The sequence below is a fragment of the Anser cygnoides genome, chromosome 3 (genome assembly GCF_040182565.1).
Source record: "Anser cygnoides isolate HZ-2024a breed goose chromosome 3, Taihu_goose_T2T_genome, whole genome shotgun sequence".
NCBI lineage: Eukaryota > Metazoa > Chordata > Aves > Anseriformes > Anatidae > Anser > Anser cygnoides.
Window position 1 is genome coordinate 106,453,993 of NC_089875.1, and position 272,313 is coordinate 106,726,305.

The 272,313-nt window shown below is 41.6% G+C and overlaps 6 protein-coding genes and 3 long non-coding RNA genes across 25 annotated transcripts; 5 read left to right on the forward strand and 4 right to left on the reverse strand.

The window, feature by feature from the left end:
- Positions 1 to 16,069: 16,069 nt before the first annotated feature.
- On the reverse strand, positions 16,070 to 25,217 carry LOC125183636 (uncharacterized). The gene is made up of 3 exons (XR_010830599.1): positions 25,085 to 25,217; positions 20,955 to 21,030; positions 16,070 to 20,501 (listed from the first exon to the last, which is right to left on the reverse strand). It is a non-coding gene; the product is annotated as an uncharacterized lncRNA (long non-coding RNA).
- A 347-nt stretch (positions 25,218 to 25,564) lies between these two features.
- Positions 25,565 to 113,240, forward strand: ASAP2 (ArfGAP with SH3 domain, ankyrin repeat and PH domain 2). 5 transcript variants are annotated; one of them, XM_066994911.1, is made up of 29 exons: positions 25,700 to 25,834; positions 43,206 to 43,438; positions 48,271 to 48,343; positions 51,670 to 51,815; positions 61,800 to 61,874; positions 62,915 to 62,964; positions 72,575 to 72,704; positions 74,367 to 74,452; positions 75,946 to 76,021; positions 76,522 to 76,608; positions 81,871 to 81,974; positions 82,086 to 82,155; positions 87,256 to 87,343; positions 88,244 to 88,292; positions 88,402 to 88,568; positions 89,705 to 89,838; positions 90,579 to 90,673; positions 92,388 to 92,577; positions 93,020 to 93,105; positions 93,297 to 93,412; positions 93,880 to 93,947; positions 94,681 to 94,794; positions 97,926 to 98,181; positions 100,672 to 100,833; positions 101,739 to 101,907; positions 103,616 to 103,683; positions 105,618 to 105,730; positions 109,580 to 109,702; positions 110,584 to 113,240. In XM_066994911.1, the coding sequence occupies exons 2-29, from the start codon at positions 43,394 to 43,396 to the stop codon at positions 110,656 to 110,658; spliced, it is 3,015 nt and encodes a 1,004-aa protein (XP_066851012.1). In that variant the 5' UTR covers positions 25,700 to 25,834; positions 43,206 to 43,393; the 3' UTR covers positions 110,659 to 113,240. The 5 variants fall into 5 exon arrangements, with proteins under 5 accessions (XP_047927257.1, XP_066851010.1, XP_066851011.1 ...); XM_048071300.2 differs by lacking the exon at positions 43,206 to 43,438 and having other exon boundaries at positions 25,565 to 25,834; XM_066994909.1 differs by lacking the exon at positions 43,206 to 43,438 and having other exon boundaries at positions 25,565 to 25,834; positions 105,621 to 105,730.
- On the forward strand, positions 25,873 to 36,464 carry LOC125183635 (uncharacterized). Its single transcript, XR_007165962.2, has 3 exons — positions 25,873 to 31,241; positions 31,438 to 31,515; positions 31,589 to 36,464. It is a non-coding gene; the product is annotated as an uncharacterized lncRNA (long non-coding RNA).
- Positions 113,241 to 113,506: 266 nt separating the features above from the next.
- Positions 113,507 to 120,269, reverse strand: ITGB1BP1 (integrin subunit beta 1 binding protein 1). Of its 6 annotated transcripts, none has more exons than XM_048071310.2 (7): positions 120,146 to 120,269; positions 119,292 to 119,392; positions 118,406 to 118,484; positions 117,551 to 117,687; positions 116,531 to 116,623; positions 114,599 to 114,748; positions 113,507 to 113,891 (listed from the first exon to the last, which is right to left on the reverse strand). In XM_048071310.2, exons 2-7 carry the CDS (start codon positions 119,361 to 119,363, stop codon positions 113,820 to 113,822), a joined length of 603 nt encoding a protein of 200 aa, XP_047927267.1. In that variant the 5' UTR covers positions 119,364 to 119,392; positions 120,146 to 120,269; the 3' UTR covers positions 113,507 to 113,819. The 6 variants fall into 6 exon arrangements, with proteins under 6 accessions (XP_047927267.1, XP_047927269.1, XP_013028054.1 ...); XM_048071312.2 differs by having other exon boundaries at positions 120,151 to 120,169; XM_013172600.3 differs by lacking the exon at positions 120,146 to 120,269 and adding an exon at positions 119,815 to 120,123.
- CPSF3 (cleavage and polyadenylation specific factor 3) lies at positions 120,173 to 140,303 on the forward strand. Its single transcript, XM_048071306.2, has 18 exons — positions 120,173 to 120,311; positions 120,998 to 121,061; positions 121,794 to 121,891; positions 122,720 to 122,848; positions 123,793 to 123,970; positions 125,524 to 125,613; positions 126,603 to 126,753; positions 128,699 to 128,874; positions 129,217 to 129,375; positions 130,102 to 130,248; positions 130,854 to 131,006; positions 132,979 to 133,087; positions 133,847 to 133,945; positions 134,959 to 135,053; positions 135,561 to 135,648; positions 137,992 to 138,061; positions 138,647 to 138,743; positions 139,992 to 140,303. Exons 1-18 carry the CDS (start codon positions 120,241 to 120,243, stop codon positions 140,091 to 140,093), a joined length of 2,076 nt encoding a protein of 691 aa, XP_047927263.1. The 5' UTR covers positions 120,173 to 120,240; the 3' UTR covers positions 140,094 to 140,303.
- Positions 140,304 to 141,842: 1,539 nt separating this feature from the next.
- On the forward strand, positions 141,843 to 151,896 carry IAH1 (isoamyl acetate hydrolyzing esterase 1 (putative)). Of its 4 annotated transcripts, XR_010830598.1 has the most exons (7): positions 141,843 to 141,999; positions 143,146 to 143,198; positions 143,638 to 143,786; positions 144,601 to 144,762; positions 145,901 to 146,019; positions 146,374 to 146,633; positions 149,338 to 151,896. XR_010830598.1 is itself a non-coding variant. In XM_013172609.3 (6 exons), exons 1-6 carry the CDS (start codon positions 141,919 to 141,921, stop codon positions 146,539 to 146,541), a joined length of 732 nt encoding a protein of 243 aa, XP_013028063.2. In that variant the 5' UTR covers positions 141,843 to 141,918; the 3' UTR covers positions 146,542 to 147,835. The 4 variants fall into 4 exon arrangements, 3 of the variants coding, with proteins under 3 accessions (XP_013028063.2, XP_013028065.1, XP_047927266.1); XM_013172609.3 differs by lacking the exon at positions 149,338 to 151,896 and having other exon boundaries at positions 146,374 to 147,835; XM_013172611.3 differs by lacking the exons at positions 141,843 to 141,999; positions 149,338 to 151,896 and adding an exon at positions 142,192 to 142,264 and having other exon boundaries at positions 146,374 to 147,835.
- On the reverse strand, positions 148,106 to 182,175 carry ADAM17 (ADAM metallopeptidase domain 17). Of its 3 annotated transcripts, none has more exons than XM_066994913.1 (19): positions 181,962 to 182,175; positions 170,300 to 170,432; positions 168,668 to 168,801; positions 167,631 to 167,719; positions 164,781 to 164,949; positions 163,977 to 164,107; positions 162,478 to 162,567; positions 161,247 to 161,360; positions 160,580 to 160,724; positions 159,922 to 160,010; positions 158,082 to 158,234; positions 157,071 to 157,270; positions 156,409 to 156,512; positions 155,599 to 155,733; positions 154,748 to 154,878; positions 153,801 to 153,879; positions 152,559 to 152,647; positions 151,879 to 151,935; positions 148,106 to 150,182 (listed from the first exon to the last, which is right to left on the reverse strand). In XM_066994913.1, exons 1-19 carry the CDS (start codon positions 182,059 to 182,061, stop codon positions 149,832 to 149,834), a joined length of 2,493 nt encoding a protein of 830 aa, XP_066851014.1. In that variant the 5' UTR covers positions 182,062 to 182,175; the 3' UTR covers positions 148,106 to 149,831. The 3 variants fall into 3 exon arrangements, with proteins under 3 accessions (XP_066851014.1, XP_066851016.1, XP_066851013.1); XM_066994915.1 differs by lacking the exon at positions 181,962 to 182,175 and adding an exon at positions 177,512 to 177,673; XM_066994912.1 differs by lacking the exon at positions 181,962 to 182,175 and adding an exon at positions 171,743 to 171,938.
- Positions 182,176 to 203,319: 21,144 nt separating this feature from the next.
- Positions 203,320 to 227,271, reverse strand: YWHAQ (tyrosine 3-monooxygenase/tryptophan 5-monooxygenase activation protein theta). 2 transcript variants are annotated; one of them, XM_066994916.1, is made up of 6 exons: positions 227,117 to 227,271; positions 225,897 to 226,281; positions 209,513 to 209,636; positions 206,833 to 206,996; positions 206,389 to 206,484; positions 203,320 to 205,325 (listed from the first exon to the last, which is right to left on the reverse strand). In XM_066994916.1, the coding sequence occupies exons 2-6, from the start codon at positions 226,188 to 226,190 to the stop codon at positions 205,266 to 205,268; spliced, it is 738 nt and encodes a 245-aa protein (XP_066851017.1). In that variant the 5' UTR covers positions 226,191 to 226,281; positions 227,117 to 227,271; the 3' UTR covers positions 203,320 to 205,265. The 2 variants fall into 2 exon arrangements, with proteins under 2 accessions (XP_066851017.1, XP_013028066.1); XM_013172612.3 differs by lacking the exon at positions 227,117 to 227,271 and adding an exon at positions 226,620 to 226,830.
- A 37-nt stretch (positions 227,272 to 227,308) lies between these two features.
- On the forward strand, positions 227,309 to 237,914 carry LOC106030714 (uncharacterized). 2 transcript variants are annotated; one of them, XR_007165986.2, is made up of 5 exons: positions 227,309 to 230,436; positions 231,061 to 231,129; positions 232,916 to 233,039; positions 233,920 to 234,173; positions 234,645 to 237,914. It is a non-coding gene; the product is annotated as an uncharacterized lncRNA (long non-coding RNA). The 2 variants fall into 2 exon arrangements; XR_007165987.2 differs by having other exon boundaries at positions 233,920 to 234,106.
- Positions 237,915 to 272,313: the final 34,399 nt, after the last annotated feature.

Genomic DNA, 272,313 nt, shown 5'->3' on the forward strand with positions numbered 1-272,313 from the left:
GGATTTGGGGCCTTTGCTCTCCTTTGGGGGAGAGGGAGTTTGGGGGAGAGAGGAGGCAGTAATTTCAAGGACTGCAGCGGCGTGGCGAGGACCATTGCGACTTAAGTCATGCAGAAGCACATCCAGCAAGCTGCCTTTTCAATATTCCTTTATTCCAAATGTCAGAGGACGGTGCTCCAGATGGACAACAAACCAGCTGCCCCACATACTCATCTGAGGGCCAGGCTGTCTTCTGTGCTGCTGTCACGGGCTCAGGATGATTAGGGATTGAGCTCTATAAAAACATATCTCTTATGGCCTCCTCACGCACTTGGCAGTTTCCTTGAAGAGCTGACAAAACTGCTTGAAAATAAGGCAGCTGTGCCTGTGTGTAGATGCTGATAATGACACAAATAATTAGAGCTGGTCAAAAACACAAACACAGAGTTTTTTTAATATTCTGCCCTAAATCAGGGTGAAATTAATAGCTTTTATCTAAGATGAAAAATTTAAAAATATTTTAATTATAATCAGAAATATAAAAGTTATCAGAAAGCATTGTAGCATAGAAATGAAGTATTTCCTTCCTCAACACATTAACCTTTTAAAGAGGCAGAACAAAACAATATTCTCTTGAATTTTTTTTTGTAATTTTCCACTGAAAATATTAACACATGGAAACGAGACCAACAAAACATTTTGATTTTACAGAGTCACACTTTTACAAGGGAAACCATTCTGTAACAGAATTTTTAATTGCCTCAGCAGGTTTATTTTAAATTATACTGAAGTGGATGAAAGGAGAATAACCGTAAAAACAAATTACATGGTGATATATGCCATCAGGACATTTCTTAAACTCACTTTTTCTCAACAGACGTATGAGATTTTTTTTCTCTAACCTGATGTTACTTTATTTGAGAGAGGGTACTGAAACAGAGCAATCTGTTTCGAGCACTGCCACCATCTAGACACGACACTTGACTCTTATCAGGCACCCTGTACCACTGTGGCCTCCACCTGCACAGCTAGATATGCCCAGCTTGGGCTACCACGACAGAAACACACCCTTTTTGTTGATCAAGAATGGGTCATACAGATATCAAACGGGCAGATCTACGACCAAAAGGTGAAAGGGCTTTGCCAGCCTCACACCTTCACTTGAAATGCTGGGGAATGGAGGTATGACAAACTTTTTATCAGGTGGAAAGCTGCGCATATAATCGGTATATTGCAACTTGGAAAATATGTGGCTTTCACATAAATTCTTCTGACAGGAATTCTCTGAAGAGTGAAGTATAAATGTGAGAAAACCTCAAATGCTGCAGGATGCTGCCTCACTTCCAACCAATTTTTCCTCCGTTTTTGCATATTTCCTGGAATTGCTCTTTTCAGCCCTAAACCCTGAGCCACTACTTTGTACCACAGCCCTGTCCCTGCCCTGGAAACTGGTGACTGGTTCATAAGCAGCTTCTCATGGACCCAGAGCTCCCACAGAGACTTCTTTGGTGGACTGCAAATCCCACCTGCACACAAAGCTACCCTGAACTCTACAACCAGGAGAAGCTTGCTGTACCACAGGAAAGTGTTATTGCAAGCCAGCTCTTGAATATATCCTTAGATTTTAGAGACAGAAAGGCCTTATGTCTGTTTTTCTGACTACCCACCTATCACAAGACTTCCAATCTTGTGACAAAGCGTACCAAACAGAGTGTGCGTATTTTGTTGGAGGCCCTTTTACTCAAAAGTTCACACTCCTCCTGCAGGAGCCCTCAGTCTGGCCATCAGGCCTCCCAGGCTGCTCCAGCCTAATTTTCTCACCTCAAGCTGCACCCAAATTCATCCGAGCAGATCCCCTTACTGCAGTCCTGGGCTCAGGAGAAGGAAGAAGTTCCTCCCCCAGGCAGTCACTAAAAAGGATGTTTTGGCTGTGCTGCTCTATTGTGTTTCCAAAGGAAAGCCTCCCATCTCTTGATTGTCTGTTCATATGCACCCTGACAGGCCTACCTGACTCACACCATCTGTTATTCCTCTGCCTGGGGAAAGAAATTAGTCTCTTCAGTCTCTGCAGGGAACCGCATAAAAACAAATGATGAAAAACTAGTTGTCTCTAATATACTGCATAGGCTTAAACCAGTGATATTTATATCCCGAGCTACATTAAATTTAGGCTGTGGGCTAATGCCCAGATCTTTTTGCAAGTTGTTGCAAACATTTGTTAACAGTAAACATGTGACATTAGTATGCAGGATGTCTATGAAGGAAGAGATGTTAAAACAACACTTCTGCAGACAACTTGTTTAGAATATATTTTTGGAAACTTGCAACTGAAGCATGCTTCCTACCTTGACCTAAGTTGTAGATTTACTATCTCAAGGCCTGAATGTGAGGGGAAAAACAAGTCCTTTTAAAAAAACAAGAATGTCTTCAATGTTTAAACAGAATAAGAATTGGTTAGGAAAAAAAAACCAACTGTGACTGTGGAAATTACCCCCCTTATCCACCCTTATGGAAGTCCTTTTCTATACCTCACCTCTTCAGCCAGGATGTATCACTGCTTTATTGTGATGCTTTGGGTCAATTAGATTTTTATCTGAACTGATAAGAAGGGCAAATCTTTAAGGAAAAAAAAAAAAAAGAATGTTAATTAATTGTACCAGAATTTACTGGATTTCACAAAAAAAAAAAAACTTGTTGACAATATTGAAAGGGTATTTAAAAAATGGGAGCTTTTTTAAAAAAAAGGAGTACTTAAAGATTGAAATGTTAAATCTTATTCATAAAAAGTCTGGAGGGTGGTAACCTACAATAGCAGTTATTAATAATCTTGTTTCTTTTGCTTTAAGGAGAACATCTCCATAGCTGTGAAATCTGCGTCTTAGAAAAATTCTTAGATTATGCAGCTTTATTGGCTGCTTTATTTAAGCAAGTGTTGGCTGACACTGCCGTAGTGGTGTCAGAAGGTGTTCGCTTCATAAGCCGTCTCTGACTAGACTGTGGGCAGATATCCTAGCATTAAGGCTATTAGACTGTGGTTGATTTCATTAAGTTTAGGAATACATTTTCCATAAGTGTTTTATTTTTTTTCTTTCAAACAATAAGATTAGGATTAAATACACACACATCTTTCTTTAATCAATGCATATTGTGAAGGACCTCCCACACAGCTCATATTGTTACTGTGATCTTTTTCCTCTTTGCAGAGGATAATAACCTGCTGCTTCCCAAGTACACATCCCCTGGAAAAAGACCTTGCACCTTTTTGTGAAAGGTCTGCTCCTACTCAGATTAAATTTCTCTGTTAAGTTTCTCTAAGTTTCTCTTAGATTAAGTTTCTCTGTTTCAATACGGCAGTGTTCTGTAGCCAGCTGGAACTTTCTTGCCTTTCCTGTCATTTTTTTCATACTGCTTTCAAGTAGTGGGACAGGATCGATGTGTTTCTGGAAGTTCTCTCGCAGTTTCCAAAAGAGCTAAATTAGACATGCAGTACCTTGCATCCCAGATTTTTGGCCAGCCATAGGGGAAGATGTAGAGTTAATGTCTTTCTGTCTGAAAATGTTTTCATCATTGCTCTGGTACTAATTCATATCCCAGAAAGTGAATACAAAGTAATAAATAACAGAGTGATACCATATTTACCTTGAATTAGTAGCAAGATGTTTTACATAACAAGGTGCAGGGCAACCAGAATTCACACCCTTTGTACCATACAGACATGGGGTCGTTGTGCTAAGTGATTTCCAGAGGCAACATCTAAAGGTAACACTACTTGGAAGGTCATTATCGTGGTCTGCTACAGTGGTGATAGATGCCACACGGTCTTAAAGAAGCCGCACCAAGCTACCAACAGACGCTGCATTATCATTAGTAAGCAGTTTGGGTAAAAGATTTTTGTGAAGACTAAAAGTGGTAAGTACTCTTTAGTCACGATTAATGCCAGCACTGTGGACAGTAAAGGTCAACACTGAAATATCTGGCAGACTCAGAGACCGACTGCATGTTGCTGTGACCTAATTCTATCCAACTTACTACAGAGACTTCTTTATCACAACCAGCAAAAATATTCCATTAAAATGGAAAAGTCTGGTGATTTCTACAATTTCTCCCTCGTATAACAAAAGAGGGAATAACATCTCAGAGCTGACTACCATCAGCGCAGTGAACTTGTATCACCGTACAAATGCTAGCCGGTGGTAGAAAGCATTTCCTCACTCACCTTAAAGTGATTGCGATAAGCTAATTAAGGATTTTATACTCTGCTAGATGATTGTCTGCTTATGTGTAAAGGAGATCTTGTGCAGTCAAGGTTGGCAGTGTACATGTGCACACTCCAAATAATACCTTCTCACCTAGCAAACCCTAAGCTGCCTCTAGACACAAGTAATTGCAGGCAGCTTGCAAGCGTTGGCCTCTGGGCAAAAAGGGAGGCGGCGACTGTTTTATGTACAGAATTGGATTGTATTGGTCTTAAGCCTTCAGTTAGGCTTTCCTCTGAAACCTGTGAAAGAAAAAAATGAGTGTTTGTTTTTCTTAGTCTGTTATTAATTGACATTATTTCTAGGTACACCGCTTTGCACCCTTTTTCTTGGCTTTCAGTTTACCACTGAGAGAAATGGCTAAGCAGACAGTACCCACGAGGTCGTGATCGCCTCCCATTTCCTTCCTTTCAGTGCCAATTGCATACAGGGAACTGTAGAGCAAGGAGCAAGGAACTGTAAAACAGGCAGAAAAAAGAACAAACATAACATTTTAAAGAACAACACATATGATGTTATATCATGCAAACTGTTGCATGTAGATATAAAGGCTTATTTGGGGAGTACTTGGGTTTGCAGCCTAACTGCTCACTGATGTGTGCAACAGAGCTTTTTCTTTTCTTTTCTTTTCTTTTCTTTTCTTTTCTTTTCTTTTCTTTTTTTCTTTTCTTTTCTTTTCTTTTCTTTTCTTTTCTTTTCTTTTCTTTTCTTTTCTTTTCTTTTCTTTTCTTTTCTTTTCTTTTCTTTTCTTTTCTTTTCTTTTCTTTTCTTTTCTTTTCTTTTCTTTTCTTTTCTTTTCTTTTCTTTTCTTTTCTTTTCTTTTCTTTTCTTTTCTTTTCTTTTCTTTTCTTTCTTTCTCTTCTCTTCTCTTCTCTTCTCTTCTCTTCTCTTCTCTTCTCTTCTCTTCTCTTCTCTTCTCTTCTCTTCTCTTCTCTTCTCTTCTCTTCTCTTCTCTTCTCTTCTCTTCTCTTCTCTTTTCTTTTCTTTTCTTTTTTTTCTTTTCTTTTCTTTCTTTTCTTTTCTTTTCTTTCTTTCTCTTCTCTTCTCTTCTCTTCTCTTCTCTCTCTTCTCTTCTCTTCTCTTCTCTTCTCTTCTCTTTCTCTTCTCTTCTCTTCTCTTCTCTTCTCTTCTCTTCTCTCTTCTCTCTCTTCCTTTTCTTTTCTTTTCTTTTCTTTTCTTTTCTTTTCTTTTCTTTTCTTTTCTTTTCTTTTCTTTTCTTTTCTTTTCTTTTTCTTTTCTTTTCTTTTCTTTTCTTTTCTTTTCTTTTCTTTTCTTTTCTTTTCTTTTCTTTTCTTTTCTTCTTTTTCCCACATGCACATTCCAGTTCCATGAAGTAAGGCACAAACAGCCTTGCTGGTTGCAAAACTGTGGAGAGCAGTCACCACTAATGAAGCTTTGCTCTTCCGCATTTCCATGAAAAAGACAGCAAATCTTATTCATTAACAGGCTCAAAAGAAAAGGTAGGGGAAGATGCTGAACTCCAGACACTGCAAATGCTAACAGAAAACATAGTCCAATGGTACGTAATTTATTTATTGTCATTCCTTTGTGAAATCACCATATTAAATTCCCATCATGGGTATGTGAAAGGATTAGATACTATGTGTTCAATTGGCCTTAAGCATAGAAATAAGCTGCTTTCTGAGGTCAATTAACCTGTCACTGAGAGTGCCCATCATCTTGGTATATGAGATCAAGAATCCATTAAGACAGGGAAGGTGGGGAGCAGTTGGGAGGCAAGCATTTTAGAAGGCATTTAGTTGAAACTAATGGAAGGTAGGTACAAAACCTAATTGGATAACAATATGCTAAGAGTAATTATTAATGGATCAGTGTTAAAATTGAAGGATTGATCGTGCAACATTTTTCTGCTAGGCTTGGGGCTGTAGGAATCTGGCCCAGATCCAACTTCGTTCAAAGTTTCCTTTGCAACCCGGGTGATGGAGTAGAGAACATTTCTATTAAATTTGCTGACAACATGAAACTGTGAGGCACTGAGAGGATATTGGCTGACAGGATTAGAATTCAAAATGATTTTGACAATTGGAAAAATATCCAGGAAAAAAAAAAAAAAAGGTATGAGAGAGAATTCAGAGGAAATGATGCAAAGCTGTAGAGTTTAATCATATTTCCACAATCCTTGGCCTGTGCTTTGATCAGTGCCCTACCATTACCACCTAGCTAGAAGCACCATTTGCAATGTAGAACTGCAGGAGCAACACGCCACTTTCACCTCTACCTTGAGCAGCAGTAGAAGTAGCAGCAGCAGGCTGGGTGTCATCTACCTGGAAGTGGTCAAAGAGCTGTGTGAAGCGGCATGGACCCATTCAAAACACATCACGTACATCCAGGTGAATATATGCAGAAATGGAAAGTCCAAGTTTAGAGCAGTCAACGTACTAAAGCAGTCAAAGTACTATATCTGGGCTGCTGTAGTCCTGCCGTACTCCTGCCATCCCTCACTTTCCTTATTGCTAGGAGTGGTTCTAATGCAACCCCACGCTGAGACAGTGGGGTTAGCTAGCTTCATCAAGAAAGTCATTATTTCTTAGGCAGAGGAGCTCCCAGGGCCAGCTCACCACCGAACTGTTTGAGTTCACACAATGAAAGGAATAGGAGCGTGCAACTGGGGTCGAAGGGAGAGCAGGACCACAGCAGCCCAGATGCAGATCACCTTCAGGTACCAGAGCACTCTGAAAAGAGAGGACTCAACTGGCTGCACTGCTAAGACTTTTCTGTGAAGAATTCATTCTAGCAAAGAAGAAAAAGGGAGTCCCCCTCCAGCACCATCTTGTCCCATGAGAAAAGAGATGTCTCATAACTGTGAGCTGAGCTTCATATATGGGGGAATTGACTGTAGAAAATATGTTTGACCATCCGAAGTCCAGAGAAATAGCCCTAAAAGAACAGAGTTAGATATCAGACTAGTCTTATTGGGTTCTGTTTCTCTGTCGTCCTCTGCACAGAACTTGCAGGAGCAAAGAGGAGCAGATGGCACAAGGCAGAGAGCGAGAAACCCAAATGGAGCCATGGTCACCACCTGTGCCTGCCACAGCTTGTTCACTCACCTGGGATAAATGGCAGGGGCAAACTGTGCAGAATGCCCCGATCAACTCTTTACACAAAATCCCTGACTGCTGCTTGCTGTGCTGTGAAATTATGTGTATGCCTGAGTGAAAGCAATAAAAAACTCCCTTCTGCAAGTCTTGCTCATGGTCTTTTTTTAATGACACTTGCGCTGCTTTGCACACTGGACCCCCAGCCTCTGCCAGCCCACGGGATAGGACTGGCATAGCCGATATCCAAAAGGTTATTATTTCATCAACCACTCTCAGCACTGCATTAATAGACCCTCAAATTATTGTTGCCACTATTCTGTTTGGCAAAAAGAGAGTGCAGACACAACCCAAATCTATTAAAGTGTAAAAAAATTAGTTAAAATACAACAAAGTGCTGAACTATATAAAAACAACTGCAGCTCTGAAAGACAGAGTATAGTGACAACAGCAGTGCTTAAAATCCCACATTAACCACGTTGCATCTTGTGTCCTGCTGCATCCATCCCATCCACGGTGGCACAGCCTCGGGAGGACCTGGTGGGCTGTGCACCCCCTGCCTATTTTCGGTGATTCTCTAATGCATGTGTCACTGCATTTGCATCCTAGAGCAGACAAACCAGTAAGGAGATTCGCTAGGTATGGAAGAGGATTATGGGGATTTAGTTAAGATGTAATCAGAGTCCCCTCTTATTACATTGAAAGGATGCTTTCTCAGAAACCAGAGGCCCAGACAACCCTGAAAGCCATACTATGAATGCCATTCCCCTTTTGCCTTCACGTTATTACTCAATTACTCTTTTAATTGCTTTGATTATAATTTGCTTTAACTAATTTTGCTCAAATAAAAAAGAATTACTGTTATTTACCTAGAACAGAAGCATTTTGTAACTTGTGCTTGTACAAATAGAAAACATTGGCACTTACGTAGGCCACATTCTGCGGGTTTAATAACGTTTCTACAACACATTAAGTTCATCATCCAGTTCTAACGCTGTTCTTCTGCCCTTCAGTATGTTGCATGAACAAGTAATCTCAGGAGAACTTCTTCTGGAGGCACCCTCTGCCTTTTCAGATAGCATCAGATGGTTCCAGTAATTATTCTGTCAATCAAACCCATTTTACTGAATTACTTGCAAGACCTGATTTGCCTATACAAGGTAACAATAACAATGACAGAAGATGAGCACAGAAACTGCTTCAACAGTCTCTGATTCCTCACTTTAACTCCTGTATAGAAATGTTCATTTTGCTAAGCTTCTCCTCTTTTTGCTAGTCCTTTAGAAGACATCTGGTGCTTTTGCTGGTATGATTGTGTGCCTGAATCTCACTGCATGTTTTATTTGAGCTGTCTGGGTGTGTTCAGATAACGCTACAAGGAGGAGGAAGCCTGGAAGCAGTTGCCTCCAAAAGGACAGGACAAAATGTTGTTTAGTGCTTTGCTATTGCCTATACTCCAGTGCAGAATGACAACGTAGAATACAGGTTAAAACCACTTGACTCCAAACCTCATTTCTTTCTTCAAACCTTTCTTCTTTCTTCAAATCTTCTTCTCAGCTTTTTCTCAGGTCCCAGTACCCTACGCCATATTTATTTATCCAAGTGATATTTCTGTCTCCTATATAGACAAGTAAACAAGAACAAAGCAAAACCCAACAAATTCTTCTGCTGAATTCTTCTGCTTTCTTTTGGGTGGAGCCTGCTGTTGTTTCATCTGCTTTTTTTCCATTGAAGTCTTTAGTAACTTCTTAGAGTTAGTCTTAAACAATAAATTCTACAATGTTCTATCCACAACAACATACTCACCCTTGCCAAATGTGTTGATGAATTCCCATTTTTTACTGTACACAGGACTTTGAGCCAAGTGGAGAAGAATATTATAACGCAATCCTTTCACTTTTCATATGAATCTTGCAGATTTCAAATATGTTTAAAGTAGCTTTGTAGACTTTACTTCCCTTAGTCTTTGTCTTCCCTTCTGTTTATTTATACAGTTTTAGCCCGCAACACTAATCATTTCCTTTCTGTTCAAATCTACCATTGTATAATGTTTATTCCAATGTGTGTTTACTATTGTTTTAGCTGAAAATCACCATCACAACCAGCCTGAGGAAGCATAATTCAAGAAGTTCTTACTGCAGACTTCTGATTAAGAATTTACCTCACAGATATTAGGAAAATAAAAGCAAACATGGCTGCAGCTCAGCTGTACAATCCTGCATGAAATCAGAGTTAAAACATCTATTTTTTTATAATATGCATTGCATGCAAATCAAAATATGATTAATGTTACAGCATTTTTGACATGTGTATAACAGAAGGAGCCAACAGAAGCGTATTTCCCATTGATACTGAGTCAGTAGGTCTGATTCAGCTCTACACTGATTTCCAGTTTGCAGACTTCTGTAGGCTTCTGGTCCTAGAAGAAGAAAGGCTAACTGCGTGTTTTTCCAACAGAAGACTCAGAAAGAACAGACGAGATCTCAGGATTGTTGAGATCTTTAAAACACTAATGTGTCCTGCCCACCCAAAAGATAAGAAAAAAAATATGTTAGTATTCATTGGGAGAATTGTTCTTTCTTTTTTTGTTCTTTCTTTTTTTGGTCAGATTGAAAATAAAAGGGCATTGAGGAATTTTATTCACTCTTGCTATAGTCAGCCTTTAATATGCTCATTCAACCCTCAATACAGTCTCATGACTGCTTCCCACAGTCACAGCAGTAGGTACTGTTCTTCCTTTGCAACAACACTTCGTTATATGTACACTTCTCACCTGAGAAGCTTTAAATCATCCTGGGGCTTCCTTAACAAGACAGACCCCAATGCATAATCTTTAACCTTCTGTTGGCAAGACATACAGTAACGTCACCCAAACGAGCCAAACAGGTCATTTCACTGAACCCTGCCACTGAATCACTGCATACCTCCCATTCCTCTGCTTCACATGCCAGTACGGTGTTTTGCTCTTCCATTCCATTTTAGTTATTTTCCTTCTACAAAACGAGCCCAAAGCATCACCAAATCAAAGTTCTCCGTTTCTTTTGATGATAGGTTTTATAACATCTTGGCGGAAATTAAAAGTTTTGTTATAAAACAAGGTCATTAGAGGACTGCCACATGAGGTCATAGAAGAGCTCACAGAGCCTGTTATATACAATGTCAGCTAGCAGAAGTGAGCCACCAGTATCAACCCATGACATGAACAACAATAATGATATCTAGCTACCTGGCAGTTGTTTGGAGTTTTACACAAAAATAGCACTTTCCATGCAAAAAGGGAGTCAGGTTGTGCTAATAATAATTTATGAAAATGACTTACTGTTTTGTACCATCAAGCATCACAGCAACACGAGGTCTAAACACTCTTCTGGAATAGATAATTATCCCCACTGTACTTCTGGAAAAACACAATTGTACAGAGGAGATCTGCACTAGTTAAGACACCTGTCCAAAAAGTGGCACAGCCGGGAGGGACCTCAGTGCTTGTGATTTTATTATTGCTGTAAAATAACAATAATTCACAGTAGCATGAGACAGAACTTTTCTTCTGCAGAGTGCTATAACATTGCTTTAATTCTCATGCCCAGAGTTTTCAAGACGATGATTGCAGTCTATAGCAGAGCTGAGCCAGCATCACACAGAACAGGGGAAAAACAAGATTATAACAAATAATTCACATAGGCCGTCACAGGGAACTTAGGATGAGCACAGAGAAAGGTTAAGCACTGGCAAGAGGTCCTTTAATGAAAATAGAAGAGAAGAGCAGTGAGTTTAGTCAGCTGATTATTTAACTCGTATTAAATTTTGCTTGAACATTTGGCTGTGGGATACAAAAATGCTAATGTGACTCTGGATATTCTTGAAAGCATAATAGATTTGAAGAGTAGATAGATAATCTCATAGAAATAAATACTTTGGACCATGCTAAAATGGCACTCATGACAATACCACTTAGACATTAGAGATATTACAATAATTGGTTTCATGTAAAACAGATAGCTAAAGACATTGGATTAGTTCCCAGGAGTGTGCTAGAATACATCATTGAAGATGAGTTCTTTAATTGAATGCATATAGGAATAGCTAATAACAGCTTGAGCCATATACAGTATGTCACAAACCTTACAAATTATGGCTACGTTTCATTTTGCACATCATCCCATCCCCATAAAATAGCTCGTTTCAAATTTAAAGATACAGAATCCCATCTATTTGTTTAAGTGGACTTTTATATTCTTTGAGGAAGGAAACACATCATCTTGCGTTTTACCAAAGAGAATCTAGTGCAGTCCTGGAGCGATATAAATAATAAATCTCTCTCCTATACATTTATAAAGAACCCATCAGTATGATACATATTTAACATATGTGCACTTTAAATTTCATTATATATGTATGCAAACATTAACCGTGCTTTCTGGGTTTCCATCAATTGTTGTGTATAACTGGATTTTAAGTATGGGCCAAGTATTTTTATTTTCATTTTCCATTTTTGGAGTACATTTATAGAGAATGAAAAAGCATTTGCAGCTATGTTTGTTCTTTTCCTACTCTGGGAAGTGGTATCTCTTCATTTTTTAAAAAGGAGCTGACAGTATCTAACCCGTTTTTTGATTAGGTGCAGGAAATGAAGAATTTTCATCAGCAGAGTGCACCTACCCCGTTCTGATTTTGTAATTGTACATGTGGAAAAGTAAATACAGAGCTACTCAAGCCTGAAGGACCATTGTGATAAAATAATCTGACATCCTGCATTAAAGAACTTCCTCCAATCTTTGTTTTTTTCCAAAAAGATTGGTATCATGAAGTGAATTATTTCTACCTTACGACACCAAGCTGTGTGGTGTGCTCAGCACGCAGGAGGGAAGGGATGGCATCCAGAGGGACCCGGACAGGCCTGAGAGGTGGGCCTGTGCGAACCTCAAGTTCAACAAGGCCAAGCGCAAGGTCCTGCATCTGGGCCTGGGCAATCCTAAGAAAAAATGCAGGCTGGGCGGAGATTGAACTGAGAGCAGCCCTGAGGGGAAGGACCTGGGGTTGATGAGAAGCTCAACGTCAGCAAGCAATGTGTTCTTGCAGCCCAGAAAGCCAACCGTACCCTGGGCTGCATCAAAAGCAGCGTGGCCAGCAGGGCGAGGGAGGGGATTCTCCCCCTCTGCTCTGCTCTCGTGAGAGGCCCACCTAGCTGTACTGGGTCCAGCTCGGGGGCCTGCAGCACCAGGAGGACACGAACCTGTTAGTACAAGTTCACAGTCATACGGATGATCAAGGGGCTGGAGCACCTCTCCTATGAAGGCCGGCTGAGGGAGTTGGGGTTGTTCAGCCTGGAGAAGAGAAGGCCCCAGGGAGATCTTACAGAGGCCTCCCAGTGCCTAAAGGGGGCTACAGGAAAGCTGGGGAGGGACTGTTTGTCAGGGGGTGGAGCAATAGGACACGGGATAATGGCTTTAAACTAAAAGGGGGTAGGTTTAGATTAGATATTCAGAAGAAATTCTTCACTATGAGAGCAGTGAGGCTCTGGCACAGGCTGCCCAGAGAAGCTGTGGATGCCCCATCCCTGGAAGTGTTCAAGGCCAGGCTGGATGGGGCTTTGGGCAGCCTGGTCTGGTGGGAGGTGTCCCTGCCCATGGCAGGGGGTTGGAATGAGGTGGTCTTAAGATCCCTTCCAACCCAAACCATTCTGTGGTTCTATGATTCCATCTTTGAGCAAAAACAACTGTGCACTATAATATCTCTCATTTGAGAGTTGTCATAAGAAGATAGCTTTGGAAATAAAGTGTCTTATTTTCTGTGAGTGTAAAAATAATGAAAATATATGAATGGAAATCATGTGATTTCCTTAGGATGTTATGTTAAATCTCTTGGTTGACTCTCATAAATTGCTTTCAAATTACTGCACTAATTATTTTCCTTTGTTAAAGATGAAACAATGTAGTATTTACACAACAACTTTTCCAAAATTTAAAGAATGCTTTAGAAAAGGTATGAATTGCTTTCAAAATGGCATATGTGCTTTGAAGTGTATACCGGAAATCATTATAAGTTTTTGCAGAATCTGTTATTCCCTTACAGGAGCAAATTAGATTGTAAAGCCATAAATGTTAAATTAGCTTGCTTGCAGTTTGCACCAGAGTGGCCTCACTTCAGAGGTGTTCAGAAACCACACACCTCCTTTAAAACTGTGGAAACTGTGCTGGCTCTGTTCTTCTGAAGTGTGTTTCAGACTGCCGCATTATTTATAGATTCCGTTAGCCTAAACTTTAATGATTCACACAGAAATAACAATCAAATCCAGCTTTTTGAATTCATGACAATAACCTAATTCAGATGAGTGTGACTGGTCACATGAATACCAATGCAAGAAAGATTTAGATTTGGATTTGTAAGTTTAATAAAAACACCGTCCAGGTATTTTTAAATTTAGGATAGGAAAAGCTAACAGTCAATTAATAACCTCAGCTCAGAGAACCTGAATCTCCTGGGCAGCCTCCCTGCTGGTCCCGTGAGAGACTGGATTGCATCAGCTTTCAGTGTGGTGAAGATGCTTTCCATGACATGCCATTCATGCGCAGGGGAAGAATGGGGCAAATCCTCATGCTCAGCTTACTCCGACCCATGTGGACAGACTCATTCTATAGAGCCAGATTTTCTTCATGTACTTGGGATGCAGAGGAATTAAGGGGCTGCCTTAGGCCACTTACATACATCAGAGAAAGCAACTGCACTGCATGCAAGTACTACTGCATTGGAATTCTTAACAGAAATGCAGTTCTGACTACTTATTTTTTATTTCCTTCATAGGATACTGTAAATGTTAACGTCAACATAAATGATGCTTTAGTTTTTGTTTTTCATTATTATTTTTAATCAGATAAACTTACTAATCACGACACACCATGCAACATGTTGGCATGTAATTTGTTTCTCTTAATTGATAATATGCCTGCAGGTTTTTTGGGCCAAGCCATGAAAAGTTCATTCCTTACAGGACAGGGTATTACATCTGTTTTGATCCTAAGTGTGGGTTCTTCCTGGACAATTTAGGTATTTTTAGGTAGCACATAAAGAAGGTAGCACCTCTTCTTTTGTCATCTTAAGGCACATCATGATTGTATCGCTTTTCTTCCTATCTAGACTTCAAGAACAGATTGTTTTCTTTTTCCTCTGGATGCTGATGATACACTTTTTTAGCCACTGAGAGCTGCGTACTCATTAACGCTTTTCACTACCTTTTAGTCATTAGATGGTGACACCAGGAGAAAGGCTGGCAGATACCTTAAGAGAGTTAATGCAGCTTTGCTCAAACACAGGAAAAACAGCTGATGTAAAAGGATTGAACTTTGTGGCATCTGTAGGCCTGTACATTTCTACTAGAGTCTGTCACTGTCTGTCCACTAATCCGGCAAAGCTTGGTAGGGATCAGCTGCTGATAACAACAATGAAAGAAGGTCTTTGTTTTAACGCTCTTGTTTTTTTGTACATATTGAAGACCTCATAAGCCTTATTCAGATGGTCTGGTACTCACCAAACATGAACAGTGCACATAATTCACTACTTCAGACAAATCTGTATCCTTCCCTTTGCTTTTTTCCCTACTGTTCCCAATAATCACAGATGGTTTTATTTACCTTTAGTGCTTATGATTTAATTCCCTACCCTCGATAAATGCCACATAAATAAACATATTTTCTGCCTTCTTTTTAGTGGTAAAATAACGATTGAATTAATAAAGTTCAAAGCTAGAATGCTTTGCCTATAGTGGATTTTTTATTACCATCGTAAATGCTATCTATCTTCAAAGAGTTAAAGCTAGTTACTTATCCCAGCCCTCCCCATTTAATGAAATTATTTTGTTTCCTTAAACTGTGTTTAATAAGTAATAAGGGAGACTGTAAAATTAATACATATCTTACTGTATTGATTTAGTTTTTGTTCACTCTGTTTTCTCTCTGAAGTCTATAAGCCTTCAGGTCCTGCCTAATCTATTCATTTCTGACATGCACATCTTTCTAGTGCCTAAGTGCCTCTGCTATTCTTGAAACAGCCTCAGAGATGATTTAAATCCTTATGCTTTGCTTTTTCATCTGTTTATGATTTCCCACATAATTTCATAATGTACTTCAAAACATTATAATTGTACTCGAAGAAACTCCATTATCATATCATGATTAACTTAACACTGAACAGTGTTATCCACGTACAGTCCCTGCACCCATTGTCCTTTAAGTATAGGAACATTGCCAGACCCCCCCATGAATTCTGAAAGTGCCTGGCAGCAGTTGCACACTTAGGGCTGCGTTTTAAAATGGATAGCACCAGTGTTGGAGGGTTATGACTTAGTAATATGTTGTGCACAAATAGGTGAGATGCAAGCAAAGTTAAGACTGTACTGCTAAGATAAGTGCAATGAGAGCAGACTCCATAATTATTTAGATGACAGCATAGGAAATGCAATGGCATACTTAAAACCCACAAAAAGCCAAAATCAAACCTATAGCATGTAGGGCTACTGTGACTGAGGCTGCTAGATTTAGCAAAAGGAGGCACCAGCCGTAGCATTAGTTAACATATTTAGGGTGAGCCTGTCAGTTTGGAAGAGATTCTCATTTAAAAACAGGCTCTTAATCACAATGCCAAGAGAGAATGGACGAATAACCAATCTCTGTATACCAGTTTTACCTCGTTCTGGGTATCAGGCATAAACAAATGGCTAAGCACATCAGCAGTCAAACTGAACTACACGAGAACAGTGATTGTAGTGATCAAAGTACTTTTTATTTCATTTTTTCTTGGAAGAAATTTTAAAACATCTTCTTATACTAATTTTGTTTTGTACTTTGAAATCAGAATGTTTCATTTTCAGAAGCTATTGCTAAATACCAAGAAAGAGAGGCTACACTCAGAACTGGTACAGAAGACATGGCTGTTTTTAAAGTCCTGTGATTACAACATTTTATAGTCATTCTCAAAATCCTTGACTGTCTTAAGGAATTTTAAAACACATTTTTAAAATGTTTAAAAACATTTTAGTATGCTGTTCTATCTCCTAAAGTGTGCTTATACCTTTTCTGTAAGACTTCAAGTCTTCAAAACCTATGTCAAACATAGGTTAAGTTCTAGCAATTTAGCAGTATGGCTGATTGCACTCCAGGACCCATGTTCTACTTTTTACCATTTAACTTATCAGTATATATCTGACATGCTGTCCCCTTCAAAGGAGATGCGCCATGGTCTGTTCTGTTCTTCAGCAGGGACATTGTCTTGCCCACTGGTAACTTTCAGCTGCATCAATTACACAAACAACTTTAGGGAAAAAAAGAAGAAAAAACAAAAAAGGACAATGTCTCAATTCTAGTAGGTAGATATCTTACCTTGATAGATTTGAATTGTTGACATCTATATCTCAAGACAAATTCCCTGACGTAATGAAAAATTTCCAAACTCTCTAGATGTTGACTGGCTATTAATGGCAGCTTAAGACAGAGACACTCATAATCCTAAATCCTTTGCCCACTATTCTGAAAGCACTTCATATCTGACAACTTCATAAAATCAGATCCACAACTGAATTAAAGTTTTGTAAATAAAATCCTGATACACAAAGCACGGTCTGAAATGGAAGACGGAACAGCTGCACTGCTGTGTAAAATCATCTTCAGAGACAGTATCAAAATCAAATCAACCAACGTGGATTAATCCAGGGAGAACACACCCCTCTATCGAACGTCAGACACTTACACACACACACATTTTAGCCCAAGGTTGCCAGCCACTCAAAATCTGCCTTCTATACTGCATGCTTTGTAGATGCATGTCTGTTGTGACGTGCTGCCTCAATTCCCTTTCCCCAGCTAGGAGCAACTGAGATAGGCAGCAACCACAGGCCTGAATAACCATTACTTCTGCCTGTGGCCAGCATTCAAGAACACAGGAGTACACAAAGTAAAAGTAATTTGTTAATTCAGATTTGACGTCTTCCGTACTGCAAGGGGAATGCACTGCACAGCTTAGAGCTGATCTTTCTGAGTCTCTTCCAGTCTGCCACACTCCAGCACGGAGGTGCACTTCAGAGATGAGGTCAACTTTTCCTTCGTCCTTCCAAGAGCTGCCAAACTCAATGGACAGCGCAGCTCTAAGTTCTCAGCAGATGTCACAAATACAGCTCGCCAGTCAGTCCTGCATTACCATGACTTGTCCTGTAGGAGGGACAAGACAGGATATGCTACTCCTTCATCTTCACTCCCTTTCCACCCCCAACCCTTCCTCTATTTTTCACCTGCAGGCCTTTTCTGAAAGACCACTTCCTTGCCATCATTCCAGTCAATGCTACTACTGCCTGTCACCCCTCAAACTCTGGCACATGTCAGCCCACATCCAGCCCAAATTATCTGAGGTCCCTCAGATCACACAAGTCCATTTCCGAGAAAGAGATGGGCTGCTGAGATGGAACCGCATGTGGGAGCCTGGGGCTTGGCCTGGCATGTGGCACTGTGGAAACTGGCCAAGGCAGTGGAGGTAGGGTTGGCAATTGCCTCAGGATGATGTCTCATACTGCACAATCTCATGGTATAATAAACAAAGAGTCATCGCCATTCTAAAACTGATGTCTGATAAAGTGTCTCCTTGGTGGGATGCCTTAGAAGTAAAGAGAGCAGGCCATTATGGCAACAATGTAGACAGTGTTAGTAAGTAAGGACACTAAACCTAATTTTTGCCTACTCCTAGCCTTCACTCTCAGTTCCCCTCTCCAGCAGTAACCTTTGGGCTGAAGTTTGTAGGCCACAAAGACACCTCACACTAACTTACCCCACATTTGAGTATGTCAAGTGCTAGGATATAGCGTTAAGAAAAAACAAACATGGACAGAAACTTATTAACAGTATGAGTAACCTCAAAAGACAGCCAAAACAAGTTTGTGGTGAAGAGATTCAGGAGTGAGAAGGGAATCAGGGCTTTCCCTTGACAAAGGTCAGGAATCAGTTTGACTGTGCGTAACCAGCAGACATGCGTGCTACGTTGCTTGCCTAAGATAACTTATATAGATAACACATTATTTCCTCACTGACTATAAAAGGAAGAGCTCTGCTCTGAGACAGTGTTCTCAGTGCACTACACTCATACCCTAGATAAGTTTTCACCTACGGTTGTACTAATATTTTTTAAAAATTTGTGAAAGTCATTTAAGATTTCCTTCCTAACAGTCTAGCCACATCTTAGCTATCCACAGGGAAAATGTTGAGTTTTTGACCATACCTTCTTTTTCTCTCTCATTATCCACGTAGTCAGAGATTTCATGGTGCTATACAAAATATGTCTCCTTGATATAACTTGAGGGGATGATCTTCTCCACAGAATCCTTCCTGCCTGAGAGCCTCCTGGCCCATGTTGTACAGCTTCTGTAGGCTCTTTCTACTGTCAGAGTAGCATAAGCACTTCTCCTAGGACAATTCAGGCCTTTTCTAGGCCTGAAGTTCCAGACCAGTAAAGTACAAGCATCTGAAGCACCTGCAGGACCTTGTTCAGGCAGATCACAAGAGCCGGACTACGACCTCTGAAGGCAATTCCTTTCCCCACTGCCTGCTGCCTGCCATGTCCCCCATCACCTGGTAGTTGCCCTGCACAGTAAACCAACAAAAACATTGGTTTATCTGCCATTTTCCATGGATTCCTGAATATCAGCATTGGGCAAGCAACCAAGGCAGCAAAAGATGGCTGCTTAAAGGCATCCGAGGCAGCTACTTCACCACTGCCTGATCACTCCCATTCGAGGCAAGTGATCTGAGAGAAGTTTGAATAGGTAAGGTGAGGACTTTACCCTACAAGGCTATGAGACTTCAGGCTATAAGACTTACTTCTGTTTATTAATATATTCTCTACTTTAAAGGTCATCATATTTTATTTAACAGACATTCACAAAGTACATGATTACATGTGCTTCACTCTGATTGGGAGACTGACTCTGGGAGACCAAATGTAGTATGTTTTTCTGTTAAATTCTGCTTTGTTTTGAGCCAAGCCTCACTGCAATGGGGGAACTCTGAATTTCTATACTTAGATTACATGTTAAAACCAGGTAAACTTCAGTTTTAGTTCCCTTTTTTGACAGTCCTTCTTCCTCTGTACTGCTCAGGCCCTAGCCAGATAGAATTGTCTTTAATATCCTGAGGTTTCATAGCATTCCGAGTTGTTTCTTTGGAGAGAGACCACCTTCAAGCTTTTTATCTAGCTTCTAAATTCAAATTCCAGTTGCACAATGAAGCACTGTTACTTTCTGAACTGACTTTCAGGAGTCTCTCCTTGACAGCAAATTTATGAGACAAATAAAAGGTCCTTTGTGTTTGAAAACAATGCATTTTTCCTTTTTCTTTTTCTTTGAATTCCTGAATCCAAGAACATTCCTCTTGTCTCTTCATGGTGTGCCCATGGGACCTAATGTCTCCAAACACGATTCAGTTGACTTCCATGTCATTCCTGCCACCTGAAGACAGAGAACACTGCTGACCTGTGACTGAATTGTAATTCTGTAATTTCTTAGAATATAAATCACCTTATTCCAAGTTATATGCCAAGGAGCTGATGCAAGAAAGCACGGTGTACTGAATATGGCCTGGTAAGTGCGAAAGTGGCTCACAGACAGATCTTGGATATTTTCATTGGTCATCTGAAGCTGTATTATCAGAATAAGATCAAAAAGGCAAGCCTACAGAAAGGCAGTTGACCTCTGGTGCATTACCTTCTTTGGACACTGCTTAGCTACCAACAAGAAGGATGTGGTGCTGGTGCTGGGGGTGACATGAAACTTTGGGAATTACCCTCCATGATGTGCTTGTACTTGTGAATGTTGTGAATGCAGCAGGATCTACGATTGCCTAGGTACTAGAAATACTGAGTTTCCCTCTTCTGATAGTGCTCTCCTGCACTTGTATTAGCAGGCTGGCTTATGGGACCAGTGCAGAGACCCAGAGGCTGTGGTAGTGAGGGATAATGACAAAGGGTGAAGTGGAGGTCATGCAGTGGAAATACAATCTGTACAGCATGAGTATCTGAACAACCTTTCTGGGTCTGTAGCAAGGTAACTCTTCAGCAGTTGTTATCCCTGAGGGCTTCCCATCTGATTCACATGCTAGAGATGGCCCAGGGGCCTGTAGCTTGATCCACGCAACACAATCCAGCCTGAGGCATCATGAGGGGGGCAGCTCTTGAAGGCATCCTGAAATCGCAGCACGGAAATAATCAGTTTGACCAACTAAAGTGAACACAGGATTCCAAAAACCTGAAACATTATTATATAACACATTGGAATACACACGGTCATCCAGGTCACGCCTTACAAATACAGTGATAATAAGATATCATTACCAAATTTAAATATTAAAAAGGTGCAGTTCTGCCAAAGTTCAGTAGGAAAAATTTCCATTACACTGACAGGTTTAAAGACCTAGATGTGTTCAATTTCACTGTTTAAGTAGCATACTCCCCTGCTACTGGTTAGAAGAGCATCTTCTGGAAGAAGTGAGAAATTGCACAAAATACCAGTAGTCTTTTTTTTTTTTCCTTGTCCACATGCTACTAAGTGTAGTTATTACAATACTAGGGAAAATAGATCTTTATAAATTACCCACAAAAGTCTGAGGGAGCAGTGCAATGGAACATGAATACGTACCAAGAGTGAGAAAAGTATATACCACACGTGCTGGTAACATCTGTTCCCAAGTAGGCACTTCCAAATTCAAAAGCACCTGAAAAAATATCCTTTTCTGAACCAACTTAATTTGCAGAATTTTTAGACAGAGGTACAACACATTTGTGGAAATAAATCTCTACAAATATACACGAGAGCAAATCCAACGTTTTCAGATAGGAACTATTTTCAACAGAATAATGCCCGGAGTTCATTCTTAAACAGTAGACGCTGTTATTCTAAAGCTGCTACACACTGTAGTTAGTATAATTAAAACATGAGTTAGACCCTCAAAATCATAGGTGTAATTTAAAAATAACCAAATGTTTGCTCTTTTAGCATTTTGTACCTTTAGAAATCACAACTAGAAGCCTTTCTCTAAATCTACAGGAACTAGTTTTGGAGAGTGGAGTCTGTTTTGAAAGTGCTTATCTGAACACTGAACACCAGGAACTGATACTTCACGTAAAGTAATAAATATCTTAAGACTTTGGATAAAACCACAGGATCCAGTAACAGGGCTTATCACACAGTGTATAACCTATCTGCTCTGACTTACATGTACTCATAAATTTCTGAGTTTAGCACCTACCTGCCTGAAAATTGTCACCCAGTAATTAACAGCTGACAGACTACATCTATATGAGTGCTTATTTTTTAAGTGTGAAGAGAAACAATGAGGCTAATGAGATTTTCTATGAACCATTTCCTTGTTGCATTCCCTCAAATCACATCTTTAATAGAATTAATAAAGAATCCCTGTAAAACACCAAGTATATTACAAAGAAGGCCAAGAAAAATATTTCCCAAGACTTTCTGAAGTTATCAAAGAAAGAAATTCTGTGAAAAAAACATTGATAAGAAAGAAAGAGAGAGAGAACAACTACCATGAATGAATCTGTTATTGAGCTAGTCAGTAAAGGGCAATAATGACACATGACTACTGTGGAAAAAGAAATCCCCGCACATTTTGAGTCCTATTCCAGGCAGCTGCTTGAGGGATCATCGACTTTGCTAACCAGCTCATCGTGTTTTCTCCTTGCTATTCTTACAACTCCTTCTGCATGCCCTTTCATGAAACAGACGTTAACTTTTGCCTCTGTTTGATCCACGATGCTAACCTCCTACTCCAAACGGTTAAACTTCAAGGACCCAAGTCTTGTGTGCTTTCTCTCACACTAACCCTCATTCTTGTAATGATTCCCCCTTAAACACCCCAAATCTATCTCATAATCTTTCTTGAAGACCCTACTTAAAATGTCTTAGGAAATACTTGGACAATAGTGTGCCAAGATCACAGACTGTCATACAGACCAAGTGTGGCCCAGTATTTCCTTATATTCACTCAATTGCTTTTCCACCAGCTAAGATCTCCAGAGACTGCCTTACTCTTTTATGTTTGTATAGCACCCGGTCTGTGATTTGGGCTCTTACTTACTGACAGTGATAGAAATCAATATTTTTTTACACATATATAATTTCAAAAGGCTCAAAAAAAAAAAAGGAAAAAAGATGTTATTTTAAAATCTACCTTGTGATTTTGAAGGTCTAACTCGTGCTTTTAACAATACTCATCAATGAAACTGTTAATATTGGTTTGAAGTCAGCATAGGATGAAATGTTTGTACAAACCAGGTTTCCTGATTTTCATATCCTCTGAAAGTGAAAGAGAACTAAATAAACCCTGGTATTTCACGCCGCTCTGTAGAGATGTGGTCTATGAATAACCACAAGGTTAGATGCTTTTCAGCAGAGCAACCTGCAGAGTTTAGGACATTGTAATGAGACATTTTACTGGACCATTTACTTACAACTTAAAATAATGGGGCTGGATGCTGAAATTAAGCATTGCTCATAAATATGTAGAGGACAGAGCTGAACCACTATCATACTGGGACCAAAAATTCTTATGAAACTCTTGAATGTATCAGTAAGGAAACAGGGAACCAAAACCTAATTTACTGAAGTGTTAGAACTATAAAAATGATTGAAGGGCTGAGAAAATATCCTTTCAGTGAGAGACGCGGGACTGGCACACACTAATAAAAGTGTTACGGCAGAGTAACAAGTTACCACATGTCAGTTGACCCACAGTCACCATCTGTGTACACAGTCTTGGGTTGTGGCCAATACAAAGCAATTCAAGTCAGCTTTGCCCTCTTTAAAAAAGAGGAGTCAATCAGCCTGGTTTATCAAGAAACAAAACTGAGAAATAATCTCATTGTGGTGTACAAGAATGCTCATAGGTAGAAATGCATGAGTACTGAATAGTTCCTTAAACCACCAAAAAGGTTGCAGTACCAAGCAATAGCTGGAACACAGAGTAATTGTGACTAACTGTTGTCATAAAACACTGATAGAAGCAGCAGGTTCTCCAAACTTTTGAGTCTTAAGATTGGATGTCTTCCAGAAAACCTTCCAGAACCAACCAAGCACAAGTCTTTAGCTCCAGGATAAAGGAGAGTTGAGTGAAATGCATTACCTTCCAAGCAAAAAGACAGACCAAAGTACCTGGCAGTTTCACTAGGATGGCAAATATTTGAATCCATTAAAAAATCAAGAGATACCACTGAAATCACCCAATCTGATTTGCTGCATAAATATGGTCTATAGAATTTAAGGCTTCATTATATAAGAATACTGTCTTAGATGCATGTATTATCAGGCTGAAGATGCAACTGCTAGGGACATCATTGCTATGCTGCTGATTTGGACTATATCAGATACAGCTATTGCAAAACATTAAAATCTAGTGTTACTTGCCTTTTGGTCCTCAAGTTTTTAATTCCCTTCAAATTTTGTAAGTAGATATGCCACATTGGAAGATATGATAGTTTAAGAATGCTAGTGTTTATTAAATTTAGATTAATAGTGCGATGTTAGGTATTACTCTAATGGTATTGCCATCAGCTGATACAAAAATTAAGATGTAACATCAGATGTATTTTTAGCAAGAATGAATATTTGTACTAAGCCTGGTCACAAGTATATGTGACATGCAGGCAAGACGTTTAACCCATTAGCACTGAAATACTTTACACAGGTACATGCCCCATTAACTGAAACATACACGTCTTAACAAGGAGAGGGGTTCATACTACAAAATTGTATGGAGACAGAACCAAAATAATGGTGCTGATTTTTACGAGAGAAAATAAAGAATGATTAGAATGGAAAAACTAGTAAGAGTTAAATAAAGGAAAGCGTATGCAGATAGTCACTGTTCCTTTGTCTGCTTTATTACAGTCAGTAGAAGAAATGTGGTTGACAAACTTTATCGTTTATGTTAAAGGAGAACCTAACACAGCGCTAGCAAGGATTGCAAGTGGAAGTAACATCTGGTTCGGCCTGCAGTTATGTACTTGGACATTTTACAAAGTGCGGCAAAAGAGTACCTGCTTACACATCTGAATTCCCCGGGGAGTTTTAAATCACAGTAATAAAGAATCACTCATAAAAAGCTAATAACTGTATCACCAGAGGGGAGTGAAAAGCCGCTGGAGAGTTCCTGGGTCAAAATACAAACTTCCAAAGCTTTCTGCACTAACAGGCTGGAAATCCTGAGGGCTTTGAGGCTGGGAGAGATCGCCACTGTAGATCACGTCCCTGTATTTCTAACAAAGGCACCGTGCCTGCATGGCAACACCTTGTCAATTTCCTTTCTGCTGCCTTAGTCACGAATCCCACAGTTGGGACTGCTTTTTGCGTTTTCAGCCTGCATTCATCCTTGTGGCTTCATATAAAAAGCACAAAAAGCATCTGCTCTGCTAACAACGCTTCCCCCTCCAGCACAGAAAAAAAAGCTTTCTAAGAAACGAGACACAAACGTTAACTTAGCCTGCAAGCATTTTTTTTTTTGCGCGGATCTCTTGGGAATGACAGCATTTCTCAAACTTTCCTTTGGCTGCCTTGGAACTATGCAAGTGAACTCTTAACAGAAATCACTTTCTGCTGGGGAAAGGCAGATGGCGAAGCAAGGAGGAGGATGAGGAGGAAAGGAGGAGGAGGAGGAGGAGGAGAAGAAAGGAGGATGAGGACGAAGATGAGAACGAGGAGGAGGATGAGAAGGAAGATGAGGAGACCGAGAAGGATGACGAGGACATCCCTGCTACCTGCCGGCAGCCACACAGGGACGACGCGGCCACCTGAGGCGCTCCACCCTGCACCAGGTACGCACCCCACCTTCCCCACCCTCGCGTTCGCTGTTGTTAAACACATTTTTTAATCGCACGGCCGGGTTCGCCCTGCCATCAGCCGGCCGGTGCCCGCCGTGGCGGCTGGGGGGAGAAGGCGAGGCGGGCTGGGCAGGGGGCCGCCATCTTCTGAGGGCGGGCTCCGGGGGGCGAGGGGGGCGTCGTGCGGCCGCGCCTCCGCCCTGTGTGCGTGTGTCGGTGTGTGAGGGACGGCAGGAGGAGGAGGAGGAGGAGGAGGGAGGGGAGGAAGGCGGGGTGAGGAGCCAGCTCCCCGCCGCCGCCGCTGGGCGTGTGCCCGGCCCCCGGTGCTGCGTGCCCGGGCGGGAGGAGGAGGAAGAGGAGGAGGAGGAGGAGTGTGGGTGCGGGGAGTTTCCTTGTGTGGCGGCGGAGGAACAACGGCCGGGAGGGCGCTGCCGCCGCCGCCGGTTGCCGAGCGATGTGAGGGGGGGGGAGCCCCCCCCCTCGGCCCTCCCTTCCCCCCCCGGAGCCGCCCGCTTCCCCCCCTTCCCCTCCCCTCTGCCCTCCCCTCATCCCCGCCCCGCCATGCCGGACCAGATCTCCGTGTCGGAATTCGTGTCCGAGACCAATGAGGATTACAAGTCGCCCACCGCCTCCAACTTCACCACCCGGATGGCCCAGTGCAGGAACACGGTGGCGGCCATCGAGGAGGTGAGCCCCCCGAGGAGGGCAGGGAAGGGAAGGGGAAGGGGAGGAGAGGGAAGGGGGGCGCGGAGCGGTGCGGGGCTGCGCAGCCCCCTCGGCCTGGCCGCGGCGAACAAGGCGCCGCCGCCTCCTGCCGCCTCCTGCCGCTGCCTCTCCCCGCCCGGCCCCGAGCAGCGCCCTCGGCTGCCGCCGGGAGGAAACGGGGCTCGCCCGCCCGGGGACGGGGAAGAAAGGGAAGGGGGAAGGGACGAAGCGCTGCCCCCCTCCGGCCTTCCCAGCGGCACCTGAACCGGCCCCCCAGCCGTTTGGTGGGGGCTCGGGCGGGGGTCCTCTCCCTCCTTCCCCCCTCCTGGCACAGGTGGGATTTAATCCTCATCCTAGTCCCGATTGAACCCCCCTCCGCTTCCCCCGGGCGTGTGTGCTGAGGTAACCGTCCCTCAGGAGCCCTGCCCTCCCTGCAGCCGCCCCAAAACCTCTCCCCTGGGGGGGCCTGAGCCCCCTCTTTTTGTCTCCCCATAGACAGCCGGGGCCGCGCGTTTCCTGCGAGCGGCTTTGGTCGGGGGAAGAGAGCTGTTTGCCTTCCCTGAAAGGCACCCGGAGCGTGTCGCTGAACCTGTTGGTGAGAGCCACCCCTGCCGAGGAGGGTGGCTGCCAGCAGTGGTGAGAGACGGAGCCTTTTTCCCTCCCGTTTCCCACCAGACGGAAACCTGGGACAGGTCTGAACACAGTTAGAGCACATTCCACGTCCCAGCCGTGTGCGCACAATGAAAGGAGCCTCTCCGTATCTCGCCTCCGCCAGCAGCTTCTCTGAAGAAACTTGTGGGAGGGGATATTTGTGATGTAGATTAATTTGCCCCGTCTACCTGTTACATCAGTCCTGGCGGTGTGTGCGGAGTTGGTTTGTTTTTGCAGTAAGCATGGCTTTTGAAAAGAGCCTCTTCAGCAAAAGAACCTTGTCAGTAGTTAGTGGCCCTTCTTACAAAAGAGCTGCCACTAGCAATGGATTATTAAGCGAACAAAACCCAGGTTAGGTGTTTAAACACCCTTTTCAAGATTTTCCTGTTTTGCCAGTTCCCAAAACCACTAAAGCAAGGAGTTGAATTCAGAATAATCTGCACAGAAGGAATTGCTGTTTTGTTCCTGAGGTAATTTTCTTCCATGCAAGCTTGCACTTAAGTGCCTGGCTTTAATTATACCTTATTAGCCTGATAGTCTTAAGATCAACAGTTTTGTATCCACGATTCTGTGAAAGGTGACTTAAAGAATATCGATAATAGTGAACCACTGAAGTTGTAAGGTACAGCTGCCTAATAACTGATTGACACAAAATAGAAGTTAGTGTAAGCATTGGGATCAAAAGCAGTTTTGCTAGGGTGAGAGAGATTTTTTATTACAGGTTTCACAAAATTTGGTCTTCGTCTCAGCCTCAGTTTCTCAGGCTGTGTTTGCAAGAATGTCACACGGTTTCTCAGGAGAAAAAGTGTAGAAAAGTTATTGTTTTCATGGCTGTTTTCTCTTTAATGTCCATTTTCACGAAGTGTATATATGATATGAAATTTGTAACTTACATTGTGCATCTTAAGGTCTTTTAAAAATTCAACTCAATGAGTTGCATCTTGAAAACTTTTTTAATGTTAGGAGAATGACGCGCATTTAAAGGTTTGCATCAGTGGATTCCTTCCTTATTTAATCTGTATGCTTGGCATTTTTCTTGTATCAGGTCACTGATACACCGCTGTTGGATTTGTAGAGAAACTCAGGCAGGATGTTGAGTGTTAGTTGGTATCGCTGCATATTTCAGATACTAGACACTTCAAAAATTAGCTTTTTTGATAAAGATGGTAATGAACGTGCCTAGTGTCTTACAGATCCAAGTAAAGTTTGCATGGCAGATGATGGGAAATCGCACTGGCTATGGCTTTCTTAATCTTATTGATCTATCTAGCACTTTTGGCAAAATATCAGCAGTTGCTGTCCGTTCATGCTGATGTCCTACAGCATGTGTTTAAGTGACTACTGATTTTTTTATTTTATTTTTTTGTGCTTTGATATGTCAAGAACAACAAACAAATTTTCATGATTTCAAAACTGTGTAATCTGTAGACTTCTGCTACTTCGGTTTGGTAATGCTCCGGTCCTTCAATGTAATATGCCTGGTTTTTCAGGTTAAATGTGATCCTTTGATAAAAATGTTGATATAAATTGTGTAACAGAGAAGTCAGCACTCAGCATGTTTTTCTTCCAAAAGGCTAGGCAAGAATTGGTTCATGAGGTTGTTGTGAACAAAGGCTTAGTAAAGAAGGCATCTGAAAACGTACAGGTAACACAGGGAACCCATCTGCATTTCCAGTGTCGCAAGCACGGTGAAGCATCAGTTCCCAGTGTGCACTACTCCGCTGCAGTGTATGGTACAGCATGGAAAACTAGGAGGTTTGGCTCTGTATGATTTAGGGAATGTGTTACCCAACGTGGTAAATTGGTAAGTTGAACCTTCGCTATTGGCTTTGTGTATGGATTGATTTTACAAAGCGACTGTGAAAGAGGCGGTTTGTTAACTGGAGGCAGTTCAGTATCCTGGAAAATGAAAACTTAATACTTAAATCAACAAAACGAAAAGCTGGGACTGGTAAATAGTGCTGTTTAGTGGATGTCTCTTATTTGCTTTTCCTAGATCTGGTTCTGGACCGGACTGAGCCTGCACGAAGCTAGCTGGAGTCTCTCTCGTGCCCTGTGCTCCCTTGCAGGCAGAGATGCGGGGAGGTAGCGCAGGAGCTGGGGGCTGGCGTGACTTCTTAGCCTGAGCTCACCTCTGTGCAAACAAAGATATCTGCTTCCAGATCCTAATGGGAAGCCTTCTGCGCTTACCGTTAACACTGCTGGCTACCAGTTTTGTAACTCTGTCTTAGTTAATGAGCAGGTATCTAATAATGTCTTAAAAGTTCGATTAATGAGGCCTTGCTTTCTGTGATGGAGTGGTAAAGGGCTTGTTAAGTGAGGAAATCGATAAGATGCTGGACGATTGTGTGTGGTAATTTACCAGTTACGTCTCTGTGGGCGATGGCGTTGCCTTAAATCAGCATTTCCTGAACTTGGATGAACTGACCTCTGTTGTTTGCCTAGTATGATTGATTTTTAATATCAGCTGAAAATACTTGGAGTCTTACTGTTTTATGTAATTGTATAGACTAATTACAGACCGCTCATTATGGTCTTTGAGATCCCCAGAAGTGCGCACGCTTGGAAACCGTGGCCTATTCAAGAAAGAGAATCTGATCCTTTGCTTTGAGTAGTGGAAAGGGATTAGGAAAGGCATGCTCCCGGGGCACGGAGTGATTTCCAAAGGCAAGGAATCGTGTAATTTCTGTATTGTTCTCAGACAAGGATGTTGCTTAGCAAAACGATGGGGATCTCTTTAGCTTCTGCTAAAGCCAAGGTACAAGTGAGTGGTACGTCTCAGGCCTTACAGGTTACTGTTTAATCTTTGCGTGCATGATAATGACTAAGATTAAACAAGTTTTAATTGATATAGTCCAGAGCATGGTCACATGGCTGGGGGGAGGGGTTGCTTGAAATCAGTAATCTCGTTTGACAAATGCAGCCTTTTCAGCTTACTGCTTCTGGTCTCCCTTTATTACAGGATCTGAAACTGTGTAGTGACCGTTCTTAAGCTGTGAATGCTTAAAAATTTGGTTTTAGTACTGCTATTACTTGGAACATATACTTCTCTCTTTTATGTGCTCTACGTTAAATAAAATAGTCCCTAAACTGTAATGGAGCCTGCAAAGTGGTCCTAATACCAGTGATTACTAAAGATTTTGGGAAATTATTATTTTATAGAGTGATTTAATGAACAGTATCCAAGCGTGCCACTTTATTTTTGAAGCATGGGTTAAGTCTTACTAGAAAAGACTGGAATCAAAGCTCATAAAAATCTGAAGTATGTATTTTACCTAATTTTTTGTGTGCTGAGGTGCTTCTGAATCAAGAACGAAGGGGCAGGGGAGCTCTTGTTCAGGATTCCCTCTAAACAGGGAGTTGTTTGATGTGCTGAGGACCGTTTGATCTAAGTCAGGGTTTGGGGTGCAGAGTTTACCCCGCCTGCTTAAACTTCACAGCAAGCACATGAAGGGAGGAGAATGGAAACGTTGACAGAAGTTTAATAGGTTAGTGGATTGCCTCTCACAGCACAGCAGCACTTTCTACCGTGGTGAATGTGTCGTAAGTAGACAGGATAAATGTGTGGTGGAACGATGGAGAGCGTACAGGCAAAAGGAATAGTGTGGTGGTAGGTCAGGATGGTCTCAGTTGGCTGGATGTAAATAATTTTGATTTTTTGGGGTTTATTTAAAAGCCACTGTCCAGGAATTTCTATAAAATCTGTGAAATGAGTGTTAAAACCATAACTTGTAATTTCAGGTTTGTGTTTGCCTTTCTTCTCTAGGTCCTGTTCCATGACCATTGCACCTTAACGTGTCTGTCATTTAACAGTTACAATGAGTAGTTGTGTGTTTTTTTGTTTTGTTTTTGTTTTTTGATTTTTTTTTTTTAATTTCCATTCCTGGGAATGCAGCGTGTCATTTCAGTATCAGGTCCTCTCTTTCCTCATTGTCACTTAAAACACAATTTTTTGTATCAGAAATGAAAACAACTTCATTCCCTGTAAGGAAATCCCACAGCTTTCAGCTGATCTAGAGAGCTGTAAGGGATTGACTCTAGTTGAATTCCTCTTGTATGTTAGAATTTTTTAATCCTCCCTACTCCGTTGTGGTTCTGCCAAGCTAACGAGGGCAAGAGGTAAAAACAGCTTGGTAGGATCAGTGAATGTGAGTCTGGATACATGTGCATGTTATCAAAATTTGTACTTTCCCGTTAGGTGGTTTTGGGTTGTTAGGGCTTCAGGACTGGAGTTCTGTCTTCTCATGCTACGTTTGTGATAGCGTCTTGCTTTGGAAATCTGTGTGAAGATGTTTTTGTGGATTTTGAGAAGTAGTAGAAAATGTCACATTATATTGCATTTTGGAAAATTTACTACTATTATCTGTGTACTTCCTTCTATTAAAATATCTTTGTGCCCACTATAAGGTGCTCCTTCTAGAACATATTTGCACACTTTTCTTAGCTCATTACTAAATACAGTTCCATAAATACAGTGTTGTTTAAGACTTTTGTGTTTTCCACTTCTGCTTCCTTTCTGGAGTCATATTTGTTTGTCATTAGCATCCAGAGAAGTTTCTGGAAAAGTCATTATGACACAAATGGCGTTATGATTTCAGAAGGAGTGTGGGAATTTTTTTCTATTCCGAGAGGAAAATAGAAGATGGAAGTTGGGGAAATACAGGAACTGAATTGTAGGTTTGCAGCTGGAGCTCTGTGCGTGTTATAAAATAGAGGATTGCAGCCTTGAACGTCTAAGGTACAGACGATGCAGTCAGATAAAACAATTTCAAGCCATGTACGTAGATTGCTGTGCACCTTACCTTGGTGCATCCAACTGGCATCTGCTTCCTAATACCAAATGCCTTGTTCCTGGTAGGAGTATCAATGGAAAATAGACACGTTTCCAAATTATTTTACTAACAGTGGCTCTTATCTTCTGACTTTTTCTCTAGTGCTGTTGCATTTCTCAGAACCAGCTTCACTGCACTGTCTTCGTGCTGATGATAAAAGAGAGTAGACATGGAAAGAGGGTAATTCTTTCTGCTTATGTTTAACCCACCGTAGGTTCCTCTCCTTACCTTCATGCTGTTCTCTCCGTACCAGAATATACGGCAGTGCTTGGTAAAGGTGGGGCCTTCGTTTTGTCAGGAGAAAAGCCTGATTCCTGCTCCAAAGCACTTACTGTCCATGCGTCCAACACGCCATGGCTGATGAACAGACAGCAGAATAGAAGCAAGTCAGTAGCTTGACCCCTGTGAAGTGGTTTCTTTTTATTCATATGCATTGGGGTAGTTGTCCTTAAACATTTTAGATCAACTCTTTTATTTTTTTGCAATTTTTGCCTTCCATGGGTTTACATATATAACCATTCCCTGTCTAAAGTCTCTGAGCCTGAATATTGAGACCCCATGCTCCATGTCAGACCCTGTTCCCCAGAAAGAAGTAACATTTACCCCTGAAGCTCCAGAAGAGTTGGGGCGGGCCCCATTTTGAGTAGCTGTTCCATCCACTGTCCTGGCTATCACTGGAGCTTCCCTGTACATCGTTGCTGCTCGGTCTCCTCATCCCTCTGCCTGCCTTAAAGCTCTGCTGCCGAGGGTTTCAGCTCTCTGCCCTGCTTTCTTGGGGGAGCTCCCTGGACTTGCCCCCCATGGGTGGCTGTGGCCGAGCAGTGGGGTTGGCTGTAGGAAGGGGCAAGGCAGCCCTGTCCATGGTCCTAGAGCTCAGCGGGGCTTCACACCCCTGGGACTCCCCTTTAGGGATGGGCAAGTGGCCTCACTTGCCTTCTGTCCTCACTGGCTTCAAATAAATGTTATGTTCTTCTTGAAGCTGATGTATAGGGAAGAAGTTTCTTCTGTGGATAGGAAAAAAAGAAGAAAAGAGGAAAGTCAGGAGACACTCACTGGGTGGAATCTTCCTGTGTGCTTTCCTGCTGTGGTAACGTCTTCCATCCCCCGTTCTCCTTCCCATTCTATGTTTAGCGATGCATGTAGCTCAGGGCAGTTTGTAGGTTCTGTGAAAAACAAGCACTGGTAACAAAACTACCTGGTAGGCAGGAAAACATGAGGGTGTGATTCTGAAGAAACAAGTGGGTGCTGGTGGCTGGGGTAAGTCTGATCAGAGGAAAGGGGATCAGAAGTGAAGGAGAGGTGGTTGGCGTTGCCTGCTTGTGAGCATTAAGATCAGAGACCATCATCTTAACATTTGCTGCAAAAGAGAGCACTATTGCAAGTACGGAGAGGGACGCTTTGCACAGAAGACAAATGAAAGGCTTTTTAGCAGTATCGTGAACGGATGTGGCTGAGGAAGACTGTATTTGTCAAGGCCAGAATTGTGTAACAATCAAAATTAAATGGTGAGAAGCTCTAAGCTTGTAGTAGAAATACTGTGCAGGAGGAGTCTGTGTTGCTGGTGATAGGTTTCAGTTCAAGAAAACCTGTTGGCTATAATCTGGTAAAGTGTGTGCTAACGTTGCAGGCATGGAGGAAGAGTGCAAGGGGGAAAAACAAGAGCTGTGTTTCAGCTACATTATGGTCAGACATCTGTGATGACAGGCCGAGATGTTCATTTTTTGCAGGAGGAAGCATGTAGGAGCAGGAGAAGCTGCTGTGAGAGCTGCTGATTTAAAGGCAGCAATCAAATGGCTGCTGTGGATGAGACTGGAAATGAGCGAAGTGTTTTGTTGAATCATTAGGGGTTGATTCATTGTATATCAAAAGCCAAACAAAGCAATTAAAAGGAAAAACAAAGCAAAATAAGCCCAAAAGTTGTATTTAGGAGCCAGTCATTAAACTGAGAGCTGGCTAAGTCAGCAGAACTGAAGAGTTTATTTACTAAAGCGTGGCAAATATTTAGGAAATGTCCCAAGAAAGGGGAAAACGATGGCAAAAAACTATGGACTTGAAACACCTGGAGAAGAATGTCACAAACGAGCAGAGCCTGACAGAAAGGGGAAGAAAAAGGTCATCAGAGGAACGCAGTATATTGAAAAGTGTGGGTAAAGGTAACGGGCAGATTTGGAAAAGTCCGGTTTCTTTAGCTACAGCAGCAGGCAGTAAGGAAAACAAAGCCATTCCTTAGGCACGTGGAGCTGTGAGGAGAGAAGGAAGGGATGTTACGTGGTTAGAAAGTAGTAGCAGAGGTAATGCAGGTATTGCCAGGTCTCAAGGATTGCTCTGCCACAGTTTGGGAGCTCAAAGTGGGGCAGAAGATAGAATGGGTAGTGGAAATAGAGATGCAAGTTGGCAAAGCAGTAAACAAAACTGTGAACTTAAAGCACTTGATTTGTTGGGGCTGGTTAACTTGTTTTCAGGGATTCTGACAGAATTAGGATGATGATGAGCAAATGCTCCTGAAAAATCCTCTGAAGACTAGGATGATACCTGTTGTAAGCACAGATGGAAAAAAAGAAAGTCAGGATGGAAATGAGAAGTATTTACAGCTAATAAAAATGATGGCAGCAGATAGAGAAACGCAGACCACGGCTGTTAAATTGAGGAGAAATGTTCTTATTCAAAGATTGTATCCCCAGACGAGTGGCAGGCTAGCAAAGTAACCAGCTCCAGTTCCTGCTTTTAGAAATGTTTGAAAAACAGTGGAAAAATGTCTTTTCAGCAACTGCCTTTGTCAGAAGACCATGCTTTCATGTTTGCTTTCAGTTTTGAAGTTGTAGTCAGATGTGCAAGAACTTCACAGAGGGAAAACTTGTGAATGAGGGGTTTGGGGAGTTTCTCAGGACGCTGCGGAAGAATGCAGCAAAGAGAGGAACAGCGGTGGCACTGGGAGGGCATCAGAGAGCTGACGTGATTGTTTAGGCCATGAATGGCTTTTAAAAAGATTCGGAAAGTGCTTTGAAGTCATGTCTGATCTTAAGCCCGTTTTTCTTTCTTTAATGCCTTGATTTTGAGACTTGTTTAAACAGCGTTTCTGCTCCTCTGGATGCGTTATGGTGGCTCCTTCTGCACTCCTTCACCAGTGCTGGCAGTTTCTTACGAAAAACAGAATCCCTTAGAACCATGCTTCTGAAGCTGTAGGGGATGATTACAGCCAGGTTTCATGTAAAGGTAAAATCTCTGCTTCAGTGCATTTTCTCTGAGACTTTTTTTCTTAAACCCATCTGGAAAATGTGGGTGAAGTTACAGGACAACCAGAGGTTTGGTGTTTGTAACTGTTTAGTTCCTTGCAAGCTGGTGGTAGGGGACTTTCTTTTGTTTTCCCCAGTCTTTTCCCCACACACTCGCATTTGTTAGCACTGAGCAAAAGCTCTTCTCTATGCCAAGTGCTCACTGCATGCAGCGGCTCTTGCTGGGACATAAGCTGGGAGAGTTTTAGCTGTTAGATATTCGCTTTTCCTGTGATTAAGATGACTACCAGCTTCTTTTGTTTGGACTAAATCCAGGCTTCTTGCATGAAATTTCTGTCACTGTCGGTGTTGAGGGGAGGAGTAAACTGGGCTAGGAAGCAACAGAAGAAGGGAGTGCAAGAAAATTAGAGTCGGAAGGTAGCTGAACTGTTTGTGAAGTAGCATGAGGATCAGTCAAAAGTGAAGGGCAAGAAAATGGAGTCAGGGTTAAAACCAGACTCGGGGTAGGGGGAATCATCCAAGGGTAGAAGCTCCGGTGGTGGCGTATGTGGGGTGGAGGAGGGTCGGGGCTGCCCTCTGCCCCGTTACGAAGGGCAGAAGGACAGATATCAGGAGTCTAAGCAAGTTCAGAGAATTAAGAACGGACAGGAACTGCAGGGGAAGGGAGGATGCAGCGGTGTTGATGCAGAAAGTAGGACGCAAATGGCAGAGGGCTAACGTGAAAAGGGTCAGCAGGGTAAGGAGGCAGGCAGGGGAGGTGGAGAAGGGGCAGCGATGGAGGGAAGCGGCTGCCTGGTGATACCAAGGACCTGTCCTACCCACAGTTCAGGAAAGTGGAAAGAGTTCTGTGCATCCACATCCAGAAAGTGGACAGGACTAAGTGTTACCCAGACTTTGTTAGCTGCTGTGTACATCCCAAAGTTAATTGTATTTGGAAAGAGAAAATAACTTGCCTTACAGGGGAGAATTTATTGATGGAGGAACTGAGATACAGTGCAGTAACTGAATAGCGACGTTCCTTTAAGCAACGCTGCTTTGCAGGCATAAGCTTGGGTAGCATGATGTAGGATTTTTCGTCCAGAGCAGAAGGCTTTGTTTTCGAGGGAGTAGGTGTTGGGCAGAATTTGAAAAATTTCCTTCTTCGTATACGCGAGCTCTGTTTCACAAAAATATTTACTATGGAAGTGACATTGCATGGTGAAACTATTTCTTTGGAGTGTTCTTTAATAGGCGGCTGTAAAAGTTAACATGAAAGAACCTCTGGTATGAATTCTGGCATCTCACTTCATAACCCAAGGAAAAACAGAGAACCGAGGGGGAAAGCTGAAGCCCTGCTCGCCATTGTCTCGGAGCAGCGTGGTGTACAGAAGCACCTGCTGTTTGCGGACCCCTCAGCTCTCCCTGATTAAAGATCAGATTATCAATGTAGTTTGGTCTGAAATCTATAATTCTGTCTGGGCATTATGCTAAGTATGCATGCAGATACATCGAAACAGCTGAAGTGATTAGAGCTGAGCAAATTACTTTTATGTTCCTGGAAGCTTTGTTCTACATTTTAAGAGCATATAGGAAGGGGAAGAAGGGGCGAAGCGATGTGAACATCCATGTGGATTATTTTCTCATGTTTTATGGCTTATGTTCTTTGTTGGTGCAAGATTTCTTTCCTAGAATATGCAATTTTAAGGAAGTTTAGACTGTGTTTTAGGGAAGGCAAGTTAGAAACAAATGCATTTCCTAATCATTTTAAGCCCCTTCAATCCAACAGGATTACTGTGGGGCTCTAGCACTACGAGTGGAAATTTCCTTAGCCCATGCAAACGCAGAGCCCCTGCTCGGTTGTCACATGCGAAACATGCAGCAGAGAGCCTTGCGAAGCACATGTTTTTAATCATTTGTTTGTTTTACAGCCCTGTAGGTGTATGTTACACAACAACACAACCAGGGACAGCAGAGTCCTCCCACACTTCGGCTTCGTGCAGGCTAGACACTAGCAGCGCTGAAGAGGGGAGCACTAAAGCGGCAATGAATTAATAACTCTTTTGTGAGCTGCGTTTTGTTTGCTTCCATTTATTCTTTCGCTTAGTTTGTGCTTTTCTGTTGCTTAACTGCTCTGCTTATGGATGGCGGGCTTTTCGTGTAAGGATTTTTGGTCTGTGCTAGGGGTAGAGTGCTGGTGTCGGCCGCCTCCTCCCCAAGCCTTGTGGGTTTGGTGGTGGTGTAGGGTCGCAGAGATTCAGGCATTTGTCCTGTGAGTTTAAGGCACCAGCCCGGTAGCTCTTTCCCATTTCTTTTGGGAACGCAACAGAAGTGCTGATGGGCCTGGCCCTGCTTCTCAGCTCTAAATTGCTGCGATTTTTACATGCAGAAGTTGTGCAGGGTTTTGCCTTACATTCGTGCATGGCCTGCTACCTATCCTCCTAGTGGTCAGCGGGGGAGGGAAGCTACTAATCACTGCATTTCATAGATATTTTTGTGTACTTGAACTCCCTGATTACTTTGGCAGATGTCACCCTGTAGGGAAAGCTTTTATTTTTACATCAAATACGGTATAAATGGGTATTTTATGTCTACCATGCGTGCACTAATAACTGTGTGAATTAAGATTCACTTGCACTTGTGCCCTTAGTGACAGCAGTGCCTGTGCCGTTAATTTTAGCTGTGTATAAAGCTACTGAAACTCCAGCAGAACTTCAGGTCATTGTTTACAAGGCTGTAATAGTGTCCTGAGATCTCTTTAGTTGGGCACCTGAAGTAAATGGGTGCATTCTTTCATTTAAAACCAATTTCCCTAAATGCAAATTAATAGGCTATTATTTTATAGATTTTTTACGACGGGAACTCAAGCTCTTTACTGATAGCTACAGCATGACAGCATCACCAAAATGAAATTAATGCAGCTTCTTTTTTCCATTTAGCCAAAAGAGGAAGACACTGATGTTACCAAATGTTTGATTGCCATAACTGGGCTAATCTTTTATTTGTGTTAGCCATGGTTAATTACGCTGTCACGCAGTTACTCTTTCACTGGAAAAAATGTATTAACGCTGAGAAACCATGCAGAGATTTTCAAAGGCGATAGATATCCTGCATTATGGGGGGGGGGGGGGGGGGGGGGGGGGGGGGAGTGCAAATCCCAGGCTGAAGTCCAGACCGTGCTGTAAAACAGAAATAATTTCATAATGGTTCAGGAGAAAATTAGTTTTATCGTTGGACACCATGCTTTCATGTCAGAACTGGCAAGTGCAACTGTACAAAATGCATTAAAATGTAAAAGGAAGCAACTCATCAGTAAAGAAAACAAAACTGTAGTAATTAAGATGCTGCCAGTATCCTAATTTTAACAGCTTGTGCAGTGTTTCCTAGGGAGATTTGGTACTGTCGAGGTGATTTGTCTTTGTCTCTTGAATCCCCTCTAGTTATCTGCCATTCCTTGTAGGAATATGGTACCCTAAAAGTTCCAGGAGTGTCCTAAGCTGGACAAAGTTTGTGTGCCTTATATTCCCTTTCACCTCCTATATATATACATATGTCACATATATATAAGCCAAAGATGTTTGTAATACAGATCTTGATTGTTTATTTAGTGGCCTTCCAGTACCTACAGGGAGCCTACAGGAGAGTTGGGGAGAGACTCCAAGTCAGGGGGTGGAGTGATAGGACTGGGGTGATGGCTTTAAACTAAAAGAGGGTAGGTTTAGATTAGATATAAGGAAAAAAATATTTACTCAGAGGGTGGTGAGGCACTGGCACAGGTTGCCCAGAGAAGCTGTGGATGCCCCATCCCTGGAGGTGTTCAAGGCCAGGCCACATGGGGCTTTGAGCAACCTGGTGTGGTGGGAGGTGTCCCTGCCCATGGCAGGGGGTTGGAATTAGGTGGTCTCTAAGGTCCCTTCCAACCCAAACCATTCTGTGGTTCTCTTTCTGTTGAGAAGTTCTCAGAAGCCTGCTAAGATAGAGGTTTGAATGTGCTACATTGCTGTAGGCCCTTTTCTTTTCTTGGTTAATTTCCAGTCCTTAGAATTACTTCATAAATAAATTAGAGCCAAAGAAGTGCTGGGTGGGGTGCGATGGGTCACTTTATTGCATCCAGTTTCTGTACGCACATACCACAGAGGTTCTCATTTTTAAGGTAGATTAAGTGCATCATACATAGGGAAATCTTACTATTTAGTTTTTGATTATTTTGTAGGGATTGCAGCTGGGATATCTGCCTGGTTTATGTAGAGAGATTGAAAGAAGACTGAAACTAAATCAGGCCACTGATAAGGGGACTTTGAGTACCTGAAAATTGTTTCATTTGCTGATTATGCCCATCTAAAACTCAAACTTCTCTATTCAAAAAGCTCATCGTGTGCTGTGTGAAAGGGCATTACGTTCTGCAAAGATTAATTCTTGTTGGTCCTGATGCTGTATGAAAGGATTTAATCCTAGGGAAAAGAGCACTGAATTGAGAAATCCGCAAAAGCAACGATACCGAGCGAGGATCAGCCTCTCCCAGCAGCTGGGCTCTGAACCGTGAAGGGCTTTGGGGGCTGCAGACAGAAACGTGAACACAAAGCTGGGGCAGTGCCCCCGCGGGACAAGGATGGCAGCGTTTCACCTCCGGTAAAGGGGTGCCGAAGCTTACTGGGCTGTTCAACGCAGGAACTTGGTCTTCAGAAGCGTGATCCTTGAAAAAATGTTGTTTTATTTTACATAATGTTGCATCTTAGGTTGTTGAAGCATACAGTATTAAATATGTGGGTATGGATGTCAGCAATTGGCTAGTGCAACTTGAATATTAAGAAATAAAAAAAAATGAGAGTTTTATTTACACATCCTTTCTTTTAAAATGTTCCACTGTAAAGAGTAAGTGCATCGGGTCTTTGCTTATGAGATCTCTGTTCGAAATCTGCTCGTCTTGGCTTTCAAAGCAGATAGCTGCAATTTGGGTGGTAAAATTGTTAAAAGAGAAGGTAAATAGGGATTATATTTCTCACTACAACATAAAGCAGGGGGTGGATGTGTTCTGGAGAAACAGTTGGTTCAAGTAAGATATCTCCATTCTTTTTTCTTAGGCAGGAGGCTTTATTAAACAAAAATGCTTCGTATCTGCCCCCTGCTTCCCTTGCTGTTGCATTTCCAACTTTATGTAGCAGGGGAAGCACAGGGCACTTGACTGGGGAGTGTGCACCTTTTTTGCTCACTGTGCAGCAGTGTGGTGTGGTGACTTGTGGTGACAACCAGTTCTTTGTAGAGTCTGAACCTCTCGTTTAAGGTTTCTATTTATTGATAGAAACAGTTTCATGGAGAATTCAGATTTTTAGGGATCACTTGCTTGACTTTGTACAATGACTTGATTTTTTACTAAAACACAACATTGTGCTCAAGTGTGTTGGTGTATGGCAGTGTCAGTTTCCCATCTTTTACCTCTGTAACAGAATTGCCTTTTCCTTACAAGTATTAATTTCCCAGGGCGATGGTGTTACCTCCTTCCACCACGCATGCCCTTGGCTGTAAGCACAGAAATTTAGAGCCTACGTGTTTTCTGCCAGATAGACTGGTTCCAACAGATGGCCTCGGCATTGGGCCCACAAGAACCACAAACCCAGATGCTGTGGAAATCACGTGTTTGTGGCAAGGGGCTTAGCAGGGACACTTCTGCAGCAAACCCCATCCCTTTTAATGCCTCACAGTCTCTGAAGTTGGTGTGTCTCAAGCCTAAGAGCTTATATGTGAAAGTGAACTGTCACAGCTATTGTAAAATACAGTATTTTGGAACAATCCTTCACATGTACACTCCACATAAAGAAGTTACTCAAAATGATATTCTTTTATTTTTCTACCAGAACATGGGGCTTTGCCCTAGACTTTGCCAGCGAGGCTTTTTCCCCCTTGTATCAGTCACCCAGCACGTTCAGAGAGGGGCTGGTCAGCGGACAGGAACGGGATAGGGCTTCAAAAAGGGAAAGGCAAAACTCATACATGGAGAGAGGAAATGACATAAAACAAAGGGAACGGAGAGAGGAGTTTGGAGGGGTGACAGAATTTAGGACCCCTTTTTCCACCTTTCATAAGAGAAAAGCAGATTGCAGCAGTGCAGAGTTAATTTCTCGTAGAAAAACAACAAACTGGGCTAAAATAGCTGCGGGCCTCTCTGATCTTTTGAGTCAGAGAGGAATAATTAGAGCAATACCAGATTACCTGCAAAGGTGGGCCAGAAATGTCACGAGATTGCACTTGCTGGTATGGCGTGAGTATTCAACCTTGCTGCTGTTACTTTAGAGATAAGAGCGGTCCTGAAATACAAGAGCTGCTTCTTGCTCTGTCTCTTCATGGTAACTCTTGGAGCCCTTCTCTTTTCCTCACTAACTGGCTCTGGGAAGGCCGTTCCTCTTTGGGTTCAGCATTCACAGCAGCCTCTGGCATTATTATTTATCCTGAAATACGGGAACGCGTGACATACAGAATGACTTATGGCTGTGGAGTAGCCCGATACTTCAATGCAAATTACTGAAACTGAAGGTGAGGTTAGATTTTGCTTTAAAGATATAATGGTTAACGTGATTGTTTATATTGGATCTAAATTTAATATGTTACACTGTATTGTATTTGTTAGTTAAATGTACAATACGGGGAAAAAACACGAAGAAAGATTAATTAAAGAGGAAAAAAAAATGATTATCTTGAGACTGCACAAAGTCAGGTTCAAATAACCCAAATTGTGAAATAGTTAATTTTAGCCTTTCTAAAATGAAACTTCTGTGGGTGAGAAGAATGGAATGTAGCAGAGACTTCCCACTGTTTGAAGTTTGAAAAGAAAAAAAAGAGCAAAGATGAAGGCCTCCTCCTTCCCCTTCCTCTCTCACGACTTCCCACTGCACGTGGCCGGACGGGCACGCGAGCGCTCGGACTGGGCTTCAAGAAGTCGAATTGTCTTTTCTTGCCCGCGTGTGGAGACTGAAAACTTGGTTTCCTCTTTCTCCTCCTCTTTTCCTCTTGCAGTGTTTGCTGCTCGGGCATCTCTCAGGCTTTTCTTTTTATAATGGTCGCTGGAATCGAGGAGATTGTCCTGGGGAGGGATGGATGTGTGCCTCCCTTTGGTTGCTGCCCCAAACATGCATAGTTGGCCGCCCCTGAGATAGGATATCAAGTTAAATGGACTGCTGATCTGCCCCAGTGTGGCTAGTTTTCTGTGCCTCTACAGAAAAATAATGATTTTCTGGGCCAAAATTGTATAAAGCACTGGTATAAGGGCACCTGTGTAAGAAAAAGACCCAAACTTTGGTGAATCCAGCATAAAAGATGTTTGAATTCTTCTTTCAAGTTCCAACTCTTCTTCCTAGCTTCCAAGTGACCATCTAACCAGTAGAGCCCATGGCTGGCAGTTTATGCTACTACTGCCCTTGTTTTCCCCATATCCCTTGGTTCTGTGAAAGGTGCCAAATTCTTCTTTAGGACGCGTAATTACTCAGTTTGTGCCTTATTTTCCTCCCCCAGTTAAATATGGTAAAAATAGAGCAGCTTGTTTTCCTCACATTCAAAAAGAGCAAATCATACATTCTTTTTTTTTTTTTTAGTCAGCCTGAAATTTATTAAATATGTTAATAATTTGAACCACCCTCCCTTCCAGGAGAAAGAACCCTGCCTGTTGCACAGACCCATTTAGACAGTGTAGATTTTCGGACTGATGCTAGTTTTGAGGTTCCTCTTGGGAAGCAGCAGTGAAATGTTTGAGCATTGTATTTCCCAATGGGCTGAAGTCCTCCTAGGCAAGGTGAAATGGGCTTGAACAGATTTGTTGTTGTTTTTATTTTAATTTATTGGGACAGATAGTGGCTTACAAATTAGGACATTGAATAGCATTTCGGGAAGTTTCACTAACCTAGGACTGCTTTCTCCCTAGGAAGATGGGTTTGGTTCTAATGAGCTGGCACGTTTCTTTGTTCCAATAGAAAGCTTTGAAGCTGCTAAAATGGAAATTGGCCCTTGGCAAGTGAAGCTGGACTTGGTTCCTACACGGGGAACAAAGCTTTGCTGCTGAGCAGTCAGTGCTACTTGAGTCCTTCTCTCTCAGCCGTAGTGCGCAGTAGGATTTTAAAAGCTGTGCTTCCTTCTCTTTAGCTTGAAGGAAAAAAAAAGCTGCTTCTGCAGTTATAATGTATGGGCTTCAGAAGTTCATCTGCTTTTTGTCATTTTGAAGTCTTCCGTCTGTGGCGCTCCAAATACCTAAAGCTTGTGTTACTGAATCCCTTGGGAAATCGCAGCAGCGATGTGGCCGAAGTGTTTGTGATGGGTGCCAACATGTTAACCATAACTAGCTAGGGGAAAAAACCAGCAACAACAAAAACAACAAAACTTTTGTGTGATTGTTGTATGTGAGCATGTGTGCTAGTGGCTCAGAGGAATAAACTAATTGAAGATACAGCAAGAAAATGAGAAATTAGATATTTCAACTGGAGAGAACACGTTATGTGATCTTTTTCACTGTGTAGTCATTGTGGATTGTAAGGTCAAGGACTTTTTACACTAAATCAAATTTTATGGCATTTGAAGGGATTAGCTATGCATTTTGAAGGAAAATGCTGATACGAGTACCAAGCTCATAATTAATTCCTCATGTTCGTTTATTTTAATCTGATATTGCCCTTTATTTAGAAACCTTGAAACTCATGTCAAGAGAACAAGATCCACACCAGCTGATCATAGCCTATTTCTTTTGGGCTGCTCTCAAACGTTGTCTGTGATCTCGAGATGCTACAGCAACACCACCTAGATCCTGCTATAAAAAGAAGCGTACCTGAGGATGATGAGCAAGATGAGCATCAGAAGTCACATAAAAATAAATGACCAGAAGACCCAAATACTGTGCTCAGAAAAATATCATGCTGGTAAGGGCACAGTGGAGAAGGTCGCTTGGAGTTGGTTGCAGTTTATGGCACACATCACCAATTCTGCAGTAATGTGTCTTCGTCTCTAATGTACCCTATCTATGGCATTCTTCTTTTTTTTTTTTTTTCATAAATCAAAGTTGTGCTTGCTATTTTTAACAAGAGGGAAGTCTGAGCGCTCATCAGGAGAAACCGAGTGGGAGCACGAAAATAATTTATCTGGCCTCTTTGAATATATTGTGCTGGAATAAACAGATGCCAAAATAAACAGTCTTGCAATAGAGAGAGGGTTTTTTTCTGAGTTGAAACTGGAAACGTTAAATGAGAGGAGAAAATGATCCCACCACATGAATTACATGGTTACTTTTCTTCTGGTTCAGAGGTTTCCTGGGCATTGTAAAGGGGTAAGAGAAATGCTAGGATATGCCACATCAGAAGCCATCTTAAATTTCACTGCTCTGACTCTGTAGGGAAGTGCACAAAGCGAGTGAATGAGGGGAGGAGAGGTTTTGGCACGTGTGTGTGTGCATTGCTGTGGGGTGTGCGGATTTATGAAAGGGGAATACTGCATTCACAATTGAAAATACAACGAAGCTGCAGCTATATTTAAACTGATTTATGTGATAAGATTTGGACAAAGGAAAGGATGAGAGAATATGAAGAGCGGAACTAAAGACAAAGAGCTCACATTTTAAAATTTTATGCTGCAAGGACTGCTTTGAATCACTGGTTGTTAATGGGGGCAACATCCTTCATCTAAACAAAAACCAAGGCGCAGGCCCCTCCCCATTTTTGGGGACTATAAGCAAATATACAGTATTAGAGATAGGAAGTGTTCCAGTACTTCATCCACCAGTCTGTAGGCATACAGAGCCCCTCTTTAAATAATGTATTTAAATTAAAAGCTTTCACAGAGGAGGGGAGGACTAGAAGAAACCTTGTACAGTGGCAAGTTTGTCTCCTTACCACTGTGGAACCATCATAAAATCCTATATAAATTTATTCAGGTCCCTCTTAAAATGGCTTGGTGGTTTCTACGCTTTTTTTCCCATTCAGAAGGTTTTCCAGGATTGGATTTGTTTTTCCCAATTTGCAGCTGCAGTTCTTTCACGTATAGCTTTCATTTAGCTGTTCTTTCACTGACGTGAGTTTTGCAGTGTATTTCTGGGTGTTTATCCCTTTTTCTTTGTTACCACCACTAAGGAATTTAGGTAGGACCCTTTCAAGGCCAGAGGGACCAGGCTACAGTCACAGGGTGACTGAAGAAGCACCAGGTCTGGGCACTCAGGACCATATTACCCAACAATATCCTCTTGGTCATTCCCTAGGCAATAGCCCAACACCCCTGGGTGACTGGGGATCCTTTCAGGAAGGCAGCCTGCCTGCTCTTCCTACATTTTGTGATTTTTTTTACTTATAATGCATCTCATGCCGGGGATGTGTGCTGCTTCCCTTTGGCGAGGGGCTTGATCTGTCTGACTTTAAGTTTTCTATCACTTATTCCCACTAAGCTAATCATAAAACCAAGAGAAGTTCAAGAAAAACTTGATTCAATTGCATACTTCCCATACTGGTGGATGAAAGCAGCACCTGTATTGCCTCCCATTTGTATGTGTAATTTTTCTGGAAGCGTTTATCAGATTCAGAAATGCACTGGTTTGGAAAGATTTGTAAGCTGCCTAGACCAACATTTTGGACCTACACTTTTTGCATTTTGAAGGGTATGTAGCATTCAGTGACTTGTTTGTTTCCTTGTCTTTGGTGAAAGAAGGTGACCTCTTACATCTTCATGGTTTGTTTTTTCATGGCTACGTCTCTTTGGCACCCTGGGGTCGTTCTGCAATCCTCTGGTAAACCAAAGTCCTTATTCTCCTTATTATTTTTTTCTGACTGATCTCCCAGTTCGTTTCTGTGTTGTGCCCTAGGTTAAAGGACTTTGCAGTCCTCACTGCTGAATTTCTTCCAGTTGTCATTGATCACAACCATTATTTGAATCAACAATAAAACACCTGTACTTTTAGAGAAGGAAACAGAATTTATTTTGCGACAATTTGTTCGTTTTGTTAATTACAGTATTCTTTTGGATTTCATATGGAGTACTGCATGTCACAAATTACTTCCTTTTTTTTTTTTTGGACTGGGAGAGGGAAGAGGTAACAGGTCGAGTCCATGTTGCCCTGATACAAGGACAGGATGCTTTGCTGCTGGGAGTACTCCTCCGTGGTTTTCATAGCTTTGGGTGGGATCATCTGCCTGGGCAGAAGCTGAGCAGAGTCAGCCTCTCGTCTCGAGGTGGTATTTAGCCTTTGAGCTTCAGCCATATCAGTTCCCAGGGTGTTTCGGCATCATTCTGCAAACTCAGTGTCCACTATCAACATCAAAGCGTGGTTCCACTTTCCAGACAAGCTAAACTGACAGAACCTGATTTATCCTGGTAATTGCGTGTGTTGAGATAAAAGAAATGTTGAGACTAACGTAGGTAATGCTAAGGGATGGGGGGGAAGCAGCTGTTAGAGATAAGAGCTCGCTACACTCATGCAGCCATTTAATTCTTGTTCAGAAACGTCATTGGAGATTTCCTTCAGCAGGTGGAGAAGAAAAACAGCCCAGGTGTGTTGGTCCTTCTCCTTGCTCCTGTTTTTCCTTCATCTTTTCAGCTGGGTGGTGATGTGTAAAGGCGCTGCCTGGTAGCCAGACTTGGAAAGCTGATCCAGCTGAAAAATAACTTTTTTCCTTGTGTCCTTTAAGCAGGGGTCAGTTCTCTGCTGCGGTTCTCCACACATCCATGCAAACCCTTGTGCTGGCACAGCTGAAAGGGCAGGAAAGGGGAGAAGGAAGGACCCGACAAGCCCATCCTGCCCATCTAGAAAATGTGCACCAAAGTACGGCCCTAGGGTCCGCTTGCTCTGTTCCCTCAGTCTTTCTGAGGGGTTTTCTGTCTGTCAGGCATGTTCTGGATTCGTAGGGGTGAGCCAGCCTCCTGACATACCCAAATAGTAGGATTGCCGTCACCAGCGTGCTGCGGCGTTCACTGTCTGGTCTGCTGCCTAACCCCAGCGGAAGCAGGACCGGGTTGGGAGGTTTTGGCAAACCAAAATGATGGCTTTGGTCGAGGCAGAATTGATTTATTTTTTCCCTTGCTGCGAGTGTGTGCTTTCTGAGTGGGGCATTCACGGCCCAGAAGGTTTTATGAGTCTTTAGGTCTGTCTGGAGCCCTCACCGCAGTATTGTGAGTGGTTCCAAATCCATCCGCTGCATTTATCCTTCTTTATTTGGAGAAACACCATCTTCTCCTTTTTCTTTTTCCCAGAACTGAGGTGCAGGGATTCAATAATTTATCAGCTGCACACCCCAATCTAAGACTTAGCTGGGAACTGAATCTACAGCTCTTAAGGCTCTGGCCATCATCCTTCTCTTTGGGCTGTTAGTTGTGAGGCTTGTAGCTGGGGACGCTGCTTTCTTTTTGTCTCCAAGAGACAACCTGCTAAAGTGGGTGAGTGACTGTGTGACTTTTATGGACTTTCTTAGGGATTTTTTCCCAACCTTCCTCTGTACTTCAGAATTGCAAACTGTAAAGGTAAAACTCGTAATGGACATAGCGGTACTGTGACACTGACGGTAATGGTCAGGCAACATCTAGACCTGTGGGTTTCCACTGAATGCTCCAAAGGTGTTGCCCAGCTCTTTGTGGTCTGAACGGCTTCATTTTAAGAAAGCTACCTTAAATACGAAGGAGAATCTTTCTTTTTACATTTCGTATGTTAAAATAATTGGCTGGGTTCCTGGGGACTGGTTTTTATGCATCATTTGTCTTAGACAAATGATTAACAATAAACCAACAGTAGGTCATGTTTGTTGCTGCTGTGATTCACCGAAACCTTTTGAATGAAAACTGCAATGGATTTGGTGTTTTTTGTTGGCTTTTTTACCATGTATCATGCTAAACAGCTCTTGGCATAATGCGATCTGTTGTTTTCGGTATTGTTCTTCAGTGAGGTCTAAAGGCATCGTCTCTGGAATTCATATGTAGATTTCCTTGCAGATTCACAGTTTTGTGTTTTCTTTCTTTCTTTTTTTTTTTTAATTTCTTTTTCAAATTTCACTTGCATAACCATAGTTCTGCTTCTTTGTTCCAGAACAATTGTATATTTTTGGTCTGCCCATATTTCACTACAGTAAGCAAAATGGTCGCTCGCTTCCACTTCTTTGTGTCTAACAAATGGGTTAGAAGTGCTTGCGAATTCTGGGCGGGATTTGAACTTGAATTTTATGTTGTGTTGGTAAAGCTTTGCGTAGTGATAAAATGTGTGAAAGATCAAGTTGTATTTTTGAGAGAGATGCAATTTATTTTACTCAGCACAGCAGTCACAGAGTTCACGTGGTCGGGAGTGCAATTAATTAACTAAATTATTCAGGAAAACTGAAATTAAATTCCATTTTTAATATTCTGCCCGGAGAAGTGATATTGCTTGTTTCTTCAGCATCATATGTCAAAACGTACGATGGGCTGAAACTATTTCAAGTAAGCTTCTTTAATAATTGAACAGAAGAAGATACTGTATAAATACTTCCATTTTGAAATATTAATAAATCCAGGTGGTGCTGGGTGTAAGTGAATCTGGTCACCAGTAAAAGAGGGAAGATGGATCTTTGTGGACAGGGGAACAGAATAGGTTGCATGGATGGGAGTGGCAGCAGCTTGCAAGTAAGTTAATAATTACAGAAATAAAATTAACTAACACAATAGTGTTGTAAGTACAGAAAATTTCTAGGGCATGGGCTTACCAGAGGCCAATCCAGTATTTCACATTCAAATTTCTCTTTTATTTCAGGCTCTGGATGTTGACCGAACTGTTCTCTATAAAATGAAGAAATCCGTCAAAGCCATAAACTTATCTGGTCTGGGTAAGTAGGTAACAATTCCTTATAGTCTATATTTCACCTATATTGGTGAAACTGGAAGATCATTTAAGTCAGTCATTCATCTCACTGAATCAGAAAGAGTTATATGGCTAACTGAGAAAATAAAAAATTACGTTTGAAATAGCAATCTTGAACTAGCTGCATAATAGTGAGATCAGTAAGGGTGAAATTTTGTGATAGCTGAACCTGCCATATCTTACTGCTACCAAGTGGGAGCTCCTTCCCCCTGATCACGGCTGCCTGTTCTTCTGCCACCCCTGCTGCACGACAGCTCCCTAGGTGCTTGCATCAAGTTGCACATGCAGTGAAAACAACTTAACTGGGGTTAGATGAGCACCTGAAATGACAAAACATATGAGCCACGTCCACTGAGGGGTGAAGTTGCCCTTTTTGGTAGCGATAAGAAGCTGCGTTGGCACTGCTTTTTTTTGAAGCATCAGCCTTCCTGATGGTTTCCATTTATGTGTGTTGAGAATTTTGTGGCAAGAGACAGCTGACGAGCTGCAGTGTTGTTGTCCTAATGTACAAAGTCAGATGTTTCTCTGACACAAAATAAAAACACAAAGAACTATTGCTGTGTACATTGTTTAGATGTGCCCCAGTCGCATGGAGTTCTGGGTGTTTATCTTCTTTAAAAAAAATAAATGAAGCTTTTGTTTTTGTGGACCATCAGCAACAAGAAGCAGCATTTTGTTGGGTTTTATTCTCCCTTTGCAGTTCCTAGCAATTAGAGCTGACAAAACCTATATTATATGCAAAATAGCTGTGTCCAGCAGTCTTGGAGAGCCACCAATGTCTGACAGAACTCGTGGGCGTGTTGGTGTTCAGATACAAGGTTATAACGAGAACTTCAACTGTGGCATAATTCTTATCAGCTAATCAAAAGGAAATTCCTTTTTGCCTAAACTAATGAAGCCAGTTTCTGGGTTGTGCAGGGTCCAGTTTAAGCTGGAACCATTCGTCTGGATGGAGCTGCGTCATCCATAGCACATATTTATTTGACACTCTTTTGTTTTGTTTCTTTTTGGGTGGACAATTTTTGGGTGCCTGACTGTGCCTGCTAGTCAGTGTACTTGTTAGAGTAGTGTAGAAAATCACTACATTTTGGTATATAAATCAGTACCTTGATAGTTTTTAAGATCATGTTGCCCAATCTTGGCAATAAAGGTTGGAGGGCGTTTCTCTTCCAGCAGCAGAAATATTGCCAACCCAGCCACTTGCCAGCACTTGAGGTTCCTTTTGACAAAAAAAAAACACCTGTGACCCTGCACTCATAAGAGCACAGTTTTTGTTTTGTTGTTTGTTTTTAATATAGGTTCCATAGTATTAAGTGTACCTGTTCTGTTTTCGAAGTGTATGAATTTAGAAACCATTTAGAATGTAGAGGTTTGGATAGGGATCTCAATTTGCGCATAATTTAGTTTCTTGTTAAAAAAAAAAAAAAGCTTAAAGCCTCAAAAAAAAAGGCTCAGATAAATTTTTTTTTTTGATAGATTCCAAACCTGTTGGTAGGAAAACTTTTAAAGCCTATCAGGAAGATACCAGAGGGCAAGGAGAGTATTTAGGGGCAGGTGCTGTGGGAAAAAAAGACCATTACCTGCTCTTCAGGTGTGTTGCTGGAGTACCAGCTCCAATATCGTATTGCTACAACAAGTACCGTCAGCATTCTGGGGTATAATAATAAACGTTTAAAACTGTGGCTGAGCTGCTGGTTTGTTGGCTTCTTTTTAATCTGATGCATAGAGCCAGAAGCCCAGGCCCAGTGTGGGGGGATGCTGTGAGGAACAGAAAGCTCTTGTTTCCTTGGGTAAACCATCAGCGTGCTTCAACTGCTGGTTTCACATCTGACTACGACAATTAACTGGTGGAGTTGCAACGTGCCAGCTCCTGGTTTTTGCTGTCTGTGCCAGTTTGTTCAGAGCGTGTTCAGCTGTATGTATGCCACACAACAGCATTAGCTGTACGTCCTTAACTTATCCTGTAGCTCAGGTAGCAGAAGGTTTCAGAAACACATAGAATTAATGCTACAAGTATCCAATATATCCAATACCCAAATATCCAATGCAGTCTTTAATTACATGACGTTATACTGCTGCTCCACAGGGTTGTAGTTTCATGTATTGGAAATCAAAGCGAGTTTCTAGCTGATTGAGAAATATGGTTCCTGAGAGTCCGAATAGAAGTGGGATCAGACAGGCGGCTTTGGAAGTTGGAGCTTACTAGGTTTATTTAGCAGGTTGTGTAACTAATTCATAGAAATTTGGAGAAAGGACATTGCAACACGAATCCTTTGGTTATTAAATTGCTGACATATACAAATGGGCCTGAAATTAAACTGGATCATTGCTTGTTTGAACTAAAATTAATCTTCTCTAAATAGTCTTCCTGGTTTCTGCTGGTTTCATGTAATGGCCATGAAGGATCCTTTGTTCTTATTCATGCATAATTTGTTTTCTAGGGTGTTTTTTTTTTTTTTCAACTTCTTTTGAAGCACTAGAAATTTGTCAGAGCTAGAATAAGAAATAGGCAACATTAACTTTCTCAGGTATCAACTTGGAGAAAGCTTTTCTCATGTGTTTGAGCTTAACTTGGTCACTAAGTTTGGGTTCAGAATTCTTTTTTATTCCCTAGGCCATGTTGTCAGGCATTTTTTTTTGATGTCTGTCCACACTGGCAAGTAACCTGGTATGCGAGAAGTAGATACGACTGAGGCCCCTCAGATTTCCCTTGTATTTGAATTGGGGGAACCTGCTTTGGCCTAGATTTCATAACAACTCCCTGGATTGAATAACCTCACAACCCATATAGTTCAAAGCTTTCTGAAGAGCAGCAGCCTGAAGTGGGTGCTGGATGACTTGCGTTGGTGCAGCCTAAGCGTGTCTTCAGAGCCTGTGCTCTCCATTAGGCTTCTGCTTCTGGGGCAGAACTTGTGGTTTTGTTGTCTCAGGAGGGAACGTGATGGTCATGAACTGCTCTGAGAACTCAATCAGCCCATGGGGAATGCAGACTGCTGGGATTTGCTTCAGATCCCCACTGCTGCTCTGGAACAGGGGTAACATGGTTACAGGTTTCATCCTCGTCTGTAATGTTTGTAGTCCATTCCTAGGATGATCTGAGAGTCTTTGCTGTATTGCCTCCTATTGCAGGGATTCAGGACTCTGGCAACACACCTGGTCCCCCCTGATTCTTTGTTCAGCACACAGCACTTAACTGAACTTCTGAAAAGTTTTTTTTTTTTTTTAATTTAGTTGTACTTTTTATAACCTGTTATCTTCTGACTGTATGTTCCTGTTTTGCTCTTTTTGAAGCTCATGTGGAAAATGAAGAACAGTACACACAAGCACTGGAGAAATTTGGAGGCAACTGTGTTTGCAGGGATGACCCAGATTTGGGAACAGCATTTTTAAAGTTTTCTGTGTTTACAAAGGAATTAACTGCACTCTTCAAAAATTTGGTAAGAATTTTGCTTGCAGAAAAACATGTTACCTTTGTAATGGCATTACAGCTCCTGTATTTCTGAATTACAGCAGCTCTTCAAGTTGATAATGGTTTGTGTTTTAGTAACCACTGTTTTTATAAATAAATAAATATTAAAAAAAATATTGTCTTAGGGAAAACATCTTGTGTCTTAGCCTTTCCCCTTTCAAATCTCAAAACCAAACAACAACAAAAAACCTCTTCCAACAATTCTCACATCTAAATGCTTCCCACAACAAAGTAGTTCTAACATATTATAAAGTGCACGTACAAAACTCATTTAAAAATGTGAAACCAGTAGAATCCAACCGGGTTTACTCTGTTTTGACATTGCTTTTTCTTTACTTTTTCACACTTTTTATAAAGGGACATTTTAGTGTCCCTGGAAGAGAGAGTCTCTTGCATCTCAGAGAAGAGAGTCAGGAAGAAGAAATGAAATGTAATGCTATAATGACAATAGTATCCACTGGGGACCTGTCCTGCAACTGAAGCCAGTAAGATTTAAAAGACTTAAAAGTTTTACTAGCTTACTGAGCAAAATGGGATGGAGCCAAATGGAAGAAACGGAATTTTAATTACGAATGGAGAATTTTCGGCCACAATTTCATATTAATCAGAGGGCACAAGCAGAGCAGATTCTGATTCTCCATGCTACTAGCTAGAGCTATGTCTGAACAAGTCCCAGACTACGTAGAGCCACGGAACTCTTAAAGCAGGAAGTAAATTAGGAGCAAGGAAAGGGAGGTGATCCAGATTGATACAAACATTTAAAAATCTGTGTCTGCTGAATCAATGGGATGTGGACAGATCAGATGCTGTTGTGAATCTAGACCAAATGTCTAGTTTACAGCCAGCTGGTCATAATCAGTTCTTTGGGGAATGTTTCCAGCTGATGTGATTTAGGGCAGTCTCGTTTGTTCCCTGATGCTGTCCTCTTTTTACTCAGTCGTGATATTGAGGAGAAAGAGACTGCACCCCAGATGTGTTTATTGGTAGTGAAATGTATTTCATGTTGGTCATATTGATTTGAATATCTCTGGATGTACAAATAGCATCTGAGATTGTCTATCATAAAAGGATCCTTATCGAGTGCAAGTCAGTCATTTATCCCGAGTAGTCTCTTGTACAGCAGTAGACTGCTCATATGGGAGGGGAAATAGAGTGGGTTTTCTGATTAATACCTTCTGTTGGCAAAAACCCCTCTCTCTATTACATTAATTGCAATGTGGTGACTTCATTAAACAAATGAATCTGTGAAATGTGATGTTTGTGCGGTTTAAAAAAGCAATCTACTAAAAGCTGCATCCCCTCCCCAGAAAAACCTTTAATGTATTGTATTTTAAGAAGACTTTCAAAAGCCAAAAAATGTTGCAGTTTTACCAAAAATCTTAAGTATTTGTCCTCTCAAAAACAGTAATTACAGTCTTTGCCAAATATTTCTGACAAGAATAACTTTTCTTCCAGAAACTTCAAAGCAAAATAAAAACAGAATATATGTCTATAGGAAGTGGGATGCATCTTATTAAGTTTGTCTTATCCAAGACATAACTTCTTGTTTATCTTCCCCGTAGGATATTTCTAAATCTTTTTTTTCCTATGTTCTGCTTTCCTACTATAAACTATGTATTTTTGCTTCAGTTTACATATATATAAGAAAAGAATAAGTTGTGAGATAGTAGCTAAGTCTTCAGTTTTTCCTCAATTTGTGGCTCTGATTTTCTCTGCTTTTGAAGTGTACAATAGTTTCACATACACATGATGTAATTTTTGTTTTTCTTAACACTTCCATAACAGAGGCATCTTCTCTCTTAAAAGGATATGTCTGGTGAAGGATAGGTCTCTGTAAGGTTCTGCTCTTCCCTGATGTGCTTCATATTATTGAGATTTGAAGTTTTTTGTTTTCTCCTGGAAACAGAAACTGAAAGAGAAAACTGAAGAAATAGAGGAACATAATGGACCTTGAATTTGGTGTCTTATTTCTTTTCTTTTTTTAGGAAGAGTTCCCTCTGAAATTATATATATATATATATATATATATATAATTATATATATATATATACACACACATATATATATATAAATGATATATATGTATATAAAGCCAGAAGACAGAACTTTCATTGTTGCTCAAAAATACCATACTTATAAACAAGAATTACAAAATTATGAAAGTATTCTAAAACAAAATTATTGATCTCTGTAACTTTGCCTATTAGAAATTAATACCACTGGAATAAGTTGTTTGTAGCTCTGGTCACTTCAAATATCTGTTCAAAAGTTGACTGATGTAGGTCTAATTTTCCAAAAGATTACAAGGGTATCGACTAGCATAAAAAGTCCTAGCTAGTAGTTGGAAATAATTAGGATTTTTTGTAATAATGATAGCCATATGTGAAACAAGCCCCATGCGTTCTCACGGTGTTGTGAAGTATCCAACTCTGAATGCCTTAAGCGTGTTGGCAGTAAAAACATCCTTCTTCTCCAGTCTTTCCTTATAGCACCCAACACGTTTTGGTTGTAAATAGTTTCATCAGAAGTGTAGCTTGTGATATACAACCTCCTGCTGTTTAAAAAACAAAACACCACGGTATAAAAGGTATTGTTTTGAATGGACCTCTCCCTGAAGTTTCATAGGACACTGAATTTTCACAGAAGACTTCAGCTGAAACGAGTGGGGAATGTGCAGGGAAGTGAGAGGACATGTTCAGACTGGAACAGATGCCAAAGCTGTTAACACTGGCAAAGCTTAAGGGCTACTGTCAAGTTTTGCTTTGTCATATATTTTGATTTTATTTCTGGAAGCTGATGTGTTCTGTCAGCTCTTGGTCTGGGTGGCATTTAGAGCTGGAGCTCTGACGTGCTTCTGCAGAAAGATGTTCTTTTAAACTTGTCATCAGTAAGGTAAAGGAAAGATCAAGTTGTTCTACTTTAACAGAGTTTTTTAGGTCTTGTTTTCTCTAGTATTTTTAAAGGTTTCTTAAAAGTCTTTGATGTTTTCTGGGACTTATCACAGCATTAATGTTTTAAAATATTTCATTAAAATATGAAGTTTTTTTCTTACAATCAAATTATTCAGCTGTAAACTATTTAATTTAAAATTCGGGTCTTGGAATTGGTTGGGGTTTTAATGTGTTTTGCTGTACTTCTTTTCTGAAGAGCTATGGTTCTTCAAATTTGAAATGATTTATAGAACTTCTTCAAGAGAAGACGTAAATGGAAGTTTGATGCATATCAGGTTTTTGTAACTACTCACTTTAACCTAACACATTGCTTTGATCAGTTTATGATAAACTCTGCAATTTTTTCTCTAGACATAGCTCCAATACCAAGCTATACGTGGTCTTTGAACTTCCTTTGAATTAGAAATGTTTTTAAGTTTGATCAATTAAAAAGTCTTTTTTGGTAATGAAAAATAAGTAAAGGAGGCGTTTTTAGAGCTAGCACAGTACTTTTTGTGGCACATAAAGTATTGCTTCTTGGACATTTTTCTTACTGATGGTAACCTGGGTGTTAATTCTTGACAGAATGGTTGCACTGACAGTTCCCAGGTAGGTTAGGTTTGTATGGCACTTGCTTATAGTGTGAATTACTCTGTCTTCCTAAGAAATTTAGTGCTAAGTGATAAAGGTGTGAGGCTTCAATATGAGAAACACTACACAGCATAAATATTTTTTTCCTTTAATCCTGTTCTTAGACTGTTCAGCCAGGAGGAAATAAAATCTGTAATTTCTTGTTGTCTTTGTCAGCACTCCCTGAAGAGCGATTTGATTTGTGAAAATGAAGTGGCTATTTAACAAATTCCATTTTGTGTATTTGTTGTTGTTCTACATATTCTTGTCCGTTCTTTTTCATTTAAATTTAAAGCTAATGAAACATGCTGAACTGAGAAGACTGGAATCTGCTCTCTCCACTGTGTAGCTGGAAGGAGGAGATTCCATGTGAGAAGTTTTTCTATTAATAATTGTTGGATTTTTAGCCAGGAGAAATGGAAAGACATTGATAGCGTTTTTTGTTTGTTTGTTTGTTTGTTTTGACCATATGCTCCTATTTTACTTAATTTTTTAACTGTAAGAAGAAAGATTTGCTTAAATGCAAAAGGTAACCAGTAAGAAAACTGAAGGAATTATCTTCTCTGTACTATATGCTGAACTTACAGAATTTTATGCCTTGATTTTTCTCTCCAGCATAATAGGTCAGCACAAGGTTTTATAAATATATTTGGCGTCTGAACCTTCACAAGTATGTTTTGTTTAGAAGGAGGCATCTTAGTTAAGTATGTAAAACAAGCTATAGATACATATGTGTATATATATATATATATATATGAGTTTTGGGGTTATTATGCATGAAGATTAATGATTGAAGATTGATGATTAAAGAGCAGCACAAAGGAATTCCAGCCACTGTAGCCAGTAAGTCAGCTTCGTCAGAGGCCCAACTTATGTACCTCTATGGAATTGCATGTAGCATGGGGAATATCTTTGTTGGTGACAAGGACAGTGGCATCATGTGCCCCCTCAGCAAGTTTGCTGGTGACACCAAGCTGTGTGGTGTGCTCAGCACGCAGGAGGGAAGGGATGGCATCCAGAGGGACCTGGACAGGCCTGAGAGGTGGGCCTGTGCGAACCTCATGAAATTCAACAAGGCCAAGTGCAAGGTCCTGAACATGGGTTGGGGCAGTCACAAGCGCAAATGCAGGCTTGGCAGAGAACGAACTGAGGGCAGCTCTGAGGAGAAGGACCTGGGGGTGTTGGTTGATGAGAAGCTCAACATGAGTCAGAAATGTGCGCTCCGTACCCTGGGCTGCATCAAAAGCAATGTGGCCAGCAGGGCAAGGGAGGTGACTCTCCCCCTCTACTCTGCTCTTGTGAGACCCCACCTGGCTGTACTGGGTTCAGCTCTGGGGACCCCAGCACAAGAAGGACATGGGGCTGTTGGAATGAGTCCAGAGGAGGGCCACGAAGATAATCAAGGGGCTGGAGCACTTCTCCTGTGAAGACAAGCTGGGGTTTTTCAGCCTGGAGAAGACCCCAGGCCTTCCAGTACCTAAAGGAGGCCTACAGGAAAGCTGGGGTGGGACTCTGTCAGGGGGTGGAGTGATAGGACAAGGGGTAATGGTTTTAAATTAAAAAAAAAATGTAGATCTACAGTAGATATAAGGAAGAAATTCTTTACTATGAGAACAGTGAGGCACTGGCACAGGCTGCCCAGAGAAGCTGTGGATGCCCCATCCCTGGGAGTGTTCAAGGCCAGGCTGGATGGGGCTTTGGGCAGCCTGGTGTGGTGGGAGGTGTCCCTGCCCATGGCAGGGGGTTGGAATGAGGTGGTTTTTAAGGTCCCTTCCAACCCAAACCGTTCAGAGATTCTGTGATTTTGGTTGTGTTGCTTTTGTTTTTCACTGACGCTTTTTAGGAAAGATTGGCTTAATAGTGAGAGGGGGGAAGAATGAAGAGTACTGTTTGATTTACAGACGTCTTTCTAAAAAGAGAAGAATTTACAGAATAATATTCTAAATCATGGAGGGTAGTATCAAGAAAAATATGGACATGTGAGGACTGATCTCCATTTTCAGTCTTTTTAAAATTTATCTTTAGGAGCTACTGAAGACAGAATTATCTAAGGGTCTAAAAAGATTGAAACAATCCTAAAGTAATGTAAAATTTAATGTAGATCATGAAATAGATGTTAAAGCTTGCTCTTGCAGTGAGATATGAAAGTGCAGTCATTACAACAGGCCTTTTTGTTGTAGGTGCTAGGAAAAGCAAGGAGTAATAATTCCTCCTTACGTGGCATGGGTTCAGCTCCGTCTGGAACCTTATCTTTATTTCTTTGCCAAAAAGATATTGATCCAACTGGAAGAAACTCAGAGGACAGTAACAAAAAAATGGTCAGGGCTTGAAGAGGTTGATTTATGAAGAAAGCATAGAAGAGTTGTAATGTATGGTTTGGCTCAAAGATAGCTGTGAGCTTGCAGAAGGGAAACTTAATAAATTGCATGTAAATGGGATCTCGCTGTGAAAAATATTAGATGAAGTGGCCCATAGAAAGGAGCGGAAGATGTTTTAACCTAGGTTAGAAAATATGCAGTTGGGAATTCTCCTCTGGCAAGGAAGGCGGGCTGGAATAACCTCAAGTCTCTTCTCCCTTTTCTACGCTTTATGCCTTCAAGAATATATGAAAAAAAATGTATTTCCTGTCATTTTATGTTTGCATTTCCTAATGGAGAAGGTCCCAGTGTGTAGCTTGTGTATTATGGGTGGCACAGTGGTTGTTTGCAAGTGCTGTGTGGCAGCAGCACCATGCGTGGGAGTGTGACGTGGTTCGAAGTTGAAAGTTTGTGCTGCAAAAATTTGAAAATTTTTATGTTACATGATTTTCTTAAGTCTTGTGGTTAGGTGCTGAAAGCTCAAAGTTCAGACAAACTTCAGCTAGTGTTTCTTTGGGTTTTCACTCCTTCCCTGCTCGTGTTGGTGGCCCTGTCCCCCTAAAGCACACATCACTGGGAAAACTGTTGGAAAGTATTCGGTGCAATAGTACTTGCCCTAAAGAAAAAGAAAAGAAAAATAATTACTTTCCTATCAACAGGCAATGCTACCATCACTTATAAACACCCAAGGTGGTGGTTGAAAAGCCTGTACTGAATACAAGGGAGGCATCTAGAATTTAGTAACGTGATGGGAGCCGTATCAGATGTCCTGCAAGTGTCTGAATTTTAGTTTGATCGAAAATGTCCTAAGGTCCACTCTGTTCATCTCTGTGTTAGGAAAAGCATTTAACTTCTCAACTTTCAAAGTAGTGAAAAACTTGCCTTTTTTTTTTTTCTTCTGGTTTGGATTTAGAAAACAACAAAACCTACTGAAGGACTGCAGGCGCTGGTATCCAGAGCTATGCTGAAAAAGCCTCATTAAAATAAATAGGAGTGCTGGCAAACGAACAACTCCGGTGTTTGGCCCTAGGCTCTTAAACTACTTGAAAAACTTCTTTCCGCTTTGCAAACGTTGGCCTGTCTGTTGCCTCTGCCATCACTTCTGGCAGCTGCGGGTTTGTTTATTTTTACATTCTCCCTCCTGCCATTTCTCCTCCTCCTCCTCTGAGCTTTCTCCAAGTTCTGAAGTTTTAATTTATTATCCCGTCTCTGTCATCTTATCTCGTTGGAAACTGTCAGAGGAAAACTGCGAGTCTGCCAAAGCGGCAGTGTTGGAAGTGGAAACCGGGTCAACTATTTCTTTCTTCTCTCTCTTGAGAGAGAAAACACACGTGGAACTTGCAGGGTTCCTCTGACACAGGATGGCTTTAATTTCTCTGAAGCTTTCCTGCACCTTCGTGCATGTCTCTTTTGTCTTTTTTAAAAAATATTTTGAAACATAAATAATCAATGGAAGCAGCTGTATACATTTAGCTCTCTGTGTCCACACAGAGAAGGAGCTGCAGCGTATTAGTGCTTCCCCGTGTGCCAAAAATGAGTGTATATTTTTATATAGTTCAGCTTAAGCTTCTCAGGAAAGAGGGAAAATGTAAGATCGTTCTTCTGTATCCTGCTTGATGATTTATAAATACGAGCAAGTATGATTCATCTAACTAGGCTAATAATGACAAGGTCATGCATTATGTATGTTTACCTTTGGTGCAAGGAAAGCAGGACCACAGGGAATAAATACGCTGGACTGATAACAACATACAGGTAGTAGCACACAGAAGGAATTCATTTGAATGGGCAAGCATTCTCCATACTTTTTAAAAGATTTTTTTTTTGCTCCTAGTCTTTTTTAGAGTTGCTTCTGGAGCATTGTATCTAGGAGCATGCATTCATGCCCCATGAACTAAATCTCCAGGAAACATCCAGAGCAGTTTTGAAAGCTGGTTGATGTTCTTTGAATGCCTCACCTAATAGTTGAGGGTCTGCTCTTTTTCTGGTTTAAGGAAAAAACTTGTCCTGAAACTGCTGCTGAGAAATGCCTTACTCTTGGTTTCTGCCTGATAATGTGCACTTGAAGAATAATTAAATGGAGGCTATGAAGGCATTGAGCTTTAGGTTAGACTTTTTGACTACATCATAGCATTGAAGTAGAATAACACAGTAGAAAATCTTGCATGGGATGAGAACTTAGATGTGGAAACCTCTTTCTGCTTCTCCTCCTCTTGGATAGCTGTTATGGATGTCCATGTCAGTAGGGGTGTTTGTGTTTCATCTATCTTCTGCGGGAAGTTTTTAATTTTTACCAAATTTTGGGGTGATTTAAGCTGCTTCACTTACCTCTTAATGTCCAAAGTTAATAAAATTGTACGTTATGGATATATGTTGTTATTATTATGTTGGTGTGTGGATGTTGTAGTGCTGTTGAGAACTTAGGAAGGGCATGGTTTCCAGCCCTGCCAGCTAAGCATGTGTACATGTTGCTCGTTCAGTTTTTATAGGAATTATTTTAATAACAAACGCAAAGAGTTTTAATTTAACTTGTTGATTGTAAAAGGCTGTGGTTGAGTCCCGCAGCTCTTTCTGGGAGAAGGAGAAGTAGGGTGGAGGAGGGGAAATGGGATTTATTGTAGTGACTTAATAGACCGGCTTTTCTTTATTTCTTCAATCTTCTCTATTCTTTTAAGCTTTAAAATTTATGTATGTTCTTTTTCTCTTTGGTTGCTGGCTGAAATTTCAAGCAAATACAGTAAAATAGTATTTTTGAAGAGAAAGGCTGGGGATTTGCATGTTTGTTTGAATGTTTAATAGCACTTGAGCACCACTGGGTCTCATGCGCAGGGGGTTGTTCTAGTGAGGACACCAAATAACTGTGGAGTGGTAAATATCCTTTGTATTTTTCCATTTTGGGGAGGCTGAAGTGTCACAATTGGCAATATTTTTTTCTTGAAGTTCCCGTTAGTGTTGTTCCTTCTCTGGCTGGGTTATGCTGAATGGGACTTTTGATATTCTTTCTTGAAAAAGTCACATTTTAATAAAACAAGTAACAACAACAAATACAGAAACCCACCCCAAGGCAACTTTCACCACACTGCTGTAAAAGTTAATCAGATTTTCTTTCCATAATGTGATTCTAAAATACTCTATTACTCTTCAGTGCAGTCTGTTCAGGTTGTTACAGTTTAAACCCTGTGCCTAGCTATTATGACCCAGACCTTGAACATTGTCCTTGAATCATAAAGGATTGGAAATGAAGTGTTTCTTTTCCTGGTGTATGCTACTTATTGTATTATTCATACTGTTTTTCTTCAGTCTTTGCCCTTATCAAAATATTATGGTACAGATACTCTATCTAGAGCCATGACTTTCTTTTTTTTTATTTTTTCTTTAAATTAAGATTTTATTTTTTCATCTTGAATTACTTGCTTGCTCTTGAATTACTTGCTTACACAAAACCTCATAAAATCTTTATTCACCAGTTTGTACTGATAGATAAATTGTAAATATATTACCTTCTGAGAACACATGCAAAATATTTCAGTAGTGGTATTTTAAAGGCCAGAGTTCTTCATCTTAACTTGTGTCAGAATAAGTTACCATGTTGTGTGAGAGTAGCAGATATATTTTATAGAATGGGCATGAAGAGACAGCAAAATAAACAAGATTGATTTAAAACATACTCGTGAACTAAGACATAAACGCAGAAAAATGGTGTCATTGTTTTGGTATGATTTACACAGTGAAATCAGGCAACGTTAAAAATAGTGGTCTCATTTTGCAGTCACTGTTCGATGAGGTACTTGCATCAGCAGCAGTTCTGCTGGTTTCCTGCTGGCTTGGGTTATAGTGTTTGCAGAGTAAGTTTAATTAACTGGTGTTGCCTCCTTGTTTGATTACTGCTTGTACTGATAAGTGTCTTCATAAAGTATTGTTTGGAAAGTAATTCGTAAGATTTTTTACTGAAATTTTTTGAAACGTGAACTGAGGCAACATACATGCTGCATTAGAATATATTAAAATATTTTGCTGTGCCTTTCCTGTATATAGATTCAGAATATGAACAACATAATCACTTTTCCGTTGGACAGTCTGCTGAAGGGAGATCTGAAAGGAGTAAAAGGGGTATGTTTATATTCTTATTTATGTACAAAATTGTCATTCATATAATAAATACATTTAGCTAATATATTAATTTTATTTGATTTTAATCTTTTCAGCTTAATAAACAAAATAATTCATTTTTATTATTGAGTCATCCTTTCTATTTGTGGTTTCACATACAGCATGCTGTTGTGACTACATATACAAAACATTTGGAAGCTTTAAAAGCAATTCTGAGATACAGAAGATAAGCAGAGAAAGAGGTGTAAGAACTATGAATTTATAGTTGCTTACTTAGGTGAAGGGGGATAGTGTTTTAAAGGATTTTCATCAATATATTTCCTTAGCATTCTGAACATGCCTGGAACTTTATAGGTTTGGAAGAAATGCACGTTATGCTGAATGAGCATGGCATTTTTCTTAACAAAGATTAAACCTACTTGTGCCCTGCGGATATTTCCTATTTGAAATAATAATAACTTAGAACTCAAACGATGATATGTTTATAATAAATTTCAAAGCCTATAGCCAACAATCTTATTTGGCTTACGCTTCATTTACTACTGAGCAAACAGGAAGCAACTGGCAGCTATTGTTCTAAGACATTGAAGGAAGAAAGAAAATGTACACAGACTAAAAATGGCCTCTGTAATCTACTGGAGAATGAAAAGATTATTTATTAAGATATGCTTATGACCTCTGTGTTAGTTACCACATTTCGCTCCTCTTGTTCTTCTATTTTTCCATGTCAAAATAAGTGCCCCTCATACAGTGTAGCTTCATGCCCCTGCTTTGAGAAAATAATCAAATGCTGCTTTAATTAATTCCATAATTGTTGAAGGATCTAGCTCACGTAAACTCCTAGAAATGCTTTTAAAAATCTGAGTGTATTAATCCGATATGCAAGATTACTTTTACACAGTCCTTAGGTGAGTTGTGCAGGAGCAAGCAAAATACCTTGTTCTAGTAGGCATTGCAAAAGGCAAAGATTCATAGTTAGGTCTATAGTATCTTTCACATAAATAAGTAACTGCATTATTATTTCTCTTTGTTTTTGACAGGACCTGAAAAAACCCTTTGATAAAGCTTGGAAGGACTATGAAACAAAAGTGTATGTATCTTTTAAACTTCTATATAGAAGGGAAGTATAATGGAAATCTAGGAAGGCCGTTATTTAGAATTAAGGTCCCAGAAAGAAGTCCTAGCTGGGAAGATTTTTTATGTGGATTAAAAAAAAAAAAAAAGAGGAGCTGTAGTGCATAAACTCAACCATTTCAAGTTGTGTAATAAACAGCTTACTTCATGAGTAATATATATGTATTTGTTTAATGCTATTAGAGTTAATATCTCTGGTAGAACTGTTTGCTTAGTGAAGTTCCAAGTAATCAGCATAATCTCCCGCTACAAGTTCTTCTACTTAGGTTGGGGGAAGTTCTATTTTGATTGGGAAAGATTATTATTATTTTTTTAATAGTGTCCTTATTAGTACTCTGAATTTACAACATGTGAAAGTCCACTAGCTTTTCTGTCTTCCTCTACTTTTGGAGAACACTAAAAAGGAGAAGTTATCCACCCTGTGTTTTCATCTTTTAAGTACCAAAAGTATAGCAATGTAATTGTACTTGATGTCATTTTAAGGATTTGTTGTTATTTTTCTCCTCCTCTTCGTGAACTAATTCACTGTAGTTAGCAAGTTTCTTTAGTCAGAAGAGCACAGAAGAGATGTCCATGTGTTTTCAAAAGTCTTTAAAAAAAAAAAAAAGTCAAGAATATGTAAACCATATGTAATGTCTCTGGCTCTAGCAGGTCTTATGAGACTTGTGTCCAAATCCGAGATCTATAGTGGCTTAGTAGCTGCTGAGCCTTTGGCACTTACCAACACAGTTGTGAGGATGGTGTGGGAGTAAGTTTGTTTACTGGTATGGCTCCAAAACAGTTTGCGATTCCAGATCAGTCCAGTACCAGGAACCTTACTGTACTACATGTATTTAGTGACATTTATTTAAAGATACGAATGTTTTCTGCGTTTCCTGACAAGGTTGGATGCTCTCAGCAGGTGTACTGCACACTGTATCCAACTAAATGAATCAAATAAGTCAACAAAGCTCGATAGCTAAGATCAAACAATTAATTTTGGTACCTCATATATCCGTGAATGGCTTAGTGCCCTTTCTCAGGAGTAGTTACAATTCCTGGGTTGGCCAAGTCAATTGTGTCAGCACAGCTGGTAGTCTCTGAAGTAGAATTTCATAGTGGGTTTTATTCCTTACTCCATTATTGCCTGGGTTGTGACTATCAGTTGAGCTTTGTCAGTTATCCAGCCAGCATCTTTGATCTTCTGAGGTCATCAGCTCCACACGTATCAGACCATTTCTGATGATTCAGGTCCAGAAGAATCACATAGATCCCTGGCTGCCTAGGTTGGCTGAGAATCTAGCACCATTTTTTTTCTTTTTGCAGTCACACAAAAGGTAATGATTCTCTGGTGCGTACTGAGCTGGCCTGTCTGAAGTCATGTGCAGACATTCTTCAGAAGTGGTTCCTGTAGGGTGTTTATTCACGAAAGCAACAAGTTGAGCAAGTTAAATAAATCTCATTATTCCTTTTGTGAATAACGATGAAAAAGGTATAATTACTGCTTTCCAGGCTTGATTTTTGAGGAGGACCTTAGTGGTGTTACGTTGGTGAAAGTGCCTGTCTACAGCTGGGTTTTTGTAACAAGATATTCTGAAACGTTAACGTAAACCTCCAGCGCGAATCCTTGGAAGACTGTAACTGTGTCAAGATTGTGATGGTTCCAGTGCTTTTTGTTCTTAATTTCAGTGAATGATCCTGTTTGGTGCCCTGCCAATTTTCAGCTTTTGGAGTAATTAAGATTTCTAACCGTTGCCCATGTCAGTAGTTTATCTCTGAGGATGGGCTGTAAAGAACACCCGTGTAATTTAGCCTGATATTGTCTACCTGTGCTTGATTACTGGATCTGAAAGCTTCTTTAATTATGTATAACTCATTCATAGTGATGTCCCACAAAGCTTATGTGCAGAATTGAAAATAAATATGTGTGCAGGCTGCTGGGACACACACCAAGAACCCTCTGTTCCTAGTGGACCAAGACTTTGGATGTTTTTAGAATTTCTCATGGAATATTCATGAGGGTGAGCATGTTCCAGTGATGTAAGGATTTGTGCTTTGATCCTCGGTTTGCTTATAGTAGCAGGTGATATGTTTCAGAGTTGCATACTCTAGAAATATTTTCCTTTTTCAAAAAATCTTAGTTACGTACTTGAGGAATTAAAATGTCCATGGGAAATGTACGTAAATCTGTGTATTTGGGAAATCTAATTTGAGTTTAAGGACAGTAGATACCTAGAAAAAATGTTTTGCGTACATTGTTACATTCAGCACCTGAAAATGCAATGTTGGCATTGTATTTATTTTCTCTGTGGGATCGAATCCAATGCTGCTGGTATGAGATCTTGAGATTATTTTTTTTTTCGTTTTAAGCAAAAGACTCTGCATTCTGTCTTTGCTTTGAAACGAGACACTTCGTTTTTGATCCCAGACCAGTTCTTTTCTCTGCTGTAAGGAGATACTTCTTTCCAAGTTTCTTTCCAAGTACTTTCTTAGTTTTTGTAAGATTCTTTAACAAATGAAACACATTTCCTTGACAATGCTTATTTCTAAACTACTTATGTCACAGTTTGTTCAGCATCCAAAACCTGAAAGTAGCACATGTACACCAGGAAATTCTTTCAGATCCATTACCATTTTCTCTGATACTTCTGGGTGGTGGCTTGGTGCAGTTGCTGTGCTTTTAACTGCTAGCTTTTTAAGCAGTTAGATGAAAGCTCCACATCAGCATTCTAGAGTTTAAAGCTGTTTGTCTAGCCTGTTGGACTCCTTCACTTTGATCAAGACCAAAGGATCATCTGCTTGAGGCTTGGGATAGGGAGCCTGGGAATGCCATTTACAGGCAAATTCTTCAAAGGTTTTTTGTGACTTTTTTTTTTTTGGTTGTGTTTTGCAAGAGCTTTTTGGGGCTTAAGTTTGGCAGTCAAGAAATATTATTTTTCAGTGCAATCTGCCTCACTTCTACCAAGGAGAAGACCAAGTTTCTCTAGTTTTGTTCAACTAAATTCAGAATGGATCTTCACTGACATGACACCCTTGCCTCTGCAGGAGGACTGTGGAATTTGTCAAACTATCTCATGTAGAAGATGAATTTCCAGGCAAGTTGAGATGTTACTAGCTATCATTATTGAGCCTTGGCCTCTACAGATCTCATGCTGCAAGTTTAATGATGTGATTTTGAAGCTCGAGTGAGAATGTTAATTTGAGCCTGAACTTGTTGAGGTCAGCTTTTATCATCTACTAAGTTTTGGACATAAGAAAACCATGAAGTTTTTCTGGTTTGCTGGAGTTGCTATTATGTATGCCACTGAGGTTTCTAGAGATAATGACTGTTTTGATTCTGTGGCTGTTCCTAATGGATCTGAACTTCCTTATATCTGTGCATTTCGGTCATCCGTAGCAGTGAGAGAATGCAGAGTTGTTTCAAGAATTCTTAATCATGTGTTGAATTTCTTTTTAGTACTATCCGCACAGCCTCTGCCTCAAAAAAAGAAAAGGGGGAAGAAAAAATAAAAAAGGCCAAGGACCTTTAAAAATAAAAAGGCCTCAGTGACCTACAGCTTGTGCAGCCGGAGCGGCGTGGTGGATGTCGGTGTTGATAGCTGCAGGTTTGCTCAGTCTTCTTCAGTCTGTTGGACGACTCCTGGTTTGGACTGTGCCTGAAGCCAGTACTAGGATTATGCTTAGTTATCTAGCTTTTCCAGTGATACTTCTCTTGAATCTCTTTTTTTTTTTTTCTCCTTTCTTATTCTCTTCCCTTTGGGTTAACAAACCATTCAAGGCTTCTAGGCAGCTTTTCGGTTTTGTCTGCCTGACTCTCTTTACCATATGCTTAAAATCATACCACTGGTCTTCATTTCCAAGTCACAAGTTCAGACCTGTGAAGCTAAACACCAAATAACAGTGGTATTTTCGTAGTCTGTGGCGAAGTGACGATGACTTCGCCCTGATTTCTGCCATGATAAGGAGATTCTTATCCAATTCTTCAGCTTGATAAGCAGAATACTTCAGATTCTTCCTTATAAAGACAACTTATTTGCCTCAGTATCTCATCTTACTTGCACGTTTTTGATGACATAGCAGGTGTTAATATAAATAAAAATTTGGCTTATTTGAAAAGAAATTCAGTTAATTCAAAATTGCTTTTTTTCCCCTTCTTTCCCATAACAATTTTTGAACTGCTTCTTCAAGCTCTATATGAAATTGTGTGTTTAAAAATATTTATATAACTAGTCTTGTTTGGGAGAGTAATGTTAAGATCATTCTTAAACTCTTGGATGACCATCCATCAATGTTGATTATTATGCAGTGTTGATTATTATTATTATTATCTCCCTGTAGATACCTAAATCCTTGTAGTATTTTCCTCAAGATCGCCTTAGCTGACGTAACTGAGGAAGGCCTTATACTTCGGAATTGTTCTTCAATAAGGGAATAAGAGGAGCAAGTAACTCAAAGCTTTATGCCAACCTACTTTAATCAAAAATTGGGAATATCCTGAGGTCACATTCATGAATAATTCGTCTTTCCTCACCATCTGTCATTAGCATGCTTCAGTTGTAGCCCTGAAGATTTTTAAATGGTTTTAAAGGTAGTTCAAAGCAGTGTATTTCTCTTAGACCTTGGTTAGACTCTGTTTTGCCCATGTGAGCAGGAAAACGCTGTCTTTCCCCTGTGGGACAGCAGTGGGACTAGTCTGTCTGTGTCTTTGACTGGAACTGGTGCGGACGGGGCTCTTTTTGTGATGAGGCAGTTGCTTTCCCCCATGTACTTAAACACTAATGGCAGGCACGCCGGGGGAGCATATGGGGAAGGAGAGTACGTCACAACAACTGCTCGTGCTTCCAGCAGGCAGACCGTACCCAGCAAGGCAGGGAGCCAGATTTTACCCATGTTCTTTAGTTTGATCAGTCCTGTTGTGGTAGAGTTTGAGGTAGGTATTGTATTACTTTTGTACAGGAGACAGAACCAGAAACTTACCGAAGCACATTATTTACGCCTTTTTTTAGCTGTATGGCCATGTCTGTATTCCACACACAAACCTGTCTTTCCTGAAAAGAAAAAATGTTAATCTTTTTTTTTTTTTTTATAAAGATGACTTTATTTTTAGGCCTGTGAATATATATTATCTTCAGAAGTCTAATAAGTGCTGTGCTAATGCTATGAAAAATTAAAGCTTAATGAAAACTAACAAGCTTTTCTTGGGAAGTCTGGCTGGCTCCCTTTCCTCCTTTGCCATTCCCCTTTTAGAAGTGAGGCATGGAGTCTGTTATGCACACTTGAGTGAATAAAACAAGTTGTTTGAATGTGCTTATGGGATTATGAGATCAAGGCAGTAGTCTGAAGTGCATTACATCACTGTGCAGGAACGCAAGCATGCGTTTCTAGATATAGCCATCATAAATGATTTGCTTCTGAACAATCTGAAGTCAACAGGAGAATGAACAAGTTCTTATTACAGTCTTCTGTAAAGGTGTCTGCATAGCTATGTGTTATTAAGTGATGATGTTTCCAGTTTGTTAAACTCATTTTTTGAGCAATATTTAAAAATAGTATCCAAAAAATTCCACGAGCTGTTCTCAGATTACTTCTTCAGGTCTGTACCTTGACTCAATAGATCACTGCTATGCATAGATCATGGATACTTCTGCCCCGTTTTCTTTTAAAGTATGTACATAAGGCAAATTGGAAGACAAATAATCTTGAAAACAGTGGCATAGAAAGTAAGTGCTGAGTGAGGTAGCTTTTATAAACTGCTTTGAGCCTGGGATTTCACGTTAAGTATTTTTATTTAGAAAGAGAATACTTTTTGAATTAAATGGTGAAAGCTTTGAATGAATCTGCATATATAATGGATGAAATACTGGAAAGATTTGGACACGTTTTTCTAATTCTGCCCTCTTCTCCCCACCTCCCGGTTTAGGATGAGTGAAAGAGAAAAGCTGGAGATGACTTACTTCTCTTTTCAGGACTTGGGTGATAGGAGAGATGGTAGGTGGTGCTTTGCTGTCAGCCTTGCCAGGCAGTAGGATAAAATCAGTTGGAGGCTCTCCCACTGCAAGACCAGAGTGCCAGAGCTGAAGCTGCAGAGTCAGGCTGAAAAGGAAGACTAGAGGAAGAAAGGATACTTGGAGGGAAAATGTGTAACGGTATTCTGTGAAACAAAATAGCCCTTGGAAGCACTCTGTTTTCCAAAGTGCACCCCCTGAGCTTTCCAAGTGGTATTGCTGTTGTTCTGCACCTTCTCACCTGCGTACCCAGGCTCAGCCTGGCTTACTGCTGCTACATAGGGAGGGAGAAGAAGAAAGACAGAGCTCCTGCCCAGCCAGCTTGCTGCTGCTGTGTCTGCACAGGGCGTTCCAGGTGTTTACCCTTGTTCACTGATGGAAAATAAATGCCAGCCTTAGGCCTGTTAAACAGTAACAGGTCACGTCCTTCTGAAAGATTTATTTTTTTATTTATTAAAAAGGAAAAGCAAAGAAAAATGCATACTTTGTTTGTTTATATCATGATATGTAGGGCACAAGTGACTTATTTGAAATTAAAATTCATACTGAAAAACAGTTGCTCCTCAAGTTGGAGCTTTACAAATTGTCATATAGGGAAACTTGAATGGGCAAGGCCACTTATCTATCTTTTCTACTTTTTTTGTTAGAATTCTTCGTCCTGTGTTTCAGCTGTACTTGTCTGTTACCCCCTCAGAACTCGTTGTATATTAGTCATGTGCAGCTGTGCTGTAAATGGGCTGAAGGATGCTCAGATTTTAATGTTAGTCAGCAAAGTCCATCTATATCTGCAATATGTGCAGCATGAGTTTCAAGAACAGCAATTTTACAAAACACTTGCTTCTTTCGTATTGCTCCTAGAAGATTTTCTGAGACTTTTCCCTATTTTCTTATTTATTTTGCTTAATCGATTTACCTGAAAAACCTGAATATGCCATAATATTTTGAAACCCCATTAAGGTACATCGTACAAACGTCTTTGCCAGAAGGATTTGGTTAATATCACAGTGCAGTGCCACTTGATGCTGCCAAACCCGGACTTGCCCCTTGCAATTTGATAGGAAACACAACTAAACCTTAGCACCCAGAAGATTTGCATGTGGCACTGCCTTACATGGTTTCTTTGTTTCCCTAGAAACAGGATGAGAGAGGAAATGGCATGGTACTGTAAATCAGCAGAACAGGTTACGTTTGGATTACAAAGCTGAAAAGGTAGTTGGAGACTGAAAGCATAAACAAAAAGGAAATGGAAACATGAAATATACCATTGTGTACCTCTGGTACTTGTTGCCAAGACTTCAGTTTATATTTTGTTGTTGTTGTTTTAAAGCATCACTGAAGTTGTTGAAGCCGTGAAACCATTTGCAAAGACCTCATCCTCCGAAGTGCTACCTGTTAGGTGGTGTCTCACCTCTGAGTTTGTTTCCAAATCTAGCTTCCCTTTTACTTTGTGGAAACTTGTAGTTCCTACAAAAATGCAAGTGAAGCTCCATCAAATGGCTTCAAGGATGTCTTGTTTCCTTGAATTATTTGGTGGATGTTGGTATGCTTTATTCTTGGTTTAACTACCTTACACCTGGGAGAGTATGCTTATCCTTTAAAGGGTAGTCCTTCCACCTGAGTCTAGCCTATTCTTGAAAAAGAATTCAATTTCTGAAAACAATTTATGCTGTAGTATTGTCCTTATTGTTTGACTTTTTGGGAGTTAGTGGTGTTCTGGTTGAACTAGCGTTTATAAATGCCTTATGACGTGTAAATAAGCTCTTAATTTTAGGCATGGTTATGTCTATTGTTCTATATAAACAATAAAAACACTAGTAGTTGACAGTTATTAGACTTGAATCACATTTCAATGAATTCTTCGGCCTCGTGCGTTGTTAGATGAATGTGGAAACTGAGATCACTGAAACCATCCTGGATCTTTGCTCTGAGGTTTGGCTTTTTTAGAATCATCAAGGATCCCAGAATATAAACTTTTACCTGGTGTGCTGGAAAGGAGCCGCATATTTGTTATTCTCAGTGACTCTTTTTTTGTGGTGGCATATTGTCCTTGTTCACAGTTGGTGTCTGCTTAATTCTTTTGTTCAGATTCAGTTTTCTATGGCTACAAAATGGCACGTTGACAGTAAATAAGAGTATAGATATTTTTTTTTTAAGAAAATAGAACATTCTGGAGTTGAGTTTTTCTTCAGGCAAATGAAGATTTTCAGAATATTTATTTCAAAGGAGAGGAGCTTTCCTCAGAACATCCCTTTCCTGGAGAACTTGATGTGCCAAGAAGGAGCGTAACGTTGGCTGGGTGTGCTGGCTGCTGAAATGCTGCAAGGGGTTGGCTCTGCCGGGCCTGCCGGTGATGTGAGAGAGTAACGGGGCTTTGTGAACGGCCTTTCAAAACGTTTCCCTGTGGGAACGCTGTGGGATTAATGGGATTAATTCTAGTTTTCCCTTGCTGCTCGAGGTATAAGAGGAGATAGTTTCTCATTCTTGAGAAGTGCAGAACACGGTGCTGACTGGACGTCCTCAGACCAGCTAGGATGTTTCCCCATAAACTATTAGGGCAATGTTAACATCAGGTTAAGAGAGCACTTGAGACACGTCATCTCTTCAGAGAGAGAACTGAGAGACTCTTGACTGCCCAAGAGGAGGTGTGACAGTGCGTGTGTTATTTGGGCCTCTCGTCCGCTTCCTGTATTCCTGTGTGGTGCTTCCTCTCGTCCAAAAGCAGGATAGCATTTCCTCAGGAAGCCCTCTTCAGAATTTTCTGCTTCTAAGCGGTACGAGTGACAAAAGAAGTCTCCAAAAAGGGAATGCCCTCACGTATTTTGTTCTATTAGTATCTTTTTTCCATATCAGGCTGGGCTAACTGGGTAATATAATTATGCTACTCTTTAGTAATAACATGAAGAATAATTTTAACAAATGCTGTAGGGGAGTTCCGCTTCATTGTGGGCATCGGCCATTCATTTATATTCTCCAGGAGAACCTTTTTTATTCAGAGCTCTTGGAAAATGTTCGTGGAAACTTTTAGGGAATTAGGACAGCTGGTCTTAGCAGACTTCTGGAGTCTGCAACGCAGCCGGCTGGCCGGCATTCCCGGTGCCAACTGGCTCAGTAGCAAGTAGAGATGGCAACTGTGATTTTGGCTTAAGAAACCCTGCATATATAGAAGATGACTTGATGACAGGCAAGACTCAATAAATCTGGTGACATAATTGAACTCTGTTAACCAGTGTTTGGTCAGCTGGGATTAAGCATGAATTTTAATTGAAAATGTAGGAGGATTACTTTGTAGACGGATTTTTTTTTCTTCAATGCAAGAACCTAGTCTCTTCCTCTCGTTTAGGATCTTCTCTTAGATTATGTCAGGAAATTATTTTAACAGATGATTGAATTAGATTTCAGCTACTGCATGTCATTGCTGATCTTTAGTCATTGTCAAATTTCAAATGAAATAGCATCTGGAAGTAAGTCGTACGCAAAGCTGCAAGAGTTTGGCTCTGCATCTGTCAGTAGACTTTGCAAATAATCAGATTTCCTGATAGGCTTTGAATTTCGCACTTCACTGACTGAATATTTGCCTTGTAGTACAAAAATAGAGAAGGAGAAAAAAGAGCATGCTAAGCTTCACGGGATGATCCGTACAGAAATAAGTGGAGCTGAAATTGCAGAAGAGATGGAGAAAGAGAGAAGGTTCTTCCAGTTACAGATGTGTGAGGTAAGATTCAACATGAAATCGGTATTACTCTGCTAATCTGTTTTAGGAACATTTTGAAAAACATAGTTGTTTTATGGCAAATGCGATGTTAAAAGGAAGTAGCAAGATATTAGTGGAGTCATATTGCTAAATTACATTTTTTCTGTCCTGATGTGCTAACTTTGCAGGGAATTTTCTAATTTTGCTTGCAAGTAAATTGCAGAATAAACAATGCAAAGCTCAATTAAACGCTAAGAGATGATAATAAATAAGCCTTTACACTCCTACTTCACTCTAAGTTATTTTAAGCCCTAGATCATTCTCTGCATTGTTCCCTGCACCGCCAGCTGTTGCAGTATTATGTGAGGAAAGACACGAGTTTAGTACACTATTGGCTGGTACTGAAAAAAAGTGCTAAGGATGGAATCCAGTTGTCTTTCAAAATGTTTTAAAATGCTGCCACTTTGAAATCTTTGAAATCTCTGAAATTACCTTAAATCTGAAATAGCAGGGGCATATCCTGGGGCACGTCATATTTCCTGATTTTCAGAAAAAAGAAGTTTATACTTGGTTAACTCTGAGTAATAATAAAAGGGAACTTGGTTTTGTTTTACCTAGTAAATCAGAAGTGCAATGTGTTGGGAGTTGTATCATAAATAAAAGCTAGCTCTCCATAAATCATGAAAGTGAATCCAATACCAGATGCTTAGAACTCCACTTTGTACTAGCAGGGGTCAGAGGTGATTCTTCTGCCTAATGTTGTCTAGTGTGCATACATTTAGGCCAGTCGTCTGTTCATCAGAACCAGCTTGACAAGCCACATCATTGAAAGCTGGCACTTAGATACAGCTTTATTTTATTTGTTTTAAAATATCTGGGGTGAAATAGTTATCCCATGTGGGTAAGCGAAAAACGGATGTGTTAGAGCATGTTCACCCCTTTGCCTGTAGGTCACTATCTGTGCAGGAGTTAATATTTGCCCACATTTAATGGGCAGTTAAGCAAACCTGTAAATACCTGGCAATCTTACTTCTGCTTGCATGGCCATCATCTTTTGTGCTATGGCATTCAGGGGAGGAGCTGCCACTTAATATGGAATTTGTTCATGCGTAATGCAATCTAATTATACTTTTTTTGTAGCTCAGTGCTAAGATTTTTTTAAATATCATGCTAAAGTGTAATTTTCTGTTATTACTGTGTGTAAGGAACTGGCAGAGAAAATGTTCAAATCAAAAAGCAGATTTAAAAAGATGGTTAAAATAATCCCTCTTTTTTTTTTTTTTTGAATAAACTGCTTTCTTGCTTAATGACATCTGTTTGGCAATGGATTTAACAGCCAATGAGATGCATATCTTGATGGGCTGCTAGGTTTCAGAACAGGTTCCTAAGTTCACGGCACAAACTTTTATGCTTCCTTTAGTAGAGGCTTCCACTAGGAGTCATGAAGGATGGGGTAACAATTTGAACTAACCATAGTGAAGTATCCCCACAAGGTATCAAAAAGCAGCAGTGGCAACTCTTGCTTTTGTGTGATTAACCCATGAAGCCACAGTTTGGTATATTCTTTTCAGGCCTTCTAAATCTGGAACTGTTAAAGCTTGTTGAAATACAACTGAAAATAAAATGTTAAATAATACTGTGGTAGTAATCATTAATTTCTTTTGTGAATTACTGTTTTAACAGTATCTGCTGAAAGTCAATGAAATCAAGATTAAAAAAGGAGTGGACTTACTTCAGAACTTGATCAAATATTTTCATGCTCAGTGCAAGTATGTTTTAGTTTTCTTTACACCTACACAATAATTGGAACGATATTTTGCTTTAAACTTTTGACATAATTGTAATACTTTTCTGGATTTTAAAACATAAATCTATAAATAAGTAAAGATTAAATTGGTCTCATTAAATCTTTTTACAAGTTGCTTTTGTCAAACAGATCAGTAATTGAGTTTCTTACAATATTCCAAAGCATATAATGTGTTTTAGTTAGTACTGTAGAATATATTTGCTTGTTCCAAAGGAGTGCCACACAATAATTTGGCATGTTTCGTAAACTACTGCTGAAAAAGAATCATAGAATCATAGAATATCCTGAGTTGGAAGGGACCCTTAAGGATCATCAAGTCCAACTCTTGATACCGCACAGGTCTACCCAAAAGAGCTATTAGTTTGGTCAGTTAGTTAGCGGTGTATTAGTTTTGACATTGGCTGTTGTTTTTTTTTTTTTTAACCTGTGTATCTGGCAATGATCTAAATTAATTCTGTGCTCAAAGAAAATAAATTGCATAAGCAGTGGGATCAAACTGTATTTAGAAATCTCACTTTTTCTTTCAAATTAATTGGGGGACTCAGTATTAAAACACAAAGAATGATGTTCCTTTTTATGGTAATCTTACAGATCAATAATATAGCAATAAAGCCATAGCTATAAACTTGAAAGAGCTTCTGTCAGCCTGTTAAAAACAGTGAATTTTTATCTTAAAAGACCAGTCTGAATAAATGTAGTTTTTTATATGTGTAACTATGTTGCTTTAAAATCGGTTTCACTCCTACTTTGTTACTCATCTCCTGTCCATTTAATAAAATTTCCACAACATAAATGCTGTGTTGTGTTGTCACTTTCATGTCTTCTTCCCAGAGTGAAAGTATTTCTTTCACTAACGTGGCAGCAATTTTTTAATCATATGTGTATACCTGAGGTTTTTTTGAATGTATTTTTAAAATCTTACCTATTTTGAAGAGCTGCAATATTCTCTATTGGAATAGAGAACATTACCATGCCAATACACTAATACATATTATACAGTATGATGTAGCATATTCAGTTTGCAGGTAGGCTGTAAATAATGCTTGGGAAGCAAAGAGGCTTTCCTTTAGAGGGAAGATTTCATCAGGTGTGAAATGATTGGGCTCCAAGAAGTCACAATCATTTTATACCTGCTAGAGCTTTTACTGTTCTACAATGAATCTTGCTTGTTCTGGGCCATCAGAAAAAATGGGATTAGAACCAGTATTTGTTGTGAGAATAAAGAAAAATTATGTGGCAGTGGGTTGTGTCAGTACTGAATCTACTCCGGGATTTTGCATGTTAGAATAAGCTATGATGGAAATAAAGATGTGAATTAGTTAAAGATGAATAAAAAATAAATTTTTAAGGTTTTGAAGCTTACGGCATGGCATAATTTGTATGTCTTCTCTTGGCAACTTTTTAAATAGAAAATACAAAGTAAGGTTTAATAAGTCTGCTTTTTTTTTTTTAAAGTTTCTTTCAGGATGGGTTAAAAGCAGTTGAAAGTCTTAAGCCTTCAATTGAGACACTGTCGACAGATCTTTATACAGTGAGTTAGCAACCTTTCACTTTCTTTGTGCTTAGTTTTTTACAGTAGAGCTGTGAACGTTTTTGTTCAAGTTGCTTGACTGGTTTAGTATCATTTTAAGGTTTTGAGGAGATTTTTGAGTAAAATTTTGTTTTAATATCATGTCCAGGAGCTTTAGATCCAGTTCAGAACCCCCCTGTGTAAAATGTCAGGAAAAGAGCCTCTACCATAAAATGTTTGCAGACTAAGTGAAAAACAACATATGGTTTCAAATTGAACACAAGGAAACAAGAACAGTGTGAGGCAATATTGAATTCTTAACCCAGCAACATCCTAGCCATTATCGAGTTTTCTGAAGATAAAAAGGAAAATAAATTTATCATGGTATCTTTTTTCTTTGTGTTTTCATTCTTGCTGAACATTTCTCAGAAAAATGAACCAATTAAGTAGCAAGTTTGGAAGAACTGTGTTGAAAAAGAAACAATAATGCTATTTTTAACCTGTGTTTTTCTTCATTCAAGATTAAACAAGCACAAGATGAGGAAAGAAGACAATTAACACAGCTTAGAGATATATTAAAATCAGCACTCCAGGTTGATCAGAAAGAGGTGAGCATACAAGGTGATTTGGTGTTGGAATGCCCATTATAATTTCTTCCAATCTAGTGTTAATTTTTGAAATAGAATTATTTTAACTTTCATCAGCCACATACCTTTTTTTGTTTCTTCATCTTTGCTTTGATGCTGATGGTGAATGTTTCTGAAGGTGTGTTTTTTGAAGAGATTCTCACTAAAATGTATGAGACAAGAATTTATTTTTGCTACTGCTGTTGCAAAACACTTAAGTTGATGCACTGTCTGTGAGCTGACTGCAAGGAGTGTCTGTGGGGATCAAACTGAGGATGGAAGAACTTTGGCAGTAACAAGGAGACCCAATTAATATAATCTTGTCTCACAGAACTATTCTGTGTTGTATAAAGATTATGTAAAACTGAACTCCAAATCCCAAAACACTTCTGTCACTATCTGCAAAAAGTACAATGAAGCTTGCTGTTCTGCTGCAAAGATGCCAGTTTTCGAAGGTGCAAAAGATGGGTCAGTTCAGCAACCTAACAAATTATTTTTTGAGCTTCAGTTGTTATTGCTGTTAGATTTAAAGCATTCTGGAGTAATTTTATTTGGCAAGCTCTGATCTGGAGCCAAGCATCTTTTGTATAATCTAATCCTAAACATTAGGGCTACTTTTGTTTCAGATTGCTAGTGCTTCCTCTTCATAGAAATAAAATCCAGCCAGCTTCCTTTGTGTGGCTGCTGGGCTGTGAGTAAGTGATGAATGAACCCCTCCCTTTTCAGATTCTCGTTCTGAGAGGCGTTACAAAGAAATGGTTTAGTCTGTAGACCTCGGACTTCCTTGATCTTTCTCAGTCTTGCTTTCATCTTCTCGTGAAGTTTATGCTGGCTCATAGCTTTAATAGGTGGCAGGCTTGCTGATAGGCATTAAATGCTCTTCACATCGAGGTGCTGTTTGTTGCCACGTGAAGTTTGTGGTAATGATCATTGTGTACAAAGTCCTATTCAGTCTACAGACACTTTCTTAGGTTCTGCCTGGTGTTTAGGACTTACTGAGGTGTGTATTTGCTAAATAAAACTTTCAAAATTGAACTTTGTGGAGTGAAAGACTAGTGATTCTAACAGAAATGGTGAGTACTTGGGATTCACCATTGACTGCCTACTCTCATCAAGGAATCTTTGCTGTTAAGGGCATGTTAGCAGGCTTCCTGTTCTGTTCAGGTCTTCGTTCAAGAGAGGTAACAGAAGCAGTTGGTTTTTATGATTGCTGGGAAAGTTGTTCCTCTGTGTTCACCTGTTTATCAGAGATACTGATATTAACGTATAAGGAAGGCACGGTGAGCACACATCTTTTCACAGGCTGAAAAATTCAATGGTATACATGGATTTTTTACTTGTACTGGTTTTGTTGCATGTAAAAATAGAAGTATTGAAAATGCTTTATTCTATATTCATTATATATCAATTCTGCAAATACAGCTATAGATACTACCTGCAGAGCATGAGAAGTAATATAATTATTAAAGTTGTTTGAAAACATCAATTAATCAGTGGGATGCCAAACAATCCTGTTATAACTTGCTGTACAATCCACCAGTATTATTCTTGTTGCACTGTAATTTCCTTTACTATAACTGTTTTCTTTTTCCTTCCTGAAACGCATTTACATTTTGTGACCGAAGTCTAGGAGAGTAAGTGTTGCTATGTTTTAATGAAAATAGTTGGCATGCTTTCTTTCCATTCAGATTTCAAGAAACTGGATTTGTCCTCTGAGCTTTTTTCAGCTGGTGTGAGACGAGTGGTTCTTTTTTCCTCCTCTTGTGTTTGTTGTAATACCTACCCCCACAAAAAAAAAGGGGGGGGGAGGGGGTCGAGGAAAGTTGTCAGATTGATCTTGAGAAAGGAAATTACAGTAGGTCAAATTAGTAATTTCCTATTTTCTCTCTCCTGGGAATTAAATCCAGTTGCTTGATTTGATGTTCTTGCAAGATTTTAAAGATGTGTCTATTTTTAATCATTTAACACATGAAGTCCATTTTCATAGAACATTGCTGAACATTTCTGTTGTTTAAAAAAAAAAAAAGACATGAATATTCAGAGTCAACCTTTTTTGTTGTGTCTGAATACATTGTCTTTTCCTGCACTGAACTTCCTCAAACCTGATTTGTGCTGAAACTTCTTTTTTTTAAAGGTCTTTGTGTGTCCATCTTGGTAAAAAGTTAGAATTGAAGGTAGCCTCAGAGTACTGTTCAGATCTCCTTCTGCTTGCTGTACCTCTTTGGTAGAACCTGCAATTTCTTTTGGCCACTGCAAAGTAGGATAAACTTTGTCTTAACAAAATGTTTGGTAGCTATGCTGTAGGAGAGGAGGCTGCCTGCAGGAGATTCTGGCAGATGCATCTGCTCGAAACTCTGTGGCACTGTGATAGATAAGGGGTGGGTCTCTGAAAAATCCTCCTGGCGATGATACTGCAAATTCGAGAGAACCTCAGGCTCTTGGAAAGCTGTAAGGACTTTTTGGCAGCTTTATGCACAGAAGGGATCCAGGCAGTCTGAATGCCTGCTACATGGGAGCTGTGAAACAGCTAGCCAAAATTTTCAGTGCATAAGTTAAAGTACCTCGCATGGAAAGCTCTGTTGTGTTCAAATAGTGGGGTTGATAGCCAGGTTTTTAGGCTCTCTCTTGCCTTACAGGATACTGTTGTCACATTTCTTGAATTTTTAGTAGTGTTAATTCAGCTTGATTTAGAAGTCTTTATAAGAATTTGAAAGAAATCACCAACCTGTTTCTAGTCAGAGAAGTGATTCACTATAAACATGCTTCAATGAAATGACTCACCTTTTTCTGTACGCCTATCTGCATTTCAAAGCTGATAAAGTGGACAAAGTTCAGCTTCTTAGGCTCGTGTACTTCAGTCTGTTCTGATCTTAGTATGTTTGAGAGAGATTTAAAACGGCAATACTGTGCTAGGTATAGCTAGGTATATCCTGTGTCCCGCGGTGATCCATTTCCCTGTAGGTAATGTACATTGTTCCTGTTCCGCTGGATCTGCCCCTGTTATCTGCGATTTGACCTCCTGTTACGTGGAATTTGCAAACCAGAAATAGGGGAGCCCACATATGGAAAAGGCGTGCTGAAATTGCCTGGAAGGATGCGAATTGTTAGGGTGATTTGTCATACGGCATCGCATCTTTTAGGAGCTAGACCAAAACTGTGAACTGGCTTGACAAAGGGCTGTGGAAAAGCATCATCTGGAAATCAATCACACAGGACACTATAGGACACTATAGATTTGGGCACGGCCCGAACCAGGGATTTGAAACTGGAAAGTCTCCTGGTCTTGTCCTTAGCTCCTTGTCATGAAATAATATTAAATTTTTTAAAGATACCGTCCGTAGCAATGAATGTGTGGAAATGCACGTCATCTGCAGCAGCTTCCTCCCTAGCTGAAATGGGGCAGGAAGCTTGTATTGCTGGCTCGCCAGTTTGGCCAAACATAGCAACTGAGAGTAAACAGCAGCTGAAGGAAGGTAGCTGAAATGCAGCAGAAAATAGGCCACAAAAAGTAGCAGCACCGTCTTAACTAATTGGAATTCTGCTCTGGGCAGGTGTTGGAGGTCATCTGAAACCTCGGCGTAATTGAGGATGTGGAGAACGGAGATTAATTTCCTGTAAGACCTCTAATCTTTTTGGGAATGGAGTTCTGTTACTGAAGCAACACAGTAATGGGAGGCGGAGATTAAGGCAGTGGTAGGACATAACAGGCAGTGTCAGATCAGATTTTCTCCAGAAGTCAGTAAAAGTACGCAAGCAGGGATTGTTCTGCAGCCTGCCTTCAGCTCAGCTCACCGATGAGGCTGAGCCTGATGTCCTGCAGCTGTGGAGTTGTAAGTGCACCAAACAGGGCTCGTAGGTGGTGGCTCTGTCCCTACCGCATTTCTGACCTGTCACACCTTGCCATTACTGCTGATCTTGAGCAACTTTGGCTGCAGCAGGAGCTGGGACAACAAGAATGTGCTGCTGGAGCTCAAAAAGGTGCAGCACTACATCTGAGCTGGCGCTCCTGGGGAAAAGCACGGTCCAAGCTTGTTCTTAGTTTTAGTTGTTTGCTTTTTTCCTCACTTACATCCAGAGATAAGCCTTATATCTAGGCTAATGAAGTGTATGAATCAAATTGTAATTAGAGAGAAATCTTCTAAACTCATACTTTTTGTATTTATATATATTTTACTTTATCATGTGTACACCCTGGAATCCCAAACTGATGTATCTTGTGACCGTATTCGTAGCATATCTGAGACGTACTGACTCATCTTTTTACAAAAGAGGATTTTTGTCAAATTACTACATTTATATCATAATAGCACTTAAGTGTTTGTCTAGAGTAGCTCAGATAGTCAGTTAAGTGAGCTGCTTTCTTTGTGGTATTTTTTCTACTATACTTGTATTTTCTGCCACCTGTAACTAAGGTGTATTACATCCATATAGAAAAAAAAATAAATTTTATAAACGTTGGTCACCGTTAGTGTATGCATTGAAAAGTTCATCCCATCGTGCTGCTGCTGCTAAGACAGCATGACCCGTCGGATTCCTTACTGTGAGGTTCTTATTTTTTAAGGAGTTGGACTCTTGCAGCAGTGAGCCCTGCATCTGGGTAGTACTGATAGCGGTGACAGTAGTTTAGTTTAATCCTTGTCACTTTCTGTCACAGCATTCTATTTTGTTCAAGATAATTTGGTTTGATTTAAGTTATTCTTCTTACGGAAATAATTTAATTTTTTTCTACTAAATCCTGAGTGCTTCCTCAACCATGCTTCTAGTAAGTCTCTCTTGCTCTTCAAAACAAATAGCTCAGCTCAGTTTCCACAAGGAAAACCACTTTCAATTTATTTGTGTTTATTATTATTATTTAACAATGGAAGTGTGCACTAGGAATTACAGGTAATAACAATTTTTAGTGTTTATACACAGCAACGTTTATACGAGTTGGAAAGCCAGCTGCTCACTTACTGTTCAGATTAAATATATATATAAAGGCAGTAGCAAAGCTAAATGAAAGCAAGGGGATTTTGGCAGGTGCTAGTGAACACTAGAACACTACTACTTAAGTTTTTTTTTTTGTTTTTTTTTTTGCCATCTGAAAAATAAATGGATTTTGTTCTCCTCACCGAGGAGGAAAAATGTGCTTCATTTGGCCTGTAGGATTAGAGCAGGAGGAAGGGCTCTGAAACTCATTAGTAATAGAGAGATTTTGGTTGAAAATGTGGAATGCATTACAAATTGCTCTTCTTTATGTTTCAGGATTCTCAGATTCGTCAGAGTACAGCTTACAGTTTACATCAGCCTCAGGGAAACAAGGAACATGGCACTGAACGAAATGGTAGCCTGTACAAGAAAAGTGATGGGTAAGTACTGCTGGACTCCACTGGGGGAAAAAAAAAAAAAAGGTCTTAAGAGCAAAATGATGTAATAATATTATAAAAACTGAGTCGCTTTTTTTTTTCCCTTTAAACCAGAATCAGAAAAGTGTGGCAGAAAAGGAAGTGCTCAGTTAAAAATGGTTTTCTTACAATTTCCCATGGTACAGTAAGTATTTGTTTACAGTATTTTATGTACATGGTTGCTAATACAAAAAAGAAAAACTATGCTGGTCTATATTTGTAATTTGGAATTAGCTACATTCCTGATGCAGTGCTTTCAATGTGATGGGTACATATTTTTAAGGCAATCTTTCAGAAATATATCAAGACGTACACAGTATCTAAAAATACAACTGTTTTAATGCTAATGATGCTAATGGGAAAAAAATGCTTTTTTAAGGGCTCATTTTGTTCATATAAGCTGTTCATATTTTACCAGACTATCTAAAAATACGAATTCTAACTCCAGCATTATGGAAAGATACAGTTGGGCGTTAAGCCATCTTTTACATACGGTTGAAACAGCTTTATATTTAGAAGACAATCTGAAAGAATACTGAATCTCATTTCTCCCCCAGACTTGTTTCTCTATGATAATGTGTAAGAAGGTAACTTTCCTGGAGAGCAGATGTTGGAGAAAATTAACTTTGAAGGCAAATTCTACCAGAAAGATGAGAGGGCATTAGAAGCCCCTCTTTCTTTGATACCAGTATTTGCAACATGTTAACAAACTTGTAATACTTTCTACTTTAATTTTGAAAATTTTATACTTTCATAATTTATACTTGCATAGTTTTTATTCTTGGCTTTGAACTCAGCTCTTCTCCCTTTCCATTAACCTTCGTCTTTTTATGTTGCACTCTCAAAACTTTAAGTTTCTTAAGGCAAAAATCAACTCAGTGACAGTATTTCCCATTCTTTGTCCAATAAACAGGCCCGTTTCTTGCTCCTCTTATGAACCCTTCTGTTCTTCGTCCTGTTATGCGTGTTGCTATAACTACAAGTTGACCCTGGCAGCAAAAATGAATCAATCTCTCATTTGTGCATCTAGCCACAAGCTGTTGCTTTCTGAATTGACAACCAGGAACTAAAGAGGAATGCAAAAACAGGCCTGCAAAGTAGAGTCATTATAACTTTGGGACTGTCCACCAGTTTATCCCCGTTTGAGTGTGTATGAGTGCGTCTTTGTCAGAGAAGAGTCTATTGGTATTTCTATGCCCAAGTCTCCATGTGCTGCAGACGGACTTGGCACTGGACTTGCTGTAGTGGGACCAGGAGGAGTGGAGCGAGGGCAGCTCAGAGCTGGCAGAGGTTACAACATCCACTTGTGGAGCAGAATTTTAATCCAAGTGAACTTACTGAGTTCTGTCAAGATACTGTTCTGTTCTTTTTATAAGTTGTCTACCAGATGGTCAGACACTTTTAGAAGCAGATTGGTGGAACTGTAGCTGGAAATCAGTTGCTTAAGGTAGATACTTAAATGCGGGTTTAGCTCTGTAGGTTTCACTAGTTTGGTCTTAATCTTTTTGTAATAAAAAATTAAGGGAATACCATCTCATTTTAAAATTTACTTCAATTTTTACTCATTTGCTTAGTTACTCCTTATATATTGATGGCAGTTTTGTGCAAAAATCAATGCTTATTTCATAGACATTGAAAAGGGTAGAGACAATTTCTGTTTCTTAAGGATTTTTTGAGTATCCTCTGAGATTTTTGAAGCAATAGCATTGATTTCCAGGCATTGTCAGGGCTGATATTTCTTGATCTCTAAAATATGACGTGTCATTATCTTTTCCTAGCTGTTCATCAAAATGAACCATCTCTCAGAAATTCAGTTGTCAGTTTTGTTTGCTTTATTAAATACAAATTGTAAGTGCATTTCCTTTAAAGGCTACCTTTTCTTCATGGACGTCTGTTCTTTGGTCTTGTAACCTCTCAGATTTTTATGAAGGACTGGGATTCTTTGGCTAATTTCTAGAACAGCCATCTTCAGGCAGTTCCAGATGCTGCATTCTGACTTCAATTTCCCTGCCAAGTGCTCTTCTGATACAGACAGGGAGAATATGATTTGTTCTCACCTCACTGTAATGCTGAACATGTCTATATCAGCATCTGTGCAGCAGCTAGATTTTGAGACATCTAAAAGCTTCAAAGCAATTAGCATTCATGGAGCAATGCACAAGATAAAAATTGACTGAAAAATAGACACTGCTCCTTTGTGTAATTATTAGCAATTGGAAAATTTCTGACATCTACCTGACTGCAATTTAACATATGTGGTTGAAGAAAAACAAGGTAGAAGCCAATTGAACAATATAAATGGGAATTCATACGTGGTTTCTGAATCAAGGAAAAACTTACATTTGAAGAACCTCAGATTTCTCAAAGTTGATTTGATTTTCAAGAGCTTAAATGATATTTGCAGGTTGTCTGCAAAAAAAAAAAAAAAGAAATATGAGAATGTTATTATCAAGGAATCTTTTTTGATTGTTCTTTACTTCTGGAAACTTTAATCTACCGTTATGATTAATGGGACAATCTGAGCACAGAAGAGTCAGATTTAATCTATTGATTCTTAGTAAATCACTGTGGTATCTGGAAAAAATGTGCGATGCAAACAGCCAGCCAGCCCATTGAGTAAGTGGACACATTTGCCTATGCCTTCTGTGAAAATCAGCTCTGTATCACGGAACTCCTCAGGATGGTGTCAGAAGCCAAACTTTGTGATTCCTGCATGTGCTACTTGTTGGATGTAACGCAGGATGCATTATAAGTCGTTTTGGTGGATGGAAGGTGACAGTTTTTCCAGGAAGGAACATGAATTCATGCTGAGGTCTGTGTGCATGAGGGGTGGCAGCACATCTTTTCCGGGCATTGGTGTGTTAATGTGGATGTCCAAAAATTTGGTAGTAGTGTAAACTTTATTTATTCAGTTTATTCATTTATTTATTTACTCAGTTCCTCCCCCGAGGAACATCTGCCATGGGATGGAAACGTGTTGTTCACCAAGTAGTGGGCATGGGGACACTGTTATTTGGCTGCAGGGTAGAAGGATGAATGCGATGATAACAGCCAAAAGTTAAGATGTTGGTTTTATTTTTTCTTTCTTTCTTTGTTTGTTTGTGGATATTTTTAATTTTTTTTTTTTAAATACAGTTGTTAATGCTGATCCTCTTAGAGGGTTAAGGAGGTTCTCAGTTAAAAAGCTTTGAAATATGGCTGCATTCCAAAATTGTCTCATTGGCCCAGGATGTGTTTTAAGTTGTTGCAGTCATTTCCGTTGGTTCTGAAATCCTGATACAGAATTGTTGTACTGCACTCTGCTATTCAGAGAGAAGTCTCTGTGTATTGGTCCTCTCTGAAACAATTTGATGGGTCCACTTACAGCTTCATATTTCAGGAGATACAGAAAACGAGTTAGGTCCTGTATAAACTTCAGCTCCAAAGTCCTGGGGACTTTTCTGTAGTTTCCAGCAAGTGGATTCTTTCTTATCCAGAATTTATTTACATTTTTACATTCTCATACAATCTGTGAGAAAGATACATGCTAGCTGCCCAGTGGCTTCTTTAACACATTTTGATTTTTTTTGCTTTATCTTTTATTTTCATTATAGGCAGCTTCTGGACACTTCTTGGACAACAAACACATTAAAAATTTAAACACTGGAAACTGTATTGCTATGACTATTAAGTATATTTAAACATAACCAAGAAAATAGGCCCAAGTTGGCATTTTCAAGATGTTTTCTCGCATACTTCTAGTTTCAGAGAGCTCTTGCTGTTTGTAGGCTAAAAGAATGAAAACTGTGTGCCCTTTTACTGCTAAATGGAATGTCTGGAATTCAAAAAGCTACTTACTAGGCAGAGAATACAATGTGGTTGTCAATTAATTGTCATCTTACTGCTCCCAAAACCTCTCATGGGTACAATTTGGTTGACACAGTCCAGCAAATGACCTGCAGGTTTGTTGTTTCAAAGCATGAATGACTTTGTCTGCTGGTTATGTTGGGCAAAGCATGAGCATGTTGTTTTTCAAGGACGCTGTGACATTAAAAAAAATATATATGTGATTGTTTTCCTTATGTTCCTCCATGGTTTTGGTCTTTTCCTGGTCTTCCAATATAATGATGTTGTTATCCTTTTTTTGCCAGCTACATCATTTTATCAGATTGCTTTTAGGAAATCTGTACGCTTCAGACTTGTTCTCCCTTCTTTTTGAATGAAATGTTTTCATCCATAAATTTAGAAGAGATTAAGAAGATCTACATTTCTTATGATTCATTGCAAGTTACTTAACATTATGCAACAGTTCAGCTTCATTTGACAATTCTTGTTCTTAAATAATTAAATCTTGTTTTAGCAGCTTGATAGATTAAAAAGGTTAGAACACAACATTAAGCATGGTAATGTGTTTATGTATATTTTGATCTTTACGACAGTAATTTCTTAATTCCTAATCCCTCAAGTCAAGGTTGCAAACATAACGTCTTTCTAGGTCCTACCCCAGATCTGTAGACAGGCAACTTAAGAGAAAGAAGAGATTAGTTGCAGAATTGCTGTTTGAAAAGTCTTCGTAGCCTTTATGAGATAATTTCAAAATGAAATTTGCTTATTCATTTTGCTGTTAATAAAACATCGCCACTTTTTATTCAGTAAGGAACTGAAGTAGGTGGGATGAACTTGACTAGAAATCATATATCCCTATAGAATATAACATTCTGTTTAACTACATTTTTTGATACTGAACTGCCTCAGCTTAGTTTTGCATATGTTTGTTGCAAGACTTCTCTGTGCAAATTTCTTATTTTCCTTCAGTTTGGAAGGCTGGTTGGGATTAAATGTCTGCTGAGAGTCTTTCCCTTTCTTCACTGATTATTGAAAACCTAGATGACTAACTTTTTAAAACTATATGTTAGAGGGTTAAATTAAAGTAAGATGCATGTCTTTTTGTTATACCTGATTGTTTGAGATAAATATTACTGGTAAGGTGATCAAAAAAAATGACAGTTAAAGTGATATCACCTCTCCCCCCTTTCAAAATTCTAGTGTTTATCCAGTTATCAGTAAACAAAATAGCCAAATATAAGAAAACATAGTTTACAAACCAGAAGAAAGCATAAATCAAAACCTGAATACCTTAAAAGTTGAAGTAGCAGCCATTTGTCAAGTCTTTTTGGCTAGTCAGATGTTATCCCATGTTTTTGGACTGCAGGGCTCAGTCAGTATGAGTATACTAAAGCTTGTATCTTGTCTTATCTTCAAACAGGCTAACCGACCTCCCGCAAAGCTCAATCTGTTAACCTGCCAAGTGAAAACAAATCCAGAGGAGAAAAAATGTTTTGACCTCATATCACGTAGGTTTGTTGTTTACTTCTTTTTACTTGCAGTTAATATCAAAGGGGTTTGCATTATTTCTGAAGGTGTGTCAATAATCAACTTAAATATTTTAGCATTTAAAAAATGCTAAAATAAAATAAAGGCTTTATAAAATGCCTTTTCTAGGACAGTTTACCATTTCATGCATCTTAGCATAATGCAAACTAACTATATGTATTTGGAAGACTACTTTTTTATAGACCTTTGTTTACTCCAAGTACTCCTATATCATTTTTTGCCACCATACAATAGGGTAACAGTATTTTTGCTGTGACATCACTCTTCTTATGGAAAATGTCAGAGCTGATCATCTTAGTTATAACTTTGTACAGGATCAAAAGAAGGCTTGAATCACACTTTCTGTGTTTGATTTAATTGGAAAATCCTAGGGCTTATCCTGACTGTGTCTTTATCTTGATGGTGTCTTTGAGCCTGACAAGTTTTTGCCTTTTTTGATTACTGTGGTTTAAGAGCTCGTTTGGAAACTTGAAACCTTTGTTACACACAGATGACCTCAAATAAGGAGTCTATATTTTAGACACTCCCCACCTTGCCATCAGCAGAACTTTAGACTTATGATTACTGAGGTTATATCTAGAATATGGAAAAATTACTATGCTCTCCCGCTGCTTGAGTAATAAAATCACAGCACTGAAGAAAGGTTTCTGTGTAACGAGCAACAAGCCACCTTGTGTAAACACAGATGAACCAACTGTACCCAGTGCAAGTGAAACTTGCTGAATAGACTTTTTGGCTGTCAACGCTCCAGAGATGAGACTAGAGGCCTTAGGAGTCAAACACCAATAAATCTTAGATTTTTCCAAGAGTTTTCTGCAAAACCAGTTTTTTAATCTGTACATGAATTATTTATTGTGCAGACGACAGGACATACCACTTTCAAGCAGAGGACGAACAGGAATGTCAAATGTGAGTTGCTTTGCTAATTTTATTTCTGATACTGGTGTCCTTCTGAGATGTTACCGTGAACTGTAGAAGTGCTGAAGCATTTAATAACAAAATATTACTGCCATTTTAGATGGACATCTGTTCTACAAAACAGCAAAGAGGAAGCTTTAAATAATGCATTCAAAGGAGATGATAACACAGGAGAAAATAATATTGTCCAGGAACTGACAAAAGAAATTATATCTGAAGTCCAGAGGATGACTGGAAATGATGTGTGTTGTGACTGTGGAGCACAAGGTGACTCTATTAAGCATATTTCTAATTGGTAAAAATTCTATGTATCTTGAGAGTGTTTAAGCTGATATTTTATGCTTTCTCTTTTACTCCTTATTTCACAAAGATTGTACACAGTAGAATATGTTAACAATTCAATTACGCTGCTTTGGTAAGATTGATTTTTTTTTTATGTGCATATTGTCAGGGGGGAGAAAAGGTATTGAAAAGCTTATTTTTCTCCTATGTATTTTGCTAATTGTAACTTTTGCTGATATAAATCAATTGAACTTACTTTATTAGCCCGCATGTTACCAAGTTTACATAATACTTGGACAAGTAAGGCAGTAAGATACTCAAGGCATTTTCCTAATGCACCATATTTTTTAAAAACTTTTTATATTTGACTTTGAGAGTGAGCCAGGAGATGGTCTAAGACTGCACTTACTGGAAAAGAATACATCTGCTGACTGTGTTTTGGAGCATTGGTTTTGGTTTTGTTGATCAATTCATTTCTACTTTAATCCTCTTCAAATTATTTTTAAATTCCTGCAGTTCCCTGTGTAATTTTATGTTACAGAGGCACTGCAGGAGCTAGGCGTTTTGATTTGGTGCCGTAGCTGAAAATGTAGTTGAGTAGAGAACAGTAAGCAGTAGTTGAGTGAGAACTCATTGTAGTGTGGTGCTGTAGGTATGCTTCATAATTACTGCTGCTTCACATAGTCTAAAGTCTGTATTTGAAATACAAAAAAGAAAACTCTAGATGACATTATTTTAGTTTGTATTGCACCTATTACCCCAATTGATAATGTGACACCTTAGTATCAGTGTTTGTAAAAAAAATACAGTTCTTGAAAGTGTGGAGAAAGACAAACTAGACTATTTGAGCAGTTCCCTTTGGGGTAGATGTCCTTTACACACACACGTGAGCGTGTGCACAAATTTAAAAATCACATTTTTGCTTCTTTCACTATAAAAAAATAAATCCTGATTTGTGTTTCCCAGCAGAGACAAAGTAAGGCATAAAGGCATAAATAATGAAATCTGAAATTTTACGTACAAGAATGTAATTTTTATGGAATTTAATTTATATATTGCATTTCCTAGATTGAAGCCATTACATGAGTTAATTCTAATTCTGTGGGTACTTTTTGTTTCAGATCCTACCTGGCTTTCAACAAATTTGGGAATTCTAACTTGCATTGAATGCTCAGGAATCCATAGAGAACTTGGTGTTCACTATTCCAGAATGCAATCACTTACATTAGATGTGCTGGGAACATCTGAACTTTTGGTAATGAAATACCTTTTATTGACTTAAAAATAGTACTATAAAATACTTCCAACACAACTATATTTTTGTCGCTTTATATATAGTTCCAGTCTTGAAAGTTGCCTCTTGGTAAGCCTAATTTAAGGAAGTGTAATTCCTCAAGATTATGGGAGCCTCCCAGAACATAGTGACTTGCTGTAAACTTTGCCTGATCTTAGAATTCAAATTAATAAGGCTTAATATTTTTTGTTTCCAAGGTTTTTGGTGGCGGTTGTTTTTTTGTTTTGTTTATTTTTACCCTTGGCTGTCAAACAGCTGTATTCTTTTAAAAATGCCTCTTAGATTAAAAATTGAAGGAGTCCACAAATACCCCATGAAAATTGTCTCCCAAAAATGCTATATAATTAATCCTCAAAGGATGAAAATGTATGTGGCTTCGCTACACAAAGAAGTTACCACGTATCAGCTGCTCTGTCACAGTTAATATGTGTGTTCTAACACAGCACTAAGTATCTTATGTTTATTATGGAGGCTGTTGTCTTGATTCTTCAGTTACTTGTTTGTGTGTTGAATCCCAGCTGAAAACTGTTGTCCAAAAAGGTTTGTTCATGATTACTGGTATAATAGCAGAACTAAGAATCAGAAACCAAAAGTCCCAACCCCTATTTTCCCTTGTCCTCCCCCTAGTATGTGTGTGACAAATAACCAAACATATTTGTTAAGTGAGTTGTGGATGGTTTGTTTTGTTTTGTTTTTGACAGCTTGCAAAGAATATTGGGAATGCTGGGTTTAATGAGATTATGGAATTCTGTCTGCCGGTTGATGAGATGATAAAACCTAATCCAAGCAGTGATATGTAAGTAAAATCCACTACTTCTGAAAAAGGCAGGCATTAGATTTGACATTGCTAATGGCTTGTCCCATCGTTGTTTGCACCAGCATGCCATGGAAAATTTGTAATACCTTAAGTAGAACCTTACAGCCAAGGAGTAAATTTTTTATTTTTCTGATGCTTTGCATGTCTCTTTTATTGAACTTTATATGATCAGACCTTCAGTAATAGTTGGGATTATGTTACCAGCTCTCTTGATCATGAATTGTGGGACACAGAAGAAATTAAAGATGACTTGTTGAGAATTTTGAAGATACACAAGGGCACAAAGATAGAGATTAAAACCAACTCTATTTGTTTTGTGCTTTTTAAACACAAAATAGAAATTAGAATGAAGTATACGCTTTCCCTGAAAGGTACTGAACAACTACTGTGTAGAGACCCTTCGTAGGACTTCAGTCCATAACTACATAGAGTAACAAAAGAACATTTAACTGAATTCCTCAAAAACACTGAACTGTGATGGCAGAGACACAGCAAGGACAGCTGCTGACTTGGCTGCATCCTACGCTGTCATAAGAGAGGTGGTAAATAATGCAGAAACAAACCCAGAAGAAATGGCTTTGGATGCAGGTGATTTTATGTTATCCAGACTTGCACCATTCTGACAGAGCTGATATTAAATGCTACAGTTTAAATAATTTTGATTGCTTCTATCAATAATAATACAGACTATATTAATACTTAAAAGTACCAATGTTTTTACCGAATGCTAAATTAATAGATTAAAATACTTTTTAAAAATGAGGTATTTTTTTAGAAGTCTTTTATTCTGAAAAATCTGTATATCAAATTTGTGGTTTTTTTTTTTTCATTAAGTAGGAGCGTGAAAACAGACACTTTTTAAAACCATGCAAGAGTATCATCCTCTGTTTTAGGAAAAAGAGCTATCCATTGATTCAATCTATTATTCTTCAGATTATTTTTTTCTTTTTGCCCACTATTATAATATCTAGATGATAAATTTTGGCTTTGTCAAATGCCTTCTGTGCAATGTTGTGTACATCCCAAGAGCTGGTAAGCAGTTATGCTTGTGAGATGCATGCCAGATCCTGTCGTAGAGTGATGGGAAAAGGAGTAGCTGCTTGTTAGTTGTGCATTAACAGCAAAAGTGGTAAGTCATGTACTGATTCAAGTGTACTAAGTGAAAGGTTTCACCTCAACTTAGAGGTGAAACTAAAAACTCCACTACATTCTCCCTAACTGTTATAGCTGTGGTGAATAGTTGCTTTACAGAATGTAGCCGCTGCTGTGAATACAGATCCAAAGCCTGGATAGCCTGCACAGAGGTATAAGACAGATTTTCTTATCCCATGCCTTCTATCCCTTTTCAGCACTTGCAGGAGTACAAGTCAGGTAAACAACCTGTAAACTGCTGTTAGCAAACCAGGATCATGAAGCTTTGATGTATTTTCTGTGTGTAAAACTGAGTATTCTTGATCTCAGTATTACACCAGAGTTCAGAGGGGAAAACTTATGGTGTGTGTCCATATTGTAGTTACATTTCATATGGGAAATACAAGACTCGATGTCTTACATGCATATTTAAAAAGAAAAATGACAATGAATGAGAACTACAATCTTTCTCAGATTTTATTTCAAATGACTTGCATGTATTTATGGAAATTCTAACCATCTTCTGCTAAAAATTATAAAAGTAAATTATATTCAATTTCAGGAATGCAAGAAAAGATTATATTACTGCCAAGTATATTGAGAGAAAATATGCAAGGAAAAAGCACGCTGACAATGCAGCTAAATTGCATGCTCTTTGTGAAGCTGTCAAATCAAGAGACATTTTTGGGTTAGTCCAAGTATATGCTGACGGTGTGGATCTCACAGAAAAAATTCCACTGGCCAACGGGCATGTAAGTGTGGTAAATTTTATTAGGAAAAAAACATTATTAAAAAGTTCAATATGCTTTCATAATAAAAAAATAATTTTGTTTTCTTATTTGAGGCTAAGGTTTGAAATGCTGTTCTGAACATTTGTTTCTTTAATGCTGTAATTTAATCGTAGCAAAAGAAGATACTAAAGATTTTAATCTAACATTGTTTCATGATACTATAATATTTAAAATGTTTTTAAACATTAATTTTTTCAATAATGTATTTGCTTTTTCAAACTCATTTGGTTTATTCAAGGGAACAAATGGGAAGGAACAAAGGTTTTGCAAGGAATATTTTAACGGCAACATGTTGGAATATTTTGAAATTAAATATTTTAATTGATCTAATTTATGCCTTATTAAAATTTCTGCTTCTCTGTAAATCAGAAAAAAAAATTGTTTATTTTATTTTTATTCTTAGGAGCAAGATGAAACAGCACTTCACCTTGCTGTTAGATCAGTTGATCGGACATCCCTCCATATAGTTGACTTTTTAGTGCAGAACAGGTAAGTGTATTGAAAACTATTAAATTGTTACTGATGCTGCTTTTCCATCAAGTAGTATCTAAAAAGAATTCTAGTATTTGCAAATCTAATATTATTCTTTGAAAATCGTGTAATGAGAGAGGTTTACTAATATAGAGTAGGAACGAACCTTATTTTAATCAATTTTCCTCTTCTTTCCTGTACTCCAATAGTGGCAATCTAGACAAGCAGACATGTAAAGGTAGTACAGCCCTGCACTACTGCTGTCTGACGGACAATGTTGAGTGCCTCAAATTGCTGCTGAGAGGGAAAGCTTCTATTGAAATAGGTAAAAGGGTAATGTTCAATTTCATATTTGTAACTGCTGCAGGTAGGGAAAAAGTGAGTGCATTTTCTCCTCAGTTACTTAACATAATTCTATGAATAATATCATAATTTAAAAAAAAATCAATATTCATTGTTCATTTCAAATTTAAAGTTGACTTATACATAAATTTGTTTAAAAGCAAGTGTAACATTAAGTATGTACCAAGGTTTTCAACTGATGTCTTGTTGCCTAATTATATACAGCCCTTTCATGGCTATCATTCCATATATGTGGCATGTAGAGTTGCTACTGATCCTCGTGTTCAGAGGGATGCTATTAGTTTGATCTCCATGTGGAGGAAACAGATTAATTTTAGAGTGTGTTGGTGTAGTAGTTCGCTATGTATCTGCAAGTATATCTCTGTCTTTAGTAATGGACAGATTAATGATGACTCCTATTATCCTAACTTTCTTTTCTTGATGTAATAGCTAATGAATCAGGAGAGACGCCACTTGATATAGCTAAACGCTTAAAACATACTCACTGTGAAGAGCTGGTAAGTGTTGCATTTTTCCATATGTTTGTGCATTTATAAGCAGAATCACGTCTGAATATTTAAGGGTTTACAGTTGAATATTCAAAAAATCTATTCCAGACAGAATAGGCTTCTGCTTAAAAAAAACAATCAAGTTACGTGCTTTTATAAAGAAAATTATATTTTTTCTTAAATGCTTTGGAAATGCTTAACTTCTCGGTGCCAGAGCATGATTCTGTTTGAGACGTTGGCCTCAAATCCACAGAAGTTTTCTCTGACATCCTGTTGAAATCAAATCACCATACTTTTTATTGATGAAGGCCACAGAAACAAAGTTCATCGCTACTTTTAGTAAACAAGAAAAATGGATTGATGGAGTTAAGATTCCTTGATAAGCGAGTCTGTATCAAAAAACCTGTGATTGCAGTTGATTTCTTTAACCTGCAGTTTCTAAACTGAAGCAAATAGGATGTGGTGTTTCTTGTCAAAAAATGGAGAATGGGCCTGCAATGGGTAATGAAAAGGCTAGTTGCTTTTGATTTAGTTCTGTCGTGTTTGGGCGGAGCTTCATTCTTTGAACTCACCCCACTGCAGTAGCTTTCCAAATTACTGGAGTTTGTTCTTAAAATAAAGGTTATGTTTGTACTTAGAAACCAAGGTTCCTTCTATGTGTATTTTTTGTTTTAAAGTATCTTGTTTTAAAAATAAGTAATGCACATTCCAGTAGTGTCAACAGTCATCTTTTGTTCCTCAGCTTACTCAAGCACTGTCTGGAAGATTTAATTCTCATGTGCATGTAGAATATGAATGGCGATTACTCCACGAAGATCTTGATGAAAGTGATGATGATATGGATGAAAAGCTACAGGTTTGTATCAGAACGTTATTAATATTCTGTGCATATATCTATGTAAATACAGTGTTCATAACAATCTCAACAACACTACTTCTTAATGTAGGTATTAAGACATAGCAAAATGACATTCAATAATAAAATTCAGTAGCCCAAATTTTAGCTTCTGTTTATCTTCATTTTCCTGTTTAATATAAAGTGAATAAAAAAATATGATCATGTGGTCATGATCAGATTGCAATTAGCTAGATGTGATATTTTTTCTTAACGGACTCAATATATGCATAGTATAGTAGTTATTGTTTCAACCCATCAGGAGTATTTAGGCCTTCTGGTCATCAAGCAGGAGTACAATGAGCTAGGAAAATTGCCATTACAAAGATAGGTACTGTTTTACATTATCTCCTCATTTTTGTGAGAAAGCTCCAGTCGCTGTCTCTAATTTTGGAACAAATCATGCATTGACTTGTCTTCAGCGGTGCTAAACTTTTGGATTAAATTAGGCGTGTTCATTAACAGTAGGCTAGGGTCTTAATTCTGAATCTTCCTCTAAAAATATTTTTGTTCTCCATTTTTGTACCTTAATGGAGGTTTTGCACCTCTGGTGTTGGTGTGGTGCTACTGGGTCACGGGATGCCACAGAATGGCTGAGGTTGGAAGGGACCTCTGGAGGTCATCTGGTCCAACCGCCCTGCTTAAGCAGGGTCACCTAGAAGCAGTTGCCCAGGACTATATCCATTTGGCTTTTGAATATCTCCAAAGATGGTCATATTACAAATAGTCATATGACAAAGTATTCCGGTAGCATAGGAACTTTGTTCCATTTTAAAAAAATACAAATTTTCCGATTTTAGGCACCAACTTTAAAAAAGTGTTTAAGCACCTAAACGTACAGACTGGGAACAACAAGCTACCAAGTTTTGATACCTGAACAACACTGAAAAATGAACATGTTTTTTTTATCCCTTCCGTGATACCCTGTCTGCATGGGGTTCTTCTCCCATGTCTTGTGTCCTTAAATCCAAGAGAGCTGTTACCTTGACTTTCACTGGACTTAGCAACGAAGAGTAAAAAACATGTCATGACCCATCCCTTTCAAAGCATAATTGCTACCTTCTGAGAATTTTCTTAAGATTTCTTCTGAGAATTTTGGTATCTGTGCAAGGATCTGTAGTCTGTGAGCTGTTAAATCCAGTTCTGGTTGAGTTTTTGTAGTTTATCCCTCCATTTATCTATTCCTACTTATTGTATCACCATCCAGATTATAACAGCAATAATGATGACCTTTTTGATAAAGCAACTTGAAACCTTCTGGTATGTCGTGTTTTTGCTGTTGTTGTTTTTTCAGCTCTAAAACCTTTTAAGTACTTTACAACTAGATGTTTATCAAATCAATGCCTTTATGGAACACTGGGCCCTCTGAATTTTTATTTTTGATTTTTGATTCGTTTTTTCTTCACTTCCTTTATTGTTGCCAGTTGCCTTCTGCGGTTGTGTTCTTTTTTTGGTCCATCCCTTGAGTTCCACCGCGTATAAGAAGTTATTTGCTACTCAGCAGTGAGGCTAAAGTAATGAAACTGCTACTTCACTGCCCGCTATTAATAAGCTTATACTACAGGGACTTTTGAAAGGAGATTAAGGACTATTAATCACAGGCTAGTGTCTGTGACTACATTGAATGCACTGGTGAATACTGCTGGTGCTTAGGATCACATCAGAGTTCTGTTTACAGGCATCAGTATATTAGGCTTGTCTCTTTCTGGTAAAACAGTTTAAAAGATTTTGTTGTCTTTGTCAGAAAGGGTAGCTTCTGAATTTATAGCTTCTGAAACTGCACAAAAGTAAGCCTAACCTGAAAAAAGGCTAAAACAATACAACTGGTTTCTGCTGCTGTTCCCAGCTGCCTGGTCCTAGCTCATCTTTGGCCTCCATTCTGGCACACATTTGACCCTGTATCAAGCTGTTTCAGTTTGGTAAACCAGTGAAAAGCTAAGTCAACAAAACAAAACAAAAATTTCTGATGGTTTAGAAAGCAGAAGCGAGCGTGGGCTGAAATGAATACCAGAACCAGGACAGTGGAGAGGTCAGGGAAGGGGGAGGGTGAGCCAGTGAGGAGCGAGTCTGCTAAATCAAAGTAAAGGTGGGGATTGATGTGGCTGGCTGTCACGTACATCATTCTGGTAAGTCTTTGAGCTGTTACGCTGTGCTGGAACATGTCTAAAGGCCCTAAATGATCTATCCAGAGTGGGCACTAGATATATTTAGAGGAAAATTGATTGCTTATTCATGATACTGTTGGTGTAAATCTATTCTGCCCAAATGCTTTTACTCTAAATGGTCATTTTAATTTCATACAGACAGTACATCAGCTATGTGTTTATCTAACGCTATTTCTAAAGACATATTTATGCTCTCTGAACTATGGAATGTTGCAACCCACTCCTGCACTAGCCATATGAACTTATAACTCTAGCTATTTTAATTATCATTCGATAACAATAATCATCATGCTTGCTGTTGAAACAGGAAAAATAATGCTAAGTGTGCATAGCAAACAGATGACTTGCTGCAAATCTCAAAGACAACTAATTAGAGCTCATTTGATAATGTGCAGGGGTTGAGCAATGTTCCATCCCAGCTGCCAATTAAAGTAATCTCGCTAACTGATCCTGTGATACTAGTGAGCTAAAAAGAGTTCATGAGAAGTTTAGGCTCCTAATATGTTGTAGGTTGAGCTACAGGTAGGGTACTTAGATGCAGTTCTGTTCTGTTTTTGAGATGATCGTAATCTATTTTGGGCTGAACACTACTGGATGAGGCTTAGGTTTTTCAGTTGTTTCTGTGTTTTTGAAAATATTACCTGGTATTTTTATGCAGGAAAACTTTCCTTGATCTGGTTTGAATATTTATATTACCTATATTATCTATAGCAGCGTAGCCCTATGTATATATAGGATACAGTATTATCTTAGGCACACTTCTGTCTTGAAGAGGGTGGAATGTAGATTCTAGATTATGTATTAGCAGCAATAAAAATGCATTTTAGAAGCCATCTTTACTGTCTAGAACCTAAGAACTTTCCATTAATAAATAAAGTGAGCACAAATAACGTGGTATCAGTGAGCACTTTTGTTATTGTGTTTAAGCAACCCAGTCCTAATCGGAGAGAGGACAGGCCTGTCAGCTTCTATCAGCTGGGATCAAACCAACTTCAACCTAATGTAGCATCGTTGGCAAGAGATGCGGCGAACATTGCTAAGGATAAGCAAAGAGGATTTATGCCAAGTATATTACAGAATGAAACGTATGGAGCAATACTCAGTGGCAGTCCACCTCCCATTCAGCCTGCAGTACCTGTTACAAGTAGCGCACCTCCTCTACCTCCAAGGAATATTGGCAAAGGTATTAACACTGGAAAATATCACTGTATGAATGGGATCGTAACAATTTTTTCATTATGTTTTTAAGCTTTCTTTTAGCATTATATTGCACAGGTAAGTATTGTAATAGTTTATCAATGACTTCATCTTGCATACTTGGAGTTAATCTACCCAACCAATTCTGGGTTTGATTTTCAGTGTACCTGCAAGAAAGTACACAACAATGTGTGGGAAAACAATGCACGGGTAACCTCAATAAAGTCAAACAATTTACTGGAAGGAGGGCTGCAGTGGATTTAGTTCAGCAAGTACTTTTTGATTGTATTTCATCTTTTCACACTTCAGTTACTTCAAGATGTCATTGTCAGAGTGAAAATTTAAATATGTAAAATTTCCACAGCATTTGGCTGCTGTAGAAAAACATTTTAATACCTGGGAAAATGGAGAGTGTATGCAGAATGTGAGAGATTTTAACATCGCAAAATCTTTTCTTAATAGAAATGTGCTTCAGGGTTGATGAAATAAAAGGGAACAAAGTATGTGGTTCACGATGTGAAGAACTGGATAAATTACAGAACTGTTAGCTGACTGAAAATGTAACTGCAGGTGATTAGCTGAACAATGAAAAATGTACTGGTCTCATCCCAGTTCAGAAAGATTGTGTGCTTGCAAAATTTACCACTAAAGCTGAGACTGTGAACCTCATTCTTATGTTCATATATAATCTGTTTGGATTGTGTTGGAGAAGTGTAGAGAAATTTATACAGGTTATCTTTATGCAGTACACATTCAGTGTGTACTGAATCTCTCATGTATGCTAAATTTATGTAATGTTAAATTCCAGAAAAATGACTGTGTAAACACATGATTTTCTATCCTGCTTTGATTGAAACTCCACATCAGGAGATACGAGTGGGTAATGTTCTAGGCGTATATGAGGAGTGTCTGCCTTTGGAAGCACTACACAGAGGTTAAAATACCTCCATACAACAACGACTATGTCTGAGATTGCAAACTGAACATTTGTGTAATATGAAAAGTCAGTTGTTGGTCCCACAGGAATGGCTGCAGCACGGAAGTCGGATAAAAATCTGTTGTCTTGAGGGCAGAAAGGCTGGAAGCAGTAGAACAGCATGGTGTTGCACTACTTCGAAAGGGTGGTGTGAGACTGGGAGAAGTTTAGCAGCATATAAAACTAAGTTCCTTAACCAAGGTGGGATTCCTTTCATCTAACATTTTTGCATGAAGTCTAAACTTAATGTCATTTTACCTGACAAAAAGGAATGCTTCCCCCACCAAACAGGAAAATTCGCCTAGTTTCTTGGGTTTTTTTTTTGTCTGTGAAGGAGTTTGTACTATCTGTTTAACTGTTAGATACTATCCCTAAATTAGTAATACAGTTGGATAAAAAAGACTCTCTTAAAAAGAGAGTTAAAAAGACTCTTTTACCCTTTGATGTTATTTTACCCACGGCAAACCACACTATTTCACCCACTGTTTGCCCTTGATTAAATGACACTAGAAATAGTGTCATTTTAAATTTACTCCCAACCCCAGACTTTTTGGCACCAGTATAGTGCAACTCCCACTAAGAAGCATGCTGCCTGGCTCAGAGAGATTATTAACTCATATTCTTTACTCTAGCAATGTATTAGCCTATTATTTTATATTTTCAGTTAAAAGCTATGATAGCGTCACTGATCTCAGGTTCTTGTTGATTGCTGTTGTTGTTGGTATGCTTATGATGTAGTATTGTTACTCCTTTATCCTCTTAGCCTTAAGCTGTTCTCCAAGTCTTTTGAGCCTTGTACGCTTCTCCCTGCAACCTGATATTTATTCATACCTTACTCTGTTTCATCTTTTCTTAATATGATGCTCATGCTCTGAGTAGGGAAACGCGACGCGACAAGTGCAAAATATTGACCTCACGGTGAAAATCTATAGTGTGTTTTATGAAATGGAGATGCAGCTCTTTAGCCTAAGAATGGAATCATTTAGGAAGCCCTGAGGAAGCAATACTTCGTAACTGATACTAGTTTCATGACTAGTTGTCAGAGCTTCTTGTTTGGGTGAAATTCAGTTTTTATTTGGAATCGACATAAAACTGCTGTTTCACTTTGAGTCAGCAATGTCTGCTAATACTCAAGGTGAGGTCCTTTCCTTGGACTACCTGAGATAATTACAGCTATCAGTCAGGGATTAAAGAGGGTAGCAAGATGTGCCTTCTCTACTTGTTAAGAAATCTCTGCTTTTCAAGTGTTGACATATTTTAAAGTAATGACTGGAGACAAACGTTAAGGTAAAGAGTTAGTAAGACTCAACCAGAAACTTCCATGTAATTTTTTACAGCAGACTCTGATTTCTGCTCTGGCATTCCTGCAAGATGGCAGTGGTTATGATTTTGTGAATGTAGTGTATAGCTGAACCATTTTTAAAAGCACGGGTGTGAATATTAACGCTTTGTGCTTAGGGTAAGTAATAATAATAATGTAGTATTTTCCTCTCTTTTTAGTCCAGCCTTCAGTTCTTGGCAGTGGTATTCAGACAATTTCTTCATCTAATACAATGTGGAAGACAAATTCTTTAGGAGTGGAAAGTATAAGCAGGCAGAGATCTTCATCTGATCCACCAGCTATTCATCCCCCTGTGCCGCCATTGCGTGTAACATCTACAAGTATGTTTCCACTTTCCCCTGTTTTCCCTTCTGCTGTATCTAATCATAGTTGGCTTATTTTTCCATTTTCACAACTCATATTTCCTCTTTTGGTGACTGTAGCTTCGGCCTATCGTTCCCATCCAGTAACTTCGTATGAACTGTCTTCTCTGAAATCCCAGTGAATGGTGCAGTGCAGGGTCAATGGGAAGTAGTAGCTATTACTAGAGCTAAAGAGCTTTCCACTTTTATATGTAGTTTTAATGATGCATATCTCACTAGTGAGCTGTAAAAATAAGTGTTACATGTAGGCCTGGGGCTATGTCTCCACATTGTGCATAATTCTTGAAGATCATAGGAGTGTAAAAAAGATGTTTTAATGCATTGCCAGCTGCTGTTGTGTTGGTTTCAAGAATTCAATAGAAATTTAATTAATTACTAAATATAATGTGAAGTTTCTTTTGACTAGATGCTAATCGTAACAGGATTTTTAAAAAGGAATTTTCTCTAAACAAAATTTCTCAGGCACTTGCTCAAATACTTTTCCATAAAACACCAACTGAAGGCCTTGATTGAGCCAACAACATCAGTTTAAATATAGTCATATTCTTGAAAATGTTAGGTCAGAATAACTTTGGTAACACTTGAGAATTTTCTTTGCTTGTACTTTAATGCTTTGATGAATTGAAGTATTTGTGAGCTCTCTGATCTTGACTAGGCGAAACAAAATACGAACCTCTTTCTGAAGAGGTCTTCCTTCCAATGGAAGGATTACTTCATGTTTTAAGTTGTTGATTACAAGTAGTAAAGCATTTTTCTTTGATGAAGATAAATCCTGTAACAGGAAGACGTGTGGATGAGAACCCAAGAGACAAAATGGTAAATAGAAGTCTAATTCCTTTTCATTGTCTAACTTTTTTCTATAGATGTGCTTTCTCCAGCGCCACCGCCTCCAGTGGCAAAGACAGCCAGCATTATGGAAGCTTTGAACCAGCAATCTAAACAGCAACCAGCTCCTCCACAAACTAAGCCAACCCCACCACCACTGCCCCCACAACCTCCTAGTAGAATCTCTCAAAGAAAGCCTATTTCTGGGTAACTGATGCCATTTGAGTACTTAATGCATATATTTCATAATGATTAACTTTTCAATTTTATGGTATATAACATGCAAGTCATCTGTAAAGCATGCAGTCTTTGCCAATGGTGTGTTCTAACGTATATGACTGAAGAGAAGACAGATACTGAGGGAGCAGATGACAAGGATTCCCGTGGTAAAAACAGGACAGCGTAGCAATTTAATATTGTATGACTTGCACAGTATCTATGGAATGCTTAGCCCTGATGGAAATAAGAAGCCCCCCAAAATAATCCATTTCTGTTTATCTTCTAATAACAATAGATAAGGGTATATTATGTCTGATTGTGCCATTTGTTGTTCACATGCTTATCCTCTGTTCAGTTCCATTCAATATTTTCATTCATGGAGGGAGCTGAGACTTGGAATAGAGAACATGATCTTTCAATTTGCAAGAAAAAGATGTTAGGAGTGACAAATGTACTGGTGAATTGGATTATACCTAAGCTAGCCTTGAAAAAACATAGTAGTAGTCTGGAAAGAAGAGGGGTGTCATTTAGTAAGCAACACTTAGTACTGAAGAACAGCCAACTACAAAAATGGAGTACGGAGAACAGCTAAGTATGGTTAAGCAAAAGTCTTCAAGAGAAGAATCTGCAAAGACATGGTGAATCATGAATAAAAGTAAATAAGAAGACTCATGCTGTTGTGGAAGAGGCAAAGAGAAGGAGTATTGTTTGATTATAACCTGCAAAATTTAGGAGTTATTTATTCCAATTGGCTCAACATCAGTAATGTCTCAGCTGGACTGCTGTATTCAGTTTTGGTTATTGAATTAAAATAAAGATACAAAGTAGTAAGGCCAAAACCAGGGAAGAACAATAAGGTAATTAGAAGTCTAGAAAATATGGCCTGTGATAAAAGTTTGGAAGAAGTAAGAGTCTCTCATCCTTAAAAAAAAAAAAAAAAAATAGGAATTGGAGCACAGATGCAGGTCTTTAAACATATAAAGTACTGCATCACGCCGTTCCTTTTTACATCTCGTGGTGGCTCTAAAAAGAAAACTTCTAAGTTGTAACAAGAATAATGTAGACACTATGTAAAGCTTTCCCAAAGTAAGCATAGTGAGATATGTTAGTAAATTGTCTTGGAAAATTTTGGATTCTTAGACACTGAATGTTTGGTAGAGTATCGCCTAAGCAAGTCTAGATGGTTAGCAAGTATGCATACGTGTATATGTGAGATAATACATATGGCTGATGCTTTGTGAGTGAAAGAAGCAAACAACCATTGAGTTTCCTTTCTAGCCTGTTGATTGCATATACCAAACGAAGTAAAAGGGAGAAGCAACTTCCTGAAGTTTGCTATAATGTACACGATTATAGTTCGCTATAATGTACATGATACATATTTTTAACAAAGCACACCAAAGAATTTTTAAAAAATAATGTTAAGAACTTCAGAACTTAGGAAAAGAAAATCAGCTTTATAAAAACTGCAGAAATTGAATGTATGTAATTCTTCTGCCTTACGTGTTTAGATTAGGTGCAGTTTACCATTGGCCTAACAGGGAAGCAAACTAATATTTTAAAACAAAATACCAGACACTGGAATATACTGAAGATGTTACAAGAATTTTATAATCTGGAAAATAGTCTGAATTCTTGTGGTTGGAGTTCTTGTTTGTTTCTTAAATGGAAAATTTTCTAATTTCTTTTTGAACAGGACTGAGAAGTCATCTGGCTTAGCAAACAAAGGGCAGTCTAGAGGACTTGGGTCTCTACAACAAAGTGGTAATGATGCTTTAGAGATTCATTTTACTGTAATTAAGCTATTGTTATTACAACTTCAAGGAGAGTGTTTTTAGTTTACCTTGTACATTTAAACACAATCGGTACCAGCATTTTTGTTTCTTTTCTTGATTGCGTAGGCCCTTAAGCTTAAAGCTTTTCTGCATGAGGACAATTAATGTCAGCAGTGGAACCATGTAGCGAGAATAACAAAATGATTGAGGTTGGAAAGGACCTCTAGAGGTCATCTGGTCTAGATCCCTGCTCACAGGGGATTGCCCAGGACCATGTCTGAATGGGTTTGCAAGGTCTTCCAGGGAAGGAGACTCTACAACCTCTCTGAGCAGTCTGTGCTAGTGCTTCATCACCCCCACAGCCGCCTTCTTTCTAGGCTAAACAATCCCTGCTCTTTCAGCCTTTCCTCCTATGATAGATGCTCCAATACCTTAATCATTTTTGTGGCCTTTTGTTTCACTCCTTCCAGTAAGTCCACATTTCTTCTGTACTGGGGAGCCCAGAACTGGACAAAGCAACCCACGTGTGGCCTCACCAGTGCTGAGTAGAGGGGAGGGATCAACTCCCTCAACCTGCTGGTGATACTTTGCGTAATGCAACCCAAGATACCATTAGCTGTCTTTGTAGCAAGGGCATGCTGCTGGCTCATGTGCAGCCAAGCCCTCCAGGTCCTTTTCTGCAGAGCTGCTTTCCAGCTGGGTGGCCCCCAGCACAGCCTGGTACCTGGGGTTTTTTCTTCCCCAGGTGCAGGACTTTGCACTTCCCCTCGTTAAATTTCCTGAGGTTCCTGTAAGTTCTTTTCTTCAGCCTGCTGAGGTCCCTTTGGATGACAGCACAACCTTTTGGCATTTCGGCTATTCCTCCCAGTTTTGCATCATCTGCATGCTTGCTGAGAGTACACTCTGACCCATCAACCAGATTTTCATCTTGGTCTCTGGACCTGGGGTTCCTGAAGGCCAGTCTTGCTAATAAAGACTGAGGCAAAGAAGGTGTTCGGTACCTCAGCCTTTTCTATGTCCTTCATAACCAGGTCACACATCTCGTAGCAGTGGGTCCACGGTTTCCTTAGCCTTCCTTTTGTCACACATGTGCTTAGGGAAACCTTTCTCCTTGTCTGATATCCCTGGCCAGATTCAATTCCAACTGGACTTTAGCTTTCCTGATGTCATCTCAACTCACCTACACCCCCCCCACACACACACACACTCAAAGGATGCAGTAGGAAAGCTTTAGTTAGTTCACTCTCATTTAATTGTGTCATAAACGAGGCAACGGGCAAGGCCAAAATACATTTTTACATAGAAAAAATGTGATTGTAGTTTTAAAATGCAAACTTCGTACATCACATCTAATTAATGAAATTGCAAATTGATACTGCTTTTGTAGTGGTTTCAGTGGAAGTTCTTCTACCCAATCTGTTCTTCCACTGTATATGTTATGTTCATTGGTTCGTATTGTGATTCTTTATGTCCCTTCAACATATCCACAGAGTGGAAATTTGCAATCATTACCAGAATATGTCAGAAGTCTCCTGTGAATGGTACAGCATCTCAATAAAGATGGGATTTATTAGGAAGGAAAGGTTCTAAAAGTTTTCAGTCTGTAGAGAGTGGGTGAGGAGATGGAAAATTTGGTTCTGGTGTCATCTGTTTTGTAGGCCTTTTTCTCTTTTAGCATAACTGTGATATTAAAGGTTTTAGGTAATCCTTTTTGGGGAAAAAATGTCTTCTTTGGTAAGGAAAAGGGTAGAAATATCAGTGTGAATAAAAAAGAAAGCCATTAAAGATGAAATACTCATGGTATATATAATCCTTTGTATTCTCTAATTAAGAATAATGAATTTGGTTTCGATTTGTATCATTGCTCTTGCTTTTTTCTCTTTTTAAAGCATGCCTAGGATTTAATCATTTTACTTACTTTAGCAGCAGGAGAATCTTCTTCTGTATGTGAGATCCCAGTAACACAAACTGGTTCTACAGTAAATACTTTGGCACAGATCCAGCCACCAGCACCAATGCCAAGGAAATCACAAATAGTAAGTAGACAAACTAGGTTTAGATTTTATTAAAGCTTCCACACACTGTCAAACACACAGCTGATATAATAGTCTGTTCTGTTAGAAATAAAGCGTGTGAACCATGCAAAATACAAAACCTCTATCCTCTTAAATGTGTGACTTGTAGTATTTATGAAAATGTTGCTTCTCTTCCATTTCTCATGCAATGATACGTGATTTTAAATGAAAAAAGAACACCAGCAAAAAACAAGGAGAAACCAAAGACAAAGCTTGGATTCATTGCTTGTGTCTGAATTTGTAGAATTTATGGTTTGATTTATTGGAGGTAGGTAAGCTTGATAAGAGAATAGTAGGTCACTTGTAAGCCGCATGCAACTCAATTCTTAAACTTGAGTGAAGTAAGTAATAAGGGAGGTTTTTTGCTCATCTTTACAATGGAAGTAGATACACTTGTTTACATAGGTGGACCAAATGGCTTCAGAAAAGACTAGTAGGAGCCAAGCTCAAAACAAAAGAAATTGGAACTTTGTGGAATTGCTTCACTTTACAACTCTTTGTTATGCGTTTGGCGGGTGACAGGAGGGAAATTCATTGGAGGTTACTAAACACACAGAAATCACACCTGATGTGAGGCATCCCAACCAGAATCATAGAGTCATTAAGATCACCTCCAAGATCATCTGGTCCAACCATAAGGTTGTTGAAGGGGGAAAGGGAAGGCTGTAAGTGCTGGATTGGAAATATTGTGTATTCTTCTTCTCTTCCATCCTCCCCTAACCGTACAGTGACTGTTAAAAAAGAGATACTGGACTTAGACGGACTCTTGATCTGATTGTGTGGTCTTTTTTATTCTTATTTAGGTCCATGAATGGTAACACACATAGTAGTGTCAATATTTATATTCTTGTACTGGTGTAGGTGAAGGGACATATTTCTGGATGTCAGTTTTGCTGTTCCATTATGTGTAGTTCAGTTGACTCTTTGGCCCTTACTCCAATTTTACATTGTTTACTTGTGTGGCAGACATAAAACATTTATATGCTTGGTCATGACAGTATTTCTCTGCAGCGAGCAAATCACAATACAGAGAGCTCGTGCTCTTGACATGCTGTACGTGACTAGATCTGGGCTGTTTTATGCTTTAAGGTCTTTATAGTTTAGTAGGTAAATAATAAACTGAGAGGTAGGAGCTGTACTGTTCCTGGCTCTTTGATTATGTTATTAGTGGGCTGCAATAAAACATCTTACCTTCTTTGGTCCTCTGTCTCTCTTCATTCATTTTTATTTAACCATGTCTACTGAAATAGTAACTCTCCAGGACAGGACTTCTATGTGTGCATAGCCTTGCACATTTGTTTTGAGTTTCTAGAACCCCTACTAGCTTTTGTCATCTGATAATGCTGAAAAAAACACAGAGACATGTGGAGTTCATCTTGCATTAGTTGGGATTATAAAATCTTCAGTTTTCTTGCCACTCCCCCTCTTGTTTAACCAAGTTACTGTCTGTCTTGCATCAAAATAACTTTCATGGTTTAGGCTGCAGTAAAATTTAATGGTCTGGTTAGTGAAAAATGGCATAGCTATCCCTTTAGCTTAGATGCAGTAAGGGAATGCCATATTTACTCCGTAAAGCTGTTGAACTCTGATCACAATTTCCATTGTGTGCTCTGGGATTCAGTGCTGGCTACATCCATTGAATACATTATCAGTTCTGAAATAGCTCTCTACCTGGCTCTCTGTATAAGTTAAGGTTGTAGTAGTTCTCTATCTTTTTCTTGTTTTGTTTTACAGAGCATATTACTTATGTGTGAATGGGTCGTCCTGGCTGTTTTTTAGGAACAGTATGTCTCCACTCTCAGGTTAATATTAGCTGCACGACATATGAAGAACAAATCCAACTCTCGAAATATCTCTAGGGCAGAATTTTGTGACGGAGAAAATCAGCTGGATAATTTTCTTCTGTCATAAGACAGAGAAGTAAGAGAAACCTGGCTCAGGGGGGTGTGTGCTAGTTAAGGTGCTTTAGCTAAATCAATCTAGCTAAAGCATCTTAGCTGAGATTTAGTCAAGGGCCCCTCGGCTAAAGAGCTTTAGCTAGATCAGTCTAGCTAAAGCACTTTGGCTAAATCACTCCCTTTAGCCTTATACTTCACCCTTTTTTGCGAAGTCTGCCAGAGAATCTGGAAGCCAAACCAGATTTAGGAAATGATTGCAGAAGTGATTCTTGAGTAGAGAAAAAAGAGGCCTCGTTACAATGCACGTGCAGCCAGTGAGTTACCTGCTATGCAGTGCGTTTGCCCAGTAGCCCATTTTTCAGGAGGAAAGTTCCTGATGCTTCTTTTTTTTTCCTCAGTGTATGCTTGAGATTTTTGAAACCATATTGTGGACATGCGGAAACCTTCCCTGTTAGTCTCCTGGGTATGGGGATGTGTTTTAATTTCCATGACTTCTAAAGAACAAGAAATACCTGTGATTACATCCCTTTGAAGTCAGTAATTATGTCACTGTTGTGCTGATGTGAAGCTCTTTCCTCTTGACCTAAAAGTTGGTTGTGGTTTGAACCTTAACTTGACTGAGATGAGGCAGAGCCCCTGTGACACTGTGCAAGGCTGTCAGCTCCCTGGGGTGTGCCCACAAATAGAGCCTGAGGGCATTCCTGGTCTGGGCAGGTCAGGTTTTCTAATACTGAAATGCAAATGGATGCTTGTAAGGAGAGTACCTCCCTACTTCCCCATCCCCTTTTTTCTGCATGGTGCTCAGCTCTGACAAAGTGGCACCTTAAGAGGCTTTGTCCACAGCAGAACATTTGGCTGGTCAAAAGAAGCAGACTCCTGGATGGTGTCTCTTCTCCTCTCACAAGCTTCCAGCTCCATGGCTGGCCTGAGTAGAGATGGGGACCAGTCCCCGGGGAAGTCCAGGACGGTGGTGAGACCTGCTTCTCAGTACCCCACCTGGAGCCTCTTTCCCAAACACCCACTGCAGTAACAGCCATCTGTTGACCTAACTGGCACTTGCAGCTCTGCTCTGGCATCTGAAGGTAAAAAGGAAAGGTTTTTGCTGGCTGAGGCTGGGGAAACTGGAGGAAAGGGTAGGTTGACACAGAAAGATTATGCTCTGCCTCCAGGTCCTGTGCTCCTTGCATGGAAAGACGATGCAGGTAGCATTAGTGTTAATCTGCAACAGGGATTGAGAAGGCTGAAAACAAACGCAGCAGGTAGCAGAGAGTGGAAACAGGCCAGGTTGCACGTGGAGAAGCATGAGGTTAGGGTGGTGGATGCAAAACAATTGCAGCATCATTTCAAACAGAACACAACTAGGATTGGAGTCCCACTCAGTAGTGAAATACTGCAACTCCCTACCAAACAGCAGTGTGACCTTTGCTGTTGGAACACCTCTTCTGTGGCTGGCAGTCCTCAAAGCACTACAAAGAGCTTGAGGACATTCTGGGGAGTTTGTAGACTGTTGAGAAGGGTTTAGTAAATTAAGAAGGGACATACTGACAGGTGCCTCAGGCCTCTTTCTGACAACACTGGTGTTACACTCACCGTGTAGCACTTGATCACCCCATCCGCTGAATAAAATCATACCTGCCTGAGTGGTATAGAGCTCTGAAAGCAGGCTTAAGTGAGCAAAAATGGAAGCTCACAAAGGGAAATCTGATCCACGCTGGTGACATAGTGGTTCTGAAAGGCTTTGGATGCTGCCAAATTCAGCCTGAATCCTGAGCACCCAGTATAAATGATCTAGCTGAACTCTAACCCATGAAAAATAATTGGTAGCATCTCTGCTGCTTGCTTTAGATCACCTTCAAGTCTATTTTGATTCTTCCCTGCTTATTATTTACACTTACTTATTTTTATATTTCAGTCAAAAACTAAACCCAAAAGAGTAAAAGCGATTTACAACTGTGTAGCAGATAACCCAGACGAGCTAACTTTTTCAGAGGGTGATATCATTGTAGTTGATGGTGAAGAAGATCAGGAGTGGTGGGTGAGTATTTCGTATTTTCTATCAACATACTTCGAAAGAAATGAAATCTAGAGGTTGATGCTGACTTCAGAAGATCCCTGTTGGGTTTCCAAATAACAGGAGAAGTTTCATCTCATGGAAACTTGATTCCAAATGTTTCTTTTGTTTAAACTTCAGGCTTCAGATAAACTTTTAGCTTTTCTCAGGAAAAGTTTTTACATTCAGGAAAAATCAACACCTGATTAGTAGGGTTCACAATACACAGGGGACGTGATCTGTGTGACTTAAGGAAACTCTTGGGTGGGTGTCAGCAGTTTGAGAATCTGCTACTATTTCATCTTCCTTGAAGATGCTGTGTCGTGGTCCTCTGGAGACAGCTTTGTATTGTCCTCATTCTTTAGCTGACTGACACTGAGAAATGGTCTATTCTGTGTGCTGGGAAACCATCTCAACTATGTATACCCCAGAACTGCAACAGCTAAAGAAGTCTTGGAAAGTTGTTATGCATGAAAACACTCGTTTAATTGTTAGCTAGCGAAGAGGAGAATTTCATATTGCATCTAAATTGGCAATAATGTTGTATAAACACAAATAGATTAATGTAAGACCCAAAACGCTTGAGATCTGTTGAAGCTTGATCTATTCTTTCACCTTTCACTGACTGTTAAGAGAGGGAAGCAGAAGCAACTTAAAAGGTGCATGATATGGACAGGCTGCAAGGCATTCCAGAATGAAATGAAATGATGCAGCAGTAGTGCTGCATTAAGAGGTGTTACTTTTAAAGAATGGAGTAAGACAATAAAAAAAAAAAAGTCTATAGTTGAGTAACAAAGGTCACTGGTATTCATTCTGGTTGTAATTCCTTTTTGAGATTAACTTGAAAACCGTCTGAACTCTTGCAGATCGGTCATATTGATGGAGACCCCAGTCGGAAAGGAGCTTTCCCTGTCTCATTTGTGCACTTTATTGTTGACTAAATTGCTACTGATAAGTGGAGACATTTCTCATTTCCAGCGGTCACAGAAATAAGTTCTGCTCTATTTCATTTCATCTACCTATCTGCAGACACCTTGCCAGAGCACTGCCCAAGTCCTAGGTACTGTAGCTTACTTTTTTATTACCATTGTTCTGATTTTGGGACTTTTAGAACTTTTTTCTATGTGAAAACTTCTCATGAGCAGTTTACAAAAACAATCAGAAAAAAAACCTCTTCCTGTATTTTTTTAAGGTGAACTGAAAAGCTTTAACAATCAAAATCCATGTGTGTGTGTCAACATCACAACATTATGAATTTTCTTTTCAAACCATTCGCTGTAATTTCACTTTCTGTTTTGTAACATGACAATACCACAGTTCAGTGTTGCTTCCCCAGTCAAAAGAAATTGTGTGCATCTGTAACAGGGCAGTGAATTTATCCAATTCTCAATACCGTTATAAGGATTCAGAACCAAAACGTGCAAGCTGCTGCATAGTTCTCAGTTGGACTCATTCAGCATCTTGCCATACTGGCTGTCATCCAGGATGTCAACTATTGCAGAAGAAACAATTTTAACTAGGTGTCTTTGGCCAGGTAAAAGTGAAAAAGTATTTCAGTTTACCACAGGAGAAACTTCTTTCTTTCAGAATGGATGTAGATATTTGCTTCAAGTTATCTGAAATCTGTGTTAGTCGTTGAACTTTCTAGTTCTGATTTTGTGAGCTTGAGACTGTTTCATTTTTCTAGGCTGCACGTGTGTGGAACCTGTTTTTTGAATGTTCTTTATGTATGTTACATCCATTTTGGTCATTTAATGTGACTACTGCTGGTTATCTAAACGATGGCAATATTACCGAGTTACTACATTAACTCAAGGATATGAAAACTGCACTTCCTGAAATGTACTTAATCATGATGATGGATTGCAGAGCATTTCTTACACTTGTATTATTATAGTGTTTAGACTTTTTTTTTTTATTCTTGAAATTTCTTAATCATCCACCAATGTGTTCGCACAGAGAACACATTTGGTGGAAGACTTAGGTAACTGTCCTTGGTCAATAAGGTCTCTGACACCTCACAAGTACACTACGTTACGTTCTGTTGTATAAAAATTTGTGTGCCACTACCTTGCAAACAATGACGGTTTGCTAACTCACTCTGTATTTATATAGTATACCCACATATATGGTAGCTACACTGTTGTTGAATTTGTTTTACTAATTTGTGAACAAAGGCTGGGCTATTGGTAACTCCCAAGTGGTTGATGGAAAACACCAATACACATCGGACGTCATTTTGATGTTGGCATATTGAGAGATTGTACCAGTTTTTGCTTATGCTACAGGGAAACATCTGATGGAATAAGATAAGAGAAATCTACGTCTAGGTCAAATTGGCTTTGATCACGTTTTGTGAATATTCCATCTCTAGATTTATCGAGAGAACTTTGAATCTCTGACAAGTGGTGTTTAAATTGGCCGCTTCATATTTAACAGGATGGAAAATAGGCCACTGCATAGTCTTATTTGGAGAAAAATCACGTTGTGTTAATGCTGGAAGAGCAACACTGATCTTCCCGTGTATCACCTTTCCTGAATGGTACAGTTGGTTGATAGCCTCTCAAACGTGTGGGTACAGCCAGGTATATACTGACCTTTCATTTTCTAGATGCTGTTGCTGCAGTATAAATGGGGAACAAACTGGAATGTTTCAAGATATTTTTGTTGCAAGTTGAAGCAAATTAGTCTGTATTTTCAAAGTTCCCAGTAAGATGATAGAGTAATAGTTTAGCACTACAGTTTTATTCACTTACTGATACGTTCAGTTTGCAACACTATTTTGTATGTTTCTATCCCTGATAGAGTCTAGAGAGTAAATGGGCATATTATTTTGCACAGATCTCCTAATGTACAGTATTTTTAACACAGAATCTTATAGTGTATGTAACAACTCGTGAAGTTAAACAATGATGCGAATTTTCCTTAGGCTCTGCTAGAAGAGGAACACACTTTAAAATGTCACAATCCTGTTCACAAGTCACTTAGAAAACTTTTAGACTTCAGTGTGATAGCACTACCAGTGCAGACTGTTAAAATGTTGAGGACCAATAAGGAGCAGCTAAGCAAAATTTATCCCGAGATTTTCAACGTTTCTCAAAGTTTGCTTGTCCTCTGGCAGAGGAAAAAGAAATTCTAGAGCCTGTAGATATCTATTTATAATATAAAATTAAGAATTTTAAGTCCAAACCTTTGGCGTATTTCATACAACTTTTCAAATCTGATCAAAATAATGATTCAAAAAGCTGTTAATAGACAGACTATTAGGTTGCTGTGTTAACTGTTTAAAAAGGAGCAAATGACATTTAAAAATGCAGCTTAGAATGCTATGAGATGTATAATATTCAATTCAGTTGTTTTTATTTTGTTTAGTTGCAGAGCAACTGTATATATTGTATAACCGAAAATCAACTCTTATTTTCAATGTCCTGGATGCAGTGATTTATAATTAGAGCATGATTAATAAATTTTACTCTTGTTAACCAGTCAAATGTCTGGAAAAATAAAACTACTTTTAAAATCACGTGGGCTACTTCTCTTATGTAACTCTCCCTTGTTTTTCACTATGTAAAATGAGAAATACAAGTAGTAAGGGGCAAAAAAAGTACATCTCACTGGGGATTCCCAGTGAAATGTAAAAACTATGGAGGCAGCACACCTTACATTAAATTAGGTATGTAAAACACTAAATGACTACTTATTACTACTTTTCTCTTGCTGTTTTGTTTTAAGATCTATGTCAAGCAGAACTGAATTTTATATTAACAAATGGGTTTTAAGACAAAAAGATAGAAGCAAGTGTCAGTTTTATTTTACATTTTTACAGTATCGACATCAATATACAAAACAGATTTAGCAAAAAAAATATCATGTTAAATACAAACTTCTGTAGTCCTGGAAACTGAAGGTGGAGTAGTTTCTTCAAGTCACGTTTGGGGAATGAAGAAGTACCATGTACAAGGTTGCATGGCTCTTTTTTGCACAGCGAGTCTTTTCTAAGTTTGTGTGTGGCTACAGCCAGTCTGTGGTATCACAAAGGAGCCCCGTTTCTTCCTCACACAAAGGCCTCTTGTACTACACGGTCATGTGCTGCTGAAGAAAATCAGGACTTCTCCGACATTAAAACTGAATCAAAGGCTGTAGATAACACTTTGCAAATAGCTTGTGCTTGTTCCTGTAGTGCATAAACGCAGGCACGTTAATACTTTCTGAAGAACTTCTAAAATTCTCAAGACTCATTTAAAGCATTTGTTTGGCAGACATGCAAAGTGGAGTAGTTCCATTTTATGTGGTCTGCAATGGCATGCGGGAAGCTGTTTGAAATGAGCTCTTCTGAACAAGCCAGAGTTGTTAGCTTTAATCGTAGCATGACGCTAGCATTCAGAAGGTCAGCTCGTGTGTTCCCCCAGTGCTGCTAAGGCTGTAATAATATCGTAATAATATCATAGTATCCTGACAAGGAATTCTCCTGCTCTTAAGAGGAGATCGCTTCCCTTGCCTATAAGTATAAACGCATGCTTCATTACCAGAATTGTTACTTAATCACTCCCTGCTCTGTCACATCTTAAAAAGGGTTTTGTCTTTGAAAAGACAAATGGAGGATTGTCCTTAGCAGCTACAATAGCACTATGGGTTGCAAAGAGCCTTCTCAGGGATGCACATCTATTGGCAATTTTAGGGAACACGGCGATTTTCCTCAGGCTGATCAAATACAGTCCACAGGGCTTTTCCCCCATCCTTAGCCGGGACAGATTTATACTCTTTGAAAATTGACCAATCCCTCTTCTGCCAAAAAGGCTTCACAAGCTTCTTCAGTGTTAGCTCCTCCCTTTACAATTAAAATACTGATACCTAAATTAAAGACTGTAAACAAACTCTTACCAAACTATTGCACTGATAAACCCAGAGGCTGCATTCTTCAGAGGCTGCATCTGTTGTCTTCAAAGCCAGTAAACTCTTCCCTGCTCCCAGACCGTCATCATAGCAGACCATCCGTACGATTAAATAGAGGGCATGCCTGTGTAACACATCCTGAAACCGGCGGGCAAACAAGAGTTACTGCGGAGCACTGCAACAGCTATTTCAGTTTTCTGCACATTTTGATTCTCTTTCTGACAGAAGAATACTTCAGATTTATTTACAGGAGAAAAGTACTCCTTGGTAAAAAAAACATAACTATTTTAATTAAGAATTTATTCTTTTTTGTTACATGGTGATTTAACATCATTTTGGCTTTAATTTTTGCTTGTTTGAGTTGCATTTGTATGTGGCCTGTATTCCTAGCCATATTACCAAAGCACACGTTTGTTTCCCACCTATCCTCAGTCACCCTCTGTGCTTAACCTGCTCATTGCCACGTTATTTCCTGGCAGCAGGTCGGCTTTGAGGAAGAAAGTTTTATGAAGTGTACTTTTTGCTTTACTGGCAAGTTCCACGTCTGATCTTGGCCATTGCAAAAAGAGATTTGTTGATGTCATTCGGTACAAGGTTTCTGCAGACCAACCCGACAAAGCCCTTCTTAAGCCCTCCTACCCAACTGATGATACTCATCTGTTTTATTCCAGTCATACTGCTTCTAGGCCTGCGTATGAATGCAGAGAAAATAACCTTTTCATCTTGGAACTCTCTGAAAGAGCTAGGTGTACTAACGCACTGAAGGACAAATTAAATGTCAACAGTGGCACAAATGCAAAAAGCCAAAATTTGGAAAACAGAATGCAATGCAATAAAATGCCAGCGCAAGCTAGCTTAATCACATAAGGCTTTATCAGCTTGTGCATGCTTTCAGCTCAAAGCCAGAAGAATGATGAACAAAAAAAAAATCTTAAAAATACCTATCTGACCTTTATCAGAGTACAAAGGAATTGTAAGTAATAACGTAACCCGTGTTCTTACTGAGAATTAAGAAATTAGGAGGACAGCAAAAACAGAAGCGTGAGGCCCAAATGCTATACTTCCTCCCAGGTATTAGGAAACAAGTGTTTTATTTTCTGAAAGGAGGCTTTCAGAGTATTCAGCTGTTGAGCAATGCTATCCACCACTCTCACACTTGAGGCTTTTATGAGCAGGCATTGCTGGGTTAGGTCGTGACTTTGTAAGGCCAAGTATTTACAGTATCTGGGGCTCTGAGGGCGACCAGAAGGAAACCACATGACTGCAACACAGAGTTATACAAAGGCAACTGGAGGGCCCTGGGGAAGAGACCAGCTCTTTATTTTTAGCGAAACAACTATTTGAAGTGCACTAAAGGAACAAAAAGTACACGTAGGAAATAATGCAAACAAAAAATAGGTTTGATCAATGAAGTGGAATTACGAGGTTTTAGTGCTGGAGTGAGCTCACACTCGTGGATTAGCAGCACAAGGCTGGAACTTTGAAGAGGAAGACAAGATGCTTTTTTCAAGGATGCGTTTTTCTTTTCCTCCACACTAACAGGAATTGAATTAATAACTCAGGCCGAGGAACCTATGGTCTTGGGCACGTTATGTCCCTTTCCCCACATGTGAGGACGGCAGTACAGCCACAGAGAAAGATGGGCCCAGAGCATAAAAGCTTTCTTGTTTTTTGCCTGGTGCTCTCTGTCAAAAGGAATGGATTCACGTCAAAAATCCAACAAGGGAAATACAGAGCCCTAAGGAGATACGAAATGAAGTGGTGCTGCTGTGAGAGCTTTTTTTAAAAAATGAACAACAAAAAAAAACCCACTTTGCTTCAAGCCAGAAGTGACATCTTGGTCACTCAGATTGATTATCTGTCAGGAAATAAAAGAAAGCACTTTTCAACTCTCACCAAAGTTTGCTGTGAATCACTTACATACTGATCAGATGTTGAGACTTTAATGCCGTATTTGGAAACTCCCATTATAAACTCCTCTTCACCTGGAACAAAAGGTAACTTTCCATCTTGCTTTGGAGGGAAACAAACAAAAGCCTTTAGTGCAGACAGAAGAACATGAACAATGAAGATACAGTCTAAAACATATTTATTTGTACTTCAGTCCGCTGGATTAGCAACATCCGTACCTCTGAGTGTATCTTAGCGTGTGGAGTCTGACATTCTTGCATTAGCCCAATCTCTTGACGTTATGTGAAGCACTGCATGAATCCAGAAAGGAATTTGTAATCTGAGGTGGGTGGGGAGGTTGGCCCTGTTACCCTGCGCTGACCCTGGGTGATCCAAGCTCCACACTAGCAGCACTTTTGTATTTGGCTGTAAAAATAGTTTCAGATACTTGAAGTGTCAAGCTGCTGTTAAGATAAATAGACATTCTGTGCTTTTAAGGGTACAAACCATCAGCTACCTAACCAGAACATCCAGTTACAGCTTTAGTACAAAAAAATGTACAAGCAAACAGTTTGGCAAGGATGACCCAAACATTATTCAAGTTATTTAGTCATAGATTCGTAAGTGGATGTAAGCAGAATCCGACATTTTCCTCTACAGGAAAACTTATTCTATAGTACTGATGAAATCTGGAGGAGATTTTCTTTGCTTTATTCTATTCTATTCTAATCCTAACTGTGCTGAAGACAATGCAGCAGCTTTCAGGTGGGACACATTCCATAATGACTCGTGAGAAGGATCTTGGCTCTGAGTCTGCTTCTTCACAACTGCTTTTGGGTGCATCTTCCCAGTTATTCAACAGGAGGGAAGGGAGTACAGCTTTTGAGATCATAGTGTAGTGACTAGGGTTTATTTTTTAAATTAAGCTATTTTATTCTAGTAAGTATAAAACTTATAAGGAAAGATGTTGGATCACATAATAACATGAAGGAAATACACCTAAGTTTAAGATGTTCTAACATTGTTGGTATTCTTTTGTAATGCACTTACCTGGGCAACATCTATGTAGTTTATCAAGTCCAATGGCCCTTCTAGATTTTTGCTCTCGTTACATTTCAACTTTTCAATGGCACCAACGTATTTAACCCTGAATTCTGCACATGTATCAGAATTACTATTGCTTTGTCCTGCAACAAAATAAAACAAAGCAATCCTGAAGAGCTCGTGAACAGTAATTCTATTCTAATTAGTGTTAGTGGGGCTAACTTACTAAGTTTCACAATTTTTTGCAGACCTTCAAACACTTAACCTCATCACAGTATATTAAAACCTCTCTTTAATGAACTGGCCCAAGTTGATTCAGAACAGCCCTTGGTAAAACTATAATTTTATATGAATCCATGATACAGCCTTGTTTATACTAATTCTGATTTGCAGTTAACAACCCTAGTCAGAAAACACAGGAAAGGTGATTCTATTTTTATATACATAATTTTAAATGAACTCTTTGATTTAACAGTGATACACTGTGATCTGGTAATCAAGAACAAGTAAAATCAGCTCCTACTTCACTTACTTCAGTGCAAATGTGAACTTGTAAGAGCATGAAACACAGTTTCCCAAAAAGTTACATCAGATTTGTGCTGTATAACAGACTGCTAAAGCAGCTAACTGAATTTTTCTTACTTAGACATGTTACTTTAAAAACAATTACTTAATACTAAATGATTCAGTGCTAGATACTTTAGAAGCCTGAAGTTATACATGCATAAGTCAACAGGCTAACAGATTCATTCCATTATTAAAAATATGTATTTTAACCTTTTTCATTTTCTGCTGTCATAGATAAACACATACAAAGTTAGTTTTGTTCCATACATTTCTACTCAAACTCTGATTACATACCTGAACTTTTTGTGGAGTCTGTATCTAGACTAGCCACAGTACTAGACCTGGAAAGTCCTCCAAGACTGGAATCTACAGACTAAGAAGAAGATAAATGTCATCAGAAAGCTACTGAGAACATACTAACAATTTGCTTTTAGATGCCCTGCCTCATTTTTTTTAAACATAAATTAATACTTATATTTCAATTACTTAAGCAGCACTGCAAAATGGGAAGAAAAAACACAAACCAAAAAGTCTATGCTTTTCCTGAAGTTATCTTTCTGCCTCATTGTAGGTTAGACTGATACAAATTCAGCAGAAGCCCTTTAGAAGTCCACAAATATTTCAAATAAGGTGGAAATAAAAGAAAAGAGAAAATGAACCTTAAGGTTATGTCCAGACTTTTCTGGTACTGCATCTTAACTTGAAGAAATTGACAACTACATGCTTGTCACCAATGCTTGAAATAACATAGCAGTGCAAGGGGAGTGAAACGGCACCTTGGAAAATCCAGAATATTCAATTGATCATTCCAAAACCTATCAGACAAAATGGACACATAATTTAAAATGAAGAATAGCTTTTAGAGATACTGAGTAACAAATTAATACTGAAGAACAAACTCACTCTTGGTGCCTAGCACCAGGCACCTTCTTAAAGGCAATAGTTATCACTAGAGAACAAACGTACTACTTTTTCTTCCAAACCTTAGTATGTGCTGCCAGAAGAAGCTCTTGGGGGCTTCACTATGGAAATAACCAAGCGGTCTTTTCAGAACACAAGGGCCTTATAACACGTACTTTATGAAATCACATCCTAGCATCAGTGCAAGCGAACCACTCGACTGTCAGCTCATAACAGGTGAAAGTTTTTCCATAAAGATCACACCCCGAATTCAGCTTACCTTGCTTTTAGTACTGATTTCACTGCTTTGTGAGCTGCTGCTGCTGTGTCGTTTTTTTCCTTTTCTGAACATTTTTTCATAATTGGATCAATGAAGACACTCTAGGTAGTAGGAAAGGTAAGAATTAAACTCTCGTATCATCAAGGAAAGGAGCTCCTTGCAAACACCACCCTGACTGTATCCAAAGCGTACAAAACCCAGAAACCACTGAGCTAGCGGCTCTAAGAACATAAGCAGAAAAATTTTTGGTGTTTTCAATTTGTGGCTGGTGAAAACTCCCTCAAGATCTCTGCTCAAACTTCCCCATTCCTCTGATCCACCCAAAGTGCTGCTGCCTAGCTTCGAGAGCTGTTGGAGTTTCTAATCCGTATAAATATACACTTTATATCAATAATATGTATAATACACATATAATGAACATACATATATAATAAACATACTTACATGATACACACATATGATAAATACATATAAATATGAAGACACACAGAAACGAGACAAAATTTAAAGTGTTTTTACTCACTTAGAAGCATCGGATGACTTTATCGTTTTAAACTACAGCTTAATTGCCTTCTTTCATGCATCCCATGCAACCCTACCCAAAGATTACGCCTCCATTACAAACTTAAAACCCAACAAACCACCCAGGCCCCTAGCTCTGAGGAACAAGCCGCTGTAGCACTGCCAGGGGCAGCCTCAGCTACTCGAGGCGCTCCTGAAGGCTGCGGCGAGAGCCACCTCAGGCTTAGTGCCTCGGGGGACACACGGGCAGCCCCCCAAAACCCTTTTTTCCCAAGCAGCCCCCCAAAAACCTCTCTCCCCCGGCAGCCCCCCGCTCCCTCGCCTCGCCTCACCTCACCTCCGGCGCCGCGCAGCGCTCCGCCCGCAGGGGAAGGGCGGCCGGGAGGAAGAGGAGGAGGAGGAGGAGGAAGAGGAGGAGTGAGCGGCCATGTCGGCGAAGCGGAAAGCCGAGGCCCTGATCCCGGCGGAGGAGAGCGACCAGCTGCTCATCCGGCCCCTGTGAGAGCCGCGGGGCCGGGCCGGGCCGGGCCGGGTCCCGCCGCCGGCGGATCGGGCTCCAGGCGGCCTGAGGGGAGGCGGGGGGGTCCGGCTCCAGAGGGACTTTTTGGGGTTTCCCTCTCGGGTTTTGGTCGCTTTCCGACGGGCAGCGAGCTTGGAGTCTCCCCCATATCACCTGGCTTATGCTAGGAGGATTGCATCCCTTCCTCCTGCAGCTTTGAAGCAAAAACTCGGCCCTTCTCTGCCCTTTACGCTTCAACAGCGAGCCCTTTTGTGGGCTTCTAACTCGTTATATATATATTTTTTTTCCTCTGCTAAAGATGCTAATACAAGGTGTTCCCCGGGAACGTCCCAAGAGTAATTTGTCCACAGTAATTTACTCTTGGAGGAGCTTTGCGTGCGTTACGCATCTCAGCGTTTTGGGAGGCAGCTGTGCAGTAAACACAGGAAGGCCAAAATCATTTCCCAAAACTAGGGATATTTTTTCTCCTCCAGTATTAAATAGTCTATGATTTCCTCTGAGATAAACGTAGCTGTTGAGTTACTTTAAATGTCTGAGCTTAAACATACTCTGCAGTCCGTATTTTCAACACAGAAAAGTAATTCCCCAAAAGGCGCCTAATGTGCAGTCACATCTATAGGCTGTGTGTTGTTTGAGTCTTGGTAACGTTGATGTCCTTTTGCAGAGGTGCTGGCCAAGAAGTAGGAAGATCATGCATTATTCTGGAATTTAAAGGAAGAAAAATAATGGTAATCATTTCATGAACGGACTTGTACGCCCTCTTGTCACAGTACTTCAGGTCACAAAAAGATGTTACAGGTTAAATCCAATTCCTTCCTGAAGTCAGCCAGAAGAGGCAGGTTTTTTAGTTTTCTGGAACAATATAACATATGTGATAGTAGGCATTACAAGGTTTGTCCTGTAAAATAAATCCGTATCCCCAACAGAATATATGTGTCTTAAGTATGAATTCTAAAATCTGTATGTATTAGGTTTCACTGGAACCTAAGGCTGCAGTTGGGTGTAAGCAGCCATGTGTAAACACATACATGTTCTTTTCCCCTTTTTTAGGTGTCTTCTCAGACAGTAACTAAAATATCTTGTGGATACCAGTTCTGTATGTTCAGGTAGTGTTGAAGTATGGATGAAAGCTTGCATAGGTACAAAATTATATACAAAGAATGGAGCCTTTTAAAAGTTGTTCACCCGTGAAGATAAATCATTCAGACAGGCATCCTAGATGTGGTATCCGATGCTAAAAGCAGTGATTGAGGACAAAAATATTTTTCTGTGTAATGCTAAAGGTTACTAGTTTCTCGTAACTATATTTTAGGCCAGAATGGAAGAGGGGTTTTTGATGTGTTTTGTTGGGGGGGGGGGGGGGGGTTGGACCAGGTGGCCTCCCAAGATCCCTTCCATTTTCAGTCATTCTGTGATTTTGTGAAGCTTTAACTTTTTTTTACTTTTTTTTTTTTTTTCAGCTTGATTGTGGCATCCATCCTGGACTGGAAGGAATGGATGCTCTTCCTTACATTGATTTGATAGACCCTGCTGAGATAGATCTCCTCCTAATAAGTCAGTAAGTTGCACCTAGAAGAACAAATACACTGAGGTCATGGTCTGAGCCACACTCACTTGTAGGTTGAGAGGCTGAAATTAAGTGTTACATAGATGGTAGTGGCACGGCAAAATTCTAATTTCCAACTTCTTTTAAATAAAGGATGCTCAGTCACTTTTAACCATCGTGACAGCTTCTAGAATGAATTTTTTACAAAAAGACTAAAGAAAAGTTGGGTTTTTTTTTGGCTTTGTATGAAAAAGGTTCTTAGAGACTTATGCAAACTTTGAGTCTGCTTTAAATACCACTTACTGGCTGAGGTGAGGAGAGCCGTTTGTATGTGACTTAACCAGTCATAACCAGTTGTCTATATAGTACTGAGCTTTGGTGATATACATTTGTTCTACCTGTATCTTAAAAGTAATTCCTTAGAGTATGTCAAATTAGAAGTGTGGCCAAATAAATGTATTTGAATAGTTCATGTTTTAATTAAGTTTCCTATGTACAAACTTAGGATTGCTTCTATTAGCTTTCTTCTGTCTTAGACATTCGTTGTGTTCCTGGTTCCTGTTCCTTTTTCCCCCTCTAAATTTGTAAATTACAAAAAAAAAAAAAAAAAAGTTAGTTCTAAGATTGTAAAAGTCTTCATAGTTAATGGCAAATTTATTGTGTTACTCTTTCCTTTTCTCAGTTGTGTTTCCAGTCGCTGATGTACAGGATATAGACCAGCATAGTTAACAATGAGGTTGACAGTTTTCATGATGTTATGTCAATATGGTAAAGTAATGAATTATATGATAATGTTGTGTAGTGGTAACTTATTAATGGGATTCACGTGTCTATTTTAAGTTTCCATTTAGATCACTGTGGAGCTTTACCATGGTTTTTGCAGAAAACAAGTTTTAAAGGAAGGACATTTATGACTCATGCCACAAAAGCTATTTACAGATGGCTTCTTTCAGACTATGTCAAAGTCAGGTAAGGTGCCCCGTTGGTTTTCTCTTTAACCTTGAATTATTTCCCATGTATACCCAATGGGAAACTTAAGGTGAAGCTGCCCAAGGAGGCTGGGTGAACCTGGGCATTGCCACAAATAGCAAGATTAGAAATAATGAATCAGCTTACTGCCTCAGGGATACTGTGTCTCTAAAATAATTTCCTATCAATCAAAACAAAATTTTACCTTGTTTCCTCTTATTCTTTTCATTTGCCTTATTTGGACCTTGAATCTATTAGTGTCTCTTTCCTCCACCCCCATCTGTTTCTCTTTACTCACTCTGTCTTATTTAATTGCTCTTATTTGATCTTATTTAATGACAGTTGGTTTTTTTCTTAAGCTTTGCAGAAGTAGTGAATTTTAAGCCCCTAAAGATATAACCCACTTTTCAGGACAAGGTCAAATTAAGCATTAGATCTAGGCAAAAAGGTACAAAGAATGCTGCTATTTGCATGGTGTTGGTTTTGTTTGTTTTTTTAATTTTCTTCCCCTTGTCTGTTAACATGCCTTGAGCACATCTTTTCTATGTGAATGCAGTGGTCCTGAGCTTGTCTCAACTCAGCAGATTTGCATCAGAAATGTGATAAAACAATCCTCTTGTAACTTGTTTATTCTAGGCCAATGGGAAAAGTGGTTGGGTTTGCTTTGGTTTTTGAGGATTGGTATATGCAGAGCAGATGCTAAACTGAAAAGATTAATGTAACGTGGCCTTTAAAGAGACATGTTAACTCTGCTTAGGTGAACTACATTAGGGTTCCTGGACTTGATTTCTAATTAAGAAATGTCTCTAATGCCATGGAGACATGACATTTCTGAATGGGAGTCTTATTCTCAATGGTGAAAAGTCCAGGAACGTTTTTTTTTCAACTGCTATATAATCTAAGCTGGTAAAACTAGCTGATATTTAGCCATTTCATTTTTCCAGTAATATATCAGCGGATGACATGCTATATACAGAAACAGACCTTGAAGAAAGCATGGACAAGATTGAGACCATCAACTTCCATGAAGTGAAAGAAGTGGCAGGAATCAAATTCTGGTGCTACCACGCAGGCCACGTTCTGGGAGCAGCCATGTTTATGATTGAAATAGCTGGTGTAAAGGTATTTTCTTTTTGCTACACAGTTGAATTCTGATGTAGTCATAGCCTGAATTCTAATGTAGTCATTGATTATTATTGTCCACCAAGCCTTGCTGCTATGGTTGGAGCTGTCAGGCAGGCTTGGGCACGCAGGTGGGAGGCCTTGACCTAAAGCATGTGTTTCCTCATTGAATAAAACAAGCAAGTGACATTTGTGTATTGAACCAGGTAATAAGTTTGGGTTTTATGGGAGTGAGTTATGACTCAGACTTGGAATCAGTAAATTTGTGGTTTTCCTTGCTGCTCTGCTGATAGCTGAGGCAGTCTTACTGAAGCTGCATTTTAGTAAAAGCTATAAACTGGTGGCTGTTTTTCTAACTCTGATTTATCCTGTCTGCCCATCTGGGTGCGTAAATGGCCTTCGTCAAATTACGCAAGTTACATTTTTGTCAAGACATTCTAATGCTAAAGTAACTAAAGAAATAGAATTATTATTAATTTTAGGCACAGAGATTAAATAAATTATCCTATAATCACAGATAGCTCTGTGTCAATGCCAGGTATCCAAAACTAATCTCATGAATTGGAGTTCAGTAGGATAATCACTGCCTAAGAAAAGCCCTGAAGAGGGAAGACAGGCCCCAAGGCTTGCTCTGTGGTAGGACTTTTTCTGTGTTATAACGCTTGAGAATTTCAGGCTTAATAACTTTCAAAAAGTATAGATGCGGAACTGAATTTATAGTGGTTACAATTAAATTTAGACATCTTACTGCCTTTTTTTTTTTCTTCTGATTAAGGCAGGACAGAGAAAGAGATTTCACTCTTTCTATTCATGACTGAAACAGATTGGGTTTTAACATCCATTATTTTATTTGCTTCCCTGTGAAGCAAATGAGGAATGCGATAGATTACCTGTAGACCAGTTATCTGCTACTGCTGACTCTGTGTTCTGGTACTGTTCACCTTTTCATCAGTGGAATGATTAAGTAAAAAAATGTTCAGTTCTGAAATGATCATTTAGAACATTCTACCCTGCAGTTAAGAATCCATTAAAATTGCCAATGGTTATTAATTACTTCTTGGCATAATAAGGAACTTGGTCATTTTATTTGGAAAATCTGTTTGACTACAGGCTTTTCGTAAGCATCAGAAATTTTTAGAAAGAATTAAAAAAAAAGAAAAGGGGTTATTCATTGCATTTGCATTCTGATGTGTAAATGCTGATTTATCTACTTTGTATTTCCAAGTAGTACCTACTGTACTTTGTTATGTCAGCTTGTACTTTTAATGGCAAGTGCATATATGCAACATGTTGAAGATGGAACCCTTATATACCAAATTAAAATATACACTTATTATAGTTAAAATATATGTATTATTGTACTGGTGAGCTAATATTCTAAGCACCGCATCAGAAGAGTGTTTAGTTAAAGTACAGATGACCTTCTTATCATACATTCCTTAAAATTAACTTTGCGGTTTAAAAAAAAAAATCCTATACAACAGCTTTTTTAGAAAAACACTCAACTGGTAGAACCTGTACCCAGAATAACTGCTGCTCTTTGTGTCTCACAGCTTTTGTATACAGGTGATTTCTCAAGACAGGAAGACAGACATCTGATGGCAGCTGAGATTCCCAATATTAAGCCAGATATTCTTATAATTGTAAGTTTTACAAAATTATTTCTTTATGTTAATAATTACATATGTACAGGGGTATTAGTAAATTAGAACTAAAATGGCATGAGAAAGACAGTGGAGGTTTAATGGTAATATGTGACTGGTGTTCAATATCCAAACACCTGAGCATTCAAAACACTCCAACAGTTATTTTCACTGTAATAAAAAGTCTTAACAACTAATTTTCATTTTATAATTCTTCTGATAATGTTCCAAAAGCCTCTAGACATGTCTTTTCAAGAGATTTACCAAGTTTCAGCTTGTGTTTCTTAGATGTATTGTACAGACCAATTTAGCCAGATATTTTTCTTTAATAAATCCTAACCTAAATGTTTTGTTTCAGAATGACCTGTGGGATCCTCTAGAGTAATGCTGTAAATATTTCATTTGTTGTGTCCCTTCTGATTGTTTTCTGTAACTGATAATTATTACATTTTAAATCACATCAAAATCTTATCTTTTATGCAATTCCCGTATTTTAGACTAGGTGTTTCTAAACTGTGCTACATGTTCCACTAGTGAGCTGTGTTAATGTAATAACCTGTTCATCAAAGAAGTGGCAGCATTTTCAGTTAGGAAAATATGGTAAAATTGAAACCTCTTAAATGAAGCATCAAAATTTGTAGTTCTACCTTTTATTTTATTTTTATTTTTTAAAGGATCTCTTTCCAAATCACGGGCAGGAGCTTGGGGGGAAGGTTATTTATCTTGGTGGAGGAGGTGGTTATGGGAATTTGGAGTGGGGGGTGGTTGATTTTTCCCTTCTTTCCCCTCCCCATTCTGCCCCAAATACTGTAAAACTGAAAACTTAATGCATGCAATGTAATGGCACACAAATGGAGGCCCTTAATTCTAAAATGAAGGTTCTGTTTCTGCATGGTAACACCAGTGTTTTTATGAAATTTGTCGGATTTAGAGAAGATCAGGAATTAGTCTGTGTCAGTGCTTTTAATACCAGGTTTCTCTGTGCATAGGAGTCCACCTATGGTACTCATATTCATGAGAAAAGGGAAGAGCGAGAGGCAAGATTCTGCAATACTGTTCATGACATTGTAAATAGAGGAGGTAGAGGTCTTATTCCTGTGTTTGCCCTGGGTCGAGCGCAAGAACTACTTCTAATTTTAGGTATGTATCTTTCCAATTTCTCTTAATAAAAGGCATATAAAAAAGGAGAATGTTTTCATGTGCAGTCTTCCAAGTATATGAATTTTTTTAAACAACTTCTCAGCAATTTTTCAGTATGTTAATTACTTGAGAATACGTAATATTGTTTGTTCAAATGTAAAATAAAAATAAAACTAAACCACCCAAAAAGCCTTTTCGAAATGCGTTTATAGGACAGGCAGCTTAACTATCTGAGTTAGAAGGGAGACCTAGAAAGGAACAGGTAATTCCATAGTAATATGTGCCTTCAAATCTTGTTGAACTGGGATTTCAGCAAATAGGAAATATTACTACAGATTGCAAAGTTAGTAATGAAAACATGACTGTTCTATTTAAAATGTTTTGCTAAAAAGAGGTAAAACTTTCTTCCAAAGTTTTACAAAATAGTAAATAGTAAAAAATATGCCCTTTAATTCACAAACCTACGTGAAATCTTTCTAGGAAAAGCTGAGAAGACCATAACCATAGACACTTCTAGCATTTCTAATCATAATGGGAAAGCAAATTAGGGTTTGTTAAGAAGGGCAAAATGGAGGGAAAAAATTATACGTGGTCATAATAAAAGAAATAGTTGTTGTAAGGTACTTCAGAGATAACAATTTTTAAAGTATTTCCAGGCTTCTGGGCTTCCTTTTAGCAAGAGTAATTTGTTTGATAGAAGAGGTAAAAACTGAACATTTGGAACCTCATGTAGCCATTAGTTTGGAATTTGTTGGTTTTTCCTTGCTGTGTGTAGATAGTAAAGTGACATTCTAAAGGAAAGCTTGGAAGTACATCTACTAAAGCTAGACATGCAATTGGATGCTTAATTAGGTAGAAAATACAGTTGCATCTCACATGCGTACACAACTGAACCCACAGGCTTCTGTGTTTTTATTCCTTCCATATGTGTCTGACAAAAAATAAGATACTCTATTATGATACAGAAATGTATGATGATGGGCGCAGTCTCTTGATATTAGAGTAAATCCTGCTACTGGCCTTCTTTTATCGGCTGTTTCCCCCTTACATTTGAGCTTATTAAGATATTCATGACAGTGAGCTGCTCTGACATATTCTGAAAACTTTGTCTGCAGACCAAAGCTGCTAGGTTAAAGCTGTATCATTTCAATGTACAAATACAGCCAAAAGAGCATACTACTCTTTTGGGGTGGTTGTTTTGCAATATAAATATGTTTTATATTAGCAGAGCTGTACCCAAGTGAGAAAACAAGTAAGTTAGGCGTGCATATTTGCATTCAGATCTCTTCTTCATGTTTAGTAAAGGTCATCGCTACTGTCATCATGAGAAAGATAAGTTGTGATTAGGGGAGGATTTTTTTTCCTGTTTTTGTTTCAGTTAAGCTTGTAAAATATAACTGTTGGTGCTAATAAAGGGAGCCAGACATGTAACTGGGTAATCCCTTCACTCCTTGAACTCAGTGGATTTGTTTTACACAAATTTGATATAGTGAATTCCCACTAACACATCTATGTGCAGATGTCTCTAGCTGTCAGATCTATAACTTATATTTATCAGAGATATTTAAGCTTTCTTGCAGTGGTGTGGTAGAACCTATTTTGTTGTAAAAGTAAATTCAGTGCTGTGTAGTATCACATATTCTTATCCCTTGTGGCTGAAACTGGTGACTGACTGGGGTTGGCCAAAAATATTTGAAGTTCATCTCTTTCTTGTCCATTTGTTTGTATTAGAGTTACATACATTTTTAGTTGGTGATTGCTTTTTCTTCTCTAGTAGGCCAGATGAAAAAAACAGACCGTGATTGTGATTTTCTATAATAAAAATGATAAAAACATTGCTAAATCTGTTTCACAAAAAGTATAAACGCTTCTGAGAAGTTTGCATTTTAGAGATAATGCTGTGTTTATGAGCTGTTTGATGTGTACTTTTGTTTATTTGCTTCAGATGAATACTGGCAAAATCACCCAGAACTCCACGATATCCCTATTTACTATGCCTCCTCTTTGGCAAAGAAGTGCATGGCAGTTTATCAGACATATGTCAATGCCATGAATGACAAAATCCGCAAGCAAATCAACATCAACAATCCATTTGTTTTCAAGCATATTAGTAACCTGAAGGTAAGGTTGTCATATACTAAAGGAACAATGATGGAAGTGTTCATATTTGCTGAATAGTTTGCATGTGTAATATCCTAATAGATTGATAGATAGTTACAGGTTTATATCTGAATTTTCTGCTCTCCCATTGTTTAGAGGGCTGGATGAGGGGAGCTTACATCCCAGCTTTTCTTCCAGTATTGATCTGTATGCTTATAATTTGCCCCTTATGGGCATTAGTAGGAGGAACTTTCCTACAAAGAGCTTTTTTATGAGGATGCTGTTTAATCTGTGAATGTAGGGCTCTACTTCTCTGTTGTTCAAGGATTACGGTAACTGATGCTCCTGCTGTTTTCCACTTAGAGTATGGATCATTTTGATGATATCGGCCCGAGTGTGGTGATGGCTTCCCCAGGTATGATGCAGAGTGGCTTATCCAGAGAGCTGTTTGAGAGCTGGTGCACAGATAAGAGGAATGGAGTAATTATAGCCGGGTACTGTGTTGAAGGAACACTTGCTAAGGTGAGTTGTTAACACACCACGAATTCTTAAAACAAACTAGTATGCGTGTTGCATTTAAAAAGAATTGGCCAACAGGAGGTGTCTTTATTTCAATTTAGGGAGAAGATTGCTGTTAACTGCACTTTACTAATGAAATATGCAGAAAATTTGCATATGGCCATTTCCAGTGATGTTATAGAAAATGAGCTTTTCTAGGAGCAGTTATCTTGTCATGAGAAGGAATGACTGGTACTTTTCTCCATGCTTAGATCTTTGAGAGGGGGAGCCCTAGCCCCAGTGCTAGAGGAGTCAGTGTTAAATCTAGCACTACTTACGTGTCATAGATCGTGCCTTGTGCATGTTGTGCCACTGTCTGCTTGTAGAGAATGAAATCCTTCCTTCCTAATTCTAGCAGCCAGGGGTAACCAGGGTGTTTAGTTTTGCCTTTAGAGATAGAAATCAGACAGTTGTTACAATTTTAGTGTAAATTTTATAGAGATGTATGTGGAAGAAGAATGAACTCCCAAATCTGCTGGGCATGTAAAAGATGAAATTTATATGTTGTGCATGTTTTTTTTTTATTTGTGACTGTTTGTTTTGTGAAAATTGAGGATTTTTTTTCAGTTCTTCACATTTAACTTGTCTGTCAATATTATTTCGTTGATACTTGAAATGTAAAGCTTTAGTTTTATGGTGTCTGCAGGAGGCCTTTAATTTTTTATTTAAAGAAGTGCTCTTTTTTTCTAGCACATCATGTCTGAACCCGAAGAGATCACAACTATGTCAGGGCAAAAACTCCCCCTGAAGATGTCTGTGGATTACATTTCTTTCTCTGCTCACACAGATTATCAACAAACTAGTGAGTTTATCCGGGCCCTGAAACCTCCACATGTGGTTAGTATACATGCTGCCCATTTCTCCAGAGTGGGATTCATCAAACCAGTTCACAGCCTTGAGTCATCAAGGCAGCGATTGGTGTCTAGCAGTAGCCAGCATCCCTATCCTTTGAGTAATAAAAGGTGAAGACTTTGCCTTTTTTCACTGTTACCTTAGCGAAGTAAAGATGAACATGCTCTTGACTGTCTGTCTGTGGGATATCTGGGAATTGTACATTTATTTGTATATGTATGTATCTATCTACATGCAAACACAAAAACATAAAGCTAACTTTTATGGTTGAACTGAAGTTAATACTTCCTTTCATAATATAACAGTGTGTTCATGTACGAAAAGTGACATGAAATCTACATAATGCATTCTACTTATTTGCTTGTATTTTTCTACGTATAGTGTCGAGGTATAGTGCCTTTGAATAATGCATAGAATTCAAACACAAGCATAGAACTGTACGTAGAATAATTGAACTAATATTATGTCGTCATGAAATGCACATTTTCATGAAGATGAAGTACAAAATGGCAGTTTTAGATAATTTGCTTACTAAACATGTCTGGTTGGGCAAATACCTTATGTTAAAAGGAAAACTGTCTTTCTTACAGATTTTAGTTCATGGCGAGCAGAATGAAATGGCCAGGTTGAAAGCAGCATTGATACGAGAATATGAAGATAACGATGAAGTTCACATAGAAGTTCATAATCCTAGGAATACCGAAGCTGTGACATTAAACTTCAGAGGAGAAAAACTTGCCAAGGTATAAAATTAGTATTTTCTTATCTGTGCAACAGTATTTTTCTCTGGATTAAAAACTAAATTCTTTAAAATTCTTAAAATTCTTTCAAGACCCTAATTTAAATTGCTTTTGTATTGCATGTGTTTTACAGGAACTCGGTGTGTGAATGTTGTTGGCTGTTTTTGTTTTGTGGGGGGAGGGTTGTTTTTTTTTTCATTTTTGCCAACCTAAATCTATGCTGCTATCGACAAATCTGCTAGTGCTTTCAGTCCCATCATCCCAATCCCTTTGCTGTATGATCCAAAACAGCAGTCCTCAATTTTCTCCGAACAAAGAACATCAATTCCAGTCATGTTAGAGCGCTGAATTCTGTGCATAAATAATGTAATAGATTTCATTTACATTTCAGGAAGATGCTGTCAAACACCCATTCCATCTATACATACTAGAAGAGAATAATTGCTTTGGCTGAATTAAATAATTACATGCTTGACTGTAATCAGACATTTAGAAATGCTGTCTCCAGCTACTTTAATCAGTGAGACAGCTTGTAAAATAAAATCCTTGTAAAAAGGATTGTCTGGCAGAAGAAAGTTTGTAGCCATGACTGTGCGGTGTATTTCATCAAATGATTTTTTAAAAAACAGCTTAAAGAGAATATTTTACCAGTTTATATGCATGTGCTCTGAGTAGCAAGAAATATGATACATTTAAACTACTATAATAATATTCGGTGATACAATCTTTAAATATTACAACAAAATCTAAATACTGAAATAAGTAAACGCTAATATATACAAGAAACCATAGAGATATGTATATATGCTTCTAATCAGAATGTAGTTTAGATTCTTTAAAGAAGGCCCTTTTTTGATTACTAGTCCCCAATAGCCAACTTCTATTAGACTCAACTGAATTTAACATCACTTTTCTCATGGTACATAAGTTTGAAGGAAGAGTGAATGAAAATGATTAACTGGTATTTAATAAGGACCTAATCTTAACTCCTTATAGAATCAATGCTAAAAAATGGCACTGGTGTTACTGACAGGTAAAATGTCACGGTTTAATTTATCGAGTCCTTATAAGCCTAGAAGTAGAACTGGAATATAGTGCCTAACTGCTTTGTGCACTGGAGTTACCTGTAGATAATGGGGACTTGTTATTATAGATCTGAACTCCAGCACAACCTTAAGATGAAGGGTCAAGGTGTTAATTGTCTGCTAATGACATCTTTGGAGCAGGGTCCAATGCACTGCCGTGCACAGGTAGCTACCACACTGGCTGGAGTGCTGTGCTGAAAAGAAATCGGCTCTTCCCCAGAGTTCTGTGATAAAAAATTCTGTACAGTGTAATTCCTCTTTTCTGTTTGTGAGATCTGTATTTATGGACTTTAATTTGAACCTTTTGAGCCCTCCCGAGGGAGTCCAACTTTCTTGTCAAAGCAGGACCAACTACAGCAGGTGGCTTAGAGCCCTGCACAGTCCCGTTTTGAAGGCCTCCAATGTCTACATAACCTTTTTGGGCAGCCTGCTCTGGTGTTCAGCTACCTCAGGGTGAAAAAATTCCAGGTCGTTCCTAGACGTATGAAAAGATTAGAATGGCATTTCTTCTCACTAGGTAACAGTGCTCGTCTCTCAGTTTGTGTGAAAACTAGGAAGCGTTGTTGAAAATTAGGACACCTGGCTATTTCTGGGAGTTACGTGAGCAGAATTCTAGAGTTGTTTACAAAATATGATTTGCATGTATGTTTTCTGTGGCAGCCACTGGAGAAAAAACTTCTTCGGGTTTTTATATTTTACTCTTTCAAGCTTTTTTGTGTTACATCCCAGATTTTTGTTGTCCATGTTTATGCTGACCTTCCTTTATTTTCACAGTAATTCTATACCACGCTTGTTTTTTCTGAGGAACCTATATTTCATCTCCACGGTTAGCTTTAAGCTATGAGAACTTCAGATTGTCTTGTTGCACTATATGCCTTTCTTCTTTTCAGGTGATGGGATCTTTAGCAGATAAGAAGCCAGAACAAGGACAGAGAATTTCTGGAATCCTAGTTAAAAGAAATTTTAACTATCATATCCTTTCTCCATGTGACCTCTCCAGTAAGTAAAGAGAGTAATGTGCTTAGTGGGCGATTGAAACTTACTGCATCCTTCTGTCATTAAAACACATACAGTACTGTTTGTTTTTCCTGTTATTTTGTGTTGGATAAGTAATTAGTGGACACCTTAGTTTTACTTCGGCTTAGTTTTGCCTAAGGTACTGAACTGTTGAAGTGAGAAGACATTCAATTCATTGTCCTCTGAAGTTTAAGATCTTTTCTGTCCTTTCTCTGAAAGAAAAGCAGCAAAATTTTTTTCTCCTTCTAGTTACTTAAAACTTCTTCCTATATTTGAATATGTGTCGTAGGTACCAGTGAGAGCAGAAGAGCACCTTGATCAATTTGAACAGTTCTAAAATGTCATTAATTCTTAGTGTAAAAATCATGATACTGTGAAAATACTGCATATTTTTCCTATGCTGTATGTTGCCAAATAAATGTATGTATTCTCAAAACAGAAGAGTAATTAAATGGAGTAGTAAGGTCAAAAGAGCTTGGGGAAAGCAATTCTGCTGTCCTAGTTCATTGTTTGCCTGTAATGTATATGATAAAATAACAAGCTTTTGCTGGTTCCTTAACTGCAAACAGTGTATATATCTCACAACAGACGCTCTTTACAAACTGTCCTTTTCAATCCTCTTTCCTAAATGTTTTGGTGGTTATTTGGAATTATTTCACTATAGTGACAACTTTATTTTTTTTTTTAGGAAGCAAATTAAAAAAGCTCATTTTTAATACATTCTTTTAAAATTTCTTTCAGACTATACAGACTTGGCTATGAGCACTGTAACACAGACACAAGCTATTCCATATACCGGCCCTTTCAATCTCCTTTATTACCAGCTACAAAAGCTTACTGGTGCGTATTTGGAAGGAAATGTTTGTGATTTATGGTGGTCAATTTTTAAAAGAACTTACAGTCCTCAGGGAACTTCTGAGTGGAAATTTCTTTGCTCTGCCAGTAACCGAAGTGTCACAATTTGTTTTATGTTTTAAAACTTTTATTAGATTATGCAGCTTCTGCCAGATCTAGTTCATGAGCATGACTAACCCTCTATAGGGATCCTACTGTAGCTGTAATACAAAATCACGAGCATCTAACACTATAGAGTTTCAGATGATTTTTTGTCTCCTATCAGGCCCCAAAGTGAATACTCTGATGAAAAATTTATTAAATGATCTTTTGTCTCCGGCCCCAAAATAGAATGGTTATTGGCATCTAATTAATAAAACAAAGACAAAAACTTTGTCGTACAACCTCTTTTGTCCCTCCCCATGAGGGATGAATCTAGCCTTCTTGGCTTTTTCTGATCCAGAAGCCTCTGTCTGGCTTTCTTAAAGGACAGAGGCAGCTCCAGTCCTAGTTCATCAAAAGCAGGCACACTTTCTAGGGTGCCTTCCCAGATTTGAAGCTCAGAATTCTTCTTTTCATGACAGTCACCTAGTAACAGAGCCAAATTCGTATCACCGGATCTCATAGCCTGAATGCTACCTCACACAAAAATGCTTTTGAATCATGCTGTAAACTTGTGTAAACAATGGGTTATCCTTTAAGGGTGGAGGAGGAGCTGGTTGGTGCACTCAGGTCACTTAGTGTACTAAGGCAGTCAAATGTAAGAATCCAAAAAAAATAAAAGTAAAATGGCCAATATTACATACAGGAAAAAAAAAAGACAAAACAATAAAGAAAGTAATGTTACCAGGTGAGGGAAGAGAGTAAGCACTTCAGGTTTAGAAATGGATTCTGAACTGCTGTGATAATAATAGACAGCCCCTCTCATCCTTAAAATGACCTGTGTTCTTATGCAGATAAAATTGGTCCTGTTCTCAGTATAATTTTATCTTTGCTAACCATTTGTTGCTACTTCTTAGGTGATGTAGAAGAAATAGAAATCCAACAAAAACCAGCCCTGAAGGTTTTCAAAAATATTACCGTGATCCAAGAGCCAGGCATGGTAGTCCTTGAGGTAGGCACTGGTGGGGAAGAAACAAATACTTTCTTTTCTGTAGAATAGTATCATATTGATGCCATGCAGGATTAAATGTTTTAAGTAAAGTTTCACTTGAGCTATGGCCCTGTGTTGATGCATGCTGTTTCACTTAGCAAGTTCCTTTTTTTATGCAGTTGCTCAAAAGTCTAATGGCAGATTCAATGTCCTTTTTTATTTGGCAAATAGTAATTGGAAATCAGGTCAGATGGTGTTCTCTCCTTTCCCTACAGCCCCTAGTTGTGTTAATGAGTAACTATTTCGTAAGTGTGTTCAGAAACATTCAGCAGCCTGAATTTTTCATGGGAGGTTACTAGAATATATCAAGTTACAAGTAGTTAAAAATAATAAATGTATGACAGTCATTTTAAGCTAGAATTCAGGGAAAAAATAAAAGAATGCCATGAATGTTGTTTTTGTGTTGCATTATTCATTCAGCCCAAATAATATGCTCAAATTATATATATATATATATTTATCTTCTAGTGGGTGGCAAATCCTGCTAATGATATGTATGCAGACACCGTGACAACAGTGATACTGGAAGTTCAGTCAAATCCTAAAATACAGAAAGGTAGTAAGTTTAGTGTATGTTTATTTAACTGAGGCTTTCTTAATTTTTGATATCAAGCTAAAGGGATGTAATGCCTTGTAATAGATTTTCCATTATTGTGCTTCATCTCGTTATGAAACTTCTTCAGATTTCTTGCTACTTAAATACAGAATTACAACTTGATTTTCTTTATTTGTAGCACATTCATGTGTTGAAACTTTCTTTTATACATCAACTTATAGCTGACTATGGAAAATGCAACCTTACTCTTCTTTTTTGTATATAAACTATTTAAACTATATAATTCCTGATAAACATTTAAATATTTAAGATTCTTTTTCAAAAGTTATGGTTACCATTCATGAGTGGTATTCCAATGACCATACAACAGAAAGAGATAGGTAGGTTATGCTATAGAAAGCCTGACTAATTTCACAGTTACACTTACTAAGACCCTGTAACCACGTGGTATTACAGGGTAGTGATAGTGTCATCAGATACCAGGTTTTGCTTTGCTGTTCAAGAATTAGAGGAATTTTGTTGGGATTATCAGTGATGACAGTTTATATTTTTTCGTTCCACTGTTTTGTTTTTGCATATGTATGACACTATGCTAAGAATCTGGAGTGGGTATTGAATATTGGGTTGGCATCCCTTCTATGACATGGAGAATAAATGCTGGCAGCTGGGCAACGCAGTAAGACCGATAATTCAATGATAATCCATTTATCAAAATAAAATACTTTTTAAAAAATGTATTATCTAGGGTTTAAAATCACTTTTTTTAAGCCATTAATTGCATCATTACTTGGAATATACATTATTATTACTTAAAAAGATCTTACAAAGATTATTAAATTCTGCCTTTGTGTACCCTTGCTCTCCTTGTGAAATAAGTGGCAGTTGAGTTTACATCTTAGAGAGTTATTTATCTCGAGTTTGGGTGAAGTCAGGGAAGCAGAATTCAAAATTATATTCATTGGGTGTTATACAAAAGTAATTGTACGGTGTTAAGTGTTTAGTCTCACACCTGTCTCAATAAATCTGTTAAAAATTCTTTCTCCTGAGTTGAGAAATTCACACAGCAGTTCTTTCACTATTTTTGGATAAAGGTTTTACAGTCCACTTGATCTAAGCAAATTCGGAGTGTAATTTTCATATCTTGGTTGTGATTATTTTTAGTATGTATCTTCTCATCAGCGCTTCTAGCTATGCCCTCATGTTCTGATCTACATAAACTAATCAAAAATATCCATTTTATTTTTGGATGGTACTTTAGCTTCTTCATTTTTTTCTATCTTTCTTTATGTGACTGAAAAAAAACAAAACACATTTGTTTTGCATTTTTTAAAAAATTCTGATTGTAATATCTGACGACTTTTCTGCTTTATCTGTACAAGTTGGTAGTGACAGTATCTAGCTTTTTTCTCCCACAATTAATTCCTTTTTCTACTTATATTTAAATACCTTTTTTGCATTATTTCTCATGTTGCTTCATGGTTTCCAATATAAGGTTGCTTTGCTTAGTACATTATTACTGCATCTTATCTAAGAGATAGTAAATTTTTTAAATGCACTTGCTTAGTCTCTGCAATTATGAAGTTTTCCAAAGAATTTCAAAGAAATTCTAACTACTGCTGTGTTCAGTTCACTGAACTCTTTAGCTGGTTACGAAATCTTGAAAACTAGTTTTTAAATAGCCTTCTTTTAAATAAATTCAAGTTGCTAGGTCTGTTTTGTTCAACTTCCTGCTCCTTTAATCATCGAATACTTAAATGATTATGTTCAAAAGAAAATTACTTGTTTCAAACTATCTCTTGATTTTGAAATGAAGTCTGAAACTAGCATCAATATTTTTATTCCAACCTTTGTATGTTGGAACACATTCCTGGAATGTCTGTGCTTATTACTACTACTCACATTAGCTCTCCAGTTTTACTTTGTGTTCTCTGTATGCTCTTGGGCTCCATGATGCAGTATTTTCCTACAGGTAGAGAAAGTGGAGGGATTATATACAAGTGATGAAAATGGATTACTTTCACTTTTAAATAAAGGAAATGTGAAAAGGAATAAGTGTAAACAATTAAAAAAGAGAATTAAAGAGTGAGAATTAGACTTGCAAAGTTTACTATTCTAAAATGCGTTAAGTACAGGGAACATAAATGTAAAAAATGTGAGCACTTCCTTGACTCTTCCATCTTTTCTTTAAATACATTTTCTTTATGAATTGTTTAAATGCATGTATTTTGCATAGCTTTTAGGTTATTTTTCATGAGAGTCAATTAGGAACTAGGTTATATATCAATTAGCCAATTTTCCCTCTCAGCAAATGTCTGTGAAAGTAAAATAACTTTTTCTTTTCAGCTGCAGTGCAAAAAATTTCCAAAAAAGTAGATATGGATGTGTACAGCAAGAGAATGGAAATCATGCTTCAGTAAGTTGACGTATATTTTTCTAAACGAAAGTGATTGCTGTTAATCATGTGAATACAGTAATTTGTTACTGTTTTTTACTTGTTTAAGTTATTTTAAAATAGTCTATGCAAATTGACATCAGTCAAATTTCTGTGAAAGCCAGGAATTAAGTATAGAGACAGAGGTACTTAAAAAAAAAAAAAAAAAAAAAAAAAAAAAAAAAAAGTCCTTGGCATCATTGAAATTTTGAATCCAGGACCCAGTTATTTCTTCCAGAAACAGAGTTTTTAATTATACTATGAGTGCTTATTAAAGAAAAAAAAAAAATTTGGATCATGACTTTAAAATTTACCTCTTTTGAAATCAAAGGAATCCTTCTCTTTATTTATGATGAGACTTATTTCAGTAAAATCCTTACTATTATGTGACACCCTCTCTCATAATAATTCAGATTGTTACTTGTTGATTTATCTAAGTGGGTTAAATAGTGGTTTCTGAAAGGAGATACACTGCTGTCAAAATGCCTTTGGAAGCCTAGGATTAATGGAAAGAACACATAAGTTTGCTGTTTGTCCATGTGTTACATGTATTGGCCTTTGTTTTAGGGATATGTTTGGAGAAGACTGTGTAAGTTCAAAAGATGGCTCTGTTCTGTGTGTCACAGTAGATGGAAAGACTGCAAACGTCTCTCTGGACACTCGGGTATGAACAGTGAAACACTTTATTTATCTGTGCTGTGTTCAGTAGGAGTTATGCTAATAAATTTTTTGGTCATCTCGATCCTTTTGTACTTATTAATAACACATTAAAAACATGGGTAGCAGTAATACATCCACTAGAGTAGCTCTCAGGTGCTGTTCTTAGGGATGGCAAAAAATATTTTAAGTGTTCTGCAGATGCAGAAGAAAAGGTTGGTCCCGGCCAAAAACTGCATTAAGAGGATAGCAGGTTACGGTATTGTGGTTAACATACAACGCTACCTGTGCCATTGTTTTTTCATTTCATAATAATAAAGTAAGCTAGATTTCAATATATACGTAGTACAGAAAAAATACAGCACTGATGAAAAGAGCTCTTGCAATAGAGAAAAAAGAAATAGATTGGATAAAAGTGCAAATGGATTAACCAAAACATTAGGTTTCATTTTCATCTAATGTTATATCAAAACTTATTTAATACAGATCTGACTAAATGATGGGATATGTGGATTTTCTTTCCATGTTAACTCTTAACCCAGTGCTCTTACAGTAGCTGGCTAAGACAGTCTAAGAAATCGAGAAGTTACTGTCTTAGTGCTTAGGAAGTCCACGGGATTGTGAATAATATTAGCATGTAATTGCTGCCTCTCGCTTCTGAGAGAGCAGGCAGGGGATTGGTTTGAGTGTTGAGGAACTTGCATGTTTGGATGGGGCATCCATACTTTCTCTGTGGAGACTTTTTAAATTGTTGTAGTGATAAAATAATCATGTTTGGGTTCTACTGTGATGTAAATGTTACCTCATGTGTGGGAACATCAGTGTGGAGATGGAGTACTGGTGCCAGTATCTCTGAATCCCCATATTTTACAATATTAACCTAATACAATGCAGATGAATCCACAGATAAAATTAAATCTCCAAGGACTGAACATTGTGTTTTTATTTGATTTTGAATCAAATGCAATCTACAGAACTTTCACATAGGCATTTCACATAGTAGTTTTGAAGCAAGTGACTAACAAAACATGAAATTAATTTTCTTGTTCTGTAGCAAGACTTCCGTAAGTCTTCACCGAACTCTTTCACATGTTGGAGGACCATTTAAAAATACGCAGTGCAGCTGAAAACTCTAGATAACTTTAGTTTTAATTTGTGTAGCTACTCTTTCCTTTCCCCTTATGACCATTCCTGATATTCTGAAAAGGAATAGGAAGTGCTAGTTTTCCTAACATACTTCTTTTTTTATTCCCAGACAGTTGACTGTGAGCCAGGAAGCGAAGATGATGACTCCCTTCGTGAAATGGTGGAACTCGCTGCGCAGAGGCTCTATGATGCCCTCAGCCCAGTACACTGACCTCTGTAGATATCTAGGACACACAAGAAAAACTTTTAATGTTCAAATTTATTTGGACTCTTTTTTAAAAATAAATAAACTTTTTTCTTCAGTAAGACAAATGCATCAATTCTGTGACTGTGAAACTGCTAAATTATTTCAAATTACGGGTGAGCAACCTTATATCAACTATATTTGTACATATAGTTCACAATAAAATTAGGCAAATTATGCATATGCTCCTTTTTTCTTACATGCACATACAACAGATAAGAAAAAAATATTAACCTGGTGTGGACTGACATGCCTTCTAAATGTTGAATTATAGAAACTAAATGGAGTTTCACATTTTTGGAGACTAATTAGTATTTGCAGGATAAACTGGATGGTTTGAGTTTGCATAAGCGCAGAATCAAACTTGGATATTACTTTGTTCCCGTCAGGGAAGCATTTACCTGCATGCTTATATCTGCTTGAAATCAAGGGGGTTTGAACACATTTCTAACAGAATCCAGGTTTTCATACTGAGATTAACTGCAGTTCTAAAACTGCATGTAGTCATTGCCATAGGCTGTGCTGGATGAACAACAGAAGCTTCAAGAGAAGTCAGTGGTTGTGACCTGTTAACAGCCTGAAGTGCAAATGACCCCGTCACTTTCTCAGACAGTCAGCATGCATCTGCTCCTGTTGATGGTCCTGTAACTCAGCACTAGTGAAACAATGCTCCTGGACGAAATGAAAAAGGATATGGAATCTGTAGCGTGTAGGGAATTTCAAATACAAACGTGATACTCTGAGTTAGCTGGGGGGGTTGTCAGACAGCAAATCATGCTGAAAGAACATATTTTCTCTGGTACATATACTTTCTTTTTTCCTAGCTGGTTAAAGTGGCACCTGATAATCTTTACAGCATTATTTGTGAAGTGTGTATGTGTGTGTCAGCTTTCCACCCTGCACTATATATCTTTGGTTAACCAAGGAAGAGTATGAAGCCTTTTTAAGGTGATAACAACATTGTGTTAAAAAGGAATTCTCTCTTTGGAAGAGGTAAAAATCTTATTTTCAAAATCATGGTTTTTTTTGTTTTGTTTTAACTGTATTTCTGGTACATGCAATGTGGTTTATTTTTAATATATCAGTGGACTAGGTCTCCAAAATTGTCATTTCATATTTCATCTTTCTGGTTTGTGCTATTTTTTCAAACTGTTGCTCACAGCTGCTTCTGTCATGGGGCATATGGATGTTATCCTGCAGTGAATGCATTTTCCCCCAAACCACAGTCTCCTCCAAAACCTCCAGTGGGTTTGTAAGAGGATGTACATCACTTTAAAAGCTTTTTAAAAGGAGGGGAAAACAGTAAAATGTTAAAATAAAAGTGAAGGGAAGCAGCTGCTCAGGGTTTTGTGCTGGGGGAAAGTTTTGTTCGGCGGTGTTTCAGCCCAGCGAGCCTTGCCTGGCAGGTGAGGGTGCAAGGCGGGGGGAGCCTCAGGGCCCTGGCTTCATTCCCATTTCAGTTGTGGGCCCAATACCTTTTTATTTTCTGCCCTTTTAATGTATTTTCCTGGAACTTTTGAGAGCTGCAGAAGCACTCGTTAGGACAGTTAAACAGCACTAGAGTAGCCTTAGGACTGTTGTCTCTGTCCCTGTGTGGGAGGAAGCCCTCAGCACCATCTCCCAAGGAAGGATGCTCAGCATCTGACTGTCTGTGGTGCTTTTTTTTGTTTGTTTGTTTAATTCCCGCTCGACACGAGGAGATCTGACTGGGGAGCTTAGCAGCAGCCGCTCCTTTTCCTCCTCCTCCTTCTCCTCCTCCTGCTGCTGCTGCGGCGGACGTCCGGCAGCCGCCATGGCGCTGGCAGAGGCGGGTGTCCGCGGGCGGCTGCTGCTCTGGCCCCGCATCGTCCTTTTTGGAGACTCCATCACTGAGGTAGCGGCCCCATGGCGCTCCCCGTGTGCTCTCCTTGCCGCTGTGGGGCCGGTGGGGTTCCCTCGTAGACCTGCGGAGCCCCGTCAACCTCCCTGTGCCTCCTGCGTGGTATCTGAGGGGCAGCCCCAGCCCCGGCCTCCCCTCAGCTTTTCCGTGGGTGCTGCGCCAGCAGACTTCCCTCGAGGCCTGGTGTTGGAGTGGAGCCAAGCGCAGGGCTTTATTTATTACTAGTTTTTAAGGAAAAATGAGCACTCAACAGCTGCGGGTGTGTGTTTGGGGGTGGGGGTGGGGTGTTGGCGGGGATCAGCCGCCGCTGTCACCTCAGGGGCAGGAGGGAGGCCGTGAGGCGGGAAGGCGAGCCCGCTGAACCCCCAGGGACAGCTTTCAGGGGCTGGTATTTTAGGAGATTCAGGCCCTTTTTTCCAGTGAAGGCCACGTATTAGAAGCGTCAGGTAAAAGTGTAACTGCTGGTGTTTCACTGGTGTTTTCCAGAGCCTGCTGTTTGTACCGGCCACCCCTTTGCTGTCCCCCGCCCTCCTCTCCTCAGCCCCATTCCCACTCCTGTGTGGCTCCAGGCCCTTACCCCCCAGGGACACCTTTGGTGTCGGGGTGACCATGCTGGGGTTGTGTAGAAGTTTCCTCTGAGGCAGTGCCAGCTGGGGCACTCTGGTGTCCATTTTGGGGCTGAGTTCCTTTTGGGGAACCCTTTTGGGGAGCGCAGGGTCTCTACCTTGTGCCCAGCGCTCTTCATTGTAGCACGGTGAAGCAGATCAGGGAGCTGGGCTCTTATTTCTGGAAGGAGAGTGGTTCCTTTAAAAGGGAGGTTTGTGTCTAAACCAGCTCACGGTGCCTCTGTAGGCAGGCAAAATGCTGTAGCAGGACGGGTGGCGCAGCAGTGGGAATAAGCAAAAAGGGAAGGGGATTTTGATCTTTTTTTCCCCACTCCTAAAAGAGGCAGGTTTCAAACTGCACTTGAGGTAGCACGTAGAGAGAGGATTAGTGAAAGGTGCTCCCCAGAATGAAGTCACAGTGAAAGAATCTTAGTAAATAACAGGAAAATAAGAAAGAAGAGGCTGGCGGTGAGGCTGACCTGCTGAGGAGCGAGTGCTGCTTCTAGTGACAGTCTGACGTGTTCCTTGTGTTTAGTTTTCCTTCCAGGAACATGGCTGGGGAGCATTCCTCGCTGAGAGGCTCGTCAGGTAAGAGCTTACATTTTAAAAGTTCTTACTAGCATGCAAAAGTCATTCAGCGTTTCAAAAAGAAAATTAGTATTCAATGTGTGTTTATTAACATTCATTTATTTATTTATTGACATGGGAATTTCTTGGTGGTATAATCCCAGTACTGGTGGAAATACCCATTGGAGGTTGCTGTAAAGCTTGAGTAGAACAACAATAAAAAAATCCTATTATTTTTGTCAAAGTTGCTTTTCTGGTTTCATAGTCTAAGTGATAGTTAAATAGTGTAGATGCAACCTGTGAGTGCACTTTCAGAACATAAAGTTACAATTCTGCTAAAAACTCCTGTGAAATCTCATTGATTCTGCGATGCAGAGGCAGTTATCCTGACAAAACAGGTCAAAACTTCTCAAGTTTCGTTCTGATGGGGTGAGGTGTTCTTTCTGAATGTGTCTTTCAGAAAATGTGATGTTGTAAATCGTGGACTCTCGGGGTACAATACCAGGTGGGCTAAAATGATCCTTCCAAGATTGATCAGTAAAAATTCTGGTGCTGAGAGTACTGTTGCAGTTACTATTTTCTTTGGAGCTAATGACAGCGCTTTGAAAGGTACGGTAACTTTCATTTTTTTCCTGTGGCCTGTTCTCTTAAGACAGTTTTTATAGTTTAGCAGAAAAGACTAAGTTACACAGACTTTTCCTTCTTCTTCTCTGTGAAATAGCTGTCCTTTTTTCATTTTTACAGTGGATTGATTGTATTTAAACCTTGCACCGCCTTCTCCTTCTCTCTGACCAAGTTTTAACAGTAACAGTAAACTTGAAGGTGCTCAAGAATTATTCATATATCCAACACTTAAAATTGGAGTTGGGCATCTAGCTGATGTTTCAGCCCTTAAAGCAGCCTGATGGGTTCTTGGCAGTTGATGAAATGAGGGAAGATAGCATTGGATTCTCTTAAAGATAAGCATAGTAACACGCAGAGCTTAGTCTAATCAGAACGATAAGATCAGTACATAAAGGACTGTCTGTAAATCCCATGGGAGTTTCCAAAATTTTCTCTGCATCCAACAGAGTTAAAAAATCTTAGGTTTTGTTTTGGGTGAAGTTTGAGGTGATGATGTGATCTAACACTAAGATACAACCTGTAAGAAAAAGCATCTTCAAAAAAAGGTCATTTATTTTTCCCTGTGCCTCACCTGTATTAGTTTAAATAATGCTGTGTTTAAACTCCTGATTTGTCTGCTCTGCATGTTGAGGAACTGCATCTTCCCACCACACCTCCCGAATTAAGCAGGTGAACTGCTTACCAAAAGTGAGAAGTGCCCACCTTTTTATTCTGTATAAAACGCGCTTTAGTTGTCATGTAATAAATGTGTAAGCAGCTCAATTTTACATCACTAATGCATTTCCTCCACCCCTGACAGATCTGAACCCTAAGCAACACGTTCCTTTGGAGGAATACGCTGAGAACTTAAAGAGCATGGTGCAGTATCTGAAGTCCATAGACATTGCTGAGGACAGGATTATTCTGATAACGCCGCCCCCTCTTCAGGAGTCAGCTTGGGAAAAGGAGTGCCTTGCCAAAGGTAAAGGAACGATGCATCTGGGCAGAATTTCTGCTTTTTAGCCCCACGGTTCAAGTCAGTGATCCCAGACTGACAGACCATCAGTTTTGGGTTGGTGCCAGAGTGCGTTCGTGTTCTTTGAGCTGATGGGAAATGACTGCTAACTGGTTCTGCTAAACGCCTTTTGGATGAGCCTGTGGAGTAACTACCGCCTAATTAATCACATCCTTCTGACAGTGCTGACTGATCTGCTCATGCATAAAACTGACAGAAGTGGCTGCCCCTCGGGAACTTAGGTTTTGTCGAGGTGTCCCAGGCAGACTGCATCATCCTAGCAGCTCCCAGAACACCACGGATACCAGAAGGGACGTTGGCATCGTGCACCTTAGGAAATGTTCTAACAGTCACAGCACACTTCACACCTGTTTGGATAAGCAGTACTGTCCCAGGCAGCTTTATTTTAAATTTTAACAATAACAACAACAAAAACCAAGAGAGAATATCCCAGTCTAAGGACAAACCTCATGGTGGACAAACACCCGGTGTGTTCCTTGGTTTACACCTGTCTGCATAAATGGAAGAGAGTGAAGTAAGTTTTTCTCCATATTTATAGTTTTTAATTTAGAATGTTGTTATACAACATAATCACGCTTCCCTGTTATCAAGAAAGCATCCCTGGCATTATGTTTTTGCCTGACTTTTTCCGTTTGAGGGCTTTGCTGTGTGTCAGTGATCACTGCGTGACACAGCCTCTGGAGTGCAGGGACTTCCAGTCTGATCAGCAGGGCAGATTTGACAGTGCAGTTGCAAAATAAAAGAAAGTCCTAGCGTAATACAAGTTGCATAAGACTCTTCTCGACTCACACCAGCTCCAGAAGTTTCCTTTCTGTTTCCATGCTCCTTTTTTGGTACCTACTGAGTAATGGTAGGCTGGGCAGGATTGGCAAGGCAGAGAAAAGGAGAAATGAACTGGGGAGATGCTGTGTTCTGCTGTTTCAGAGCTGAACTTGACTATAAAAGAACTTTGTTTTGATTTTCAATTTATTTTTTTGAAGAAAAAAATGCATTAAGTACCAGATGCTTGTTTCTAGTTCTGCAGTCCCCTGCTGTCAGGAACTTTCTGCTGAGGATTGCTAAACCTTTCCTTCGTATCTGGCAGGGGACAAACTAAATCGCCGCAATGCCACCACGGGGGAGTACGCCCAGGCCTGCGTGCAGGTAGCCAGGGACTGCGGGACTGACGTGCTTGACCTATGGACACTGATGCAGAAAAATCAGGTACGGTGTCAGGGGAGAGGCTTTGAAACTCAAATCGCTGAAGTGATGCTGAATATACCCAAATCCCATCTGGGAGAAGTGACAAAATATTCCAGCAAGGTAAAACATGCCTCAATACAAGCTGGCCGTTAGCCGTGGTTAGCCAATGGTTAGCTAAATCATACGATCATTTCTGGATGAACGGCAGTGACTTCGGCTGGCAAAGCATTCTCTTAATATTTAAATACAAAGGGCAAAAGCAAAACCAAACAGTATATATACCAGCTGGTTTTGAAGAACTTAAAAATTTGTCAAGACTTTCTATTATTTGCAACTGGCAAAGATGCTAACACAGGGTTTTAACCTCCCCTGTAGGATTTCTCTTCCTATTTGTCTGACGGGCTTCACCTGTCAGCCGAAGGAAACAGCTTTCTAGCGGCACAGCTTTGGAAACGCCTGGAAAAAAAACTGTCTGCCCTGCCCTGGTTGCTTCCCTACTGGCGGGAGGTGGACCACCTGCACCCCGAGGCCAGTCTGCTGTGAGGACGCGATGCAGGAGCGAGCCGAGGGAGCCAAGCCTGCCCGACAGAGCAAGGCTGCTGACGGACAGCCCGTACCCGCAGCGTGCTGCAAATGTAAGAATAAAGATGAGACCAGGGGGTGGTTTGTCTGCATGCATCCCGTGCCAACAGGTTGGCGAGTTCTGGTGATAAACTCTGTAGGAGAGCTGGAGGAAAACCGTTCTGAGCTGCCCTGTGACTGCAGGAAAGAGGCTGCCTTAAGGGTTGCCTGCCCTAGCTGCAGGGCGATCGATGCAGGCTATCACTTTTAAACATCTAGATGCCGATATGTAGCAGCTGCAATTATATTTTCTTTTGTCGAGAACAATTCATGCCTGCTGTGTTTGGTTGTAACGGAGCAGTAAAAGCAGTTATCTGCGCGTTGGCAAGGCTTTTGGTAGTGATAGCTCATAGTTTGGGGGGTGTGTGGGGCTGAGTTCAGGCTGGGCACCAGCAGTAGCTTCTTTACACCTGCTTCTCGCAGAGCCCAGGTGCTCAAAGCAGGGCAGCGCTTGCAGTCCTGGCATCACTCTGGTGATGCACGTGCTCCCTTTGAGACACTTGGATCACGAAGTAACTATCAAAAAGGGTTTGCTTCTCTGCTGAAAAAGCTCCCTCATAACACACTTTGCTGCGAAGTCGTGTTTCAAGTGAGCTTTGGTCTTAATCGCTAATTTAATGACTGATGTAAGAGGAGCATACTGCTTTGAGCCAAGAGGACACAAGCAGACTACAACCCTGTCTTTACACACTAAAAAAAAAAAAAAAAAAAAAATGGCCTGAAACCTGGATCAAATTGAACAAGCAGTTTGGGAAATAATTAGCAGGATGTGAAATAATCAGCCAACCATATAGCAGAAAAAAATGGGAGTACTGCTGGAATGTGGATTAAAGAGAAATGAATAGCACGTCACGGTAAAGAAAAAATTCCTCTGGGCTGTGTTAACAGTTCCATCGGAACAACACAGGGTAGGCCACTCGGAGGCCTCGAGTGATACATGTGGTGGGTGAGACCGAGGAGGGAGCACTGACAGTGCCTGCTTTGCTCAGCACCAAGAGCTTGCCTCAGCTTCGTTAAAGAACCGACACGTTGGCCAGGACCTGCCATCTGCTGTGCAACAGCGTTATGAATTGGCTTGCAGCTGGTTATTTTTCATGCTTCTGGAGCCAGCCCAGAAGCGAGTTGGCTCTATTTGTAAATGTTTATGAAGATTAAACTGGACTGGCTGCTCTGTAATGATTTCCTGCAATAAAGGCTGGCTAAGGAGTGGAAGGGCTCCCTGTGGAAGCTGTCATCTTGCTTTAGCTGTGAAGAAGAAACGGCGCAAGTACCTCGTTCGGAGTTCCTGAAACCCTGATCAGACGAGGGGATGGATTACAGGATTTCAGAGGTGAAACGATTTCAGATGTAGCAGTCCCTGTGGGACACCCTGAGGCACTCAGCACCCGGCTGCTGGGAGCCTGAACCCCAACCCACACCTCCAAGCCCTTTTAGCTCGCAGTTTTACAGCTGAAGATCTTTTCAGAAAGGACTGCACAGAAACAGCTCTCGTTTAACTGACTTTTTTTTTTAAAATATAAAAAGCTTTTATTGTGTCGGGAATTAAATTAACTAACTCCTCACACGTGTACTTCGCACGGAATCAAAAAAAAAAAAAACCAACAAAAGAAAACCAAACAAACCAAAACCAGTACACAAACCACGAGCTAGTCAGCTAGGAATACCGTAAGGCACACATTCAAGTATTAGTGTAACAAGGTCCTTGGGTGGGAAGGCAGAGACTGGTGCAACTCTCTCAGCACAGCTTTGGTTACTTCCCATCACATTTACAAACACAAAGGCTTTCCCCAGCTGCGGTTCCTTTGTGGCTGAGCGCAGGCTTGTAACAGTTAAAACGGGTCTGCTGTCATTCATACATCATGTCAGTTTGATTAATTCATTATTGTGGGAGAGAACAGAGGCAGAATTAAATGCTTCTTCGCTGTCGTGATAGCTGCTCTGTGACTCCCCTGTGTCAGTCCATCTGCTACCAGGCTAAAACATCGCTCAGCTCCCACTCCCAGCCCACAGACCCCACGTTACAGAGCTCCAACCTTCTGTGCCGGCACGCTGAATTAAAGGGCACCACTGCGAGGTACCTGCTCCTAATGTCACATCCCATTACCTGCGTGGGAATTGGAATTCTCAACATCTCCTCAGTACGTGCCCTAGGAGTTTCACCAAAAAAAAACCCAACAAAAACCACTTCGTTAAAGTCACAATTGTTTTTAAACAACTGTGCTCCTGCAATGGAGTGTGGTATTTTTTCACTTCTTTAGCAGTAGGGGCTTCCAGAGGCCACATAAACCCTGAAAAAGGAGGCTCAGCTCTTTGTACATCTCGACGATAGTGTTACCTATCTCAAAATAACGCTCAGAGAAACATTTCTGCACTGAAATGACTGTAAACAATTAGTTGAAACAGTTCTCATCTGCATAAATGATTTCTCCGTTTACACTTCTTCCTTTTCACCACCACCTGCAGCACAAACAGCTCCTGCTGCGGAGTAGGAAAACCATTTCTCTGCCATGAAAACACAAGACAAGGCAACCTCACAGCAAGAGTCAGAAGAGTTTCATGCTAGAGGAGCACTTCCATGCACTGAATAAGGTTTAATTCTCTGTATGAGCCTTTTATTTGTGTTTAAAGCCGTATAGCAAACTTCTTGATTCTGATTATGCATCTTCATCAGATGCCGTTAAACCATAACTGTTTCCTTCCTCTCGTTTTGTTCTCCAGGTACCTGTAACGTTCAGACTTTTGCTTACACGTACCTCCGATGATCGGTTCTATAAGGAACGTGCTGCAGTGTTTTGTTTTGTTTAAAAAGCCCCTTAATTTCGTCTATCAGTGCCATCAGACTACAAAATATTAAATTATAAAAAAAGGCTGATATACACAATCCGATATCCAGGAGGATATTCTGGTTTGCACCACAGGTTGAAGGAAATGTTAGAGGTCAAGAAAACAGAAAAACAAATCCAAAAAAGCTTCAAAAACAAGCCACTTTTAGTTTGGATTTTCGTTTTTTAAAAGATATAATGCTCTAATAAATGTAATTTAAGGAAGGTCATACACATGACCAGCATCTGCAGTAGGTCACTTCCTTATTTCCCCCGCTCCCTCACAAAAATATATATACATATATCCGTATTTATATAAATGAAATGGTTTCAGATCCAAACGGACTCAATTCGCACGCAGGAGCCACGCGCTCGGAAGGCAGCGGGGCACTAGCACTCCGTCTCTTTGCTGTCCACCCGGTTCTGGCGCTGCAGTTTGAAGGACGCCGCCTTCTCGCTCCTCGTGACGGGGTGGTCCGTCAAGTCCTCGAAAGATTTGGCAGCCGAGCTGCTGTTCGGGAAAGGGTCCTTCTCGAACCCGTCCTCGTCGATGTGGGAGTCGGTGCTGGGGTCCTCCTGGATGGTGTCCATCCGTTGGTGGTCCTGCTTGGGCGCCGCGGCCGCCGGCGGCACGGCGGCAATGGGCTGCAGGGGCTGGTGCCGGCTGCTCGACTGCGCCGCCGGGAAGGGCTTCACGATGCGGACGGAGGCCGAGTCCAGGCTGCTCAGCATCTCCACGTTCTGCAGGGGGGAAAGCAGACAGGCTCTAGCTCGGGATTCGTGTTTTTTGCTGGTTTCAAGAACGGGTTAAAGAAAGGCACCCTCACGGAGCACCTGCGGCTCAGCTGGGTGGCTGAAGGCCGCCGCTCCCCTCTCTCCCTTCCTTTACAGGGAATATCCAACAGAAGTAATTCTTTGTATTGTTTTCTCTCAACAAATCCAGCTACGCTAAGCATTAAAGGCAGAAAGCCCTTCTATCTCTGCTGGTTTCTACTCCGTTTAAAGCAACACGGGTGACAGCTTCAGAGGGACAGAGGTGACAACCCAGCCCCACCTCCCCTGGGGCCTCGCTCTGCTTCGGCCAAACCTCGGGCTGGAAATGCAAGGTCAAGTCGGACAACACCGGGAGCTCAGTGCAAGGAAACAGCCAAAGGTACAGCCTGTGCCACATTTGGAACCCGAGGAGTTCCTTGAGTTACGCTAAAGAAGTCGCACTGAACACGGCATCAGAGACCTGAGGGGTCCACTCTGATCACACCCACATTCTGCAGCCCCGATTAAATTAAATTCTGTTGGTTTCTGCTTCTATTTGAGCATGGCTTGGAAGATATCCAGAGATTTCCGGGCATGAAAAATCCTTACAAACCTTAGTAAATGCTGATAATGGGCAAGAGAAAGGGAATAGACAAGGGCATGGCATGAGAAGTAGGGTAAAATGTTTAGATGCTAACAGTACTGCTTTTCTGAGCTGCTCAATACTGGGCAGATCCGAGAGAGACTGGATTTCTCTGCTAAACCTGTTACTGGTGCAAGGAGGCCACTGAGTACAGCTGCACCCGCTTCTGGAGCGTGTTCTTGACTGGATCCAAGTACAAAGATCCAAGGTGACTTTTATGGCACGCAAGAGCAATTATGGAGGACTCGAGGACTCAAGCTAACATCACCTCTGGTTACATGCACGTACATTACAGAGGCAATCTGCCTCCAAACTCTGACTCCAGCACATTTCCTCCAGCAGCTAAGGAGCTCTGCAAGGCTCCTTTCCCTCTCCCATGACAAAAATGACATTTCCTTGACAATATTGCAGTTATTAATAAAAAACAAGCTGTCAAAGCACCAGACAGGATGCCCAAAAATCTTTGCCAGAAGATGCCTCGAGCTGGACTGTAATTAAAATTTATCTGTGCACTTTACTGCTCTTCCCCTCTCCCAAATCAGCCTCTGCAAAGCGAGACATGTCACCACCTGCCAAGCAACGGGTCCTTGCACCCCGGGGCTGACTTTTCTGTAAGTGGAAAGCCTCAGCACACCCGGCTGCTAAAGGCCCTGCACACGGCTGTTCTGCAGCAGAGACACCACGTTCTGCAGAGATTTTTCTGCTGCGTTGCCCTGAGCTTTGCTGACACCGCTTAGCTGGGAACAAGCGGCCTGCGGTCGGAGCTGCCGAGTGACCCGTGCCGAGGAGACCCTGCAAGAGAGGCGCTGGCGGCGCTCGGCGGCTTCCTGCCTCGGGAGCTGTGGTTGGGGTGAGAAACCTGCCTTGTCAACAAAGTCAAGGCCCAGCTCTTACAGGAAGGAAAAACCAGACCTGCCAAGCCGCGGTGCTTGATACACCAAACACCAGCTTCGGCAAGAAAGCAGAGCTTCCCTCGAATCGATTCGTCTGTCCCCAGCTCGAGGCACGGGGCTGCAGGAACGTATTCAGGCAGCAACTTACACTGGGGCAGAACAGAGACTTGGTGTTCTCCTCGTACTGCTTGTCCAATTTCTTGTCCTATTGGGAAAAAAGCAAAAAGTAAACCAAAGCACACGCACAACAAGTTGCTTTCCCAGATGCAAACAACGCCCCTGTCCTAGTTTCCCTGCAGGGACACAGCAGGACAGGGACTTTCTTCCCCCTTCCCTACATCCCCTGCCTTCCCATCCGTCCCCCGGGCTGTGCTCACGGGGCAGCAATCCTCTGCCCCAACCCCACCCCACGCGCCCACGTTCTCAGTCGCTGTGACCTTTCTCTCTGCACCCATGCACTCAAGCTCAACCTACACCACTTCCTGCCCTGGGTGTCCCCACAAATTGTGGGGAGGGCCAGAGAAAACTTCGACTCTAATGGAAGTTATCAGAATTATGCTTGGGCAGAACCTGGAAGGCAGAAAAAAAATCTGCCTAAGGAAGAACAGGAATGGCTCCAGGAGACGGCCATGGGAGCATGGGGCTGCTAGAGCCCGGCAGAGTTAGCGAGAGTTTTGCCTGTTGAAGGGACACATGCTAGGTGCTCCCTCTGGGCTTTCCTAAAAGCCTCCCATCTCCTTCTCCCACGGACGTTTGCCAGTCACAACAGGAAGGGTGCTCTCCTACAGCTCAGTCCCAGAGGCAGTCATCTCGAGGCAGCTTACTCACCACGCAGTGCACAAGGATGCTGAGGGGAATCCAAAAGAGTAATGAGAAGACGAGCACGGAGCCCACTATATTATCTGCTAGGAACTTCCCTGGGAAATTAGTTCAAATCCATTAGTAACTTACCAAATACCATTTCGTGACTGTACACACAAATCCCCGTTCCCACCGCAAGCCAGCTCACAGGATTTCTCAGAGACAACACAGGCTGCAGGACTAGGCCAGCATAATGTAATTGTTTTTTGCCTTTTTTTAAGCATATTTGATATAATTTTCTAAAATAGTTAACAGTAACATTTTTTTCCCTGCTCTTCTCTGATAAGAAATGCTGACAGGCCGTAACATTTAATATCATGAGACTGGGAGCGGGCTATTTAGTTAGCCAAGCCTCTCTCAATTACAAAACACGCTGCACACCAGTTAGAAAATTCTGATTCTACAGTCTTGTGACAACAAAAAATACACCTACTTTTGAACAGAGATGCATACTGCATCTGCTTAACTAAATAGCTTTAATAATTACCCAGGAAATTTATTTTATATATATATATATTTATCTTAGAACTTAAGTTTGAAGGCCCCAACCCCATATAATCACAGGTATATGCCCAGCACTACCACGAACGCAGGCAGTGTTGCCCTGTCATTACACGAGCACCTGCTCATTAACAGTTTTGGGATGATTACAGTACCAGAGCAAGACCCAGTCCCGCTGGGAGGTGGCTACCTGCTCGCATTGCACGGCGGGGATCAGGACAAGGAGGCACGCTTACCCTTGCCAGCCAGTGACTCAGGCACACAGCTGGAGGTGGTTTTATTAAACAAGAGAAATGAAGTTCTCCTTTCCCAGTCTGTTGACATTTAAATCCCACCGAGAGGCCTACTTTAACTCTACTATGCTGCAGCTAGCTGACCTCTAACAAGACCGCTATTTCCTTTCCTCTAATTGACCTACTTACTGGTATTTAAACAAGAAGCTTGCTGGAAGAGCTATCGCCTCTTTTACAAGCTTGGAAGATGACTAGGAAATAACGGAGAGGAAAAATGCAAAATGCTCCCATCCCTTCAGCCTCAAAGGCAAGATCAATACTGTCAAATCTTATGCAAAAATATATCTGTACTTCAGAAACACAGCTGCTAACTACCCTCCTGTAGACGAGCAAAACCAGCCAGCTAACTCCCCCTGTGGTTTTGAGGTTTGTGTCATGAACTGAAGAACCCAAAGGATATGGTTACACATCTTACCAAAGGTATTGATACTAAGTTGGTCTATGAAATCCCAAAACCGTTCAATCACATCCTGTACTTGCTTCTCACATTTGCCCTGCAAAAGTAAAAAAAAAAAAAAAAAAATCATCTTAGGCCACGTAAGCATTAACTACTTGCTTCTTGGAGGGGGAGGAAGATGCCAAGATTTTAATGAAATAAAAGCTGCACGGACACAGCACTTCACACACATTCTGAAGAGATTTACTCATTCGCAGCTTCACTGGTCCATTTTTATTGCCTCTATTTTGCCTCCCACGTTAGGGGACACCAAACTGAAGTTTCTGGAGAAGTTTAAGCACTGGAAGCCTTAATTCCCGCTACCCACCAAAAAGGCTGCAGCTCTCAGGCACCCGTGGTTACAGACAGGCTTCCACAGATCTGGCTGTGCTGATTTAAACGCAGCAGAGCATCAGTCCTTCAGTTCTGCAGCACGAGGGCTGAGGTACGCCCTCCAAAATTCACGCCTGCCAACACCCAGCTTAGCTTAGCCGCTCGGGGCCTGCAGGCTGCGGCTGGCCACGCAGCTGCACGTGGAACCGGTCCCCGAGCGCCAGCGATCCGTCACATTCTCCCTGCCACGGGCTCGCTGCCCCCTGGAGACGCTGCCAGCCAGACCTTCATCAGATTGCTTCCTGGCCTGATTTACTTTAGTCAAAATTAACTGGGCTAATGCGCACAGCTGAAATAGCAAGCACTGCTAACCTAGCTGAGCTTGCGGCAGTGCCCAACGGCCGCCCTCACGCGAGCTGCAGGGAGCAGCAAAAAAAGGGCCTAGTAAGCAGTGGCAGAAGTAACAGCTTCACCTTGCTCAGCTCTGAGGGACTGTATCCCACCCGCAGCCTCAGACACCCTTTAGTATTTACGCTGTGGAGAGGTGAATGACGTTTCGGAACTCTGTCACACTGCTACCTGGAACCACTTACGTTTGTGTCGCAGAAGCCCACGGTACAAGGCTTCCCCTTGCGCAGGAACAGGAACTGGTCGTTAGCATCAACGTACGGTATGCACCTGTCCTGCTCGTCACGGCAGCACACCTTGCAGGAGTTATCCGTCTCTGTAAGAAAGCCACGGACTCGATCATCAGCCCCCAGCAGCACTGAGGGTCACCGCAACCCCAAACCAGGCAGATGTCCCCGGGCTGACCACGTTCCTGCCCAGCTTTCCAACGAGGAAGGCAGGAACATGCAAGGCACCCAGTTTTGGGCACTCCAATGCCAAGCCCAAACAACAGACCAACGCGAAGCTGAAGCAGATGCCCTGTTATTAGGGGACATAGCAGGACCAAGCTGTGCTAGCTGATACCCCAAACATGCAGGAATTAACAGGAGGTAGAATAAGTTCCACTTGTTGGAGGCTGCATCTGTCCAGAAGTCATTTGGCAACCCCCCTTACAATCAGAGGACAGCCAGACTTTCCCTCCTGTCTGCCTGGGGCTGAGGAAGAGGAGGGCAGGAGCGCCCTCTCCTTTAACTAGGGTGCAGACCGTAAGTCTTATTTAAAATTCTCAACCCAGAGGTTTGAGAATTTTAGAGAATTAAATTTGAGAATTGAGAATTAAAATTCTCAGACCTCCAGAGGACAGGAGGACATTCACGTTCCTTTTCCAAACAGAAAACACCAGCCCCAGAAAACCAACAGCTTAAACTCCAGTTTTTTTTTTTTTTTTTTAACCAGAAATCTGAGAGGGTCCATAAATTTGGCTCTCCAAGGGGTGAGCCGAGCTCTACCTGAGGAGCAGAGCTGGGACATTTTGGTCCAGCCCCACGTCACCCACCGTTGCATGCACATGACCGTAGGTTCTTCTCCCTCTCACAGAAGGGGACGCACTCCCCATCCTTGCACTTCCCCATGTCCACACAGACCGTGTCGTCCGGAGCGTTCCCTGGGGGAGGGCACTCGCTGCTGTTCCCTGCAGGTGGGGTCAACAATGGGAGGACTGTGTTAGAGCAAAGGGCAGAACACCTAGGGGTGCAAAAGAAAAGGGAAAAATGGAGAGAAAACAAAATCCAGACTCATCCCAGGGGGAACTCCAGTAGCTTTTTCTTAGCTTTCAGCTGCAGGCTGCCTGCCAAAGTCCCCCGAGAGGCAGCAGGAACTTTGGAGGCTTTCAACAACTCAGGCATCGGGGCACTCTGGTGACCAAGACAACCCTGGAGGCCCCGTCAGTAAAGCACCAGCAGCTCTGCCTTGTCTTCTTGCCTCCAGAAAAGATTATGAGGAGGAAGTAAAGCAGTGGGGAAGTGAAGCAGAGCTACCATAGAAAGGGTGGAATCACTGCAAGGTTCAGCTCATTCCTGTCCCCTCCCTGTGACTTGCCCTGTTCTTTTTTTTTCTTGAAGGGAAAGAAAAGGAGGAGGGGGGAAGAAGAAATCAACATTCTCCATGTTCTCCTGGGCAGTAACTCACCAAGTGGCTCCTGAACTACAATGAAACTCATTATAGGGCAATTTTGTGATGCTTAGCTGCTCTCTAAAATTAGTTGTACCGGACAAACAAAGGGCGCTAGTCTGAAGGCTGATCTAACAGGACGCTGCGCCCGGAGCACTTGGCTAGCTGATGTAAGGGAGGCAGAACCATGTCCTACCAGTGCAGAAAGACTCTCCTTTACAAGTGGCATTTATGGCTTCTTGGCATTTTTTCTGTGCGCTTTCAAACTGGCAGCCTTTGCAGCAGGGGCTGTTCCGATCGCTGTGGAAACATCAACATGAAAAGAAGAAATATTGAGCAACTTTTTTTTTTTTCCAAAGAAGTACGAGCACGACAAAGGCAGGGAAAGAGGCCGTTTAGAAAAAAAGCTACTTCAAGATTCACTCACTAGTTGAAAAATCTTGCCCTCTCTGCACCCCCTGTCACAACCATCCTCTACCCACTCTTCATTTACCAAAGAAGATGAATTGAATGCACACAAAGCACGACATACTGTAAGACAACACAAGGGCTCTTGTTCAAGACACTTAAATCCTCATTGTCATCATCAACTTGCCGTTCAACCTAGGACAAGATTTCACACTGCGTTCTTCCCCACAAATTTCCCCCTCCCTACCTGTCCTGAAGGTTTACTGCTGTATTCTGTGCTCTCTCCATCCTTCACCTAATGCAGAAGTACCCTCAGCACAACCACAGTCATTGAAGTTGAGGGAATTTCTTGCTAAACAGGAATTTAGTGAGTTTTCTCTCCTGCAGCACGGTGCAGAGCTGAACCATTCTCTCCCCGCGCATGAGAAGTTGCGGCTCCTTTCCCCTCACCTGCATTTGGCGCCGTCCTTCAGTTTGCAGTCTGCAGAGCAGCAGGGATCAGCCTGTTGGTGCAGGAGGCCGGGATCGCACTCCTCCCCCTCGTCCACCCTGGAGTTCCCGCACACTTTGTTGTTGCGCTCCTTGAAGCACTCCTGGGCCTTGATCTCTATGGTCCTATGGATGGATTTTTTGCTGCAGCTTGAGAACATCTAGAGAGTCACGAGGGGAAAGAGCAGCACTGAGGAGTGAACCTTTCTGTCAACAAGTGCATCTAAGACAGTCTCGGCCTGTGTAGACCTCCAAATTCTGGTGTCTCAGAAAGCAATAATCTCTCCATACTGACATTTTGATAGCTTGGAAAAAATTTAAGGTAAGAAAATAATGGCTGGGTCCGTAAAGGATGCACAGATATCCTCCCAGCCTGGCTCAGAGTCACCGAGCCAAACCCCGCTGCTGCTTCAGGAAGGGCAGCAAAGTTGCAGCAACGGGGACAGTCTGGGGTGCCTCCTGGCAGCAGGGTTAAGTGTAAACCCTAAAAAGTCAGACTAGACTGCAGGCTACTCAATTCCCTTGATATCTTGGTTCCTCAGCTGTGAAACAAGCACGATGCCAAGTCCACGGTGCAACTGCAGATTTCTGAGACTGGGAAGCCCCACTAGCAGGCTGTGCCATCTGGGAGCCTCTAACAAAACCACCCAAATGCTATTTAGCGCTTGCTGCTGCAGGTCCTGTATTTGAACCTTGCAGATGACTTGCTTCCAGGAGCATTTGGCCACAGCTAATTACAAACAATTGATTACAAACACTACTGGGACACGCTATGAGCTCCAGTGAAACTCAGAAAGCAAAGATCATCTTGCAGGGAACCCAGCTGCACACAAACATGTTTTCTTTTTATGCCTGATCTGTTTTTTCCCATCTGTTTCTACCTAGAAGAATCATTAGCTGAACAGTCTTTCTGTGCAAAGGATCACCGACCATGGTGGAGATGTGTGCGGAAGCAAAATTATGCAACGATACCTTATTGTTTTCGTGATCTCCACTGACAGCAATCGGATACATAACGTATTTCCCTCCCTGGTCTTCAGTGGGGGCACATTCTGGCAGACTGTCAGGATCATGCTCTGCTCCAAAGTTATGTCCAAGTTCGTGCGTCGTAACCAGGTCAGCCTCCTTTTTTGAAGAGTAAAAAAAAAAAGGAGTGCTGAAAAAAAAATCAGTCTGAGCAGGACAAGAGGTGATCCCGGCTACTTCCAAGCCACCTACAATTCTCAGATACACACTTAGATGGAAAAGCAATTTCCCCATTATCATTTTTTTTTAGAGGTGGGGAACTAAAGGCAAGTAAAATCATGGCCCGCTTCCAAAGGCACATTCCAGGACTAGGTCTGAGTACTATACAGCTGCTAAAAGCAAACTGCTGCCCTGGAATACCAGCTCTATTTTGTTTTCAATGCAAAGCAGATACTCAAAATATCTAGATCTGATTTTAAAAGGCATAAAAAGTTCAAACCAAAAAACAATCTAAACACACACCAGCTACCACCATTAGTCAATCTCTTGCTCAAACTTATCTTGCCAATATTATTATTCCTTCTAAATGGATGACTACATTACGACTGGTGAATAAGCTCCTCTTTTGCATGACTACTAGGAAAGATATCTACAAATGCAGCCCAGCAGGGGTGAATTTCCAACATTTTTACACGGCAAGACTCCTGCCGAGGATCCCAAATACGTGTCTCTCTTCATGGCCTTGACCAGCAGGTGGTGTCAAGCTCTCAAGGTGACAACCACAAAGAAAACTAGCACAGAAATAAAAGTTAACCACAGGGCGACTGCGTGGTTCACGACAGAGAAGTAAGTTTGGTGAGGAAACAGTCATTGCTGCTGCTCTTCAGGCACAGGAAGGACTACGTGCCGCAACAACGCGTTGCATTTGGGGGAGGGTTTTAAGCAGAATTGTTTTCTTCCTTTTTAAACCTGATCAGACACTGTGCACAACTCTCCCTGTGAAAAGAGCCCGTGCGCACCTACTGCTTCATCCCAGCTTTGTGACTCCTGCTGGGAAGACGTCAAACTCAGTCTCCTTTGTCAGCCAAGACAGGGCTCCAGCTTGGAGACTGAGCAACAAATGCAAATAGCGTGGCAACTGCTAAGAGCTCTTTGTCAACATCCCTCTAACACAAAGCTCCACTGTCTTTTTCTTTTTCTAGCTTCTTGACAGCTTCTGTGCCAAGTTTTAGCCCACACACCAATTATGAATTCCATTTATAATCAGGCTACAGCGACGCACAGCTGAGAAATCAGCAGAAGGGAAAGATGTCCAACTGCAAAAACTTGGGAGCTGCAAACGCAGGCACTGCTCCGGTATCTTTACAAGCGAAACAAATCTCACGTTCAGGCCTTTGTGTCTTCACTGTCTCATTAGCTATGAAAAAATCCAGAGAGCATCAATTTACATTAGTATTAGTACTAATAAGCCTATTTCTTGTCCTGTTTGAGAATAATTTTTTGTTTTAAGCAAAATACATTTACATTAATCTTTGGATATCAAAATCCTGTTTGTAGTTGGATAACTGCGTCTTCTATTAGACACTGGCCACATTTCCCCATCCCTGTTCTCAGTGAATTCAGCCTTCAGTTGCAGTCAGCCCCGACTCCTCTTGTCAACAAGGACAAAAAAAATGATAAGGGATCTGTGACCTAGATCCTTGTCCCCTGGGACCTGACTCAATCTGAGAGCCAGCAGCTTGCTTCTGACAGCACAGAGGCTTGTCACAATCCCAGAAAACTCATCACCAGCAAACACGTACGTACTCCAAACGTTCACTCTCCGCAGAGGAGGACACTCTCTTACCTTTGTGAGGATGGTTTTCCCATAGTTCTTGGTGCTGGTTAAGCCACTGTTCAGATAGATGTCTTTCTTTGCAATCTGACTGTAATAAGCTAGAGAGGTGAGAAAGAAACAAATCAAATTGACAAGCGTTTTTCTCGGTTTCCATTTTTTGTTGGTTATTTTTTTTTTCCTTTTTCTTTCTTGGAAGTGGATGTGGGACTATTCCTTGTTTGGCAAAATGAACAGCTTTATTGTTCTCACAGACTCACCAGTCAGCCTCTTGCCAGTTTTTTTTTTTTTTTTTTTCAGTGGGAGTTCTTTAAAGCACAGCACAAACAGCTCATGTATTGCAGTACAGGGGATAATACAAGAAATTTCCAAGACAACAGCATCTGCCATTCCAGAACTGTTGCAAGATGCACCCAAAGTGGAACTTGGTCTAGCCAGGCTGTGGTGGCTTTAACAAAGCTTGTTCAATCCAGATAGCCTCGTGACTTTTCTTCCCTCCCTTCTTTTTCTAGCTCCAGCCAAGAAATTGGCCATCTATTCTATCCAAAAGAGCCACCAGAGACTATGCAAATAACATGTCATGATCCCTGAAAGCTAGAAGAGGATTAAATACAAGTAACAAAAAGTAGCTTTCTACCCACAATTGGAAAGGAAGAAAAGAAAGTCTTGCCTTTAGGACAAATGCCACCGTGGCTGTTAGGTCTGGGAGAGCCAACATAAGCCAGTCCAAGCGTTCCCATATCAAAATCTTGATACGTGAAAAGATGAGCAAGGCACACGTGAGCTGCTTTCTCCGCAATATCAAAGCTAAATTGCTTTAAAGGAAAAAAAAAAGGCAAATCTCTGTAAAACTCTTTCTGGTACATATTAGATATCTATAAGCATGAACATTTATCTAATGACCCAGGCACCTTCTAAATCTGGTTAAGTTAGGAAAAAGCAGCTGTTGCCTGTCCTACAAATGTGAAGAAAGTTAAAATGAATGCCCAAGTACACTGTATGCATTTCTTTACGTAACTTGTCTATTCATTTCCCCTTTTTCACACAGAGGGGAAAACCAACTACACTCATTTGATGAAGGTCACAAGGCAGTGTCAGGGCCAGGTGTCCCAGGACTGCCTTTTTTGACTCAAGCAACATATTAATTCCAGTTGGCGTGTGCTCCATAACCATACAAAGAACCCCCTTACCATGGGCTACAGGGCACATCTGCTAGTTTGACTTTGTGCAATATCTGTACAGCAGACAAAGGAACTAACAGAGTTTCATCCATTACTACAGAACAGCTGCGTGAGTAGTTCTCTGTAAGGGCCAATTTATTAATGGTTACTACCTACCTCTAGCAGCATTTTCACATCCCAGGCATCCTTCTTATCATCGGGGTAACTCTTTGCCATGTTGTAATGCTTTTGTCCGGGTTGCACGTGATTTGGTTCATTGTGGATGATAATCTACATTTCCAAAAGGGTGACAAAACAACACTGAAAAACTGTGGTCACTTTTATGACTACAGAAAAGTTTTCAATGCAACTCTAAATATCTCAATAGATCTGCAAGCAGAAAAAAACAGATTCAGCACGCTCCCAATATTAAGTTTTCAGCCTCTGCTAATTAAGATACACTGACTAGATCTTAAGCAACTACACCTGCCATTTTAGAATAACAAAAGTTGTCACTGAGATATTGTGCTTTGAGATGCACGTTAAATCAAAATCAACACAAAAACAAATAAACTGTAACAAATACAACCAGGATTTACATCATTTACTTCTAGTGTAAATAAGCCCAAACCACCACAGAGTTCTAGTTAACCAAAACATATTTTAAAGGATTGCTACTTTCCTGGTAGCCTAGATTTAGTGCATCACGTTGCTTTCCCTCTCCAATCCCCCCCCCAACTGTCACTCCTTCCTTGTTCCTGGAGAGCCTTGTCCAGAAAAAGGGCAGCTAGCTTGTACCGTGAGAGTCCCCGTGTGCCACATTACAGTTCTTGCAGAACTTAAAGCAGATGGAGTCATTTTTAATGCAGGTTGCCAAATATCTATGTGCTAGCTTACAGGAGCCATCATATAAATTGAAGCCACTACATCCTCTACATCCAGCTGTATACCATCTTCTACGCTATCATGATATTACGATGTCTAAGTGCAGTCAATAAAGCTCTTCAAGCAGGATTTGTGGTTTTTCATCTGTGTTTGAGGCACACTCAGGCTTTATAAGCTAAGCACTAGCCAAAGACAAAAACATTAAGTATACGCCTAAAGAATATGTCTAAGAGAAACAAAAACTGCTCATATTCAGGAAAAAGGCACCTCTGAATTGAAATTACGTATAGAAAGATGCTCCTTGAGAACTCCCATCTCAAAAGCTGCAAGGAACTAGAAACGGACGTGCTGTGTCAAATCATCAACACCAGCAAAAAGAAAACCACTTTTGGATGCAGTTAATAATGTAAGATTTGGTTATTTTAGCTCTAATCCAGATAACAAAAATCAGAAACCCTAACATTTAAAATATGTTCTTATGCTTTCAATTGGAAACCCTTTGCATAGCTCAGTGAATACCTACCTGCTCTATCTGTATGCCATAGCCTTTGAAGGCCCCATTGTCCCAGGAAGTATTTCGATAGATGTCATCGACTCTGTCTATTAATTCAATCTGCGTAGGAAAGAAAAACAAGTTATTTAGTTCTGAGCTTTTGTGTATTTAAGTTCAAGGCACTCAGAGAAGCTGCAACATATTTATCTAGAAAACACTCACTTCAAATTAAAATTGAACCTCATAAAAGACAACAGACGTATTCACTGATCCAAAACCAACAGTGCTTGGATCCAGGGAGTATTATCAAATATCCCTGAAAATTTTCCATCGTAAAAAAGCAGTACAAACTTTGCTACTTATCACTTTCATCTGTGTAGTGGAAGAGATAATATTAAGAACAAGACATCTTGGGACACTTTGTCCATATAGTAGTTTTCCAAGTTTCTTTGAGGGGAAGGGCAGAGGGAACTGTTTTTACTGCTTTGTTTTAGCACTACATTTAACTGACCCCAAGGCCTGCTTCCCTCTCCCAGGCAGTAAACTATGATTTTTCCTCATTATGGTTCAAGTACAAGGTTCCAGAAAGTCTCTCGTCAGTGTTCACAATCAATACCTCCCTTTTCGAGCTGCTCTCGTCTTCTTAAAAAGAACCTTCTCCTAAATATAGACCATCAAAATTGCTCAGAATGAAAAATGACATTCACAGACACTCAGTAACAGCTTGCACTTGGTTTTTCCAATCACTGTCTTGTTTACAGCACACATCAACCCAGAGAACACAACGGTAGGTTAGCCTGGAAGAATCATATGTCAGATGCTGAGATAATCACATCTCTGAAAACAGATGAATTAAGGCTCTGTTACCTGGGGAATGTAAACATTTCTGGGGACAGAAAGGTCAAAAAGCCAGCAAAGATGGAACAGAGTGATTAGCATGTCAAAAACTCAGGCTCAGAAAGAGGCTCTTGAGAAAGAACAGATCTCAAGAGTGGTTTCACTTGTTTTCATCTCCAGTCCCAAAACCCACACTCTATTTCTGCTGTGGGGCTGTAGGCAGGTGTTCTATTTCATAACCCCACTTCCAACCAAACTAGTTGTCTACTGAGCCTATTTCTAATTTTATTGATCTGGACAGAGAATCCTGGAAGTTGTTAAAGTAGTATACGAGTTGTTTTTGCCTCCCATGTGAAATTTAAACATGTTTGGACCATTTATACCAAAATTCAAAGTCTAGGAGATTGTAGAACTCTGACTGAAAAAAACAATTAATTTTGGGGAGAAAATAGGATAGCTTCAAGTAGTATGCAAAGGGAAGGGATTTGAAACTTAAACACTATTTAACTACACTATCACTACTACAGAATATTTTAAAGCATGAATTTGCACTTCCCAAGATAAAAAACACACAAGCGTGATGTAAATACATATGCTGTAGAAAAGCAGTACAAGCAGTACGCTGTTATAACCACTGAATCATATTTTTCCCCATTTATTCCAACAAATCGTAACAGGGTATATTTACTTACCAAATAGTTTATAGTGGTACTCTCTTCCCCCCGGCCCATGTACTTGAAGAAACGATGATCTGCCACTACCAACATCTTGCACGTGTTTTTGGAGCTCTCTGGTATGGCTCTTTTCTTCCGGTAGACGCTTGCTAATGTGAGTGTTTAAATACAAATAAACATTCAATGAGCTGTCTGTGGCCACGTCTATTACCCACATTTAAGACCTGAACACAAGTCTGGATGGGTTTTGGTTGTTTTATTTTGGGGGAAGGAGGGGAGGGCACAACTCTTAAGTTTTGTCTTCATAACAGTCCTCAAACTTGTTGTAAGGAGAGGAATGTATAGTAAGGAAATTGAGTTATTCAATAGATTTACCTACAGAGTTTTTATGGTCGTCACCTCAGTCCTAACTCTCTTGCTCCTGTCCCCAGTCATTATCCCCATCCCTGCTGATGCAGTAGGAAACAGGAAGGATGGATTCACAGCTCTCAAAAACTCATCATAGCTCAAGCTGGATTCTTGGAGTGGCCACAGATACCAAACAGCTCCCAGGGCACAGAAGAATAAAGTTGTTTGAACATTCCCCTTAAAAAGCCTACCTACACTAGTGACAAGTTTCCTCCTTTCATCATTTTGGGCTTAGTTGGACGTGGGGCAGGGAAGAGGGCATGAAAACAAGTGCTGCTTTTTTCCTCCAGTGACTTAAAAGAGTTAAACTAGAAGGGACAACACAGATTATTGCCTAGGTTGTGATCTTACTTGCCTACACAAACAGAATTCAAGCTTTCAAAGGTTCTGCTCTCGCATGGTACAGATGCTCACCTTCATTTTGCTTGCTATCTTCCAGTCCTTTTGGCAGCAGCTCTTCTTCGTTCAGTTTTAAATAACCACACACTTTGGGGGATTGCAATCGTGAGAAATCTTTAATATCTTCAGATCTGTAGACCAGCAGTCTTTCATCTTGCTCGTTATCTATAAATCTCCACAGTGGCTGACAGCACAAGAGCAACAGAAATGCAGGTAGTTAGGAACGCAGTGAACGTAAAGACTGAGAAAAATACATATATATATGCACAGCCAAATCTCCACAGCTTTATGTGTACACATACACACATAAATTGGACTATAACTATTTAGTGCCTATAAATACGTTTAGCAACAAAAGTACACTCGCAAGAAAGTCAGCTGAATTCAGCCGTTTATGCTACACGGGCATCCAAAGACCTAAGGACGTCTTAACAGAGCAGCAGCAGCCATCTGATAAAGCCGTAGAAGAGAATTTTTCATTCCCTCCAGAATAAAAGCAATCTGAGGAGGCATCTCAACCTCCTCTGTTCCCTCCAGTGCAGTATTAAGACTGGCACAGCTCAGGAGGAGTTATCTGGAACACGCCAACAAATGTGCTGACTGGAGGCACGAGTTAGCTTCTAAGATAACAGATGATACGTAAGTGTGCACCACAACGCCATCGGAGCAGACTCTTCAACACTCCTAAGTCACTTATAAGTGAGCGAAAATTTCTCAAAAAGTCAAAGAAAAGCTCAAAATCCCAATATAAGCAGCTAACTGGATAGCAGTTGCATACTGAACATCGTTTGTTTCTAGTGCCACATCCCTATTACTATCTCTAAGTAACATCTACAGCACCAGCACCAAGCACAGCCCACCCAGAGGCAGTTCTCTGGGGAAGGCCAAGCAACCCAGACTCCAAGACTCCCTTGGCTTTAGGCAGTGCCCTCTGAACTCCAGACAACTGTTTCTTTGTGATAGTTAACCGTAACTTTCAGTTCACAGCAATAAGGTCCTGAAACGCACAGGCTGTGCCAGGCCAGCAGCCATACACATCTGTGGTATAAAACTGAGGGCAAATGCCCCATACCCTAGGGTAAGGCAGGATGGCATTAAGGATTTATATGAAGGCCCAGCGTTTCCAAACAGTGAGAGCCGTGAAGTAAAGGAAGGCAACAATGGTGCATCTTTGTCCACCTGTTGGGAACGGTCTCTGGCACCTACTGACTCTGACCACACATAGGCATGATCTCAGGTTGGTTAGGGGCCAAAGCTGACCCTGTGTGTTGGGTGTATGTGGCAAGGTTTTTGTTAGCAGGGGGCTGCAGGGGTGGCTTCTGTGAGAAGAATCCAGCAGCTGCCCCATGTTAGATAAAGGCCAGTTTCAAAGGCCAGTGGAGAGGAGCCCACGCAGGAGCAGGGGGTCTGGGGGGAGCTGCTGCCCGTGGGGGACCCGTGCTGGAGCCGTTTGCTCCTGGGGGATGGACCCCGTGGTACGGAGCCGTGTGGGAGCAGTTCTTGAAGAGCTGCTGCCTGTGGGCAGCCCCTGCAGGCTCAGTTCGGGAAGGACGGCATCCCGTGGGAGGGACCCCACGTGGAGCAGGGGCAGAGAGTGACCGTGAAGGAGCGGCGGAGATGAAGCGTCAGGGACTGACCACAGCCCCCATTCCCTGTTCCCCTGTGCTGCCTGGGGGAGGAGGTAGAAGAAGGTGGATGAGGGGAAGGTATTTTCAGCTTGTTTTCTTTGTTACTCACTTCCCTAGCTTGTTAGTAATTGGCAACTAATTATATTAATCTCCCTACGCAGACTCTTTTTTGACTGTCACGGTAATTGTTGAGTGATCTCCCTGCCCTTATCTCAACCCTTGAGCCCTTTCCATTGGATTTTCTCCCCCTTCCCCTTTGAGGAGGAGTGAGAGAGCGGCTGTGGTGGAGCTCAGCTGCCCAGCTGGGCAGAACCACCATGCCCAGGGCCGCTAACAGCCAGGCAGCACGGGCAAGCTGTGGCCTCAACGCCGCTGCCTACCTTTACTTAGCTGTTCAGACATAGCCGTAGCCATGGCAGAGTAAGGAGCTGTACTGGAAACTGAGACACGCTTACGTTATTCTTGGACCACAAACACTAAAACTGCTTTCAATCACAAGCAGCTTCTACAAGCTCTCAATGCAAAGCACAAGTAGAGTGGTTTGGGTATTCCAGTCACATTTTTATACGAGCAGGGCTGGGTTTCTCAGGCTTACCTATAATTCTGAATGTCTTCTGGTTTGGAGAGGATTGCAATACCCATATAACACTTAGCCATAATTACTGTTATTGAGCCATTCTAATACAGCTTGTGTCTGGGAATAAACTGCTCTGAACAAGTCATTAGGATAGTCTTTAATTTATTTATTGAATTCTTTTTTAAACCAATAGTTTAAAATAACACAATGAAAATGGGGGAAAAAAGAAATAAGGGGGCAAGAAAAAAAACCACATTTTTTTTAAACAAAGCTCAAAGAATGGGAAAAAATCCAATACCTAGCAAAGTCAAAATTTTGGAAAGCTCAAACCTCAACTCTGCTCCAAAGGCTGCATTGTTTATTATTCTAAAGAACATGATCACCACTAATTACTAATGTTATCCATTCCTGTTTCTAAAAGACCTATCTCCTTCCAGATATATCTAAAATATGCAAATGTCACAGGATGGCACTCACTAATAAAATTCAGCACAAAGTCAAATGGGTTTCACATTTTTCTGCCACCTCCCTATTCACCACAAAACAAACACCACCCACCAAGCCTATATTGAGCCACAGAGGTGTCACTGTGACTAGCTAGAAACACCCACAGGAGAAAGAGCTGATTGTCTGAATACTGCTTTCAACAGTAAGGCATACCTCAATATTGTATTCTTCTCCATCAGTATTGATCCTTACTGTAAAGTCTTCATCCCCAATATGTGCCACAACCTTGGAATTATGCTCCCCTTTAAAGATTAAAAAAATAAATCAGCTCCATTTGCATGCATTCCTACAAAGACACCAATTTTTGGTTGTTGGTTTTGGTTTGGAATTTTTTTTTTTAATATTTCAAGCCAAATTAACCTCCTCAGTCTCTGGAGGACACTATGCTGAGCAGTTTGAAAAACAAAAAAGGGAACCAGCACTCTCTCTTCAACCTTAACCTCCCAGTGGTCATAAGCATTAAGTCTTGGATTTAACTGATAATTTTCAGGTAGCGTTGTGATGGCTCTGAGGATTAATAAAAAGACACAGAATATTTCTGCCAACACAAGCAGCTTGGATCCCACCACTATCAGACAGCAATTTCACAGCGTCAGCCTGCATTCCAGTCGAAGAGACTTTCACCACATCACAAGGGTGACAAACATCAAAACAACTTAGCGGAAGTATTAATGGTAGACTAAAGTGGATCAAGACACCCCTTCTTTTCAGAAGAGAATCCCATTTATCCCATCATAACCTCCAAAGAATCCCATTAAAGTAGTTTAATATAACAATCTGGGCAACACTGCATCGCCACTACCTGGGTTTTGCATTCTGCGACAAGAAGTATTTAAACCCCCAAATTCCAGATGGAATTAAAAGCACCATTATCATCTTCAAAAATTAAAAATAAAATCACAAGCTGCTGCGTGGGCAAATTTATCTTCACACTCTGCCAAACTAAACAGAAGAGCCCAATCTTAGGAGCTTGGTGCAATAGCTTAAAAACAAAAGAAAGCAAAGCAACAACAAAAAAACACCGTCAAAAAAACACCACCAGAAAAAACGGAGTGGCATGAGAATAAGAATAAACTCTACTTATTCATCCTAACCATATTTGATGAAAATGAATGCAATATACCATTTGCTTTGGCCAAGAGCCCAGCTGTGCATTCTCAGCAGTGACACACAGCCTAGTCCATACTAACCAACAACGTGTCCAGTGAAAAAGTCTTGCCATTGAACACGGTACTCCTTTTCCTTGCCTTCGCCATCCACAATTAATGCTTGAAATTTTTCTGAAAAGTGTTCAGCAGTTGCAGTTAAGTATAATTTAAAGTGCCTGTAAAAGAATTTACTTCCATTTATTTTTAAGCAAACTATACACACGAGAAACAGAAACAGCTTCCTTTTTACTGAAGGTCCAAAAGAAGTTAGAAAGCATTAACTGTGATAAGCAAACTACAAAAACATGTACTATGTAATTCATAACTGTAAATTGTTAGTACTTTATAGAGGATTTTTAAAGTGTGTTAAAGATGTTAAATTAAAAACATCCACAGGAGTCGTGGTTTGCTCATGATGCACCTTCTCGATACGCATTCAAGCGAAACCAGACACTGCTAACGTATCTGACCTAAAGGAAATCAGGCCAGGGAATCTGTTCACCTGTTTTAAGTTAAATTATCTTAAAGCTCTTGTTTTCGAAAAGAATATAGTCAGAAACCATAAGCAGAAATCTGAACTCTGTAGATTTTTGTGTGTCCCAAAAACACTGGTTATTGCAGAGTGAAGACCTACTCAGGAAAGGATGCACATTGGCTCTTGCCTTCCGTGGTCTGTGGGTCAATGATTTTTGGTTTGTCCCTCTATAATTATTCTGTAATCATCACTGGCAGTATTGCAAACTATTTGGTGCAGTGGAACCTCACCATGAAGGCAGGGTGTACGAGGCAGGGCAAGACAGGGGCAGCCAGACAACATCTGATCCTGTTAACCTTTTATAATTGCTACTTAAAAACTACCCCCCAGCAGTTAGAGACAAAAAACCATAAATACAACTTGCAGGACAGTTGTAGTTGTAGGGGACAGCTGGAGGAAGGCACATGAGAACAAAGTAGGCAAAAGATGTCAGTGGAACAAAACCGACCTACGCTTGTTAACACAAAATATTCTTCTCACCTCCCTCCCCCATTTCAAATTCACAGTTTCAGCACTCAGATACCTGTAAGGGACTTGTATGAGACTGAATAGCACCTCTAAAACTTTCATGCCTGCTTTCTTTACCATACTTCTCCCCCAGTGCTTATAATTCCCATCTTGTTAAAGAGGTAGGGTTCTCATCAAATGCAGAATTTACACATGGTAGGAGCAGGATTAAACCTCTGGGTGGGAGGAGTATCTCTCGGGCAACGTGACACACACCCTCCCCAAATTGAAGGCAATAGATTTTCAAGAACCAGAGGACAGTCAAACATGACAGCGTTGCCAAGATGAGGTAAAAGTGGAATCCATCCCAATAAGTGGAAATAATCTACACGAAACTAAACCTAAGAGAAAGACCCAAGAACAACAACAAAAAAAACTAAGAACAAAGCAAGAGAAGTCTTAGATGAATGCCATTTCTACAAACAGAGCGATACAATGGAGCCTGACAGATTTTTGTGTGTCCTCTGAGTCTCTCTGAAGTCACTCACATAGCCATGCAGTTCAGTAACTTAAAAAGAACTGGCCAGTCATGGCAGAAAACACAGTAACTATGTCTGAGTTTGGAATTGTGTCTCATTCATCGCCAACCGAAGGAAAATATTAGGCTATTTCATTGCTGATGATTTAATTACCTTTGCAGGGCTGAAAAACTCAAGAGCCTCTCTACGTGTGTCTCGGGCTGGAGGTCTCTCTTCCTCAGCGAGTGTTGCTGGATGCTGGACTGAGAAAGGATATCATAGTCTGAGAGCATGGATTCAACTGTGTCTGGAAAAACAACAGAGAAAGCTTTATAATTTTGAGAAGCTCTTTCACAAATGCACACATAAAACGACAACATCGAGCCTCCTGTAGCAGGATCACAGTTTGCTCTAATTTTAGGAAAACCACTGTACATTTCTGTAACGATGCATTTTGTGCAGGCAAGTAGAAATCACAGCATGAAACAAGACGTGATCAGAGATGGAGAAACAAAAATTATTTCACATCTTACAGCAGTTTTAGAGCAACTAAGCCATCGTTTTTACTGCTACGGCTGCGCAGAGCTCACGCCCTCCCTGGCTGCCTCCTGGAAACCAAGCCGGGGAAGACATTTCCCATTGCTCTGGGATGAACAGCTTTCCCACTTTGCCTGCTGCTCCCCACAATCATTTAAAATAATTTAACTGAGGAAACTTCTACCAAGTTCACCGCAGGTCAGGACTGCGGTTATTGCCTTTCTGTCCAACAGCAGCCAGAAAATGGAGGGCTGCATACCTTAATTCATCAGAAATAACCAGCCAGGCACCTCATGCAAGGCATCGCCATGCTCCCCAGCTTCTTACCATCATAGAACACTCCTCCGATTTCCCTCCTCAGAACATGAAAACCTCTTCAGAGACTGACTTACACCACCCAGCCACGTAACCTCATGCATTTTATTACAATTTAAAGACAGCAACACCGCTGCTGAGCGTCACGACTAACGAGCTGAGTTTTACTGGCTTGTGTGCAACACGTCAAGGCTGTCAACTTGAAACCCAGACCGATACGACCCCTGAAATAATTCCTTTTTAGTTTTGAAAACCTGACACTCATTACCATCACTTAACCCCAAATCAGAGAATATTGAAGCTGGCAGGAACCTAGAGGCCAAAGGAGCTTTTAGGAACGGGAGTACCACTGAAGTCCTGGCCAGTGCAAGCATCTCGCTTCGTATTTCACGAGGAGGACGGCGGGGAGAACGAACCATCAGCGTGTGCATGTACGCTGCAAGGGGGGAGCTGAACCGAAAAAAAAGAAGCTCCTCACACCCTTCTCAGCCCTGCACTGGGCCACACCAGCACAGGCACATCCTTCCCAGCCACCAGCCTGCTGACAGCTAGGCGAGACATCTGCGCTTTCTTGCCCCAGAAGCCACAAGGCAGCAGTTCCCAGGCTGCTCCAGAGCGAGCCGCCCCTCCCCTGCCGTTTAGCAACACAGGAAGGGCAGCGTGGTTGCAATTTCCTGATTTCTGTTTACAACCCTTGCAGGTCGAGAGCACCTGCAATAGATTACGGAGCTTTTGGGATTATATGCAAAAGCAAGTTTCCACCACCTTCCTCTGCGGCGTTGTTTTTCCATCCTACGTGCCCGGCTGCTGCGTGCCAGGTGCCTTCAGCGCCTGCTCGCTGCTTCACTACAGGGAGAAAATACCTTAAGAAATAAAAAAGCAAGTATCTGTTTTCTTTAAAAAGCCCATTATATCTCATTGGTATGACACCTTCTCTCAACCACATCCACTTGGGAGGAGGGTAGGGACAGGCAAGGAGAACGAATTACAAACAAACCTCATTAAACTGTCTAGTCCTCGACTCTTTTTAATTAAATGTGAGATTCTTTCCACACGCCCAGAGAAAGCAGACCCCTCAATTAGAGCCAACGCTGATACACGGGATGCCAAACGTTGGCTCACGACACATTTGAGGTATGTGGGCCATGAAGCAAGAGAGGTGTGGTCCCACCGCTGCGCTGCGCGGGGACTCGCACGGGGACTCGCCAAGCTCAAGGTCTGCCCGAGAGGCACAACCCCAGCTGCAAAACACGACGACTTGCGCTGCTTTCCACCCCTGTATGCAAAGCACAGCCCCAAAGCGGGGGAAAGTCATGCCAAAAAAGCAAGAGGCAGCTGCCGTTACGGCCAGACAGAACGGCTTGTGTCTCGGTTTTGTGGCAGGAGCCCTGAGAAGCCTGCTAAAGAAATCAGGTTCTTTATTTGCTGGGCAAAGGGAACTTCAGAAGTCCCGCTCCGCCCCAGCGCACACACATACCCGCCTGGAAAGGGAAATGCCTTCCAGAGAGACGGCAAACGGGGTAAGAACAAGAGCTAGGGAGCTGGTGGAGATGAGTAAGAGTTCTCTCAAAGCAAGAGACGCAGCACGGGACACTCCTAGTTCCTGTAACACCGAAACAAGAAAGCACTTGTTAACGTTTCCTCTTACCCTTCCGAAATTTGTTTGCTTTTCATTTTACTTGCGACATATAATTAGCTTCTAGGACATGCTGCTGCTAGACACAAACCTGCGAACTGATTCGGGTATCAGACAGACGTGGAAACAATCTGTTTGTAACACGCCCGAACCCAAGTTTTTCTGTTAAGTTTCCGTACTGTGAAAATGAATCCGTGCTCATGGCTTATTAAACATGAAAGATGAAGCGTCTTCGTTTCAAACAAAATGCAGAACTGTGCAGAGGCCAGCTGCACGGCAGTCTGTGGAGGGCAGCCACAGCAATCACATAGCTGAGTACTTTTTATTCAAGTGTAATAATCTGTCTGGCATTCCTTCTTCATTATCTTCACCGTGGTCCAAGAGTCCTCCCCTATGGGCTGCAACAGCACCGAGCTGACTCAGGTTTTCCCAAACCACTTTCCTGCAGTTCCTTCCCTTCCGTCCCCTCCTAGATTGCTGCATTCCTCTCTTTTTGGAGAAGGACACCTTAATTTCATCCTGATAACCCCAATGCTTATTCATTTTTTATTATTATTTTGTGGTAGTCAGCCTTCAGTTTATGGTATCTTCTCTCCTGGGGAGAACCCCCCAAAATACCCACCGAAGGCACTCAGGTTTGTAAGAGAAACTGGGAAAGAACTCGGTGACACAGACGATAATCCCAAATCCTCAGGAACAAACCCACAACAGCAGATTCCCCCGCTTGTAACCTTGAACTCACCAGTTTTTTCCCTCCTTTTCTTTCACTTCATTTTAAGGCTAAATAAAAGTCCACTACCCCCAGGCTTTGCAATTTAACACAGGAAAGTATCTTTTAAGGAAATTATGGGCCAACGCGCATTGCATCAGACTCCTCCACCAGCAAAGAGCTCAAGAATGTGCTGGGCAACAGCTTAGTGGAGCTGGAAGCCACCGCGTATTTGTTAAAGAAGAGGAGGTTTCTCTCCAAGTGTTCTGCTACCAATTCAAACACCAATGGCATCTTCCTCCGACCACCCTGGCTTTCAGAAGCAGAACAGTAAATTCCCATGATCTCATGCCCAGGCCGCTGCCCTGAAAGCAGCAAGTAAATGTGGCAAGTCAGCCATTTCAGAAGCATTCTTCTGAATTGCACTATTCGTTCAAAGGTTAAGCTTTTTGAGAAACATCAAGTTTTAAAGCAGAAGATGTGATTAATATTCTAAAAATCCTCCTCACAGTTATCTGATGATAGAAAATACCTCTGGTTAAAATGCAAGATCCAACAGTATTTTAAGATGTTACCTTCAGGAATTAGAAGTGACCACAAGATTATCAGAGGAGTCTGGAGGACTGATTAATGGATATTGCTTCTCCAGCCATCCCAAAAGGAATAAAACCAGAAATAAATCTGGTGTGGAAAGGCAGAGGGATGGGAAGATAAGCCTAGAGAGAGTAGTCCTGGAACGAGCACAGCAAGCACACTCAGGGAGGATTTTGCTGTGTGACTTACATCAGTGGCACCTCCAAGCCTGAAACAAAGGCTCGAGCCTGTATTTTGTGCCACCTGACTGACTTCTAACCGGTATCAAGCACTCAAAAGCTGGTCAGCAGCTCACGAATAACTCTTCTGATTCAGCTGGGCAGTGGCTGAATGGCCGAAGGGCTCCACATCCTTCGTTAAACCATCCAGTGCCATTCTTCTTTGTACCCAGAAGCATGCGAATTAAAGCACAGTAACCAAACAGCCACCTCAGCTCTAACACACAGCCTAATCCGGACCAAAAAACGCAGCCTGGAGTCTTTCCAACCTGAACCATCTGAGCTGAAACAAGCCTCCACCCCAGGTGGAAGAGCTGCCCTCGTGCTTGTGGTGACAGCGGGTCACTGCTGGCCACGCAGGAGGCTGCTTAGCACGAGCCTCATCCGTCAGGAGGTGATGCTGTCATGCCTAGATGTCTACAGCTGCCTTCTCTTAGCAGTTTACTCTGCTTTCAGGGAACTGTTAATGAAGAGGACACGATGAGGAGATCCAGCTGGGGGAAGCTGTTCTGTAACCGTCCATTACAGGCACTGCTACATCTTCCTCCGGTACATCTGGTACGGAGCCATTGCCGGAGACAAAAAGTGAACTGAAGCACCCTCATCCCACGCGTGTTCCCCACGGTTGGGAGAAATCACCTTTACTTGTTTCCAGCACAGTGCCTGCTGTTCTGCTCGCGACATGTATGCGAGCAGGAGAACGCGTGTGAGAAGCAGGTTCGGCGCAGGAGCTCGCTGTGCCTCAGCCTGCTCCTCAAACACAGCACGACGGAGGCTCACGCTCTGCTTAGACACATTTCTAGACAAACTTGTGAGACCCGGCCAGCCACATCGGCACCGCCGAACGGTTCAAAAGGCATGCTTCTGAATCGACCCCAGCTGCAGCGAACTTGCTAAACCACATCAGAAAACGAAGTGCCTGCCTTCAGTTAGTCACCGGCGTGGCGCAGACGAAGCCTCGGGGTACGGTTACGCAGACGTGGTGCTGGGAGGGAAGGCAGGCATGCGGCAGGCTTACCAGCCACCAGCTACCCTACGGTGTGCTCTGCCTGCAGTTTAAAACCCCCTCGCACGCCTGACACTCACAGAAGGGCCCCAGCGATGGATGCTATGGAAAAGCCAGCAACCTACAACCACCCCCTCTAGCTCATCTCGGGACAGCCTTACTCACTTTATATTGCCTCAAAGCTTTTTCCCTACAGTAAAATATTGATACTGCCAGTATAGATCCGTAAGTGTGCAAATTTTATTTAGCAGAAGCCACACAGATCATGAAACCGCTGTTTCTGGTTATTCTGAATACAGCTGAATACCCCTGATGGCTTCTACGTGTTACCTCAAACACTACCAACCTTGACGTTGTCTCTTCACTGAGCACATCTTAACTGGGGACCAGCGAGGAACAGCATTTACTGTTTGATCTGCTCGATTTAATAACTCAATCTGTCTTATCTGTGAAAGCAGAGAGTACTTTTTGGAGAAAAAAAAAGAAAAGCAATATACCGCTCAAATATTGACATTATAAAAATAAGGAAGCCCCCCGAACTAACGTCCTCACACTCAAAGTGAAACAAGGGCAATACAGCTGTCCCGTCTTAAACCGGAACAGCATCACGTGACGTGATGCTCAAAAAAAAAAAAATCGCAAAAAATCGCACTGCTTTCATATATCCTGCAGACAAGAACAGCCAAGTCACAGGATGCAGCCTTCTCTGGAAAGAGATCATTTGTCTGCCTCTCCCAAAACTGTCTCACTACTGAGCTTAGCCACTCCACGCCACAAAATCCTGACGCTTCCCAAAAAAAAAAGAGTTTGAGCGGAGCTGATTCTAGGCAGAGACTAGTTACTGTCTGGGCTACCCTGGTGAGACCAACCCACTTCTCCCTGCCTGGCTGCATTTCTTCTCCTTTGGGATATGACCTGGCATTCGCTCAGATGGGGCCTTCCAAAATTCAAGGCCCATCGCTAGTACTGAGGGGCAGAGCTTGGCAGCTTCAGCAACAATCTGAAAGATGAAACATGAAATCAGGGACTGCAAGGGATGCCACGTACTTGTTCCACGCTGCCTTCACTGGGGATCAAAACTGAGGAGGTCGCTGCTATGGGTACCTCTCTGCAGAACAGACCTGCCTTCTCCTCTCACCCCCCAGTCCATGAGCGACGTAGGTTAAAAATGCAAGTTTCAAGGAGAAAAAACAACAACAACAAATAGTGCACATTAAGAGCAGCATGGGAGGACAAGGAAGGATATTGTGAACAGAGATTCGGGCACGAATCACACAAATACGGGCTAAAAAGCGGACAAGCTGCAGGCTGACAGGCAGCATGGTCACACATATCTGCGAGGATGCCAGTCACCAGAAAGACCATCAGAACCACTGGTGTTGAAAGGACTGCAGGAAATCCCCCAAATGAGCAAGTTGCACATGAATCCTGTAAGGATGGCTTGGATGCCACGCACGGCAGGATGCACTGCTCTCTGCCATGTGTAATAAAAGGTTACCCAAGAGCCAGGCTACTTTAAGAAAGGACGTCCCTTGATCAATCTGGGAAAGGGGCAAACTCCTGCAGGTTATAAAAAAATCTGGTGGGGCAAAAAAAAAAAAAAATAATTAAATCAACCTGTTTACAGCAGATGTTAAATATAGACTTCTATCTCAGATATAAATCTCTACCGACTATTAGATGGATAATTAAATCCTGGTGTAACTTTAAGAGCTCATTCGGGAGAACTCTGTGCTGAGCTGGCTGGCCGCGTGCCCCTGCTCGGCCCTTCTAACCTCAGAGCAGAAAGCCGTGCTGGGGCTTTTGCACAAACAAAAAATTCCCAAGCAGTAAAAGGGTGAAATTGAGATGAGTCACTGCTGCTATCAGCCACTGAAGTTGTCAGTTTTTACTCTGGAAGAAAAGAACAAGCATACAAAGAGAAAACAGAACAAAAAACTTGAATGCAAAGAAGTATTTTACTTCTTCACAGAATGGCTCAGGTTGGAAGGAACCTTAAAGATCACATCTTTCCAACCCCCTGCCATGGGCAGGGACACCTACCACCAGACCAGGCTGCCCAAAGCCCCATCCAGCCTGGCCTTGAACACCTCCAGGGATGGGGCATCCACAGCTTCTCTGGGCAGCCTGTGCCTCACCACCCTCTGAGTAAAGAATTTCTTCCTTACAACTAATCTAATATTAAATACCCCTACAGAAATGTCTGCCACTGCACAGCACAAAAATCACCCTGACAACTCACACTCAGCATGGCAGGCTACGTCTGTATCAAGCATTTGCCGCTTGCACTAGAGACAAGGTGAACAGGAGACTGTATTTTTATTACTTAGCCTGTAGTGCTGCCTGTGGAAACCACTGCATCTATAAATACCTGCTGCGATTCTGAAATAATCCCACAGCATCCTGGGCTGGCATCACACGCTGCAACACCCTGTTATTTGGCTTCGTGTTCTCGGACTCTCCTCCATGTGGTGCACTGAGATACACACCTGAACTTCAGCTTTGGGAGACAAACCGCTAAACTGGCTCGATCCGAAACAGCTGTCTTGCTTGAAAGGATATTAAAATAGGGTAAGAAACGGGAACAGACATGGCAGACCATGGTAGCGAAATTAGTTATGTTACTTGCCCCTTACTTAAGTCTTGCCGCAGTCTCTATAGCACGGACTTCAGTCCAGAAGGACAAAGTTTAATCCCACATAAGGATTTTGTCACTAATTACCTCACTGCACACTCTTGACACTGAGGTAAACTTCCAGCCCGTTAAGTCCCTTACAGATGGTTATATTCCAGGCTTTTAGGACTTCCTGTGTTTTGGCACACTAACAGTGATGTGTAATTTAAAACTGACTGTGAATGATTTTACACTACCTCCTGTATCACTCAGCTTCCCCAGTCGGTTCAGGAACACCCACTGCCATTTGTTTTTTTCACTCAACAACTTGTAAATTGTCGTCCACGATACATCATGTCCATGATGCGTGATGTCCATCGTCCATGATACATCACTCAGGTTGGTACTGAACCATTTCTAACGGGCTGCTACTTTAGCTGATGCAGTTTATTTTCAGTTCTGTCTGGTATTTCAGCAGTCTGGAGAGAAAAACGATCCAAGCAGAAGTTATCTGCCTCTGGTTTTATTATTGGTCTTTTCTCTATTGCAGAAGTGAGTGGTTCAAAGACCGTTACCTGCCCCAGATAGTAACAGCTGTATTTCTTTCAGTTCCCTGCCTAGCTTGTGATTAAAAGATTTCATTTAAAACAAGTAACGTTAGATTAATGCAGATTTTTATATATAGTAAGACCATATGCTGGGCAATCCCAGACACACGCTGGGTAGTGGCAGCTCACTAGTAACACCACCTTGCTGTAAAACAGACTCGAGCAGTTCAGACGGATGCATTCGGCAACACTGAAGCTGGGTACTTGCATCGCTGTTCCTTTCAAGTCCATTAAGCCCTGTTATCATACCGATGTCTGAGCTCCAACAAGCAGCATAAATATTTAATAGTTATAAAAGGTTATTTCCAGAGATAAAGGACAACTGAGAGGGGAAAAATTAAGATACGCAACATTAATTTTTCAAAGGCAAAACTATAATAAGTCATTGTATTGACTAGTAGAGGATCTCAGAATACCACGAGTTGGAAGAGACCCATGAGAATCATTGAGTCCAACTCCTGGGTCCACACAGGACCACCCCAAAATCAGAAGTGACCAACATCTTTTCATCTACTTACACTATTCTTTGTCAAATTCCGTTTTTCCCTATCCTTTGTCCTTGCTGAAAAAGTATGAACTTTCAAAGAGATAGGCAAGAAAGTTCTTAACTATAAGATGACAATCCTTGAAACTTCATTAAAGAGACCACTTGTCAGAAATCTGAATTATTTCAGTACAGAAAACAACCTCTGCGATTAAACAGAACAAATCAGAAGATATGTTAGAAGATATTTTAGAAGACTGAGCTGTGTATAAGATTAGGAAGACAGAACTCCAGCAAAAGATAAACATAAAAACACAGTAAAGTAGGAGAAAACATTTCAAAGAGCAGCTTGTCAAAGACATAAAGCTAATACTGGCAGTAGCTTTTATTATAATGAAAAGAAACAACCCAGAGAAATATTCAAAGGGGCCTGTAAAACAACTAAGCTGCAAAGATGACCCCAAGAACAGATGCTAAAGGCCAGTACCAAAAGAATAATTCACCTTTGCATTCACCACAGAGGAGACTAAGGTTCCCCAAAAGCTTGTCATGACATGATGAATCTAAAGAACTGCCTCCAGTTAAAGACTCAAGAAAAGGGGCTTTAGAACAAACCAGTAAAATTACCAGTAAGTCAACAGAACACGAATGTATTAACCCAAGAGTTATAAAGCACCGAAAAGATGAAACTGGTCAACTACTAATCCTGGCAGGCAAGTACGGTGCCACCGGTCTTGCTCCTGGTGGACTGAAAGGTGTAAGAGCAGCACCAATTTCCAAAACCATTCCAGGTACCACGTAGGGGCAAAATATGCTCACCTTCCCTGACAAACTGGTAATAAGAACAGCAAACTGTGAATTACTCAACTTGTGGCTGAATAAGATCCTAGGGAACAGTCTATGCTACCTCTTTATGGAATTAGTGCCTATTTAGTAGCTTTCTGAAAGGATGAAATGTGTGGATAAGTGTAACACTATTAATCAAGCATGCCCAGATTTTTAACAAATTTTAGACAAGCTCTCTCACAAAATGCTTCTATAGATTCAATTTACTGAATGAGAGAACAACAAAATCCTTCAAGAAAACCAGGGTGGAGTAAGTGTGAAATAACGCACGAGAAAAAAAAAATCATCACTGTATTTGTGACAAGCATTTCAGCATGGTTGTCACCACTCAGAAAAAAATATCTTGGAGTGACTATTCAACAAGAAGAGAGACCAGAAAATTACTCAGAAAGAAAACAAAACCAAAAGCATTCATCACTATGCTTCATCACTACAAATCCACAGCACCTTTGTATCACAAATACTACCTACTGTCCTAGTCATAGATCTCAAATAAATAAAAACCCAGTACAAACAGAAGGTGCATACACAAAGGTAACAAAGGCCAGTTAAGTCATGAACTTTTTCCCCATGCTAAGAATTATTACGTAGACCGAGATTTTCCCACTTGAAAGAAGAGTGTGAAGGAAACAAATAGTTGTGTTCCATATTCACCATTGCTGGCAACAGAAACCACAGAAATAGACAATGTTCAGAAACAAACGGAAGAAAGGAGTTTCTTCTCCACGCATTACTTGATAACATTGGCAAGCTCTTAGTCCAGACACGGTGGTATGGAGGCCACATCTACAAAAGGCATCAGATAAAGCTCACAAGTTCATAGCAAATGGGTCCCTTAGAAGGCATGAAATCTGATGGCTCAAGATGCAAGCTCTGCTTGAAGAAATCCCTAGACCTGCTTGAAGTTGAAGGGATATGCTGTATTTGTTTTGTTTCTGTTACACTTCCTGGAACATCCACTGCTTCCTACCCCCCTACCTGCTTCCTGCAGTGACTAATCGCTGTGGCCTGAACAGAACAAAAAGTCAACCTGAGGTGTGGGAGAGTGGGACAGAGGTACAGCCTGGATGACTGACACAGTGTCTGTCAAAGAGAGTTAAACAAAGAGAGGGGACTTGAAGCAGTCACTGTGGGCAGCACCACCTGGAGACATCCAACCAACTGGGTAACAAGCAACTGCTGCCTCTCACAAACTCATCTGCCATTTCAGAGAGAGACTTTTGCTCATCAGACCGAAGTTTGCAACTTAAAGTAAATGTTTAGGTGCAAAACTAAGGTTACAGAAGTAAAACAGTCTTCCTACGTCCAGCTTTCTGGAAGTCACATGCAGCTCCAATAGCTTCAGGCTCTCTCTGCAACAGCGACTCTTCAAACCAGAGCTACAAAGAGCAGTTTACATGATCATCCTGCTCTAGCGTAATGCAGACTCCTGCAAGGAAAATTCTTTAGCAGACCACCAGCGTGAAGATAACACTGTCATCACCTCCCCAAAGAGGCTGACAGGTCCCAACCACCACACATCAGTGTCACCTTCAGCTATGGAGTAGTGCAGCCAGCAGGACCAGGGAGGTGATCGTCCCCTTGTACTCTGCTCTGGTGAGACCACACCTCCAGTGCTGGGTTCACTTTTGGGCGCCTCACTAGAAGAAGGACATCAAGGCTCTGGAATGTGTCCAGAGGAGGGCTACGGAGCTGGTGAAGGGCCTGGGACACAAGTCCTGTGAGCAGCAGCTGAGGGAGCTGGGGTTGTTTAGTCTGGAGAAGAGGAGGCTCAGGGGAGACCTTGTTGCGCTCTGCAACTACCTGAAAGGAAGGTGTGGGGAGCTGGGGGCCAGCCTCTTCTCACAGACAACTAGTGATAGAACTAGAGGGAAACGAGGAGACATTTCTTCTCAGAAAGAGCAGTCAGGCATTGGGACGGGTTGCCCAGGGAGGTGGTGGAGTCATCGTCCCTGGTGGTGTTCAAGGAGAGGTTGGACGTGGTGCTTGGGGACGTGGCTTAGTGGTGACATTGGTGGTAGGGGGACGGTTGGACCTGGTGATCTTGGAGGGCTTTTTCTGCCTTAATGACTCCACGTTGGGAAAGGAATCACGATGAGGTGGGACTGACAAGGCTTACACGGTCCCACAAAAGATGGCTCTGCAGGCACCACCAACCCCCCGCTGGAAGCAAGCGTGCCTCGCCCACCGCCCCCCGGCAGCCCCCACCCCACAGCCCCTTCCCTTCTCCCTCCCCCCCCGACCCCCACGGTCCCGCCCCGCACCTTACCGTAGCGCTGCCTCTGCGGCGGGCGCCCCAGCGCCTGCAGCTCGCCCGGCCCCCCCAGCAGCAGCAGCAGGGCAGGGAGCAGCCACAGCCGGAGCCTCATGGCTCCCTGCCTCCCTCCCTTCGCATCCAGCCCTGCCCGTCCTTCCTCGCGGCCCCCTCACGCCGCGCCGGGCCCCGCCGCCATCCTGGGCCCGCACCCGGAAGCGCGGCCGCCCGCGCGCAGCATTGTGGGGCGGGCGGCGCCGCCATCTTAGGCGGCGGGGCGGGGAGAGGGGAGGGAGGCGGGAGCACGCTCGTTCCCTCACAAATGTCTAATACCTCCTGCATCGGCTCGTAGGAGATAGTAGTAGCGCTCCTTGGTGAACCTGAAGGGCCTTCCTAGTTTTGTGTGTAACTGAGGGCTGTTTGTGGTGCTCGCCACCGCAATGGTTCTGTGGGTTGCATATTTGCAAACAGCACCTGTGTAATAAAGGTGTATGAGAGTGGTGTGTGGGTTATAGCTATGCTGTGGTGTGCCAGTTAATGTTGGCCTGATTTTCTGTTTTCAGATGCTGATGATGTACTTGGCAGAAATGAAGAAAAATATCACCTACCCTGATTCTTGCCACACTAGTTAGTTAACCTGAAACACTTAGATATGGCATGTAATTACTCTTTTTTTTTTTCATAAGGAGAAGCATACTGCTTAAAACAAGAGTGTTTGTCTCCTGTTTTTGTTTGTTTGTTTTTGTCTCTAGTGATGGGAAGATAAACAGCTGGTGAAGCCTTTTGGGAGTATGCTTGGAGTTTACAACAATTTGCATCTGTTGACTCCCTAAATCAGAGGCAGCGTCTAGCTTGGCAGCTCTCAATGTATATATCCTTCAGAAATTTGTCCGGCTGACTGTGCTACATGTACGATTGCAGTACACGTAACGTCCTGCAGCAGGGTGTTCCGCAGTGTAGTCAATGTAGGAAGAATCACTTTCTTTGCTTTCAACCTGACATTTCGTGCCACTGTTTCACTGGCTGCTGTTCTATGAACTTTTCCAATTCTAGCATGTCCTGCTTGAGATGGTAGGGTTGAAAATGCATACAGTGTTCACGTTACGAACATACATTGGATTTAGAAAGTGGCATAACTATTATCTGATTTCTCAGTGTATTTCCTAAATATTTCTAACATTTAATACGTTGCTGAATACTACTAAGCACTGAGCTGCCATTGTCCTAAACATACCTATTAAGTTTCCAAGATTACACTCCTGAAGTGCAATGGTCTGCTCAGTCATAAGTACTCTACTCATAATATAGAACATTTTTCCCCTCTTGCGTCACTGAAAATTACTTTATTGCCAGTCACTGAAGGCCCAATTCAGTTGCCGATACGTAGGTGTCTAGCTCTACTTTAGGTGACATAGTCTATCTCACTGAGGCTTCAGAAGGACATGGGACTCCATTAGATCCTGTGCCAGAACCACTAAGATGTCTCCTATGTGCTAGAGCAGGAGTGTGGGTAATTGAGCCATGAGTATTTAAGGTCTTTTTGTAATTCTTGTCAGACGCACTTCTTCTTTTCTTCCATGAACAACATGGTATGAGGAGGATTTGTCTTTTCATTCCTCTTTTCAATTCCATATTCAAATTATTTACATATAAGGACACAGATATCAATGATCATTGGTGACTTAGCTTCACTGTCAAAAATGACTGCTTACTTAGTCTGTTTCCTATCTTTTAACCACATTTTACTCCGTGCAAGGATTTTCTCTTATTCCATGGTTGCTAAGTCTTCTTAAGAGCCTTAGGTAAAAAAAAGTGTTGAAACTCTTTCAGAAATCTAAGCAAACTGTATCTCTCCGATCTCCCTTATCCAAGTGCTTGTTGACATTTTCAGAAAATTCCATACCAAGCTTGAACACAAGATTTCTCTTTACGAAAGCAATGTTGACAAAACCCATATTGACTTTTCCCTAGAAAAACCCTATGGGTTTTTTCCCCTACCTGCTCATGTATGCATTAATTCTAGTTGCTACTAATACGTGTAGTACAGGTATCAGTTTTTGTATGATGTAACATTTGATACAATCCACTCCTTAGATGCCAGGAAAGTTTTAAGCAAGAAGTTACATCACAGTTAGAATTTCAGTTATTGCATCCTTGAGTTTCTTGGATGAACACTGTCTAGTCTTGCAAATATGTTACTGTTCGTTTTGTATACTCTTAATTCAAAAACCTTTTTAAAGTCAACATTTCAGTTAGAAGTGGATTTTTTGAGAAGGCCTACGATGTAGTATTCAGCAGTAAAACACAAACACAGGAAGTTCTCTAAGGATTTCCACTATGGCCTTATCATCTCTGAGCGCTGCTTTTGTACTCAGCTTGGTGGGTTTCAGAATTTCTAACAAGTTTCTGGTACTTGGTACACTAAGATTATTGAAATCCTCTCAAATCCTCTTGGAAAGGATTTATTGTTGAGTTTTATACCTTTCATAATTATTTCCTTCAATACATAACCCACCAAGGTTTTTTTGTTTGTTTTTTCAAATTAAAAGTTGTATTTTGTTTAGTCTTGTGTGAAATATTGTTTCATATTTGTGCTTATCCTTGTTGCCTCCTTCTGTATCTTTAAATATATAGTATATCCATAGTATTTATCCTTTTCCTCTGCTTATGTCTTAATTCTAGTGACGTTCCTATTTTTTGACCTCCACTCAGTACACAGTTGAGACTTCAGCAAGCTGAAATTTCACCCTGATTGCAAAATCTCTTTTCCTAAGTAGCGACAACGAAACTAGTGTTCGTCATTGTTAGTGTTTGGTGAAGGTTATAGCTTGGAATTTTCATTTGCTATTTTATCAGATGCCATTTAATATTGCAGGATCTTTCTGCAACTTTTCAGAATCAACTTTAGATAGGACTGTTTGGAATAGTTTTGTTTTATCTGCAAACTATTTATGCCTATTTTCAGATCATTTATGGAACACAGTACAGATCCATTTTTTTATTGATGGGTGGAATTTCTTATCTATTTTGTAGCTCGTCTAGGCAAGATACAGAAAATCAGGTAAAAGCTTTCTTTTTCTGTTATCAGTTTGTTTTCCTACTCCATATGTTTCTTTCTTCCATTTATTTCTTATCTCACAAGGACACCCTAACATTAAAAGTTGTTTGATTGTAAATATTTTTAGGGTTATGGACTGTTTGTGGTTTGTATTTTGATGAAGTCTAGCACAAAACAGTTGTGTGGATTACATTAAAATATTTAGACACTATAATAGTAAAATAGTAAGTAGGAATTAAGAAAAGTGTAATTGATTTGACATTATTGTTTATCCCATGTTAATAAGAATCACATATTTTCTATTGGTAAGGTAGTTTGATTGCATGTCTGGGTGCAATGTATTATTATTTTCATTTATACAAACATCATCTTGTGTCCAGTACAAGAGCACTCTGGGAGCTTGTTGATACCTGGTTCAATAGGAATGCATTCTTCTCTTTCTCCATTAGGGAATTTGAGTTGTTCTTTGTGTGTTTAAGGTCTAAACAAGGAAATGATAAATACCCGAGGATGTGATTAGAAATGAATGGGAGACAATATTTAATGTGTTTTGGTGGGGAATAGCACAAATGCAGTACCCTGACATAGAAAAGAAACAAATCTAATATAAAACGTCTTTTCCTGTGTTAGCATTACAAGCTAGAGAAGTACAGAGACAGCTAGCTGGACAGCTGACCTTGTTCAGAAGAAAAGTTCCTTTAGGACTAAGTATTTGGTGAAAGTCATTATCCCACTAACTAGGGCAATTCCTAAAATACACAGTTCGACAATTTGGTTAGAAAGGAAGCTAGATTTTGCGTCAGGCCCTGGAGGACGATTAAGGATTACCTTTGTTTTTTAAATGTTTGAATAGTAAGTGATGCCCCAAAGGCAAAAGGCCTGATCTTGGTTCTGAGCTAACGAGATAAGCAGAACCCGACCCCACCCATGCGCCAGACTGTAGGCTGCATAAAGCTGCATCTTTTCCCATGGGAATCATTGGAACCCTGGCTATGTACGGCTTTTGAATCTAAATTGGGCAAAGTCCTGGGAAGTGTGGTGTCGTATAAGGAGTGTTCTTCCTCCGGGAGGAGGATGGAATGAGTGATTTTGTAAGTATCGTCTATTATGACTTTCAAGATCATCTACAAAAAAAAAAGTCTTTAAAAGCTCTTGGGAGTTTCTGAAAGCAAAATAACCCCCCCAAAATTTAAAACAAACAAACAAACAGCAACAACAAACAACGATAGCAAAAACAGCAAACCATCAGTCGTGTTTGTGTGACGCAAAGAGGGCTTTGTGTTTATTTAATATGCAGGAAAATTGGACCTAGTGCCAAGAACAGACCTCCAAGAGTTAACAGACTCCAGAACACTGGTATACTCACATCTTTATTGCTGAGGTTAGGTCATCTCATCTCCCTCGTGCTGGTCGAGATGGTTCCGATAAATGAGATGTGGACTCTTGTGGCATGCCAGTTCTGTACTGCACATGAAAAAAAAATGTAGAAATTTCTGTAGAATCCCTCTCTTTTCCTTTTTCTTATTGTTTCTCCTCTCCTCTTCTATACTTGTCTCTCACCAAGTTGTCTGACAGTCTCCTCTCTTTTATCTCCACAGATATTTTTGCCCCATACACCCTTTCATTCCTCCAAAGGCCTGACCCTCACTTAGTGCTGTTAGGCCTGGTGTCACTTCCTAAATATGCATTATAGCCTTCCACAGGAATGACCCAGCAGCTCATGGCATTAATAGTCTTTTCCCATTATTTCCCCTACCTATTCAGCAAGACAGAGACTTGGCTTCAACTCTTGAAATTAACATATTCCATTATTGTCTGACTACAGGGATCTTTTGTGGTCTTCTACGGTCTTCCAAGACTACACGACCCTACCTGCCGTGCTACTTGTGAGATCTGCTATTGCTGCAATCTAAAGGAAAACAGAAAGGCCAACATGGGAGAGCTTTTTCAAGGAAGAAACAACCTGAATTTGTTCTTCATAATTGTGAGTGCATGTTCTCCATAATTATAATCACACCTAATGCTTTTTTTGCCTGGAGCATATCAAAGTTAATCTTCCTAGGGAGGGAAGGCACTCTTGTGAAATTACTTCCTGTTACAGGCTTTTTAAAACCCACAAAGAAATTACTTGTCCCTACTCTCTGACACAAAGTGGTCCCCATTTCTTATATCTGCCAGGAGATGGTGCTGCCATTCTTCCTTCTATTCCCTTCCAGTTCTTAGGAAAGGTGACACATGTATATGTAGAATTACACATATAAATATACTATATCTGACTGATGCACTTTTGTCCTAACAGGGAAGAAAAACACACCAACCTTTTTATATTTTAAAGCTTACTAATCTCTTAGAACTGGACATACATATTTAAGACCCATCATATATCAATGACAAAGCCATTCGGAGTTTTCCAAAGTTTTCCAATGCTCCGTGTCAGGAGGACGAATATAAAACATTAATCTTTACAGTTTGATGGGTAGTTTCCACAGTTGCCGTTCTCACCTTTACAGACATCTCTGGATGCACCCTATCATGGTGGTTCATGCTTTCACAGGTATCCCAGCCAGAGAACCAGAACTTTAACACTGCTTTAAATGGAAGCACGAGGCAATTTAAATCTTTTCTTAAATCACATCAGGCAATTTAGGCAATTCTCTTAGCATCAATGCTGGTGTGAACAGGTCCTGTAGCCCCTGGTTCCAGTGTGCATGCCTTACAAAGTTTGATCTGGCAAGACCTTCCAGGTTGTATCAAAGGGACACATTCTGGTCTGTTTGATCATTTTGACTGTGATAGCATATTTGTAATTTTTAGTCTACCATCAGCACAGGGCTTACATTTATAAATATGCATAAATACAGCAGAGCAATATACTTTTAGTTCAAAGGATCCATTTTTTAGCTTTGCTATCTTGGTACTGGATTTTCTTTTCACCAGTGATTTTATTTTAATTATTATTTTTTCTTGTACCAGATTTTCTCTTCACCAGTGAAATATTTTGATAACACTCATGGCTACAAAAAGAAAGAAAAAAGGACAAAACCTCATTTCAAATTCCTAGGCTTTTTTATGTTTTGAGTCTAAAATTTATCCTGGTGATTTCTCTTTCCCGCAAAACAGATGTCACAGACACTGGTAAAAGTTAACCTCTTTGGCACTGATCCCCTGCTTTTCAGATGATATCAAGTATTTTTATTGTTTCTATTTTCTTTCCTAAGAAAGCAAGCTTCTCTGATTTGAAGTACAATCGAAGGAAACAGAATCAAAGTATTAGGTAAGATAAAATGTACTTCTGGGCAATATTTTTTGATCAGGCTAATACATCTCTAAAAAATAACGTTAATGTAAGGAGTGCTCATGTGGATCTTTTGGAAGGTAGTGGAACATGGGCTAGTGTCCAGCTGTACTATTTTGATGTATGAGATACACAGAAAACTGATTGCCAGCATATGCCAGTAACCCAAGTGCAACCTGGCAGCTGAACAACTGAACATACGTCTACTGAACTGCAAAAAAATTGCCAGAAATTTTAACAGATTAAATTTGCACACTTGAAAATTTGGAGAGATCTGTTAGGAATTTACTTTATGCTGACTGCTTTGACCATGTATTTGTGTGTATGTGTACATACCTATGTCTATGACTCTTTATATATACAAATGGCTCCTGTACAGGCTTAGTTAGAACTATAAGGGAAGCTTTATAAGGGACAAATGAAACTCTTTGGGACAAACTCTGAGATCAGTTTACAGTGACTTTAAAAGCAGGTTTATTCTCATAAGCGAGGGTTGCAAGGTGGAACTCTTGTGTTTTTTCTACAAGTTGCATTGGCGATGCACAACAGTATAAATAGAGACTTAAATGTTATGAAAAAATAATGTATTGAATGCTGTACAATCTACATTGCCAAGAAACAGAAAAAGAGTGGGCTAGAAAAAGGCATTGCTGGAATGCATTAATGCCATCTAGGTTTTTGGCAAGAACTCAGAGAGCAATTCGTGGAATAGAAGGAATGTAGCGTTAGACTTTGCTTGGTATTCTCATTAGAGCTGTAGTAGACCACACTTGTGAATGTGGCATTGCTGAGAATTGCTTGGAAAGAGACAAATGCCTGAGCCGAGCAAGTATGACCATGCATCTTCCTTGGGTTCCACACTGAAAACAGGAGCTCAGAGCCTCTTGCAGAGCCAGGTGCTCTTGAATAAACATTGTGCTGTGTTGAAATGTTGCAGCGATTCTCCTCTTATAAAATGAGAAATTGTGTGTCTGTCTTAAGGCTCCTCTGGGTACAATCTTGAAAGCCTCTATTGAGGGGGAAGACCAGGACAAGAGGAGGAAGAAATTCAGATCTCCTGTAGCAGCCTAGTAGCTTAGCAGCAGCAGGACAGGGTGGAATTACCCTAACTTGCACCACTGGCTGAACGAACCTATTTGCACCATAACTGGAGGAATGCAGGCAGCTTTTTGCTGAGCTGGTACAGCCCTCAGTGTCAACAAGATATCAACCTGTTCAGAAGGTTGATCCTCCATCTATATTTTTGACCCTGTCAACTCACTGTTATCTGAACAACATCAGTATGAAGCATTACTGCTCCAGGTAAGCGAGTGCACAGAGCAGAAAATCTGGATCCAACTCCTCACAGTTCTTTCTCAGGCAAAATAGTCCTGCTCACTATGTGAGAAAGACCAAGAGGATTTCTTTCTAAGTCACTTCTTGGCAAAGGTCACCAAATGCCTTGGGTCTATGAACACTATATGAGCAAAATCCACACATGCCATCTATTTCCAAAGAGAAAAGGAAATCTCTGTGAGCAGTGTGCATCAGGGACCCCGATTCACCACTACAAAATGGGACAGCACGTGTCTGACTTGCAGGTGACCTTCTGATGTCAGGCTCAGGGGCACCAGCTGGCTCTCTTTGTCTAACAGCCTGGGTTCAGATTACACAGCTGGGCCATCCTCCAACACGAAGGAGATGATGCAGGAGCCACACTTCAACTGCTTAAGTCCTATGTGTTATTCAAGAGTCATCTGCCCATTGACTGAGATTTCAATCATTGCATTTGTGTCTTTGTATTTATATGCCTTTGATCTCTCATGTTTGTGGTGCCTCCTTTCTATCTCCATGCAGGCCTTTCAATCCCACATGCTGGAAATGTGACTCATATAATTGCCCCTCCCCAGTCTTGCCTGGTTACACTCTCATGATTTGCTTACCAGCTAGATCTATTGCAGGACACACAACAGGAAGATAAAGCAAAGCATGCTTCCACGGGACACTCCTGTCTCAGAAGAGTGCTGCTGGAAGGCATGTTCCCTGGCTACACCCGCACAGGCTGTCATCGTTCTCCTGGCCTACCTGTACATTTGGAGGTTTGGTTAAAAGTATACTCTTTGTAGTGGTTGTAAAAAATCTTGACATCTGCCCTCTGGGTCAGCACATACACCGCTGAACTACCTCATTCATTGAGCTGCAACTTAAAGTGTGATGGTAGCACAGCTTTGCATCATAAGGAGCAGTTTGATGACTCTCTAGTCACAAGTGTAAATAGATTGGTAGCACCCAAAGAGCTTGGACCATTAGAGTGTAGTCAGCTCTCAAAATTTATTATACTCTGTTATTAAGATCCTACCTGAAAATTCTGTTGAAAACACATTTTCATATGATTCTGCAGAGCCAACGCTAGTGGCTTATGGGCCATAGTAAGGAAATAACTGGCCAAAATACTCCTTCACCTGTAAGTAACTCAAGGTACCTTGAGCTACCTTTACAGAAATTGGGAGGCCTTCCACTAGGTCATCACCTTGCTGTATGTGACTCAGTTTTCCAGTGGTAGTATATATTGATATACTTTAAGTATGTCCACGTAAGTGCTATGTATTCGTAATTATTGTGCATCTGTTGATGTAAAGCACCTTTCAATTCCTTTAGTTAATTCAGTTTAAAAGAACCGGGGAATGATCTGAAAATGAGCACAGCACTAGATGCATTTTTAAGTGATTATTTTAGAGGTAAGGGAGTTTTTTTTTTTTTTTTATGAAAACAGTAATACTTAGAGCTTCTGTTTCTCACCTGTGACTGCATATTGTTAATGGTGAAGAACTGGTAGGCAGGAAGAAGCTTTTAAGGTCCCTAAAGCTGCTAGCACAGGCGCAGAATTTACTGCTAATCTAGGACAGAAGTCATACTTGCTTATCACTCTTTAATGTTTTTGATCTCAAAAGAATATTGCTTTATACTTAGGGATGTTAATAGGGCTGTTTGTAAATGAAAGTATTTTGCACTTGAGGGAAAAAATAATAAAGCTAATGTTTGAGTACGTCTGTTCTGAGCAAGTGCCTGTTAGTTAAGGTAGTAGGTAAACAGCTCTGTAATCAAAGGAATCAAGCTCTTTTGAAGTTGCTGAAGAAACATGTGACAAACATCATCAAGAATGCAGTCCATATCTCTAAGACACACATAGTAGACCTGATTCTGATCTTATGCTACTTGTATGCCTGTCTTCAAGTATGCAGGGCTTCATTTACTCTGCTACCAGAAATCAGCAGTGGGTAACTCTTCTTGCTTTCTCAGGGACACAGAAAAGTTGACCCCGTGGGACCAGAGCAAAGGAGGACTCTGAGACAGGCCAGGAAGAAGGCCATGAAAAATGTGGCGGTCAACAAGGTAACCAAGAAAAATCACGTCTATCAAAAAAGATCAGACTCTGTAATGCTGACAGAGCTTTTGATCTTGCAGTTGTCCCCTTGATAACCTTGTCTGCTCTGCCTTTTCTTTTCCCTTTGAGCTCCAGAAAAACTATTCCAGTTTCACCAGTTAAATGGTACCAAGGATGGTTTGTCCTTGGGTGTATCTGTAATTAAACTGCACTGAACTTTTAGGTACATTGTTTTTTTTCTCCTGTCTTAAGAGTACAGATTATTAGTTTTTATTAGCGTCCGAGTAATAGCAATCTAAAGCATAATTCACCAAGTCTCACTCTTCAAAATGCAATAATAGTTCACCAAGAATGAAAACATTACCACTGACTATACATACATATTTGTACTCAACAGCTTATTGTAACAAGGAATAAAAATAAAATAAAATAAGATCGTCTAAAAATAAAAGTAGTTAAGATCTTCAGGGAAAAACGGCTAAATTACTGTTTATAAGTATAGTGAAATGACTATAGTGCTGAATTTTAACACAGGAGTCTAATGTATCAGTGGATTAGTAAGAACAACTATGTTAATGTTTTCAATACTATGCAGAGTATCAATACTATTTAGTATAAATTGTGTTTCAAAGACAAAGCCCTGAGCAAGTTGTAACTTTGATGTTGAACCTGCTTTGAGGGGAGAGTTGAACCAGCTCATTTTCAGAGTTCCCTTCCAGCCTCAATGGTTTTACAATTCTAAAGCATTAGTAAAGCTAGGCAGCTTTTATTAAAATAGTTGCAGTATTAGTTGCTGACACCATTGTTTATCTGATGGTAAGAATAATATCAGTGTGATGTTAAGATATAAAAAGTTATAATCAGTAAAGTATAAAAAAACAGTTTATAAATGCATGTGCAATTTGTACAACAGAGTAAAATAATTTAGTATGCAGAGACATTTTTGTAAGATCTTTAAATGCACATTACTCCTCTTGCTCCTATTAATGCAAAGATTTTGCATGCATAATAGAAAGTAAACCTTCAGTTTTTTTCTATTTTATGAGTTTAGCAAACTTTTACATTGTTTTTTCTCTGCAAACCTCTAGCATTTCCTATAATGACTTAAACAATGTTCATATGAGATATTTGAAAAGTTAAAACTAAAGAAAAGGTATCTAACTGGTTATTCATATGCTGCACTACAAGGACATACAGCAAAAAGGAGTTTCTCTCTGTCTTTAAGGACTTCTACTCATATTTCTGTTTCTCCAGACAACGTGACCTGTAATTACTGTGCCAAATGTGTTTTTAAATGACCTAACATGCCATAGTCAAAGTAATGTATATAGTGCAAAATTTGAACTTTAACAACATTTTTTCTGTCTCCACTTGAGAACAGAAATATGAGTTATGAAAAGGCTTGAGCGGCTCAGAAGACCGAAAACTTACAGCTGATGATGTGTGGTTACTGGCGCGGGTTCAGCCTAGGTCCTTAGTAACCAGAAGTTGTTACCATCTGATTATAACCAATTTCCAAAATGAAATGAGTCAGTCTTCTACAAACAGGCATGGTCACAGCTCATAAATAACACACACACAAATACATAAAAATATATATGATGTATATAATACATATAATATATAATGTATACGAATATCATGTACCTATTTAAGTATACACACGAGCAGTATATATCCCACCCTTTTACTTCCTATAAGCGTGCTGCATCTTTTAAGTTGCAGTTTTAAGGTGGGGATTCAAAATACTCTTGGCTTCTCATTTAAAATTAATAGGAATCTCACCCTACATTATTTCATTTTAGTCAGCTAAACTTTTAGTGAACTAATTTTTAGTGGATAATTGTTTTATTAATCCACTCTTCTCCCATTTCCTTGATTACAGGCATTATTACCAGGACATTTCATTCTGAAGCACTACACAAATGTCCTCCCACACAATAAAACGTGAGAAAACTGAAGACAAAGTTTGTCTATTGATACTTAAACTTGTTTTTAAACCTAAACCCAAGTGCAAAAGGTAGGAAGAAATTTGGATCATACAGAACAAGTAAGAACTGTAGTAAGACATGTTTGCTTGCTATGCCTCTGTTCTTCTAAGGTGCCCTTTGGATTGATGGTTCTGCTAGGGATCCCAAGGTTCTCTACTTGGTGAAGGTCATTTTTTTCTTTTAGATAAAAAGACTTTTCTTTTTGTGAGATTTACTTTTGAATCTTGGGAACTTTCATTACTGGACAGTATTACTCCCCAAGTGATATTTACTATGCAGCCTTCAAGAATGCGACTCTGGTATCACTTTGTTTAAACCAACATAAAAATTACAAGACCAAATCCAGAATCCAATGCAAATCAGACAAATAAACCTAAGTCAAACAAATAGGGGTGTTTAAAAAGTCGGTCATGCACAGGCTTTTATTAGTTACACAGCCAACACTGCATTAGTCCAACACAGTCTGCATTGCCATGGGGAGGGATAGTCCTCCTCATCTCTCCTCCCACGCGTTCCTCTTGTTCCAGAGCCAGCCGGCGTGGGGGCCAGCACACGGCTGGGGAAGCAATACGTGAAAGCTGTCCATTTTCATAATCAGTCTGGCATTCAGGCCACCTAATGCCAGCCTGAGGGAGGCACTAGGGACGAGCACAGCTGAGAAGGCAGAAGGTTTCAGAGGCAATATGGCTTGTGTTGGATTACATCGACCACATAACTATGGCCTCAGAGGGATACATGCAGTGCAGTAACAGGTTATCAGCACAGGAAGCGCAGTAAGGGAGAACAGGTTGCCAATGGAGCTTTCTATCAAGGCAATATCCATTTAACGAAACAGTCCTCATGCAGCACTGGCAGCAAGTATAAATCAGCATAGCCTTTGGGTTGCTCTAATTTCTAAGGCTCAGCCTGATACATTTCATCACACAATGCTGCTTAAAAGCTATGCTTAGTGTTGCTAAGCCCAGGATCCGAACAAGGATATTTGAAATAAGAAAGCAAGTAAACAAATTACTAATAGCAAATAGAAGTTTTGGGAGTGGGTGGACACACATGGATATGAAAGCTGAGTGACAAGGAAGAACAAAGAAAAAACATGCCAAACTGCATTTACTAGTTACTTTTGTCTCAATGAAGTAGGTCTCAGAGGGAGTTTCCCTGAACAGCTTTTACATCTTAAATACGCCTGTGGTAGAGGTCTACTCCAAAAAGCTTCACAAAACAGCTACTCCATATATCTGGGCTACAATACATGTTTTCAACGTCCTATAACACACAATGCCAACAGAAAAAGACTGAAATGCACAACTATTAAAAGTAAAATCACGAGAAGTGAGGAGAGATTAGGCACTGGGATGACCCTGGGTTTCTACAATAGTAGAAATATATGGAAAGTTCCAGCAAGGAGCAGTCTACCCCACGTTGCAGAGGAAGAAATACAGTTTATGTCAGTTTTTACAGAAGTGATCTGAGGGTAGAAATTCCTTATGGATCTCAGCTGCCTGGATCAGCAGATCAGAGTTGTGAGGAATCTCAAGGGTAAATACAGGCTTTCAGATTATGTGGTTGTTTTGTACAGTTTTCCATCAAAACAACGTTAACCCTCTTCTCTTCATGTAGATGAAAGTCTTAAGTGCATTCTTGTAATCGGTTCTCATCTTAGTGCTAAATGCAGGCTTCTCTGGACTTTGTTAGCTGGGCTTTTTTTGTAGGTGTAATATGAATAATATTAACAGAGAATGATACAGATGGGATACGTTAGGTGGGAATAAAGTTTCAGATACAAACTCTGAAGTATGAGGCTATGGTAATAACATATTACAAAGACTTTTCAAATGATACTGTTGTGCGTTATCTAGACACTTATTCCAAAATTCTTCACATGCCAGATAAGATCTGACACTGTAAGACCACAGGCTACCTGCTGGAGAGAAAGCAGTCAGCTGGCAAGAAGCACCAAGTGATGGGAAAGGAAAATCTGACAAATCACCAGGGAAGATGTTACTTGCCAAAATTAAAAAAAAATTCTTTGGATTATGACTGTGAGATCACAGCTGATTTACGAACAGTAGCAAAAAGCAGTCTTAGCACCATTTTAACCAGCTATGCAGGGAGTGCTTTCACACCTTGGTGCGAGTTGGCACCACTTACCCTTGTCATTTGGATACAAGACGCTGATGTACAAGTAGTCAGTGCACTGCTAATCTTTCAAGATCTTGTTATAGATAAGTTGTTTAGGATATTATTCGTGCAGGTAGATCTAAGGCAGATTATCCCTGCAACTGCTTCTTTAAGTTAGCCTTTCTCCAATCTTGCTTATATTCATCTATCAGCTGCATCGAGCAGATGTCTCGTGCAGCTGAGACAGCAGTTCCGAATTCCAGGCAGAGCAGATGGCCAGTCAGTTTTAAAGGTTGTGTCTAAAAGACCAACATAGACATTGAAAACTATTGGGTGTTCAAATAATCGGCACATGCAAGGTGGTGGAATCAAACATGGCAGGCTGTTTGTCACGCAGGGAGGTAAGTTTTCCGTATTCTTTTACCCTCACTGTCAGTCATGTGCTTGCATGACTAGCTGCGGAATCAGAGACAGCTCTAATGGAAAAGAGAAATTAGGTCATCTGGTCCATCCTCGCTGCCAGGGCATGACTGTTCCCTACAGCGTATCGCTTCCCACACAGTTATCTTTCCAACTGTCTTTTGTAAGATGGAAATGTAATTCAGAGTCCCATTTGACTACGATTGCCAGAGCTGACTTCTATTTGGACGAAAATGCTTAATGAGAATTGGAGACTTGGAGCTAACAATTTTAAATACATGTAGAAGAAAAAAGGAACCACCCCCCCCCCCCCCAAAGTTCAGAATATACCAGCGAGATTCTCATCTAGTAAAAAAAATGAGAAAAAACTGTGCAATATTTGGGATAATCGGGGACACTGTTTTCACTCAGACAGGAAATAGTTTATGACTCGATTCTACAAATTAAACAATGGTTTTCCTGCTAAAGAATCAAACAACTCGTTCAGTAAGTAGTTTAGGAAGTAGCCAGCACTCGTGATGCTCTGGGCAAACTCCCACCAGGAGACTCAGCACTTGCAGCAGCTGACTCTAGGTAGATATTCAAGGTTGCCTTGATAAATTACTCCAAGTACTCGAATCCCCACCGTTCAGCAGAACATCTCAATGTGGAAGCACTCACTGTACAAAGCAGGATTGGTTTACCAAGAAAAAAAAATTGAACCAAAAAACGGACAAACAGTGATAGTGACATTTCCTTACATGTGAGGAAGTGGCCAACTACTTCCCTTTCAGCAGCTTTAGCATTAGTAACTTCCATGCTCCCCGCAAATGAGAATAACTCATCCTTTAGTCCCTTGGCTCTTTTACCACACTAATCAAATATCTCCAGTGGTTTGAATCGGTAAGTAGCAGTCCAGATGTTTCCTGACAGACTGATCTCCTTTCCCTGTTTGCTCCGTTTTCAGCAGCATAGCTTGGCTTAAGGATCCACTTTCTTAAATTAGGCAGGGATTCTCTAAACTCTGCTCAGCTTTGCTATAGCTTTTGCCACCAAATTCTCAGCCTTCTATACTTTCACGTTCATCTCCATCAGCTCTTGTAGTGGCATTTTTTATCATTACCCTTCGCTGGGGAATTGTGTGCGCACTGCATCCTTGCAACAACATTTTCACTGGAGAGGGCTCAAGAGCATTTAAGGGACTTCTGCAGAAACCCGGCAGCTCAGAAACAAGCACATCATGACAAAATGAGCAGTTTCTTCTCTAGAACGTCTCTGGAAAGATGACAACCACTGCAACCTCAAACACAAGTGCATTTTTACGTCCCACCAGAAGACCTGCAGGCTTTCTTGGCAAAACACAGGTCTTTCCCTTCTCCATCAAAAAGAAGAGTGCTTTCTTCTTTCTGTCAGTGTCTCAGACTTAAGGAATTAAACAGATTACTCTCTGCAGTTACCTTAATAAGTGAGCAAATTAATCCACAGAGCTTCCCCGTTTGTCTCCAGAAAATTAAACTCAGGACTAAAAAAAAATGACAAGGTTATTTAATCTCTTCTATAAACCCACAAGTCACTGTCAAGCTCTTACCATACTACTTATCTTTAAAGTCTATGAGTCTACATTGCAATTAATTCTTTTAGAAAAATAACACTTGGCCTTGTTTTAATTTAAATGGGTTTTATCCCATGTTTTTACATGGGATAGTTATTACTCAGCTAGCAAGAAAATGTCAAAAGAAGTCAGTGATGGAAGCAAGTTCACCATTTCAGGTGTGGTTTCCTTGTGACATACACAAGCAGCCAGGAAAGTCCATTTAGCACTGTCCACAGCTGGTTGTGAAGCTTTACCATAATGAAAACGATTAGATCCACTATGCCATGACAATTTTAATCAGTTTTCTTGAAGTAACAGGTTTTTAGACTCCACTTGGCGAGGAAAAATGTGATTAACAGAAGAATGCACTAAATTACAGTGCTTTTGTGGGTGTAACAATTCCATACCATTAGGGAGAAACAAAGCCCCATTCTAGTATTGCAAATGCACTGAACAGTCATCTCGCCCATTATTCTCCCTGTTCCACCGCTTAATTCAAGTGATTTATTAATTAGCAACGAGGCCTGCCTAGTTGTTTCTACAAGTGAAATTTAGAGTCAAGGAATGAAGAACAAACCTTCCAGATGCTGATATCCATCTCAGATGTGTATCTGCCTGGGGAAAAAAAGTATTCTGTGTTACATTTAGAGGGATTGAGCATCTTTAAAAACTGAAGCCCTTTTTTAAAAAAACTGAAGCCCTTTTGACAAGAACAAGCCACCCTCTCTCTTCTGGTTCTAATTGGGAAAAAAAGGGTATTTGTAGTTGACCCATCAATCAAAGGAGACAGACAAGCAACATGGTGTGCCAATGATTAATAACCATCTTGTAAAATGGTGCAGTAACAAGCAAGCCACCTTTATAAAGAGCAGCAATTTGAAGAAACAGAACGTCTGTTTGTTGTGAAGGTCAATGCACATACTGGTAAAGAGCGTTCTATTCAGCAACTAAAATGAGAATTTAAAGATTCCTCCTTCTGCAGCTGGTTTCCTTCTAAAATACAGGTTTTGTGCACGCACAGCACAAAACGCCCTCCTTGCCTATGAAATAATCATTGACAAAATGCCAATCTAACCACCGCAGACCATCTATAAACAGGATCCCTGCCTAAAATCAGCAAAACTTAGAGCAAAACGACGTGCAGCATTGAGATCTGCCTCTGAAAACCAGTTACTGTTTTGGATACATGGAAGCTCTGCAATTCCTGCCATTCCTGCACGGCACAAAAGGTGCCTGGAGCACTCCAATCCATCACCCCAGGATTCCTCTCTGTACAGCCCTCCTGACAGGGGAATGCTTACTGACTTAGTCGACGGGCAGGACTGATGAAAATACAGATGGGTAATTAAACTGGCCAAGAGTAAGCTTTATATTTGAATTTCTAGCTCTCAGCAGAGTGAGGACCTGCAACAAGCTTCAAGCCATGGAGGAAGAAGAGAACCTAAATATAAGGATTCCCTAAATATAAGGCTTCTCAAACACGCTGGGTGCTGCCTGTGATGGGACTGAGTGGGAAGTGATGAACTAGGGGCTCTCCTTCCATCTTATTTTAAGTACGTAAGCCATGGCAAACTTTGTCCCACTTTGAAGCAAAGCTCCCTGGTTAGGTTGGCACACTTAACACTTCCTTCTCCGTAGGAATCATTTATACTATTTCTATAATTTTTTTTTTTATTTCTATATATATATTTTTTTAATCAAAGCCGCAGTTTTTGAACCACATTCCACATCTCCACCAGAGATGACTGCGCATTCAGTACAGAACAGCACATAAAAGCATTTTTTATTGCCTGTAACCGAATGGCACTCCATACACACTACAGACATCTTCTGCCTTGACCACAGAAGAACCTTCACGCCTCTGCACATCCGTGCACCCCTCTGCTGAAATGAAGAGAGATTTTAAGTTCTTTCCACTTCAGAGATAAGAGAGGGATGTTAGCAGTCAGTATTAGCCTGATCTACAGGTAGTTCCCTCTCATGTCTTACCACGTACTTTCAGTAGTGATCATTTCGCCATCCCTTCTCCCCATCCAGGCTCCTACACACCTGGCTCCGAGACCATCCCCTCCTGTAGGTATCTTGAAGGTGCAAGAGGTGAAGACCCAGCAGTGCCACAAAGACAGCACCTCTCCCCTGACTACACAGCACACCCAGCCTTTGCTCCAGGTCCTTGAAAGTTACTAATTAGGCTGGGACTAACAAAAACATCGCTTTGTCTCCCACTGAGTTTACTGAAACCATCAAAGACCAGATAAAAATTGAGGAAAGGGACGTGATAGAATAGCAAAAACATGGAGTCAGATTGCCTTTAGCTGTAACAGCACTGTACAGGAGCATCCCTACAGAAGTTTAGGTACTCATTGAGAAGCTCCTCCTGATCCCCAGTGATAAAACCACCATCCACCCCTCGCGCAGAGCTTAACAGCCAACGACCATGACAGTAACCAACTTTCCACTTGACAGAACACTGACCAGGCATTAACATTTACTTCAGGCACAGCTAAATATTAACACATTTATATACACACATGCACGAGAAACCTCAGCAGGAGGATGCATTTTGCTATGATAGACCTAAAGCTATTATCAACGGTGTCTGCATAAAACCCTACGCCAAAGACCTGATCTATACAAACCGAGTTATGTTCTTGGGGTTCTGTATTTCAATTGATTCATTCTAACATTATTCATCGCTTAATTCACCTGTAAAGTTCACCAGCTACTGAAATCTTTAAGTCAGATAGTAAGATCTTGTTCAGACCATTGATTCCGAGTAGGATTTACCAAATTAGCTAACAAATTGAAACCATCTATACATTTAAGCCAATGGAAGTTACACTAACAAAAAGCATTTTTAATGGCAGCCCGGATTTCTCAGAAGAGATGACAGAGCCATTTCTATGAAATAGCACTGACACAAGTCTTATTCCACAGCCCCAAAAGATCCAGTTGCCTCCCAGTTTACAAGTTCAGACAATTGCAGGCATAAATTCTTCAGGTTAGGAAATACTTCAGGTTCTCCTCACAGAACTTAAATGAGCAAATTTAAGGCATTTTGCGCTACCCAGGCTATGGTATGTCTAATTGATGCCCCAAATACTTTTGAAAGACTGAGTTATGTGAAAAATGTCATTATGTACAGCTTTGATACTGTCACTGCTGAGACCAAATTTCATTGTTCTGTTTATAACATTGGTTTTCCTTGGAGAGCACAGTTTAAGTAGCTCAGAGTACAGAAACAAAACATCTCTTTCTCCCCCTCCTTTTCCTCCTTCTCTTCCATGACCACAACAAGCCCCTGTTATTGTTTCCCAACAGATTTATGACAATCCTGAAAGACCCAGCATCTGCTCAGCAACAACACAGTCAGCAGCCATACATTCATTTGAAGACAGAACTGAAGAAAATGAGGAAAAAAAAAAAAAGGGCAATCCTCAGCCCCAGCAAATTTTCAAACTATCCTTTTGTTTGCAGACCTAGGGGGATTTCACAATAACAATGACCACAACAGAAGGAATGAGGATTTAACTAAGTATGGGGACTGGACAACTGAGAATATCATTTGTAATAGAAGAGCTTATGAGCCACTTCTAATGGCATTTACAGAATCTCTAGCTCAGATGATTCTTACGCTGATGTCAGATCACAGATAGCACGCTAGAGACACACTTGCCTTAAACAAGTTTTCATATACAGAAATTGAAATTTTGAATCACTCAGTCACATAGTTGGAGGCCACACTTCATTATCAGATGTGTACTTATGTCTCTCTATCAGTTCCCAGATCCTGGCACAAAGGCTAGGTGGCATACCTCTATGAAGTCAGAGTCTTCACAGTGTAGTGGAAAATATCGTGGCAGTCATCCAGGGCTGGTACTAACATTTCACCCTTCCCACACTGGCATTTTATTCAGCTGAAAGCTGGCCAAGCTGTAATTGCTGAAGCTTCCAGCGGTCACGTCATCTGGCTACGCTTACACAAAAGAAGGCAGTTAGTTCTTGTTACAGAAATCTGGGATTTCATTGTAGAAGCGGGATTTCGAGTTTGTAGTTTTTCAGTAGTGTTGGGAATAAATTTCAGGTTTGCACTTTTCTTATATATGAAGTTTTACCAACAAATCTGCACTCTTGGTTTGACAAGGAATTCTGTGCAGATGAAAATTTTAGGTGGCAGACAATTCTCAGATATCATTAGGATATTACTTCGGCTGTGTAGCCCACACTTGAAAACCACATTACCAGTTAAATCACGGACACATTCTGTATGTTCACCTAATTTCTAGTCACCTGAAGCAACGTAGCTAAGTAGTGTGTGCTGTATTTGTTTTACACAACCATAAAATAATTTATCTTCTAGCATAACCAATAGCCTGGTATCACACCAGTAAGAATACTAAACTAGACTAGGAGAGAAAACAGTTCATCTGTTGATATTACTATTTTCAACAAAGAACTTGAGAAACATCAGTCTCCCTGTTTTGCTGATGAACTGAATTATAGCACAAATACCTGAATAGAAAAAATGGATTCAAGTGGAGTACCATCCTTACCACCATCACCCACCTGGCAGAGGAGTTAGGAACTCTAGAGCTCATTTTTTTCCATAGTACTCTGAAAATACTAAGAAATAAGTTGAGATGATTAACATACTAGCGTGAAATCCTTTGGAGAGATCAAAACAGAAACCCTGCCCCATAAGATTCACTGTATACAACTATCTTCAGCAGATGATCATCACATCTTTAGCAAGACAACTATTTTACCAAGGAGTCTTGGATGTTTTCAGTTGTCCACGTGCCTTGCAAAGAATAAACATGGCTCAGGATTTGATGTGTTACTCTGTCCAGCGTTTCCTAGGCTGTAGGGCATGTCCTCTTGGGGGAGGTGGGGCAGCACCTAAGTGCAAATTATCTCCTGGAACTGGAAGCCCTAATACCCCATGAATATGCTTAATTAGCCTGGGTGTTACACTAATAATGGAACTTACCTGGGGGAGGGATGTGGACAGGGGACTTTCCAAAGGCATTTAGGAAATTATAGTCCATTATTTTTTTGTATCATCATCCTATTCCCCTATACCTTTTGTTGCCTTGTGGAAGTAACAGTACGAGAGACAACGGTACTGCATTCAGCATTATTAAAAGAGCTGATGCTGCAGTTTCAACATGTATCTTTTGTACAAAATGGAGATGCAATAGACAAAACAGCTACAATTTGCCCATCTTGACAGACAGTAGAAGGAGCATTTAATAAATTTAGCTAATAAATTTAGGCCCAGATAGCAGTCCCGTAACAAACACTGACAACTCACTCGGCCAGTTGCACAAGGAAAGAAAGAAAAAGCAGTGTGCCAGCTGACAATGCAACATATGCTGAGACAGCGACGAAAGCAAACTCGTAAATGAGCAGATAAAACTGACTGCTAGCATGTATGCACTGAAACATTTTTCCAGGAGAATGAGAGCACTTAGCAGTTAAAAACCTTTAAGGAACAAAGGATCAATAAGAGATGCATGGGGGAGGGAAAGAAATTATGAAACCAAAACACCGATTAAGAAGCATATGAGTTTATGTAGAATCCTGCCACACAATACTTTGACAGCAATTCAAAGTGACTGCATGAAGAAAATGGAACTGATACATTTGTTTCAAAAAGCAATGCATGTCAGTTGAAGCATACATAATCTGAACAGTTTTATTGTCGGAATACTCATTGTGCACACTGAAAAGAATGAACAAAACACATGGAAGGTGGAAGATGTACCATCAGAAATCTACATGGACTAGCAGTATGTCCTTTTTCATAACGTCATATCCTGTCTAGCCAGGACACTAACAGGAGTTAAATATTTTCAAAAACCCACCAACATGGGGAACTAAGAGGTAGAGGTTTAGAAAAAAACTTAAGTGAGCTAGAAAAAAAAAGAAAAAAACATAGGCAGAGCAATCCATTATTGCAAAAAGCTCCAAAAATTGGGGAAACAGTAACACTAAAAGCAGTCTAAGAACAACAGAAAGCAGGTTATGATGTGGCAGCACACAAGCTAATGAGCTAGAGGACAGATTCCTTGGCATTCCTAATAGTGTATCTGAAATACCGTAACAATAATGATGACCATCATTGAAAAAAATGGGGGGACAGATCAGAGAATTTCAAGAGATTACAAAAAAGGCATAATTTAGGTGATAGGATTTGCAATCCAGGGAAGAAGAACAAGAAATTGGCTATTTTTTTTTCCTTAGGTCATTAATAAGGTGAAGCCATTAGCTCAAGTAGATTTAGTTATTGAGAAGTCCACATGTCAGATTAACTACAGAAAGTTATCCAGGATATTTTCAAAAATGCAAATTGTTCAAACATGACATGAGTTTGAGAGCAGACTTTTTACAAGTATGCACTATATTTGAGAACGACTTCTAGCACAAGATACTTAACTTTAGCCCTTAGGCAATTACATGGAATTGTTACAAGTCAACAGTAAGTGGTTTATAAAATGTAATTTTATTTAATGTTACTTTGCTGTTACAGAGGGCATAACATTTTCACAAGGCTTTTTTGGGACTACAATCAATGATTAGCAACACACAATAGTGGTCCGAACTCTCTAAATAACAATCACTGGACAAACTTGACACCTTCTCACATGTGCACAAACCTGCATGGAAAAGTACTAAATTTTATACTTGGACATGTGAACTTCAATTGGTTTTCCCATTCCAGTGTATTAAGAAATGACATGCACTTTAGTCTGCCAAAAAGCACTGCCTGTACTCCGGCAGTAACATGCTGCTTCTAATACATAGTCAAGTGAATACCAGAACTACAAAGGCAGGAGTGTAAGTGAACTTTTATTGGGAAGGGATATCAACTTAAACAGCAGCAACTGAAAATTAAGAGTAGCCCCTGTTTTCAAACACGCAAGCTCCTGCATTACATTACAAATTGATTTGCTTCCTGTATAAATTTTCAAACTAGAAATGCTCAATTTTGTCTGGCCTGATACTTCTGCATCTCTACCGAAAAGAATACACAGTAGCATGTGGAAGTCAATTATGGGAAGGAAACCCTGCATAATAAGAAGGGAATGTGGAGAATTAAAAGCTATGTGGAACACTCTTTAGTTGCAATTAACTACATTTCCATATCTTACTGTAATATAAAACACAGTCAACTGGCAGGAACTGGTTCAGATTTGTTTTTAAATACCAGGTACACTTTAGTCCGCTACATAAGTGTTTGGAAGTTACTTATGTTTATATGAAATGAAGCTATTAATACTTTTCTACAGCAGTAACCGCACACCAGGAAGGCCAGGACAAACACAAATCAAGGAATGGAGTTTTCCCAAAGCTGCAGTGTGAAAAGACTATAAATTGATTTCCATACACATGGATGGGTTTTCTTTGCTATAGGAAATCCAAGTGGAGCTATAAGGAATGGAGACGTGTAAAAAGGTTTCTTGAGAAGGAAAGGGAGAATGACATCCCGTGTGCAGTTTAGTTTTCTGCACCTTCTGCAGCATCACATTCTTCTCCTGCACTGTCTGATGTCCATAACTAGAAAGAAAAGAAGAGCAGCGTCAGCTTTTGGAAGTGGAGATTTACTTCCAAAGAGGGACAACTATTAACTGTACAGAAAAAAATATCAATTAGATGTAAGGATCTCTGCAAGTATCAGCGCACTGGAGCCGCAGAATCCCAGCTTCCAGTACTTGCTTCGGGAGAGGCAATTGGAAATGGGTCCCCATGCAGAGGGCACAACCAGCTCTGCCCCTCAGGTATTAAAGGCAGAACAGGCATCGTTCTCAAGTCCAGGCTTTTGTGCTTAATAGCACGGTACAACGTTAATGCTAGATCATTCAACAACTCCTAATGACAGCTTCCTGAATAACACTCATTTCAAAAGCAGAGGTCTGGATCCTAAGAGAGTGCCATTTCGGTTAATGAAGTAAAGCATTTTACAATGCTAATAAAGACATTTCTACTGAAGGGCTATTGCAAAATTATAAATGTTGCTGCAATTTCAAGTACAGCAAATATTCACAGACAGGATATTCTCTATAAAATTGCCTTCGTTACATATTTTAAGAGCCTAGTGGTTCCATTAGGCACTTTTCTTAAACAGCTGATCATTACAATGATACTCAAACTCATTTTATCTTTAATATACTGAAATTTCAGGCCTTTTCTTTTAATGAAGAAATCTGGAAACTGACTAATATAAGCCACACTGGATGTACAAAAGTGAAGACATTTTGTTTCTGAGGTACCAGTTAAGAAGTTTTTTGTGATCTGTTGGGGATTCTCACTAACTACTATTTCTGGACTCCTTGTCCTATTTTGTATGTTAAAATAGCTGAGAACGCACTTTTCCCCCTTCATTGAAAAGGCTAGAAAAAAATTAAAAGTATGAACTATCCATAAGGTCACTCTGCATGACACAGCATGTAGTTGCTGACATCATAACTTAGTTTGAATGCAGAGTAAGTTGAAAAGGTACACCAGGGTAAATAGCTAGAATCAGTGCTGTGTTTTGTGCTGAATGTTTTCGTTTCATCACAAATTCAGTTTAAGCAATTATACGGCTACAGAATAAATAGCACATAAAAATTCAACTCACTGTTAGGTTGTCTCTAAGCAACTGCATGATGAGAGTACTGTCTTTGTATGAGTCTTCGTTCAGTGTATCGAGTTCTGCAATGGCCTCATCAAACGCCTGGAACAATGAAGAGCAATTAAGTCTCTCTATTGACTGATCATTAAAAAAACAGAAGTTAAGTTTACCAGTAAAGGCAGCTTTAAAAGAAAAGTGTAACATTAGAAATTAGTGATGAATTGGTCAATTTTATAATGAGGCATAAAGGCAGTGCGGCTTAAAATTTAAGTCACACTGTAAAAAACAGCCTGCTCATACCCCTTTAATTCCATTAACAACATGAGCTTGGAAACCAGATACATTAAATAGGGTCATTTCCTGCATAAACTCTAGGAAGTCATCATTCAGATTATTTTAAGCAAAAACTCTTTTCTACTGCCCCGGGCTTAGAAGAAAAAAGCAACTTACTGTCTTTGCCAGTGTGCAGGCAAGCTCAGGATTGTTGAGAATCTCATAATAAAATACAGAGAAGTTAAGAGCTAGACCCAAGCGAATTGGATGTGTTGGTTGCATCTCCTTCTTGCTGATATCGAACGCCTCCTGATAAGCTCCCTGTGAGTTTTCTATTGTTTCTGTTGAAAGAAGGAGAAACATTTCACTATTAGGTAGGGTTGTAATAGCAGTAATTTGTTGTTTTTTTTTTTAAAAAGGTATAACCATTTAAAGTACTCCCTTAGCAGGAGACTAAATAGTCCTCCATTTAAGCCTCCTCTTCCTTAAACCATGGCAATAACTTGAAACCCATTTTAAGTAGAGCTACCACACTGACAAACCACAGGGGGCAGATTAAGCTACTGCAGAGCACCAGTATCCAAAAGACAGATAAACACACAAAAGTTGGTAAACACAAACATCAAAAATTACTACAGTACCTCAGCTTGACATACAAACCTATAGCCTTTGATTCAATGCAATCTTCAGTTATTAAAATTGTACATTTTTTCCTACAGAGATCTTGCTTCATTCCCTTCATAGGATGCTCGTGTGTGAGTTGGGCACGTAGCATAAAGAAGGCAGCTGTTTGTGCAGCACTACCTCTTTGTGAGGAAGTCTAGGAGACACAGACTGCGTGCTCCTGAAAAATCTGCCTTCAGAAATTGGGTGGAGAGAAGTAGGAGGTCAAGATAAAAAAACAAGGTCGTACCCAGATTAACTTGGAGAAATGCCACAGAGAAAAGAGGTTAACGGGGCAAAGTAGACACACTGGGAGCAATACACAGTCTAGTAAGGATTCTCTTCTGGAAGACAACCAAAAGGGCCAACAGTAGCACTAAACGTGCCTGCCAAATGAAAATAGACTGGAGCACATGAAGAGCTAGTCTCAGAACTCAGAATCCAGTTCTCTGAGGAACAGCACCTTAAGTGCTCTAAAAAATATTATTAAAAAAGTAGTTTTGTAATTAAAATCTGTTAAGTATTCATAAGAGTGAAGTTTTCAATATTTACAATGTAATACACATTAATGAACTATTAATTTGTTTAAAACGAGATAAAGGCAAAAAGCCTAGTAAACACAGGAAATAAATTAGCTTAAGTACATAAAGACATATTTTAAGCAGAAAAAACAAACAGATGCTTACAAATGGGGCATCAGAAAAGCTTGCAGTAAAACTCAGGGAAACTTGCAAAAGGCAAGCACAAAGCATACACATGGCAAAGCGTGTAACACAAGCTCTTCAAATGGAAAGCACCAAAATCCACTAATAAGGTTATCAATCAGTCCCTCTTCTCCAGTAAGCACCCGTATCAGCACCCGTATCACTTTACGTGCGGTCTTTTCAGCCAAGATAAGCTGGTATTTCTCTGCTTAGACAGCCAAAGGTTTTTAACTCTTGCTTGAGACAAAAGGAAAAGACTATTTTTCTATTTTAAAAAGAATTTTTTTTTTTTTTTTTAAAAGCTATTTTAAAAGACAACTTGGCTTTGGCTTTCAGACTCGGGCCTGCTGGTGTCATTTAAGTAAGGCAAAAGGTTAGAAATTTCTGAAAGCAATTCATTAATGCAAAGACTTTTCACTCTGTTTTCTGTATTTTCATCTTTCAACTTCAATCCTCTTACAATACAAGGAAACAAAGCCTTTCTTTAAGTGACAGTCAGCTCTATCTTCCCACTTTGCAATTCAAGCAGTTTAAACTAGCCAACACTGTCAGATGCCTGCCATGCCCAACTCAAAGGGACAGCCACTTCAGAGCTCTGCCAGCTCCCAACCATCTATCTCCTTTCTGTGCCACAGCATCGCTCCAGGACTAATTTTGCTTTTTTACACAAAAAGACATCCCTAGCTTATGCCGTACCATGAGTTTTTAAACATCTCAACAGTGCCTGGCACCTAGCAAGATAATTCTGATAGTTAATTCAACACATCCTCAACATAGAATTAAAAAACTCCCCAGAAGAGCTTTGAGTTACTTCAGACCACCTATGCACATGTTCCAACCGCATTTTTAGGATGCCCAATATCAAATGACACTACCAGCTGGGACGTTTTCCAGGCCTTTTCTGCTTGGTCCAAAAGGGCAAACTAAAATTACAGGGGTGCGTTATCCCTGCCAGCAACTTCCAAGTGAGCTCACACTTTTTCCAGGTTATACTGAGCTAGTAATGGTTACTTATTTATAATCTTAGTCAAAGGACTACAATAGAGTCTGCCTCACACTTTAACGGTTACAATTTATAGACAGGACTTGACTCATTTAAGTAGTGAAAAAATTGTTAGAGAACTCTTCCTCAACAACTTTATTTTAATAAAGAATTACAACCAGCCAACATCCAGTATGTTCACAGACTTTTACCTAAATTGATTTCCAGAAGCTCTAAATAAATGCTGTTAGACAACCATCCAGAAGTTTAGGGTAGATGGCAAGAACACCAGCCAAAATTCCCTTGAATCCCACGTTTAAGGTCTATTCTTACTTCTATCTACGCGAACATTTGGAGATCCCCACTCAAACACAGCCTGTCCCCACGCTGCTAACTTTCACAAATTCAGACGAAGATATTGACATGTGTATTTCATTTGTTCCCTCCCCTGTGGCTCAGAACAGAAGGTCATTAACTATTGAAGACCTGCAGATCACAAGGTACTTACGTTTTCTGTCATCACCACAGGCAACTTCAGCAAGGTATCGGAAATAGTCTCCCTTCATCTTCAGGTAGAATACCTTGCTCTCTGGATTAGTTGCATTAGCTATTAAATATTTGTCCAACAGCTCCTGAAGAAAAAAAGAAACGGACAACATGAGCTTATTACAAACTACACTGAAACCAAGTTCAATTTATTTTTCTTCTCTTCAGTAACTTTGGATGGCCTCATATTGGCTACAAATTAAGAGGGGGAGGGAAAGGGAAGAGTTTAAAGAGCATTTTAGATAAGCCATTTAAACAAACCGCGCAAATCCACAAAGCTAGATACTATATTATAATGATCAGACTGCAGAAAAAGTAACAGACAAGGTTTACTGGCATATAGTTTCAAGAATGTTTTTAAAACGAGAATTCTGAAACCACTGTTTGAAATGAGTAAGCTTTTACTGGAAAAATGAAACCCTATGCATTAATTGTCAAAGCTATTATAAATAAGAATTCATTCTACTTCACAGGAAAAAAAGAATTACGAAGAACAACCATGCCATCTTCTGTAAAAGCTGCATTCAGACTTGCAAGAAAGCACCTCTGAGCCGCCTCCCCGCAGCCAGCCCCGCCACAAGCAGCACAGGGAGGCACAGCCCTCGCTTCTGCGCCCTGCTCTCCAGCACCATCCTGGGCCACCGCTCGCTCACGCTGCTCCTCTTGCCCTCAGCTCTCCTTCCTGGCGGCCAGGGCCAGGTTTGCCAGCCTCCAGCAAGATGAGGGAAGGCTCTCTGCAAGGCCAGCCTTTGCAAGGTAGGGGTGGAAGAGGAGGGAAGCAGAAGTGTCGGATTTTCCCCCAGCCACAGCAGTACTCGGCTCTCAGGTGCTTCAGAGAACTGACGGGGAGAACATTTTCTGGCTGACCTCCTTGTCCCCAAGCCCCAGGGATTTTTACCTACCTCATTACCCCAGCGCAGCCACGCTCTCTGGAACTTACAAGAGATGCCAATGAGCTCCAACACGCTCTAGGCAGCCCCACAATACCCAGAGCAGCTTTACACTAAGAATTTAAGTGATAAAGATCTGCATTCAGTTACTTGGAAAATAAACAGGTCATAAAAGCAGCAGAAAGTTTCCACAAAGCTTGCAGGCTGTGGCTAGTAAGAGGTTTCTTACAGGAACACGTAGCCAGACACAAAGCAGTACGGAGGTACCGTTTAAGTTCAAGGAACTGTAAGCTTCTAGGGGAAAAAAAATCAACTTGTAACTGTAGCACTACTGAAAAGGTGTGAATTTGGGATAGAAGCCTCCGTAGAAAAACACTGCCAAAGACTAGACACCAACTAAAAAAAGTTATACAATATAAACATATAAAAAGTTACACAAATTCCACATTTCACAGTGGGGTGTACGCAAGGGCTTGCACAAAGGTACCGAGCAGCACAGCTCATTGGTGTTCTGGAAGCAGCAGCAAAACCTGAGCTGTGTTTCAAAACAAGAATTAAGGCGGTGTAGGCAGATGGCTGGTACAACCACGTATTAATACTGTTATTTCGCGTGAGTCATCCACATCTTACAATGAGTTATTCCCACCCTACAGGTTTCTGCAGCGAGAAAAGCTTCACGTTTTGTCTCTGCCTCGCTGTTTTCCTGACGCTTTTCTCCTCAGATAGATGTCTGCACCAGCCACAAAACAGTTGTGAAATCTGAGGTGGCGATGCAGCGATCCACTGATCGCACCCATCTTTCGGGGGGAAGCTTGCTGCCTCCCTGGGCTCAGGGTAGGGACGCTACTAGGAAGCTTCCTAGCCTGGTTCAGCCCTCAGATTATCCTGTTCTTTCTTCTTCACAAGGGTAGTGAAAAAAAATCACCATGCTAAGTCCAAAAGTCACCGAAAGAAACTTCAGAGCCTTGGGGAGATTGGCGAAGGGATCAGGAATGCAGGTAGTATTTTCCTCTCCTTCCAGAAATAGGGAAGGAAATGAAACGAAGTGGGCGGACGCAGCTTTTCAAGCTCCAAGGCTGGTGCCACCAACAGAATTTGGGGTTTTCCATCCGAGGGATGATCTATGTGACACCAGGCTCGTTGGGGCCTGCGGGGATTCACCGTTCTCAACGGGGGAGAAGGATTTTTTCTCATGAGTTAGCAGGACTGAGTGAAAGAGTTTTAAAAGAGGTTTGAAGGGGAAAGGGGATAAAAGTAGGCTTATTCGAGATAAGCCATGGATGGCAGGACAATATTTGAGGGATGACGTGCTGGTGACAGCTTCCACTCTGCTCCACAATTTCACTAGAAATGTGCTAACACCAGCGCGTGCCCTGTGAGGGATCAACAAGAGGAACAAGAAGGGTCAGCTCACTCCCTGCTCAGGTCCAGGAAGCTCCAGAAGCACGCTGAAGATAATTTTTTGATAGAGGTATCGAGGGAGCTGACTAAGAAAGGTGTCCTCCTAGACCTGCTTGGAAACAGAGAAAGTCTTGCGGGTGAAGCGATGACTGGTGGCTGTCTTGGACGCAGCAATCAGGAAATGCTCAAGTTTAAACTCTTTGGTGATAGGGGAAAAAACCTGTCAGCAGAGCTGCCACCTTGGATTTGGGGACAGAAGGCTTTAGGCTGCTCAAGGAACTATTTCGTGAAGTGCCCTGGGAATCTGGTTTTGAGGTCAGTGGGGTCCAGAGACATGTAATGCCTTCTTTGCCTCCATCTTTAACACCCGTGATGGGCCCTGGGCTGGAAGATGACAAGCACGGGAGGGATAAGCTCCCGCTGGCACAGAACTTGTGCAGGATTTGCTGCTGCTGAATGCACACAAGTCTATGTGGCCTGATAAGACTCATCCCAGGGTACAGAAGGAGTTAGCCAATATTACTCTGAGACATCCCTCAGTTATTTGCCAATGGTCTTGGGAATCTGGAGAGGTTCCAGTTGACTGGAAGCTGACAAATGTTATTCAAGAAGGGCAAGAAAGAGAACGCGAGTAATTACAGGCCTGTCAGTCTCCCTTCAGTGCCTGGTAAAGGTATGGAGAAGATTATTCTGAGTTATTGAAAAAGACTTGAAAGACAATGCAGTCATCACTCGAGCAACACGGGTTCAGGAAGGGAAAGTCAGGCCTTCTTAACTTCATATCCCTCTGTGGAAAGGTTACCTACCTGGTGGATGAATGGAAGAGAGGAGATGTCAGTTTTTGGGGTTTTAGGAAAGCTTTTGGTATTGCCTCTTACAGTATCCTTCCGCACAAAACGCCCAGTACACAGCTGACAGGTACACGACACGATGGGCAAGCAGCTCGCTGGAGGGTGAGGTTCTAAGCTGTAGGAAACGGGGCTGCGTCAGGCTGGTGGCCAGACACCAGTGGTGCTCCCCAGCACTCACTTTTAGGGCCAGCTCTCTTCGGTGCCTTTATCAATGACCCAGACACAGGAGCTGAGCACACACAAGGTGAGTTTGTGGGCAACGCTACGTTTGGAGGAGCTGTTGATTCCCTTGATGGTAGGGGAGCCTTACGGAGGGATACATACAGTGTGTTGGTGCATCCTCGAAGTGCTGCCTGCACCATGCACGTCTGAAAACTGCTGATTCTGTGCAGACGTCCAAGGATCTTTCAGAAAAAAGCTGCCGCTTGGAATGAACTGCAGTTTCTCAGACAGCAAAGAGCGGGTTACATACATGGATTTCCTACGTGCTCTTCAGCTGGAGGAGCGGAGCTGCCCAGACAGCAGCTCCCACTCCCAATTCATCTCTAGGGCCTCCTAAATCCTTACCACAACCCCTTGGTAAGAGCTCTGTGCCTCTATCAGCTAGGGCAGAGCATCTTAGTTCCAGATTTGCGCCTTTTTTCTTCTTCCTTTTTAAAACAGCCTTAAATGGAACAAGATTTCTTGTTTATCAATCATGTAGGATGCAAAAGAAAATAAAACCAGACTGAGCAAAGCTGATTTATCCATGCAGACTGTTTCAAATCTATAATATATTTGGTAGACTTAGTGAGCCATTCATCTCAGGATATCACTGTCATGTCTCACCATCCATCTCACCCTCCCCTCTAATAAATGGAAAACGTTGGTGGGGCAGTGACAGTAGATATGCAGGGTAAGATAAATGATTTTCTATCATTTATCAGGACTGTCAGACAGTCCTCGACACTGCTGCAATCAGTAATAGCCAAGAAAACTCAAGGTTTCCTACATCCGTTCTTTATCTTCCCCCGCTCGGGGGTTTCTGCCTTTCCATCAGACAGCAATCAGTCACGAACTCGCATCTTTATAATAGGAAAAATGGAAACTGGTAGTCTGAACAATGAGGGAGACCTCAGCCACCTCAATTTCTTGTGAAAAATTTTACCTGAAGACAGAGTCAGGCACTCCCACAGGTATGATTCTGACAGTTTCGTATCACGGCAGTCTGCCTTCATATAAAACAAATGTGCCCATCTTATTTTAGGTGGGTTAGAAAATTATATACCAAAATACAGTTGCCACCACGATTAAGATCTGCGATTGCTCTTAGCACCTTCTAAATCGAGGCCTGACCAACCAGCAGTTACCTGCTCTATGAAGCGAAAGGTGCCTTAGATACTTCCATGAAAAGCCACACGATGCTCGAGCTGCACCTGAGCTGTCTGCCACCAGCCTGCCCTGCTGCTGGGCGACTCAGAACCACGAGCAGCACGAAGCAGCGGGAGTCAGAAGTCTGTTCTCAAATCAGACCGTTTGTTTTCAGCGTCACTGCACTGGAGTAGGTTTGCATGGTGACAATTTGTTGCCGGTATCTGCCGCTTCCTTGATATTGCGATGTTCTTCTCAAGTGGCACGCTGGTCCTCTCGTGTTGGGACAAGATCTCCCCTCTCCCTCCCCATTTGTGTTGCTTACATGTCCTAATTCACTTCTACCTTTGCAATGTGCTAACACTTTCCCTCCCACTATCACTGCATTCCCATAGACGACGTACCTTCTCCCTCCTACGGAAGGGTGGCTTTATTTGTTTCTTAAAGAGATGCCAGCAACATGAGCTACTGGTCCCTGGAACAGTTCCCTGAAGAAGCCAGCCAGGAACCTGGCAACAGCCCCCTTCTTCCCCCCTTAAAGCTGAAATTCATTGTGACATTCTCTCCCCCCCATCGGGGGACTCATTCCTTTCCATGCCAAGAGAAAATTGCATTTCAATTGCATTTTTCCATCCATCCTTCTCCAGTTCTCCTTTTTGCTCCTTCCCAACCGATACCCTTTTTTACTATCTATTCCCTCCCTGCTTAAGCAATAACAATGTTTAACAGTGTCACAGCATCAGGCCATTGCGACTCACCTGAGCCAGAAACATTGAGTTCATCTGCTCTCATCACTTCCTTATCATTTCAGCTTTGTGAAGAGCAAGCCCTGAAGGAATATGCCAGCCGTATCTCTACTTGGAGTACCTGAGATAGACAAAGCAGCTCCCTCAAGACAGCTCCTTCGTAATTATTTGTTGTGTGTGCACCCAGTCAGCCTTTCCTTACATGCACCACACACACAGCCCTACAATTCATATACCATCCACACTCCACATGTTTTCTGTTGCCTGGTGTTCAGGAACATCACCCGTACCCCAGACCAACTCTGTTTTAAAGGCAAGCCCAACTGAAACATCAAGTTCAACCACAACACTCACTAAATACCTTCTGTACAGCTTAACTGAGTGGCGTGTTCAAGTGGCAGAGAAATAGTTCCTGCTATTTGATCTGTACTTCTCTCTTCCCACATCCGTGGCTGTAACAGATCTTGACTTGACAGCACAGATGAGTTTTAGAAAATATATTCTTGTGTACTACATTGAAACATTCACTGCCTCCAGCGCTTGCATCACCTAATACGTGACTTTCTGAAATCCATCAATATAAACGTACACATATATCCCAATGCCATTGACTAATATCTACATTCTTCACGTTCCCCAGTTCAGTACCAGAGGATGAACACGAACCAGATCAGCTCCAGAGATTAGCTACTGATCACAAGTAGTTTAAGGTCTATTTTTCAAAGCAAGCTGAAGTTACCAAGTTATCGTGCGCCTAGGCACCTTCAGAAGAAGTTCTCAGCGTGGTAAACTAAATTCCTAACTCAAAATATTTACGATGCCACCACCGAGACATGACCTAAGCCCGTCACAAGCATCGACATCACCATCCCCAAGTTATTTAACAGAGAGATCTGCATTGCCTTTTATCACCAACTTGGCGTGGTACATCATTGCTTTTGCTCCATCAGAAAGACATCTTAAGTAGCGACATCCCCCAAAAGTCTGCTTCCAAAAATAAACTGCTTAAGTTGCTGCCTGATCTTTAGGAAGAAGCATGCTGATGTTCAAAACCCTGGCACAGGGTTTTGTGAATAAAGTTTAAATAAAGCTCCATTTTTCAAGTAGGACCGCTTCAGCAACATTCTTTCACCCATGCATCTTACTTCAAGTTATTTAAAACTTATTCCACTGCCATCTCTTGGGCATGTGATTATAAATGCTGTTCTTTAGAAGTAAATATGATAATAGTTTGTGGGGATGCAATTTGTATTTTCATGTTTTAGCAATTTAAGACTAAATTCTGTGCTAGGCTTTGACTAGTATGACAAAAAAATCATTTACAGAAAAGAAAATCCAACAAAATTGGACAATCTTTGTCAGAAAAATAAACTCATCAGTATCTGTGCATATACTATTAAAAACTTGGTATTCCTCCTTCCTAACCCAACACCATGATGGAAAAAGTCCAACCCCATGGAATAAAAAGAGACCAGCTTCAACTTCAGCTGCTCACAACTTCTCTGCTGGCCAAACCTTCTTCAGCTCTGCCAGCAGAGGTGCTACCGGTCCGGAGTACCTATTTTCAGAGGTCTTTCAGAGCCTAGGTTCAGTTTATTAGTGCTTCCAAGGCATTCCTTCTCTTCCCAAGCTGACACTCAACTTTCTTTAAGCTTTTATTTATTGTAAGTATTGAAGCTAGCCACCAGAACAGATGTTACACAGGTGAGAGCAAGGATCTCATTACTTAGTGGTGCACTTGCCTGTAACAGCAGAGGCTCACTGGCCAAATCCCACCAAGCCAACTGGTCACATGCCAGCGAAGAAACTGTTTCAAAAAAAATCTATTTTTGATGCAAGGTACCTTAAAAAAGGAACTGGCGTGCAGATCGCATGTCAACACCACTTTATTTTTCCAGCAGGTTAACTCACCACTCCGAACATGGATTCAACACCACACTCAGTCTCAGCTGGAAGACAAGCAGCTCGAAGCCAACAGACATGCCATGTGAAGTGTGTGACACTACATAAATTCAGCCAGGTCTACAACATACAAAATAGCTGGAAAAAGCCTCCAGCCTGAAGCATTTCTCAAAGCCCATCCAATGTGAGGAAAGGCACCTATAAGCAGCACACAGGGAACTGGTTTCTACCAACTGCACTCAAAAAAAATAAAGCTAAGAAGTTGGTGACACGGCTCAGACCGCTACATTCCCCTAAGACAATTATCACCTGCAAGTTCAAGCAGTCCAAATATCGGGTGTTCCAAGCCGTTTGACATCACCCACCATCAGCGCAGGCTCAGCCCTTTCAGTAATGCTTGTACTCACAAATGACTGCCTGTTTTAATCACCTAGTAAATTGGTATTAAGGCTCCTCGACTGTTTCAAGTCGAAATCAGTCATTCCAAAGTCCACAGAGTGACTCACTGCAACCCAGGTGTGTTTTAACATTCACCAGTTGGTTTCTCGACAGGAAAGGGAGAGTCCCCCGCTGCAAGAGCACCATCACTTTACTTTCAAACCCGTAATTCAGCAGAAGTAAGCTCTTCATCCTTCTGGATTCGAGCTCTATGCACTGACTCCTTTTGGGAGAACATTGAATGGTTTTCCAGCAGACCTCCTAAGACATGAGTATTTCTGTTTTTATGTTAAGACGTGTCTGTGCCTTTCCTATGCCCTGGCCTTACGATGGCTTAAGACAACCTGACAAAAGCACTGCTGAGAGCAGAGGCACGCATACCTGCCACAGAAACGGGGAGGGTGATCTAATTCACCTTTTCCATTTGGTTCCGAGTATTTGTCTACATAGTTTTCAAAACTGGCAGTCATTATTTGGGACTGGCCCTGAACAAAGGATCTGGAATCCCACTTAGCAGATGCATTGGAAGCTTCAGCTGCAGCAGCACGCCTGCCCACACTACTCCCACCTGGGGCCAAGATTCATTTCATCCAGCATTTACGTTCAGTGCTTACATTCCTCCTAAAACAAGAAGTTAGACGGTCCCCAAAGAACTACGTAAGCCAGGAACTAGAAGCGTGTGGAAATGCAACTTCTCCTTTCTATAGATTTTCATCACACAAAACCAACAACCCGAAGTCCAAGGATTATTCAAGATTTTATGGAAGAGGTCTAAAGTTTTCCAGTTCTCCTCCTGCCAAATGTAGGAATGAGTCTTCAAAAAAAAAAAGCCATTTTTCAATAATTTCAGTTTTTGCTGAAATAACAGCTGTACAGCACAGCCAAAGCTTTCAGGAAATTTTTTTAGTATCCGACAGATTTATCTCAAATTGATTCTAGCATTCTTTCATGATTGCGTTTTCCAGATTTCTAATTCCTCCAAATACTTCAAGTGCTATTTTCCCCTTAGCAAACACGTATCACTGACAAGTCCTTCCCTTCAGAACCCTGACCACCTAAAAGTTTTTTCCAGCGTCCTCCATTTGTCAACTCCCATAATACAATGGAATCAAGCAGTCCAAGTCTGTTTGAAATCTGTATTTAAAAAATGTTTGTGCTTTGCAGCTACAGAAGCTCCGAACTTACTGAAATACAAGACTAAATTCTCAAAATGAACAACAGCAAGCAGGAGCTAGCGGGGTTTAAGTTGCTCCTGAGTATCTCGTTTTTAAAGCCAGCCTTTCATGCTATCAAATGAACCCTGTAGAGTAGCAATCCAAGTTTGACTTGCTTCAGTTCTGCTGTTTGGGAGCCCTAGATCAGAGGCTTCTTATGACCAAAATCCAGAAATGTAATAAAATTTAGATGTGCTTCCCTCCCATTATTTTATGCTGCTGGAAAAGCCTTTTATGCTGTTCAGCTTTATATTAACTTGAAGGAAACAAAAATACATACATTTTTTTTTCATTTGGCTTATCAGCAACATGCCAGTAATATGTTATTCCACAAAACAGACAAGCTCCAGCTACGAAGCCTATCCTCTAAGACTGAGAGCTAAAAGCCAACTTTCCAGATAACCTTGTTGTAACAAGTTCCCACGGCAAGTGAACCTTGACTTTGGTGCTCAGGCCCTGCCTGCTTGCTTCCACTTCAAGACAATTTCTGCTTACAAGAATTTTGCAAAGAGTGTTCAACATAAAAACTTCCTGAAGAAGTTTTATGCAGGAAATACGAGGGTGTCAGCCTGATAAAGCAGTATCCAGCGTATTTGGAAAATTTAGTAACAGAGCCAAAAGAGCTTTCTGTTTCCAGAGCCTACCGTGGTTCCTATACCCAACTGCCTCAGCAGATGGGCTGTATGTATTAAAGACCAGACAAAGATCACCAGAGCAAGGTAAAGACCTTCCTCAAGGTCAGAAATTGGGAACTCAAATACTTCATTCCTTTTACAAATTAAGCACAAGGCACAAGCAAGATTACAGCTAATTCAGGACCTCCCAGTTCACAGGTCTTTACGCCTCGTACGTTTCGCTGGGCGCGCAGAACCACAGGACATGAAACTCAGCACTTTAATTATTTTTAGTGCCTGCTATGTCTATGGTGCCCAGTTCACACAAACTGTTCTTCAGCTGTATGAAGTGAATTAGCAAGTTACAAGCTCACAAGACAGCTGCGTGCTCCGCTGGAGCATTCTGATACTGGCTCTGGCTTCCTGGGACACAGGAAGAATGAGGAGGAACCTGGAAACACCAGACCCATGAACTCAGTGTAGTTGTGTGAAATTAGGTGCCACAAGCGTTCGAGAACAGTGTATGTACCTTAGCTAGTTAGCCTCTGATAAAATTAGCTTTGTGTTTGCTGTTAAATTCAAAAGCACTTGAACACTAACAGCAAGTAACATCTAGGGGCAGTAAGCCCATCAGGCTCAAAGACCAGGAGTGTAATGTGAAAGAAGGAACAAGATCTACACAAATAAGAGAATATAACTCATTAACAAACACCTCCACCTAGCCAACTCATGAAGAAAGTACATCCACGGACTTCTTACCATCCCTGCCCCTCAGTTTTCCTCACTGCCTCCCTCCGAATGCCTGATACTCCCCACTGCTGAGCACAGAAGTCCAGGGTCCTGTCCTGTCTCTTCAATATACAGACTTCTTTTTACTTCAGAAAGACATCCACTGTATCATTACCTAATGTAGTTGTCTTACTGGCATCTTTCCTGGCTGGCAGGTAATCATGATAGTCATTTTAAAAAGTGTGTTAAAAGCATCACTGCATCAACAGAATAAATTTGTGCCTTGGTTGTCCAGTACTAGCTAGTGAGTACATCTTATTTGTTCAAGGCCACCAAGGCGATAAATGACCTCCACCAAGTTTAATAATTCTCAACGTGCAAGTAGACTGCGGTACAGTACAAACAAAGCTTTAATAGCCTCGACTACAGCCATGCTAGTTAATTTATAGCTTAACCTCATTAAAAAATGGATCTGACACTGGATATGGATGAAGCTTTGGCTGCCCTACTTTCAACAGTTGGGTCACCTGCATTAGCAGTATGATTTCCTATTTTCAATTACTCCACATCCTGCTTCTCACAGGATGATAACATTCAGGAGAGGTCTTTCAGAGCTGTTGGCAGGCGTGACTTTGCAGAAGTGGTGCTGATCACTTCTCAAAACTTTTAAGAACAGACAAGCTGACTTTCATGCTTTCCAACCTTCACCAGACATTAATTAACCCCGGTCTCAAGATTGCTATAACCATGCATATCAAATCAGTGATCTAAACTCACCCCAGTAGCTTCTGACAAAGGAAGTGACACTGCATGCACAAATAGAGGCACAAGTTTTCAGAACCTCAGACAGGATACCTTGCAGCCATTTATCTCGTATCTTTCACCACTTCGATGTATTTTAGAAATTCAGCATCTCGGTGGAGGGTGTGGGGGGCATGCAGCAAGTGATGACTGCGTGCGATGGAGGCCTCAGCTACCACCTTAATTCCTGGAACTATTTTTAGTTGGGCTCTAACAGTTTTCAGCTGCTTCAAGAACCTCAGTGCATCCTAGGCTTTATTTCTGTAACCTTCCTAGAGGTGGATTCAGTTTTCCTCCCAGGGAAGCATAGTACTCCAGCAACAGATTCTAACAAAGGGAAAAAAAATGTCACAATACAAGGAACAACTATGAATAAGTTAAATTTAGAATTCACGATCTGAACTTAAAACATTCATTTAATGCTAACTCCGCAATTGTGCATTTGCCAAAAAGCAGTGTTCCCAATCTACGGGCTGGCTTTGAGCCATGAAGTAGCTAGTTTTTTAGTCAGTTACTTAATGAGGATGAGTCAACAGCATTTGCTTTAATTTAAAGAAGGCAGAAAACTGCTTGAGACGCTGTCCCAACTACTATGGGGACAACTAATTCGAGTCCAAAAGTAGCATTAAGTTCAGTGGTTAGTGTATCTGATCTTCGGAACAAAACTGCATCCTGCATCGTCCCCGGCATCAAAAGACTCTAATATCCTTTTACTCAGCTGCCAGTTTCACCTCTACAACATTATGGATTGCTGCTTACATTTTGGCAGTTCATGTAGAATAGGCAAGCAGAGAAAGAGGATTAACTGACAGGACACGGAATTCGGAATTGTTCACATCGTAGCCCAAAGCTCACACTTACTCAACCTAACAGACTACTACATATAAAATAAAAGTCAAGATTTCACTTTTTTGTAGGTCAAAGGTAACAGTGGTGAAGAAGAAGCTTATGTTCAAAGCGTATTCATCATCCAACATCAGGTATTTTAGTTCACATAAGGAGTCTGTTGGCTTCTGCACGAGAACACCAGCTCCATTTCCAATGAAGCTCTGAAGTTGTGCTGTTGAAGGTCACGTCAAAAGCAGCCTTTTCTAATATGTGGTTTGATTTTTGACTTTTTAATTAAAGGGATTAACTCTAGAAGAGATCTACAAAGGGGGTAAAACAAGAAATGGATATAGATTTCACCCTTATTATTAGCACTTAGTCTTTTAATTACACAAAGCAGAAGTATTAACAGCACTGCAACCTTGGGGGGAGGAGGAAGGAAGGAAGGAAGGAAAGGGGAGCTGGCAAGAGCAATACGCTGCGCCGGGCTTTCGACAATCAGCCCTGCAATCTCACTGAAGATCAAACATTTACAAGCATCCTCTCAACCTTAAGACAGTAAAAATTGAAATAAGATAGACCTTACAGCTCAAGACTATTGCGGACACCACCATGGGGCACAGAAAAGTGTCCTGAGCACGGGTAATGTTACTGCAAGTCCATTTCTAGAAGCTCACAGTGCACTCGCTCATTTCCAGGAATACTGGGTCTGACAGTGCTACATAAGACTTTTTGCAGAGGATATCCTAAAAAAAAAAGTTTGAAAACAACAAAGAGAACCTCATATATGTAGCTATCCTGCAGAAATTTAAAAGCAGATCAAAAACCTTTTGAGTTTCAGCTAGAGACATGAGGAGTAAACACACAGCTGTTTCCAAGCCTTAATAAAACTTTAGCCACTGCATCTTCTCCAAGTTTTAAACCATAAGCACATAGTCATCAAATCTCAATTTCTATTGCTCCATGAAGAGCCCAAACCACACTGGGACCAAGACATTGACCATATGCAACATGCTGAGCACAATGGAAGAAAACCCCACGTTGCAGGTGGAGGGTGAACTGCTTCCAGTCAAGGGTTGGTGTCTTTTTTCCACCGTACTAGTTCTACCTAAAGAATGAAGGAACTTGAACATTTAGCCAGCTATTGATGTGCAAAGGGACTGAGGTTTTCAAACCAGTCCCTCTCTGCATCCCCACAGGGGCTCCCCTTCAAAAGTTACCCCTTTTGGAAAATGTGAAGTCACTAATGTCATGGGGTATCCACAAAATAAAGCATCAGCCTGGTATTATACATTCTTTGTTCCAAGTTTCATACATTTTTTCATTAATCATGCACAAGCTGTTGGCACATCCATCCCTTTTACATCTAGTATCCCTGCCTCAGACCACTCACAGAACTTAAGGGAATGTGAACTTTGTTCTCAGAGCGTATGAAGCAACCTAGTTCATCTGTACCTTGAAAAAAGTAAAGTTGCCAACCTATTTATTTACCCAGGAACAATAGAGCTTCAAGAACAATGTGGACCGTGATTCTTAAGGGACAATTCAATATTAATTCTCTACATTACCGAAGAATTAGTCAATCAATACAGGAACTTCAATAAAACCTGCTAGCGTACCTTTCAAATAAAGCACTTCATGCAGGTTGTTTGACAGTCATACCATTTCTTCATTAAAGAGCCACTCTCACTTGAAAGACCAGTCATACAATGAGCAGTTGAAAGCACTGAGATCACATCGGCTGCTACTCGCAAGGCAGACAATTAAAGAAACGTCTCCACTGCTTGGCATCAGATGGAATATCTTACCATGACCACTGAGCGTGCTCTCATTACATAATTAGTAAATATGTAGTTATGCATATGTGCACACAGGTATATATTATGCACATATTATGTATATATATATATCAACCTAATTTTGGATGGCTATATTCTAGTGGTGATGGAATTTAAGTTCCTTATCAAACCACGGCCTAAAATAGTGCCTTTAATTAGTTTGAGGCACTCTTTACAGGAAAAAAAATAATTGTAGATTCACAGTTACTGCTTTTTTAATCAATAATCAGAAGGATCTCGTAACACCAGCACAAGTATTTCTAAATGAAGGTTTCTACAACAGCAGAGAGACTTCGTTTTGAAAAGCTGTGCCACACCAGTAAGCAAAAAAAAAAAAACTTTTGAAAAAAACTGCTAGTAGTATGACTAACAGCAGCCACACTCCACCCAACATCCACCCTTGCTAAATTCAAATACTGCAGCTGACAAGCAACCTTTCCATGCTATTTGCCAGCAGTTGCTTCAGTTTAGCTGCCTTCCTAGAACTAAGGAAGGATCCTTGAGAGTCAAGTTTGCAGATCTAAAGAGCTGGCAGCAGTTACTACAGGATTAGTAAATAAGGAATTACCATTCAAAGAAGAAGGAGTCAAAAGCACTCTGTGGCTCAGCCTTAAGAGACCCATCTTTTGTGGTGCCTGCACATTTCAGCCTCTCTCTTGCTGACTCACGGATCGTAGGAGCAGTAGGTAGACGGAGGAGGAAAGAAGGAGCACAGAACTGCACACGGTGCTCAAAGGGAAAGTAACAACGTGAAGGCTTGCAGTAGCAAACTGTCATCCCCTCCCAGCAGAGGCGGCACACCTTTGCCAGCAGGGCACAGCAGGAAAGGCATGCTGATTTGGAGGTTTGTCTTCACTACTTCCTGCAGCCTTCCAGGCAAGGAGGAAAGGATGAAGCTGCCAACCAGGCCACGGCTGGTAACGGGGGAAAAAGACTAGAATGTAGAGAAGAAGTCAGCTAGGACAGGAAGAGCTTGCTTTCCTGACATTAAATGTCTGTGTTAGCACAGCTCCCAAGCCACCTGCCGTACACCCTTTGATACGGCTGAATATTTCAGCATAGCCACTGGGTGATACGGCTCACTGCCTTTATCGCTCAGAGGCATTCCCTCTCCCCCCAGAAGCACAAGCTCCTTGTTAGGATGGCACAGCGACGAGATTTTGTGCACAACCTCCTCCTAAGAACTATTACCTAGCAGAAGGACAGAGGGAGATTGAACAGCCTGAAGAATGAGCTTTACGGCCAGGCCCCAGGACGTGGTTCCCAAGTGAATCCAAAGGAGATTGAGACGAATGACAACAGCATACACACTGACACCCTACCACACTCCATCTAGTGTGAATCTTGTGTGGGGCACTGATTCTCATTTCCTGTGAGAAGTTGCATAATTTTCACAAAGGTGAAGTTTTTGCAACGTAGCTACGCCCAGAACTGTAGAACAGCTTCTCTGAAAGATGGGGATTCTTAAATACGTTCAGGAATTAACTCAGCTGATTCGTTAAACTAATCTATCTCCAAATAATTTTCAAGCAAAGGCAACTCACGTTGACTGATTTAGAGAAAAATCCAGGTGGCAGCCCACAAGGAAGCATACAGGTATTTTCAACACAATCCAGAGCACCCCTTGTACACGAGCCAGAACATAAATCAAGAAGCAAATTCAGCTACTTCCAAACCAGTCGAATTTCAATTCAGGTCTCCTAGCCCAATTTAGGATACATTTACCTCAAAACTTATTGATTTCCTTAAAGACTTGCTTCTTCCTGTTCTCATGGTTGCAATACTAGATATAAAAAAAATTACATTTTTTTAAACTAAGAGGAGCAAACCACTGAAGATGGTCTGCCATGCAATTACTACTGCATTACACACGTGCAGCTTCCTGCAGCCAGAACGCCCTGGTCATGCAGAACAGGGTCCAGCACCCTCCACACTGCTGACACAGGTCTGTACCACTCCTGCTGCACTGCAATACGGCTTTCACTATCATTAGCATGTGGAATTCTGCTGCTTGTACATATTTATTCCTGGGCTTTGGTGCACGCTCAGGTCTGTTACACCAGTCTTCAAACCTTAGTTTTACATTAGTCCACGACTACTGCAAATTCATCTTGAAGAACCCCTCAGAAATCAACTTGAATCTGACAAAGCCAATTTCTACACATTCCTTCTCATTTCCAGTGAAGATGTCTTACTCCATAAAATCACTATATATACACACACGCACACACAAAAACCCCAATCCTAAAGTGTCTCTTAAAGACCCCATGAAGAGTGTTTTTCCTCACATGAAATAGTATATGAAGTGAGCACGATGCTTTTAACAAGTTATTAGCTCAGCCCTTTACTTCTTCAGGTAATTCTAATTTTTTTTTTTTAATCTTATCTTATGAATACCTAAGCAGCCACAGCAAACAGGCACAAGCCTAAATTCTCAGCATCTCTGCGGTAACCTAGTGCAACACTGCATATGGATTGCTCCAACTAAAATGGATCTCACACGCAACTGAACATATCTCAAATACCTCCGCACATATGGCACCCATAGCATGGTGGAGACGATCTCCTTCCTCACGGTAACACATGTAACAGTTGCAGAAGTTACTGCACTGACTTCCCCTACCCCGGCCTTACACTTCACATATTCCCCAGTCAAGTTCCCAGTCTTACTCCTCACAAAGCACCATACACGAATCCTATTTCTTTCTCTCAAAAAAACAGAAGAGAAAAAAATCCCCACTCACCAGCACAGTGGTGCAGATGGACCTGAGCTCAGACTCCACCTTCTCCCGATAGTCCTTGATAAGCTGCATCTTCTTGTCGCTGGTGTCTGTCTTTTGCTCGATGCTAGAGATGACCCTCCAGGCAGAGCGCCGCCCCCCCACTACGTTCTTGTAGGCCACCGAGAGCAGGTTGCGCTCCTCGTTGGACAGCTCGGCACCTTGCTCAGTTACTGCCTTCATGCAGGTGGCCATGTCATCGTAGCGCTCAGCTTGCTCAGCCAGCTTGGCTTTCTGGATCAACTCGGTCTTATCCATGGTGGCTGGCAGTGGGGCGGGAGAGGTATGGTAGCGAAGGCAGGAGAAGCTGGGGACGTCACGCTCCCAACGAGAGAACGCACCTCAAAACCTGCAAGAAAAAGAGACAACGACCATCACTCCGGGATCAAATGCTAATGAATGTTGTACTGTATGACCCCTTGCAGAGCCCTAAAAAGAAGGAATGCAGGGAGCGTGTCTCCCTGCCCATCTTGGAGAAATGGGCTGGGATCATCCCGCCCTTCCACGTAGGGCCGAGGGGAGCGGCTGCGGTCTCAAGGACCCACTGCTAGGGAAAGGACGGCCGGGAAACTCGGCTCGGGAAGGCACAGCGAGCTGAGAACCCATCGCTTGGTCAGGGCGGGCTTTTTCCCCTCACCTTTCCCTCGGCTTTTTCCCCTCACCTTTCCCTCGGCTTTTTCCCCTCACCTTTCCCTCGTGAGAGGGATCGAGGAGGTTGAGGAGGCTACCCAATTCCCGCAAGCCAAGCGGGCCTCGCTTAAAGCCGTTCCCTGAGGGAAAAGAATAATAAAAAAAAAGAATAAAGGAGCAAAGAGTGGCCGCCAGGCAGCGCCCAGCCTCGGGGCCGGGGGCGGCTTCGCCTCCTGGCGGCGGGGCCGGGCAGGGCCGGGTCCCCCCCGCTTCCCCCGGGCATCGCCCCGCAGGGCCCAAGAGCCCCTCCGGGAGGGCCGGGGCCCCGCGGTGAGCGCCGGGGGGGGGGGCAGGGAGCCGCGGGGCCGGCCGGGTGCGAAATGGCGGCGCCGCCGGGCGGCACCTCCCGCTGCCCGCCGCCGCCGAGCGCTGGGCGCCGCGCTCACAAAATGGAGGACGCCGAGGCGGGGCCGGGCGGCGGCGGCGGCGGCCGCCTCACGACGGGCGCCTCACGACGGGCGCCCCAACAACGGCCGCGGGGTCGCCGCGCTCACCTGAGGGGCCGCTGCGCTGAGGCGAGGCCGGGCCGGGCCGGGCGGGCGGCGGCCGCGGGGCTGCCGGGCGCGGGGCGGTGGCGGAGAGAAAGGAGCCGCTGCCGGGCCGGGCGGGCGGGACGCAGGGAGGGAGGGAGGGAGGCAGCGCTGAAGGGCGGCGGCGCAGGCAAGCCTAGCCGCTGCTGGGCCCGCGCCCACGCGGCCAATCAGCGCCTCGCTTCGCCGCCCGGCCCCGCCCCTCCGCCGCCCGGCAGCCAATGGGAGCGCAGCGCGCCGCCGCCGCCGCCGCGGGGGCGAGAGCGGGCAGGGCGCAAAGCTCGGTTGGCCCGTGGGCTGCGGCTGGGGCCACGGGGTTTCCTCCAATGAGATCCAGGGTGAGATGACGTCACTGTCGCCATGGAGATGCTGCTACAACCCTCCCCCCCCCCCGCCTCCTCCCCCGGCCGGGCGGGGGCTGAGGGGCTGCCGGGGGGGGATTTGGGTTTTTGTCCGAATACTCTTTTTGTTTTTTCTTTTTTTTTTTTTGTCCCAGGTGCCCCCAACAAAGGGCGTTTTGCTCCTTCGGGGCCAGGACAATGTGCATATCCCCGAGCCCCGGGTCGATGGGGTCTGCCACACGTCCGTGTTTGTCACCCCCACCATGGAGCCCGAGGGGCTTTTCCTCGTCATGAGCACTTGCTCCACACAGCTTTCTTCAGGGACAGATTTTCCAAAGCCATTTGTAATTCACAGAATCGCAGAATTCACCACAGCTAAACTCCCCCACCCTTCCCGAGGATCCAGGCGACGCAAAATTGTTCATAAAGAGTTAATATCCCTCCCCTCCTGACGGGATGAAGGACAAGCATTTGACATCAGCACCAATCAATATATTTACTTTTTTCCCCCCTCCTGATTTCACCTGGAGTTAGTTTCAAAGAGGTCAGAGACGCAATGCACAGAGACCGGAATTTTAGGTTCGTGCTGCTGCACATGAATAGCAAAATACTGTCCAGTCATGAGTGAATAATCATGAGTCAATTGCTGCTGTGCTTCCAAAATGCTGCTTGGATGGGTGCGGGATTTGTCTGCGCTCATACCGCCCCAATCTTGGAAGAAATGATAACAAGATAGCGGGTTTGTGCTGCTTGTCACGACGTTCGGCATACAAGACCCGGGAGCGGATCACAGACGTCCTGCCCGTCAGGCCTCGGGCTAGCTCAGGGCCACAGATGTCTTTGTGCAGCGCAGGGCGTCTGGGTGAAGTGATGACATTTCTCACCTTTCGTTTCAGCATCACCAAATTTAGTCATGTTCAGCAACTTCAGCATCCAGATGGAATGACGAATTCTCTGAATCGACCTCAGGATGTTATCGTCTCAGCCCGTAAAGCTCTTGGTCTGTGTTTGGACTAGGGCTGCGATGATGCATGTCGAAATTAGGTCCATGCTGTGAACAAACCGCCGCCTTTGTAATTTGAGTTTGAGATGCATTTATTCTGTTAAAAAGAAAAAAAAAAAAAGAACCTATTGATAATACCCCTTTCAAAGTTAATGAAATTCTCACAGAAAGAATTTTGGAAATATGTTACTCTATTCCAGAAATTACTGTCCTGGCAATTTGCTACACTTTTAGGTTGCCTTTTTATTCTTCCTTGTCACTAGGATATTCTCTCATATTCAAAACCCCAAGTCATCGCTTTCATTAACATGTGAAGGAAAGGCCAAAACTGACCAATTGTGCAACAAAACCTTGATTAATATCATGTCTCCGTCAGAGATGAAACCAGCCATTCTATCTGTAAGGCACAGATGAGTGGATTTTATCTGAGGAAGGACAGCTGACCTAATCAAGGCTACCTCCTTCCCCGATTCCACTCAAAAATTGGGAAGATATTAATCTCTCATGCGCTGTAGTTCACCCCTCCCTCCAACCTACTGAGACCTTGCATTAAGAAACGCAGAATTGTCCTAAAAGCCTGGGAAGCACTGGGTACAGCAAAGCTGTGTGCACAGAAGTGTGTGGTGGATCTGGATGTACTCGCACGTGCGGTGCAGGCACTGAATACTGCATGGCCCAGGCATCTGCCTCCAGACCCGCTACGTGCTACAGCTGCCGCCTGGGCTTCTGTTCCATTTGGGGTCCTTTGGGTTTTTGCGTCTTAGGACTACGGCGTGATGTGGTTTTAAAAGACATAGCCATAATCTCGTTTCCCCAGAGGAACCCTATCTCTGAGTAGGTTGATGACCTTTGGGAAGCTTTTATGAGAGGAGGCTAGAAGAATTTGTTGTGTTAATTTTAATAAAGGTTAAGAGGAGATTTGACATTGTCTCCAAAGGAGGGAAAACATGGGTGGAGAACTGTTATTTAAATGGAAGACAAATGTGTCTAAAATGGACATTGATGAATTTAGACTGAGAATTAGAAAACCTGGAATTTTCAGAGCAATGAGGTTATGGAATGACTTTTCTGCACGGAGGGCAGGAAGCCCAGCTGCTTTGAAAGCGGAACCTGATCAATTTAGAAAAGTGCTTATGTGGTGTAGTCACCAGAGACAGCAGGAGACTAAACTCCAAGAGCTTTCCAATTCTTTGCTTCTATTTAATGTTTCTTTTAATGCTTGTTTCACGTATACTTTAATGTACAGCTTACTGCACAGCACTACCCTCCATTGAAGAAAAAATATTAATTTCCGTTAGAGTGTTTCAGGAATGCTGTCATCCTGCTAAACATTAACAACTTTATCTGTGTAATACCATTATGAAATGGGTGGCATTATCTTGTCTTAGGTCCAGGAAATGAAAAATATCAACACTCCTAGATACCTCTGTGGAGAAATATAAGGCTTTCTTTTCCAGGGTGTTAAACATTAAATCAAGGACCTTCGTTTCTACTTTCTGCTGCTCGACGTGTATTGAACGTCCACCTCCCATTGACTTCAGATGCACCTACTGATGTTCAGCACCTTGGCAGCTCGCACTGCAAATTACTCAGTTGGGGTGGGGGAGAAATATGAGGAATATGTATAATGCAAATTCCTGAGACTTACGTGTGAACTTTAGGATGGAGTTAGAACCCAGTTTTCTAGAGGTTCAGTTATTTGCCATAACGATAAGACAGTTTTTTTTTTCTCTTTGTTGTTGTTTTTGTGTGTGTGTGTTTGTTTTCTGGCAGAGCCTGTCCCCTCCATCTCATGGTTTTCATTTCTGTAGCAAATGAGACAGAAGTAGTACAGGCAGCAGCTTCCCCCCTAACTGTCTCCATATCAGGCCTTCCCTCTACACCAAGTACATGGCCCATGAAGATGGTATCTCACAGAGCAGACAACACTGTGAGTTAAGGTAAGCAAACAAACAACAATCCCAAACTTAAAATGGAACAAGCTGGCTTCTGGCATGGGACTTAGGCTGCCACTGAACATCAGCATGCTACATCTCTTTGGATCCACTGCACAGTCCTGTACTATCTGGAAAAAGCCCCATCGTGGGTAGTAGTAGAAAAACTCACACATTTTGTGTCCTCCTTGAGTAGAAGGGAGATTCTCTACGACTAGTTTCACGTCTGTTTGCTCATTGGCAAGGGAATATATGGCATGTTTGCAAAGGCTTTGTGTTCTGGCAGTTGCAGGGCTTCTCTTTTGCCCCCTTGCTACTTTATATCCTCTTCTTTGCCCAATTACTTATCCTCTAATTTACACTGCTAACCCCTTCTGTATCCTACCTTCTGCTCAGCTCCTGCCCGTTCTCTCCCCATCTTATTCTCCTTCCTATTATTCTTTCCCTAGCTGTACTCCCTGCCCTTCTGTTCTTTTCTCAACTTACAATAAAACTTGTGGGCAGAAAAGAAGGCTTGCTTTGAACATTTAGTAGTCTTACACGAGAACTGGAGGATGGAGTCTTAGGAAAATTTTGCTGGCAATTTTTAAGATGTTACCTAAGAATACTGAAATTGAATTTTTTCTTTAGGTTTACCGTATTTGGGTAGTTTTCTTTGAAATCAGCCAAAGACCTAACCTCCAGCTGGCCAGCTTCTTGGTAAGTTTAAAGGAGCCACTTCAGTGGTTGAAGATGTCGGAGTTCTTCAATTAAATGGTTAAAAAGTTTATTAGCATGGGCAAAATTGGAATTTCCTCTGATTTTCTCTGTGAGAAAAAATCTAAACAATTTTATCTAAAACATGAAAAGCATTCTAAGTGTGTCCAAGCAGATTGATCTGTATTTATGCTTGTAGAGAGGAACTAACATGACGGTCACAACTTTTCTAGATCAAGCAAGACATTACTTAGATTCATTTATACCCCACATGGCTTGGGGACTTCAAAACAAAGGAATAAGGAGAAGATCTGCTGTGCACTATTGTATTTTGTGCTCATATTGCAAAGATGCTGCAGGCTGGCATAAGTTAAAGTTCTGCTTAAATTAAAAATAAAAATAAAAAAATTTAAAAATTGAAAATAAAGGGTCAACCATGTAAGAGGTTAATGCATCATCAGTGTCCAGTAAGTAACAAATAAATGTGAGCTAGTGGGATGAAGCTCTTTAGACTTTTTTCAGCGCAGGACTCTATATTGTATCTCACTGTGCTGTGAGGAAGGCCACAGGACTTCTTAAATTTTGAAAATACTTGCATGGCTTGTTCATTACTGGGATAAACTAATTGTTTCAGGGAGGACAAGCCTCCAAAGGAAGTTGTTGAATATATTGCTTATAATGGGTGCAGATTTTATGCAAACTGTGTTGTGGTGGGAGAAGAGAAATCGAGGCATGTTTAGGTTAGGAAGGTGAGTGTCAGTGTGGGAGGCTGCTATTGAATTTCAATTTTGCTGCTGAGTGCTATTTGTCTGGCTTAGCTTGCTGCATGAAAAGTGTATCTGTGCTGGGAGTCGTTTGGGCTTTGCTGCTGAAGGATGATATTGATGAATACTGGTATCTGCTGTAGGCATAAATGCTGCTGTAGTTGATAGACTGAAGCAGTTATTGATCATGGTTGGTAGAAAAATCTCAGCATTTGACACTTTCTTTTTTCATACCATTGCAGTCGTTAATGTTAAATTCCATTTCTCTCTCTGGGGGTGAAATAGCTATCGTTATGGCATATAGCAGTGTTCCTCTTCATTCTGTCCTTCTGTGTCATGTGGTGCTAAAGATTGGAAAATACTCTGGGGAGTATAGTCAAACCTCTTTTATCTCTGTTAGCTGTCCACCTCCCTGCCTTGAGACATCTTCCCTTCCCTTCCCTTCCCTTCCCTTCCCTTCCCTTCCCTTCCCTTCCCTTCCCAACCTCTTGTGAAGTGGCTCCAAAGCCCCAGGGCCTCCCTGTGCTGCAATTGCCAAGAGAGGCTCGTGGAAGGAGTCCCGCGGGGATTCCTCTCCAGGAATACTGTGGCACGGGTCTAGTTAGGCACAAAGCTTGTGCTCATCTCCCTTGGGCCTCTTGTTTTTTTTCCATGGCTTTGTCCCATCAATAGTGACTTGCAAGCAGGAGGACAGAGCAGCCAGCTGGGGCTGAATGACGTCCATGCAAGTTGAGGTGTGTCTTTTTTTTTTATGGAAATGAAACAAATAGTCTTTTAATGGCTTTTGTTCAGTTAAACGCAACTTGCTCTGCCAAAACACAATAAAGGGCCCACTTTTGCGTGAACAAACAGGAGGAGCAAACGTGACTGAGACTGCCAAGTAAATTTTGTCCTCCTGAAGCTTCTACTGTGGGGAGGTAACAGTAGGGCCCCAAGAATTAAGATAAATGCAGCTAATTTCCCTTTAATGGTGATTTGATTATACTTTCATTACAAGTAACTGGTTCCCTTTTCTAATTATATAGCTTGCTTTTATCCAAGAAAAATTACCCAGTTTATGGGAGAGGACCATTAAAGTCACTCATCTGTGAGCAGCTCGTTGTGGTGCTGGGAGACTGCGAGTTTCAGAAAACGTCTATATTGCAAGAAGTACGTATAGATTTTTGGCTCTTGGGCTCTTTGGCCAGTGCTCATGACAGATGAGGAAGCAGGTAGCAGGAATGGATGTGCACGGTGAAAATGAAATGGGGCAGAGAGCATGAACCCTACACACATTTAGCACGTCTTTAAAAGAGAGAGAAGGAAGGAGAAGAGGGGCACTGAGGAACGAGGCAGAAATGTGTGAGGGTGCGCTGCTGCCTGGAAAGACTTCACCAGCTGGTTGTTTAGTAAATTCAGCGAGAGCTCTGCCTGCTGTGCCTTTGACCTCCGCACTTCTGGCTTTTTATCTCCATCTTTTCCTTCCCCGGCAGCTGCCGTATAAGCAGGTTATCCAGCGGCGTGGTGTGACATCGGCCAACCAGATTACACGGCTGGGGCTGGGGAGCAGGCACAGGGATGTGGCTGGGGACATGGGGAGGTTGCGAGAGAGCCTCCGGTCCCACGGGGAGCTTGCTGCTGGCCACCCTGATTAGTCTGCTTCACTAAACCGGTGTGCCTGGGATGAGCTAGGGATGTAAGCAGCAAAGCCGGTGCAGAGAGGTAATACCTCTTACCAGATCGATGAGCAGTTGGGAAAATAGACAAGCATTTGATCTGAAAGCATCCATTCCCTGTGTAAGTGAAATACATTCCTTTGCTCTATGCTATATAACACTAAGGCTGATAGATACTTGAAGGTCAGGTGTTTGTCTGTACAGGGAAACCGACTGGTAGAGAAATCATGAACAATTATACCTGTACAATTAGGTACGGTGGGGTAATTCCCCACGTGAAAACTCTGTTCTAGAAAGAAAGGCACTTTTATTCTGAAACAGTGCCTGCTAAGGGAGCACTAGCAGCAGAACTGTAATTATCCAATCATTCCCAGCGTTGGCAAACCAAAAGAACGAAGGAAGTAAGGGAGAGGACAGAAAAGACAGGAATGCAAAGAAGGCAGACAAGTGGTTAACCAGCGATACCTGTGGGAAGATGCGGTACAACCATCCTGTCTCGTGTGAACTTTATTGGTCAAAATAAAGGCTGTAGAAAGAATCAGATAAGAACTTTGTTTCAGGGTAAGATTTTTTTTCTCAAACTCTCAGTTTTGAAGCATTCTTCTGTCAGCTCAACGTGGCTTAATGGGTACGTATTGAATTTTTCCTTAAGGTTTGTAATGGTTCTTGGTTATGATGATTCTTGGTTAGGAGTTTAATTAGGACTCAGTGCTGCCTTCCTTGTGCAATGATCTGAAATTTGAGGACTATGAAAAATGCGTGCTAGGTCTCTACCTAGTTATGATTATGTGCCTGATAAACAACAATGATTTATATATAGAACGAAATTATCCTTCAGTGGGAGAGGGGGATGGCATGCTTATATATGTATGTATACATTTATACATATTTTAGGCTGAAATGCTTCTTGACAAGCCCAGAACAGGACACTACATATGCATCCTTAATAACTGAATGCGTTGTAGTGGTTAGCATACAACGTCTTCTCTTTACTGAAATATTTTATCACTCTCATATGCCATAATTATAAGCAAGCTGCTTAACGATGGCCTGTGCTCATGCAGATTGTATCGCTTAACTACTTGCATTAATGTTGTAGGAAGCCTCAAATACACGGGGTGAGCATCCATGGAGCTACAAGCAAGAAAAGAGCTTGACTAGTGGAAATGGTTTCTAGGCAATGAGTCGCCTCCTATATTAGTGGGATGAGCTTCCCTACGGGAAGTTTTGCCTTCTGGAGAAACCTAAATGAGAGAGATACTCCGCTGCCCCACACCCTTCTTCTCTTCATGTACTCCCGCTGCTAAAGAGACTGTAAAGCTTCCTGTTGAGATAAAGAGCTGTGCTTACAATGCGTAGCCCCAAACCAGCAAGATAACACGCTGCCGTTTGCTGTGTTAGGCAATGCCGTTTCTGTAGCGGGGCGGTATTTCTGAATGGAGAGATTCAAACAGGGAACTGATCCGTGGATGAGCGTGTGAGGAGTTTAGTCTGAGGGTGCTAGATGTTCGTGATGGTAAAGAGTAATATTGGGAGTTTTCAGATCATTTTCCACGTACTTAAACACTAGAGACTTTCAAATAGAATACACAACTATAACGAAATTCCAGTATTTATTTCATTGCGATAATCAAAGGGAAAGCTTTAGTATAAAAGATGATGTTAAATGTATAAAATATTCCATAAATCTGTTTTTCTAATGTCATAGATTGCCACCTTTCTTAGCTATTTTATTCAAAACTTTTCAAGTTCCTGTCATGCTATTTTTTATTTCATTGGCTTATTTAGATGTAGAGTGGTTTTTTTTAATTATCTCCAACACAAGAAACTTCTCAAAGTTTTATTGATCAGTAATTTTCCAGCAGCCCCTCCTTATGTTTCAGCAGATAACTCTGGACCAGGGCCAGCTGTTGTTTCCTGGCCTCATTCCAATTTTTTTTGCTGAAAATGAATACCCAGAACGTTCGTCGTTCCCATACTATGGAATCAATGTGCATAATACAGAAAAAATGTCAGGCTTTATAATGTGATGCAGAAAATTAAATTCTTGTTACTATTTGTGAGTAGGTTTTCCTTCTTAGAATGCATAATTTAAAAAATATGTTGTGGCTGCTATTGTGGCTGTCATACTATCCCATACTGGAATCTGTGTCAGAATTATAAAAAAATGCTATATGAGACGAGAACCCAGGCAGACATTTTCCTAGAACATGTCAGAAGCAAACTTTTTGTGAACAAATGAATAAAATGAATCCTTCTCAAGGCAACAGTCAATTTGTTCTTCTTCAGAACCATAAAAACAAGTGGCTTAAACACATTGTTTCCCCAAATATGTTTTGCCCAATGTGCCAAACGCATAATTTTCTTTTTTCTCTTAGATAGAAAATGGCAATCAGCTATACCTGTCAAGCCCGGAAGGCCTTTCTCCTTGAAATGGTCTTAGTTTCTGGGACATCACATAAAGTATGATGTAGTTGGTGTAGTGATAGGCTTTCTCTTTAGACCAGCACCCTGTTGTGTTCAGGTTTTTGAACTGTAAGGTAGTTATACCATTCTAAATTGCTCATCTTGATTCCAAACATTGTTTTAAGAAAATAGGTCCTTTTGTAAAGAAAGTTGACTGGATTTAAGGTTCTTTAGGATGGGCAGGTAGCTGCCACTGAGGCAGAAAAGTCTTAAATGAAGAAGTTTGTGACCTTAGAAAAGTATTGCAACTGTCTTTGCTAAGTAGCTACCCGGGTAAGATTTATGCATGGTGATGGCAAACAGTCCGTATAGCAGTGATGTGAAATGACAGTGACTTATCTGACTAGCAGTTGTTTAAAAAGTAATTGGTTCTCCAGTTTTATGGTAAGTTTAGGAGGGAGTTAAGAACCCCTTTGGGAGTCTTGTGAAAAAATAAATAAATCATGAAGTAACTAAAACTACTTCATCAAAGCTTTACTGAATATGTATTTATTCTTACAGGTTAATAGAAGGATGTATCCTGGAAATGTCAAGTCTGTTTTCCAAGATCTTCTTAGGACATTTCCCAGAAAGACTGAGATAGGTTTCTCTCTTGTAGGTACAGTTCCAAGTTCCTACAATTTTAAGCATAGTGGCCCTACCATCTCTTTGTAGCCTGTAGAAGGCATTTCCAGAGGAAAATTCTCATCTCACTGCACCTCTGTAGGTGTCTCTTCCAAGATCCTGTAGTAGCTGCTAAAAAAAATGAAATAGGCTGAACATAAGCCAAACTCTAGAAACACGAGAGCAGTTTGAGAAGTATTCGTTATGGCTGAAGTTTACTCCTACTGGACCAATGCAAAGACTATATACTAATTAAGTGCAGGTTAAGTTCACTCAGGAGGCACCTAAGTGGTGATCAGGCCCTCACTGTGGTCTGTACATAGGGCTGATTTTCATACTGTCCAAACATCATTTGTCAGGGGGCTGACTTCTCCAGAGTTTCTCCTTTTATATCATTCATACTTTCATTTCATACATTTTCCAGGTGGAGAAGAATATTCTGTGTTGCTGATGCAATTGGTTTTATTATTATCCTTGGCACACAGCAGTTTAGTTGGTTTGAAGAAACAGTAGTTGCAGGCCCTGATAAGTAGGATGATTGTCATCAGGAGTCATTTAGTGCTTTGCTATCACAGAACACAAACTCCCTGTGACTCACACTAAAGGATAAGGCCAGATTTTCATGTGGCGTACATCAGAAGAAAATGTTGCCTCTTGTGAATGTGTGCGTCTTTTGTGTTTAATTAATTGCTTTAAGATTTTTCTTGCATGCCTATTGTAAGTTTTGTATAATTTGATTTAGTCCAACTTTGCGTCTGATATTCTTCTGTTATACCTCTCTGAAACTTTCTGTTTCACATGTATCTCTGTGATGGGAAAATTGGAACAGAACACCGATCGCAAGTTGAGACTATATTGATTTAGACAGTGGTTTAGTGCCTTCAGTTATTTTTTCTCCATCCAATACTTTCTCATACTTTGTCAGCTCTTTAGAGTGTTTCTGGACATTGTGCAAATATTCTTATTTTGCTGACCACATCAATACTAAAATGATTTCTTCCAAAGTTGTACTTCATAACATGGAGTATCCTTTTAATTTTTATTTTGTGTGTGTGTGTGTGTGTTGTCCACTCAAACAGCGTTTGCTAGATCTGTATGCAGTTTTTCACAACCTTATCTCAGCCTTCTGTTTTGACTGTCAAATAACATTGTGTCACTTGTAAATTCGCCCTGCTCACTCTCTTTTCCAGACCATTAGTCAAGGCATTGAGCAGTAGTCTGCATCTTTGGTCGCTGTGCAGTTAATCTTTGGCCTCAGTTAAAGTAAAGCATGTATTCCCACTTTTTTGCCTACACCAGTGACCATGGCAGAACTTAATGCAGCTGATAAGGCAGCTAAGAAATCTTCTTGTCCCTGTAGGCCATAGCATTGGTTGACGTTTGAACCCATTTGGAGAAAAGATTATGCTGTGAGCACCCGTGGTGGCTTCAGAATATCCCACGGTGGATGTTTCCTCTGGCATATGGAGCCATACAGTAGTTGTTGCCCATAATCTACCCACCAAATTGCCACCAGCTGGCAGCTGAATTCTTGGATGGGAGATGAAATGTGCGCTAAGACCATGGGTGCATGTTCTGCTCTCTAAAATAGGCTCAATCCTTCCTGGTGCACTGAGGATTGTACACAGTAGACCAGATTGCACCGGGATCCATGTAAGGCTTTCTATGCCTTTTTTCTCTTTCTCTCATCGGTCTTTCTAGTTATTAACAGAAAGGGGTATTCCTGCACAGAGCTTGTCATTACTGCGGTTCATTCAACAAGCCTGGGGTAGTACGAAAGTCCCACAACCCCTGGAAACTCAGCTCTCTTTCTTGTTGGTAATGCTATATTCCCAGAGCTTCAACCTGGGATGACTAAGTCCTGGCACCTCTTCCATTCCCAAACGATTGCCTGGCCCCTGCTCAGCTAGGGGCTTTCCACAGTTCTCATGCTGCTGAAATATTGATGCTGCTTCATTGCAAAAGAGCTACTTAATGCCCATGTTTAAGTGTAAGAGCCTCATGTGAGACATTCCCTTCTTCCGCTCATGTCATCCCTCAGATGCTCAGAGGTGGCTCGTGGAAGGAGCGGGTTGGGCTGTGAGGGAAGAGATGTGTGAGCAGATGGAGAAAAATGGGATCGGATATCAAAACACCAGGATGGGATTCCCAGCTGAGAAACCTGAACAAAAAGAAGTGTTTCATTAGTTGGAAATAGATGGTTATGTCTAGTCCAATTTGGCAGGGGAGATCTGCTTTTCAACACTTTGCTAAGGCCGCTTCTGAGGGAGCCACTCCTGCCGGCCTCTCTCTCCTCTCAGGTTTGCCTTTAATTACTAACAGTAGAAGTGGGTGCCTTTGGGGAGGCAGTACGAGGGATGTAGGAAGGTCCTGTGCTTGTTCACTGAAGGACAAGAGCAAGTTTTGAGCACACGTCAAGGCAGGAGCGTGCCTGGTTGGCACCTTCTGCTTCAAACGCTGCGATTGAACCTTGTGGTTCACCCATGCTGCCTGCACAAGCGTAGCCTAAACCTCCTCCTATATGCGAGCCTATTTGGACCTCCCTCCTTCACCAAAGCAGCCTCAGCACCTGTTGAATTTACCTTGTTCACCACAAAATGCTCGGTGTCTTGGAGCATCCCCGGCAAGATCTCAGTGAGACTTTCAGTGCTAGCACATTCACTTTATTACTGGTGAAAGTGAAGCTTACACGTCTTGGCATCACACTTTCATTTCTTAGCCCTGCATCACATTAGCAAGGGCTTGTCATGTTGTGCTTAGCTGTAAATATCGGGTGCTCCTATGTTGCTGCTAAATGATGGGCTTCACAAGCTTATAGCAGAAATTCTGGTGTTCATCCCTAAGTACACGACCTTATACTCCAGGATCTTCGGTTTTATCCTGCCTGTGTTACTTTTTAGCCCACTTGTATAATAACCTGCTCTTCCTCTGCATTATGAGCCTTTGAATCTTGCGATATGCTCTGGTTTCATTAGCATGTTTTCATTTTCTTGTGCCAAGGTCATTAATGAAAGTATTAAATAAGATCTGTTCCAAGGTCCCAGGCTTGAAGAAGCCCTAATAGGTTGTGCAGGGTATGTTTTGTAGATAAACAAAGGGCACGGCACAGATCCTCACGGGAGCCAATCAGCCTAATCCTGCTGGCTTCTGGAGAGTTATTCTGGTTATTTAGAGGATTCTGCTTCATTTCAGTCTTTTTTCCTGCACACAGATAGCAAAATAGTCCCTGGTCGTATGGCCCGAGTAGCTTTGTAAGGACAATGAAACGATTTGGAAGAAGCCGTGGTTAGATGGCTAACACCAATGTTCAGGTAGAGGCAAGACAAAAATGCTAGTGTCTGACTGCCATGTGCATTTTGCAGCCACTTTGTGAGGGCAAAAAATAGAGAGGGTCTTGTGCAGTTGTGGGAAGAGGCAGTGGATAGACCAGCTGAGAGCCCTGAATAGCGATATAAGGAGGCCTCACAGAAATGCTGTGTTCTCACAGGGGCACAGGGTCAGAAACATATTGTGCTCCTGGTGTGACTCAAACAGCCACTTGTGAAAAATAGATATGCCTTTGTACAAAGCATTAGTCAAGCTTATTGCATGTCTTCTTGGGTGTGGGGTACCATTATCATGATTCATGTGTACGTTTTACCTTATTTTATGTGCAAAATTAATCACAATGTCTGTGGAAAGGAAAGACATTTTCAGTGATCTTTGTAATAAATGACAAGGAGTAGATTGAGCTAAACATTGAGCAAAAACTAGTATTAAGCATTCAAAAGCTGTTAGGAATATTAAAGGCAATGGGCTCCAAGGGGCTTATCTGCCCCTCCATGACTCCCAAAAGCTGTTGGGCTGTAGAGTACCAGCCCTTCTCCTGCCCTTTTCTGTCTCTCTTCTCTTTATTATCCTGTTGCTCTGGGGAAACAAAAAGGAGAAGAACAAGAAGTTACTTTCCAGCTTATAGAGATTACCTCTGTGCAGTTGTCCTTTTCCTTTTCTTCAGGTTTGCATCTCCATTCTCACAGAGACTTTACAGACCTAAACAAATCCGAAGTTACCAGGGTTTCATTTTCCCAAATATTTTCTGGTCCCCTGGGCCTGTTGTACAGCGGCAGTGTCTTGCTCTTCTGATAAATCAAAGAGAAATTTATTAAACATAGCTTAGATTGTTAGTTATCCAGGGAAGGAGCAGGAGGCTTGAGGGCTGTTAGCTGGAGAGATATTTTGGGATATGTGTGTGTATATCTGTTAGGAAGGTTGATGGTAGCATTAAGTATGGGGTAGCAAAGTGTGAAAAGGGGCAAATTAGTAAGTGGGCACTTCTAGGGCTGTTCCCACTTTGAAGGAAGGCCCTGTCAAGCATGTTGCCAGCAGGCAAAATCAGGTTTTAACTAGCATAAGGACGGAGTGGAAAAAAATACATTGTATTCCCCCAAAATTGTGCCCCCAGACTAGACACAAGCACACCTCCACCCAGCGTGAGCAGCAGCAGAGAGCTGTCAATGCGCAGTCTCCGTGCTGTTGGAGAGCACCACGTTTGGCATAAGTTCATGCAATTCCAGCAGGTCAGCATGAAGTACACTGCAAAATGACAGGAAAGCTGCAAAGAATTCCCTATAGCAACCCTCAGAATTGCTTTATTTTGGCAAGTGTCTGCATAGGCTGAGCTCGGCAGTTTCCCTCATCGTAATAATTGATGCTGGCTCAAAGCTGGGGCATTAATTTAACTGTAAGCCAGCAACGTGTCCCTAGAAGGTTTTTTCCCCCTTGTTCAGTAAGCACTGTGAGAATAAAAGAGCTTTTCCTTCCAACTGATGTGGTTTTCCTTTTGCTGTCTGTAGCCTTTGGCCAGCAGGGTGAAGGAGGGGATTCTCCCCCTCTGCTCTGCTCTCGTGAGCCCTGAGTTCAGCTCTGGGGCCCCCAGCACAAGGAGGATACGGACCTGCTGGAGCGAGTCCAGAGGAGGCCACGGGGATGATCAAAGGGCTGGAGCATCTCTCCTACGAAGACAGGCTGAGAGAGCTGGGGTTGTTTTGCTTGGAGAAGAGAAGGCTTTGTAGGCCTTGAATATTTGCTGTGTAATGTGTTCTGTGATACCTTCTGGAATGGTCCTTTCCCCAGTCTGTGAGGTGGAGCGATGCTCCAGCTGGGATTCAGAGAGAGAACCTGAGCCGTCAAGTCTTTGGGAATAACGTGCAGTAGCAGGCCACGTTTATAGAATCATAAAATGATTTGGTTAGGCCTCACAAGGGCAGAGCAGAGGGGCACAGTCCCCTCCCTCGACCTGCTGGCCACCCCTCTTTTGATGCAGCCCAGCATGCAGCTGGCCTTCTGGGCCGCAAGCACACACTGTTGGCTCATGTCAAGCTTTTCCTCCACCAGAACCCCCAAGTCCTTCTGTGCAGGGCTGCTCTCCATGAGTTCTTCTCTCAGTCTGTGCTCACGTCTGGGATTGCCCCAACCCAGGTGCAGCACCTTGCTCCTGAACTTGTTGAACCTCAATAGGTTCACATGGGCCCACTTCTCAAGCTTGTCCAGGTCCCTTTGAATGGCATCCCTTCCTTATGGTGTATCAACTGCACCACTCAGCTTGGTGTCATCTGCAAACTCTCTGAGGGTGCACTCAATCCCACTGTCTATGTCATTGATAAAGATATTAAATAGTATTGATCCCAAGACAGACCCCTGAGGGACACCACTCATCACCGGCCTCCACCTGGACACAGAGCTATTGACCACCACTCTCTGGACGTGGCCTTCAAGCCAATTCCTTATCCACTGAATGGTCCACCCATCAAATCCGTCTCTCTCCAATTTGGAGACCGGGATGTCATGTGGGACTGTGTCAAAGGCCTTGCAGAAGTCCAGGTAGATGACATCGGTCGGTCTTCCCTTGTCAACTGATGCTCTCACTCCATCATAGGAGGCCACCAGATTGGTCAGGCACAATTTGCCCTTGGTGAAGCCCTGCTGGCTGTCTTGGATCACCTCCTCATCTTCCATGTGCCTTGACACTGCTTCCAGGAGGACCTGTTTCATGATATTCCCAGGCACAGAGGTGAGGCTCACCAGTCTGTAGTTCCCCAGATTACCACTCCTGCAGCCTAGCTTTATTTCCTTTACTTTTATTACCATGGAAGTCCTAACCTTGTATCCCTCACCTGCTTTTTTCCTGCTCTAAGCACCTGCTACTGAGGGAGCCAGGAAACAGCCTTCTCTGAAGGCCACAGACTCCAGACTTCAGTATGGGATTGCAGGGGTAAATCGGCTTGCCACCAGCGAGAATACTGCACAACAGCACTTGGCTGTTTGCCACAGCACCAGCAGGCAGGTAACAGAAAAACAGAGGTAGCTGGCAAAGTTGGGAAGTAGAATAATGTGTTGTTATTTCAGAAGGATGCACCCATTTCTATGCTGAAAGGATTAGACTCCTCCAACAGCTTACTGAATCTGCCTCCAGACTGGGTTTAAACCTCTGTCAGTTGTCAATAGGTAAAATTAGCTGCAGGAGCAGGCCCTAACAGCTAACAGCAGTTTACAAGCTCTCCCACAAGCATCCTAGGAGAATACAAGGACAACATTCTTCCTTCAATGGCATTGATCTCTCTCAGTTCAGAAGGCCAAAAGGGAGGAGGTGGAGAGGCTTGTGTCTCCTTTAGTTGAAGTCACGGAGCCACATCTGAATATACAGCGTTGCCCTTTTTCATTCCTGTGTTAGTATTTAGGCTGTAGTTCCACTGTTGTGCCAGTCCTTAGGCTCCGAGTGCACAGGAGAAGGGATTGCCATTCTCCGTGGGGCGCAGTTATTATTGTTTATTGTGCATTGAGTATTAACCTCAACGCTGTTAAACTGAACGAGCCTGTGAAATGTACTGTATATAACTCTTATCCCTCCGACGTCCCTCCAGCTGGAGTCAGGCACGGAAAGGAAAAGAAAGAAAGCCCTCCTTTGACTCATCTCTTACTGGAGATCACTTTTGTTCCATTTCCCCACATTCTTTGCATTCCTTTGCAGTTAGGTCTGGGTCTGGAGCCAGCACCAGCCAGACTGAGAGCCTCCTGCAAAGCCACAGGCCTGAGGCACAAGGATAAACCTCAACAAATCTTCACCTGCAGGAGACGGGGAGTGTGCCTTGTACAGCATCTCTCTTTTTGCACTAAAGGATTAAGGATCTGTGTCTGCAACGGAAAAGGCACATGGGAGACAAATATTTTATGTTCAAATTTCTTCCCTTTCAGTGGTGAGGGAAGGAAAAGTTCCCTCACACTGGTGAAAATGGCTGGACCAGCAGTAGATTTGGTCCCTAAACACAGGACATCATATTATCTACCTTCACGTGTGAATTTTAACCATTCATGTTCCCCAAAGTCTGGGCAGTCTCCTAGCATACTTCCAGGGGGCTTTCCACACATTTTAAGGTACACTATATACAGTAAGTCTTGTGTGTACAGAAAGGGGCTCACTCCCATTCTGTTTGCAAGCTTTCCCTGCCAAATATTTGAGAGCAGCTTAGTTCATATGGTAACGTGGTTATGCACATGCCAGGATGACTCTGCTCTGGATGTCATTTGATTTCTCCAAGCATTTGTCCTTTGAAGCACTTGTCCTAAGGAGACACTTCCTTTGTAATTCCTGGTGAAGGACAGCTTGAGAAGCCACAGCAACCTGTTCCAAGGCAGCTTCAAAGCTGAAAGGAGGAACATGTCCACAGCAGTGCATCATACCGTTAGGGAAAATAAAGCTGGAATGTTGCTTTTTTTCCTGCTCCAAGAAAGCAAAGGGAAACAGAAGCCTCACAACCTTTTGTGTCAACCTAATCGAATAGAGAAATGAAGGGCATCAAGTAATCTGGACTTCATAGCTGAAATCTAATCTCTGTCAAAGCATTTCTAGGATGTGCATCACGCCTGTTAAAGCCATTACACTCCTGGTAACAGAACTTGCACACTGATTTGCGCTGCCCTTGCCACGAAGCACCTTGGTGATTTTCCTGCTGTCCTCATTTTACAGAGGCAGTGAGGCTTAGTCCATGTTAAAACTCGCAGTCTGGCAGCGAGAGCGTGTCTGCCTCGCCCAGATGTGTCAGTTCACACTTAAGAGATATTGAAAAAGTTCAAAGGCAATTATCTGAGGTGGAGTTGTGTGTTTTTTCAAGCATTGCTGTGCAACAGGCAGTGATGACCTGCGTGTAATATCTCTGGGAAGCGTCTATCAGTTTGTCATCATGACTGTACTTGGCATATTGCAGGGAGTATCACCGTGTGCATGACTGCTGCTGTGTTTGTTTATTTAGTCACCTCCATGCCTCCATCTCAGCCGAGCCCTCTCCCGTGTCACAGGAGCTGCTGAGCGAGGACACGAGGAACTTCCTGATGAAGAAGCGTTCAGAGCACAAGAGGTGACTGCGTCTGGGAGCACAAGGAAACCTTTGCTTGCTCAGAGCAGCTGCAGAACAGAGGAGGCTGTTTGGTACAGCCCCTGCTCTCACCAGCTTCCACCGCGTAGATGTCACTGAGGTGCTGCTCTGTCCTCCGGCCCAAAGAAGGATCACATTTCTCTCACAGAAATTTCCAAGCTTTGTCTGATTCAAGAATTAGATTTAACCCCCAGCTTCAAGCACTGTCTGAGAGCTTGTTAAAACTGAATGTTAATCATCCAAGCCGTATTCCAACACCTCATTTAATTTCCTTCCCCCCCCCCCTCCCCCCTTAATGCACTATCTTGCCTTTGTTTAAAGTCCGCTTCCTTGCCTGGCTTGTTGTTCGTGCCAACACAATATCTAAATGATTTAGATTGCCGTGTGACACACATTTAAAATATTTGAATCGCAAGCCAAGGACTGTTTTATAGCTCATCATTTTAGCTGGAATCATTAGGAACCCTGAAGAGAGCTGGCTGAGCCCTAGGCCCAAACCACTGTGCAGCTCCCTTTTTGCCTTTCAGAAGATCTGTTTTCACCCTCAAGTTTCCAAATCTTTGAACTCCCTCGGTTTATGAAAAAAATAGAGGTTGTGTTAACAGTGGTTATGCAGCTTTAGACTCTCAATTCCTTGATAAATACCTCAGAAGCATCATTAGAGGCTGTGGGAGCTGGGGCTAACTGGTATCTCCGATCTGGCTGAAGGTCTCTGACACCAGGAGGGAGAGCCAAGCCAAGCCAAGCCAAGCCACCAGCGAAGCAGTTCGCCCTCCAGATGCCTTTAGCAGGTCCTTTCCCAGGGCACAACCTGTTGTTTACAACAGAGGAAATATTACGGCTGAAACGCAGTCCCCAGGGGGCACTTCCCCGCCTCTGCTCTCGGAGGAAGTCAGACACACCTCGCACGTGATCTCAGCCGCTGCTTTCTAACCTGTGCACGAACCTGGGGTGGGCAGAGACCAAGACCAGCCCTAGGCTGCTGCTTTATCACGTAAAAAGCTGCAGGATTGGTAAACACACGCGAGCTCTCAGACACTGAGATGTAAAAAGGCCGCCAGACACCAAAGTGCTTTTGAAGATCACACCCGGTGCCTTTTCCAATCCCAAGGTCACATATTGCGCTGACGTACCTGGAAATAAGAAAAGCAATCCTTCTCCTTGACAAGAGGAAACTGGCACTGCACGCTGGTACAGGTACACTGCCTGAGTGTTATCACGGATTGTTTCTGGTTGAAAACCAGAGCTCCGCATCGTCAGGACGCTGCGTCCCTCCTGGAAAGCGCTTTGACTTCGTTGGCACCTGGGGCTGCCTAGCGTCTTCTGAGAAGTCCTCAGCAGCTCGCAGGAGCCGTGTTCGTTGGAAAACTGTCCTCTGTGTTCCTCTGGATTATAAATAGGCTGTGTCCTTAGCTAAGGGCTGTTCAGAGTTGGGTTCGGCCAATGTTTTATCAACGATGCTATCTCCGTCTCAGTTTTGAAGGCAGCCAATATTTCAGAAGTGCTGAGCATCTGTGGTTCCTGGGCCTCTGGGAGCTTGGTTCTGAGTTTCACTTTATAAATTCAACTATGATATTTGTTCTGCATTTGTTATGCAAGCTATGCAATGTTTTTTTCATAAAGCTCTTTTGTTAACAATAGGCCAAGTTAAGATGCAATGTTTTTTTTACACCAAATGTTGTATTAAGAACTTGGTTTTGATAAATACTAAACAATTTCAAGGAAGGAGATATCTTCCATCCCTCCTATGATCATCACTATGCTTAGGAAAAGACTATAGGGGCATCCTACATATTGGTTTTCGGAGGCTGATGAAGCCCACTGGCGGCGGGGGTGCTCTGGGCAAAATCATCTCGGGGTGGCCAGGACAGGTCAGAGCTCACATAAAGAAAATATCAGTAATATACTTATTAAAATACTCTTGCAGAGTGGTGCCTAGCTCTATAACCAGCACAGAGGAGAGCAAAATAACAGGAAAAACTGGGAAGAAAAAAACTGAGCAGAATTCTCTGAAGGTAATGGTTTAAAATCTGCCCTTATATAACTTGTTGAAGTCACCCAACATGAACCAGGTCCAGCGAACTCATTCAATTGCTCATTCTATAAATAGCTCCCCCTCTCCGGCCGCATGAGTTTAAGGCTTAATAGTGGTTTGGCAGTTTCCAGTTCTAACAGGGACAAACCTGAAGGGTTTGCCAGTTCTCGGCAAGGGAGGAGCAGAGGCGTGGCGAAACGCCCCGCGACTCATTTCCATCAGAGCACACACGCTGACTTAGGGTTTGAGCTTAACCCCTCCGTGGGATTCGGCGCATCGGGTATTCAGAAAACACTAGAAAGCCTAACCCTCGGCGGAGGCTTCCTTCCCCAGCGCCCGCCTGCCAGCCTGACTCAGCGCTGGAGCCTCCGCGGCTCTCCCCGCTGCGTGGTGGCACCTCGGGCTCGTGCCTGGCAGGAGATCCCCGAGTTTTTTATACAAGCCAATTTCTGTGTGGTTTTCTCAGACTTCTGAGGAACAGGAAAAAGCACCCCATTTATTTTTTTTCAAGCGATGATCACTTATGTTTTGCTTTCCCAGCTCAGCTCTGTGTTGCTAACTCAATGCGGAGTTAAGGGAGGCTACACTGGAGAAGCCAGGCAGGAAAGAGAAAACAATGGCTTGGATAAAAAACATGCCCCCAGCCAGAAACGGATAGCTGGGCTTAGAGGCATGAGGAGGGATTCCTGAGCTTCAGCCCCTGGCTGTTAGGCTGCTTGTGAAGGCAGGGGAGACACGAGGGAGCCGAACTGTGCGAGTACAAAGCCCGCAGCAATGGAGGGAGCAGGGGAGAGCTGCTGGGCTGCGGCGGTGCGATGCTGACAGCCCAGGAGGATGTAACAGAGCCAGAGCTGTGAGCACTGGCTGTGAGCAATGCTGGCTGCTCCTGCTGCTCTTGGGGATGAGCAAACGGGATGTGCCAGGGCTGGGAACAGAGGGGATGTGTAGGTAAGGGAATAGTCTGGGGGAAGCGCGTGTATGTCTGTGGGGCTGCACCTTGGCTACGTCACCCTTTGATTTTCGGTGCGGATAAGTGAAAAAGGTTAGTTTGGGATGGCTGCATCTGATTCATGGCAACTGACTGCTGCCACAGGTACCTGGTGGAAAGCAAACCTTTTTCTGGGAGAGATGAAGTAGCTGTAGTTGATCACAGCATAGCATAAGCCTTGGAAAACCGCCCAGGAGAGGAGGCACATGAGCTCCTCTGCTCCCTGAGCATCCCTGGGGAGACTCCAGAAGGCAGGCCGGTGTCTGTGGCTCAGCAGCCATAACAAGACCAAATTCTGATTTACTGCTTGCTGTCATTGGTCTTCAGTTCAAAAAGCATACCGACACATCAGAGTCGTCCTTGCCTCTGCTGTGGGTCCTCCTGTTGTGGAGGTGGCCCTCGAGGGAGGGCAGTGGGCTGGCTCCAGCTGCAGACCTGCGTAGTGTCACTGGCACAGCTGTGCGTGCAAAGCAAGCACACCCAGGGGAGCGTGCCTCGGCTGGAGCCCAAAGCACCTCTGTGCACAGCCTGTGCTCCCCTATGCCACGAGGGGAGCCCGCAGGGCTGGTGCTCCTTCCCACTGCCATCGCAGGGGCAGCCAGCACAATTAACACCACCTCACTGCCAGCCCTTTCCTTTCAGAAGCATACCCTGCTCAAACAAGAAAGGGAGGATTATTTTCTCCAGAAGACACCCAAGAGGATCACATGAAGAGAAAGAAAACTCTCCAGATGTTCCTTATGGGAATTTTTGTTGGATGCCCCCAGCCAGGACAGGAGTGGGGTTTCCATCTCAGTAAGTCACAAAGCCAACACACCTCTCCCATAGTACTGTCTGGGTTTGCATGTGCCTCATGTACTGGCAAGGCCCAGGTGAACTACGTAAAAAGTGGGTTCTGGTGACACTAAGGGACATGATTTATTGGTGGGACTCTGTAGATCAAATAGATGATTGGACTTGATGATCTTGAAGGTCTGATCCAAGCTGGATGATTCTATGATTCTCCTGACTCCTTCCTGCTTCCAAGCATATTTTTCCATTGAGTTTTGGCCCTCTGTTTTGCCCTAGGATCTCACCTTCCCTTAATAGTGTTTCCTTCTCCAGAGCAGGGCATTGTCATGGTCATCTAGTGCTCAGGTCCCTGTACATGTCCTTGACTCACCTTTACAATAGCACTGGAGATGGGATTCACTGGCTTCTCAGCTGGCCCAGATTTTGTCTGTGCTCACTTGCCCACTGAGATGCTCTGTGACACCCATATCTTGCGTAAGGCAGCGCAGGAAGAACAAGTCTTCTCCAAAAACAGCGTCCTGCATGGCCAGGGTGCAGTCCTTGGCCAGGCATTTCCATCTCACACAAAAAGTGGAGGCCCTACTCTTCAACATCTAAAGCCATCAAGAAAGAAGTGTTTTCCATTTATCGATGTTTCTGAGATCTTTCACCATGTGACGTTTCTCATTTTCATTCTCTGTACAGACAACATTTTTGTTCTTTTAAGATAAGGAGGATGTATGTTGTTAATTAAAAATGTATTAAGTGTTTTACCAAGGAAAGTGTTTTAACAGGCATTCCAGGTTTCACACACTATTTACTTATGATAGCTTAGGTGAAAAGTGTTGCTTGAGAGAAAACGTGATCTATTTAGGCCAAGACAAAATTTCTCTCAGCCCAAATGATTACATTTACTTTACTGTGGCCCTGATCAGAGGAGTAGTCAAACTAGTTCACAAATTGACTTTAATATCAATGGCCTGATGAAAGACCAGTGTCCTCAGACCTTAAAGACTACATGGCACCACTTTATGCTGTTAATATTAATATCCCAGCCAAATTTTTATTTATATAATTAAATGTGTTTACATGGACTGACCCGTGAATGTGGAATGAAACCTGGTCCTACAAAAGACAACGTTGAACTTCTCAAATACTTGGGGTTAAATCTACATTTGGGGTAAATTGTATTTGATACATTGACTTCACAGTGCTTGTATTTGGTAAGTCCATATGGAAGATAATGTTAGTTAGGGCTGTGCTTAGACATTTAAATATGACATACATTGTGCTGCTTACATATGGAGCAATGTCTATAGGAATATAGACTACAGGATGCGATTTGTAGTTTGATAAATTACCAGTGAGCTTGTAAGTTTGATGCAACGTACCCATGATGAGGGATGGCTGAATCAGGGATTGAAAATGAGCTGTCAGAGAAGATGTCATGAAACCAGCCTTCGTCTACAATGCCAGCTTCTAACATCTGATTCAGCAGGAAGGGGCGATCTCTCTTCTCCTGTGTTTTAGTATTTAAAATGATTGCATTAGTGCCTGAAAAAAAATACAAAGCAATCTGTTTCTGAATTCTTTTTCAACCATAAAGCAAGTGGTATTTTGGGAATATTACAGTCCTGTCGAGTAAGTGGCTTCATCTCAAATAATTTTGTTGGAAGTTGTAGAGTAAAACGGTTAAAAAGGAAATTTCTGATCTTTCTTTTTTACCAAAAATTGTTGTCCTCCTTCTTGGCAGTATGCAGAGGGTAATTCAAACACAGTGGGCTTGTTTCCCTCTCCCACACTGCAGCACAGATCAGCATCTACCAGAATCAGGACTCATCTGCATGGGAAGCCAGAGTGCTGTAATTATAGATACGCTGCTGCAGTTACACTGGTGCAATCTCCCATGTTGATCTCCTTATTACAGGATAAAGGGTGACTTTTTTTCAGCTTAGTTTAAACTGTGTCTTAAGAACCATCAGCTGTGTTGAAAATGGCCACTGTTCATATTGGAAGAGAAACGCTCACATGGGAAATTAGGTTGCCAGCATGATTAATTAATTTCACACCTTCCTTTATCCTGGCATAATTCCCCTCATCCGTGGTTGGTGTCAGGTTCGGCAGCGTTAATCCTTCTTTCAGCCTGTTTAAACTTCTGTAGCAAGTCAGCTGCTGACAAGCTGTCCAAGCAGAGCCCTATGGCTGGCGTTTCAGCACCAATGGCAGAAAAAGGCCAAAAGCTGCCGGTGTCTTTGCTGGTGCTGGTGATTCTTCCCCCATGGGACAGGTTAGTTACACCAGCACCGATTTCTACAGGACATGACGGTGTGCCCAGAAACTTGCTCAAGTCCCTGCATGAAGCTGCACCGGGGCTGGCCAGGAGGACGTGGGTCTGCAGGCCTGCGGGCTGCCAGGCCCGCTCTGCAGGCCGAGGGCCATTTCTCCTGCTCGTTTGTCCCAGATTGTTGCACCTTAGAAACCAGAAGGATTCCCCTTCCATTTCCCAATCTGACTGGCAAAAAGACGTCCTGTTTCCAGGTACAAGAGTCAGCAGTTTCTGTGCCAGGAAGGCTTTTCTTCAGCAAATCCACCCTGGCTGGAAGGAGGCAGCACACCATTGACAGCTCTTGTGTTGTGAGTGAGCTGATGCCTTCTTACTCTGTTTAAAGGCAAACTGAAATAAAATGGATACTCTTTATGTTATTATTAAATATATGCCTTCTTGGTTTTAATCCATTCCTGAAATTAAATTCTGTGTTTTTATTTTAGTATATGCAAACCTTTGAAAACAGGTTAGAAATAAATACAAGAAGTATTTTACAGACCTTCTTCGACCACTGAAAACATTGTGAGCAAAGATAAACCAAGAAACCCATCTGGAAAGCAGCTTTGCAGAAAAGGACTCGGAGATGCTGATGGACACTAAGTTGACTGTAAGCCAGCAGAAGACTTCTCCTGGAGACGAGGAGGCCCAGGGGGATCCCATCAGGGCCTGTCAGTGCCTGAAGGGAGGTGCTGGGGGGACAGGGCCAGGCTCTGCCCAGTGGTGCCCAGAGCCAGGACAAGAGGCCGTGGGCACAAACTGGAGCACAGGAGGTTTCATTTGAACACCAGGAGCCTTCCTGTGCCGTGCGGGTGCCGGGGCCCTGGCCCAGGCTGCCCAGAGAGGCGGTGGGGTCTCCTCCTTGGAGGCCTTCAGAAGCCGCCTGGACGTGGTGCTGGGCACCCTGCTCTGGGTGGCCCTGCTGGAGCAGGGATTTGGATCAGATGACCTCCAGAAGTCCCTTCCAACTTCAACCATCCTGTTATTCTGTGATTCTGTGATTCTGTGCAATAGAATCGGTACTTCTGGGGTAGTTCTACCCAGTGGTAGAACTGGGGTTCTGGTAGGTTTAAATCTGAAATAAGAGCATGCACATCTTTGAAGCATCCAACTTGCTCTGTAAGAAAGTGCACAGAAATCCCCTTCTGCTCTCTTTGTAAGAGGAGAATGCATGGTACCTGTGCAGGCGTGACCTCGGATAGAAACGTGTAGCACAGCTCAGTGGGGCATTGACCTATGAAGTCAGATGGGATCATGCTTGGGTTTTGTCCCTCTCCTGACACACCTTGAATCCATAGAAGGTGAGGCAAGCTGAAGCATAGTCCTTGCATCACCCCCAAAGCACAGCTTTATATTTTTAAATGATAGCAACAGAGTGACTATACCAGATAGCTCACACCAGTTTCTCATACCAAAAAATACTATTCCTGCTTTTACCCACACCAGGGTGGCTTCTGTGATCAAACTTGCTCCTATTCCTCAGCCTTTAGTAACCTTCGAATCCTGTAAATAGAGCCCAAAGATCTTGCTGAGTGAGAGCTGATCTGAAAATGTGATGATGAATATTTATTGTGCAATACAGGTTCTTTAACTGTGATTCTCCAGGGGCCAGCTCAACATTGTGCAACGAGCTATATAAGATCTCATCCGTGTGTCACACTCCACCCTGTTCTGCTTCAAATGCAGGAGCTTCTTTCACCCCATCTTCGCTGATAACAGTGCGGGAACAGGGATGCACCTAAAGAATGAGCATGCCGTAATCCTCCTGGAGAGGGGTATCCCGTGTGGTGGGTGTTGATCACATCTGCATGGGACTGGGTGGGTGGGTAGGTGACATGCAGGAATGTGCAAGATGTACTTTTCCATACAGTTTGGGTCCATTCCCTTTCCCTCAAGGGATCCTCATGAAATACACCTGCTTCCTCAATACATTTTAATCTTTCTTGACCTGATATGTTCGGCATGCAGAGGTGATGCTGCTGATCTGAGTCACTCCCATGGGATGAGGCAATGCTGCTGACAGGTTCCCCACTTGCTGGGGCATCTTTGGCAGCTGTTCCTCCTGGGACTGGCGATCTGGGGCCGCGTGGATGATCATGGGGGCTGTTCCTTCCACACCTCGCTCCTGCAGCAGGTTGCTACACTTTCCTATTTTTCATTAAATTAATTAACTGTGCTTTCTGTTTGATCAGAAGCTATTCACTCTGTATGCCCTGTATATATATATATATTTATTTATTTATCTTTATCTCAGGTGCCTTTCTCCTGGAACAGGCAGGTTTTCCTCCAGCACAGCAGTGTGCTTACAGCTCTGTTAAAGCTGGCACAGACAGCATGCATCTGGGAGCGGATGCATAGGTGCTCAGACAGACCACCAAAGCATTAGGTTTTATTTATTTTTAAAAGTATATTTTATATATTTTTTTCCTCTGTACAAAGGCACAATGTGGCTGACACTAAACCAAATAACCATTGCTTGTGGATGAGGCTACAAAAAGAGGTAAAATTAATTTATCCATGCAAATGCTGTCACAAGGCTGAGCCCCCTGTAATACTTGAATGCAAAGGTTTCAGAGCTTGCAGGGGAGATTGAGAGCCACACATATCCATGTGGCCATGCTCCAGGACTTGTGGTTTCCCACTGGACTCCAGATCCAGCCTGCTATCGAGTGTGGAAGAAGTCCATGCCCAAGAACCAGCTTGGTCATCGATAAAAAGTGTGATTGGGGTTTCAGCCTGGTTTTGGCAGTGCTGATGTTGTCACCTGTGTACAGACAGAGTACCTTTGCACTGTGAGCCAGGCATGCTGTGCCCAGCTCTGCATCGACCCCACCACGTGCACAGACAGCAGCAGCCTGGTGGCAGTGGCACTGCAATAGTTTGCCTGTGCTGGAACCCCACGCCCCATGGGTGTGTGGAGCAAGCACTGATCTCTGCTGCTTTGGAGTCAGCCTGCTGGGTCAACGTTTTTCATGTGTTCGGTTGGTACTGTCTGTCTGTGCCACTCTAAGATGGATCAGTTCTTATTTGTTCTCCCAAAGATGGCAAAAGCAGGCATAAGGCTCTGAAGAGCATATAAACTTGGCATGATCTGATTTTGCTAATTCTGTAGAAATGTAATTACATGTTGGTGTCTCGTTTAGAGTGTATACGTACCAGTGGTTTATCTATTATTGCACAAGTCTGACATTAATGCTGACAGAACCACAGCCCCAAGTTCTCGTGAAGAAATGGGCTTCAGTAGGACTGCTGGCTGTCAGAGGTGGTGAAGGTGCTGCTCTGCGGTAATGAAGGACAGATTTGCTCTGAAACAGTGAGTGGTAATAGGTAAAGAGACAAAACAGTAAAAAAAGAAGTTTCCCATCGCTGCCATCAGTAGTTTATCTCTGTGAGCACTGCCACCATTGCATCCCTCACGTTGTTGAGCTGCCATTTGCCACTGGTACTTTCAAAAGAAGTTGGTTTGTAGAAATGTGTGAAGCTGCACACTCCCACAGACATGTCTTCCAGTGCATAAGCAAGGTAGGTGATGTTCTGAAGACTCTTTGAATGAAGTAGGTAGTGTCATGGGCTCAGTTACGACATGGGTTCGTATCATGGGATCCAGTGCAAATGGTCTACGAAATATCTGTGCCCTTCCCAAACCGTTCACAAACCACCTGCTAGGTTTTATCACAATGCTGCAGAAGATGAAACAACACTGGCTAGCCCATAAACCCGTGATTTAAGTGGAGAAACACACTGGGAAGACTGCAAAACACCACATCTAGCTTTGTAATAGAAATATCCACATTTAGTTGAGAGCATCGATACCGCTGCCTGAAGTCTTCAGCTTTCTTATGCATGCTGTGACATTTCCCTTCCATCTAATGGCATTAATCCTGCTCTGGGATTGCCTTGGCTTGTTGCTGGGATGCTCTTCTGCCCAGGTTTTTGCTACAGTTGAATAATGAATATTTTGTGGTATGCAAAACCTGCCATTTGGGTATTATTTTTGCTGCATGGTTTTTCTTAAGTTCCAGAGCCACTTTTCTCCCTCTCTCCCTTTTGTGCGTTACTTTCCCTGTAGCGTGAGCCCATCTGCATTTAGTTGGATGAGTGGGAACTGTGGGCACGCAGCAGTACATGATCCCTTCTATTACATAATTAAATTGCCATAATGTATACGACTTAGGAATATGTCTGAACAAGTTGCTATGAATCATGCATTTTTCAGCCCGAAACTGCCCTATTTAGCTTTTATTAATCATTTCACTGCTCCTACATTGTGAAGGAAAGCTTCCCCTTTCTTTAAAGACAACAACATGGAAAGGGTGAAGCACGTTTTGATCTCAGTTATTCTGGTGAAATAAGAGCATAAGATAGATTTCACCACGTGCAGCTGAGATCAGAATCTGGCACAGTGTCTCTGTACCCCGTGATAATAAAACATCTCTGCAGTCCCAACCTACTGAGCTATCAGGATTAGCAAGTGAGTGGATGGACAATTATTCTAATTCAATTTTCTTTTTTTTTTTTTCTTTTTTTTTGTACAGATCTGCAGGGCTAGTAGAGATTAATTAATTAATTAATTAATTTATTTATTTGATGGTCCTTAAATCTGTTGTCTTCTCCTACCAGTGGTCACTTGATCCCTCCTAGCAGGATCCAATTTGTCCTTATCAGGAGCTATGTCTGATCAGAGAGCAAGGATAGAGCCAAAAACATGGAAGAACTTTGGCTGCAAAGAAATGCAAGAAGTCAGTGGCAATGGGAAAAAAAAGGCCAACGTCTGCTTATTTCCTCTGAGCAAATCTTTGTCTTCACTGGGGTTAATTTAGCTCTCACCATGCGACTCGGAGCAGAGCTTAGCACTCAAGTGTCTGAGGTTCTCCAGCCTGGCTCAAGTTTGCAATGAGTAAACGAGGTAGCCAAATTGCTGCGTCTGGGGAGCAGACGTGAGTCAAAAGTGACACATCCCTCCGGATTAAAGAAACCTGCCTGGTTAAGAGCCACTGTTACAGTGCAGGCAGCATTTGGCAAGGCAGCATCCCTGTTCTCCTTGCCCGGGGAGCTGCCTTGTCCTGGCCACCGACGGAAATGCCTACCCCACGTCTCAGTGGTGGGTGTGTCGCTGGATCTGCCCAAAAAGTCAATATCAACAGGCAACAGGCGATGGAGGCTGGAAACTCTCTTTACTGTGGGTTTGTGCAATTCACAGTCTTTCCTTTGCTTCTGCTGTGTCAAGTGGCAGTACTGTGATTGCATCGAAAGAGCATCTCGGTGCTGTGCAGCATTTTATGTTGAATGAGTAACCGAAGCTGTGCAACGCATTTTAGAGTCAGGCTTGCAAAATGACTGGTGTAGCAAAGGGGCTGACTGCCACACGAAGGAACCGCAGGGTACAATCCTTCCCTGCAGAGGGGCGAGGTACCGAATGCACGCATTTTGATGGTCTTTCCTCACATTTCCTTATGGAGCCTGCATGAAATGAATAGCGGATGCCATGGGATTCCTTCTGATTTCTCTCAGCAGAAAGAAGCAGCAGTTTGGAAAGGGAGGGGAGCTGTTGTCAGGCAGATTAAAGCACTTGCGCTCATACACGCGGGGACTTTCTTGGCACAGCTGTGAACTTTCTGCAGCTTCTCCTCTTCAGCTGGAAGATTCACCACTGAAACCGAGGGTGCTCCTCACCTCTGAACCCGTCAGGCTCTGAGGAGCAAAGTTTCACAGACGGCCGAGCACCTAAAGGTTGGCTGCCTTGCAGATGCTAAGTACGGCAGAAGACCTGGCTGGACACGACCCAGCAGCTCGGTGGCACACACAGAAAAACAACCCTGGAGGTCAGTCCTGCAGCCACGTACCAACTGCAACGCTCTGTCTTCCACTGCAGTAGTGGTTGCTTAGACATGTACCGTACACAGCAGTGTCCCCTGAGAATTGTAACACATTCTAAACACAGGGCTTTTGTCCAAGTTATTTCTTCTGTAGTGCTTTTTCAAGTTACTTCAAGGACAAGGCCTTGATGTAATTCCAAATGTACACAAAGTCACAGAAAATGCTCTAACACAAGACTGCCCCTATATGAAGGATGATCATATGCACCTGCAAAGCTCACAGCACCCTATTGTTCAAACACAAGGATCTGTTGTCACGTGTTTGCCTTCATGGGTGTAAAAAATAAAGAAAATAACTAACACCTTTCCTTAGTAAACATTACTGAATTATTTTTAAAATATTTTTTTTGATAACTTCTCCAGTGGAGACCACGATAATGCCTGTCAAGGAGTGCTCCAGGACTGCAAAGCTCATGAGCTTAAAAAATGAAAGAATTCAGCACTTTTTCTTTGATTTCCACTAAAGGTTTTTCACCCTGACAGGCCCGATATCAGCTTTCAGTATGGTATCTAAACTACTTTTGCTTAGAAAATTAATTAATATCTATCTCATAGCAATGGCTTGAAGTTAGCCCTCAGTTTAGATCAAGAAGTACTGATCAGAGAAGCCATGGTGGTTTTGTTGTTGTTGTTTTGTTGTTGTTGTTGTTTGCTTTTTTATTATTTTTTATTTTTATTTTTTTTAGATGAAGGCTTACACAAAAATGTGTCGTTCCCTCTATTATAGTGCAACCCCCCCTATGTATCTCTGTTTAGAGAAGGATGCTTCTGCATTTCTCTGGATGTTTACAGCTCCTGTGCAATACAGGGAGGGAATAAATGAGAAGAAATGTAAGAAACTAGGAGCTATCATTCTCCCTACCACGTCGTTTTCAATTTTTCTTTGAATTGCCTACTGAAAAAAAGGATTTGAACAAGATGTGCAAGGAGGTGCAGTTGAAAATTCATGGCACCAGGCGAAGTGCCCAAATCTTGAAGTCAGATGGTCCCTCAGAAATGCAGCACCTGGCTTCTGTAGTCTGTAACAGGAGAGCAACCCACCAGCCAGCCGAGGGCCCCAGCGTCAGAGAATGAGCACAGATCGTTGTCAGCCCCAGACCTCTGCTCAGGAAACTGAAGTCACAATTACACTGATTTAAAAGGCATTTGTAGTCCGTGTTTTATTCCAGTCAGTCGTTGCTTTGATTATTTCAAAACGTGTCTTTCTATTTTTATCACTACTGATCAACCAAAACAAATCAATTTGTGTGTTAAATTAATGAATTTCCCATTGAATTAAATCTTTTTTTTTTCCACAACTCTCATTTTTTAACTCTCAGCACAGCCTAAACACCTGCCTTGGTGCAGATAATGCTTCCTTTTGCTTAACGTGCACAGATGTCTTGGAAGGCAAGGATAAGGATTTGGGGAGACTTATCTTCTAGGTTCAAAGAACAGTTCTGTTACTGGGTGTTTGCGTGTTGTTTGTGTGTTTGCTTTTAGTAACAGAAAGAAAAGTAACTAAGAAACCATTATTTTATATTGAAGGCGAGGGATCCGACCTCCACGAAATGCAGAGCTTTTCCCTCTGTGCTGCTGCACTCCCAGGCTCCCAGCTGCAGCTGGGAGGCGATGCGTTGGTTTTGGAGGCTGCTGATGACAGTCAGCATCTTCCCCCAGCGAGGCCGGTACCTGCAGTGGGGTGTGAGCCCCACAGAGCTTCCAGGGATGCCACCTGAAGGATGTGGGCATCCTTTACAACATCACACAACAGGTCTGAGAACGAGGTGAGCGGACAGCTGTGCAATTCCGCCTGGTTTCAAGGCATGGCCTTTCATGCAAATCCCTTAATAATCTAATTTGCTTGCTTGCAACTGACTTGCTAGCAGCCATAAACAATCTTTAGAGACAATATGAATTTTTGCTGCCAAAAGGCAGCACTGGTGGCTGAAGCTATTGCTGCTGCTTCAGGGAACGATCTGCACAGCCTTCCCCCGCACACTGCTGGCAGCCCGGCCAGCCTTTGAAGTAAGAGGATGAGTTATTTGGAAGGAGTCTGGGGCTCCTGCGAGCCTCATCTCACCTCCGGCTTATTGCACAGGCAGCAGACTGGAAGGATTTAAGTGCCGACTGAAGATGGAAGCGGCGGTGCAGGTCTGCAGGCTCTGAGCCCCGCTTGCTCCACGCTGGGATGCGCGGTTCCAGGCTCTGCGGCGCGTGACCTTTTCTGAAGCGAAGCTTGCTTCGTAGAAAAAGAAATGTGTTAAATCTAAAGCTGAGCTTGGTTTAGGCTGAAGAAAGGCTTCCCCTCACCAGCTTATTGTGGAAGTGTCTCATATAGCACATTCAGTCCAAAATGCGTTGTCTCCTGCAGGATGTGCACTTACAAGCGAGCGATTAGCCCCACAGCTTTCAGCCTGCTCTGGAGAGCTGACCCTAAAAAGGCCGGCCAAGCAGTGGTGTAGCAGCCCAGGAACGCCAGGTGTGGGGACAGGCAGGTCCTGCCCCGGCTCAGACACAGCACTTCTGGTGAAACCTGCCCAAGGGCACAGGAGCTCTTGTTTGGGTCACCCGCAGGCTGAAAATCCAGGAGATTTTTGTGAGTGAGCGGCAGAGTAAGTCCACAGAGAGACCCTTACATGTGGCCTGACATCTAGACAGGACTCTGAAAGCATTAATGAATTCTCTTTGCAGCTCTTGTGAAGGGCTGTGGCTTCCTCTACAGCGTCCCCAGCCAGTTCCCGTGCTCCAGCTGCATTTCAGTTATTTTGTCTGCACGTGGAGCAAGAGACGTCTGCCTCTGTCTCCTTATCAGAGACCACAAAATGCACATAAATACAGAGAGATGGACTCTGAAAGCTGGGTCCCTTCCCCCAGAGAAGCAGAGAAGTGGGACATGTGTCCCACTTGAATTACCAGTGGTTAAAGGGACATGAACTCCTGCGCTGCCTGCCCCTCTAAAAGCCTCATGATATGTTCTGAACATGAACATTGTCAGGTTTACTTCTCTGTCCCTTCCCTTCCCTTCCCTTCCCTTCCCTTCCCTTCCCTTCCCTTCCCTTCCCTTCCCTTCCCTTCCCTTCCCTTCCCTTCCCTTCCCTTCCCTTCCCTTCCCTTCCCTTCCCTTCCCTTCCCTTCCCTTCCCTTCCCCCTTCCCTTCCCTTCCCTTCCCTTCCCTTCCCTTCCCTTCCCTTCCCTTCCCTTCCCTTCCCTTCCCTTCCCTTCCCTTCCCTTCCCTTCCCTTCCCTTCCCTTCCCTTCCCTTCCCTTCCCTTCCCTTCCCTTCCCTTCCCTTCCCTTCCCTTCCCTTCCCTTCCCTTCCCTTCCCTTCCCTTCCCTTCCCTTCCCTTCCCTTCCCTTCCCTTCCCTTCCCTTCCCTTCCCTTCCCTTCCCTTCCCTTCCCTTCCCCCCCCCTTTTTTTTTAAGACTAAATAAATAAATAAGATTTTGCGTGACTGCTGGCCAATATTTAAAAAAATATATATCAAAAATCTTGGCTCTCTCCCTGGGAAACCATCTGTCTTATACCTAGCAGGAGTTTGCACCTAAGTAATCTTTTTCCTTTCTTTTTGCTTGCTCGTAGTACGAGTTATTCCTTACCCTGGATTTCTTCCATCTCTGCCTCTCGTGTGGCGGGGCCGGACGCATATGTCAGGTTTCGGCAGGCAGCAGGCTTGCTGCCCAGGTAGCAGATTTAATGAAACCTCTCTCTTTTTGCATCCAAGCGAGCAGCTATCCTCCCGCGTGTGCGCAGGAGAGGCGTGATGGTGTCACAGGCCGGCAGCTGCCAGATCCGCGACAGGCCTCGCAAAGGGCTTCTGGGGACAGCAGAGCGCTTGTGAGCGTCCAGTCCTGGAGCCTGAGGATCTGAGGAACTCGCTGACGTCTTCATAACATCCCCTTCATCCCTATTTCCTACCTCGCTGTCACAAAATGAGGTAAACTATTAACACTACAACTAAATTGTAAACTGCAGCTATGTGCATGTACACGCACAGCTAGAAACAGCACAGCTCAGGTTCCCTTTTTTTTTAAAATCCCTTCTCCAAAGCTGCCCTAATTGTTCCTAACATTTTAGAAATTTAAGGGAAGAGAGGCTCAAAACTCATTGTATTTAGCTGACCGATTTTATTATGCCAGGCTTGCACATTGCTCATCTCCCTTTGGTTTTCAAGCCGCAAGACCAAGTGCTGCTCTAGCAAAGGAGAAGTCCTTGGCGCCCGGCTGACCCTCGCCACAACAAGGTGCTCCGTGCTGGGATGGGACAACACGGAGGAGGAGTTACTTCACTTGTTTGCAGGCTCTCTGCGACAGGGAGGCAGCTGGAACGATGGTGTGGGCTAAAAGCCACAGGACAATAATGATTAAAAAATGAAGTTGTGAGGGTCTCATTTATTTTTTATGTCATTTATGTCCGTGGCAGTAGCTCTCAGGCACGATGGGGTGCTCAGTGCCACACGGGAGGCACAGCAAAGCCAGGAGCTTGCCAACCCGATAGTGTGGATGAACCCTGGCCTCACCTCTCCCATCCCAGGAGCTATTGCATCCATCATCTGAAGAGCCCTGCATCAGCCGTTACTATTTCTGCAGCTATAACAGCTACCCCAAACCAAGACTGAATAAAGCCGGGTCACTGTGATCTAGTTTAAAACTGCGTTAAAACCAGAACTAATAGCTCTTGTCGAAGTGTTCGACACAAGAGCGGTGGCATTCCCTGCAGGTGCCTGACACAGGGCATCTCCAACGTGAGCGTTGTCCAGCTTAGTCCCACCACAACATTTCTGATTCCTGTAGCTCAGTTAAAAAAGTTAAACACTGAAGGCAGAATCCAGCCACAATCCAGTCCAGCCATTGCAAAACTCAGCCAGCTGGCTCATAAAACTCCGGTTCAGAGGACAGAAAGACTCATCAGAAATGAATTAAGGGTGTGAGGAGAGGGAGGTAAAAGAGGAGAAAAAAAGTAAGCATGAAATGCGAACTGCAAGAATTTCTCCTTCCTACCAGGCTGCATGGTTTTGGGGGAACATGGAGCAGAGAATGTTTTATCTCTGTCCATGTTCTTCATCACACAAGCACGTTTTAGAGTAGATTTTTAACTCTTATAAATGTGCTTGATATTAAAATTATTTGGCCAGTGGTCGAGTAAGTGCATTTCCTCCTAGAATTTGCTCACATTCCCCAAGATAATCCCTTGCTCACGGTACAGGAAAAGTCACCCAACTCATACAGTGGGATTTCTGCTTTCTGAGAATTTGCCTGTCGGTTCATTCACGCATTTCAGCGTAGCCAAGAGGCAATTTCCTGCAAGCCATGTGATCAACGTGCATCTCCACAAGTATTTACAATGCTTTTCCTCTGGATACTTTAGCAAGAAGTTTGTTTGTAGAAACATTAATGGAAAGAGAACAAACTCTGCTGGGCACCACCACAGCCCTTCTGGCAGGGTTGCCAGCCTCATCAAAGCCAAGATTGTCAGTGGCCCCTTGTAACAACACAGGTAAAATGGCTTTAAAATTCATGCCCATCACGTCTTTTTTTCAGTACAGAAGGTAGGTTGAGACTAGCGTCAAGGTGTCTGCGAATTTATGCATACAAAGGAGAAGGTTTATTCACTAAAAAAATGCTGTTACAATAGAGGAGTGGTACTAAAATGTAGTCATCTCCTAAAGGAAAAGAGTAAAGAAAGAGGAAAGGGCTCAATCCCGTGTCGTTATATGATGTGGAACAAGAAACCTAACATCTTTGTAGGCAAGGTGCCCTGTCAAGTCTCTTCTGTGGAAATCTGTACGTCCGTCCATTTCCACCCTGATACGAAGAAGCATCCAGCCTTCCTCCTCCTTATAACGAAAATACGGTCGTGCCACGTCAGTTAAAGACTCGACCTTTTGTGAGTGGATATTGAAATGGAATATTGTGGATATTTAAAGCCCGGTACAAAATTACCGCCTTAAAAATTGTACGTTCATCTAGCTCCTAGTACAGGGTGATCGAGGTGTGTCCAAGGTGCCACGGTACACAAATACTGATCACTCATAAAAGAAGGGCTTATGTTTCTTCGCACAGTTTAAATAAACTGGATTGAGCTAACAGTTCCTTTGCACAGCTGCATATTTTAGGGGCTGTTTTTTCTTCTGTTGCAATAATTTTGCAGTTCTTACAGACAGAAAAGACTTTGAAGCTTAGGCCAAGCTTCAGAGATGCTGCAAATTTAAGTGAAGTTTGATGAATACTTTGATGAAGTCAAATTCAGCCGTAGCTACTGGGAATAAACCAAGAATATTTGTTCATATTGGGCTTACAACAGGAACTAATGAAGGCTCCAGAGTAGGTGCTGGGGACCAAATTCTTGATTCCCTGCTTGTTTTCTGCTCCGTCCTACTTGCATTGAACTGGATGAGGATCCCATCAATGTGCTTGTGTCACTTTGAACTTTCCAGCTCCCACTGGTACCAATTTGCATAGCAGAAAGCAATTTCTTTCTATTAAAAGGGACATTAAGGTGATGTAGCTGAAATTGTTCTGGGCCTTAAATCTGTATAATTTGCTGCTCTTGAACAATTTGGCTCAGCTTCCATTACCACAGACTGACAGCAACAAACCATTTTATCTTCCAGGCCTGTCAAATCAAGTATTTTTTAGAGCACTCTTATAACTTCATTTCTGAAAGTGACTGTGACAAACAAGAGGCTGCATTAGACTCAGTGTCAATAGCAATCTGATTTGCTCCTCAGAAATCTCATTAGCCAAAAATAAATTAGAAAGTGACATGTGTACAGCATAGGAAGTTCAAAACCATTGAAAAATTAAGCCCTCTTGCCTTTGACAAAGCAGCACGGTTTCTTGTCTGTCCCCTGGCAGAATCACTCCTGACCATCACCATCAGAATCAGTTCTTCTAAGATGCAGGTCACAAAACTGCAGAATGGTTTATGCTGGAAGGGACCTGAGGAGGCCCCGGCCCAGCCCCTGCTCCAGCAGGGCCACCCAGAGCAGGGTGCCCAGCACCACGTCCAGGCGGCTTCTGAAGGCCTCCAAGGAGGAGACCCCACCGCCTCTCTGGGCAGCCTGGGCCAGGGCCCCGGCACCCGCACAGCACAGAAGGGCTCCTGGCGTCCAGGGGGAACCTCCTGTGCTCCAGTTTGTGCCCACTGCCTCATGTCCTTGCTTCCTCTTCTCCAGGCAGAACAGTCCCAACTCTCTCAGCCTCTCCCCATAAGACCGGTGCTCCACTCCCCTGAACGTCTCGGTAGCCCTCCATAGCCTGGACTCTCCCCGGTATGTCTAGTTCCTCCAGGGGATGGCCAGCCTTGCTTGGATTAGATGTTTACTTTGTATTTGATTGCCTTTAAATGCCTTGCTTCTCAAAAGTCTCAGTTTGCTATGTGATCCAGATCTCTCTGTCCTCCCCACTGTTAGCTGCATTTGAAATATTACCAGCAGTGATTTTGTGTCTTGTACAGACAATGGATGAAAACTGGAGAGGTGCCAAGCTCCTGCTGATCTTCCGAAGATCCCATAGATAACAAGTCTGTTTGATGAAGAAAATACTTTTTGAGCTGTTTATTAGTCACTTCTTCATCCACTTAATGCTTTATTAATGTCTCATATTGTATATTGATAACTTCTAATAAGAATGTCAATACGAGGCTTAGCAAAAGACCTTGCAAAAATCTATTGTCTTTGCAATTACAAATCAAACACGTAACCTCATCAAAGAATGAAATCTCTTTGGCAGCTCTTGTCCTCCACAATTATGATTCTACTCTTGCCCTTTATCAGCTTTTTTCCTTTTTTTTTTTTTTTTTTTTGTCTGAAACCACAACTCACTGTCGTTCAGTTGCTGGGGCACGCTAACCTGCTATTTTTAATTTGCCACTACACCAACTCTCTCCCAGCCTTCACAACTGGCCCAGGAGGCTGAAGTTTATTCAATGTTAGCACCAGCAAATTGGACATCCCACCTTTTTATTGTCATCTGTCCTGCCAGCTGTAACTTTTTTCTTCTGGGTACTTTGTTTCCTTTATAATTTTCCTACATCTGCTCCTCGCTTTTCCAGATCATTTATGAGGGTGCTGTCACGTGAACCATATGATTCATATGATCTAAGCCCTGGAATAGATCCCTGTGGGACTTTGCTGGTAATATTCCATGTGTGAGAACACTGCCTGCCTATTCCTACCTCATTTTTTCTCTGTCTTTTAATGGTGATTTGCTCCTTGAGCAATGCTTTTCCTTGTGCAGAAACTAGCTTTCAGGCTTACTCATGGAAAGTGAGGGTTGTTAGTGAGCAAGAGACAAAATGCACCTTGTCTGCTCTCCATAGGAGAGCAAGAATAGGTCAGCTACATGGGCTGTTACTCATGCATTACCCAGGCCACGCTCTCTGTAGAGGAACATCACCATGGGATGAAATAGTAGAGCATACAAAGCTGGCATGTAACTGTTTGAACAGAAAGAGATAACCACGAGATGGTTATGCCTGCTTGTTGGGGCTCTTCTGGCCCCGTTTTTGAAGACATGTCCTAATCTAAGGGCACCTGGCAGAAGATTTAAATGTATATTGAACTTGTGCAGGCTGAGTCCTGATTATGCATTTGACCGATGAAGAGATGGGTGCCAGGAAAATCACCAGGAGATCCCTGTTCCCGGTGCTGGCAGTGCTGCACAGCACAATGCCTTTGCAATGAGAAGGGGCAAATTTCATCAGGAGGGGCTGAAGGTGGTGCTGGGTTATGGGTCTGCTATGGGGAGCTTGGAGGTGCTTCCAGAAGAGCAAAGGAAACAGGCAGTGCCACCAGCACACGTGCCAGTGCTGCAGGGAGCTGCAATGATGTGAGCCAACATAACTCACAGCAGCAGAAGCGCATATTGCTGGAACTCCTGGTTTCTTTCTCTGTGGCTACACGGGGCTGAGTGGGGAGCGTGTGTCCACCCGGGATCACTCCTATCCCAGGAGCACAGTGTTCCTTGGGACTTTCTAGTGGGGATGCAGTGAGGAGCAAGTTTTTCCCCACGTTTTCCTTTGGAGCAGAAATCAGAGAAGTGGAGTCCTTTAATATTCTCTTGATGTGAGCTATTTCCTTTACACGGGCTGATGCACACCGTAGCACCTCTGTGGCCTCTTGAGAACGTGGAGAAGCTGTCTTATACAAATTCCTCTTGTTAATAAGCATAATAGTTCACTTTCAGTGGGTAGTGAATAGTGAACAGTTCAGAGGTCTTTGAATAGGCAATTCCATTATCTGGTAATGGTAATGGATCATATTTGCAAATGAAATCCTATTTGCCTTTATGTCACCTTCTATTCCAGCCAGACTCACATTCTAATATAAGAAATTTGCTAATGAGCACTAGCACAGAAATACAGCAATCACGGCTATGAGAAAGTGGTCAAGATATTTTCCCTGTAAGAATAACATTATGTTAAAGAATATAATAATGTAGTGAAGACCAAATGTTTCGTTTGGGGATATGTAGGACTTGTGATGAGTAATGGGCTAGCTTTGCTTAGCTGCACCGATAGCATCATGCTCTGTCAGTCCGACCGGGTGGGCTCTGGCTTGTTGGGTCGGGGGCTTTCTGCACCAGAGCTGAGCTGTGAGTGCAGAACTGGAGCCCAAGCCTGGGCAGAGCAAGGGATGGTGCTACAGAGGCCAAGCCCTGTCATTCTTCCGTGGTTATCAGCATCACTTTCCTTTCTCCTCTTTCTTGGAGAAAATAAACTTCTAACTGATGTGGCTCATGAGAAATTCACTCTCAGAGAAAGAACAGGGTTTCGCTTCGTACTCTCCGTGGTGAAATGAGAAGCTGAGGCCACATGTTTGGATGGCCTTGGGATACCCAAACTAAATTTGGTAAGTTCTGCCTGCAACCATGACAAACAAAAAATTCACTGATTAAAGAAGAAAAAACATGGAAAGCATGAATGCCGCACAACTTGAACAGGATGCAAGTGAGCTGTGCAGCATGCACTGATCCACGCCCTGCTGCTCAGTGGGTCTGGTGTTTACAAAGGCAGACAGCGAAGGTTGTCCCTGAGGTGAGATGGTTTCCCGCGGCCTGGAAAGGCTGCCCTGCTCACGGTGGCTTTTAGAGACCACTGAGCACTGCTACTGGGCCACAAGTCCCTGCACCCAAAATATGTGCCCCCTCCCTAAACCCTCCTGGCCCTATTTCCCCTCTCTCAGCTCCCTCCACACTCCTTACCTCTGCCATCTGCCTCACCTCGGCCTTCTACGCCACAGCCCCTCCACACCTCCTACCCGACCCCAAATGTCCACCCCCGGATCCCTCCATGTCCCCAGCCCCCCCACCACCGCAGTAGCCACCCTCCACCCACCCAAGAAGACCTCCGCCTTCCCATTTGCTCGTCCTTTGGGCTGGGCAAAACAAAATGGAGACGGCTTTGGGTCCCTGGTGGGCCTGGTGGGCCTCTTGGCTGCTCCTCTCGGCCTCTGGAGGGGCCGCGTGGCTCTCGCTCCCCCTCAGCAGCTGGGGGGCCAGGATGGTCAGTCACCCCACGGCCCACATGCTGCACAGATTTCGTCCTATTTTCTCTGAAAATGTCTTCTTTCTCCCTGAAGCTGCCCAGTTGCTATCCGGGAGAGGGTTGGATCTGGTCATGAGTTTGTTGCAGTCCTTCTGGCAGGGGTAGGGATAAGATTTAATTTTTAAGAGTCCCAGCGGATATATACCCTGGAAGAGGGATGCTAAGAAACAAAATGAAATTCATAATCTACTGCTGACAAGCCTAAAAGCTTTCCAGTAGAAAACAGCCCTGCAGAGACAGCATAAACTTACACTTCTCCCCACTCTTTGTTTGTTGTATCCAAGATTTCCACAAAAAAAATGGGCTGTTTTTTTTTTCTGATCTCTGTAACAAATCCTGCTGATTCTACATAGTGAAAGAGCCTGGATTTTGGTGGGGGAATGCACAGAGCAATAGATGACCTTGCATGAACAAAACATTTTATTTTCAGGTAAATATCTGCAATAAACAGGAGGAGGGAACTGATGCGTGAGCAGACCTGTCTCAGCAGGTAAAGGTTTTCACAAGACAGTAGCAGCTCCTTAGCACCCACAGTTTGGAAATGATGCGTTGCTGATATCAAGTCGGTGTTTAACTCCCTGAAACCAAAGGGTTCGGTGCAAGCTTTAGCAGAGAGCTAACACGCGTGAGCTTGGGCATCAGGGCTGGAGATGTGCTCTGCTGTCAGGTAAATACAACGAGCTTTGGCCAAGCTAAAAAGCAGGAATGTAGAAAAATAAAAAGCTTTCATCTGTGTCTTGAAACACAGCCTGTGAGAAATTCAAGCCTGCAGCTCCAGCTCTTCAAAGGAAAACATTAGATAAATATTTTTATCTAACATGTCTGTAGCAAAAAGAGTTCTTATTTGGTAGCTGAGCTGGCTGAAAACAAGCTAGATTTCCTAATGCAGGATGGTTTGTGTTCCCTGGTACTCGGTACGTTATTCAGGGGAGGTGGCTTCCTCTTATGGCATTGTTACGGTATCAAGATAGCCAGATGCAAAGCACATGCAAAATTTTCGGGCTGCAGAAGGTAGGCAGTGCAGAAATGTGCTCTGCAGACCGAGAGGTGTTCAGTTCCTACATGGCTGCAAACATGTAGAATTTATTGTGCTGATCTTCACCTCTTGATGCACCTGGCAACTCTGAAGGCTCCTATCAGCAGATTGTTTCCCCCCAGGGAGAATGATGCAGATACCATGCAAAGGAGCAGCCGCGGGGAAAGTGCCAGGGCTAAGCCCTCCACAGCATGGGGTGGTTTTCTCATGAGCTGGTCCAAGCAGATGAAATGAATTCCCACCTCAAAACCTTCTCCCTTCTTTTGAGAGGGCAAGATGGCTATTGCCTCGCTAACCTTCACTAATGAAAGCATTCAGTCAATGCATACTCTTATTTGCAGCCTTAGCTTTTCATATCCTGTCTTGGAAACTGCCTTGGGAATATCTGAAAAGTCCCAGTTTTTCATTTCTTTATGACAAGCTGTTTTTTATTTTCAACAGCAAGAAGATTTGTGCGCGAACAATTTGCTCAGCAACTACTGATACCAGGCAGTTCTGAGGAGGCTCTGTTCAATAGATAGCTATAGGGCAAGTGGGTGTAAATAATCCTACAGATATATATATATTTTTCTCTGAAAGTGATTGATATTAACTCGTGGTTGTCACTGCATGATAAGATGGGGATGACTGTACTCTAAGTGCTACTTCACATCTTGCTCTGACTTCCATGCTACTGACCACTGCTGGACACTGGAATCTAGATTGCTTGGCTCCTTGATTTGTTCTAGGAAAGCAGTTTTGGTGTTCTTCCAGAGCTTTTGATGAATACCTCACTCCACAGTCTCTCTCACAATTCCTTGTTTTGAAAGGATATCAGAGCAGTGGGTTCTGCTTTGTAATAAGAGTTCAAAGCAAGGATCAGAAATTCTGCTATGGATTTGATTTCATACAGAAAAAAAGATTACAAGTTAATAGATCTTGATGGGATCTGAGGATGCTTTCTGCTGCTCCAAGGATCAGCTCTGCCTAACAAAATACTGGCAAATATTTGAAAAGAAAAAACCATTTGGGGCCAACTTTGCCCAATAAGGTAACCAGATCTGTTTCGCATATGCCATCACATTACCCATGTCTATTTTGTGAGCACAACTTAGGCACCCATGCTTCTGAATAGTCTAGTGAGAAACTGCTCATCCACCCCATTTCACTTCCTAAGGCAAAATGGTCACTTTGCTCTTGGATTTAGACAAAGGTGCCTTACGACAGTCAAAATTTCCCAAGCAGCATTTTTAGGCTGTTTATGCAAACCTCATATCCTGGGGTGAGGGCTGTTGACACGCGGATGTAAATGTCCCACGGATGACTCCGAACGTTGTCACTGAGATGTGGCTGCTCAGGCACAAAGTGTGACCCTCGTGTCCAGGAGGTGCCAGCAATGTCTGCTGCGATGGCAGCAAAGCCACCCCGAGGTTATGCTTTTGGGGAAGGTCTGTGTCAAGCAGAGCCTGGAAACAAGATCTATTTCCAGCCCTGCTGCCTCTATCTCACCTTGCCCCCACGTACATTCTGTCCCTGTCACTCCTGTCATAATATGAGAATATTGCAGGTCAGCTGGGAAGGGCTGGTGCCAGGTTTAAGAACAGAAAATGTATAAAGCCTCAAATGTAAACACACAAGTGAAAAACTCTCTACAAGCAATGTCATTTTATCATCGCACTGCTCCGGAAACAGCAGTACTCGTAGCACTGTGCTGATGTACCTGGTATTTGGTTCTCAGAGATGTTCTCACGTAAGTGAAAGGCAATCTCCCAAATTGCCCATGGATGTGTTTTCCACTTAGCAGCTTCTCCGGGTGGTGCTCATCAACGTTCAGCTGAGCAGCACAAGAGCACGCTGTAGATAACCCCCGTACACCAGGGATCGCCTTGCTTTCACAGCATGTACAGGCTTTAATCCAAGACAAAACGTGTGATTGATATTCCACAGCTGAAAGAGTCCAACTAATTCCTTATGATTCATCTATGATTTATAAGTGTGCACTTGCGCCCATGTAATGACGGGATGGCTTGGTGACTCAGGCGTGATTTAACGGGTGTGCAAAGTTCCCCTGTGTGTCACTCCGCAAAACTTCAGGCAGCACCGATGAGTTCACTGCCCCGTGTGAGTTCACTGCCTCGTCTGTGCCTCCGGGCAGAGTCCCCGAAATCCCCGCTAAGAGCAGCAGGGAGGCAGAAGGGATGCCCTAAGCCAGGCGTCCCGTCCTCTTGGGTGGGATGCAGGAGGTGGGGCTGGCGGCACAGCCACATGTTCTCTGGGGTTTTGTTCTTGCAGTGACTCCTCCAACAAACAATTGCTATGGCAACCTCCTCGTTGCATAAGTCTTCTCACTTCCTATTTATTCTAAAACACGGGGACAGGCTGCGACTGCCTCGAACACTTACAAATTTAAGCCATTAGAGGCTTCAGAAGAGAAGGAGTGGGCAGCGGTCAGTGCAGAGAAACGTGACCGGCCCGGAGCACGAGACGAGCCCTACGAGGCCTTGTTTACGTGCAAATTTCATACCCGAATTTCAGGCAGGAAATTGTAGTTTTCGTGGTTGCTACGGTTTTCTGATCAAAGCAAAGGGAGGCTGATAGCTGGTGCTGCTGTTCGATGAGGGAGGATGCTGAACTCTTGGCCGCTGCAGTGTGCCCAGGGCTGGGGCAGATGGACCGGCTAAAGAGGAATATTCATCAGCAGGGAGCTCAATTAAACCTCGGTGAGGTACAAGAAGATAGTTCAACAGGAAGGCAAAAAGACAAAACACAGCAAAGAGTCCAGGAGAGGCCATGGCTGCATCTCCTGCTCCACTAAGAGTATGCCACCAGGCACAGAAACCCAGGTGCCTGCAGGTCCACCGGGCTGCCAAGCCCTCTGCACCTCCCCGGATTTTTTAAACACTTAAAATCATTACTAGGATTTTTTGTTGTTTGTTTGTTTGGGTTTATTTTTTCATCTGCCTGTTATTTTTAAGACATTTTTATACAGGAATCTGAAGGAAAGCTTCACCACAAGGATTTCTGCAGAGTCACCAGAGCTCCTGAATGCCCCCCTGCCTAGGTCCCGCTTGCTTCCTGAATCACCAGCCTTCATTTTCTGCTTGAAAGAGCAGTTTGTCATTGGAGAAAGAGTAACTATTTTCCAGAAAGATAACTATTTCCAGAAAGATCTGTGTCTCCTCTGTGCTTGGAGGGCCCCTGCCCTGCCTTATCTCCTGGTACAACCTAAGCAGCAGCCCTGAAAGGGAACATCTCAGCCTAGCTCCTGATCAGGTGCTGATTGAAAACTGATCTTTCCCAGCCCGGGCAGCCTGCGAATCTCTACATCTAAAATCTCTTCCTGGCCCTGCCAAACAGGACGAATTGGGGAAAATAACGTGTACTGCCTGTGCCTGACCTTCCTTGTATGCAAAGTGAGGATGAGATAAATTAATTTGTTGGGGCTTATGAGATTTGTTACAATCATCCTTTGAGATCTGATTAGCAGGACAAAGTTCAGGCATTTATTGTTGTTTTTTTAGCTCAGGTTGCTCTTTGTAAAAACAGCTGCGGTAGCCGCGCTCTGAGGCTGCTTGTGCGATGGCTGGATGGAAACCCCTGGATGCAAACCCCTGGAGGGAAATGAGGAGCGGTGGAAGGAAACCACACACATCCAAGCAGGAGGGAAGAGGCTTTCCTGCAGAGGTGAGTCAGCTCCAGGGCAGCAGGGCGGCTGCATCCGAAAATAACAGCACCAGCAAACAGCCCCTTGCTGTT

What these genes read in the sequence shown, in the direction of transcription:
- CPSF3 (XM_048071306.2), top strand. Translation starts at nt 120,241, where the DNA reads ATGTCGGCGAAGCGGAAAGCCGAGGCCCTGATCCCGGCGGAGGAGAGC. An exon ending in AGCATATTAGTAACCTGAAG is followed by an intron (nt 128,875 to 129,216) that starts GTAAGGTTGTCA and finishes TTTTCCACTTAG; the next exon opens with AGTATGGATCATTTTGATGA. An exon ending in TTGAAGGAACACTTGCTAAG is followed by an intron (nt 129,376 to 130,101) that starts GTGAGTTGTTAA and finishes CTTTTTTTCTAG; the next exon opens with CACATCATGTCTGAACCCGA.
- ASAP2 (XM_048071300.2), top strand. Translation starts at nt 25,709, where the DNA reads ATGCCGGACCAGATCTCCGTGTCGGAATTCGTGTCCGAGACCAATGAG. An exon ending in CATAAACTTATCTGGTCTGG is followed by an intron (nt 48,344 to 51,669) that starts GTAAGTAGGTAA and finishes CTCTTTTTGAAG; the next exon opens with CTCATGTGGAAAATGAAGAA. An exon ending in TGGGAACATCTGAACTTTTG is followed by an intron (nt 89,839 to 90,578) that starts GTAATGAAATAC and finishes TGTTTTTGACAG; the next exon opens with CTTGCAAAGAATATTGGGAA.
- YWHAQ (XM_066994916.1), bottom strand. Translation starts at nt 226,190, where the DNA reads ATGGATAAGACCGAGTTGATCCAGAAAGCCAAGCTGGCTGAGCAAGCT. An exon ending in CCATCTGCACCACTGTGCTG is followed by an intron (nt 209,637 to 225,896) that starts GTGAGTGGGGAT and finishes TTTTTTCTTCAG; the next exon opens with GAGCTGTTGGACAAATATTT. An exon ending in CCTGCACACTGGCAAAGACA is followed by an intron (nt 206,485 to 206,832) that starts GTAAGTTGCTTT and finishes TCATTGTTCCAG; the next exon opens with GCGTTTGATGAGGCCATTGC.
- IAH1 (XM_013172609.3), top strand. Translation starts at nt 141,919, where the DNA reads ATGGCGCTGGCAGAGGCGGGTGTCCGCGGGCGGCTGCTGCTCTGGCCC. An exon ending in TTGGAGACTCCATCACTGAG is followed by an intron (nt 142,000 to 143,145) that starts GTAGCGGCCCCA and finishes CCTTGTGTTTAG; the next exon opens with TTTTCCTTCCAGGAACATGG. An exon ending in CTCGCTGAGAGGCTCGTCAG is followed by an intron (nt 143,199 to 143,637) that starts GTAAGAGCTTAC and finishes TGTGTCTTTCAG; the next exon opens with AAAATGTGATGTTGTAAATC.
- ITGB1BP1 (XM_048071310.2), bottom strand. Translation starts at nt 119,363, where the DNA reads ATGTTCAGAAAAGGAAAAAAACGACACAGCAGCAGCAGCTCACAAAGC. An exon ending in AAATCAGTACTAAAAGCAAG is followed by an intron (nt 118,485 to 119,291) that starts GTAAGCTGAATT and finishes TCTTCTTCTTAG; the next exon opens with TCTGTAGATTCCAGTCTTGG. An exon ending in TTTATCAGTGCAATAGTTTG is followed by an intron (nt 113,892 to 114,598) that starts GTAAGAGTTTGT and finishes TATGCACTACAG; the next exon opens with GAACAAGCACAAGCTATTTG.
- ADAM17 (XM_066994912.1), bottom strand. Translation starts at nt 171,923, where the DNA reads ATGTGGTTGAGAGAAGGTGTCATACCAATGAGATATAATGGGCTTTTT. An exon ending in GAGATCACGAAAACAATAAG is followed by an intron (nt 157,271 to 158,081) that starts GTATCGTTGCAT and finishes GTGACTCTCTAG; the next exon opens with ATGTTCTCAAGCTGCAGCAA. An exon ending in AAGGACGGCGCCAAATGCAG is followed by an intron (nt 156,513 to 157,070) that starts GTGAGGGGAAAG and finishes ATGTTTCCACAG; the next exon opens with CGATCGGAACAGCCCCTGCT.